Genomic DNA, 288358 nt, shown 5'->3' with positions numbered 1-288358 from the left:
ATGATCTAATGGCCTATATTTCAGGGGAATTTTATCTACATTAAATAAGCTCAAGTGCTCTTGCAAAGTGTATAGTTGCATATTCCTCTCATATTCATTTCCAATGGTGTATGGCACTTTGAAAAACTCCTAAGGGATCATAAGTTATCCTCATTCAAAGTTTAGCAGGGTTCCAAATTTGCATGGTTCAACAAGCCGCCAAAAGACACAGAACAAGTATTTTCCCATTATATGACTTATGATTTGATGTCAAATCATGGAGGTTTTGTTTGGAGAATTTTATGGAGGTATGGGACATGAGCCATTATTAACAGGTTCCGCGGGATGAGAAATCTCTCGTTAATTGACAGATGTCATGTTGTGGCAGGTTTAAGTCAAACACTTCCTAAGTTTTGGTGATGGGTGTGTTGGCACAGTTAACGAAGGTGCAGACAGAGAATTAGTCTATTGTTACAAGTGTTATGAATTCAACTTCTAGACCATTAAAAATTAACAAAGGAAAATGCCAAACAACAAGCATACCCCATACCTTTTCTTTGTACAAGATGAAGTGGCACAGTGACAGGTGGCGAAGATGATTGGAGGATACAGATGATGTAGCAGCCAATTGGCAAGATAGATCATCACGGTGATGACATGGCAAGTGACATGTGACATGACATGATAGATGACACTTGGAATAATGAGGAAGGTGACACATGGCATGCATATTTGACACTTTCAGGTGTTCAAGTCGCCCTTTATTGAGTGACACCTGACACCACTCATAAGGTGACTGTTATGAAACCAACTCAAGAAAAGATAGAAAAGAAAGATCCACGCCTTAGAATTCAGCCTCTTCGAGGGGGCAACCTCCTTTACATTACATAAATGAACAATTCTTGGATGATACAAATGAAAATACCTCCTTTCTATATATAGGAGTCTAAGTGGTCCCAATACAATCAAAGCCTACATAACAATAATATTGTAGGGCACAACAGTAACAATGGTGGGCTTCTATGTGGCATAATAGTAACAATATGGACACTACATGGGTACATCAATATAATAAGTGGGTTATACTAATAACAATAAGGGGTTACACTAGTAGTATAGGGGCCTAACATGCCCCTCTCCTTCAAAAAGCGTTGTCCTCAACGCTTGAGTAGTTCTTGATGCTTCTATATAAAATTCTTGTCCTCCCATGTGGAATATTCAGCGGGTAAGTTCTTCCACTTGATGAGATACTCTGAAATTGATCGATTTCGTAGCTGTCGGGTTCTTGTTTCTATGACTGCTCCAGGTTCCAATATGATTTTTCCTTCCTCTTCAATTTCTGGCAATATTGCTTGAATTGGGATCTTTTGCAACTTTTGAATAAGTCGCCATACTTCTTCGTTCTTCTTCCATTCATCCGTTGCTTCGTTTATCCAATTTGGTTGGATAATATAAATAGCACAAAACAATGCTTCCACATCCTCATCCTTGAAGCGTCTTCCCCATTCGGTAAGGTCGCCATTTTTTAAGTGCATGTAGCATTGCCAACATTTCCTTCTCATAAATAGCTTGCTTGAGATGTAGCAGTAAAAATACCCAATCACTCACATCAAAACATTTTTCACTACGATGTTGATCTACCTGTTGTTTCATTTGATTTTGCACCGAAGTGGCGTTATCCTTTAAAAGTTGGAGAACTTGTTGTTGATGCTCGATATGATCTTTCTCTACTTGAAACTTTTTCTTCTTGATATGTCCTTCTATCTTTTGAGGAGTGGTAATTTCTTCTAGTCCTTTACAAGATATGGTCGGATTCATTTCTTGATGCTCGATGTGATCTTTCACTTCTTGAACATTTTTCTTCTTGATGTGTCCTTCTATCTTGATAGTTTGAGGAGTGGTAATTTCATCCATTGAATTACAAGATATGGTTGGATTCATTTCTTCTTTCTCGATGTGATCTTTCACTTCTTGCACCTTTTTCTTCTTGATATGTCCTTCTATCTTGAGAGTTTGAGGAGTGGTAATTCTTGCCAAGGCTTTACAAGATATGGTCTGATTCATTTCTTCTTTCTCTGGGATGGTGTCCTGACGTATATCCTCTTCTTTTGATGTTTCTTGATCCTTTTCTTCCTCCTCTTCATATTCTATGTAAAATAATTTCTTTTCAGCACACCTATGACCTTTAGTGCATTTGCTATCACAATTGTAACAAAGCCCTTTTTCTCTTTTTTCTTCCAATTGTTGTGGTGTAACCCTTGTAGGTTGTGGAAGGCTGGGAGAAACAACACTTCCATCTTTATAGTTGTGAGGGGTATGCTTCCTGGTTTCCATAATTTTGCTTTCCATTATGTCACAAAGCCCTTTTACTCTTTCCAATTGTTGTGTTCTTGCTCTAAAGAAGGTGTTTCTCTTTATATCCTCATAATGTGCTATCATTTCCTCCGTGAAAATTGACCACGTAACAAGTTTTTTACGAGAACAAAGCCCTTTGTACCATAAAAATTGATCTGGTTCTAAATATGAAGATGCAATACATACCTTTTGTAACAGTTGTACACCATGTATATCAAAATATTGCTCCATCTGAAGTATCCAATTTACCGGATCCTTGCCATCAAACTTCCTCATCTTGCTTTTTCTTGATTTTAGGAGCTCTACCTTGAAACGACTGTAACTCTGTACTTTCAGATCTTTAAGTTCTAAACTTGTGACGTGTAGTAGCCCTCTGTGTCCTCTTTCAAATGCCACAAGTCTGATCCAAATTGGATTCTCCAAGAAAAAGTTATGCACAATCTCCCGCAGTGACCTGATTATAGACTGGTTCAGTAGAGCGAACTTGTATGAAGTGCCACGTGTCATTGTTTCAACCTTTCACTCTAAAAAATATATAAACAACAACTACAGTCCGTTCTCTTTCTGTACCTTCTTACGAAATTTCAATCCGATGCTCAGAAAGAAAGTTATGACGCTTTTCCCCAGGTCACCTGTTTTGAGTGTAATTCAGGAGTCTTTAAAAAGACCAACTTCCGCAAATCATATCTCCGAAAATATCGTGCGAAAAGATCTGAAATTCGGACCCAAGGTTCAGCACCAATTCTTCTCAAATGGGTTTTTTTTTGTGACTTCTGAAACGTCACAGAAAAAAGGTTATAGCGAAAATTCCACGATGACCTGTTTGGAGCAGCGAAACCCTAGAATCCAAAGCTCTGATACCAAATGTTATGAAACCAACTCAAGAAAAGATAGAAAAGAAAGATCCACGCCTTAGAATTCAGCCTCTTCGAGGGGGCAACCTCCTTTACATTACATAAATGAACAATTCTTGGATGATACAAATGAAAATACCTCCTTTCTATATATAGGAGTCTAAGTGGTCCCAATACAATCAAAGCCTACATAACAATAATATTGTAGGGCACAACAGTAACAATGGTGGGCTTCTATGTGGCATAATAGTAACAATATGGACACTACATGGGTACATCAATATAATAAGTGGGTTATACTAATAACAATAAGGGGTTACACTAGTAGTATAGGGGCCTAACAGTGACATGTGGTAGTGTGATGACAACTGGTTGGACAACAAGGCAAGTTAACACACCATCGTGATTAGAGGAAAAGTAAAAAGGATCATGAAGGCTTTGCAATGACGTGATGTAGTCGTTGAAAATAGTTGCTAGAAGGGAAGGCACTGGATGAGAAAGTTATTCTTATTTGACATATGTCCTGCCATAAAGGTTATGGATGAAAGTATTAGTGTGACTGGCGATGGCGTCATGGCACGGTAGACAAAAGCACTAGACGAGAACAATTCCATCATGCAGATGGACAATTTCACAACATGTCGCAGAGCTTTAGTTTGATGAGTGACATGGAGACTTGGCGTTATGAGTGATGGCGTGAGACTAAAGGTGCTAGACATAAATCTTCATAACATGGTAAATAATGTGAATTCAATGCTCTAATTCCCTTTTGATTAATAAAGAACTTTTTTGAAAATCACTTAAGCCTGACCCCTCTCCATACCATAGATTGGTGGCGATGACATAGTAGATAGACAACATGGCCCAATAATAAAAAGACATGTGGCAAACAGGCGGTAGTGATGTGGCAGAATATATGACATGGAGCATTGGTAAAGTGGCACGTGGTAGGTGGAAATAGCCTATTGGGCGACGAAGTGGGTCGAATCTGAGTGACATGTGGCACCACATAGAGACATCCATGTGGCAATCATGACATTAGCAATTGACATGCCATATCCTTAGGATTCGCGCCAGGGTTTCATTTTGCAAGAATTTCCCATTGAAAAAGTTTATTCGAGCATCAGGATCATTGAAGGTTGATAAGAACTTTCCACACTTAAGCAATTGCACTTGGCCCACAGTCATATGAGGTAGATAGTTAATGGTTGAGGGGCTCCACTATCCTCTGGTGGTTAGCACAAAGTTTTGAGGTTGTAGTCACATGAGCATAAGAGGTTTGAAGTTTAAGGGTGTGACACAAACAAAATTTAGTGTTTTGAGTGCCAAAATTCAATTAAGAGACAGTTAAGGTGAAGACAGTTAAAACACCAAAAATGAATTGTTATGGTTGCATGGATTGGGTATATTGAGAAATATTTTTCCATGGGAAAAATAAGGGGTTTGATTTTCCATGTTATTTGAAGCACAAAAGCTATAAAAGGTAGTTTGTTTAATTAAAAATGGTTAGTGATCCCATTGGAAATTTGAGGCTGAGACAAAGTGTCCAAATGAGAAAAGAAAAATAAAGGCAGATCCATGGGAGATAAAAATTAAAGCTAAGGAAACGTGAATATGGGGAACTAATGTTGTCGATTCGCATCATCTCACTGGAGAAGTGAAATGACAAACAAATCTCAAATGGCGTGAACTTGAAACAATTTGAATTCTAATGAATGTGAAGGTGAAAAGACGCAGTTGATTGAGAGGAAATGTAGAAGAAGAAATAGATATAAGATAAAGTTCTTAATTTGAGGATGTATGAAGAATTAAAAAAAAATGGAGCAGATCCAAGTTTTTATATCATATCCAAGGCTGCAGAAGAGTTGTTAAGGAAATATGAAAAAATGTGATCATATCTGATTGTGAGAAAAGTGCATTTCAACAAATCTGAAGAAGTCATGAACAAATTTGTGTGAGAGGAGAGTTGCAGATTAGAGGTAGAGCTAAAATCAGAAAGGATGATAGTTTGACGATTTTGGTTATACAGTGCAATATTTGGCTTGTTAAGAGTTGAAGCAGTGAGAGCAACAAATATAATTCTAAAGAATACAATGATAGAGTATCTATGGATCTAAGTTTGAAAATGTTATGAAAAAGGGATCTTTTATGTTTTGCAAGTCAGTGCCTACACATCTGGGAGTTGGTCCTTCCTTTGGTTAAGCACTTGTAAAACAATCGGGGGTTGGTCCTCCTGCAAGTGTGTGGTTGAAAATCAACAAGTGGTTGCTTCCTTCTGGTGGGTGTAAGTGAACATAATGTAAAAATAGGTTGGATCTTGAATTTTCATAAAGAACTAAAAAGAAGATTTGTGGTTTTATTCCTTTATGGTTTCCATGTACATCCTGTGTTCATGTGGTTTGGATGTGTTGCTCGTGCACTTTGAATTGATAGTTATGTGTTTGGATTTGATAATTACATGTATAGATTACTACTTATTTAAAAGATTAGATAATTGTTTTAAAAGAGTTGTTAAAGTTTAAATTGATGTTCAAAACAAGCTTAGACTGATTCACCCACCCCCCTCTCAGTATAAGCAAGATTTCAAAACATATATCTAGTCTATATACCAAAATATTTTGCCTTTGGATTCCATGTCAACATGCACACCATAGCTTTGACACATAGGATAGTTGTAGTGCCACATAGATCTAGCATAATTGGTTTAAAACTGATGTATCATGTGATGGACAACTAACATATGTAAGCATTCGAATATGTCCCAAAGGTCCAAATATCTAGATTGTTTGAATTAAAATCCATACCACATGTCCGAGATGCCAAGATACAAATCACTTGTGAAATAGATAACCAAAATTCAAAACATCTAAGATCTATCAATAGTGCACATCGACAAATATTCCAAATCTAGATACAATTGATAATACATTATATATGGTATCTAGGATATTCAATCTAGTTATGATAAGCTATGTCTCAAATCCACATACATGCTACTTGCAGCTAAAATATCAAGCATCTAGAATGTTTAAATGATTACAATAAACGTGCTTCCTAGATCCATATTCTTATCCATTAAAATTGAGTTTTACGATATATTACATCTAGAGAGAATCAAAATGATAAAGGTTAAGTTGGTTCAAGATCCGAATATAAAATAGTGAAGAAAAAATTCAAGCTACCAATCCACATCAATATCCAAGTCAACATAATCAACCAATCATATGAAACCTCAAAAATTTGACTTGTCAACGACCAAGTAATAAACATAAATAATGAAAACTTAGGAACAAATTTTAAATGGTATCTAGTATCTGATAAGTTCAAATGGTGTTACACTTAGTTTCTTTTGAATCAAGATACATGGCATCGACATCCAGTATCCAAATGATTATAATGGTTTTGTTAATGTTTGTTATGAATCCATATATATGATTTCATCATCTTGTATCTGGATAATTGTAATAGTAATTGCTAAATATTTTTATGGATTAGAAATACTTTTATCTAGATGTATCTAGTATCCTGGATATTTAATTCAACAAGTTTCCAATCAGATCCTGATGCAAATTGAAAATATTTTTCCATATGAATTTGAGCATTTCACATGAATGAATCCATAAATGGAATTGGATTCAATTAATAAGACAACAACTTTGAAACAAATTATGAAAAATCGTGAAAACTTTGAAAAGCCTATCGTACAAGATTAAAGAAAATCTTAATAAACACACTTAAAATTAAATTAAATCTTCACAATTATGTTAAAATTAGACTTAAATGGATAAATTCAAAAAACAGAGAAAAATTTAAAAGTGTCTCAATTATTTTATGAAAATTCATATAATAATAAGGGGTTGTTGTAAAAGCTATAATAGGTGCATCACACACACCTAGGCACATAACCTATAATACACTTGACATGAGTGTTGCATTAACTTATGCATCAACACACACATGTAACCCACATATGTGATGCACCCATCCATGCTTCCCAGCCAACAACATGTATCCCATTTGGACTCAATTAAAATTGTGGCCCATTGACAATTTGATTCACTATGAATACAATATATATGGCTTCTAGGGAAACCCCATTATAAATGCATGCATGAGTGCAAATTAATGATGCACTAGAATAATTTAAATATTAAATAACAAAAATCATGTACAACATAGGCCCAAGTTCTTTCTAGATTAGATTGACACACATAGCATGCATAAATCCATTTTCAAGGCAAAGAATAGAGAATTAAATTGTAGAAATGAGAAAACACTAATTAAAGATTTAGCTTATAACCACACAATGTTCCAAGAAATCAATTACATAAGAGCTTTTAACTAACCAATCATAGGCATCCAATTTAGATGTCATCCTCAAGCTATGCTATTAGGCTACAAGACTTAAGAAACTTGCTACATGCTTAAAACACACTCAATCCAACCCAGTGCTCCCATGACTCAACAAATTTGCTCACTACATAACACTCTAACCATCAATCATCAATGAAACATTATTCTTGCTACGATACGCAACAGAGGAGAAGGTATTTCCCTTCTTTGCAATATTCTCTTAGGAATCCCTCAACTTTAATGTCCTAGAGTTGTCATAAATGGAATTTCCTTTTGACAAAGCCTATCCGGGTAATAATTTGGCTCGAAACAAGTCAACAAGTAATGATATCAAGGGGGTAATAGTTTCTTAATCTACCCACTCTCCATGCTTAGCTACAGCCACCAAATTTCCCTTCTAAGGTATTGTTGAGGCCTCGAAAATCGTTGCCACAACAAAGGGGAAACCACCCGGTCCGGACCTTAAAAGCAGCTCCTTTTCCGTTTGGTGTGGTGGCTCCGACTGTTCATCTAGGTCCAGTTACCTTCTCCCTATTGCTATTGGTTTATAATGTACCTTTAACTACCAATAGAGAGGGACATCAGATCACTTCTTCTTGCTGATCAGGCAAGAGAATGACCCTTAAGCTGATTTGGGTTCAGCCAAGCCACAACTAAAATTTTGCCTCTTTGAGGAGAGGACTTAAAAGAATGTAGAATTTACTCTAAATGCAAGCTTATTCTATGATGCAAGCAAAAGAAACTAATCTAAATCCTATCTTAATTAGGCAGATATAGATCTAACCCAACTAAGAGCAAGATAATTAAAGTATTGGGATTTAGATATGTCTTGTTTATAATGAATACCAAGTCAATGAAGTAGTTCAATTAACTGATATTATGGATATCAAAACACATCCTATTGAGACCTCTTAACTGAAATAATAAATCAACAACATTCGGGAAGTAGTTCACATAAATGATATTGATTATCAAATCAGCAAATCCAATAATTGAATAATGATATGTGGAAATAGTTCACAACATATTACCACTCAATAAATCAGTTTTAATAAGGCAGATTTCTGAGTAAATAGTTACCCAGAAATCAGAAATTAATCCATAGGAACAGAGATACATGATAACAACATTGAGACAAACTACCCATATTGACAATAGTGCACAAACATGAATAAAATTACACATTTCTGTTACCATAAAAATGAAACTGATATTTAAAACAGTAGTATTAAAAATACCAATTTATTGCATCCATTTCTCTGTCCTTGGTCTCCAACAGCCCTTTACATTGCTTGAACTTCTGCTTTCAAAACTAGAGCCACAACAGTGCAAGCTTTGTTCTTCATGCATAATTCAATATACAAAGGGAAAATCCTCAATAATCCCCAGATCTGAGATTTTTCACTCCTCTCTCCTACAACTCTGAATTCCAATTACAATAGTGCTTTTAGAAGCTCTAAAATTGCAGAGGAGAGCAGCCCTTTTTACATTCTGCAATCTGTTATTTATAATATTTTTGAAGGAATTTTTGGAGAGGAGAGTTTGTTGAAGAGAAATCTGCCAAATATAATCTTACTTGCTCCTAATTCTGATCTTCAATTGCTGGAGCATTCTCATTGCTTGAAATCCTTTTCTCCATATCTTTTCCATTGTTTTCCTGCAAAAGAAATCAAAATAAATTAAAATGCAATCAAAATATCATTTCTGGCAATTAAATCAAACCCTATCAAATTCTATTTAAATAAATAATAAAAAATAAAATATAAGCTCTGTATTGATGCTTGGAATGATTTGATTGGCAAAGGATATCATTGGCCAATGGATCTGCAATTAGAAGAGGCTTTGGATAAATGAAATTGAAGAAAATAACTCAGAAAATTGATTTTGTTTTTCAAAATTCGGAGCCTGATCTTCTGCCTGATTTTTGACCCAATAAATGAGTAAATCTGTTGGTGAAACCTCCTCCAAAATGTTCTCCTTGATTTTATCTTTCCAATGAGCCGTCCTGGGCCTCATTTGGCCAAGTATAACTCAATTTATGAGCCTCCAAAATTGATGGGTCAAATCTGATATAAATCTGGAAATTCTGTTGCTGGGCTAAAAAATGGGAATTTGAATTAAAAAATTAAATCCTAAATTAGTCCCTAATTAATTCTAATTTAATTGCTAATTATAAACTAAACTATTTATTAATTTAACTAACTAATGATTTATAAACAAATCCATTCTTAATTAAAAACTAATCAATATTAATATAATTAAAAAAGCTAATTAATATTAATCTAAATGATGTTTAAATTTTAATTTAATCAAATTAATTAAATGAAATTAATTAATCTGATTAATTTAAAATTCATTAATTAAATATTATATATTAATTTAAATAATATAATACATTACATTTTATATTAAATAATATAATACATTACATATTACATATTAATATAAACTAATTAATATTACAAATACAAACCAACCATATTAACATATCTAATATGTATATAAAATATTAAAACTTACCACCATATTAACATATCTAATATATATATAAAATATTAAAACTTACCATACTACCATACCATACGTATGAGTCATGGAACGAGTTGTTGGAACCAACGTATAAAACTTTGATTTTATTCCTTTTTGTTATCGGCACCTTCCTCATTGCCACATACCTTATCGGCACATCGCATCGGAAGATGGATGGGTTAACGAACTTGTTTCGCATACATATAAGTTCCGATGCGAACAGTTATTTCCTTTTGCTTCATCGCATCGGCAAATCGGGAAGGAGGTGTCGGGGCTTTTTAATATAATGCGAAATGAATTCCCGATGCGATTATTATTATTATTATTATTTTTTATTAAATTTTAATTTAATTAAATTAATTATATAATATATTAATTAATTTAATTAATTTAAAATTTAATTTTAAACTTAAATTTTTATTTTTTTGTTTTATTTTTATGAACATAAGTTTCTAGCTACTTGGAAAATAAACGAAAAATAAACTGTAGCCACTTGAATGTTTAGATTTTTGAGATTAAGATTTGATTTGGCAATTGGAGTGAATTTCTTAAAACCCCGATAATTAATAATTTAGTTGCATGATTAAAAATGAAAAATGTTAGTAAAAACTTGCTACGGGTTAATATTTAAACTGAATGCGTTATTGGACAAATTTATTTACAAAATGCGATATTGTACATTTTATGCAATTTTAACCCAGGCTACATAAATAATCAGACTTTCAAAGGAGTGCCATTTTCAAACCAGTTGATCAAATGAGACCAAACAAGCGTCAATGTGAAGCTTATAAAAAATCGATTCTAACAAAGCAATCAAAACAAGAATCCAAAGAAAACTAAAAATTAACGAAAGCGTAGGGTAATCAACTAAAATAAAAATCCAAAAAGGTGCTTAGCCAAAAATTTTATAGAAAGGGTCCCCATTATTCGAAGTGGACGCATCAATAATGGGGGTGTTGTGTTTTTACCACAACAATTGGCAACACACGGGAGAAGAAACAGTTATCTCTTTTTTGACATGAATAAGATTTTCCAAAAATTAAAGTAAAATAATTCAAAGAAGAGAGAATTATGCTTGAAATGCTTGACATAGGTTCATTAGTCTGACTAAAAGCAAGAATCATCTAACTGTAATTTTCTTAAAATTCCTCATAAATTAAAATATTTCAAAACTCTATATCAGTACTTAATTAGTTGTAGAGATAAAGCAGGGGTCACTTTACAGCTTAGCTTTTAAAATATACTCATTTGTCACAGGTAGAGCCACTGTTGCCAGCAAACATCTATAGTTTCGACAGGGTTACCTTTTAATCATAAATGATTCAGAATCCTATCTGTTTAAGAATTATTGATCTAGGGATAAATCCATTTATATATGTTTATTTTCTTTGAATTTTATTTATTTTTTATTTTTATTTTTTATTAAATCTTAAAAGCCATTATCCTAGTATGGTAGCCAGATAGTTGACAATGCCATTCACCGGTTAAACTTAGACTGAACAAGCTGGCTCGTGATGAGACCCCTTGTCTTATAATTGTTTGCAATCATAAGCCATTACCCTGGTTTGTTTAGCAATGGTGGTAATGTCAGCCTATTTTTCCCCTATGATCATGGTAAGCAGGCTCATGATGAGACCTCTTATCTTCTAAGTTTAAATATATTTCAGGATTATCCTCTAGAAAAATAAGACTCTTTGGGACAGGGAGAATCATTGACTCCTTAAGAGTTAAGAATGACAATTTCAGAGTTTAAAGGTGCTTTGTTGTAAAGCGTCTTTACTTGGTTAAAAATAACTTTTCTTTACTGATAATAGAATTCTGAAAGATCCTAATAAAATTTTGAAATCTCAAAATGATTACAATTTGATGAAGAAGAAATTTTTCAGATTTTATGATACTTTGCCAACTTCTCGACTGGTAATCTCTCCCTTAAATATGTTTACCTTTATAATAAGAAAATTAAACTCTATTAAGAGATTTAAGAAAAAGCTAATAGGTAACTATTAACAATTTTTCTCCATGTATCATGACCATTGTTAGGTAACAAATAGGCCTTTCATATAAATATTGACAAATTCACCAAAATCAAAATTGAAATCCAAAGGAAAAGAATTCTTATGCTAAAATGAGAAAAGAAATCAGCGAACAAAAAAACAAAGAAATCTCTAAAAATGGAAAAGAAAATCCAAGTCTCGCAAGATAAATTCAAACAAGAATGTTTATACCAATGTCTCCAACAATATGAAGAAAAAGAAAATAAGCATGTAATCATTCCTTCTTATGTTGAGATCTAGAAAAACATACCTTGCAGAGTTGTTAATGCTTTAGGCTTTTAAATAACAGTGATCGTAAAATTCAACCACAATGAATAATTTCTGTTTGATATGAGTCTTCTTGTTCCCAAGCATCATCTTAATCATTTTCTAAAAATGAATGCTTAAAGAAACAGATTAAAGGTTCAGAAACTTCCTGGTATAACTGTTTCGATGAAGATTATCGCTGCTTATTGAAATAAAGCCAAGAGAAGAGTATGGACTTTGAAAATATGATTCGGCGGAGGATTGGAAACTTCAAATGGAGAGCTGCAAAACAGAGTTTTATATCAGCATAATTTAAAAACAAAAAATGAAACTAGAGTGATGAAATGGAAATTAATGAAAGTGGGTACATGAATCTTACCATTGGATTATTGCTTTTGATCTTACCTGAAAGGTATCAGTTTCTCCAAAGTGGCTGACTTCTTATTTTAATTAATATTAAAAACATGAAGAAGTCATACCAACCAAAATCATATAACCCCAAAATCATTATTTATTTTATTTAAACTAAAGCAAGCAGTAAAATGTAAAAATAGAATGCTTAGTGCTCAGGGGAATTAAAATAAAAGAAATGCATCAGAGATGAGAATGAGAATTTGCAGTAATGACTATTCCTCAAAATATTATAAGTTTAATATAAACTCCATGATTTGATAAATTGTCCAGAATCAAGACCAAATCCAAGATAATAAAATTTAAATATAAAGATAGAGGTCTTGAATTCCATTTTTAATTATGGAATTATATATTTAAAACTAAAATGTATGAGAAATTGAACTGATTTTTTGTATGCTGCAAATTTGTCATCAATTGCCTTTTTCCCATAGTGGTTACCGAAGCTTATTTTAACACATCGCCTCATCGGATGATCCACACAACATGTTTCTTCACCATGCTTGAATTTTAATTTGCAAAACTTCACTTTCATTGCTATGCCATATATTGATTAAATGTTAACGGCTTAGAGGCATGCATTGGAAGTTCTTGCATCGAAGATTGCATTGGCAAATTGTCGATTAAGAACATGCGATGAGAATAGTGAACATAAAAAATGTGATGAATATGATTGTACTATCAGCGATGCGATGGATCACGTAACTTAATCGGCAATCGGTAAACTTTGGGTACCCGATGTAACACATTATATTTTTTGCGATGCCGATATGCGATGAAGAGCGGACCCGATAACTTTTATGATGGGATTTCAATAATCAAATCGGATCCGAGATATCGGCCGTAAATAAAACTGCAAGGGAGCGATTGCGATATCAGCGATGCGATGGATGACGTAAATCGGCGATCGGCAATCTTAAGCACTCGATGTAACACAATATGATTGTTGCGACGCCGATATGCGATGAATGACGTGGCTAATCGGCGATCGCGATCGGCAATGTTATGCGCATGATTTAACAATTCTTAATATGCCGATATGTGATGAAGAGTGGACCCGATAATTTTATGTTGAAAATTTGATAACATATCGGATCCGAAACATCGGCCTCCTTTAAAGTTATACTCCTACCATTATTGCGATTGAACAGACGCGATATTTTTTTTGAATTTGCTTTGAATTTCATATCGGGTCCGGAATTATGTGTTTATCGCAATATCAGTAAACTCGATTATCGGCGATTCATGTTCATAGAAGTACACTTCGCTTGGAAAGCTCCGATATGCGAAATGCGATATGGCATATGAGTAAGATAATACATCGGAGGTCTTTGATGAACAATTCTTTATCAAAAGAAATACTAAGAACTATTTCCGATGAAATCTTATGATGCGAATGGGTTTTCTAATGAATGAAAGCAAAGCTAAAAAAATGCTTAAACTCTAATGAATCAGAATTGAATTTCCCTGAACCTGTTTGCAAATTTAAAATGAGTTTGCTGCTTACTTCAGATTTTGAAAAGAAATAAAAACCTGCAAATAAAACATAACATAAATAAAAAATAAGCTAAGAAAAACAGAACTAATAATGGATGAAAATAAAGTTGTAAATGCGTACCTGAAAAGAATTTGTCTGTAAATTTTACCTGATAAATCTTCAAATTCTTCCTTTAATTAAAATCATCTCATTATTTATTTTAAATCTAAGTGCGCAATCAGCCTAAATGAAATCAATCATTCATGTTCATGGAATATAAAATTTACCAGAAATAAATATGAAACTATGCTTCCCTTTCGAAGTGAAGTAACAATTTATTACCTCTGTTCATTCCGAATTAATCTTGAGAAAAATCTGTATTGTTATAGTGACTTTTTAATAATGCCTTTAGTAAATAGACATGATGCATTTTACAACATCAGATAATAAACTAAAGATTAAAATGAGATTAAGCCACTAATTGTAGAAAAATGTCAAAACAGATTTAAATGTGTGCGCTTGGTAAAATGGGCATCCTTAAGATCAGCTTTTGGCAAATTCCGAGGAATATAATATGAACTTCATATGATTGTTGTGACAGGTTAGATTGACTGATAATGATTGAATTAGAATTAGGCTTATCATAGTCAATCATACATCTCATAGGATAATGGGATCATGAAGCTTTTATATCCTCAAATCCTTACCATATAAATTTCAAAAGAAAATCTTAGAAGGAAATCTCGAAATGAAGAAAAGTGGCTTTGAGGCAATCGATGCCAAGTGCAATTTTAATTGACTTTGATCAAGACATTATTCAAAATAGGCAGAGTAGAGAAATCGCTATAAGAAATTTCAAAAAGGAAAGCAAGAATTAAAATTTTCTGATAAGGAAAAATGTTTCCACTGAACATGTATGAGAAGGTTGATTGCTTTGTTTTATTTTTTAATCTACAGAACTATTGCAAATAAATTAACTATATAAAACAAGCTAACTAAATTAATTCTACTCCTATTTTAACTATTTACATGAAAATAACTAAGTATAGTCATATTTCCAGTGTAGCCATTCTCTCATTTTTATTCCCGCGTTTATGTACAGTTCAAATGTTAGTAATAAAAATACAGATTTGACTAAACTAAGGAAAATAAATATGAAATCAGAATGTACAGTTATTGTTAGGAACTGATTTAAAATCTCTTTCTTATGAAATTTCTTTTCCAATTCGTTACCAATTGGATCATAAAAATCTGGATGGATTTCTATTAAGGATTGAGAAATGTTCAAAGGAAGAGACGACAGGCCAGATTGTAAAGATGAGCTTTTAGATTCTTTGACCCGAAAAAATTTGTTAGTGTTATGTACAAATGTTAAATCATTGACAATTTTCCTTGAAGGAAAAATTTCCAAACAATTTTCAAATGAGTCAATGAAAAATGAATGGAAGTCTTTCAAATAAAATGGCAATTTATTAATTGAATTGAATTGTTTGCCAGATTGCAAAAATACATTCTCTTGTTGATATTGCCTTTGAAAAGATAGAAGTTTTTGATAAGTAATGAACATCGATTGACATTGATATGTTAATAGTTTTCTATGTTCATGGTTATAATATGAAACTTCAATTTCTCAATTCGGCAATGCATCAATTGAGTGTTTGATAGTAAGGTGTTCAATATGCCAGCGAAAAATGTGAAAATTTTGCAAAATAAAATCAGAAAATAAATCTAAGTTTAAACAAAATAGCTGTGAAAGAAAAACTAAAATGAAATCACTATTTGTACAACTAATGTTACAGCACATTTGGGATTGCTTTGAAATGATTTCATTTTCACAAGGATTGGCCAAAATTATGGAATTTGAAAAATTTTGAATTCCAACTTGTGAATTGGAAAACGAATTATGGTCATGAATAGGAATGGGAGTTTGATCCTCATATGAATCATAAATTGGAATGTTTTCTTGAATGGTGAAAACATGAAGATAATTCGCTGCTCTAAAATGAGGATTAGTTGAGATAATTCCTAAATTGAAGCGTTCCTCATCCTCAGATGTTATTTGAATTTTATCATGAGGATTCTCTTGAAAGGAATATAAATCAACATCCTCAATGTCAGAGTAATTATCATAAATGACTTCACAAGATTCTCTACAATTCCCTTTTATTTCATCCAATATATCAAAACAAAGAGGGACAAAAATCTCATGTTCATTAGTGGCAAAAGAATGATCAATTATTGTTTCTTTATCTTGATAAAAATTTAATGGTAATTCATTTAAATCATCCTCTTTAATTTCTGAAATATCATTGATACTAAGAGAAGAAAAATTACTATCATCAAAAATATCAGGATAAAGGGAAAAATGTGAACCTGAAACAATGCATTTAAAATTGTCTCTGTTTGAGAGCTCTTGTGCATTATGCTCATTGTAAATTTCATATTGCAGATCATTCCTTTGCATACTCATGCTTTCTTGAAGAAGGCTGTTTTGCTGCTCTGATTTTGGCATTTGCTCATCATGAAGAAATTCAGAAATTTGTACAGCAGTTTGCATTTTATTTACTTTGATTGCTGATTTGCGATTTGATTTTCCGAATTTTCTTCGAAGTAGCTTTCAGATTTCAAGGCGGCTTTTTCTCCAAAATTGTTGTTGTTGTCTTCTTGCATTTGAATGGAAATATTTTCCAAGCTTTGTGAAACCACTTCATCACAATTTATTTGCACATCCAAATTGGGATTCTCATTTGTATTGGAAGGGGATGGAACAAAGCTTGAATCAATTTCATATGGATTGGGAATGGTTGGAAGAGAACTAATATATTTAAACCAATCTAATGATTCTTCTTCCGTAGGTTTATCTTCGTCCTTAAATCTTAAATAATTCAAGTGAAATCGAATATGAAAATCATTAACAGACTCATTTTTAAACCTTCTTAGATATTCAATTTCTTCACATACCTGTTCATAATCGTAGCCGTCAAATTTACAAATGAAAATTGTAACAAATTGATCCCAGCTATGGATTGAGGCAACTAGAAGAGTTTTGCACCAGTTTCTGGCTTTTGCCGCAAATGTGAGAGTAAAAATTCTGCATAAGATGTCTTCATCAATTCCTTGAAAATCATAATTTGAAACATTTTGAATAAATTGAAAGACATGATTAAAAGAAGAAGAATTTCTCTTACCATTGAACTTTACCTGAGATAAGAGTCTTACCACTTCGGGTGGAGTATTGGAGGATGCACGTCCATGGATACAACTCCCTATTGGAAGTTTAAGAGGAGCCATAAACAAAATGTTAAAATTGAAAAGACTCCAATAGACAAAAATCTCAGGCCCTCCTTCTAGCGCCTGTTGAGGCCTCGAAAATCGCTGCCACAACAAAGGGGAAACCACCCGGTCCGGACCTTAAAAGCAGCTCCTTTTCCGTTTGGTGTGGTGGCTCCGACTGTTCATCTAGGTCCAGTTACCTTCTCCCTATTGCTATTGGTTTATAATGTACCTTTAACTACCAATAGACAGGGACATCAGATAACTTCTTCTTGCTGATCAGGCAAGAGAATGACCCTTAAGCTGATTTGGGTTCAGCCAAGCCACAACTAAAATTTTGCCTCTTTGAGGAGAGGACTTAAAAGAATGTAGAATTTACTCTAAATGCAAGCTTATTCTATGATGCAAGCAAAAGAAACTAATCTAAATCCTATCTTAATTAGGCAGATATAGATCTAACCCAACTAAGAGCAAGATAATTAAAGTATTGGGATTTAGATATGTCTTGTTTATAATGAATACCAAGTCAATGAAGTAGTTCAATTAACTGATATTATGGATATCAAAACACATCCTATTGAGACCTCTTAACTGAAATAATAAATCAACAACATTCGGGAAGTAGTTCACATAAATGATATTGATTATCAAATCAGCAAATCCAATAATTGAATAATGATATGTGGAAATAGTTCACAACATATTACCACTCAATAAATCAGTTTTAATAAGGCAGATTTCTGAGTAAATAGTTACCCAGAAATCAGAAATTAATCTATAGGAACAGAGATACATGATAACAACATTGAGACAAACTACCCATATTGACAATAGTGCACAAACATGAATAAAATTACACATTCATGTTACCATAAAAATGAAACTGATATTTAAAACAGTAGTATTAAAAATACCAATTTATTGCATCCATTTCTCTGTCCTTGATCTCCAACAGCCCTTTACATTGCTTGAACTTCTGCTTTCAAAACTAGAGCCACAACAGTGCAAGCTTTGTTCTTCATGCATAATTCAATATACAAAGGGAAAATCCTCAATAATCCCCAGATCTGAGATTTTTCACTCCTCTCTCCTACAACTCTGAATTCCAATTACAATAGTGCTTTTAGAAGCTCTAAAATTGCAGAGGAGAGCAGCACTTTTTACATTCTGCAATCTGTTATTTATAATATTTTTGAAGGAATTTTTGGAGAGGAGAGTTTGTTGAAGAGAAATCTGCCAAATATAATTTTACTTGCTCCTAATTCTGATCTTCAATTGCTGGAGCATTCTCATTGCTTGAAATCCTTTTCTCCATATCTTTTCCACTGTTTTCCTGCAAAAGAAATCAAAATAAATTAAAATGCAATCAAAATATCATTTCTGGCAATTAAATCAAACCCAATCAAATTCTATTTAAATAAATAATAAAAAATAAAATATAAGCTCTGTATTGATGCTTGGAATGATTTGATTGGCAAAGGATATCATTGGCCAATGGATCTGCAATTAGAAGAGGCTTTGGATAAATGAAATTGAAGAAAATAACTCAGAAAATTGATTTTGTTTTTCAAAATTCGGAGCCTGATCTTCTGTCTGATTTTTGACCCAATAAATGAGTAAATCTGTTGGTGAAACCTCCTCCAAAATGTTCTCCTTGATTTTATCTTTCCAATGAGCGTCCTGGGCCTCATTTGGCCAAGTATAACTCAATTTATGAGCCTCCAAAATTGATGGGCCAAATCTGATATAAATCTGGAAATTCTGTTGCTGGGCTAAAAAATGGGAATTTGAATTAAAAAATTAAATCCCAAATTAGTCCCTAATTAATTCTAATTTAATTGCTAATTATAAACTAAACTATTTATTAATTTAACTAACTAATGATTTATAAACAAATCCATTCTTAATTAAAAACTAATCAATATTAATCTAATTAAAAAAACTAATTAATATTAATTTAAATGATGTTTAAATTTTAATTTAATCAAATTAATTAAATAAAATTAATTAATCTGATTAATTTTAAATTCATTAATTAAATATTATATATTAATTTAAATAATATAATACATTACATTTTATATTAAATAATATAATACATTACATATTACATATTAATATAAACTAATTAATATTACAAATACAAACCAACCATATTAACATATCTAATATGTATATAAAATATTAAAACTTACCACCATATTAACATATCTAATATATATATAAAATATTAAAACTTACCATACTACCATACCATACGTATGAGTCATGGAACAAGTTGTTGGAACCAACGTATAAAACTTTGATTTTATTCCTTTTTGTTATCGGCACCTTCCTCATCGCCACATACCTTATCGGCACATCGCATCGGGAGATGGATGGGTTAACGAACTTGTTTCGCATACATATAAGTTCCGATGCGAACGGTTATTTCCTTTTGCTTCATCGCATCGGCAAATCGGGAAGGAGGTGTCTGGGCTTTTTAATATAATGCGAAATGAATTCCCGATGCGATTATTATTTATTTTTTTTTATTTTTTTTATTAAATTTTAATTTAATTAAATTAATTATATAATATATTAATTAATTTAATTAATTTAAAATTTAATTTTAAACTTAAATTTTTATTTTTTTGTTTTATTTTTATGAACATAAGTTTCTAGCTACTTGGAAAATAAACGAAAAATAAACTGCAGCCACTTGAATGTTTAGATTTTTGAGATTAAGATTTGATTTGGCAATTGGAGTGAATTTCTTAAAACCCCGATAATTAATAATTTAGCTGCATGATTAAAAATGAAAAATGTTAGTAAAAACTTGCTACGGGTTAATATTTAAACTGAATGCGTTATTGGACAAATTTATTTACAAAATGCGATATTGTACATTTTATGCAATTTTAACCCAGGCTACATAAATAATCAGACTTTCAAAGGAGTGCCATTTTCAAACCAGTTGACCAAATGAGACCAAACAAGCGTCAATGTGAAGCTTATAAAAAATCGATTCTAACAAAGCAATCAAAACAAGAATCCAAAGAAAACTAAAAATTAACGAAAGCGTAGGGCAATCAACTAAAATAAAAATCCAAAAATGTGCTTAGCCAAAATTTTTATAGAAAGGGTCCCCATTATTCGAAGTGGACGCATCAATAATGGGGGTGTTGTGTTTTTACCACAACAGGTATGCAATTCCCCTCTTCACAAAGTTGGGTGTGGTCATTTTCATACTTGGAATATAGAGAGACTATGAAGCACATGGTATAGTGTTTTTAGAAAAAATGATGGAGAGAATGAGAATAATAGTGATAGGATGAGTGAATTCATGTGTTAAGAGAATGGGATGAAGAAATTTCATGTGTCCTTGGGGTAAATGCATTTTCATTTACAAGTTGGACATACTTCTTATTTATATGAGTAGACTTGCTTTCACCCGTTTCTTTATATATTCATATTGGGATTTCTAAGTCAAAGGTAGTCGTCAATTTCATCTAAGGCACATGATGGAAAATATGCGAGTTTTTGGATTAAAACTTGGGAATGTAGAATTTCATTCATATGGACCCCCATCATCTTCCCTCTTGTGGAGACATAGCCTTCTTGTGCTCCTTGTAACCATCTTGGACCATTATATGTTGTATCATATTTCAACATTACATTTTTAAGTAACATAAAGTCACATTATGATAATTCTTACCACAATTCAATAGAAAGAACATTTACAACTTGTATATAACTCACCAATCTATAGTTGATCCTTGACTTGGAGCTCCACGCTAGGAATCCCTATAGGACACATTTACAGCATTTATGTTGTATGGTCAATTATATAAGCTCACATGGATTGACACCCATCATAATAACCACACTTATAATTTATACAAATATGATACAATACATTATAAGGGTCAAAACTAGGTTATATGATCTGAATTTGAAATATTAGATTTCTATGCTAAGATCCTCATCAGAATATAAAAATGTGCTTGAGGTTTGTACTCCAAAATAGCAAGTAAAAACATGAATTTTATGTGTGTTTACTTAAGTTAGTTTCATGAAAAAATTAAATCATGGAACCAAAACACTGAATGAAAGCATGCATCAATCAGTAATACACAAGCCATTGTTAAAGGAGTTCACCACTCCTAGACTACATCTCCTTTGGCATGACCCCTTGTCATTATGCTCAATATCTAGAAAAGAAGAGTACATAAATTGTTGAAATGGAATGGCTAGTTTCTCCTTCAAAGAAAAAACTTCTACAAGAGTTCTCACTCCATACACATGTTAACCTAAGTCAAGCATGTAAAACTTCAAAAAACATAAGCATCTTACACCAAGACCCCATATCCCATCTTCAAAGAGCATAAATAGTGCCACAATCCACTTGAAGTATAGAAACAAGTCTCTTCTCCAAAACAAATATAGATAAAAGAAGAAATAAAGCTACAACACTTATGTAATGGCTGTTGCAGAAAAAACATGGAGGCTGGGAGACCCCTGCAAGGTCATCTCCATCTTCATACTCCTCCATAAACTGAATCAACAATATGGTTGGCCATGGCACCCATAGGCTTCACTTTACAAAAAACCTATACAAAAGTGATCCTTCGATCCTAAAACCTATTTCAATGAGTCCAGAATATCCAAAAATGGCTACCTAGCCTCTTTTTGCATCCAATTTGGTCGAAAAATGCAGAAGTTATGACCTCTCCTAGTTTCTCCACGAATTGCACCAAATCTGGCATGATCCTACAATTTCGCCCCAAATAGCGCTAATTGGGCGAAAATTTCACCACGCGGCGGGAGAAATTATAGGACAGTTAATTCCCCCCATAACCCCATTGGCGGTTATAAAAAATGTTTGCCCTACTGGTCACATGATGCAATTAGGGTCTAACGATTTGGGTAGACGGTGGCGGTCACAACAAATGTCGCGGTCGGAGGTGGTCGCATTCACATGGTGTAGTTATCCGGCAGTTAGCATTGATGGTGAACAAGGTGGCAACATATAATGCCAAGGTTTGTAGTGCGTTCACATGGGAGGGTCATCGGCAATTACGCTGGCGGTCTCCCCCCCAACTTGGCGGTCAATACATAAAAAAACCAAACTCGCCACCCATATAGTTAAGAAACACCTACAGGCGCAAAAGTAAGTCATGGCACTATGTTGTGGAAGGTCGCGGGGTTGAACTTGACCTCCACATTTTCTGTCATGCCAAAATGTTATTAGACCATTAGGAGGACACGTAGCGGCCTCTAACTTAGCCACGTGTCACCTCCTGATTGGCCCACACAAAAACACATGGACCAATAGGACAATGCCAAATCAATAGAATATTCCATGGAATATTCTTTTTGTTGACTGGGATGTACAAATGCCTAGTCAACATCCCTGTCAGCTCCTGCACCAAATTTGCATGTTTAGGAAAACGAACTGATCACGTTTCTGGGAGCATACGGTGTTTGTTTTGCACGAAACGAGTTATGACCGATTCAGGATGACGAGCACTACACGGTCATTCAAGTTCCACATCATTATGACAACTTTGAATTTTTGGCAAATTTTGAGCTCCTAATCATTATAACATAACTAAACTATGCATTTGACCACATATAATCAACACATTTATGCACACAGGAACCACATGAACTGCCATGTACAACACATCCAACTAATGCACTGATCCAAGCGGATGTTGGTGGCCACCCGCTTTTTCCACTTGGACCCCCACCACTATCACTTTCAGTTTTTTAGTTTCCTTAATTGTAGCACAATTTACTATTTTTGGCAACTTTTCGGGTCCTGAACTTTCGGAGTCGTTTTAAGGCCCTAAACGATGTTTTTTTAGAAAAACGGGGCAAACAAGAGTTTTTGACCAATGTCAATTGATGTTTTCCATTCGAAAGTTGTAGTCCTCAGATATCTATTTTTAATGAGATATTGTGCATGTCAAATGGAGATCACATGCCAAAGTTACGACCCCGAGAAGTTGATATACCATTTTACCCAAACGGGGCCCATAGTTTTGGCGCTTCATCTCTTAGGGTTAGTTTTTTGGATGTTTAGGGTTTTTAATTGTTTCTCAATAATAAGTAGGCCTTTGAGCCTCATTGTAACATAGTTAAGAGGCATATAGCCGCCACATCCCTTCTTAGAGATAAGCTACCATTGCCCGAACTAGTTTATTTCCATTATTTTTGTAAGCTTATTTAGTATTTGATATTAATGAAATGAAGTGTTATTTCTACTGCATCTTTGTATTTGTGGTTATATCTGTAATTTGTTGCATTCATGTTTAAGTTCAGATCAGTGGTATCAGAGCGGTCTGCTTTTTCTTGGTTTTTCTTTACATGTCCCCAATGAGATCAAGATATAAGAAGTTAGGGCTCAAATTGGTCGAACCTTTGCAAGACCAACGTTGCAAACACCAACGACCTCCCATGGCAAAAGAAAATAAATATGAGAGCACACGAGATCCTTTCATGATCTTGCTTGAAGAAGCCCTCAAGTGACAAAGGAAAGTGATGATGGAAAACTTTGCCCAAATCCTTCAGCGACTACCCAAAAGCGACACGTTTCCTTCAAGCAGCCACTTTGGAAGCACCACACCCTTCAAGATATAAGTTAACTTTGACATCCCCATATTTGAAGTTCAGATGGATGCAAACGCCATAGATAAATGGTTAAATCTGCTAGAAGGATATTTTTCTATTCATGATTTTTCCAACTGGGAAAATATTACTTTTACACTTTTCAAAGTCGCCCCCGATGTCAAGGACTGGTGGGAAATCTACTGTAAGAAGAAGGACGAAAGTAAACCCTCACTATTTTCAGCCACACCCACTTAGAATTCATTATGGAATGCCATCAAGGAGCAGTATTACCCTGTTGGGAGCTATGAGGATAAATACATAAAGTGGACCACGCTGTGGTAGGGAAGGGACCAAGGCGTACCAGAGTTTACCAATGTTTTTCATACCCTTCGCACGAAGTTGGGTATCAAGGATTCTGAGTGGCATTTGGTACTCAAGTACCGCAACTGTCTACACAAGTACATCCAAGACGAGATGGATTTCTTGGACCTCTCCTCGCTTGGCACGACATACTGATACACTGTCAAGATTGAGCATAAGTTTAAACAAAAAAAAGTGAGACTTTGGATCTATGAATCTGAAGCAAGGGAAAGGCACCCCCAAACCGCATAGCAAAGGACGAAGCTAAGGCGAGGCAACCCAGAATAACACACCGAAGCTGTAATAAAATAAAAACACCATAAAGACAAAGAAGGACATGAGAAAGTGGTGTGTCTCACAACATAAGTGAGTGTCAGGCCAAGCAGTCACTGGTGGCTGAGATGAAGGCTTCTAAATCAAACGCATGTTCCAACTCTGAGTCAAACCCTGACAAAGGGAATGACAAAGGGAAGCAGATCATTGACTTGGAGCCCAGTGCCACCTTGGATACCACCAAGATCCAAAAGATTGAGCCCGAAGATCCAAAGGAGGGGGAACACCTCTTCCACTCACAGATGTGGGTGAAGGGTTCTCCGCTACAGTTCATTGTCAACAACAGGAGCCAAAAGAACCTCATTTTAGCAGAGGTCGTGAAGTGGTTGGGCCTACCGAATACAACACATCTGAAACCATACACCATCGGGTGGCTTCACCAAGGACGAGATCTTCACATCAGCTAGCAGTGTCGCCTTCCCTACAGCATCAAGCCCTTCACATATGAGGTATTGTGTGATGTTGCTCCTCTTGAAGTTTGTGATGTGTTATTAGGAAAACCATACTTGTGGAAGCGACATGTTGTATATGAGTCTAGACCTTACTATGTTATTATTTATTTGGGTAATAAGTTATACAGGATACTAGAGGTAGGCCCACCTACCACCATCGCTCTGATCTCTGCGAGCAATGTAGTACGATCATCTCCCAGACTGGGAATTTTGTTTTCTTTCTTATTCTTTCTCAAAGTAAGGGGAAGATCGTAGCCACATCCATGGCCCTCGGGAAGGGTTCCTTCACAAAGCAGAAGGAGGTGGATACTGTCGTGGAAGAATACAGGGACATCTTCTCCTCACCCAAAGGGGTACCCTTTCACTGTCAGGTCAAGCATTCGATCAATCTGACTCCTAGAGCACCTCTACCCAATAGGCCCGTATATCATCGGCCCATTCTGGAAAATGAAGAGATCAAGTGGAAAATCTAGGAGTTGTTGCAAAAAGGGCACATTCGACCAAGTTCCTCGCCTTGTGGGAACCTGATTATACTTGTACAAAAGAAGGATGGGACCTGGAGGCTCTGCATTGATTATCGGGCACTAAACAAAATCACTGTCAGGAATAGGTATCCAATCCCATAGATTGATGACCTCCTAGACCAACTCAAGGGGTCCAAGTATTTTAGCAAGATCGATTTGAAGTCTATCTATCACCGGGTTCCAATAGAGCCCACAAATGTATGGAATACCACCTTCAAATCTAAGGAAGGCCTTTTTGAATGGTTGGTTATGCCCTTCGAATTGACAAATGCCCCTGTTACTTTTATGAGGCTAATGGATGATAATTTTCAGCCCTTCACCAAATCATTCGTGGTTGTTTATCTGGAAGACATCTTCATCTTCAACAAGAGTTGGGAAGAACACTTGCAACACATTTGGCAGGTCCTTCAAACCCTTCGACAACACAAACTGTGTGCCAACTTGGAGAAATGCACCTTTGGCATGAGCCAAGTCCAATATTTGGGTTACATCATAGATGAGTGTGGCATGCATGTGGATCCGACTAAGATCCAAGTCATTCGGGATTGGCTAGCCCTGACCACTCTAATAGAGCTTCACAACTTTTTGGGCCTTGCAAATTTTTATCGAAGGTTCATGTTGGGATTCTCCCATATCACTTACCCTTTGAGTCATATTACTAAGGGTGGGGCGAAAGAAAAATTCTCCTGGTTCGAGTCCCAACATAAGGCATTCATTGAGTTGAAGCACCGCCTCTACTCTGCATTGGTACTCACACAGCCAGACCTATAGCAACCATTTGAAATAGAGACAGATGCCTCTGATTATGTTATTGGTGCAGTCCTCACCCAACAACGGCATCTAGTGGCCTATCATAGTGAGACACTTTCCGATAAAATTCGGAAGTACCCCACCTATGATAAAGAGATATATTCCATCATGGTCAGTAATGGAAGCATTGCATTATGGGGAAGGAGATGGTCATCCACATCAATCACTGACCTCTTCAATTTATACAAACACAAGGGAAGTTGCATAACGATCACCATCACAAGTGGTATACATATTTGAAACAATTCCACTTAAACATTAAATGCAAAAAGGGCAACACCAATCATGTTGCAGACTGCCTTAATCGGCCCCTAGTTGCAACACTGACTACTGTTCTCAACTCCTGTGGCCACGACACGTCTAGATGGTCGCAACTGTACAAAAATTATCTAGAGCTCCTCTCCACATACCACATGCTAGTATATGGAAAGAAAGTTCCTGATTTTCACCTCCACAATGCATTATTATGCTACCTGGGCCACCTTTGTATTCCTTCAAGCGAGCGTGCCAAGCTGATTTGGGAGGCACACTATAATCGGGTCGTAGGACACTTTGGTGTGGAGAAAACTGTGGTTGTACTACAAAAGTACTTTTATTGGCCAAAACTCCAACTAGATGTTGGGAAATATATCAGATCTTGCATTGCCTGTGCCATCGCTAAGCCAACCATCAAGAAGCAAGTCATCTACACTTTGCCTACTCCCAGCCAGCCGTGGGAATCCATCTCCATGGACTATATGTCTGGCCTTCCTTCTACCAAGTATGGTAATGACTGTGTATCTGTGGTCGTGGATATTTTCTAAGATGGCTATATTTGTGGCCTACAAGAAGAGTATCACAGCAGAGGACACTGCCAAAATCTTCTTTGAATGAGTGTGGGTACATTTTGACATCCCGTAAACCATTACATCAGATTTGGATAGCAATTTCCTAAGCACATTTTGGTCAAGCGTCTGGACACTATTGGACACCGAGCTCACCAAGGTGACTACCTTCCATCCCCAAACTGATGGTCAGACGTAGGTCATCAGTAGGATGATAGTGCACATACTCCGCATGTACAACTCCAAGCATCCACGAACCTGGGATGAGAGTCTTCCCTATGTGCAACACAATTATAACAAATCTCTCCATAGCTCGATTGGTCACAGTCCCTTTCAAGTGGGTCTGGGATTTCAATCATTGTGTCTAATTGATGTTGCCATGCCTCATGCAACTACACAGACAAAATCCACACATGTATTGTCTGAGGCTGATAAAGCGACCATATTTATTAAATGCATCCAAAACATCCGCCAGTAGGTTCATGACAATTTGGAGAAGTCAAATTCCAAGGTACAAGCAGCGACATGATCAACATCAGGTGCCACACAAGTTTTAGGTGGGCGACAAAGTTTGGTTGCATTTTCATAAAGAACACCTTAACGAAGCCCATCGGAAGCTCAGACCATTCTGATATGGTCCTTACACCATTACCAAGGTTATGGGAGATAAAGATTTTGAGTTCAATATTCCCCCATTCCTTGGTTTGCAACCATTTTTCAATGTGGACTGCCTTCGACCATACTTCCCACCATTACTAGACACTTCAGACATTGCAGAACAACTGACACCAACAAAGTTCAACCCAGACTGCATGGAACATGCCACAACTGATCGAATTATGGACACACATATCAATAACATTCGGCAGTAGAAGATCCAACTATATCAGGTTGTCAAAGTTGGCCAACTCCTGCACCAAGGCAAGTGGTTCACCAGGGACCAAGCTCAGCAGAAGTTCCCCCATCTCATGGATGCACTCAATGCAATGTGGACCATTGCTTCCTAAGGGCAGAGGACTAATTCAGGTGGATGTTGGTGACCACCCGCCTGTTCCACTTGGACCCCAACCACCATCTCTTTGAGTTTTTTAGTTTTCTTAATTGTAGCACAATTTACTATTTTTAGCTATTTTTCGGGTTGTGAACTTCCCGAGGCGTTTTGAGGCCCCAAATGAGTTTTTTTTTTGGAAAATCAAGGAAAACATGAATTCTTTATTGATGTTTGCCATTTGAAAGTTGTAGTACTCGGATATATATTTATAACGGGGTATTTGTGCATCAAACGAAGATCGTATGCCAAAGTTACGACCCCGAAAGTTGATATACCAATTTACCCAAACGGGGCCCATAGTTTTGGCGCTTCATCTCTTAGGGTTAGGTTTTTTTATGTTTAGGGTTTTCCATTGTTTCTCAATAATAAATAAGCCTTCGAGCCTCGTTGTAACACTGTTCAGAGGCATGTAGCCGCCACATCTCTTCTCAGAGATAAGCCACCATCGCCTGATCTAGTTTATTTCCATTATGTTTGTAACCTTATTTAGTATTTGATATTAATGAAATGAAGTGTTATTTCTGTTGCATCTCTATATTTATGGTTATATGTATAATTTGTTGCATTCATGTTTAAGTTCGGATCTTGCACCTACCCACACTTGTAACATCTCACACACCCATACACATAAGCAACACACCTAACATGATAAATGTACCTAATCACACATCTAAATCATACATTGTTTTAACTGTTATACATAACCCACATTTCAACCCATGCACTTAGAGTTGTATATAAGTGACACTCATTACATAAGTATCACATACTATAAACTATGTATCTATTCACATACCCATGCACATAAGTAATACTCCTAACACAATCAACAACCCTGACATAAGCAATGTGCCCACCCACACATCTAACCCATACGCCTATGCCATGTACCTAAGTGGCACACATAAGTGACACACTCACACATAAGGGATGCACCTAGCCACACACCCAATATATAGCCCACACACCTCAAATAATCCATGCACTTAATTCACATATATAAGTGACACATAAGAAACACATCTAATAATTGTAACAAACTTGAACCTATTTACCTATCTATAAAACTAATATCTCACACACCCACACAAACAAGCAACACACCTAACATGAGCGATGCATCTAACCCATGCACTTAATCACCCATCTAACCTATGTAACTAACTCTAACTTGTAACTCATGTAACTCACCCATGCACCCACATTATGTAGATAAGCAAAACAACTAAACAATGCACTAACTGGCATACCCATGCACATAAGAAACACAACCTCACACTAATAACACACCTAACCTAATAACTTCAGTGATGCACCAACATAACTAACATGTGCACCTTGTAACACACCCCCTTACCACCCTAACCCAAAGGAGGTGGTTATTGTTTTGTCTCGACTCCCAATGTTTTGTTGTGGAAATGGGGTCTAATTTTTTGACAATTTTCAAAGTCCTACAAACCCAAAATAGATGACGCCATTGCACTCCTCTCATCAAGACGATTCCAACAATATAAAAATTTACCTCATCTAACTTACGGATCAAAAGTTATGGCCCTTCAAATTTTAGGCCAAAAATCTCTCTACCACGTCATCCTTGTCCTCCATGTGGCATCCACATGTTGCTCTACGAAATGCCTATGTGGCTAAAACATGTCACTAGAGCCCAATCCCAACTGTGCTGACGTAAGGCCAGAGTTGGGCCTCTTGGAAAAACTCAATCACACGCTCCTTCTCGGGCTCGACCCTAACTACCGATCTCCTCATCTAGATCAAGATTGACTACCCCGTCGAGTCCTGAATTGCCGACCTCCCAACCAGAAAGTGACATCATATTATCGTCACACAATCCCACCTTCAGATGTGCCCATGTGTCACTTATTTTTGACCCATTGGGTCCCTCCAAAGGACCAAAATTAGCTGCCACATTGCTTGCCACCGTGGCACCACGTCATTCTTTGCATATGTCAGACACCATCATGGCATGGGTCCAATGGAAGGCTCATAGCCCCTTGCGAATCACATTTTCCATATTATCATATGTTAAATGTTTATTTAATTCAATGTATTTCCATATGTGTACTACTTGTGACCTTGCACACCTAGTCAATCCAAACGATGGCAAGCATCAACAAGCCAATGGTTGGGATGCAACGTGGACCCCCAATCAATCCAACGGTGGCATGCATCAATGATTCGATGTTCGGGATGCAACGTGGATCCCCAATCAATCCAGCGGTGGCAAGCATCAACGAGCCGATGGTCGAGATGCAACATGAACCCCCAATCATTGTTTCAACTTCAGGTTCCACCTTATCTATTCAGCAATTATTGACCCATGGGAAGATCAATGGTCGACATCAAATGTAGAAACCCCCTTCCCTATGCCATGTCAGGGGGGGTCTTCGTTCCTAGTTTTAGACCCTAGTTTCGCCCCTTTTATCTAACAACCCTCATACATCACACAAATCTGTTGGTGGAGGTTAAATGCAAACCCCCCTCCCCCCCACCCCTCCCCGTTAACATCATAGGGGGGTCCGCATTTCATATTGGTTGTCTGATTATTGGCCTATTGCAACCATTTGATTATCACCCAACCAACACCCAGGGTCCCAACCCACGGTCCTATCATTTGGCCATATGGCCTAACCCCTTTCCCATGGTCTCAGTGGCCCAAACCCTATTCCGACATTCGAGGGTTCTGGCTTGATGCCCATAGCGCCTATCCCTTATGCTTTGGTCCTTTCACCAAGTCACGTGACCCTGGGCACACGATTTAGCCTAGTCTCGTACATAAGCCAACTCAAGAGATTAGTCATTCCATGAAATACACTCAGGTTAGTAGGACACAAATTTCACGTTATGTTGTTACAAGGGTTTGGCTTAGCCATGCTTAGATACCCAGTGTCCAAGAATAAGCTCATTGAGCCATACTAGAATAGCAAAACTAATTCAGTGAGTTTCAAATGAATGTGTGTGTGTGTGTGTGATGCATATACACACACGAGATTTGGATTTAGCCCATTAAGTTTTATAGTAGAAACACAAATTGATGTTCATAACATTATTAGCACACCACTGATTTTGCAAGGTAGATAGACCCTGACATTTAGCCTATTTATGAGCTAGTATTAGAACAAAGAGTATGCACAACCTTTAAAAATCAGGTAGTCTCAATTTAATCATCATATTCAACGTCATAAATTTAGTCTTTCCCACAAAATTTACACAAAGTTCTATATCACATGAATTAATATTCCTTCTCAACAGTAATGTATTTCCATTACTTAGAAAAATTACCAGGCATCAACAATTCATGTTCATACAAGAAACCAAACTCTACAAACACAAGAGGCATTTAATTAATACTGTGAGCATACATGTATAATCCATTTGCACATATAGGCATGGTAAGCACTTGTATTCTATTAAAGGCCTGGTAATTGAGTCTAGGAATGGAACTCTCTACCCATCCTTAGTCAAGCCACAACCACATTTACTTGTAGTTGTCACCCCCTAGCCATATTCCATAGTTTGTGGAGGATTACTCAAAGGATTAAAATTAGTGCTACTAGTTGAAACAGGGACTCTAGAATCCAAAACACCTCTATCCACCAGTTATTCAAGAGTCAAATATGAAGATTAGGGAATCACTCCCCACATGTCTTCTCAACAACCTTCAATTGTTATACTTGTGAGCCTTTTATTTCAGTCAACATTAACTCAAAGATTTCCTTACAACACAAGGAGTCACCACTCAATATTAAGAGGAGAGTTCCTATAGCATGAGAAGGTTCATCAACAGACAAGCTACCATGGGGGTGTAAAGAACACCGTTTCAGGTAGTTCTTCAGTGAGTGTAAGCACTAATGCTCCCAGCCCAGGGCCGCACCTGATGTTTCATCAATCCCGTAAGTACCTGAATGACTCCACCTCCTGGACAATAGGTTCATCAATCTGCAAATTTCTCAGTGGGTTCATCAGACCTTGGACAAACGACTCTTAGTGGTTTCCTTAGCCTCAAGGCAAGCCACTACTCTGTTAATTTTTCTCCAACCAACAAGCCCACTTGGGTTTCTTCAATTGCATTGCCACAGAGTGGGCTCTCTCCCCCATGTTTTCTCCTTCGTGTCGGACAAGAATTCCTTGAAAATTCTTGTTTCTCTCCACTCTTCCCTTACAACTCTCTCTTCCCCCTTCTCTCATGCTCCACTACCTTGTAATTTCATCCACGAAAAGTATGGATTCTCTATTGTCTGAATTCCTTCTTTCCCTTCGCCGTGCCTCCACAGTTTTTGGTTCCACTTCTAGCGAGAATTATCCAGGCCAGTGAGACCGTGCCACCTACCTACTTGTCTCCCCACAGTCTGCTTGATTTTTCTATCTATTGTGTTTTTGTTGCAACCGTTGGCCAGGTCACCTTTGTGCGCCTTTAGCCATATCCAGACATCTTCCCCATCATGTCGCCTTTCTCATTAAATTTGTCCTCTTTTGCTTATATCATCTTTCTAAGTAGGTCATAGCCTTTGTCCTTCTTTTCTCCGTTGGAATTAACAACACAACCAGTTATTTAAGGCACACCAACCAAACTCCTTGGTTATTGTTTAAATAGTCAAATTTCCTTGTTTTCCTAGCAATATCCTTCCTCAAACTTTGGAATTTGTGTCCCAATTTCCTCAGCCATTTTATTTTTAATAAAATAAATTAAAGTGTTTATGATAGGGGAATAAGCCATGGGTTGTCAAAAACCACACCCCCTTGGAGGAACACCATCCTTGGTGTTTTGATTCCTGAACACAAAAGAAAACATGCTTAATTACAACATAAATCACAATGAGATTTATATTTACAACTCATTTACATTCATTTTTCACATACATAGTTGCTTTCCCAACAACTCAATGGATACAAAATCCAATAAATCAACCCTCCTTCAGTGGCTCTTTTTGCAATTTCTAGTGCTTTTGTTGCACACCCGATACCTTCAAGTTGTTGTTGTTCATCTTTTCAACTAGATTTATTTCCATAACCAGGTAGTCTGGTGTCCTTCCTACATCATAGCATAACACCTCTCATGAGATTCATCATAAGGAAAGTTGCAACGAAAGTAAGCATACCCTCATGAGTCAATTTCTCCATGAACCTAGTCCATGCAATATGTCTTAGAAGCATGGTCATTCATTCTTTCACAAGAATAATCCCTGATAATAACCTATTCAATAACATTAGTATTTCATACAATCATTTATTCATTAGCATGTTCATGGACTCAACACATATCTACATATGTCAATAAGGTCAATGTTGAGAGAACCTCCTTTGCACCATTCTCATGGCTGCCATATCATTGTCCATTATTCAATGGACTAAACTAGCCCACTTGGCTATGCCATGTTGCCCAAAATCCATTGGGTAGCTTTATCAGGTTACCTAATAATAGCAATTGTAATTCCCACCACCCACATAGTAATATTTTTAAAGATAACTTGCATGTCCCAATACTATGATGGTTCTCTACCAAATCCTGCCATACCAGGCAACATCATTGTTCCTTTACTGGATACGAATACAAGAATACATTTGCACATATATTTATAGTTTTTAAAGTTTAGGAAACTTCCCCTTTTCTACGCCATTCTCATGATTGTTTTGTCACTATCCACTGATTCACATGGACCCAGCCAACCCACTTGGTTGTTATACTCTTCCTTCTTGCTTTTAATTGCCCTTCATTCATTTATTGGGCTTCATCCAGCTCTTTACTTCTCTCGTGGGATTCCACATAACTCTTTCCCATAGCTCTAATATCACCTTGCTTCCAAACCCAACAAAATCACCAAGACCCATGACATAGAAGGAAAAAAGAAAGGAAGATGAGAAATTCACAACAGTTCATAATAATGATACATATCATAAATAAGGTAGCATGGTCATGCACTAGTTACCAATCAAAATAGAAAACCAATTATAAAACCAATCGTAAAACACAAATTACATAACAATCCACAATCACAACAAATCAATCCCCATAAATTCTGATATTTTTCAGCATTTGATGAGTGAAAGCTCAACCTGAGCCCTCTTCATGATTTCATTTAGTCTCTTTATCGAAACCAACCACAACAATTAAATTCAACCTCTGTACAATTTATTTACAATTTAATTACATTGCTTCAACATAAACAAAATGGATATGTCATCCACATCTAATCAACCATCTTGACCATTGAGGGAAGGTGACCAAATTGCCTATTTACCATGACCATGTAGGTTTCAGGCATGTTCTGAGCCACCTCCCAGAGTGTCTCAGCTTCCTAAATGTTGTACATCTTTGAGACATCATGCTTGCATTGTGGAAAATCCTTTCTTAGGTTTTTCTCTCCATAAGGCTAGCACTTGAAGGTCCTCCTTTATAGCCTTTGGCCTCTTCTCCTGTAACCTGAGCAGGTCAGCCTTCATTAGTAGTGCTGAACTTTTGTTGAATTTCATCTCTATTGGTTGTGAAACCTTTGCCTTTTTCCTAGGTTGTTTACCATAATTTCCCTGCTTGTTTCTTATGAAGTCAAAATTGCATTTTGCCTTCAAATCAACCTTAAGGTCTGGTCTACACCTAGCTTGCTCGTAACAGTGCTTTAGCTTTATGAATGCATCCTCCAGGGTTCATGACTTATCAAATTCGATTATGTCTTTGAAAGACTATGGCGACCCACTGATAAATCATTGAACTTTTGCATTTTCCTCCTTGAGGTAAGGCACATATCGCATCAACTCTAGGAATTTAGTAACATACTCCTCATCAGACATATGCACCAATTTGAGTTCATATAACTCCTTGGCCTAGCTATGAAAATACCTTTTGGACATGTATTTTTCCCTAAAGTATTCCTCAAATTATTTGCATGATAAATCCTCTTCTCTTATGCCTTGTACATTCTTTAAATCCTCCCACTAGATATCAATCTTGCCTTTCAAGTTGAAGGTAGCCACCTTTGCTTTCATATTCTCAGAGTATTTATGAACTTTGTAGAAAATTTTCATCCCCAACAACCATGCTTCAACAACTTTTACCTTCTGCATCTCACCATCAAATGTAGGAGGCTTGCCTACTTGAATTCTTCTAGTACATACTCCCTCCTTTTTCCCTTGTCATGGTGATGATGGTGTCTATGAGCATCATTAGATCATTGTCTGTGGTGGTTTTTCCTCTTTAGGGTATCCAATTGGGCACCCTCTATTGCAGTGTCCTCACTTGACAACTTATGCCTTTTCTTGGATCTAACCCTCATATGCTCCATTAGTCTTTTCTTCTTGTTTTGTGGAACTTTGCCTACCTCTATGGCTAGCTCCGAACTCATGTTGCTTTTGCCTCTGTAAGTCTAAGAGGTTGTGTAATATGACTACATTCACTTCTTCTTTCCTCTCCTTTGCTTTGCAAGCCTTTTATTGTTGCCCTTATAACTCCTTATTTCAGCCATGAAACTTCTCAAGGTGTCCATCCAAATCGGAGAGCCTACCTCTCCTCTCTAATCAACTGATCTCTCCTCTTAATAACCATGTTGTGACCTGTCAGTGCTATAGTACGCCATTATTATCCTCATTTATTTTTGCCTTTAAAGTCTTCTTATGCGTTGGCATACACACATGCAACTGTTAGATTAATAAAATATAATTACACAATGTAAGTAATCACCTTGGCTTGTTATTAGAAGTTTATTGATGTATGGCTAGCGGTAACTTCACCTCCAAAGTTAGTACATCAATATAATCAAAACCATATTAAAGCATTAATATCATGCCACATACACATAACACAATCAAATTCATCAAGCAACATACACCATGAATCTACACTATATATAGGTTTTAACACTTATCACCATCCTTCAAAACCTCATTTGATCTCCAAAGATCTGGTGTTGAAACCTTAACTCTAATACCATTTTGTAACACACCCCCTTACCACCCTAACCCAAAGGAGGTGGTTACTATGCTGGCCTAACTCCTAATGTGTTGTTATGGAAATGGGATCTAAAAATTTCAACCTTTTTCAAACTCCTCCAAACCAAAAAATAGATAATTCCATCACATTCATCTTATCGCAATGATTATGACGATATAACATTTTACCTCTTTCGACTTACAAATCAAAAGTTATGGCCATTCAAATTTTAGGCCAAAACTCTCTCTAGCACATCATCCTTGTCCTCCACATGTCGTCGTACGTGGTGCTTATGTGGCCTAACCACGTCAGCGGAACCCAAACCCCACCATGTTGACGTAAGGTCGGGGTCAGGCCTCTTGAAAAAATGCAATCATGTGCTCCTTCTTGGCCCTGACCCTGACTAATGATCTCATCGTCTAGTTCATGACCAATTACCCGCTGAGTCCCAAACTATCGAACTTCCAACCAGGGAGTGACGTTGTACTATCATTGCACGATTCACGTGGCCACCTCTAGGTGCACCACATGTCACTTATTTTTGGCCCATTGGGTCCCTCCAAAGGACCAAAAGCGGCTGCCAATATGATTTCCACTATGGTGCCACTTCATTCTTTGCACACGTCAAATGCCATCATGGCATGGGTCCCACTAAAGGCTCACAACCCCTTGCGAATAATGTTTCTCATGTTACCATATGTTAAATGTTTATTTAATTTAATCCATTTTCATGTATGTATTACTTGTGGGCTCACACACCCAATCAATCCAGCAGCGATGGGCATCAACGAGCTAATGATTGGGATGCAATGCGAACCCCCATTCAATATTTCGACTTGGGGTTTCACCTTGTTTATTTGACGACTATTGACCCATGGGAAGATCAATGGCTAACATCAAATGCAGACCCCTCCCCTCCGCCCCTACCATGTCACTAGTGGGGGGGGATCCACATTCCTAGTTTCAGAGTGTAGTTCCACCCCTTTTATCCGAAGGCCATCATACATCACGTAAATCTGATGGTGTAGGTTAAATACAGACCCCCTCCTCCCTGCTGACATTAGGGGGGGAGTGTTCACATTTCATATTAATCGTCTGATTATCGACCCATCGCAGCCATTCGATTATCACCCAACCAACACCAAGGGTCCCAACCCTCGGTCTATCACCTAGTCATAAGGCTTAGCCCTTTTCCTATGGTCTCGGTGGCCCTGACCTCATTCCAACAGTCATCAAGGTTCCGATTTGGTGCCCATAGCACCTATGCCTCATCCTTTAGTCCTTTTACTAGGTCTCATGCTCTATTATGTGACCTTGGGCTATCCCCGACTTTGAACCACCCAATTGTAGTGTGAAACTTCATTACGTCCACACACACACACACATAATCAATGATATTAAACTTTGTATTAAATGTTGGCAATCCTATCAACCATTGCCACATGATTTAGCCCAGTCTCATACATGGCCCAACTCAAGAGATTAACCATTACACATAATGCATTCAAGTTAGCAGGGCATGAATTTCATGTTATGGCTTTACAGGAGTTTGATTCAACCATGCTTAGACACCTAGTCTCCACAAATAAGCTCATTTAGCCATATGAGAGTAGCATAACTAATTCAATGTGTTTCAGTTGCGTGTGTGTGTGTGTTTGTCATATGCATATGCACACAAGAGATTTGGAACTAACCCATTAAGTCTCATAATTTTAGATATCATTTTTGGGATTCAACTGCGTTAAGTAAGTCATTCAAAGTATGACCATTTCCATGAGAGGTAGTCGTAAAGTGACTAATTTCTCATGATTTTTGAATAGTTCACTTAGCACTCATTGCATCGGGTGATGCTCACAGGGGTGAAGAAGTGGGATTGAAACTAGTGAAATGTGGAGAACGAATCACATAGCATCAATCATCACTTCCGGGGCTTGCACCCGGTAACCAGGACTTCCCAGGAGGTCACCCATCCCAGAACTCCTCTGGCTCAAGCGCGCTTAACTGTGGAGTTTTTCCCCACAATCAAGTCTCATAATGACAACACAATTTCATGTTCATAACATTGTCGACACACAACTGATTTTACAAGGTGGATAGACCCTGGCATTTAACTTATTTATGAGCTAGTATTAGAACAAAGAGTACACAAAACCTTGAAAAAGCAAGTAGTCTCAGTTTAATCATCAGATTCAACACTATAAATTTAGCATTTCCCACAAAATTTACGCAAAGTTCAATATCAGAGGAATTAATATTCCTTCTCAACAATATTGCATTTCCATTGCTTATAAAATTGACCAAATGTCAACAATTCATGTTCATACAAGAAACCAAATTCCATAAACATAAGAGGAATTTAATTAATAATGCAAGCATACATGGAGAATCCACTTCCACATATATGCATAACAAGCACTTATCTTATATTAAGGGCCTGGCGATTGAGACTAGGGTTGTAACTCTCCACCTAACCTTAAATAAGCTACAACCACATTTCCTTATAACTATCACCTCTGAGCCAAATTCGAGAGCTTGAGGAAGATTGCTCAAAGGATGAAAACCAATGTTGCTAGTTGAAACAGGGACTACAGAGGCCCAAACGCCTCCACATATCGGTTATTTAAGAGTCAGATATGGTGATAAGGGAATCACTCCCCACAGATCTTCTCAATAGATCTCAACTGTTATACTTTTGAGCTTTTGATTCCAGTCAACATTAACTCAGAGTTTGGTTACAACACAAGGATTCACAACCCAATATCAAGAGGAGAATTCCTATAGCATGGGAAAGTTCATCATCATACAAGCTACCATGGGAGTGTAAAGATAATTGATCCAAATAGTCCTTCAATGAGTGCAAGCACTAGTGCTCCTAGCCAAGGCTTGCACCTGGTGTTTCATGTTAGCTTTTGTAGCATCAGATGGTGTTCTAGTTTCTAAAAAATTTGAAGACACTAAAACACAAGGGTCGTTTATGGAAATTCCACGTAGAGATGGTTCAATTAAATTAATTTACAATAGTTAAAAATTTCCGAAGTCTAACTTAGGAAAAGTGGTTAATTGATAGGAATTAATTGAGAAAGGTGTGATTTATCTGGAAACTCACATGGGATAGACTTAGACATAATCTCAACTATTGATTAAGATTTAAACTTGGTCATTGGAGTCCCAACTGGAGATTACAAGAAGAGGTTGATGGGTAGATGGAGAACACACATTGCAGATACTTAGTGATCTAAATAGTTCGATACTCTAGTGCAAGTGATTAGCAAGAGAGATCGAGTAGCAAGTGCAAAGAGGGGTAGAGACAGCGATACAGAGGAATATTTTTCAGTTTTTGAAAGACAACAATAAATGTCAAAATTATTCCATGGTGAAGCTAGCCTAGAACAGCCGCAAGGGTTGCTCAATTTTTTTTGGCCAGTCGCAATTAGGGTTGTGCGGTTTTTCCCAGTATAGCTGCGAGGATCACGCGGGTTTTCCTAAAACAACCATGTGGACCACCAGAAGCAGAAATGACTTGCATAGGCGTTGGACGACTAATATTCAAAGGGAGACAAAGGTCAGTGTTTGTTTGTGGAGGGAAAGAATTTTCTCTCAAAATATTTTTTTCAGATTCTTGTTGTGGATAACCAGTTGGGCTTCCAAAGATTGTACTCAGAATGCACTACTGCATAATAAAATAAACCCTAATTTGTTGCACCGGTTTTCCCACATTTGGTCTTTCTGGGGGCATTTATCCAAAAATAATGGCGTCAATATTTTTGTGTGTGTGCTAGCATCTCTCAGCGCCTATTTTTGCTTCCGCGTATATTTTTATGGTGAATAAATTGCAGTGTGAATATTTCATTATTCTGCTATAAACAAAATAAACTGTATAATTAATTTATTAGTTAGAATAAATATTTCCAGTGGTTGCATTTCAAGGAATTTTCACATGGTATCAGAGCGTATTTGATGGACAAGAAGCTCAAAGGGAAATTTTCGGTTCAAAGGGAGTTGTAGTACAAATTTTTTAGAGGTTTGCAAGGGTTAGCTCATAACAACTGCAAGCGCTTCGCTAGATTTCCCTGTACAACCACGCGGATCATGCGAGTTCTAACTAGACAACCACAAGTGCAGCACAGGGAGCAACAACTCAAATTTTCACAGAGCATATTTTCTTGTCTAGGCACATAAGGTTTTGCAGTAGTTTACTAGAGCATATTCAATGTTAGGTAAAAGAGAAAGTGCACACATAGAAGGAATTTATCTCATAGGGTTTCTAATTTAGAAAACAAATATTTCCAATTGTAGCAGGAAGTAGAAGCAGATAAATTTTCTCACTATAGAAAGGAGTGTGAATAACAAAGCTAGCAGTCGAGTAGGAGAAAGAGGGAGATTTCAACTTCAAGTAGAGTTTTTTGTAGAGATGGCCACAATTGGGCTTAGAGATCAGGATAGATTGGACGGTGCCTCCAACTACGTCATTTGGACGACGAGGATGTCCTTTCTCCTTGATGAGCATGATCTGAAGACCTATTCAGAGAACATTGTGGCAGAGCCTACTAACAAAAATCAACTAAAAGAATTTAAGAAGGAGATGTCAAGATGAAGCAGATGATCCTGGATGAAGTCTGAGACCATAGAGTCTCACACATATCAGCCAAGAATATGACCAAGGAAATGTGGGATGCTCTCATAGGGCTATACTAGAATCCTTCCAAGCAGCGGAAGATGTTCTTGAAAGAGAAGCTAAGGAACATCAGGATGCATAAGGGTGAAGGCAATGATCCATTTCTTACTAGAATTCAAGAAATTCGAGATCAACTGGCAAACGTAGGAGAGACACCTCAAGATTCATAGCATACTGTCAAATGCGAACTATAAACTCAAAATGATAACTCTAGCCAAAAAAACCCCCAAAAAACATGAAAAAACAACCAAAAAACAAAAAGTGTTGATTTTTTATTTTTATTTATTTTTTAATCTGAGGTAAATTTTCAAGATTTTAAAAAATGACAATAAAATCCAATAAAAATTTCAACATTTTTGGCAACTTGAAATAAATTTTCAAGATTTAAAAAAATGGTAGTAAAATCCAATAAAATTTTCAACATTTTTTAGCAATGGTGTTAAGGATAAAATATCATAGCTTCGAAAAACCTTAAAATTCCAATGATTTTTAGGCATGACATTAAAGATAAAATATCACGTCTCTGAAAAGCTTTAAAATTCCAACAATTTCCAGCCATGGTGTTAAAGATAAAATAATTATAACTATTTTCAACCATAACATTAAAGATAAAATATCATGACTCATAAAAACTTTAAAATTTTGACAAATTTTCAACCATGGAATTAAAACCAAAGATCATAACTACAAAAAACCTTAAGTTTTCAACATAGTTCAACCATGACATTATGGAAAAATTATATAACTAAAAAAACTTTAAAAATGAACACCTAAATGAAAGAGTCATTATAGTAAGAGTAAATTATTTTTTAAATTTTAAAAGTATAGTTGTTTTAAAATCTTAGTCTAAGACAACTTGACACATTGCAACAAAATTTAAAATATAAACCGTCAAATTTACATGCGGTGTAGGTGAACTCGACTCATTTTAATGAAAACTTAAAAATCAACAATAAAAACACATTGTGGGGGTGAACTTGATCCATTAGAACTAAAACTTAAAAATCAACAATAAAATTGACACATTGTGGGGGGCGGACTTGATCCATTATAACAAAAACTTTAAGATCCCTCCCTGGCCGCATAAAGTTTTCGGCCCCCTGGGCCTCACTGGTGGTGTTGAGGTTCTGGTTGTAGTTGCGTGATTTTTTGGGCTCACGGAATTGGGTTCATGGGTGGTGCCCAACCCTGTGGGTTGTGCATGCATGTTGTAGAGTCTTTTTGTGGTCTTTTAAGGTTGTGGTGGAGGTGGTGTGCCCGACGACTCTCAGGTGGGGACTCCTCGGTGTCTCAGGGGCCTCGCTCCTTTCTGTTGTTCGAGAGTTTATGGTGTCTTCAATCCAACCCTCCTTTGGACTTGGCCCTAGGTGATTTTTATCTCAGGGCTAAGGCTAATTTACAACAATCCATGTTTGGCTGCTATGTGCAGTGTGTAAATGTCTTCTTGGTGGGATGGGCAAGTAATTATCTTTCCTTTTTTTGCTTTGTTGGCTCTGGTAGCAACCTAGGGTCAAACAATCTTGTTGCCAACCCTGTGTACTGTGGGCTTTGCCATGTTGTAGTGTTTTCATACCCTCCTCTTCATTTGGTCCATATGTATCCGGTTTGGGTTCTTGTGGATGGTGTCTTCACAGAGGTTGTTGTCATATTGGGGTTTCAGGCCTGGGATTTTAGTGCAAGTACAATGATGCCTCGCTAGTGAGGTCGTCCTTGTAGAGGCGGTGGTCAACAAGGGCAGGTAAGTCATCAGGCAGACAACCATAGTTCGTCGAGTGCAGATTATGTAAGTTTGGAGCGCAGGAGGGAGGTAGCTTAGGAATAGGTCTGCTCCCTAGGCCACGTGGTAATGTTGGTCACTTTTGAATCAATGACTGAGCAACTGAGAGGAATCCAAGCTAACCTGGATATCCTAAGGGAGCATATATATGAGGATAGGAATGAACTCGTAACATACATGAACGACTTCCAATTTAGTCAGAATGAGATTCTGGAGCAGCTGGCTAACATCCGTTGGAGCCAGCATCGGGCTAATGATCGCCTGCATGAGTTGGAGGCTAGAGTCAAGCATATTGATTTCCATATGCATGAGAGATCCAGTCTATTCGCAGTGCCTCCTTTTCACCCTCCTCAACCACCTCCATGATATGATGCTCACAGGTTGTCTATGATTTTTGTCTCCTTTTTGGCTTGTAAGACTATTCAAACCGTCGAAAATAAAGGCTCAATGAGAACATTTTTTACATACTCCGACTCTCCTAGCTAACAAATCCGGTCGGAGTGAAGCTCAGGGAGTTGTTGAGAAACATTTTGTAATATATATTTTCATGATAATATAATCGAAGTGCTTTGATCGACAAAAAAACATCCGCATGAAAATCACCAACATTTAAATTTTTTTATCCACGCTTAATATATTAAAAAATTTAAAGTGTTAAAAATAAGCCCTCTAAAAAAAGGGGTTGATGCTACATCAACACTTTCCAAAATCAACATGAAAATCACTAACATTTAAAAAAAATATGTTCATACTTGATACATAAAAAATTCTAGTGTCAAAAATATGCCTTAACGAATGTTGATGCTTTCCAAAATCAAAATGAAAATCACTAACTTAAAAAAATAAATAAATAAAATAAAATAAAATAAAATCATACTTGATACATAAGAAAATTTAAAGTGTCAAAAATAAGCCCTCTAAAAAAATGGGTTGATGTTGCATCAACACTTTTCAAAATCCCCCGGATGCGGGTGTATGACGGCAAGAAAGGCAGGCACGTGGGCACCTGTCCGAACGTGCCTGTCACGAGGAGCTGTACAAAGACAACAAGCTGGGCTCGCACAGGGCTCTTAATGAGAAACATTAACTCTTCCACCAGCTTCCCGGGTTATTGTGCCAAGGTGAACCATATCTGTTGCTTGCTCGCTGCTTCAATGTTCATTTCCGCTGTTACAGTCTCAAAGCCTCTCCCTCAGCGAGGCAGTGTTAAACTCCTTTCCTGGCTCTGTAGCACAACCTTGGGGCGGTGCCATGCAGCGTGAAAGGCAACGGATGTTAAGTCGGCGAGGAGGCTCAAGGGGACGCGCCATCTCGCAGCAGACCACCTCTCCGACGCGTTCCTTCATGGAGATGATTGATTCTGGGCATAGTAGTCCTCCTGCCATAAGATCTAGTCGTGGCAAAAGTCGAGGGCGCGGGAGCAGGAACAATTGTGAGCATGAGGCTCACCCCACAGTACGATTTCAAATCCCCTGCACTCTCGCTCACGCAACCTTTATCGTTTCAGTCACAATTGAGCAATGCGAAGATTCCAGAGACCAGGATGACGCTCCTCGGGAAACGTCGGCTGTCCAAAGAATGGCAACTCCAATGGACAGTCAGCAACCGATTTTATGCAGCTCCGCACTGGCGAACCAAACTGTTTCTGCAGGTCCTAGTGTACCAGTGCCGAGAGAACCAACAGGCTTGGCGGCTCAGCATTCTGATTCGGAGGACTCGCTACAATATGGCTGCCGAGTAGTTGAGGAACCTTATACCACTGATGATGACTGATCACCTCCGGCTCTCTGCTAAAGGCAGTTTTGGTCGCAGGCATACTACTCTGTTCAGTTTCTTAACTCAAGCCCGTAACAGGTTTCCGTATTGTATCTTGTTCTATTCTAAGTTGGATGCAAAGTTGTCTCTAATTAGTTTTTTGGGTACTTACTGTCTCTGTTCAGCTATGTAAATGTGTCGGGTCCTATAAGAGGCCACAACAAAACTGGAGGTCCTCTGACAACTATCAATGGAAAACTTGCGCAAATCGCCAACTTCTTGGAAAGACTCTCAAGGCCAAGGCCTTGCTGTAATTTTTGACATTTTTGTATAATAATAGAAGTAGTCAAATTCAGAAAAAATAAATAAATAAATAAAATAAAATAAAATAAAAAATAAAAAATAAAAAAAAAATAAAAAAATCAAAAAATAAAAAAAATCAAAAAATCAACATGAAATTTACTCGCATTGAAAAAAAATGTTCATACTTGATACATAAAAAAATAAAGGTGTCAAAAATATGGTCTAAAAGAAAAAAAGTGCATTCTGAATAAAAACTTTTCAAAATCAAATGATTTTTTGCTACCTCATAAAAGCGGGTACTCAATACAGTTCTCATTTAACTGTGTACATTGTTCATCTCAGAGGATTGAGAAATCTTCGTCCAAGGTATTTTGGGATGAGATATACTACCTAGGTGGGACAAGATGTTGTTAGACCTGTAGCAGGAGGAGATGAGGCGAGCACTTGAGAAGACCTCCATCAGTGACAACAACAATAAGGGATCGAAAGGTGCGAAGGAGGAAGATAATATAGCCCTTGCATGAAAGGGTCCCAGCCAGGGACAAAGTTCGTAGGGGAAGAAGAAGAAATAAGAAGGATATATCTAAGGCCAATTGCTTTAGGTGTGGCAAGTTTGGCTACTATAGTACTCAGTGTCCTCAACGGAAGAAGGACAAGCAGGATCAGACGACAACATCCGCAAAGATAGACAAGTTTTCCTCCAATCTGGAGGAAGGCTTTGCCATGTTTAAAGCTATACCTCCATAAGTGAGGTGGGGCGATATGGAGCTTTAGTCCCAAAATTGCACATAGATTTGGGCAGGGTCCATTGAGGTTTGCATTGGATGGTGTCTTCCTCATGGATCATTACCTTGCTACAAGGTCCCACAATATTTAGTAGTAGGAGGATCAATGTTAGTTGATGCAGTTAGTTCCAGAGTGACAGTTGGAGGTTAGTTGTAGTCAAATGTTGAGAAGCGCAAAGCAGTGTTTATAGCAGAGCAGGAGGCTCAATATCAGAGTCAACAACATCACAAATTTCTTAGTAGACAGTGCAAAGGCTAGTAGCAGTCAGAGACTCAGGAGATAGTTGCAGCACAAAGACACAAATGATTTAGTATTTTGGATGCTTCTTAGTTGCAGTGGTTGCAGTAGCAACAACAAGAGTTGAGAGGGAGTTGAGATGCGGTGTAAATGCAGAGTTGGCAACAATACATGATGTGTAGTGCAGTGTTAGCAACAACACAAATATAACAGTCTTGTTCAACTACAGTTAGTGGCAAATGAATTAGAGTTAGTGTAGTAGTTGGTGGATAGTGGCAGGCAGCTACAGTTTTCATACCTCATCAACATGGTTGGAGGGTGTCGCAGAAACAAGGTGTTGTAACTGTTGTGCATCACTAGTTGGAGAGAACACCTTCGTCGCTAAGAGGGAATGCTAGTTTTTGGAGCATCAAATGGTGTTCTAGTCTCAAAACTCTATGGAGAGGATAAAACACAAGAGTCGTTTTTGGAAGTTCCAACTAGGTATGGCTCAATTTAATTAATTGGCCATAATTAAAAATTTCCTAAGTCTAACTTAGGAAAAGTGGTTAATTAATAAAAGATAATTGAGAAAGGTGTAAATTATCTAGAAACTCACACAGATCGACTTAGACATAATCTCAACCACTGATTAAGATTTAATCTCGATCATTGGAGTACCAACTAGAGATTATAAGAAGAGTTCGATGGGTAGATGGAGAACACACATTGCAAATACTTAGTGATCTAGACAGTTAGATACTCCAGTGAAGGTGATTAATAAGAGAAATCAAGTAGCAAGTGTCAAGAGGGGTAAAGATAGTGACCCGAAGGAAGGTTTCTAGTTCCGGAGAGGCAACAACAAGTGAGAGAAATATTTCCACAGTGCAACTAACCCATAATAGTCGCAAGGGTCATGTGTATTTTTCTGACGGGTCGCAATTAGGGTCGCCCGGGTTTTCCCAGTACAATCGCGAGGATCACATAGGTTTTCCTAGCATAGCCATGCAGATTGCTAGAAGCAGAAACAACCTACATAGGAGTTGGACGACCAGTATTCAGAGGGAGCCATAGGCTGAGGTTTGTTTGTGGAGGGAGAGAATTTTCTCTCCAAATATTTTTGTCAGATTCTTGCTGATTGGATAGCCAGTTGGGCTTCCAAAGATTGTACTCAAAATTCATTGTTGCATAATAAAATAAACCCTCAGTTGTTGCACCGATTTTCCCACATTGGGTTTTTCTAGGGACATTTGTAAAAAAATAATGGTGTCAATATTTTTGTGTGTGTGCTAGCATTTCTCAATTCCAATTTTTGCTTTCGTAATTAATTTTTATGGTAAAGAAATTGCAGTGTGAATATTTCGTTATTCTATTGTAGATAAAATAAATTGCATAATTAATTTATCAGTTAGAAGAAATATTTCCAGTTGCTACATTTTAAGGAATTTTCACATTTCATCAGCCCCAAAAGTACCTAAGTGAATCCACCTCCTGGCCAGTAGGTTCATCAATTTGTAGATTTCCCAATGGTCCATTGGACCTTGGGAAATCCACTCTTAGTGGTTTCCTCAACATCAAGGCAAGCCTTTGCTCCATCATTTTTTCTTCAGCCAGCAAGCGCACTTGGGTTTCTTCAACTACACTGGCACAAAGCAAACTCTCTCTCCCATGCCTTCTCCTTCATGCCCGATGAAAATTCCTTGAAAATGCTCTTTTTTCTCTCGTGGTTTCTCTCCACTCTTCCCTTATGACACCCTCTTCCCCCTTCTCTTATGCTCCATTGCATTATAATTTCATACACAAGGAGTATGGACTCTTTGTTGCCTAAATTCCTTCTACCCCTACATCATGCCTCCATAGCCTATGGTTCCACATCTGGCCATAATTTTCTAGGCTAGTGAGATCATGTCAACTGCCTCCTTCTCTCCTCACGGTCTGCTTGATTTTTTTGTCTGTTACGTTTTTGTTACAACCGATGGCCAAGTCACCTTTGCATGCATTTAGCCAAATCTAGCCTTCTTCCATCTCCTGTCATCCTTCTCATTAAATTTGTCCTCTTTCGCTTATATCAATTTTCTAAGGAAGTCATAGCCTTTGTCTTTATTTTCTTTGTTGGAATGAATAGCACAACCAACTATTCAAGGCACACCAACTAGCCTCCTTGGCCATAGTTTAAATAGTCATATTTCCTTGTTTTGTCAACAATCTCCTTCCTCAAACTCTGAAATTCGTGCCCCAATTTCCTCAGCCATTTTATTTTTTAATAAAATAAATTAAAGTGTTTACGATAGGGGAATAAGCCAGGGGTTGTCACATACCTAACCTCAAGGTGACTTGTACAATTTGAACACCCCTAAGCATCGAACCACAACCTTAAATTTTAAACTCTAATTGTTAACCCATAAATATTGATCTCTTACTCCTAAACTCAATGAAAAATGGCCTAAATAGGACATGAAATTGATGTTACATCAATGCAATAGATAGTTTTGAAACACCCACATAGTGTTAAAAAGACACAATTTAGTGTCGTATGACACTGAATGACACAATAAGGTTTAACAAAGAAATAAATATGACATAAAGTAGACACCAATATGATGCAAACATTATTCAGTTGTAAAATAGACAAATGAGATCCCAACATATATGCTACAAGATATTACAATGGACGCCCAAAGGATTCCAAATTGACACATGCTTAGTCACACAAAAATAGTAAAATAGATAAGAAGGGATGTAAAATGACAAAAAAATGTGGTGCCAAAAAACCACTGTGGATCCCATTCTTCATTTTGCACAAAATGAGCACTAGAGAATGACACTATAACCTTGTATTATAGCTTTTTATTTTTATTTTTTTTGTGAACTGTTGGAATTGACCACTAGGGTGAACTTGCACTTGCATGACATGGGGTCGAATATGACTGCTACCATTATAACCTCCAAGCGTACCATCGCAACCCCTCACGGGGTACACAAGGCTAGTCGAGGGTTTGAAACAATGACATCGCAAGGAGTGCCTTAGCAGTGCACCCTATTACCAATTGATCTACACCATGAAGGTTGTGTTGTAGTTAGTGTTAGTACCCTCCACAACATCACAATCTTTTTGTAGACGCTTTTAGTTAATGATGCGTGTGGTGCCTTCCCTAATATGTAAGTTTATTACATGGAGGCAACTACATCTCATAATATATATAATATAATTTCTACTAAATTCATGTAAGACTTGCACTTAACCTCAACTACATGAGTTTGCTCACTTGCATGGATAAGATGACCCATGAGGGGCAAGTACTCCATTTGAGAGAATCAAACCTTGGTGGGGGTAATAACAACCCCTTGCTTTTACCAACCATCCCCCATTGACAATGCAACACTACACTTGTTCTCAGTGACATATATATTGATAAGCTAGAAGAGTATTTGGAAGATCCATATTGTGTTTGCCACATGCTCACTGGTATGATCATAACCCTTCTCCGTTATGCTAATGATATTGTTCTTTTGACAAGGAGCTATTATAATCTCAGCAAGCAACTCAAAATTTTGCAAGTTTTTTGCTCCAAGATGGATATGACTGTAAAACTGACAAAACAAAAGTCATGATAATTAAATCCAAAAATATCACCTGTGATACTTTTATTTACGATAATAGCTCCTTGGAGGAAATTCTTTCATACAAATATATGAGAATCAATGTTCACCATAAGCTCAATTGGAATTATAGCTTTGAGAAAAGGCTAAATGGAGGTTGGAAAGCTTACTACTGGCTTGAAATAATTGTAAGTCAACAGATCTTTGGATTTTGGATTAAAAAAAACTTCTTTCTAATATTCTCATCACCCCTCTTATTTTATATGGATGTGAGGTTTGGGGTTGTAGTATATCCCAATAGTCACGAGGGAAGATTGAATAGATTGAAAAGCAATTTATAAGCTACAACCTGAAGACTAAAGGACATACTCCATATTTTAGCATTTTGAGTGAAATAAACACGACAAGAGGTTTCCAAAAATTGCTTCTAACTCTAGCCAAATCCCCCACCTTCGACTCAAGTGAGGATGGCATAAGGATGCCGAGTCTTAGCTAGATAATTGGAGAATAAAGGAGGAGATCATCTTGCATAACCTAGATAATATTAAAAATATTAATACTTTCAAATTAAAGGAGTAATTGTAGGGAATAAAGAGCTAGATGGAAAAAGGAAACTGCAATATTATAAGGAGGTAGTTAACCTCAATTTCAGAAACCAAAATTATCTCTCTATCTTGATTAATGTTAAGAAGAAAATGAACATTGCCAAGATTAAAACTAATTTTCATGGGCTTCATAGTGAACTTGGGCATTGGTCAATTTCTAAAATACTAAGGGATGAAAGAGTTTTTCACTTCTTCATTTCTAAGAAAGTTGAAGATGAAAAACACTTTATCTTAAATTTTCCATCTTATACTCACATTCAATCTAGTTTTCAAAATATTTATTACATTTGTAGAAATTTTGAATAATTTAACACATATTCAACAGAGATTATCCTGATTATGTACTATTGCGGAATACATACACAATACATAATCTCCTCTATGTTGATCATCAATATAGTAGCATCAATAACAATAAAACATCAAGAGCATTCACACATTAACACAATATGTAACCCGGGGAAAGCATCTCGCTAAAAACCCCACACTATCTGTATATTAATGATTGAGAACATGTAACATTACAAAGTACAATGCTTATCACAAGCAATCCAGTACCAACTCCACCTGTTACACACAATACAGCTAAGATCTGATCTCCAAATCTATTCCACTGCTTGCCTGCCTCTACTGCTCAATACCTGCTCAAGAATTGATGAGAATGGTACTCGTATTTCACCTGCAAAGAATCACTCACACTGTGTTGGACGTGAGCACATGCTACAATACCGGGCAAATACATGAGCAAACTCATTGGCATACTCAATCCCTTGATTGTGCAAGATCTGATGCACAACTATAGTCACAACTGATAGCAATCTGATTCTCTCACACCTGTCCCTGCTGAACTGAACATGCACTGACATGCAACTGAGTTAACTGATGTATTCTATAGTTGTATTATGAGTTAATAATTAGTTTAACAACTCATCATTAGTCTATTTGCCAGTTACACTAAATACAACCAGTTTAACAAAGCTAAACTGAACACAACTCCATCAACTCCATAATCAACTCCACCAAACTCAACTGATTGAGTTCTAACTGAAGTCATGCATGCAACAACTCAACTGACTCATAAGAAAAGCATACTTCCTTCTGACAGCTGCATGGGCCACATCTGTAGCTCAAACTGAAGTGCTCCAAGAGAATAAGATCAAGTTTATAGTCCAAATATTATTATGAGACAATAATATTTGATTTTTCTATTTTTGACAGCGAGTCTAAAAATAGACTTTGATCACTCATACTGTGATCACCCACACTGTGGTCACTCATACTGTGATCACTCACACTGTGGTCAAAAATAGAACTTGCGCCATAATTTGCCTGCGGGCCCACTTAGTGAAGGCGACTCTTTTCACTAAGCTTCATCATCTTGTTGCAACCTCAACAACATTACCAACATTCTTAACATTTTAACTCAACAAAACTATGGTGACGAGAACCCTACTCTCACTTCTCTTTGAGCATAAAAATAAAATTCTTTTGCTCAAAATAGAATGTTAAATTTTTTGATTAATCTCTTACCTTTTTAAAATGTAATAAAGTATATCAATCTTAACCAACAATACTCATAATTATCATCGAAATTTTATAATTTTCAATTAAATATAAAAATTAACTACGTGTAACGAAATACTAACACATGATACTCTCTTTTAACTTTGTCTGCGTAAAACACTTTTGCTAACCTATAAAATATAAAGATATTCGTCGAGTTACGCTTGATAGGGAAGGAGGGCTTCATGGTTTCCTTTGTTACAAGGGTTTGCGCTCGCTTTATTCATCTATTTCTATGATATAATCGACCTGCAATCACCAGCAAATGGAGAAATCACCGGCCCGTCCCATCTCGCTGTAAAAGTAAGGTTATATGGTTATCATTTTGGTTAATCAATGTTTTGTCGATCGACAGAGTGAAGTTGCAATGCATGGAGCGGAAGCCCCTCATATCGGCTTCCCTGTTCCGTTAATGACCAGCAAATCTTTTCCGTGGATCGGCTCTTGTTGCTTATTTTTCGCCCAAACGAATTCGAGGAACCAAAGATTGATTCTTTTTGGAAGTTAATTTGGCAGAGGAAATGTAAGTTTTTCGGATCTTCTGCTAAATATTTTACTTCGCTCATTTTATTTGCAGAAAATCTGTGTTTCAGACATTAAGTATGCGGCCGGAGTCATTTTGCTGGATTTGCCCAGGCTTCTCTATAATTTAAAGCTTAATTTCTTTCGGTTGATGTTTGAGTATGTGATATATCTCGGCAAGACCATCGAAGTATTCGCGAGTTGTCGGAAGTAAAATTTGGGGGAACCGTTAGGTTCGCGTTTTATAGGGTAAAAAAATTATGAATGGTGGAAGTTTGATGTTTATATTGGTAAATGTTCTAGAAATAGTTGATTTAAAAGTTTTTGACTTAATGCGGGATAAATAGTTGGGCTCACGCTTTGGAATTTTAACAATTAAAACATAAATTTGACCAAGGATTAAGCGTAGACAGATAATATTGTAGAAATGCGAGGCTGCAAAGTTTGAACGGTGAAAATTAGGTCATGAACGGGAAAAATATTTCTGTTTAGCCGTTTTGTTAAAGCCATTCTACGCATTTCCTTCAATATTCACGTAATAACTGTCAAATGTCCTTGTATCTCGTTTTTATTGACTTATGATCAGATTGAATTCTATTTTTTACAGGTAGAGAAACTTTCTAATTTACCAGTGAATTTTGAGTCGAATTTGTGCAAAATCTGAAGATATTTGTCATCCTGAGGTATTTACGACCTCGAGGAACACTCGGCGTAAAGGATGGGGTTTTTAGTAGAAGGAAAGGTTGTGGATCGAATAGAGCTTTTGAGATGGAAATCATGGCCATGGCGCTTAGATATATGGCCTTTTGCAATTTTATATTTCGTTTGGCTCCTGGCTATCCTTCCCAGCATAGACTTTGTGGATGCAGCTATTGCACTTGGTGCTTTTGTAATTCTTCACATTCTCACCTGGCTGTTTACTTACTGGTCAGTGGACTTCAGATGTTTCATCCAGGCAACCAAGGTGAGTACAAGCATTATTTCTCAGCTATATTTATGAAGTTGATCAGTTACAAGTAATTATGATTTTAGTGCGAATTTGCGACAGTTGTGTTTCTTTGGCATTTCAACTTCATTAATATTAATTATCCCTTGAATTTCTTTATCTTCTTAAATTATTTATATAGCTTTATATTTCTCTCTTTAATACTTTGTTTTTGTGAGAGATTTATCTAAGAAAGTAAAAAGGGTTGAACTGGTGGGGGTATATGATTTCGCCACTTGGACTTTGGATAGATAATCCCGATTTTTATGATTGCAAAGAACTTCTATAAAATTCTGCCTATTGGTTTCACGTTTGATCACATTGGCAATCTTTATAAGTGCTAAGATTTTGCCTTTATGAGAGTCATTCCAAGAAAATATGAGGGATTGAACTTGTCAATGCTTAAGATAATGCCCCTATTGAACCTTGCAAATAGTGCCAATTTCATAATTGCAAATCATTTCTTATATTCATTTTTTCTTTTGGTCTACTGGTTTTTCTTTTAATTGTTCTGGTGATGTTTATAGGCGCAGGAATTGTTAAAAAATCAATGAAGTTTTGCCTACTCTCTATATATACTTTCACTTTTCTGGGTTGAATCTTTTGTTGCTTTTAAGGTAAAAACTTGCATTTCTCATCTTTGGGCATCAGCCGTCCTGGATAACAAAGTATTGCACCCCAGAGGTAGGGTTTTTTAAATCAGGAAAATAAATTTTATCTATATTTATATAATTCTCTAGGACAGAGCAGCCAATCAGATCAGAGTTTGTCGCATGGTTCAGATCAGAGTTTGTCGCAGGGTGAAGACTTGAAAATAGTCTGGAATTACATTAAAACTATAGTTTGACATAACAAAGCCCGCTCTCAGGAATTTTACCATAGTAATTGCATATTGCATAAGCCTTTTCCTGTTTTTTTTTTTTTTTTTCATGAGAAATATCTTTGTATTCCATATGAGGAATATGCATGTTTCGGTCCTCGAGGGACTGCTCAGACTCAACAATAAGGCTTGAAGCCATTACAACAAAGCTCATCATGTCATTTGTGGGAATTGAACCTGGGTGGGGAGGATAACAATCATTCCTCCCAACCACCCAAGATAAACCCAATTGATGCATATTGCATAAACTTATCACAACAGTCTGATAACATAGCAGACAGACAGTGCAGAGCATTAGTAATAAACACTCCATCCTGGAATTTGCAGCTAAGGCTTCGGGGAGCTTGAATCTGTTTTCTCCTCCTCGATAATGGTGCCTCAGTGGTCTCTGAACATGCTCAGCACTCTCCCTGAATTTGGCCTTTAATTGACTGTTCCTGAATTCCATTTCCTTTTTCTTAATGAAAGCAATCAGGACTTGATGAATCGTGAAGCAGTTCAACTGTGATCTTTCCAGCTTCCTTTGAACTTGAGGAAAGCTCTTTGACTGCACACTGAAGCCCATGCCAAACCACAAAATTCTCAGGTCTTTCATGGTTGTCATAGGAGTAGGGGAGTGAGTGGCTTCCTCTTGTTCTTTTTTGGGCAACCCCATGGTTTCTTTGTTGCTTCTGCCAGGCCTACTATTTCATGCTCGAAAGTTCTATTTCTGCCGTGATGGCAGCAATGCGCAACAGATTATGCATTGATCCATTCATTTACATGTATAATTTTTGTTTCAAAATTCCATTTGTACTATAGTGGTATACGATACTGCTAACAACTTCAAAAATGATTGATATGTGAATTGTTCAAAAATCAAACATCATTCATGAAGGATCTCTATGTGTCTTTTTAAAAATGATTCAAATCACACCTCATTTTGAGTTTTAAGTTGAGAATTATGAAGATTCTACAACAGGCTGTTGAATATCTTAGCAGAATTAGGCTTTTTCAGAATCCTTGACTTGAAACTGGAACAAGTTTACAATCATGGCCAAAATTGGTACAAATTTCTGACTGAATATCTTACATTTTGTCTTTCAAATATTGAAATATCTTCTGAATCACTGCATTTGGATCTGCCAATCAAACTGTATACAGAACTGAAGATGATATTCTATTTTGGACCCTTCCCGAGGACTGCATTGAAGGTCGACATTGCTGGGCTGTATCTCTTTGAAATCCATGGAAATTCCTGTGAAATTTTCATCTATGTTAATCCAGCAATAATTGCTTTTGAACAAATCTTATTGCACTGAATTTGGGTTTCTCTAGAAAAAGTTATTGCTATAGAAACAAAGGGTAGTTCTCAAAATATCGGTTTGGAATCAACTATGTTTTGGTACCACTTGTAATGTGTCAGATTGTACAAGAACAGAGTGAACGACAACACAAAGAACAAAGGGATCATGAAATATTCAGAAAACAAGTATTGAGATATGGAGGAACAAGTACGAGTTTACTAAATGGAGATGTTCTGAAAAATGACCCTCAAAAATTTTGAAATAGGAAAACAAAGTATATAATAATAATAATAATGACTACCATTATATTGAAACGTTGAAAGAAAGCATTATGAATAAATGAGCAAGAATATTTAAATGACAAATGGAAATGATGAGTGACACATCACAATTTACTAGCAGACCCATCTCTATATTATTTTTCATATATGATTAAGCAACAACATTCAATCCAATGACATTAGCACAAACTTTCAGCATTTGAAATTATCAATCAATTATGCTTGCAGTCTAAAATCAAGACCTAGAGTTGTAATAATACATCATTAATATGAATGATGCTTGATTTTAAATGAGCTCTCTGTGTATAATCTATCTGTGTCTTAAAAATTATTCAAATCCCACCCCATTGAACTGTAAGTTGAGAGTAATGAAAATTCCATAACAGGTCGTTGAATATCTTCGCATGATCGAGTTTTTTTTGAAACCCTTAAGTTGAAACTAGTACAAATTTATGACTGAAACTTATCAAATATGGTCCAAAATGGTACAAATTTATGATTGGATATTGTACTTTTTGTCTTGTTACAAACATCTACTGAATCACTGAATTCAGTGTTACTTGGGAGCGGGAGTGAAAGCGGGGAACGGGAGCGACATTTTTAGAAGCTCCTGGTTTGGGAGCAAATCTAGGAGCGTTTTTTACATAATATATATATTTTTTATATTTTGATACATATATGTCAACAAAAGCATGTAGAATAATAAATTAGATATAAAAAACATAAAAAAACATAGATTGATCCATATAACAACAATCATCTAGAAGTTATAATCTTCATCAACCACGTCCACAAGATAGTAACATAGTAACATACAACATATTGAGTCTTATGATTCATCAATCTTAAGGTTTCATGCTTTCAAAATTCAATATATAACATTTATCATCATTGATCACCAAAGTTGTACTTGTAAGCTACGTGTAACCATTACAACAAATAATATCTAACATGAAATGAAATGAAACAACTTTCAACTTTCATGAAGCATCATATTCATAATTCATTACTAATGAGTTATAATTGCCAACTTCAAACTTAAATTGTCATATATTGTTTAAAAAAATATCATAATAAATATGAAAGAGTCAATAGTTATAAAAACTACTAGAAACTAGAAAAGAGAAGTAAATCTATTATCTATTTTTTATGCTTGGGCCTCTTGACACCACGAGAAATGTCTAATATTTAGTCTCGTTGGAAAATCAGGATCTTTGTCATTAATATCACCCTCTAAGCATTAATATCCAGAGGTATCTTTGTCATTACCTCTGTATCTGTATAGAGATCTTTGCCATTAATATCACCCTCTAAGCATTAACATAAGATAGAAAAAGCATAGCATGTCAAGTCAAGAATTTGTTTGAGTGATGCGTACATTTTTAGGAGGGTCATGATAGAGGAGTTCGACAACCAATGTCACTAACATCAACGTACATAGAGGGATTGGTGCTCTTGATTAAATACGAGTTCCATACCCTAATATATGACAAAATTCAATCGAAACATTGCAATCCCCTAGTCCTGAAACCCTGAAAAACTGATAAGTCTGCTGGATTTTGAATGAAATCTAAAATTCTACTTTCTCCATATGAAATCCAATGAGGCCGAAACCACTCTCAAACATCCTGAGTCATTTCATGGTAATGTTAAAAATTGAAGTAAAAGTGACATTCTCCTTAAGTAAAATGAAGATTAAGGAAAATGTCACTTTTACTTTAAGAATTTAACATTACCATGAATAGCATATCAATACTAGGGACATAGACTTTTTTCCAGTGGAAAAATCTGTAACTTTTTATTAAAGAATGAAAAGTTACAATTGCAGATGCATGATGCATTTCCATAAGCAGCCCAATGGGCTCCAGTGCCATGGCACCCTACACATCGTTATATGACTAACGTGCAAAGAAAGATGAGAAGAAAATAGAGAGAGAGAGAGGAAGAGAAATGAAAGCAAGAAAAACTGAATATACACGCTTCACGTTTTTCTTCCTTTTTTCTTTTCGACCTTGCGCCACTCCCCTTGGGTGGGCTCAATCGAGGCTATGACTATCTGTGTTTCAGCTTTCTGCAAGCCTGATTCCTTGTCTGAATCTGATGTGTCTGAAAGGTGATGCCGTTTTATCCCTCCCATAAGCTGGTCATCGTTTATCTTCTCTGCCTGATTTGGATGAAACTGTGGAGCCTTGGTGTCTGATATGTTTTCCTTCTGATTCCCTGTTTCAGCTTCCTCTATGATGGTATCATCCTCTTCTGCTTCTGTTTCTTCGTCTTCTGATATCGAAGAGGCTTTCTTTTCCGAGACTCTCTTCTTTACGACATCATCTATATTCTGCCATCCTTTGGGCTTCCTTTGTTGTGGCTTGCTCTTGTTGAGACTTTTGCATGCATTGAACAGATGACCTGTTTGTTGACATCCCCTGCATCTGAAGGCTGTATTCTCATAGTCCAAAGATTGTTTCCACTGTGAATTGTTGAAGTTCAAGATGATGCTTTCAGGTAATCCTTGGCTAAGATCTACCTCGACACATATTCTAGCAAAAGTAAAGATTCCCTTTATGTGTCTCTCTGTATCAATCTTTAACGTTCTTCCAAGGGTATTCCCTATAACTAATAAGGCCTTGGAGTGCCAAAAATGTATCGGGAGATTGTGCAGCCTTACCCATACTGGCATCCTTGATACCACCATTGTATTGGCATCAAACTCCGGGAACCATGGGGTAACAAACAGTCCCGCACTGCCCCAAAACCATGGCCCTTCATTGAGGATTTTTTCCTTTTCTTCTTCTACGAGGAAAGTTACTATGAAGAAACCCTTAGAGCATAGGTGAATTTGGCAGTTTTTTGTCCAGACCGTGTGGATCCATTGGTATAATGCATCGGTTCTAGGCCAAAAGCCGTTAAATCTACAAATAACAACATTTTTTTGTAGATCTGAGAATATGTACTTTACCTCTGGTAAATCCATAGAGATGGAGGGACTCTCTGGCGATTGATCCACGATATACTGCCCTGGAGGTACATTAGCTGCTGTAGCTTCTTTCCCCTTTGGATGTTCTTTCCCTTTAGCTGCGTCGCGATAGGTACCTGTAGGTTTTGAGGTAGCTCCCTTAGATCCACCTCTCAATCGGTGGTTGAGGATAATAGTTGAGTCCTTTGCAACCCTGTAATGCTGGAGTGTGTGTTGATCCTGCAAACAGAGCCCTGAAAATACTAGATTTTGCAATGCAACTGGAATTCCCAGTTTTTCCTGGATCTCTTTTTTTAACTCCAATACACTCATCCGTTCCCAGACCTGCACACAAAAGTGTCTGCCTTCTGTTGATCTGATAAAGATTTGCTTCAGATCCGCTGTATCTGCCTTGTTCAAGTCCCGTTTTACAGATTTGAGTTCTGGATCTGGCAGACTTCCATCTGTCTTCTGCCTGGATCTGGCCAGATCTGATAGATCCACCCCGGATCTACAATGTTTGGCCCGATCTGATGGATCAGGGCTCCTGATGAGACGATCTCCCATTTGGTCTGCAACCCTTTTGTTGACTCGATGCGAATACCCTCCTATCTGCCTCCTGGGTTCTTGGACTGTTAGATCCGGCCTAGATCTGCAGAGATTGAGGCTCAGATCAGGTAGATCCGTCCTAAATCTGCTGAGTTTAGGCCAGGCGGTTATATGATGAGTCAGATCTGCAACCCTCAGGTCCCCATCCTTGCATGCAGCCGACGCGGGGAGAAGGACAATGTTTGCGTGAATGGTGAAGCCAAACCCTGGCGAATGTCCGCCTTCGAGGTGGATTCTGAAACCGAAAACCGTTTTTGTGTGCAGACTTCTGCTCTCAAGCCTCTTGGCGAGCTTCTCTTCCAGATCCGTCTCTGATACATCTGGCCCGTCCAGCAAATAATGGTTTGGGCGAGGGTAATTCGCTGCTTCAGATCTTTTCCAGGTGTGTGGTCGCGTGGTTAAACCCGTGCCAGCAGAACGATGGACCTCAGAGCGCACGCTCTTGAGGCTGGTCCAGTGGGGAATAATGGCTGTGGCCAGCCCTGCATCGCCACCGCCAGCGTCCGCAGTGACTGTGGAACCATTACCTGCGCAGAAGAAACCCTCGGCGATGGCCATTACTTCGCAGCGTCGGGAGATCTGAGGGATCGTTCACTAGGGACATAGACTTGATCATAAAGCTGCCCCACTAAAAAATTATTTGTTTTTTTAAAATTTTTATTTTTTATTTTATTATTATTATTACTTTTTTTTTAATTGCATTCCAAACATTACTACAAAAAAAACACTGCAAAAAAGGCAAAATGCTCCCGAAAACGCTCCTGAAAAGGTAGGGAGCGAAATTTTTTTAGGGAGCATGCTCCCGACCCGCTCCTGAAATCGCTCCCTTTTCGGGAGCTATTTCGAGAGCGCGCTCCCAACCCGCTCCTGAGTCGCTCCCACCCGAAGCACGGATTGGGAGTGGGGTCGGGGGGGGGGGGGTGCTCCCCCGCAACACTGACTGAATTCAAACATGTAATGTCCCATTTTGACACCTGAATTACACTATGTTAAATCATGTATTTCGAATGATACCATTGTAAGGGGTTTATAAATAATCAGTTTCCTGTGTCCTAATGTTACCTTTTTCCTCATACCATGTGCTCTATTAAAAATTTGGAACCCACCATCAATCATTGAATCCATGTGGTAGTTTGTGGGGAAGCCCACCCTCCATAGTTATGAGGGCATGGAAGTTGAGTACAATAGGAGGAAGGAGTGTAAGAGACTCCATCCCCCTAGGAATTTGAACTTTCTCTATTCCTCTTCTCTCTCCTTCTCACGCAAATTTGAATTGGCTGATACACTCATTCTTATCATTGGTTACCATTCCTATCACCACTGGAAATTTGTGACCGTATCCTGTCATGCAAAGGTAATTTTGAAGCTCTGTGATCTGAATGCAAAACCTGCAAGTGAATTAATTGAGTTAAATAAAAGGAGATGATTGACCCAAGAAGAGAGATGGATGGCTGCACTAGAGCATAGAGGCTGAGCTGCATACATAACCATCCATCTCTGTAGATTGGTGCTCATTGAGTTCTCAAGAGCGAAGATATAACTTTGCTGGTTTGTTCTTGGTGAAAAACAGTGGATCAGGGTCCTTCAGTGCATACTGAAGAGCATTGGAGGGAAGAGTATACGTTAGGGACTGTTGAGCAGATAGGAGAACATCTTCCATGTGTTGTGTGGGGCAATGGCTGCTGGGCTGGCTGGATGGTTGCCTAAAGAGTTTTATGGTGATTATTTGGCTGAGTATGAGAGCAATTGGTGTAAGTGACCTGAGAAAGTTCTTGGCCTGTTTCTTGTGTGTTTGTGGTAGGTTAGCCAATGTTGAAAAAGTGGGCATCAGGAATAAATCAGCAAGGGTCTGAAAAATGAAAAAAATTGTAAAAGTTGTGAAAAAATTGGTAAAAATTGGCCAAGAAAAGAAAAAGAAAGGTTTTCATTTTTTTATTTCAATCTTTTTAGCATTTAAAGTATCCACAACATCAGATAAATGCATTGCCACATAAATGTGAAAAGAAAACTAATATATAAGATGTATAAGAAGTCTAGTGCTACATCACATATCAACACTGAATCATGCTTGAATCTTGAGTCCTGAATCAACCCTAAGAGTCAAAATATCGACATGAAATATAACAAATGTATCTCATCATCATGAGTCATCTACAATAAGATTAGGTACATAAAATAGTGAGTTCCTCTGCCCCTTTTACGAGAAAGGGTAATGGCTTTTCCTTTAGAGGAAGAAGGCCCTGGGGCTGGAATTGGACTTTGATGTCCTTTAGAAGAAGAATTAGGAGGTAGCCCCTGATGTCCTCTGTTGGTGACTATGCTAGGCGGTGTCACCTCCTCCTCCTCCTCCTCCTCTACCTCTCTCTGCCCTGCAACTTCTACCTCTTTTGATGCCTCCTTCTCCAACCAATTAGGGACTGATTCCATGACAGACCTCTTGTTCTCAATCATCCATGCAACAGTGGTGTCAATCTAATCCAATGAGATGGCATCCACGTTAGGGTTTACTGAAGTTGCCTCACCCACAATTGGAGATTGTAGTAGACGGAGATCATGTCATTAAGGTGTTGGGACTCCAACATGTACGAGGGTCATAAATTATAAATTAATAATTGTAAAATTTCGATATTAAATAATAAATTATTGCATTGAGAGGTGCTCTCTAGCCTATTATGGAAGAGATGTTGTAAAGTCTTGTCCTGTCCTGTTATGTGAACGATCAAATTACATAAAATAAAATAAAAAGCTAAAACTAATAATTAAAATAAAATTGAGGTAAAATAGTCAATTTACCTTTTTGGGCTCCGAGTTTTGACAACCATGGTTTTTTCCATGGTATTATTCTCTAATGTAGCCTATTTAAAGGCATAACATTTCTAATTAATTTTCCTTTTCTCCAAAGAGAGATTTGGTTGGGGCTTTGAGTGTTATTTATCTCCGCAGTATCACTAGCCAAAATGAGTTCTGTAAAATTTATACCTTGTTTATTGGGTACCAGGTTCCAATTTGTTTGGTGGTTTTTCATAAAACTCCAAGCACAAGCCACATAGCATAGCACCGATAATCTCAACAAATCTAAGGACTGCTTCAACAAATCTAAGGATTCAACAAATCCAAGTTGAGTTACTAATCCAAGGACAAAAAACCAAGCGATTGAAGGAGGCCTATGGCACTAAGGGTTTCGAATTACCAATTTGTAATTTTAATTTACTACCGTCATTCTCATAAGATTATTTGCGGGAAATTATCACCATCATCCTCAAAAGATTAACTATGGGAAGCTCTCAATAATGAACATCTCGTCGACCCATAAACTCTTCCCACCATTGTTTTCCACTATGAATGATCTATGCCTTTAGATGCTGCGTAGCTTCTTCAAGTAAGCATTCTTCATGTGAAAACCCTAATTATCTTTATAAATTAATATATTGTGTGTCAATTATCTCATGAATTTACCACCTTCATCCTCAGAAGATTATCTGTGAGAAGCTCTTAGTAATGTACATCTCGTCAACTTAGAAACTCTTCCCACCATTGTTTTCCATTGTGAACAATCTTTGCCTTCAAATGTTATGGAGCTTCTCCAAGTAAGCATTCCTCACGTGAAACCCTAATTCGCAGAGTTTGGAAATTAATATACTGCATATCAATTCTCTCATAAGGATACTTGCATTATTGATAATGTTGGACAATGGGTGATCTGCTAACTTTTTTTTTTCTAATTAAATTGAGACTTGTTCTCTTAGAATATTATTTAAGATATTATAATTTAGGGAGAAGTATTTTTTCTTTCTCTGTGGTTCACTGACCTTGGAGATCAGTGATCGCTACATGCACAACATATTTGTACTTTTCAGATCCACCTGAAAGGATCACTTCTTGCCGACTCAAACACAAAGCTTGACCTTGATGATGTCACAAGAATTGAACCCATGACATCTTAGTAACAAAGGTGCTTAAATGACGGGGACTCGACCAATTGAACTAACCCTTAGGGTTGATTCAGGGACTCGACTAATTTTATGTGTTTAGAAATTAATTTAATTGTGATCTAGGTTCCTGCAATTTTAATATTAAGTAAAATTAGTTAAAGAATATACTCAAAAAAGGTTTTAAAATGTAGAAAGTTAAAATACTACTTTAAATTCAATTACTACGCAACTGCATATGAGAATATATTTTGCATTTTAAATAAATAAAAATATTTATAACATTTTTGAATATATAAATATATATTTTAAAGAAAATTTATAATTTTTTTTAATATAAAACAGATAGCAATTTATACACACATGATAATAACTTTAATAAAAAATAATAATTAAACCAACGTAGATCCATCTTCACTCTGGATCTAGCAAGCTTCGAGAGGGATCAAATCTCCTTTCACTCTAAAAGAGGTTTACACCTCAAGGGATTTGATCCTTCTCGACGCTTGGTAGATCTAGAGTTAAGATGTATCTAGGCCGGTAATTTACAATCTAAGTCACTTGACACGTCCCCCTCCCCCCACCCCTCCCATGTCTCAAATCCTTCGTTTTTGACATGTGTTCGACATGAGTTTGACTTGTGTCCTATTTGTAGGACACGCATTTGATTGGGTGTTGAACACGAGCCCTACTGGTGTCCCAAAATTTGGACACTTTCCCTGTGAAAAAACATCCTGGAATCAATTTATTGCCTCATTCTCACGCAATTCAGTTACAATTTTTGTGCTCTCAAAGCTTTTGGAGTGCAACTATGGGCAATTAAACAATATTAGAAGGGGTTCCAAGTGTTGGGAAGCAGATTTATCTAGGCCCTACTATTGCTATTAATGGTAATGATAAATTCTTAAAATAAAAGGATGAATGAAAATTAAAGATAAATTGTTTTACTTAAATTTTTAGCATTATCATTAATTGACTTAGGATGTTTGAGAGTGGTTTTTGACCTCATTGGATTTCTATGGAGAAAGTAGAATTTTAGATCCCACTCAAAATTAAGTAGACTTGACAGTTTTCAGGATTTCAAGATTGGGGAATTACAACGTTTCAATTGGAGTTTGTCATGTATGAGGGTATGTAACTAGCATTTAATTAAGAGGACCAAGCCCTCTATGTACTTCGATGTTGGTGGCATTAATTGTTGAATTCCTTTGTCATGACCCAAGTAAAAATGCACCAATCACTCAAAAAAAATCTTGAGTTGACATGTTAAGATTTTTCAATCTTATTTTAATGCTTAGAGGGTGCCATTGATGATGAGGGTCCCAATTTAGGCAATGATTTTGATGATATATAGTACTAGTTATTTGTTGTTGCATGATTTTTTTTGGACTGTATATGCCTTTTAAGGCCTCTTTGTTGATGTATTTTTGGTTCAGAGATGGGTTGAATTTGGACTTAATGCTATTTTGGTTGTATGCAATAGTTGTGTGATTGAATTTGTATCATCATCATGTAAACGTTTTATATATTTCATATTTTGTGTAATTCACTAATTTTTAATAATTTTTAATATACTATAATGTGTCCTCTGTGTCATGTTCCGAGGGGTTTCTTTGTCACGTGTCAAGTACTCGCATTTTCATGTCGTCTGTGCCCCATGTCCTCATGTCAGTTGACTTAGTTTACGATGAATTCAAAAATTTAATTTGAAAATTTTTAACTTGCTGCGCTTCTTGGTGTGTACTTTTTCAAATATACCCTAGTTGTGCTTGCATCTAGAAGAACATGTTTGGCTGAGCACGTGAATGGAAAAATTTGGAGGTTGGGTACTCTGCCACCATAGCTTGTCCACCAAGCATCTGGAAGTTGAAACAAATAAGAGAAACATAAGAAAAAATATTGAAATTTGAAACTTGAAACAAATTATTAAGACACAATGAACTTTGAAACACGTTGAAGCTTACCTGTCATTTTGGTCTTCCTATTTTTAATAGCCTTGCTAAAGCTAAATATGCCACTTGCCAACCTATATATCTCCATTTTTTCAGAAATCCCTTCACGTGCTTGCTTAGATGGCACTATCCTGTCAACACTTGTGAGGTATTCATCCATTACCTCAACATCAAATCTGAAACCACAAGAGTAAGAAAATGCGGGATTGAGGTAGATTCCTGCAACATGAATGGTGCAATGGAGGGTATTGTTCTATCACTCATCAATCACTCTCCATATCAACTGTTGTTTTTCAAACCCCTCATTCTCCTTATTCTCATCATAGACATGAATGCCTTCTTTGACCTTATCCATGGCCTCACACAAGTAGCCAATTGTGGGCTTATCTACATCAACCAATTGAAGAACCTTTACCAAAGGTTTGAAAATGGCACACAACTCCTTTACTCTTGCCCAAAATCTCTCATTGATATGAAACTAGTTTGCATATGCCCTCTCCCACTCTAGTGAAAGAAACATCGTCTTCACATTCCATATAGAATTCAACAGAGATTGAAGAGATATGAAACTAGTGGTAAACTATGTAATGGCAAGACACACAAACTCTTTGTTATTGGTGAATCTTGTCATCAAGCTAAACACAAATGCATGATGATATATAAATTTTGTTATGCTCTTGATGATTCAACAATATCCCTCACAAAATGAATCTTCCTTATATCCCCTAACATCAAGTCAATACCATTGCAACACGAGGTATCCAAAACAAGTTAGGATACCTCTCCATAAGCAACTTGACGACAACAACATAATTTGCAGTTTTGTTCGTTATGACTTGGACAACATTATGTGTACCTACCTCCTGAATGAAGATGTCCAACAATTCACATAATAATTGCACATCTTTAATATGTGCAGATGCATCAACAAATTTGATAAACATTGTCACTTTGGGACAACTAGCGAGGAACTTAAGAAGGGTCCTACCCTTCTTATCAGTCCAACCATTTTACATCACTGATGCCTTAAACTCTTCTAATCTAGTAGTGTAATCAACCTTTTCATTTTGAAGAATAGTCCCTCTCAACTCATCATAGGAAGGGGCTTTATACCTTGGGCCAACAATAGAAACAACATCAAACATAGGTCGGTAGAATGGATTGTTCTTGGCAACAGTGAGAGGAATGTCATTCCATAGGAGACGCCTACCCACTAGCTAGTCATTTTTTTTTGAAGTGTCGACCTGATGGAAGGTTGTGCAATGGGTGTGGTTCTAGGAACAAAAAATGACGAGGTAGTTGAGCGGTTGGTGTTGAATGGAGTTAGAAGAGGAAGGGTTTAACTAAGTTTAGAGGTGCACTAAACTTAACTGAGGGACCCATAGTCCACTAATTGCAGTTTTTTTATTATTTCATAGTAAAGGGACCCACAATCCAAGTTGAGCTCTTAAAGGGGAGAAGGCAATTGGTGGGTAGTTCAATTTGCATCAGTTGTGTGTGTGATCATCTTAGCTATTGTAGCCATCTTTCTCAACAATAGAGCATCATTTACTAGCATAGGAGGAAAATGGAAAGGGGCCATACTAACCTCAAATTTTCCAACTAAGTGATTTCTGTAGCAAGAGGTCGAGTTTCTGCGCAGGGAGGCCATGTAGAGGATTGTATAGACCTATACGGATTTCATATAGTACGCAGGCTGAGAGAGGGCTATGCGTAGGAGGTGAGGCCAAGTAGATTATGCAACAAACCAATTTGGGTGCCATAAAATTTCTGGGGTTTTCGAGAAAGAAGGGAAGTTTCTCCCTCCGCTCATTATAATTTTCTGAGAATAAATAATAAGAACACACACACTTTGCAGGTTTTTCCCAGTTGGGGTTTCTTGGGTAAATTTCTGTGTTGAGTATTTTATGTGCTTGTGTCTTCAGTTTTATTTTCCATTGCATTATATAGTTAGAAAAACTCAGTATATTTGATGTAAGCTTTTTGAAAGTTCAGTCCAACTCTTTCACTTCTGAAAATACATCAAATTAGTTGTTGGGTTTTTAGAAACTAACATGTTATCAGAGCTCAACCTGTGATTGAAGACTAGAAAGCAGGTTTACTTCCTCAGGAGCAAGTTTAAGGTAGGGAAAATGCAATTTATCAGTGAGTACTTGCACTAGGGTTTTCCAGAAAAGGCTCTACGCAAGGGTTTTCTCTAAGCAACTCTACATTAGGGTTTATGAGCAAATCAAACTATATTATGGCATATTTGGCGTTGAGATTTGAGGACCGCCGACTGCCTTGATGGAGCCTCAAACTTTTGTTCTTGGAGAGAGAGGATTGGTGTAGTGCTTGAGGAGCAAGGAGTTTCGGAGTTTGTGGACAGTCCACTAGCCCAACCAATAAACCCTTAGCAGCTGGCCCAACACAATAAGAAGGAATCAAAGGTTAGAAGAATTATCCTTGAAGGAGTTGAGGATCATATCATTCTTTACCTGTCTGGCAAGAAGACAACTCAGACTATGTGGGCAACCATCATAGGGCTATACCAGGGTTCGAGTGAGGCCAGGAAGCTAGTACTCAGAGACAAACTTAGAAACATCAGGATGGCAAAGTTTGAGTTCGTGGTCTCATATCTCACCAGATTCACCCAAGTGAGGGACAAGTTAGTTGTAGTTGGGGTGACGGTTTCAGACAGACACCTTGTTTGTTTTGCATTGTTGGGTTTTTCCAAGCCTTGGGAAAACTTCACTGATGCAGTGAGTGGCAGAGAGAAGCTTCCAAATTGGGAGTGACTGCGTCCAGGAGGAGATTTAGAAGCAGACAAGATTCGGGTCTTATGTCAAGAAAGAGGAAGAGGAGAAGTTTTCCCTAGCTGGCAAAGGGATAGAAAGGCACAGGAGGGGTTGAGTCCAGCCCTAGAGGCGAGAAGAAGAAGAAAGATCTTAGCAAGATAAAATGCTTCTCTTACCATCAGTTTCGACACTACTCCACCAAATGTCCAAGTAGGAAGAAGGGGTCCAAGAAGGACCACGTGGCAGCGTCAATAAAGGTGAAGGAGTTCACTTCTCACTTTGAGAGGGAGTTCTCGCTCATGGCTTGCATGGCAATCTCAGTGGCCAACAACGTATGGTATGTTGACAATGGAACATCCTATCACATGACTGGGAACAAGGAGTATTTCAGCCAGTTGACCAAAAAGGACATGTAGTTTCACATAGATTTGGGAGATGATGGTAGGTACCTAGCCAAGGGCGTGGGTACTCTCAAGTTTGAGAGGGAGTCCCAGACCCTCTCTACCTTAGAGATGTCCTCTATGTCCCAGGTTTGAAGAAAAACCTTATTTTAGTCTTAACCGTGGAGAATAAGTCTTCAGTAGAGGAAAGTCCTTTACCAAGCCTTTCAACACTAGAGCAACTAAACATATTGGAGTTAAAGTGAGGAACCTCTATAGGCTTCAGTTTGAGAGAGTTGCAACCTTGAGCAGTGGAGTAGTTAGTGAGTAAAGCGGTGGCCTTGAGGAGCTTTGGCATAGGCATATGGGTCACTTACACCATGAAGTGTTGAAGATTCTCAGAGAGATTGCCACAAGAATGCCACAGTGCAGCATTGACTAGCATGACGTGTGCAAGGGTTGCATACTTGGTAGGTATGCCAAGACATGCTTCCCCAGTAGAGATAATAGGGCCAAGAGCATCTTGGAGCTGGTGCATTTGGATGTTTGTGGACCATTTCCTCTCCATCCCTTATGGGATACAAATATTATGTCACCTTCATTGATGACCACTTGAGAAAGACTTGGATCTTCTTCATGAAGAAGAAAGATGAAGTCTTCTCGAAGTTCGTGGAGTTTAAAGCCTTGGTGGAGAACCAAACAGGTAAAAATATCAAGGTGTTGAGGTTAGACAACGGTGGGGAGTACATCTCCAATGCCTTCAAGGACTTGTGTGCCAAGGAGGGCATTAAGAGACAACTCACCACACCTTGAAACCGTTAGCAAAATGGGGTGGTTGAGTGCAAGAACCGAAGCATTGTTGGAGTCGCCAAGGCCATGTTGCATGACTAGGGACTGCCTATGTTCCTTTGGGCAGAGGCATGCAACATTGCAGCTTTTTTGCAGAACAAGAGCCCACATAGGGTGCTAGTTAGTGTCACACCAGAGGAGGATTTGACAGGAAAGAAGCTTGATGTATCTCACTTTTGGATTTTTGGCAGTCATGTGCCTTTTGATAACCAAAAGAAGCTAGAGACCACAATAGAGAAGGGCATTTTTGTCGGCTACAACGAGACATTTAAGGCGTATAGGGTGTACGTGTTGAAGGAAATGTAACTAGGTTTGGTCTTCATAAATGTACTTTTGATATTTGTACTTATTCAAGAAAAGAAATATTATTTTTATAATATATATCAATGAGTTTCTTGCTCATTGAAATAGGTCTAGCACATGTTAAGTGCTATACGTGAGTCAAGGAGTCAAAAGAAAATGATTGGAGACCTTAAGGGCATGTTACTCCATGTATATGCTTGTGTAAGAGACAGAATAATCCAGCAAAGTCAAGCCTCCTCCAAAGCAAAGACACCTCCAAAGAAGCAATCTGAGCTATATATGTCAAGTCGGCCAACAGTCTTCTAGTCGGCCTAAAAGGAGGGACAATCCTCTATATATAGAGGCTGTCCACTCCACTATAACGTCAAGCTATCATCTTTGAAATTAGCGAAGGTAGGAAGACGAGTAAAGGGTAATAAGAAGACAAGAAAAAGGTCTCCAAGGCAGCGAAGAAAGAAGGAAGCAAACCGAAGTGTTAAAGGGCTAGTTACAACCACACGTGCGAGGAACGAAGAGCTATCTCTGTGGCTATGTCACACGGTTCGAGTTCGAATTTGAGTTCGACAACGATTAAGTTCGATTCGAATTCGAATTTTCCGATCAGGTTCGAATGAGGTTCGGCATTAGGTTCGACTATACATATTTTTCAATATATATATATATATATATATATATTTATGATGAAAAACTTTAGATTTCACCATCATAACGCTCATTTCTTTAACCTATACAAAATTCTATTATATATTTTATTTGAAGAATCGAGAATCTCAGTGTAATCCATACATTATAAATTAGTTTAATAAGTTAGATATCTCATTTTATAGCCTTTGATACAATTTTATAAAGTTAATTAACCAGACTCTGTTAAATATAGACTATATTCGAGCAGACCACCGGTTAAATATAAAATAATATACAGATACCAAGTCACAGTCAAACTTCATCGTTCTTTTAAAAACCCAGATCCCAGAAGTCGTTGGAAATGCAATTTTCGTAAAGTTGACGAACACAAATTTGTTAAACACACAAATAAATTGTAATTGTCAATTAAAGAAGGCCAATTGTTTCACGTAATTATCTCACTTGCAACAGTCAAATTTCAATGTTCTTCAATATTCAAAAGTCCGATTTCAAATAGGACACTGTTAAATATTTTGAGTATATTATTCATAATCAAGGAGGCACGTTGCAAGTCTCGACTGTTTCCCAGATTTACATTCTCAAAGCAAAGTAATCAGTGTCCCTTATCTATAAAAGCCACCCTGTGTAGTGAGCTCATCCCACACTTCTTCTCTGCGTAGTGAGTTTACCCGTTTTCCTTTTTTGGGGTGAACAACAAATCAATGGAGTTTTTAGATTCAAACAGTGCAATTATTCGGTGTGCAATTGCACTTTTATTTATGAGTTTTATGTTGTTTCCTGTAGCATTATGTTGTGATAGTTGCCTTCACAAAACCAAGCTCGTGTACCACACTCAGCCAAGAAAACTGTCAAGAAAACCGTCGAACTTCAAAAAAATTCGTTTAAGTTCGCGATTAGGTTCAATTAGGTTCGTTGAGGTTCGATGAGGTTCGAGTTCGACTTGAGGTTCGACTTTCAGGTTCGGCGAACCTGAACGAACTTCAAAATTTTTTTACGGGTTCACCGAATTTCGAACCTGAAGCTTCAGGTTCGCCGAACCCTGTGACATAGCTTTGTGGTTATGACAACAGTAACCTACAGTCAACCATATCTCATTGTTTAGGGTTGAAACTAGGCCTACGAGGCCTCCCACTCAAGCGTGGAAGAAGGCTATACAAGCGAAGGGAGAAGGAGAAGATTAGCATAGTTCTTTTAAAGAGATTCCATCACATGTGCAAAGAGCTAGGGCTGCATTACTGCTGCTCTAAGTCTGCGATATTTGTAAAAGAGAAGAAGGCTTGGTTGGGAGGCAACAAGGTCATCTCCTTAAGTTAGAAAGGCTCCATCACAAGCAAAGGAAGAAAAGTTCAAGGAACATTCTAGAGTGTACAATAGAAGGTCTCCATAGTTGCTGAAAGAAGTGCCAAAGGTTGAAAGACAACGCTGGAAGAAGGAGGACGAAGTGCTACAAGAAGAAGTAATCTTGAAAGGGCTTGACTTGTGCTTGGAGGATATTCTTGTCAAGGGTCTAGGGTTTGGCATTGATCAATAAGAAGCTTCAATAAGAGAAACTTACTAAAGGGTTTTCCTCTCAAGAGAAGAGAGTTTTTGGCCCTGGCAGAGAGGCAACATCTTGTGTTCTTGTTCTTTTGTTTTTGGTAGTAGTTTGATGAAGTACACACACATGCATTAATAATAAGAAGATTAAGCTAACAAGAAAAAGTAAAAAGACTCCACAAATTGTTATCATATCAAGAATAATCACACTACAACTCATTGCCCTTGATTCTTCATCAGTATGTCCCAACACTCAGAAAGATAATGATTAGGCGTGATGTGAAGTTCGAGGAGGAAAGGGCTCTCAGGAAGTCCTTGGAGTGTGAGCAGGGTGCATCACAGGAGGAGCAATAGGCTCCCAAGCACGAGGCTCAACCAACTTCTCAGACTTCATCACAACCAGTTATTGGGCAGGTCAAGTGACATGTAGATGAGGAGAAAGTGTAGGAACAAGAGGAGAGAGTAGAGCTAGTGGGGTCTAGTCAGCTAGTGACTCCAAGTACATGGAGAGGACGAGTCATGTGGGTAGATCAATTGATTAAGGAGGCTCAAGGGAGAGTTAGAGTCTCCAACTCTGCATTCAGACAAAGTAAACAACCACAAAGATACACATGGTACACGACACAAATGATTGAGTTGATAGACTCAGAGCCTTCTAGGTAGCCTTTCATCAGGTATGGCGAGATGCCATGGTGGAGGAATGTTCCTCCATCACAATGAACGACACGTGGGAGATAGCGCCAAGATTGGTTGACAAATTGTGGGTTGGTTCATGTTGGTGTATAAGATCAAACACATGGTTGATGGGAGTGTGGAGAAGTACAAGGCTAGATTTGTGGCCAAAGGGTTCTCTCAGGTCAAGGGGATAGACTACAATGAGACATTTGCACTCGTGGCCTGGTACTCATCCATTATGACCATTTTGGTGATTGCAGTGTAGATGGGGTGGAAAATCCACCAAATGGATGTAAAGGTTGCCTTCCTTAATGAAGTTGTTGAGGAAGAGATTTATATTGAGAAACCTGAGGGGTTTGAGACTTTCAACAGACATACACATGTTTGTAGGCTGAAGAGAGCTCTTTATGGGCTCAAGCAAGCATCGAGGGCTTAGTATGCTAGGATAGACAACTACCTTCTTGGATTGGGCTTCACCTAGAGTGAAGTTGAACCTAACTTGTATTGTATTGCGGTTGGGGGGCAACCTTTCATTCTTTTGTTATGTGTTGATGATTTGATATTGATAGGGGACATGAAGCTCATCAGTGACTACAAGAGAGATCTTGTAGAGGAGTTTGAGATGAAGGATATAGCCCTGATGCATTATTTCCTTGCGCTGGATGTATGACAAGGTGATGGGGATATCTTCTTGGGACATGGAAGGTACACAAGAGATTCTCAAGAGGTTCCACATGTAGGAGTGCAGGCCCATGACCATGCCTCGTCACAAATTGGAGGAAGGTGGGCGCTACTAAAGCAAAGTGAGTTGATGCCACACTTTACAGACAAATTATTGGGTTGTTGATGCCACACTCTACAGACAACTCATTGGGTTGTTGATGTATTTTGTGAACGCATGCCCGACATTTTCTTTGCAGTTAACCATTTGAGCTAGTTCATTGTTGAGCTGACCAGAGCAGTGTAACAGGAATCGCCGAGTGATCGCGAGTACTCGCGACAAAAAATCGGCTCGACATTCAAACGAGTAGAGTCAAAACTCTGCGAGTCAAATCGCGTTGACCAAGTTTGACTCGTGGTCAATGCAAGTTTGACTCGCGAGTCTATGATTGGGTCGATTTTCACATTTTTTTGGCATTTTGTTGTTGTTGTTGTTTTGTTTCTGAGTCTGTGATTATTAGGTTTGTTGCCGCCAGTTTAGGATTGTCACTTTTGTTGCCGCAGTATCGGGTTTTCACTTCGCTGCCGCCAGTTTCAGGTTTTCACTTCGCTGCCGCCAGTTTCGGGTTTTCAGTGTTCACTTCGTACTGCGTAGAGAAGCCGCATTCCACAACCGTTGACGTGTTTTCACTTTGTAGAGACGGGTTTTGTTTTCCAGACAACCACAATCCACAGATGCCGCAGTTTAGTTTTCCACTGTGACAGTGTGACGTTCTCCCTCCACCGCAGTCAGCGATCATTGCCGCAGTTCGGTTTTCCATTGTACACACTTCTGCTTCAGTAAACTAGACACCTTTCCATAATCAAATTTGTTTAAGTGCATTAGTATTACATTTTTACTACTGAGACTGAGTGTACTGGTTAGATTTGAATCCTTTACTTTGTTTAGACTGTGGCCTACTCTCCTTGATTGCTTCCTAACAGTAACTATGTAACCTTCTTCCAATGAGTTGCACCCTTTGTTGTCCTCTTCCAGACATCCAACAATGATCTAGGACTTGCGGCTCCTCTTCAAGGCACCCTACAGTAGTCTTGTACTAACAACAACAAGAATCTACCCACAAACTATGGGAGTTTGAGACTTGAGTGTACTGTCTTGACTCTTGATCATGCAACCGTTTGGCCTGTTGTACATGTAGTTATAAATCTTAGTTTGCAGCAAGATTGGATTTTTTTCCCTTAAAATTTTGTCTCATCACTGGTCAGTAAGGCTAGTATTACTGACGCAGTTGGTTTTTAATATAGACAGAGCACCCTCTTATAACCAAGCAAAAAGGGATTTCATTTAGTTTTTTAGATTTCTAGCATATTTTAAATTTTTAGATCATTTTTAAATTTAATTTTTTATTGTCTTTCACAGGAGCCACAAATTAAATAGAAGCCACGACTACAAATCTTAACAGAAGCCACAAATTAAACACAGGTCCAAAACAACAACAACGCTGAGGGAGAAGGACTTTGCTGGGGCTTATTGTGACAAGATTCCTGGAGACCCCAAGCTCTTTCGTAAATTTTGCAAAGCGAAATGTAGTGGAGGCATTTATAAATTCAAGTTCTACCTTGCACAAATACCTGGCCATGATATAGGTCTTTGCAACAAGGTTGACGAAAATGTCAAACACCAAGCAACCTTGGCCATTGATATGTTGTGTCAGCATAATGCTAAGAAAGCAAAGCAAAATAGTGAAATAGGAACTCTTGGAGTTGACGGTTTTTCTTCCACTACCCCCTTGTCACCTCCCTCTGTTGAATCCTCAATGCCGTTCCCAAGTTTCCCACACATGCCTCCAAGTCCAAGTCAAACTCAAGGCCAAATGAGTCCTTCCTTCAACACTGGAGGTGGAAACATAAACACCTTTTTTGCTCCCCGCACAAAATCTGGTTCCCAACCTACCTTGGATGCCATTGGTTGGAAAAAAAATATCCATAGTCAGGCAAGGAAGGCCATTGCTAACTTTTGGTACTATTCTGACATACCTTTCCACTGTGCCAGAAGTCCTTATTGGCAAGCTATGATTGATGCAGTTGCTGTTGTAGGTCCAGGGTTCAAAGCCCCTTCGTCAGAGAGCCTTAGGACATATTTGTTGTTAGAGAGTGTTGAAGATGTCATGCTTGTGCTAGCTGAGTTTCGTTCATCATGGGTAGAAACAAGGTGCACCATCACGCAGGCACAATGTTTCTCAAATCAGTGGATGCTTCAGACAAGGTTAAGACTTCCCAACTTATCTGTGAAATGATGGAGGAAGTCGTTCAAGAAGTGGGAGAAGAACATGTTGTACAAATTGTCACTGATAATGCAACTAATTATATGGTTGCTGTAGACTTTTTGAGATTAGGCACCCCACTATTTTTTGGACCTCTTGTGCTGCCCACTGCATAGATTTAATGCTTGAGGACACTGGTAAGCTTCATTGGATACATGAGGTTTCCAATGCGATTAGATGAAAATGAGGGAGCATTTACAATCCTGAATTTGGTAAGATACAATTTGAAGGATTTTGTCGTTTTATCGATCAGGGCTTGATGGAAGAACTTCATAATTTTCCAAAAATTGAGGATATAGATAAAGAAATTGAACTACAGTGTGGTGGGGGAACTTTGGGACATCCTTGGGGAAATGCACCTGGTGCAGTAGCTAATCGGGTTGCTCTAGAAGCTTGTGTACAACCCTAATATATCCTTTATGATAAGTGGTCTTTGGGTTGGTTGGGCGGTCATATTCTATTAACAATTTTTATAAAATGGGTATCTTTCCGTATAGATCGTAATTCACTTATCGATAATACTTTATTAAGCTGCTATGGATGATCGACCTCTTGAGGAGAGACTTCAGGCAGCGGATATGGATTACCTTACTTTTAGGAGCATCTCTATTGGCTTCATTGTGGATGTCACCCCTGTCCTTGGTGGTATGATGGTTCCATGAGACAATAGATACTCAACTTCAGTAGCGTCCAAAATCTGCACCCAAGCAACACACGAGTTCATATAAGTAGCGTCCATCCAAATATAATCCAAAAATCATCATATAACAGTAAGCACATGAAATAGAAGCTCAGAAAATATTCTTCTAACATGAAAAGTAAATCTCTTTTAAGGACATAAACAAAAATGCTCAAACGAATTCTAAAATAACAAGGAGTAAGGTTATAAATACAATACAAAATATGCCCTTATGGCACCAGATGTCATCTTTGTAGAACAACTTGAGCATCTGGTCATTCACAGGTAATTCTAGTGGTTCACCATCCAATGTGCTCAAATGAAATGAATTTGGTCTAGCAAGTCCTCCGATGATACAAGGTCCTAGCCACAAGCTGTCGAACTTTCCATGACTTCCTGGTTTGTCATTCCTGTGTTCCGAAAGTAGCACCATGTCCCCAACCTGAAAAGATCTAGCTCAAGATGATTTATCAAAACTTTTCTTAACATTAGATTGATTTTACACATATTATCAAAAGCTTATGTACGCGTTTCATCCAATTCCACAATTTGATCAATTCTTTGTTGAACAACATCTTTGTCAATAGAGAAATGTTGAAGGAGTTGATAAGTTGGCAATTTAAGGTGCATAGGAAGAGTTACATCCAAGCCATAAACCAATTCAAAGGGACTTTTACCAGTAGCTTTCTTCTTTGTAATCCTATCTGCCCACATCACATATTTGATTTTGCTATCCTAAACCTGCTATTTTTTTGATAATGGTTATAAGATTTTTATTACTAGACTTTGCAAGACCATTTCCTTGAGGATGATAGTTAGATGAATGAGACAAGATAATGCCATACTTAAAACAAAATGATGAAAACTCTGAAGAACTAAAAGTCTTGGCATTATTGATAGTAATCTTAGTAGGGACACTAAATCAAGTAATGACTTTATCTTCATTAAAGTCTATAACAACCTTTTCAATGGCATTCTTAGTAGGAATAGCTTCAACCCATTTAGTAAAATAATCAATAGCAGTGAAGATCCATGAGTAGCCATTACTAGAATTTTCATGGAATTTCTCAATGAAATCCAGACCCCAATGCTGTAAGGGCAGGGCTGCTAACTTTTGCTTCCCAGTGAACAGTTGACAGGCTTGGCAACATCTAAGATACTTGTGCACATCAGAAGAGATTGAAGGCCAATAGTAACCAACTCTAAGGATTTTGTGCGTAGTAGTCTTTGCAGCGTAATGACCACCACAAAATCTTGAATGAAACTCAGAGATGAGCTTTTTCGATTCAACCTCGTCAACACGCCTAAGTATTATTCCTTCAAGATTCCTCCATCCAAGGCCATCTTTCATGATGCAATGCTTAGTTGCTTTCATCATCCGAATGGGAAATGGCATCAACCCATGGTAGTCATCCACCCATATTATTCATCCACCCATGGAATTTACCCATTGTATTGTAAGTGGCATCCACCCATGGTATTTGGCCATGGTATTGTGACATCCACCCATGGTATTCGTTCACCCATGGAATTGACCCGTGGTATTGTGACATCCACCCATGGCATTCATTCACCCATGGAATTGACCCGTGGTATTGTAACTGAAAAATACTATAAGTAACAAATCACATTTTGTAAAAGGACAGTTTGTCCGCCACAATGTAGCTCTTACAGTTATTCACTATTTTAATAAAAAAATTCTTTGTGGTTTTTTTATTGGAATTCTCCTCTTTTTATTCTGGCATTTCAATTTTTTAGATCTTGGGGGTCTCCCCCCAAGATCCGGATCAGTGGTATCAGAGCAGGTTACGATTTTGTGGGAATGAGGGTTTAATGCATATTTTAGTTTCAAATTTTTACAGCAATATTCAACAAACTTCAGCCATGTGTTGCGACCTCCACATATCACTTTCTTGGGCCAAGCAGGAAGAATTTTCATTTTCTCATTTTTATGCAGGATTTTTTTTTGGGCGGCGAGTTTGCAGATTAGATCTGAAACATTTGGTACAATATTTACAAAAAAAATAACAGATCTGGATTTCCTGCGAAAGAATACCAAAATTAAAAAAAAAATCAGCTGAATCGGAGTTTGTATGAGGGAGATATCGTTGATTTTAAAATCAACGATGTTGTAGAAATTTTTTCTGACGACAATTGGTGGATGGCGACTCTCCTATCATTTTTTGAAGTTTTTGTGCATAATTTTAGAAAAATAATTGTAGATCTGAGCTCCTTTTGAAAAATCACCCAATTTCAAAAAAAAATGGGCGAATTGGAGTTCGGATGTGGGAGATATCGCTGATTTAAAATCAACTATTTTTTCAGAACTTTTGTCACAACAGAAAAATTGCGGGGCGAATATGAGATTCTAGAGTGTCCAGATAAGGATTTCCATCACATGGGAAGATGGAAAATGGTCATTCTGCTTCCAAAAATAGGTTATAATAAATATTCTAAGTTATATTGACTGAGTTATGTCCATTTTAATTCTGGAGCAACTTTCAGAACGAGTTCCTATTGGAGACGTGCCCTCCCACCCCACGTTAGTAGGCACCTGATTCACATTCATTAGTTTTAGCATAACAGCATTTGGCTTGGGTTATTTGGAGACATGCCATCTCACCCCAGGCTATGTAGGCACTTGCTACTTCATCAACAACCAACATCACGGTTATGGGTCAACCGCACAAAATCCTTGTCATCGAAGTCCATTTGCTAGGTTGCACACTGTTAGTATCACAGTTGGTCACAAGCATTACAGGGTATTTCTGTCCTCGATCTTCATTTGTCATGGTTACGGGTCATCCACAAACCCACACTTCATCGAAGTCCATTTGCTAGGCCGCACACTGTCAGTATCACAGTTGGTCACAAGCATTACAGGGTATCTCTATCCTCGGATCTTCGTTCATCATGGCTATGGGTCATCCACAAACCCACACTTCATCGAAGTCCATTTGTTAGGCCGCACACTTTCAGAATCACAGTTGGTCACAAGCATTACAGGGTATCTTCATCCTCGGATCTTCGTTCATCATGGTTATGGGTTAACCACATAATCCCTTATCTTTAGTGGCTCTTCATATTCAACAAAGCCTTCGCAGGAGGGAACTTTACGTAATGGGGACCATTGCTTCTTAAGGAGGGAGGAATGATCCAAATGGAAAATGGCATCAACCCATGGTATTCATCCACCCATGGAATTTACCCATGGTATTGTAAGTGGCATCCACCCATGGTATTTATCCACCCATGGTATTGTAAGTGATCCACCCATGGTATTTGCCCATGGTATTGTGACATCCACCCATGGTATTCATTCACCCATGGAATTGACCCGTGGTATTGTGACATCCACCTATGGTATTCACTCACCCATGGTATTGTGACATCCACCCATTGTATTCATTCACCCATGGAATTGACCCGTGGTATTGTAATTGAAAAATACTATAAGTAACAAATCACATTTTGTAAAAGGACAGTTTGTCCACCACAATGTAACGCTTACAGTTATTCACTATTTTAATAAAAAAATTCTTTGTGGTTTTTTTATTGGGAATTCTCCTCTTTTTATTCTGGCATTTCAATTTTTTAGATCTTGGGGGTCTCCTCCCTAGATCCGGATCATTTCAATCTTAAAGCTCTTCTGTTATGAGCAACTAAATGGTTAGGACATGTAAGATTTTGCAAATAATAAATAATATCCTTGTACCATTCAATTTCTCCTAACCTTTAAAGCTCAGGTGAAGTTGAAGAATTGCATTGACAAATCAAGCCAAAAGCCTTCTCATTACTCTCAATCAACATGTGGGCCAATCCTTGGCCCTTAACATGCTTAGTGGGTCTAATTTCTAAATCATATTCTTGAATCTTAGTGACCCACCTAGCTCTAGTCCCTAAGCAATCAGTTCAGTTAATATATTTCTAATAGCAGAATGCAGGGCAAAAGCTATAACTTTAGAATATCCCACGTATGTCCAAAAATGCTTAAGAGACTTGACCAAGACATCTGCTTGCTTTTCCATGGTACTATAATTTAATTCAGAATTCTGAAGCGCTCTACTCATAAAAGCAATCGGCTGCTCATGACCTTCTTTATTCTTTTGAAGCAAAACAACTGCTATAGTATCCTCTGAGGCGAAAGAGAAAATCATGAACTCCTTTGAATAATTTGGGCTAGCTAAAACAGGAGCTTTAGCGATAGAACCTTTGATTTCCTTAAAAGATTTCTTACTATCATCTTTCCATATAAACTTTGCATCTTTCTTTAAAAGACTTTGAATAGGCTTAGCAATTTCTGCATAGTTTGGAATGAACCTCCTGAGAAAATTGATCTTTCCAAGGAAGGACTGAAGGGACTTAAGGTTATGAGGCAAAGGAATGTTCTGGATGGCCTCAACTCTTTCAGGATCAATCTTGATCCCATCCTTAGAGATGATGTGACCAAGTAATTTTACCTTTAGTTACTCTAAAAACAGATTTAGCGGGATTCAAGGAAATTCCAAATTCTCTACAACTGTTAAAAACTTGCCTGAGATGATCAATATGTCTGATACCATTCTTTGAAAAAACTGTAAGATCATCTTGATATATTTCAATGATTTCACCAATTAGTCCTTTGAAGGCATAGTCCATAGGCTGCTGAAAAGTCGTTCGAGCGTCAGTCAATCCAAAAGGCATTCTTATTGAGCCGAGAGACTCATTCTACAACCTAGTATGATGTGTAACGTTGTCCGTCTGTTATCAAAATTAAATTGAAATTTTGCTCATGTCCGCCGAAATAAAAATTATAAAAAATCTAAAAATAAAAATAAATTAAATAACTATACAAAACATTTAAATAATGTTGACTCATAAAAAAATTTAAATGTGAAGAAAGTGGATCCCTCTTGGCTCATGTTAGATCTGTATTTAAGATGGATCTATGCTGGTTTATTCAAATGTTCCCCATGGTGTGGTGAAAGTTGTCTTATGATGATCCTCTTTTTTTTACCTAGACTTGATTATAACCCGATAAACCATCTAGCAATGACATCATTCCTGAACCTGTTACTCTTTGCAACATGGTTTCCAAACTAGAACAACCATGATGAGTGCCTAGTCTGCCCAATAATTCCAGTGGCTAGCATTTTTTGAAGCTCTTTCTGAACCAAGGGAGCTAACTTAGGATTGATTTGCCTACGTTTTTGACAAAAGGGTTTAGTATTTTCATCTTTTAAAGGGATAGTGTGTTCCATGACATCTTCCCTATAACCTTTCAGCTCATCATAAGAAAATGCTAAAACATCTCTATATTCATGAAGTAAATCAATTAACTTCTTCCTTTCTTCCTTTGTGGTACCCTTACCAATTTTCACAATTTTCGGATCCCTAGAGGTACCAATGTTTACTTCAATGTATTCCCTTGGATCAATCTTCTTCCCTTCTCTTTTCTTTGTAGCATCATGCCTATCAAAAAGTCACTCTAATGCTTGTCGACCCCTAGGGATAGGATTCATCACATCATCATTAACACAATTACATCCTTCCTCCTTATAAGCAATGTTTAAATCTTCAAATTCTTCTAAGTTATTCAAGAAGCGAACTACTTGACTATAATCATTAAACACTTGCCAATGCTCAACATTGTCGGGAATTGAAGGCCTAAAAATAACTTCCATCTTGACTTGATCATTTACTAACTCATTAGATAATTGCAAAGTAGATGTTACCACTGCAAGTTGATCAGCATGGTTGTTCTTTTCTCTAGGGACAACTTGAAGATCAAGAGCATCAAAAAGTTCCTGAGTGTTCCAAACTGCGTTTCAATAACTCTTGAGTCTATTATTCTTACAAGCAAATTTATTTTTGATTTGCATAATGACCAAATCTGAATCTCCCTTGATACTAAGCAATTTAATCTTTAAATCCTTTGCCAATTTGAGACCCAACAATAGAGCTTCATACTTAGCTACATTGTTGGTAGCTTCAAATTCCAATCTATATGCAAATTTGAAAATATGACCAAGGGGAGACTTTAACACAATGCCAACACCTTTGCCATGCCTAAAAGCTGCACCATCAAAATACATATACCATACTTGATTTTTTAAATCAATATCCTTTTCATCCAAGGGAACTATGGAGTTAGACAAAATAACATAATTCTCAAGGCTAGGTTGTTTTGTTAGAATCTCGTTATGAGGCCTCTTGGGGTCTTCCACATGAAATATTCTTTCAGGCTCCCTATCAAGCCTTACAAAACCATTGCCTCTAGGAGAAGGAATAGTAGCATAAGTCCAATTCATTTGAATACTCTCTCCTTGATCAGAAGCCCACTTTCTCGATAGCAATATACCCTAAGCATTAGGCACATCAATCACAACGATGTCCATGGCAATCATTATATCAGGATAAATAGACAAATGCACTTGTAAATCCTTAATTAAACCATGCACTTCAATTCTCTTAGAATCCATGGCACAAATGTTGTGATAAGGTCTAGAAATCCTTAAGTTAAGCTGTTCCATGACCCTTTTGGTCATGACACAGGCCGATGCACTAGAATCCAACATGCAATTATACAATCGAAAACCATTAACAAGTAATATAGAATGGTTGATGATCTTTATTATCTAGATCCATACTTTGCAAATACACCGGAGCATCTTAATAACCAACTTAAGGAGCCTTTTCACGAAAAACATCACCACGAGGAGCAACAATAACCTTCAATATCTTAGCCTTCTGGGAGGGACTCTATTATCTTTGTGATAGGAACCAAGATCTTAGCGTTATTAATCTAACCTCCCAAATAAATATTCAATCCAGAGTTAGAATTCAAACCCGGGTTAGGAACTCTGGCAGTAATTTGATTTTCACATTGCTCCTTATTTCTCTGTTGATAAGTCAATCCTTTATCTTGAGCAATCTCCAAGATTTGTTCTGGAGAAGGCTTTTCACCAAATAGCTCAGACATCATATCCTTCTCATCATTAAAGGTATTAATAGTATAAGAAGATTGAAGATTTTTCACATCATGACTGTTTTCACATTAGAATATTGTGAATTTGGCGGTCTCTGCGCATTCGAAGGGCCCCTCTTTTGCCAAGCATTATTATTTCGATTATTCCTAGGTTGGATATTTTGTGCTTGCGATCTTTCCATTTGAACCAACCTGGCTTGCATGGCACTGATTTCTTTAGCATGATTTGACATCATCTTTGCTTGATTAATTTCCATGTTCTTAATCATTTGCGTCAATTCTTTAATAGGATCATGATCAACCTCTTTAATTTCTTTTCCTTTAAACTCACGAGATTTACTTGGACCCCTATCAAAACCTGGAATCTCAGATTTCCCAGATGCTTTCCTACATTGTTTCATTTCTTTAGCCAAAGTCTGGGAAGCCCTATAATCGTTAGGTTTAACATGTCTCAACTCATAAGATGTATCATTGTTAAATGCATCGAGATAATATTCCAAAAGAGACTTATCAATAGGTTTATAATCTTGAGGTAAATCTCTAACAATACCATTAAACCTTTTATTAAGTTTTTCCACAGTCTCATTTTCATTCTTCTTTATGGTGCTGATTGATTGCAATGAATCAAATGAATTATCAGGGTTTTCTTTAAACCAATCCAAAGCATCTTGTTCCAAAGAAAGGACAAAGAGGCTCATCTTCACATCTTCATGATTATAGTAAGGGCCTCTAGCATATTTTCCCAAACAAGAGCTAAAAGCTTTGATATGGGCTTCAACACTAATCGCATTATTGCCTTGAAAAGATGGCAACTTTTCAAGACCATTATCAAGAAGATCATGTGGATAACCTTGGATGTTAGCAAAGTTACAAGGGGCGAACGAGTCCATGATGTCCTACTCAATCGGGTCTAGAAATAGCAAATGGATATCAATGATAGCTTCCTCTCCAAGATTATCAAGGAGTCTACGAGAAAGACGCTTGTGTAGACGAACTCTAAGAGCCCTTTCAAGTTTTGGAATAGGATTATACAAAAGACTTGGATTCCTTCTAGTAGAGATCCTTGCAGAAAATATAACAAGTGGAGCTGCCACTTGAACAGGAACCTAACTCTAAAGACCCAATATGCTAAGAACTGAAAGTTAGTGAATAAATTGAGTCAAAGTAAACCTATCCCCGGCGAAGGCACCAAAAAATGTTGTCGCCTAAGATGTACACCTAAGTGCGGGAAAAGTTTCTAACTCCGCAAGGTATAATCTTCAAGGCACAACCCTCAGAGTAGGGGCTGTCAACTAATCCCTACTCACTCCATTTAAGCTCTCTCCTATATAAGCTAAGGGGGGTAGTTCCTAAGGATAGTTAGAAAGGGAAAACTTGTTGCAACAACAATAAATCGAGTCAAAGTAAACCTATCCCTGGCGAAGGCACCAAAAAATGTTGTCGCCTAAGATGTACACCTAAGTGCGGGAAAAGTTTCTAACTCCGCAAGGTATAATCTTCAAGGCACAACCCTCAAAGTAGGGGCTGTGACCTAATCCCTACTCACTCCGTTTAAGCTCTCTCCTAGATAAGCTAAGGGGGGTAGTTCCTAAGGATAGTTAGAAAGGGAAAACTTGTTGCAACAACAAGTCTAGGAGACTAAGGGCAAGACAATTATTTATCTAAGCAACTTGATAAAAATTTTATTTAGCAAGTTTGACTACTAAAAGAGCAATGTAAATATTTAAGAGACAATCTCAATAAGATCAATAAGACAATGACTAGATTAACAATGATAAACCAGTGCCTTATAACAATGCTTAATAGAGATTCAACACTTGCAAAATATAATAATATTTCAAGTCACAAGATAAATAATGCTGCAAGACAAGTATTAGTATAGGAAATGGCACAATATTAAAAGATGAGCAGAAAATATAACTTGCAAGAATGAAAGAAACTTGTACTTTGCTTTTAAAGAGATGCTCAAATAAAAGTAACAGTATCAATGGGTAATGAGCAAGGAAATTAAATGACAATACAAGAGCAGTAATATAGTATTGCAAGTAAAGATAGAGTGCTCACAAAATAACAATATGCCAAGTTAGACAAAACCAGATAGATGAATGCAAATTAAGCAAGGTGGAATGCAAAATCTAACTCTAGAATGCAAATATTGATGCAAGATTTCAATGGAATACAATGATAACAATGTTGTTTTAAGGAAAGTAAATTGTCAATAAACTTGTAATCACAAAGTAGATAAATACTTCAAAGCACAAGATTACCAGCTAATGAAAATAATCAATGAAACAATAGGAAATACTCACAGAAATAATGATGATTAGAATGTTAGGAATAATTACTCAAATACCATTTAAATGTGCTAATTAGGTGTGTTCTTTACTTATTTAGACAGTTGAAATAAGCAAGAAATTTAAATGATGAAAGCACAAATTTAGGATGGCAGATGAGATTGCTAACTAAACAATTAGGAAACACTACCAAATCTAAAACACAAATGAGCTTAAGACAGTAGATACTCAACTTGTAATTCAGACCAAAATAGCTCAAAATAAAAAAATGAAAAGATGCAAAATGAGATCTAGAAAGCAATACTAAGGAAACTGATCTAAAGATCAAGTTAGTAATAGCAAGACTAAAGAATCAGATCTAAAACTAATGCAATAAGAGAAAAATTAAGACACACACGAGATTCCTCCTAAAAGAGGAGACAAGGATGCCAAGGGGTGAGGACCCCAAGCTCCCTCAAAAAACAAATCTTTTATTGAAATGTTACAGAGAAGTCCTTCTTGTGACAGTGAGTGAGAGGACTTTAGAACTTTTTGGAGAAGGCTTACAAAACCAAAATGCCTTCTTAAGAAAATTACAAGTTTTTTTTTTGAAGATGTTACAAGAGAGACCCTTTGACACAGAGAAGGGCTCTTTTCAGACTTAAGTAGATTTACAATGATAAGAGGATTTAAAATAACTTTTCTCCTCAAGCAATAATGTTGATCCAATTACAATCACAACTTCAAAACACCCCAAGACAAGTAGGTCAACCTTAAATCACTGCCTCCAAACTTTGATGAACTGATAACCAATTTACTCACTGCTTAGAAAACCAAGACCTCTGCAAAATCTGAATTTCAAACTCAGAAAATAGATGAGTTTTCTGCAACAACAATGGCTTGAAGTTCAGTGAATGGTTCTCCTCAGTTCACTGCCCCAAATAGATGAAATGACTGTCAAAAAGACCTACTGCTTTGGCAATGTAGAGGCAGCAAGGGCCCTCAGCCTAGATGATTTAGATGCAGGTGACTGAGGCAAGTATTGAACTTGTGGCAAGAGGGGAATAAGCCTCCCAAAGAGAACTTTCCTGGCCCTGTCAAACAAACAAAATATTATACCAACAAAGTTTATGCCAAAAACAAATGATAAACCCCTTTTCTAGGAAAAAGAAAGGCTGGAAAATTTGACAGAATTTGTATAATTAATTGTGGATTTTCTGAGACTTAAATTCTAAAAAAATTATGTGATAGCTTTGAAGTAAATTTGTTTCAAAACAGAGAGGGATTGCAACCCTCCTTCAAGCCCACAACTGAGAGGAAAGAAGCTTCCCAGCCCTTGCAATTTTTCCTCAAAATTTCATACCAAAATCCAATTTTCAAAATACCAAATCCTATCCAAATTTTTGATGAGAAAAAACCCTTCAAAATTCAATGATTAGCTCTGCAAAATTCCAATGATTAAATACATAAAATCTGAAACAGGAAAATAACCTAAATATTAAAAACCCTTCAAGGTTAGTGACTAATCTAACAAGAGAAATCTAAATGTTGAGTCACAAAATGAGTATCAAGGCTGGAAAATCAAAGCCCAAGCTAGATTTGCAAACGAAAATTTTGAGAAATAAATTTGAAGAAATTATTTACAAAATTTCTGAAATGGAAACCCTTGTCAAAATTTAAAATTTTGATATTTGAAAGGGGATCAAATCCTAGCAGCTACTCTTAAAATTTATTCGATGAAATTCAAACCCTTGGAAATTTGGGCTCAAAACTTCTGATGAATCCCTGCCAAATGAAGGTTACAAATTGCTGCAAAAAACCAGATTAATGAAATAAGCTTGAGAACCCCTTGAGAAAGATTCGGTTTAGAGGCAATGGAGGCCTCTAAATATTTGCGGCTGCCCAGAAAAATTTCAATTGGACTCAAGCCACAATATTTTTTTATTTCTCCTTGATCTATTGGGTGAATCACCTTCAAAAATAAAACCCTTATCCCTCCTATTTAGAATCTGCAAAGTCAACAAAACAAAAACCAAAATATACAGAAATTTACTAAATCTATACCAAGAAAAATTATTTACAAATCTACAAGGACTATCTTGAAGAATATGAGTCCAACCCCATTCTTCAAATAGCAAGTAATAGCTCTAGATAGCAAATATTATTTAAGCACAATGATTTAAAAAGAGATAAATGAGATAAATAAAATTTCCCTCTAGCTAAGGTCTAGAAACCCTGCAACAAATTCGTCAGATAAATCCTTCAAGTGAAATAAAGTGGATTCTCCCACTTCCTCACTCAAGAGTTGGTTAATTTAAGCAAAAGTATCCCCTCACGTTTGATATCTAATTCAATTAGATGTTTTCTAGACAACTCAGAAAATTTTTGTTAGCTTCAGATGAGACATGAAAAATGTAGTGGAAGAAATTTCTAGCAACTTGAACGGAAGTACACTAGCCACTTCCAATCTTAAAATATTTTCTAGATCTAATTACCATTGTAAGATAGCTATACACTAGTAATTCTATGTAAGCAAATGAAATAACAAATAAAATCACCAGCAAAGACCCTGCAACAAATTCGTCAGTTAAATCCTTCAAGTGAAATAAAGTGGATTCTCCCACTTCCTCACTCAAGAGTTGGTTAACTTGAGCAAAAGCATCCCTTCACGCTTGAGATCTGATTCTATTAGATGTTTTCTACACAGCTCGGGAAAAATTTGTTAGCTTCAGATGAGACATGAAAAATATATGGAAGAAAATTCTAGCAACTTGAACAAAAGTACACTCGCCACTTCCAATCCTAAAATATTTTCCAGATCTAATTACCATTGTAAGATAGCTATACACTAGTAATTCTATGTAAGCAAATGAAATAACAAATAAAATCACCAGCAAAAAATTAAGCTCAAGAATTCATTACCATATTCATAAGAGAAGAGCCACAATATTTCACCCCAAAGACTTGTGTATTATTATTTGAAAATAGAGAAAGCTTCAAGACCAAAAAGCCAGAGCACATCATCAAGAAATGTTACAATGAGGAGCATATGCTTCCTTATATAGAAAAAATGAGAGCTCTAGAGGCTCTTCCAAGTGAATAACGGTAGTTCCATGAAGGTGCACAAATTTAACTTGATCTTGGTTGATTAAATGCTTGATCCATATCAAAATAATCTCCACCGTTGATTGCTTCAGAAAAAATTCGAATTCCTTAATGATTCATTTTTCTTGGTCCAAAATTATTTATTTATTTATTATTATTATTATTATTTTTTGATCTTTTTTCCTTGAAAATCCTCATTCCCTTAACCAACTTGGACGATAAATTCGATTTTCATTAAAGAAACGATTTTTCTAGGAATTAGTTCATTTTTTCTAGGCCAAAAACATTTTCTTGCTTGATTTGTGGAGATTCCCTTCTTGGGAACTGCACATTCATTTTTTTATATTTTTCACTTGGAGAAAATTTAGTTTTCTCATTTTTATTTTTTGACGAAATCCCGACTAATTATTTAACCACTCTTTTGCCGAAAAACCAAGTATAAAAGTTAATTAATTTTTTGGCTTAAGATTTTAATTTATTTTGTCCAAAAAATTAATTAATTGATACTAAAGGGTATTAATAATTTTTTCCACTCTTCATTATTTAGGCCATGGTGTCTAAATATGAGGGACCATGCACCAAAATATTTTCTACATCAAGATATTATAATTAATTCAACCCTTGAAAGGGGAAAACACTTTTAGACATAGACCCTTAATAATTTATCCAATTATGCGACCAATATGTTTTAGTAGACCAAGTGACTTGTAATAAAATAATTTAGTCAATTAGTTTAAATTACTCCCAAATCACTTTTATAGAAGACTCTACTAAGAACACTAGGACTCACTTAAGACCTTGACTATAAATTCCACCCTAGCTTTGGGGTGAGGTTGGATTGAAAAATTCTGTTCTTCATCTTTGTTTAGAAACACAGATGAATCAGTGAGACGAAAAACCTCCTAGAATGAAAATCATCACCAAAATAATAGGCTTACTTAGGTTGTTACATATACATATGGTTTTACTAGGATCATTTACATTACAAACATTGCAAAATGGGTTTACAACTCTGATAGACTAATGACTGATGATGATGAATCCTAAATATTTGACTGCTCAAACATGATGGATTTCAACGTACCTCAGTATAGATCTCCTACAGTCCCAAAACTTTTTTGAAGAAGGAAAACCCTCTTCACTCATGGAAGTTGGATGCTGTTGGGAGACCCTTGCCACTAAAGGAGATATTTATGGGTGAAAAAACACTCCTATCTCCCTACCAAAAAAAAGGGTCATTGAAACACCCATAAAAACTAGGGAAAACAGGAAAAATTGGGGAAATCACTGCCCATACCTGCAAGTTTGCAGCTGCTGGAGAGGACTCATGAACAGTGGAGAAAAATCGATCACCGCTTGAAAAAACTCGCTTTTCTCCTCCTCCTCCGCACCTAGAAACCCTTTGCTTCTCCTTAGAGCTCGAAATGCATTGCTGTGCATGCAAATGATCCAAAAAAACATCAAAAGCTAATTTAACTCATCCCGGCAGCAACCTGTGATTTTTTCCATCGTCTCGGGAAACAATTGTGACTTTTAGGATAAAATTGGGAGTTTTTCAAATCAAAAACTTGGTGATAAAATTGGCACTCCGAAAAACTGGCAAGTCGCTAATTTTATCAAGACTTTTGCAACTCTGAGCCTGGCTTTGCGTGTGTGTGGGGTGACGGGGGGTGTGGGGATTGGTAGCTGATTTCTATTGCTGGGTCGAAAACTACTTCTTAGCGACCAGTTTCGTGGACTTGCATTTATTTACAGATAAGTATTAATAGCCATGTCTGCTGGAATGCTTTCTGTTTGCAATATGACGCGTTCTGCGTTGAATTCAATGGGAAATGTACGAAATTTGATTTAGAATATGCATTATTATTCCACTAGTATATTGATTATGCATATGAATTCAAAATGGTATTGCTTTTAGTGTTTGTATTTTAGCCCAACAGCTGGGTAATTGAAGAATGAATTTTTCATGGAGTGCCCCAATGGTCAAGTAAGGCATCTGTATATGTATGAAGAAATGAAGATGATGTACTGGATCTTTTCCAGGGCTGCATTTGCAATATGATGTGTTCTGCGTTGAATTCAATGGGAAATGTATGAAATTTGATTTAGAATATGCATTATTATTCCACTAGTATATTGATTATGCATATGAATTCAAAATGGTATTGCTTTAGTGTTTGTATTTTAGCCCAACAGTTGGGTAATCGAAGAATGAATTTTTCATGGCGTGCCCCAATGGTCAAGTAAGGCATCTGGATATGTATGAAGAAATCAAGATGATGTACTGGATCTTTTTCAGGGCTGCATTAAAGGTTGACATTGTATGGGTTGTATCCATGTGAATTCTGTGGTAATTCCTGTGAAATTTTGATCTATGTAAACCTCAACTAACTGCTTTTGAACAAATCTAGTCACACTAAATTTGGGTTTGTCTAGGAAAATTAAGGACACTCCTCAAAATGCTTTTGTTTGAAATCAAGCCTGTTTTGAAACCACTTGCAATGCTTCATATTGTAAAATATTAGAGTGCACACCAAATTATACACAAATAAAAAAACTTTCATGAATTATTCATTAAATAGTCAGAACATTAAGAAAATGGTCCAAAATATGACGAATGATGCACAGATATATGATAACAAGTGGAATCACACTGCTTTCAAGTAACAATGGAACAGACACCCTCTGCTCTGTAAACATTAATGGGGGCACTCTATCGCCCGAATATAAGGTTTAACACCTACGGTTCTACCCCTTAATTATGGTAGATGTGCCCACACATGTAATAAATAAATTTATGGGTGTACAACAAAATTGCTGATCATATAAAATGACTGGACTCATTAGATTGACTTGTATGGATCTGCTAGCCTGTGAGAACCTCTAATATCCAATAAAACAGTAAACTTATATGTTATACATGTCATTTATTGTGCTAGAGGCACATTTTTTTTGTGGCATTGTGAGCATTTCATTGACAGAATTTAGCATGTTAATGAAAAAAATGATGGTAATTGAACATGAAAAACTTGCGTATTGTAATACTTTCGATTATTTGAAAACCCATAATTGTTGGAGAGAGTATCGTTAGGGTTTTCTAAATGTTTTATGCTTTTTCATTTGCAGGTGAATGATATCCATGAAGCAAACATATGTAAAGTTATTCCTAAAAAGTTTGTTGGTTCAAAGGAAATTGTACCTATTTTTTGTAGGAAAGTGGTAAGTGTGACATATTTATGCCTTTATTTTCTTCATATTTTCAGTTTTATTACTCTCTCATGTGATTTATGTAAATTCCCCATGGTTCTCTTTCAGTATAATAAAAATCTTTGGATAAAAACCTGTTTTAATTTTGCTGAATGCCTTTTTTCTATTCGCAAGTTATTTGGAGGCATAATTGATTTCATATAGAAACAATACTAGTTTTGTGCAAAAAGCAGATATGATAAACATACACAAGTGACAAAACCATTATTGGTTGGCAAAATTACGAGGTATAACCATTGTGGGTTATTTTCAATTGGTATGTGTTGTCGCTGCCTAATCCACACCTTGTGTCATGTGGAAGAAATCTTTAATCCACTAGGTGTGGCCTTGGGGGCGAGTCTCGAGTAGGGCTAATTGTCACTCTACCTCTACTCCTTTGTCTAGGCTAACTCCTGTTGAGAAATCTAGGGCATTAGCATTAGTTGATTTCTCTTCTATTAGTGTTAAGTTATGGTATGTTCTATGCTTAGTGCAATTTACTTCAATTTCTTCTTATTAGCCCAATGTCAGTTTCACTGTTTAGCAATCACATTAACATAAAGTAAAATGCGGATAGAACATAAATAAATTGACAGAAGACAAGCCAAGACAAGAGACACCAGATGTGGCGGCTACCCAGGGACAAACCCCAATGTGGGGAAACCCTTTGATCAATTCTTCTATAATCCCTTTGATCAATTCTTCTATAATCTTCAATAATTCAGCAGAGAGAGAGAAATAGTACAAATATACAATTCTGTAATTTTATTACAGCAGCAGCAAAACCTTAACCAACAAAGTCAAAGCTGGCCAAACAAGTCAGAATTGACCTCCAATAAGCTTGGTCAATATCCCAGTCAACTCGGCCTCCAACAGCAAGAAGAGGCAGCGCAAAAACTGTCTGAAAACTCAGTCAAATGAAGGTCAACAGAAGACAACCTGCAGCCAGCAATTAGGGCAGTCAATGCTGGTCAAACCTGATGTCAGATCACCTCAGTTTTTGTGCCAAAATCTGCGGCCTGCCAAGGAGAAGCAACCACACCGAATCTGCAGTCCAAGAGGAGTCTATGCTGGTCAAAGTGTCTTTCTGCAGCCCTGGTCAAACTTGGTCAACACAGCCCTAGCTAGAAATCACTTCGTCCTTCCACATTTGTGAGAGAGATGCTGCTCCTAGATTTGTACCCAATCAAATAAGGAGAGAGAAGAATGTGAGATGAGAGATGAGTGAATAATGCCACAAGGTGTCTTCTTTTTATATGAATCGTTGAGGATGTGTGCCACACATTTTGTTGCTGGCCGACCTTGACAAATTGTCAAGTATATACAAATAAATTCATATCTCCATAAATACATATCAAAATTGGATGATCATTAGATCAATCCTACACCTCTTGACGAGAGGAATCCAAGAAAAATATTAGCTACCATAAATAAGATGACCCACATGGAGTTTGGCCCTAGTTGCCAATTTTAACACTCCCTCTCAACTAGGGAGAACTCCATCTGCTAATCCATCTGACCGTCGGTACTATCTCTGCCATCAAATGCACTGCCCTGCACTGCTCGGCTTTGCTCTGCTGAACTATGAAGAAGAAGAAATGATCGAGGATGTATCATACCATCCTCTACTGACCCGAAGTCAGTCCCAGATAAAAGAGAGTGCTCAATAGCGCTCTTATTGACCCGAAGTCAGTTCCAGAGAGTGTCATACCACTCTTACTGATCCCAGATTAGTGCCAAAAGAGAGTGAGCTATATCACTCTTATTGACCTGAAGTCAGTTCCAATTGATCCCAGATCAATGTCGTTCATCCTAGCATAGGGAGTACGGTAGATACATGATGCGTCCATCGGTACTACTATGGTCCCTAACCCCATTTCCCTACTGATTGGCCAAATGAGAGGTACTTCCCATGAGTCCCAGACTGCATGGATAGGATGCCTCTACATGAGAACCACTCATCCTGTCCATAAGTTGCCACGGGGTATCACAAGGGAAGGCTGAGCCATTCACCCTGTACACAGCACACCACTAAGGGAGGGTGAGTTGCCCTATGGTCGCTTGTTGCTCCAAGAAGTACACCAAGCCCCCTGGAGCTCCCAGAGCTCAATGCATGCATCATACAAGACCCTCGTAAGAGGGTCTCTCAACGACTCCAAGTCGTTCTCGGAAAGTCAAGAATTTGACCTTTTCTAGGGGCTTCGTCAGAATGTTGGCGACCTGCTTATCTGTACTGATATGATGGAGAGCCTTATTGCTCCTCGTTGTACCATATCCCGGATAAAGTGGTACTTGATATCGATATGTATGGAGCGATCATGAAATACAGGATTCTCGGATAAACGAATTCCACTCTGGTTATCACACAGGATCGTAGTATCCAATGTATATCCAAACCATAGTTTTAAAACTCCGACTTCGACTCCAACTCTGACTCGGCCGAGGATCGACTCCGACTCCGAAACGGTAATGACTCGGCCGGCTCGATTTCAGTGACTCGGTCGTTGTAAAAAATACATTAAATATTTTATTTATTTATAAAAAAACATAATTTTAAAGATTTTCATTCATGTTTCCAAACACACAACATTATAATATAGATGGAAGACAACATATGATCAAAGTAGGCTCATGAACCAATCCATTATATCAAAATGGTACCCAATGGCAATACATAGTCAACTGTCATACATGATCAAAGACTCAAAACAAAATACAAATAACCAAGGAGGCTAGAAATGGCCTCTACAACAAAAGTAAACTGTGATGGTGACCAGACTCCAATACTAGTACTACTGGCTAGTAGCTACTAGCCAGAGGAGCCAAGATCATCTCGACCAATCTCTGGATCATCATCATCAGAGTAAGATAGGGGGCCCCATGGCTCCTCATCATCATCATCATCTCCAACTGCAACTGTAGAAGTGGTACCACTAGCAGGCTGTGCAGCAGATGCAAGCTGAGATAGAGTAGATATGCGGCTGCGCTTCTGTCGTGGCTGAGCAAAGGAAGCACCTACAACTGGAGTCCTTGCTGGCTGTGAGACTGAGGCTGGTGGATTGGGATCTGCATTCAACTGAACACGCTGAAATTGAACAACATGTTCAAGTTCAACTGATGTCTCCATATCTAAATCTACATCAAGATCCTCATCAGGATCAAACTCTGCTGGACGACTCTCCACTACCTAATCTGATGTTGGATCAATGTCTTCCAACACAATGGGATCTGAATCAGGTCTTTTGTTCAGCAAATGGTTTCGTCTGAGCCGAAGGTTGTATTGGACATAAACTAGATCATTTAACCGTTTTTGATCCAAACGGTTTCTCTTCTTTGTGTGAATCCTCTCAAAGATAGACCAATTGCGCTCACACCCAGATGCACTGCAAGTTTGACTCAAAATACGAATTGCAAACCTTTGCAATTCAGGACAATGGCCACCAAAGGCCTCCCACCATTGTGCTGCAAAAAACATAGGAGTGTAATGAGTTAGCTCAACAAAATTACAAATTATATCTAACTTTCAAATTATAAACAATTTAACAAACTTTAAAAAAAAGTAAAACTATTAAGAATTTGAAAATTGAAATTTTTGTTTACCTGGCTCATCTGCTTCTCTTGCAATCTTTGCTAGGTTCTTCCCAAAGGTACCTGCTGCATTGCTGAAGATATTGTCCTGTCGGTGTATCTCCAGCTGATCAGACTCCAATGGGATCATGCGATCAATGCAATCAATCAGTCCATCTCTGACCTCCCCCCTCAAAGCTCCTGACTCTTTAGCTTTATAATGATATCGTGGGTTCAAAAAATACCCAGCTGCATGTATAGCGCGATGGAGTTGATTGTTCCATCTTTCATCAATGATTGCCCAAATGGGCCCATACTTTGCCACTCTATCCTTGTATATCGCCTTTATTTGCTCCTTTGCTTGATCCATAGCCTCATAAATGAAACCCATAGCCAACCTTTCCCCATCCACCAACCGCAACACCTTAACTAGTGGCTCAGCAAGCTTCACAATCTCTGCTGCCTTTCTCCAAAAAGTTTCTTCATGGACTTTCCTTTTCAATTCTTTGCCTTCTGGTTTGTTAGACCAATTGCTTTGATTCCATTCATCACTGGAAAACATCTTTTGCAAGTTTCTATGTTGGGAAAGCATAGATTGCAATGTCAAAAAATGTGTAGCAAATCTAGTGATGGCAGGCCTAATAATATCCTTGCCCCCAGTGTGTTTCCTCATGAGGTGTAAAACCAATGTATGATTGTAGATAAATTTTGTTATGCTTTTGGCATGATCTATAGTGTTTTTGACCCAATCTAATTTTCCAATATCCTCAAGCATGAGGTGTATGCAATGTGCAATGCATGGGGTCCAAAAGATGGTCTTGTGTTTTTCCTCTAACAGTTTACCAGCAAGAACATAGTTAGAGGCATTATCTGTGATGATTTGAACAACATTAGCCACCCCCATCTCCTCAACAACCTGATCCAATAGCTGAAACAACAAGTGGCCATATTTTACCTTATCAGATGCATCAACTGATTTTAAAAACATGGTTCCCTGTGGGCAGAAGACAAGAAAGTTTATGATGGTACGGTTTCTTTGATTAGTCCATCCATCTGACATGATGGTACACCCTGTTCTTGCCCATGAGTCCCTGAACTCTTGCAAATACTCATTAATGGATTGAATTTCTTTTTGCAAACGAAACCCCCTTAGCTCATGCATAGTAGGGCCTTTGAAGCCTTTTCCAGCAGCATGTATGGCATCAAACATAGGCTCATAATATGGTGAACGAGCAACATTAAAGGGGATATCAATATCATACCACCATCTAGCTATGTACTCACAAGCAGTCTCCCTCAATTCTTTCTTCCAATGGTCATCTAAAGTGGGCTACATTTGAGTTTTACTAACTTCAAGACCATGTGCATTTGATGGAGAGGAGGGAGTGAAATAACTTTTGATAGTCACATCACCCTTTTTCAAATTCATTCTACCCTTTCCCTTATTTCGAACAGAACCAAAAGAGGGAGGAACATATCGGAGAGGGTTGGATGTATCAGTTTGAGGGATAGAGGAAGAACCCTCAAAATCATAGTGGGGGTTGGTAACCATCATTTTTTGTATCTCCCTCTTCCTCCCAATTTCAGCCTGTATGTCTCTTTGCCTAGCCTTATCTTCGTTAAATTTCTCAAAGCTGGCCAACAAATTCTTCCTAATCTCCCCAATTTCTGGTGAGGTACATGGGGTAATTTGGCCTCTAATCCCTGCCAAGTGTTGTTTCAGCCTATTAATGCCCCCAAGACCTTCCTTAATTTTCGTATGGCAAAATTTGCATTGCATTTGACTATCAACCATTTCAACATATGCCCAAGCATGATCTCTTGCTCTAGGTGCCATTTTTTGACTGGGAAATGAAAGCAAACAATCTGAAAATGAAAAAAAAAACATTGATTCAATGTTCATTTATTTGACAAAAAACACTCTCTAAGCTTTCTAGATGTGCACCTAAAATTTACTAAGCAAAAACAAATTTATAGAGGTGGAAAAAAATACCTCCAGGCACAAATTGCCTCCTCAAGCTTGCTCCAAGAATCAGCTCCTCAATGTTGCTCCAAATCACTGCCCAAGAAGCTCCTCACTCCAGCTACAATGCTCCTCCAAGACTCGTCATTGTTGCTCCAAAAACAAGCTCAAGAACTGCTCACTAACTCTCAAACAAGACTCTCACTCAAATGCATAAGATTGCTGTGAGAGAATGAGAGCACTTGAGTGTGTTAAATAGGGTTTGGGAGGGGGAAATGGACCCCAAATGACATTTAACAAATTCATACAACTCCTTGGAGTCCAAACCAATAAAAAAACACCAAAAAAATCCATTAAAAAAATAATAAAACGCTGTTTACGTGTGCCTGGGCCGTTTGTTTGTGACTCGGCTGAGTCATAACGGAAATGGTCAAGTTGGCCGAGTCATGGGTGACTCGGCCAACTGAACCGTTTCAAGGGCCGGGTCATATATTTGGCTATTGACTCGGATCAACCAGGCCGTTTCGGTTTCGAAACGGCCGTTTCTTAAAACAATGATCCAAACAACTCACTGAAGAGCTTCCTCAACTAGACAACCTCATAGGAGGCCATATTCGTAGCAATGTACTCTGTCTCAACGGTGCTCAAAGCCACCGACTTCTACTTGTTGTCCATCCAGGATATCGAGGCAGATCCCAAAGAGAAACAACACCCGGAAGTGCTCTTTCGGTCCACTACACTGCTTGCCCAATCAACATCAGTATATCCATGTAGCCCTAAGTCACCGGATTCATCCTAAACACCCTGCGAATCCCGAATCCGGCGAATCCGACACGATTCGGTCTGGATTCGTGTCCAAATCACAGGACACGTCGTGTCCGAGGGCGTGTCGCGATTTTAGGACACGTGTCCGGTTTCCAGGACTCGCTAAGCTCAGCGCGGGAATGAAAAGGGCGTGTTTGCTCATTAAAATTGTCATTTGGCAAGTGATTTGTGCTGTTGGCAAGTGATTTGTGCTGTTGGAGCAAGGAGTAAAGCATTTTGGCAGCTTCATGATCAAGTCTAGGCCCTAGTATTGATATGCTATTCATGGTAATGTTAAATTCTTAAAGTAAAAGTGACATTCTCCTTAATCTTCATTTTCATCCTTTTACTTAAATTTTTAACATTACCATGAAATGACTCAGGATGTTTGAGAGTGGTTCCGGCCTCATTGGATTTCATATGGAGAAAGTAGAATTTTAGATTTCATTCAAAATCCAGCAGACTTATCAGTTTTTCAGGATTTTAGGATTGGGGGATTGCAATGTTTCCATTGAATTTTGTCATGTATTAGGGTATGGAACTCGTATTTAATCAAGACCACCAAACCAAGAGCTTCTGAATATGTCGCTCCCGCTCGTTTTCGCTCCCGCTCCCAGGTAAGACTGTTCCTGATGATATGGGTCTAGACACCACTGTTGAGTTGGACATGGATCTCAATGATCCAGTGCTAGAGCCTGTTAGATTTGATGACTTAGGGGTCAACCTCCATACCAGCAGATGCACAGGCGACTATGGATACAGCGGAGTAGGAGGATGTAGAGGAGAGCAGTGGGGACCATGATGATGGGGACAGTGATGTTGATTCTGATGCTGATTGATGCCTTGAGGCTTGTATACCTGTAGTTGTTTTATATTTTCTATTTCTATTTGCCATTGGCATTGCACCAACACTACCTATGTAACACATTTTGATTTGATGACTTAATGAGAAAACTACAGTTGTCAGTGTTTATCTTACTATCTTGTAGTTGTAAGTTGTCTTTCAGTTATGAATTATGAATCATGATTTAAATTTTTAATAGATTTATCATTTATGTGACCAGTACCACTGACATTTATTTGAATTTTGTATGTACTATGCATGCTAATAGCTATAGATGAAGATCTATGTTTGAAATCAATAAATTTGTATCATTAATTAAAATTTCTGTAAGAAATATGATAATATCTAATTTTTAATATATATGTATATTTTTTAAATATATATATATATATATATATTTTTAATAATAAAATAATATATAACATGTCCTAACGTGTCCTGTGCCAGGGGGTCAGCGTGTCCGAATCCGAAACCACGAATCTCGAATCCTACATGTCCCGAATCCCCGTGTCAGGTGACTTAGATGTAGCCTTACATCTACGGCAGTGTATCTCAACCCATGAGTGATTGTGCCTCGAAGATATCTCAAAAGGTTCTTGGCACCAATCCAATGTGAGTGGTGAGGTTCAACCATATGTTGGCTCAACATGTTGACTGCAAAACATATATTCAGACGTGAGCTCACCAAGAACATCAATGCTCATATGAGTTGACGATACTCGGTAGCATTTCCCAAAGCAGGTCCGGCAACACTACCACTTAACTTCTTGAAGTCAAGCTCCGTCGGGGTAGTCACGGGCTTGCAGTCCACCATACCAAATCTCTCCAATATCTTCACCACATTTTCCTTGAGATAGGAAAATCTCCTGTGGCTTTTGCCAAACTTCCAGCCCTAGGAAATAGTGAATGAGAGGGTCTGCACCTGTTAGAAAGAGGTTGTTAACATACAACACCAGTATGAGAGGCTTATCATCTTCAACCTTAAAGTAAAGGTTCGGGTTGGCTTCACTCCTAGTGAATCCCAGCTTCATCAAGTAGCTATCGATCGTCTCATACCAAGCTCGAGGTGCTTGCTTTAGCCCATAGAAGACTTTCTTCAACCTGCACATGTGATATTCCTGATCATAAATCTCAAATCCCTTGGGTTGTTCCACATAGACTTCCTCTTTGATCGAACCATGCAAGAACGCGGTCTTGACATCCATTTGATGTAGGTTCCATCCTTGCGAAGTAGCAAGGGCTATGATTGAGCGGATGGTGGTGTATCGGGCAACAGGTGCAAATATCTCGTCATAATCTATACCTTCCTTTTGAGAGAAGCCACGAGCGACAAAACGAGCCTTATACTTTTCAGCACTTCCATCAACTCCATGCTTTATTTTGTAAAGCCATTTCGAGGTGACAACTGTTTTGTCTTAGGGTCTAGGGACCACATCCCAGACATCGTTCTTCACGATGGACTCGTATTCCTCAGTCATAGCATCCTTACATACTTGATGCTTCACGACTTCTGTGAACAATGAATGCTCATTGTGAATGATCATGCTCATAATGGTCAAGTATCCCTGATACCTGGTCGGCTTCTTACTTTCACGGAAAGTCCCTCTGGGTGCAACGTATCCTTCGCCATCATCAAGTGTCCCCCTAAGCCATTAGGGCCTCTTCCTAAAAGGCTCTTGTGGAGGGGGATCAATAGGATCCATAGGTTCTTCCACTTCGGGCATCGTCTCATCTTCCTTCTCATCCGGCTTCTTGGTGTCAACTTCTTTAGTTTTCCTTAGGATAGGAAGATTGTCAACCTTGCTAAGAGCCATGTCTTTGTCAAAGGTGACATCATGACTAATCTCGACTTCCTTTTGACCAGCCACATAGATTCTATAGCCCTTAGAATTTTCGCTATAGCTCACGAAGATTCCCTTCTTTCCAGATGCACACGATTTATTCCCTTTCTCCTTCGGCACATGAAAATATACGAGACTTCCAAAAATTCTAAAATGAGAGACATCAGGTTTCTTACTAGTGAACATCTCTTCGGGAGTCTTGGAATCCAATGCTTGATGAGGGCATCAGTTTTTAACATATAGAGTGGTATTTGCAGCTTCGGCCCATAGAAACTTCGGAAGTCTTTGAGCATGGAGCATGGAACAAACAATTTCCAAAATCGTACGGTTCTTCCCTTTCGCCACACCATTCTGCTCAGGAGTGTATGGTATATACTATAGTGGTCTCACTCTTAATGCCAGCTTCTTTGCAAAAGTCATGGAACTCATGGGATTCATACTTGGTCCCATCATCAGTCCTTAAGATCTTAATCTTTTTCTTGGTTTGATTCTCGATCAAGGCTTTGAAGTGACGGAACTAGGAGAACACTTCAACATTCTTTTTCAAGAAGTATATCCACGTCTTGCGAGAATAGTCATCTGTAAAAGTGTGATAATATAAATATCCTCCTAAAGAGTTCACAGGCATCATACCAGATATGTCGGAGTGAACCAACTGCAAGATGTCGGAGGTCTTGCTATGGCTTGAGGGAGATGGTCCCCTTTTGAGCTTTCCTTTAGCACACCCCGGACATACACCTTCTTGCTCCACTTTAAATTTGGGCATTCGGGTCACCATTTGTCTCACATTGGGTAGAGCCTTATAGTGAAGGTGGGCAAACCTCTGGTGCCATAGTTCAGATTGAAGAGTTTTGTTGCAAGACATGGCTCCCAACGGACTTCCTCCAACTTGATATAGAGAGTCAACTCGAAACCCAAGAGTGAAAGCATCTTTAAAATTCTTTTTCCATACACGTACCTTGCCATCGATGAAGGCCACCTTGTAGCCTTTGTCTTCCATCGCCGAAATGGACACTAGGTTCTTCCTGAGATTAGGTACATATCGGATTTCTTGCAAATGAATTGTGTTACCTTGATTTAATTGAAGAGTAACATTTCCTACACCCTTCATGGGATAGGTGGAGTTGTCTCCAAGAATAATCTCCAGGTTGGTCTCCTTCTCTATCAGATATGAATGAGCTTCCTTGTAACCAGTGAAGTGCCTTGAGGCACCACTATCAATAAGGCAATTGCCCAACGAGTCTGGAGGAGTAGTAGAGAGGGCTGATATCAGATAATATTCATCTTGCTTATTGTTAACAACATTAGATTCATACCTGTAGTTTCTTGCCTTCTTGGAGGGTTGACCACTTCCTTGATTTTCGACATTCCTCTTTCCTTTGCCATTGAACCCGCCATTCCTTTGATTGTGGTTGGAATTGCCTCGGGAGTGATTTTGATCATCGTCATGAGATGTGTCTTTTCTATTTGGACACTCCCTCGAATAGTGGCTGAATTTGTTGCAAACGGAACATCTTCCCTTCCTTCCACCTTTCAATCCGGCCTTTCCTTTGGATTTAGACCCATAATTATTTCTCCTTTTAGCATCAGAGGAGAAAGCAGTGGGGTTGCCTTTAAATGCAGGCATTTCCTACTCTTACATCCTAGTCTCTTCTTGAATGCATCTTGCCATCAATTCCTCAAATCCCGAAATTACATTATTGTTGAGAAGAGTGGTTCTAAATACATACCATTCAGATGGGAGCCCTCCAAGAGTTGTGATAGTCAATTCCCTGTCAGGAATGACTTCCCCAATCGATAGAAGATCATTCTTGATCTCGGTGATCCTTAAGAAGTAGGATTGCATATTCTCATCTTTGCCCTTCTTAATTTCCTTCAGCTTATTTTTGAGGAACAAAACTTGATTTGCATCACTAACTTTAAACAAGCTTACCAGTCTATCGTAGATCTCCTCGGAGGTGTTCAACTTGGAAACATAGGCCACCAGGCGCTTATCAGTAGAGTCCCAAATGATCTTCTTTGCTTTGACTTCACCCTTTGTCCACTTGTTCCTTGCAGCAACTGGTGCATTTGATGGAGGCTCAATAATTCTGCCTCTCACATAGTCCAACACTTCCTGCTCTTCCAATGTCAGATTGAGAAACATCTTCCACCCGTGATAGTTAGACTTCTCATGGAGCTTGTCTTCGGCAAGGAAGTGCGATGAGGGACCCATGAAGTCTTAAGACTTTTTCCATCAATCTTTGCTCTCGCTCTTGCTCTTGCTTGGGCTTTGTCTTCACCTCGGCTCTGATACCATGTTAAGTTATGGTGTGTTCTATGCTTAGTGAAATTTACTTCAATTTCTTCTTATTAACCCAATGTCAGTTTCATTGTTTAGCAATAACATTAGCATAAAGTAAAATGCTGATAGAACATAAATAAATCGGCAGAAGACAAGCCAAGACAAGAGACACCAGATGTGGCGGCTAGCCAGGGACGAACCCCAATGTGGGTAAACCCTTTGTAGCAACAAAACCCTAACCAACAAAGTCAAAGCTGGTCAAACAAGTCAGAATTGACCTCCAATCAACTTGGTCAATATCCCAATCAACTCGGCCTACATCAACAAGAAGAGGCAACCCAAAAATAGTCCGAGAACTCAGTCAAACCAAGGTCAACATAAGTCAACCTACAACAAGCAATTAGGGTAGTCAATGCTGGTCAAACCTGAGGTCAAATCACCTCGGTTTGTGTGCCAAAATGTGCGGCCTGCCAAGGAGAAGTAGCCACACCAAATCCGCAGTCCAAAAGGAGTCCACGCTGGTCAAAGTGTCTTTCTGCAGCCCTGGTCAAACTCGGTCAACACAACCCTAGCCAGAAATCACTTCGTCCTTCCACACGTGTGAGAGAGATGCTGCTCCTAGATGTGTACCCAATCAAATAAGGAGAGAGAAGAATGTGAGATGAGAGATGAGCGAATGATGCCACAAGGTGTCTTCTATTTATATGAATCGTTGAGGATGTGTGTGACACATTTTGTTGTTGGTCGATCTTGACAAATTGTCATGTATATACAAATAAATTCATATCTCCATAAATACATGTCGGAATTAGATGATCGTTAGATCAATCCTACACCTCACGACGAGAGGAAGCTAAGAAAAATACCAGCTGCCATAAATAATATGACCCACATTGAGTTTGGCCCTAGTTGCCAATTTTAACAGTCAGTGACTTCTTGTGAATGCTTTTTACTTCTTTATATTAGGATCTTCTTCTCGTTAGATTATTAGTGTTCTTCTTGACTTCCCTTCCACCGAGAATCTAATGTGAGTTACTAGCCACAAAGAAAAGCAAGCTGTAGGGTTATATGAGCCACATCATAGAGAATATGATCCATAAAGCAAATGTGAGTCACTGGTGATTTATTTCATGCCATAAAAGATGTGAGCCACTAGAATTCATTAAACGAACCACTAAGGATTGTGTCCAGCGTGCCACATAAAAGATCATTGAGCCACAAAGCTTAACCACAGAGTGCGTGTAAGCCACAAAATCAATCCATAGAGATGCGAGCTATAGGATGCGTGCAACAAAATTGTTCCATAAGATGCAAGCTAGAACTGTCCCATAGAATGCGTGCCACAGAACCGAGCCATATACGAATTACCGTAAAAGGTAGAGCATACAAACTGCAGAGCCCTAGTGATCAAATGAGCCACATTGATGGGGAATTTATAGTTGTTTCAATATGTGAAAAGTCGCATCCGTTAGGGAGGCTGACTTGAAGAAGCCAACATGATCAATATAAAAATCGATTTGTAGAGGGAAATTTAAATTTAAATATTATTCAAATATAATTGACTATCCCCTTTGTATTTATTCGCCCAAATAAATTTCCCCTTAAATAATAAATCTTTTTGAGCATTCTAGTTGGGGCATGATGGGCTTCTTTTAAGGCTATGGGAAATTCGTTCCATAGCTTGCCCAATTTTCAACAAGCTTGACATTCTAGATGAGCTTGTAGCACCTTTGGATCCTTTATAGCCCCCTCCTCCTGTTCCTCCTAGGAAGAGGAAGAAGCTTGTAGGAAGAATCCTTGGGCAATGGCTCCTCTTGTTGGAGCATGGTGGGATATTGCTTCTTATTGTTTGAAGTTAATGGAACATCTAGCCAAAGTGACCCACTTCTCCAAATTGAGGTGCTTGTAAAGCTTAACAAAAATTCTTGCTAATAAACTTTTTTAAGAGGTAGGTGTTTCCTACATATGAAATCTAGAAAATATGCCAATCAAATTAGAAGCACATATAATATTGAATTCGAAGATGTAAGAGAACAAATAAATTTAACAAATAATCAACTTTGAAAAATCTATTCCTACTGTGTAACGATACCCCTTCAAAGGCCTATAACAAAGCTTAAAGCAAACAACACAAAGCAATTTTACCTCATATGTTAATCATCAAGCATCCACACAAAGCTTGTACACCATTATTTGCCTCCAAAGCCTTTTATTCCAAATGATAAGAACAATTAAAAATGCTAGCAAATCTCTCTTCCAATCTTCTTCTCCAACCTCCCTCGCAACAGAGGAGAGTGCTTTGTTTTATAGACCAAGCGGGAGGAGTTTACAATGAGGAGTGCAAATCTCTAGAAGAGGAAAACTCGCCATATGCCCCACTTAACTCCTCCTAACTTGTCTCCAACTCGTTATTAACTAACTGTGAGTCTTAGTGAGACTGGAGACAAGTAAAAACCTGTCACTTAACTCCTCCTAACTTGTCTCCAACTCGTTATTAACTTATTGTGAATCTTAGTGAGACTGGAGACAACTTAAAATCTGGCACTTAACTCTCCCTAACTTGTCTCTAACTCATTATTATTTCACTGTGAGTCTTAATGAGACTAGAGACAATTAAAAACATGTTTCCTAAAAAATAGGGAGCTAATTTATTCACCTTTTTTGAGTGAATAATTGACTCTCACGAGGAATTTTTTTTTTTTTTTTTCAATAAGGGGGTACCAAGGAAAAGTGGGTACTCTGGAGTTAGAGTTAGAAAAAGAGTACCCCGTAGGCATATGACACCTCCTAGTACCATTTTTTTAATTGTTACATAAATTTTATAAGGAAAATTCCTGATTGCGGGAATTTTTTAATCAGGAATTTTTTAATTATAAAAAAATCCTAGAAAATTCTAGTGCTATTCCATAAGTCTCTGGATAATGACTAGCATGGTAATATACATTGACTCTAGACGTAGACAACACCACTTAAAGCCTAGCCATTAGGACGTACTCCAACTTTGGAGGTATAAGCGAAAAAACTTAGGAAATTGTTATTCGCTAAGAAGCGAAAAATAATTAACCAAGTGAAAAAAACACTCTAGAGTAACCTCCCTTATAGCTAAGTCCTAGGGAGCTAAGTCTTTTACATAAGTTTATCATGCTAACATCATTTATTACATTTCCCCCATGGGGTTATGAAAATTGCATAGAGAAGAAAAAACAGAAGAAAGAGAAAAATTGTCCTGCAAGGCTTCTGAACTTGAAATTTGAAAATGTTTCTTTTTGAACCTTGGTGTCTCACTGCAAGTCTTCCCTGATACATCTTGGGAGGTAACAATATGTTGGACAATGGAAAGTTATCTGTTATTATTGATTGGCTAAAGCTATACCTATTGGGAGTGGGTGTGAACATGATTTTCCAAAAACTATCAGTAGTGAATTATCTTTGGAGCATTTTTCATTTAATAAATAGTTTTATCTCTGTTATTAGATTGGTGGGGTTGGATTGGATATAGATTTGGATTTGGATTTTCCAGGATCTGCCTAGGATTCTCTTTGTGGCACATGTATTTTAGTTTGACAACTTGATTGGGCAATGTTGCCATTCTCTTAAACCCTCCTCGAGATCAATACGATGAAATGTTCTCAGGATGATGCAATTACAAACTCCTGTGCATAAATGTGAATTCCTGCCCAATAGATAAAACTACAACGCCTTTGTTCAGTATCGTAGTTAGATAAGTGAACTCTTTTGAGCCATGAATTTTGAATAGTGAATACAACTATGCATTGTTGGTCAAGTTAAATCCTTCTGTTAAGATTGATTTACGAGGAGAAATCCCACCCCGAATCCTCCTTGTTGTATTGATAATGGGTGGACCATGGTATTGATAGAGAACAATGGTTGCTTAGTTGTTCAATTCGTTTTATATGATTTCCCTTTCTATGTCAATAGTTTGTTCCTTGAGATAAGATTGCACTGCGAGCAACAATGCCACCTCAAATCCATTGTTGTACTGCTTATTGTAGAACGCTTTGGCACTCTAGTTTAGACAATGGCTTGGTATATGTCATTATGTAAAAAACAAATGTTTCTAAATAGCTGGCCCCAATAGTTTGTAGTTTGGATCCCTTAGTTTATGTTTATAATTCTTATGATAGTTAATGATACATTTTACATTAATCAGTAACTATTCCTAATGATAGTCATAAAGCTTTAAGAATATTTATAATTTAATTCATATAAAATAATTAATATTTATTGTTATAAGTTTATTAACCTAATACATCAATTATTATAAATATTACATAAATATGTAAGTTACATATTATAAAATTTGTATTTTTTATATAAATTTTACTTTTATAAATTATAAGAAATATATTTATATTGTTTGTACTTGCCGTTTCCTCATGGTTTCCGAATCTTGACTTTTCAAAAAACTAATAGATCCGAGTCCAAATTTGGATATTGATCCGAATCGTGGTAACTTAGAGTTTTATATATTTGGATGCATATATATTTAGATCATCGTTGGGAAAGCTGATTTAATTGCATAAGATAAAGAAAACATACTACATAGGCTTTTGTGTACTTGTAGATCAATAATAATTTTAAGTGCTTTAATCATTAAAGCATCAACCACTTAGTCGAAAGATAACATCAACCATCTATCAATTATAACATTGGGATCAAACAATCAACTATATCAATCTTCACGCTTCAACATATAACATTTTGATTTGACGTTGACTTCTATTTGTAATAAATAACATTAACCATGAAACGAAACAACCATTATGATGAGAGAGTTGTAATATGCAATGAACAAAATAGTCAATGTGCTTAATTGATAAAATGGATTATAGAATCTAGATATTAGAAAATAAAAACTTGAAACTAAACACTGAAAAGTGAAAATACCAGTGTTAGACTTTTCGAACTTGTCACCTGGTATTTGGTTGCCCACAACTATTGACGAAACAAATACACGGCCAAATTCCTAACACAAAAAATATAACGGAAGCAAAAATTACTCCATCTAAATCACACACATATATTTGGATGCATATATATTCAGATCATCGTTGGGAATGCCGATTTAATTGCATAAGATAAAGAAAACATACTACATAGGCTTTTATGTACTTGTAGATCAATAATTCATTTTAAGTGTCTTAATCATTAAAGCATCAACCACTTAGTCCAAAGATAACATCAACCATCTATTGATTATAACATTGGGATCAAACAATCAACTATAACATCAACCTTCACGCTTCAACATATAACATTTTGATTTGATGTTGACTTCTATTTGTAATAAATAACATCAACCATGAAACGAAACAACCATTATGATGAGAGAGTTGTAATATGTAATGAACTATCATATAATGTTTACAAAATAGTCCATGTTCTCAGTTGATAAAATGGATTCTAGAATCTAGATATTAGAAACTAAAAACTTGAAACTAAACACTGAAAAGTGAAAACACCAGTGTTAGACTTTTCGAATCTGTCACCTAGTATTCGGTTCCAAACAATTATTAACGAAACGAATACACGACCAAATTCCTAACACAAAATATAATGGAAGCAAAAATTACTCAATCTAATTCACACACATAAACAAATTTATGCCCAATCAATAGTTTTTCATTAATAAATTAATCACGAAACTTACTTGGGCTTCCATACTAGGGATAATGGCCCAATTGAGAAAATACAATATTGATCACCAACCCGACCAAATTCCTAACACAAAAAATATAATGGAAGCAAAAATTACTCAATCTAATTCAAACACATAAACAAATTTATGCCCAATCAACAGTTCTTCATTAATAAACTAATCACGAAACTTACTTGGGCTCTCATACTAGGGATAATGTCCCAATTGAGAAAATACAATATTGATCACCAACCTCACTGCACTCTCTCAGACCAAGCACACACTCACTGAGAAGCCTCTCTCAATCTTGTGCTGTTGTTGTGTCTCATCTCCTCACCTTAGCCTTGCTTTATAACTTTACATTGAGCCAAAACCCTAATCCTAACCCTAACCCTAATCTCAAAGTGATGGATGGTCGAGATTAGATCTCGCCTCACTTGAGATTGACAACTAAGATTAAAACTTAATCACTAAAGTAAATAATTTACTTTATCTAAGTTTTTATTTTAGCTCAATAAGCCAACATATAATTATGTGCTTTTTCCTAAGTTAAACTTAGGCTAAGTTACATCAACAAATATTCTAAGGTGATATGTGGGCGACTTCTGCACGCCTAGACACAAGGCTTGTGCAGAAGTACCTGCCTGAGCTACAAACTTCAACACTCCCTCTTAGTGAGGGAGGTACTTTTGGAAGAACCTTCTCCACTTGGATTTGTCTTCAAGCCCATCTCAATATCTATAGCAGCTCCCTCTGATATTGAAGCCTATCCTGCCACTTGATTTGAAACTTGAGCTGAGAACTTGTTACATCCAACCATGCTTCAAGGATCCTACTCCTGAGCATCCATCAATGTTATATCATACCAACTGAGGCAACTGATAGTTCCTGAAGAATCACTTTTCCTCGCCACTTGCTCCCTCTTAGTAATTGACATTGATCCTGTATCCAAGATCTTCTTGGATATATCCACAGGTATGCATGCCTCTGTCTGATGCCAAGCACTACAACTGCATCCAAGATTGCTCCCTCTGAATATAGAAGCACCTGTCCATCTAAGAACAAAACTCTATATCCAACATCCTCCAAGGTTGATATTAAAAGCACGTGTACCATCAACCTTGGAACAAACAACATCCCTGTCACCTTCAGAAATCCTCCTAACTCTATCGGAACTCTCACACATCCAATCTCCTTTAGTGCATGCGTGGTACTAACTCCACAACTCACATGGCAGTCTGATTCTGTCTTTGAAACATTGCAGAACACTGACCTCATCCCTGTCATGTGACTAGACACTCTATTGTCCACTAGCCATGACCCACTGTCCTCATACACAACAATACTATTGTCAAAAACACAGGAAGCTAGAGAAATTTCCTTCTCGAATTTCTCCGTAAAGTCATCAATCTCAGTTGATGTTGATGCATCCACTTGATCCTCCTCCTCCTTGTGTGGACACTGGCTCGCATAGTGACCATTCTTGTGATAGGTAAAGCACTTCACTTTGCTCATGTCCTTCATGAAAGCAGATCCCCCACTTCCCTTTAATTTACCTTTGCACTTTCCAGCAAGAGTAAAATTCTCCTCATCATCCCTTCTATGATGCTGGCCTGCAGCTTTGGAAAGTCTCCTTGTCTCCCCCTGAACGAAGTCTTCCCACAATCTATCCCAATTGGGCATATTCTCCCGTGCAACGATCCCATCAACAAAGGCATCCCACTTTGGGGGAAAGCCACTCAATGCTGATCTAACCAACTCTTCACTATCAATAGTTTCCCCCAATGCTGCTAAATCATCTCTAATTTGAGTGATCTGTTTAGGTATGATGCAACTATGTTAGTTTCAGACATCTTCCCGTTTCTCAGTTTCTCCTTCAACACTATCTTCTTGATTTGGTTTGTACTTTGGTACAACTTGGTTAAGGATGCTCACATCTCATGGGTATACTTCTTCACCATCACATGAGGTATAACACGGTCTCTAATGGAGTCCATGATTATTCTCTTGGCTTTCATGTTCTTCTTATTAAACTCATCCAATTGAGTAGGATCTGCAGGAATTGGGACAATGTTTTCAATGATGTCCCACAACTCCTGCTCCTCAAATAACAGAACAATTCGCTCGGGCTGAAATTTCCTGCCCCGTCCAACCTGTCCCCATAACATAGCCTAGTAGTCATCTCGGCCACATTGACCAACAATTAATTTTTATTATTAACTCACTGTCCCGTTACTTTATTCGATACTGCACAGAATCTATGTTTTGTTGTTCAGCCACCACTACGAATTTGACCCACAACCTCACGTAATGCTGTTGGCTACAACCCAACACTGTTGCTTCTCTACAACTGCCTTGTCCCTCTTCGACCTATCCTTAGTGGCTGCTCCTCCAATCGACTCTCGATCTACATGGTTGGGCTGTTGCAGTTCGTTAATAATCTATGCTCCTGATTCCTTTCGCTTAGCTCAACTGCTCTCTTGTCGGCCACTAAACGATGACGACTATCCCCCGCCGACATGTGTTCTGCTGGATCTATTGTTTGCCCCTATCCACTTTTCCTTAGGCCTCGTGGTTGCTGCTTTTGGATCCCTTGTTGATCTACCTTTGTACTCATGCCACTTGGTCGTTGGCCAACCCGCTGGATTGCTATTTGCTGTCAGTTTTCTGAGTTTGGCCCCGATCAAGTCCACTTTGTGCATGCTAGATTTGGCTCTGTCCATGGGTGGTCTGTCATTGGGCTACTTGACTGGTCGGTCAGATTAGTTTTAAACCCCCGCCCCCAATCCTTTGCGCAAGTTTCAAACTCTGCCGCCCTTGACCAAAAAATCCGGACCAATAAAAAATTCCGGCCTGATCATAATAGTAATAGCTCTCGCGGCTTGGTCCTTTCTTTGCGCATGGTTCGGGTGTCACGGTTGTGACTGTGCTAGCCGATCGGCTGCTGGCTCGATCGACGACTAGCTAGCTCGAGTGTCAACTACCACTCAGCTGTTCACCTTTTTTTTAATTCATTAATTATTATTATTTTTTTAATTGGGTCCCCCTTTTTCATCTTGACATTTTTTGAATTGTAGTTTTTTTTCTTGACTCAAAAACCGTTAATTTTATTTCCCTCTCGGCCCTTTTAAAAAAGATCTTGCTGTTTTTATTTATTTTCCTTGTTTGTATGATCCTAGCCAACCTAGCTCCGACAATCCGATACAACCTTGACCTGTGATTCTGAGAATAAATACACAACCAATTCCTAACACAATAAATATAGCGGAAGCAAAAATTACTCGATATGAATCACACACAAACAAATTTGTGGCCAATCAACATTTCTTCATTAAGAAATTGATCATGGAACTTACTTGGGCTCCCATACTAGGGATAATGGCTTAATTGAGAAAATACATTAATGATTACCAATGTCACTACACCCTCTCGGACCCAACAAACGCTTGCTGAGAAGCCTCTCTTAATCTTGTGTTGCTGTTGTGTCTCACCTCCTCACCTTAGCCTTGCTTTATAACTTTACATTGAGCCAAACCCCTAATCTTAACCCTAAGCCTAATCTCAAAGTGATGGATGGTCGAGATTAGATCTCGCCTCACTTGAGATCGACGGCTAAGATTAAAATTTAATCACTAAAGTAATTATTTTACTTTATCTAAATTTTTATTTTAGCTCAATAAGCCAACATGTAATTATGTGCTTTTTCCTCAGTTTAACTTATCCCAAGTTACATCAGCAAATATTCTAAGGTGATATGTGGGCGACTTCTACACGCCTAGACACAAGGCCTGTGCAGAAGTGCCTGCTCCGAGCTACAAACTTCAACAACTAGTGAGTCAATAAGTCTAAAGTTTTATTATGAAAAAGACAAATAATTCTACCATCTACTATTACTTTTGCCACAAGCAAATTTTAATTTCTTGTCCTGTGATCTAATGATAAGAATAGTTGGAAGTGGTTGTATAGCTTTTGGATGAGCACCATCATGAGCTGCATGACCCCCATACAACAGTGGAGGTTGTGAAGCTAAAGCTGCTACATTTGGAATTCTAGTAGCACTGACAATGGATTTAAATGGGAGTGGCATCTCAACAGAATCAACATCCTGAGTCACATATTCCAAGAGTTCTGCCTCCGAGCACTTGAAAACTACAGTTCCGTCCTCCAAATTAGTCTTTTATAGATTGTTGTCTGAGATCTGATGTGTTCTCTAATTTTTTGTTGTTGCTAAATTTATGGATTTTCTCAATTCATATATGTCAAGTTCACTTTGAATCAATGTTTATGTTTTTTTTTTCCACAGGTACAATGCTGTATATTCTATATGAGAAATATATGAATACTGTCAATACTGTCAACATCCGTCATGTTACTTGCGGGAATTGAATTTTGGTTGGGAGGATTAAATTCCTTCCTCCCAACCACCCAAGATAACCCCAATTGACAAATCATTGTTTATTCTTTATATAATAATGTTAGAAGTTGTGTTTAAATTTAACAAAATGAGCATGCCAGCTAAATGCCAGCTAATCTTTCTTTGCATGATAATTATTAAGAAACTGGGTTAATTGTTTGTTCTGTTACATGCATGATGACTTATGCTACCAAAATATGATGAAGTTGATGGCATACATGAAGCCAGCAACATTGCTAATGACCAAAATTGTTTATGTTTGTTTGAACCTCTGTGAGTTGAAGTGTAATGCAAGCAAAGCCGAAGTATCAATGAAGCTGAATTTAAATTATAAATGTTCAATGCAAATGGAAGCAACTATTTTAGTTGCATCTTCTGGACTTTTACCTTGATACTGTTGAATTTTTTATGTAACTTTTTAAGCTTAGTGAAATCTGAGAAATTGGTAAAGGTTTCAAAGATTTAATAGTACTTCTGTCCATTTCTTTGGATCAATTGATTGTATAGAGAGGATTTGTAAATTTCTTTTATCTTTTAACCATCTACAATATGGGTGATGCATGTTTAAGTCTTTGAAGTAATTTCCAAAATAGAAGTTCAATGGACTTTCCAGTTAAGGCAGGAAGAATTGACAGTTGAGCAGTTGGCAGGATCGCCACCATCCTCGACAACAGAGGTTGAAGAATTTTCTTTTGACTTTCGGAAGCAGCGGTTCATTTTTTCTGAAGAGAATCACAGATTTTTCAAACTCCCATATCCATCAAAAGAAACAGCTGGATTTTATATTAAAAACACTGGATATGGATCAGATGCAAAAGTGAATGCAGCTGTGGAGAAGTGGGGGCGAAATGTGTATGTAACTGATCTTCATTTACTTATGTTTCTATGTTTAGAAAGCATTGAAGCTGTCAAATATTTATTCCATTAATGAACTGTTGGTTGTAGTTAAAACTAACTGTTAGTTACTTTTGAGAGCTAAATAACCTTTATTTGTTCTGTTCTTTGCATATCTATCCATCTATGTATCTATATGTGTGTTTAAGAGGGAGTATTACCTTCCAAGGATATTGAAGTTACATAGATTGGTCTAATGCCTATCTGACTGTACATCTTCATGGCTTCCAGCATGCTCTTGAATTTACAAAGTAGGGCATGTTGTCTCAAACCTTGAGAAATTATAAATGTATGTATAATCGTCACTTTATATTATTGACGTGATCAGTGCAACATTTAGTTGTTGAGATTAGTGTGAGGTGTTTAAAGTTTAAACTACCTTAACCACTAGCGGAGTTATAATTGTAATGAGACATGATGTAAGTGGGCGAGAAATGGATTTATGGAGCACTAATATTAAATTCAATTCTCTAAAGTCTTACATGGTATCAGAGCCATACTGGTCCTGACTTTATGATTTAAGAATGAGAGATTTGTCTGCAATTAATTTTGATGATTATGTCTGGAGCTAAACATGGCAAGTGAATGTAGCATAGGCTTCCACAGAAATGGTGGAGTTGTCACTGAATAGAAGATTAAGAGACACCGACAAGTAAAGCCATTTGAGCTTCTGAAAGAGCAGATGCGGAAATGCTCTACACTTGCTGAGAACTCTGAGGAAATACCTTTTGGACTTGAATTTGAGGAAGCATGATCTGTAAGATGCCCTAACTACTGATTCCATAAGAAACATCCACAATGAGAGCAAGATGAAGAAGTTCCAGACTGACATAATTTATTAGCAGGTAACAAATCAGAACATCAAGCTGGTGAGAGGCAATGCTGCACAGATGTAAACATGAGGTCTCAAATACTCAGATTTTTCCTAGACATGGGATCTTGAATGCTCACAATTGCTGCATGTAGTCTAAAGAAGATGCTACAAACTGCATACAAATGCACAAATCCCCTGTGAAGTCTTTTGTACATGCCCAGAAAAAGCATGACTGAAACTATGATGTGGGTAGTTGAACAGAAGTAGGGTTACTCAAACATTTGCAGATGTGAATTGTCCAACAGATTGCAGCTGTCAAGGGCAGGCATGAATTCACTCATTCAGGCACATACAGTAGGCCAAAAAAATGCTCTGTTTTTTAACTTTTTTTGGCTGAAATAAGTTACAGCTTGGGCACAACACACACCAATGTCCAGGAATTGTGAATAAGGTAGAAAATCCCCACGATGATAGCAGTGGGACGTGGAGATGTTTATTGAATTGCTTTGCAGATGGGAAGATCAGTAGCTTGCCATGTGAAAACTAGGGGACACAACATTGAGTATGGGACTCAAGGCCTTTCATCAAACAATAAAGAGATATTAGGACACAACATTGAGTATGGGACTCAAGGCCTTTCATCAAACAATAAAGAGATATTAAGACAAGAATGTTCAACATTGAGTATGGGACTCAAGACCTTTCATCAAACAATAAAGAGATATTAAGACAAGAATGTTCCCTAGCTATGTTGAAATCCAAACGTCCGAAGAGTAATTTGAATAAAGAGGGGCGAGAGGCTCTTAGATCTCTCTGAAATAATGATAAGATAGTGGTTCTTAAAGCTGATAAAGGAGGAGCCACTGTTGTGTTAAATAAGGAAGATTACATTCATAAAATGAATGAGCATCTAAATTGTGGGAGTTATAGAAGAGTCAACTCCAACCCTATTCCCAAGGTGATGAAACAAGTCAAGAAAGCTATCATGGAAACCAGCGTGGATGATAAAATAAAAAAGAAGCTAATTCCCTCCTGTGAGGTTATTCCTAGAATCTATGGATTACCAAAAATCCATAAGGAAGGGGTCCCTCTTAGACCAATTGTTAACACCATTGGTTCCCCTACCTATGAATTAGCTAAGTATGTAGCTAAGCTCCTGAAACCTCTGGTTGGTAACACAGACTCTTTTATAAAAGACTCAAATGATTTTGTAAAGCTCATTAAGAATAAAAGGGTGGATAAAGACGATATTCTAGTAAGTTTTGATGTGGTTTCTTTGTTTACAAAGATTCCTCTAGATGAAGCTGTTCATGTTATAAAGATGGCCACTGATCCTGAGACAACTAAGCTTGCAGAGATTTGTTTACGGTCCACTTTTTTCAGTTTTCAAGATCACTATTATGAGCAAATATCTGGTGTCGCCATGGGCTCCCCTCTCTCACCTATTGTTGCCAACTTATACATGGAGTACTTTGAAAGAAAAGCCCTTGACTCATACCCTTTGAAGCCAGCTTGGTGGAAAAGATTTGTCGATGACACTAACTTGAATTGGACTCATGGTAAGGCGGAGCTGGAGAAGTTTTTCAGTCATCTTAACTCTATATCTTCCGAGATCAAATTTACTATGGAGCTTGAAGAGAACGGTAAGATCCCCTTTCTAGATGTTCTAATCAGTAGAAAAGAGGATGGTACTTTGGGACACCAGGTCTATAGAAAGAAAACTCATACTGATAGCTATCTTCACGCTGACTCTTACCATCATCCTTCCCAAAAATCTGGCGTCTTAAACACTCTAGCTGTTAGGGCTTTCAGGATTTCTGACCCGGATCACCTAAAAGAAGAGATTGAGCACTTAACCTCTGTCTTCAAAAACCTTGGATACAAAGAGTGGAGTATCAAGAAAGCTATAAGAAGAGCTCAGGATAAGGCCCTCTCCAAGCATCCTCCTGAAGACAAGAAAGAAGATTCTGGGAAGGTCTACCTTCCATTCATCCAGGGGATTACAGATAAGATTGCAAAATTTTTAAGGAAGAATAACATAAACACTCAATTTACAACATGTGGAACTATAAGGCAGATGATGAGGTCAGTAAAGGATAACATTGATCGTCAACAACTCAAGGGTGTGTACAAGATTGATTGCTCTTGTGGCAAGAGTTATATTGGGGAAACAGGTCGATCTCTGAAAATAAGACTAAAGGAGCACGCGGCTGATATAAAGAATGAGAGATCCCGTACATCGGCCCTTGCGGAACACTCGTCCAAAACCAAACATCATGTGTGTCTGGAGGACGCTAAAGTGATTGCAAGAGAGGATAATTATCACAAGAGAGGCCATCGAAATTATGAAATTTCCTCAAAACCTCAACAGGGACAATGGGAGTGAAATTAGTGGAAACTGGCTTCCCCTGATCAGACAAATAAACCCCTCCAGGCCTTTGGAAGCATAGTATCAGGGTCTCTTAATAAAATTTAATTAGATAAATTTAATTAGATTAATTAAATCAAAATTAATTAATTTAATTTAATTTTATTAATTAAATAAAAATTGTAATTAATTCTAAATAAGAATTAAATAGAATTTCTCAAATAATTAATAATAATAAAATAAATAAATAAATAAATAAATTAATTAATCAATTAATTAATTAGGCAATTAAGGCTTAATAGGTTAAAATGGTAAATATCAATAATTAATTAAAAAGAATTATGGTTATAATTAAATTAAATAAAATTAATTAATCAATTAAATATAAAATTAATTAATCAATAAGATTAATTAATCAATAAACTTAATTTAATTAATTAATAAAAAAAATAAAAAATAATAGGAAAGATTATAAATCAATTATTTAATTAATTTAAGTAGATCAATTAAATCAAAATTAATTAATTTAGTTATTCTATTCTAATTAAAATAAAAATTAAATAAAATTAGTCAATTAATTAAAAGAATTAATAATAACCAAGGATTAACATTGGATTAATAAATAAATAAGTAAAATTAAGATTATAAATTAATTTAATTAATTAAAGTAATTAATTAAAATTTAGGGCTAAACAATGAAGAATGGTAAATAACAATAAATTAAATTAATTAATCAATTAAATTCAAATTAATTAATTAAATGAAAATAAAAACAATAAGTAAGAATTAAATTAATTAATTAATTAATAAAATAAAATAAGAATTTGTTAATTAAATTAATAAAAACAATTGGAAGAAATGAAAAATTAAACTTATTCATGAATCAGATGTATCAATTAAAATATTTTAGGTTCTAGGTAAATTAATAGGAATAATTAAAGCTAAATAAATAATTAATTAAAACTTTTATAAAAACTTTTTTGAAAATAATAATAATAATATAAATAAATAAAAATAAATGAAAAATTATTTATATAAGTGTCGGCTTCTTAAAAATTAGGGATCTAGGTTTATTTATACCCAGGTCCTTATAGCCCTTCTCTCAATAAGTTTTCATTCATATTCTTTTCTGATTTAGTCCTGATGATGGACCCCCTTTGGGGTTTGAAACGTCGACAGAATGAACACGAAACTGTGGATAATCCGGATCATACCACTGCAAAAAACTACCACAGAAGCTTAAAATCTAACAGAACATTATTATTCTTACCCAAGAAGAAAAAGACAACCTGCAAAGGATCACCCAGATCTGGGGCACACATGATTGCTGCAGATAGGTGTTTGTTCCACAGCATTCTTTGTTGGTGTTGGAGAAATCTGCAGTTAGAGTTGTTTTATTTCATACTTCTTGGAGTTTTTCATAGAGAAGTAAAGAAAATTTAACACATAGACACAGGTGTAATCCTTAATTGCGAGAATTTTTGCATATATTTTAATATTTATTACAATTACCAAAACAAATTATTTAATTTGAAATTGAGCACACTGTAACACAGTTCTAAAATATTATTAGGAAACATTTCGAGATTACCCCATAATCTGTTTTATTTAAGGGAATTAAGACACATGAAAAAAGGAGGTGAAATGTGAGAGTACCAATATTAAAGGCTACTTATTTTGACTAGCTGCTAAGACTATTTAGTCAAAGGGTACAAGAGTTGGAATGCGGAATTTGACTGATAGTGATGGTGAAACCAGCTATCTTCTGATTTCAACATTAGAATGCACATGGGTAATGACAATCTTCTAGAATATAATGATTGTCTAGTTGTGTTTGGTGGAATTCTACTATCAAAATGAGGTAGGTGGCAGTATAGAGCACTGGTGAAAAGACCCAGATCTAGAGATGAGAGGAAACTGAAGATATGACATGTACACAGGTTTCCATCCTAGAAAACCAACAAGCAGGGCTGTTGGTTCCCCAGGGGTCTGCAAGGATGGTGGTACACCTATATACAGTCTTAATTTTGTAGTCATCTTTTAGTTGATGAGTCTATGCTACCTAAATGTTATACCTGAGAAGAATTTTTGAGCCTTCGTATTAAGGGGGATAGATGTCTGACAAATATTATTTTCATGGCAAGGAGCGAAATTGGATTATTAATGTTCCAATATTATTCAGGAGTACGTTTGACAGGCACTTTAAAGTTTATATTAGTGACATGGCACACTGACAACAAAACGCTGAGGTTAGGAGTTCGGTGTGCAGCATCACTAATAAAACCCATTCTCTATTTTCTTTGTCCATCATAGTCTCTATGAATATGTGCACCCTATATTCTTATAGTGCTGAGGCCAAAGAAAAATGGATTCACAATTCCTTTTGTGACTGATAATACTGTCTCCTATAAGAAGGATTACTAAGGTTCTAAAGCTATAAATATATGTATGATAAGCACCTTATATAAGTGATGTGATCAATGTGGAGATTAGGTTTAGGTTTTAAAGTGATGTGATAAGTGTTTAGGTTTTAAATCACCTTAACCTCTTAGTGATGTTATAATTGTACTGGGACATGATGGAAGCATGTGAGATATGTATCTTTACAGCATTGCTAATAAAGTCAATTCATTATTTTCTCTCTTTACTATCGTGTCTATGAATCTGTGCACCGTATATTCCTATAGGGTTGATGCCAAAGATAAATAGATTCAGAATTCCGTTTGTGACTGATAATACTTCCTTTCAGAAGTAAGTTTACTAAGGCTCAAATGACCCTTGTAAGGACATTGCTCATCTCTTGTGGCTTTTGAAGTTTAGATAACGGAAGTGGTGCAGACTTTGAGAGCCTCCATACTTCTCTTTACCTCTTTCCATGGTCATATTCCTTTCTTTGAGCTCTACTTCGCTGCAATAGTTTGGTCTTGATGGGCCTATGTCAACTCACCCATATCCAAAGCTGATTTATCAAATTGTCCAAGAATATCCATGATTGATACATATATTTATCAGAATTTAGCAACAATTCGATTGAGAATCCTTATGGCTGTTTCTTTCATTCTTGTAGCTAGAATATGTTAAAGCCTTAAGATGTAGTTCCCATATGTAGCTGGGTACCCTACTTGGTTAAAATTAAAAGTAAGCCCAAAATTAGAAGCTAATGACAGTTTTAGGGGGATCAAACTAATTTGGGCGGGCCTATTTTTGGCTGGAAGATAACCCTTATCCTCAATTTTCCAATCTTGGGACATATTTTGAACTATATAGTATAAATATGTATTCCTAGAATCCTATGTAATACAAATTGAATAAAGTTTAGTGTGAAAATTATATAGTCTTCTATTGCTTTTGTTCTCAGAAAAATCAACATGTTATCCAAGCTTTTGTAGATGTTGAGGGTCTGAGAAGTGGCGGTGAGAGGGCTTTATTTGTATAGTGGAGGTCAGAGTAAAAAGTTGATGGTTGCTGTTGAGGAAAGTCATTGATTTTTAAGAACTAGTGCCATTTCAGAGGAAAAAATTGGGAAACAAAGAGAACACTGAACAAATTGAAGGATTTGCTGCCTTAATGTAACAAATAAAATATATAAATAATATAAATATAATGTAAATGATAATAATCATAAATAATTATTAGTTAACTAGTAATTAGGTTGAAGAGGCATGTCTAAATGAGACATGACTCTTCATGAAAAGACACTTGCTTGGTATATAAGCAAGCCTCTAGTTCTCATTGTAATTCATTCATTCTTATCATTTTTATTCATTTTAAAATATAATTTTTATATCCTAAATGTAAATCTTGACATTCCAAGTCTTTTGGAGTAATTAATCTATAGAAGGAACTTTGTTCGCTTCATTTGATATCAGAACAGTTCGGAGTTCGGTCCTCTAGGTTGCCTAATCGGTGCACAGAGATCGTTCTCCTATCCAAGTCTTTGACTATCGAAATTCGTCAACCTTGTTGTCCTATAATTGAAGCATTTTGTTCAATATTTGGGAGTTTCTCCTTTTCTCCGTTTTTCTAGGCCTTTGGCCATAAAAAAATTAACCAAAAAAAATATAAAAGTAAATAAATTAAAAAAAGAAGAAAAAAAAGTAAAAGGAAAAACAAAACGGATACAAAATCTCATACCAAGTGTATTTAAAACTTTTTACGTGGAGAAGCCTGTGTTTTTAAAAACAACCCATGGTAATTGCTCATGGTATTTTAAAAAGTTAAAAGAAAAAAAAGAAAAACAAAAAACAATTTTAAAAAGTTAAAAGAAAAAAAAGAAAAACAAAAAACAAAAGGAATACGATTTACTTTTTATGGAGGTTTTAAAAACGACCCATGGTAATAGCCCATGGTATTTTAAAAGTTAAAGAAAAATGGTAATTGCTCATGGTATTTTAAAAAGTTAAAAGAAAAAAAAGAAAAACAAAAAACAATTTTAAAAAGTTAAAAGAAAAAAAAGAAAAACAAAAAACAAAAGGAATACGTTTTACTTTTTATGGAGGTTTTAAAAACGACCCATGGTATTTTAAAAGTTAAAGAAAAAACAAGGATACAAGCAAGCCTCTTCATGACTCTTCATGAAGAGACATGACTCTTCATGAAGAGACACTTTCTTGGTATATAAGCAAGCCTCTCGTTCTCATTTGTAAATAACTCATTCTTATTCATTTTATTTAATATAATATTTATATCCTAAATGGATATCTTGACATTCCAAGTCCTTTGGAGTAATTAATCTATAGAAGGAACTTTGTTCGCTTCACTTAAGTTGTACTAGCAACCAAGCAAGGACAACAACAAATTGTGGTGGGAATTGCTGAAATTTTATAACTGAAAAGTTGACCTATGTAATCGAGAAATTTCACCTGTATCCTAGAGGTTTCTCGGATCTTAACTGTGTGAATTTTCAGCATTAAGTCTGTTATGAAATACAATACAAAACATCAGTGGAAATGGACAATATTTTAATCCTTAACAATCCAAACATCTGGGTAATCCAAGAAGAAAAGATACCAAAGTGTCTAGATAAGTTTCACCCTATTACCTACCATATGTACCTAGCAGGAATGAAGACTCCATGGCCCAATGGACAAGGCACCAGTCATTTTTTCAAAGTTCAAAAGACCAGCAGGGCAATTTTGCCCCTTCTCTCTCTATTTTTCTGTCTTCTTCATGCAAATTTCGTACCCCCATGGGGGAGTTGTAAAAAATGTTACTAGCATGATGAACTTATGTAAAAGACTGATGAACTTATATATATATATATATATATATATATCAGTGTTGGAAAATCGCGATATTATCGGCAAATTGCGATTGTTTGAGTTTGGCGATATTATTGCCCGATTTTTATGCTTATTTTTTTCTCAAAAAATCGCGATAAAATCACGCTAACTTGAAAAAATCGCGATTTTTTGGGAAAAAATCTTTTGGAAATTTTTTCCCCGATTTTTTTATGAGGAGGAGGAGGTGACACAACCTATCCAGGCTACCCCTATCACTAGTAGAGGACGTGGTCTACCTCCTGTAGCTCCTAGTTCTTCAGCTTCTAGAGCACAACAGAGTCCACTGCCAACTCCACCGACATCTACATCTAGAGGGAAAGGGAAAGCTATTGCATTTTCTCGCAAGAGGGGCAGAGGAAATCAATAGTATTAGACTTTAGTTATTTGGTTCATTTCATTGTATATGACATTATGACTCATGATATGAGATACATTATTATATTTTTTGTTGATATTTTGAGGCTGAGTTGGGACTCAGGAGTCAGGACTTACTATTCAGGACATGATTCACTGTTATGTGTGATGTAGCACTAGAAATGATATTACACATCTTATATATTAGTTCTTTTATCATATTTATGTGTCAATGTATTTATTTTATGTTGTAGATGCTTTAGATATTAAAAAAATTGAATATTTTTGTATTTTACGATTTTTTCTTGATTTTTACCGTTCTTTTTTCCGATTTTTTCCCCTCGCCGATAATATCCCAATAACGATAACTGCAACACACACACACACACACACACACACAAACATATATAACTCTGAAATATAGTGCTTGATCTTTTTTTTTTAGAAATTAGAACATATACAAATATGAATCTTTATGATATTTATTTATTAATTTAGTATTTACAATTTTAGAACTAGTTAGCTTATTAATTTACTACTTCAATGATGTTCACAGTTCAATGTTCTTTGTGCATGTCATTAACAATTGTTCAAGCACATAAGAAACTAGAGATTTAGAACTATCATGATTGATATAATAAAACTAGAAATTTAAAACCATAAAACCATAAATTGCAGATTTTTCATTAAGTCATTACAATCAAGATGCACTATATAGATACCAAGGGAATGCCACTGGAAAAGACAAAATAGAGTAGATACAAAATAGGTAGGAATATGATATCTCGTCAGTGGTACTGGTCATGACTCTATCAATAGTCCAAGTTCTCCATGTCATAATCACCAACACTACCATTGCCATCTGACTCTGCTCTATCCTCCTCTCTGCCCAATCCAAGATCTCCTGCTACATTTGTTAGTGTGGAGGATTACCCCTCAAGGGACTCGTCATCAAAAGTGACTGACAATAGCACTTGGTCACTAAGATCCATGTTGGCTAACGCCTCACAAATAGACACGAAATTGACAAAAAAAGTGAAAAAAAATCAGGACGCGATGCTTTTTACTTTGGGATTTTAATGGGACACGTGTGCTAAAATCAGGGCACATTAGGGCATGTGTCTGTGATATGAATATAATCTATGTAAAAGTAATAAATATAGATAATAAATAATAAACATAATAATATGTAATTAAATGATAATTAGTTAAACAAAGAGGCACGTCTCTACAGACACGACTCTTCGTGAAAGGGTACTTCCTGGCTATATATATAGGGCCCTCACTCCCAATTGTACCATCATTTCTACTCATACATCTTAATATATATTCTTGTATCCTAAATGGAGATCTACATAATCCAAGTCTTCTGAAGTATTTAACTTGAAGAACACACTTTGTCCACTTCATTTGGTATCAGAGCCAGGTTCGTTGATCACCAGGCCTTTGGCCATCAACCTCCCGTCAACCTTGTTGTTGTGTAATTGAAGCGTTTTGCTCAGAGTTTAGAGTTTATCCATTTTTGGTCAGGGCCTTGGCCACTTAAAAAAAAGAATTGGAAAACAAATTGTAAAAGAAAAGAGTTAAAAAATAAAAAGATTTATTTAATTAAAAATAAAAAGGCCTTTGGCCATTGACATTTCAACGATTCTAGTAAAAAAAGTAGTCGATGTAAATTTTGAAGGAGAACATTCATATATATATATAAAAGTTCTACATTATTGATAAAAAGTGCATGATAAAGTCAAAAGGGAATCTTTCCAAATATCTTTAAAACTATATGTAAGAGAAGGAAGAGTAGATAAGATTATCTTGATTCTTTATTAAGTGGTTTACAAGCTCGTGGTTTTAGCAACCCATGGTATTTTCAAGGTAAAAGAAGAACAAAAGAAATACAAAATCTCTTTATGTGAATGGTAAGTTTTACTTTTTACGTGGAGAAAATTCACCGGGTCAAAGGCACATAAGTGGACATATATTTTATATTATACCCCAAAGAGGTGAATAGCCACATTTCACTAGGGTTGTAACTTTTCAAAAAGAAAAAAAAATATAAATATATATAGAAAAAGAAGTTTATTAAAAAAACAAAATAAAGTTAAAAAAGAAAAAAGAAAAAGAAAGTTAAAAAAAATTATAAAAAAAGAGAGAGCTATTAAGGGAAATTATAAAGTTAAAAGGTATCAAAGGGTTTCAAGGTTTTTATAACTTGAAAAAAAAGGGGTATTGTTATTGAAAGAATGAATAATTTTTATAAAAATTATACGGAGTCAATTTGAAAATAGAATCAAAAGGAAAGAAAGAAAGAAAGAAAGAGACATATTATATTTTGAAGAAGTTCCTTACTCACACGAAGAATATATAAGTTTCATAAATCATTCGAACAAATTATCAACAAAGGCAAAATGGAGCCTAATTCACAAATAAAAGAAGGAAGATTCTCCTATAAAGGTATTCTAATTGTAGATGAATTACATTAAAAGGGTGTATCTAAAGGAAAGAGATTAGTATCTTTATTAATCCAAATATTGAGCATAATTACATTAATATTAATTTGGCAAATCAACTATTAATTCTAGAGCCAAATATAGGCGAACGAGAAGGTCTTTTTGGCGGAAAAGAATATGAAATTAATGATTTACAAGTGACAATTGATCATTTTGAGTACATATTTGAATTTCGTGTCGTAACTATGCTTAACAAAAAGGTTGACATAATTCTCGGCCGACCTTGGTTCAAGGAATTAGGTACGTTCATTCCAAACGCAGAAAACAAATTCTTGGTGTTTCCTTACAAGAATAAGATGGTCACGTTCCAAGACATGACAACGAAATCAGAACTGATAATGTGTTAATTTTAGGTATGTTCTATGCTTAGAGCAATTTATTTCAATTTTCACAACTAGCTCCATATCTTTTCCAGATTAGCAATCACATCAGCATTAAAGTAAACTACATATAAAACATAAATATAAATCGCAGAAGACAAGCCAAGACAAGAGGACACAAGATGTGGCGCTAGCCAGGGAAAAACCCCAATGTGGGGAAGCCCTTGATCAATTCTTCTTATATGTTCTTCAATAGTTCAGCAGAGAGAGAGCGAGATAGTATGTTTACAACATAAGTCAACACTTTGACTTATCTATATAAGAGCATAGATCATCTCTAAGAAGATGATACATGAGATCAGTTGAAGGCATGTTGCTTCAACTGATTCTCCAAGGTGACTCTTTCACCTATCGTTGAGCTGCATTTCGTCATCATGTTGCACCTCACCGCACTGCCCATGTTGCAGCCATCATAACTATGCTGCATCTCATCACGCTTCATTAATCATGACTGTACCCATCACTGTACTGCATTATGTGCCATTGCTGCACCATGTTGCCATCCTGACCTATGTGTTGGTTGCACCTTGCTTGCTTATTGTCCTTGCTTGCTTGTTGTCCCTAGCATGCTTGCTGTTGCATGCTAGCTGTAACATTGCATGCTAGCTGTAACATTGCATGCTTGGTGTATTTGCTGCTAAGTACCATACAATTGTCCCAATGTTAGTTAGTTGTCCCTTGCATGCTGCTCTCCTTTGGAGACAGATGCTCCCGCTGTTTTGGTAGTTCACGGCAGTTCTGCGAGTTTTGGCTGTCCTCGGCAGTTCTGCAAGTTCTGGCTGTCCTCGGCAGTTCCAACAATTCTGGCAGTTCCGACGTTTCCAACTTTTTCGACTTTCCAATAGTTCTGACTTTTTCGGCTTTTCTGGCTTTTCTGGTAGTTCCTACTTTTCCAGCTTTTTGGGCTTTTCCGGTAGTTTCGGTAGTTTCGGCTTTTCCGACTTTTTTGGCAGTTCCGGCTTTTTCGGTAGTTCCGGCTTTTCTAGCTTTTCCAGCAGTTCCGGCTTTGTGCCCTCTGGATCAGGGTAGCGTTATCCCTTAGGATCTCTCCTCCTACTAAAACCCAAAGACAAGTAGGGAGAGGAAGAGATCCCAAGTGTGTGTTGAAATGACTTGAAGGCCACCTCTATTTATACTAAAACGTTGAGCACATGTGGGGTTTATTTGGTTGCAGGCCAACCTTGACGAATTGTCTTATAACATAAGTCACCAGGTTCATGTTCGAGTTCGAGTTCGAGTTCGGCAACCATGAAATTCGAATAAAGTTCAGCAACTAAAATTTTGTTGATAAATTTCAGCAACTAAAATTTTGTCGATAAATTTTTGGCTTAGCAAGAGAACAAAGGCTAGAAAATTTATTAAATTTTATAAATTATGTGTGATCAATTTTGGTCATTTTCAAGCCTTTTAATGTTAATCTTTATTGTAATTATCCTCCAAATTATATGCTTCAGATTTCCAATGATTTTCAGCCTTCAAAAAGAAAATGTACAATTAAAAATGCCCATGGCCTAGGAGACAAAAGATCACTACAAAACTCTGAAGTTCAAACTCAGAAAATGAATAAAGAATCTTTGCAAATACAGTGGCTCAAATTCAGTCAATTAACTAAAAACAATTCAGAAAAATTCAGTGAATTAACTAAAAACAGTTCAGAATTTTCATATGACAGTAATGTAGTATAATAGTGTTCTTCTTATGAAATCATAAAACAACTAAATTGAACATTAACCAATGCCAAGAGCCTTTATGATAGCAGTGAACTTTAATACCAAGTGCTGAAAACAGTCCTAAAATCACCACTCCTTTTCAGGTTAGATTGAAGCAAGCAAACAGTGGAAATAAACTTAAGCCTCTGATATGTTTTTAGACCTCTTTTCGTTTATGACATTGAGCAGTAAACCATGAAGTGAGCCAATAATGAGAGCAATTCGTTCCTCAATATATCAAAATATAATTATATATAAACTCGAAAGTTTAAACCTTAAAGTATCTTGGCAGTTTTAGAAAGTTGTTCATGCAAAAAGTAAACTAGAAATTTAAAACAGGAACACAAGTTTTATTCTTGATGTTCCTGTTGCCTACTTGTTATATCAAAATGTTCTATGTCATCAAGAGCAGTATGAGTTGTGAATCCGCTAGATGCTTCAACATCGGATTCATTAGTGAATTCCTTGTCAATGTTTATGTCACTATCAATGTACAAATCAACATCATCCATTGTTGCATTTGGAATAGGATCGATCCACGGAGTAGGAGAATTGGATGACTCTTTAGCCACATTCTTCAATGCCAACTGCAAGTTACTACGAGTTGCAAAATTTTGCAATTTTGGTGCCCCTAAACCATAAAATTCCCACCATATTGCTGGATCACCTCTGCTCCTATCATACTTTGCTGATTGTGTTCCAAATAACCTTTCTTCTAACCTGTATGCCCTCAACTGACTTCTGATCAAACCTACAATTTCTGGATCTGGATTTAGTTTCTCAATAGACTAGATAAGTCCATTCATGATTTCTTCATCCCTATGTCTTGGTAACCCAAACAATCTAGGGTCCAAATAGCATGCTGCTGCATGTAATGGACTATGCATCATCTTCCATCTATGATCAATTAAATCCCATATCTCCTTGTAATCAGCTTCCACATTATTAAAAGCAGTTGCAATGGTCTCTTTGCAACGATCATTGCTTTTATAAACAAAACCCATACAAGGTTTGTCACCATCAACCATGCGGAGCACATTAACAATTGGGCCACAAATTTTTAAAACCTTGTTTGCATTTTCCCAAAACCCATTATTGAGCACTATTTGTTCAACATTTCTCCCCTTAGTTTCTTTTGAGAGGGTAGATCTCTCCCACTCAGTGTTGCAAAAAACAACTCTTAGGCTCGCTTTTTCCTCAACAACTCTTTTCAGAGTAATATAAAAAGTGACATACCTTGTATCACAAGGCCTCAACAACTCTTTTGATGCATTCTTCCTGTATATGCTCAAAGTGAGACGATGGTTGATGATGAAGTATGAAATTGTTTTGGCTCTTCGGATTGTCTCATTGACCCAAGGAAATTTGGCTAAGTCATGCAACATTAAATCCAAGCAGTGAGCTGCACAAGGGGTCCAATAAATCTAATTATACTTTTCCATAATCAGCTTCCCTGCACCAACACAATTTGATGCATTATCTGTAACAACATGGACAACATTTTCCACCCCAACCTCTTGAATCGCTTCATCCAAAATTCCAAAAATAAATTTTGATGTCTTCACTCGATCCATTGCATTTATTGCCTTAAAGAAAAGTACCCGTTGAGGACAATAAACAAGCACATTGATCAATGGGTGATGACACAAATTTGACCAACCATCACTCAAAATTGTGCATCGTGTAAGCTTCCAAGACTCTTTAATATCAACCAATTTTCTTGTCACTCTGTCTTTTGCTCTCTTTAGCAATGTTGTCCTTAAAGCTTCAGATCCGGGAGGAACATAGCCCTTCCCAAAATCAATGGCCTTTTTAATTACATTTTTAAAATATGGACTCCTCGCCACATTAAAGGGAATTGCACATACATAAAAATATTCTACAATAGCATCATCAACTTCCTGTTTCTCAATAGGTTTCCAGAATTGATTTAATGTTTTGGTTCCACCTGTTTTTGCTTGACTAGAACTTGATCCACCAATGTTTGAAATTGAATTAATGGTGTTGGAGGAAGACATGGAAATCTCCCTCTCAATTCGCTGGCTCTTATTTATCCTTTTCTCCTTTTGCATCTGTGAATTGGAATGGTCTTTCTGCACTGCGACTTTTTGTTCATTGGTGATCTTAGTGCAGGCTTCAACACCACCTCCACTTCCATTACTAATACCGAGAAGGTGATCCACTGCTCTAGTTAAAGTGCCAGTGAAATTATGTCTACACAGCTGACATGAAAGATTATAACCATCTTTTTGGACAAAATTCCAACCTACAACAGTTGATTTTTGGGGGTGCCATTGAAATTTGAAGGTTCTGAACCTCTGATTGTTGAAAATTGGTGAAGGCTTGAAGTATGAAATGTCTGCAATTTTTTTTTGAAATTACATTTTCATTAGTTAGAGGAAGGAAGAGTGATTCAAAATAGGCAGAAAAGAGCAGGCTGTACTGCTGTGGCTTTTTCTTTTCTTACACCGACCATACACTTCAGATCTAAAAGATTTGAGGACCCTAACTGTTTTTAGTTAAAATTCAGTCAATTAACTAAAAACAATACAGAAAAATTCAGTCAATTAACTAAAAACAGTTCAGAATTTTCATAATAGGCCATACACTTCAGATCTAACTGTTTTTAGCATGTATCAATGTGGAGTTGAATTCAATAGTATGTCTGGAATCTGGATACAGAGTTGAGCAGGAAGACGAGAATGGGAATCAGGCTTTAGCTGACAACAAGAGAAGAGTGCACAATCATAATGGGAATGATGAAAAATGCATAGGTAAGTTATAAACTTGAGGGTGGAAGTATTTAGTTTTTTTCAATGACCATAATTTATAAATTGGGCAGAGGTCAGTTAAGGAAGTATTGAGCTGATGTTTGGGTTGTGTTTTCTATGTTGATGATTGCAACTTGCAAGAAGGAAATGAAAGTTTGTTCATCTAAGTGGTGTATGGACAGAGCATTGGGAACCAATGTACTTTTGTACACCATGAAGTTTGAACAATGATCTAAGGAGCAACATAGATAGTGTGAGAGGGCATAATTTTGGTGCCCTATGTTCAGTGATTTGATGAGGAAAATTCATAGTCAGGGAAAATTTTAAGAACCCCCCCTAAATTTATAAATATAATAAATGGGCGAATCTCCATGGTATATAGGAAAAATGGAAGGTGATTTTATCAATAATATAATATGTATATATAATTTTTTGGCGAATCTCTCACCAGGCATGGCGAATATTTTACTCAATTATAAAATCTTGTAAGATCTTGGCGAGTCTTTCACTAAATAATAAAACTTTGTAAAGTCCTAGCGAATCTTAGCATAGGCTACATGCTGATTTAATTCCCCCATTTAAATAGGCTACATTCCAGGTGAATACCATGGGTCAATACCATGTGCCATTTTTTTAAATACCATGGGTCAATACCATGTGCCATTTTTATTTTTATAAATTCTAATATTAGGGTTAATAATGGTTTTTTGCATGGTATTAATAACAATCTAGTCCATGGTATTTATCCCATAGTATTTTGGCCATAGGTTTCCCCTAAATATAACCCATTTTTTGAGTGTTCTTAAATATAAGGTGACTTATGGAGTGAATATAAAAAAATGTTTTACTTTTTTACCATACCTCTCGTTTATTTATATTTTTATTAATTCACCATACCTCTCGTTTATTTATATTTTTATTAATTCACTTAAATAAAACCTCTTTCTTGAGCCTTCATAAATAGAACGAGGGTTATGGACTAAATATAAAAAGAGGTTTTATTTATTTACGATACGTCTAGTTTATTTATATTTTTATTTATTTACCATACCCTTTGAGTAAGTATAAAAAGACGTTTTATTTATTTACCATACCTCCACTTTACTTATTTTTTTATTTGTTTACATCCTTACATGTATATAAGGTGACTTATGGAGTAAATATAAAAAATGTTTTATTTATTTACCATACCTCTCATTTATTTATATTTTTATTAATTTACCATACCTCTTTTATAAATATGGTATTTGGCCCATAGGATTCACTTAAATAAAACCTATTCTTGAAAATGGGTGAATGGATTCACTTAAATAAAACCTATTCTTGAAAATGGGCGAATGGAAGGTTGTAAGTCCTAATTTCAAGGGCTAAATTGACCTTTTTTACCCTCTCCCTTAAAATAAGGTGGGCTATTTGAGGTGATTTGTAAAAATGTACTATGATACAAAATATTCGCCCACTAAAAATTTAAAACCCCTTAATTTCGCCAAAGGGCGAACATTCACCCCTAAAATTATCCTTGTTCATAGTTAGAGGGTTGATTTGTTGGGCCTAAGATCAATGAACTTGGAGTAGAGTAGTTATTGAGAGAACAACGTATAGGATAGGGCATCCTCTATGGTAGCGTATTGTCTTTAGGTCTCTCCTCCCACCAAAACCCAAAGACAAGTGGAAAGGAAGAGATCACCAAGAAGATGAGTGACTAAATGTCTTGAAGTCCTCCTTTATTTATACTAAAACGTTGTGCACAAGTGGGGTTTATTTGGTTGCCGGTTGACCTTGATGAATTGTCCCATAACACAAATAAATTCATATCTCCATGAATACTTATCGGAATCAGATGATCTTTAGATCAATCCTACACCTCGATGAGAGGGATCGAAGAAAAATATCAGCTACCATTAATAAGATGACCCAAATGGAGTTTGGCCCTAGTTGCCAATTTTAACAGAAATTCATCCCTGAGCTTCCAAATTTTAACAAGGGCATTGTAGGGTATGCCCTTTTGTTCAACTGTCAATTACCCCCTTCGAATCTATTGCGACAATCCTTGGGCACGTAGGATTTGCCTCAAATTCGCCGCACAGATACTCTGTTAGTGTAGATCATGTTATCGCTACTCTGATTTGACTGCTGTTGGGAGTCTACCAAATCAATGTGTCTGACTAATTAGAGGGTAATGATGCTGTAGATTGATCTTCGGGTTTTGGGCCGTAGACCCATGCTTTGATTCCTTAATTCTCCCTCATTGTCTCCGGTGTAATTCAGTTGTCCTTCGTGGTTTATGATGAGAAGGTTATGACTTTCATGTACCCTCTGCAACCCTTGCGCTAGTATATGCTACTACTAGGGAAGCCATAATTACATATTTTTCTCCTTGTTGATTTGATTACCTGATAACCATCATAGAAGGGGAACTCACTAACTATCCTCCTTTCCAAGCCTTCGCATATACTATAGCTGGGAGAATCGCTAACTACAACTCTATCTGTCACGAGCCGGTAAAAGATATGCCTACTCCTTGAAGTCATGACCAATCCATCGATAACACAAAGATGTGCCCTACTGTACACAAAATGGGTCTCAGAACCTTGGGCTTGACTTTCACTGGGTGTCCAGGCCATAAAAAACACAAAGGACTTTGCTGTTTGAGGATTCCTCGTAGCCAAAATTGCTAATTCAAACACTCCACTGAACCAAAGAATAAATAATTCAATTGATATGTTGTGCCAGAACAAAGAGAGAGATGTCTAGGTAAGGTGGGATCAACTCCATTGAAACTAGATGAAAGGATTAGATAGGGTGGGATAACCTCCACTAAAGCTAATCAAGAATAAAAGGGGTATGAAACCTTCAGAGCCTCATCTCAAGAAAACATAGATATCAAGTCCAAATTGATGATGTCCAACATGTTTCCAACTCTCCTCTATTTATAGATTCCCTCATGCTTCCCAAGTGTAAGGAATGCGACTCTTTTTCCACATAGACTTATTGATCACTGATAATCACCTCTATTTTAGATTTATCCCCAACTGATTGTTTTTTTGTTAAGCCTGGTAGGACTCTCTCATTTTCGATTTTACATGTCCATTATTCACCCTGCAACGGGGGGAGGGTAGGACAAGATTCGAACCCAAGATCTCCGATTCGGTGCGACTTCATTCCACAACCATCGCCACTTGAGCTACCCCAGGCGGACAACCCCAACTAAAATTATTGTTTTGGATGCAAAATGAATGATTTTCTGGTTGTTTTCTGATATACATACATACATACATTCACTTCAATTTGTTTTTTGTTGTATATATATTCACTTGTACAATTTCTTTTTCCTTCTAAAAGTTTGATATTTCATGTGATCAAATTTGCAGCAAATTGTGTTGAAGAAAGTGTAACTAGGTTCGGTCTTCATAAATATGAAATGTACTTTTGATTCTTGTATTTTGTAAAAGAAAGAAAAATGATTATTATTATTATTGAGCTTGGGTTTCTTTCCCAAGAAATTTGTTTTATAGGTCAAGCACTAATTGAAAGTGCTTCTAGGGTTGTCCTAGGTCAAGAAGTCAAATAGGGACATTGTCATAATATGAAGACCCCATCAGGCATCTTGTAAATTGTAAAAAGAATTATTTTTGTATTTTACTGAGCCTTCCAAGACCAAGTCGGCCTGCCAGCCTGTCAAATTGGCCTAGAAGCTGGAATTCGTACACGTGGAAGACCTATCTATAAAAACAACTCTATCTCCTTTTTCTTCTAATGATGAAACATAAATAAGATTTTTGCACAAACCTGGAACATATAGAATGTTGTTGAGATGAATGTTACCTCCTCCTTCCAACTCAATTGATGTAGATTCAAAACTCGTGTGCAGATTGAAGAAGGCACTTTATGGCCTCAAGCAAGCTCCTAGGGCATGGTATGCCAGAATGGATGCATACTTGCAAAGGTTGGGTTTCAGGAAAAGCACGACAGATTCCAATCACCACATCAAAGTAGAGAATGATGAACCCGTCATCATTTTTCTATATGTAGATCTTCTATTAACCTGTAATCAAGAAAGAATTCAAGAATGTAAGAAAATGTTGGCAGTCGAATTTGATATGAATGATCTAGGACTTATGCATTATTACATGGGACTAGAAGTCTGGCAGGGACCGAATGAAATCTTCCTGTGACAAGGAAAGTATGTGATCGAGCTATTGAAAAGGTTTGATATGATGGAATGCAAACCCATGACAACTTCGATGATCACAAACTTGAAAATGTTAAGGCATTCCGAATCTAGTCTAGTGGATCCTACTAAGTACAAACAACTGATTGGCTCCCTGATGTATCTGGTGAATACTCGGCCAGACATATGTTTTGCAGTAAATGTTCTCAGTCAATTTCAGATGGAGCCTAGACATGATCATTGGATAGTTTCCAAGCATATACTGAGATATCTGCAGGGAACTGTCCATTATTGCCTAAAGTATGAAAAAGGAAAAGATGTTCATCTAGAAGGATTTACTGATTCTGATTGGGGAGGCAGCGAGAAGGATGGAAGAAGCACTATTGGAGGATGTTTTAGCTTGGGATCGTCCATGGTCTCTTGGATGCGCAAAAAGCAAGAGACTGTGGCTTTGAGTAGTGTTGAGGCCGAGTACATTGCAACCTGTGAAGTGAGCAGGGAAGCAGTCTGGTTAAGGAAGATGTTATCTGATTTGTTTGTAGGACCGTTGGACCCTACCATAATACATTGTGATAATACCAACTATATAAGACTGTATGATGACCTCATATTTCATGGAAAGATGAAGCACATAAACAACAAGTACTGTACCACTACATTCGAAAGTTGGTACAAGATGGTGTATCGAAGCTGGAGTATATCCTCACTGATGATCAAACTGCTGATATTTTGACAAAATATCTTCCCTATAAGAAGCTTGTGTATTTTAGAAACAAGCTTGGATTGGTTGACTTATCTTCCCTAGTTGAGAGGGAGACATGGACATATCATTCTTTTCTTCATTTTGGAAAAAAGAATGGATGATTGAGTAATCATCTGGCATCTAATACTCTGAGGATGTGGTAGGGCATCCAAGGTAAGAGCACGCAAGAGGACCGATATTCTTTGAGGGCTAGGGACCCAAGATAAGAATAGTCCTAGAAGGTCATACTTGGTGAACACCCGGGTGGGTATGTACCTTGAGAGACAATGATGAAGGTGTCTATAATCATTGGTCTCTCCAACATTATGCTCTGATCTATTGAGAGATAGCATTGTTATTCAAGGCCTTGCTATGTGACAATGTTGGTTATAATGATGCTATACAGATGGATTACTAGTCCGACTCTTCTTATGAGATCTCTTTAGTATTGAGAATAGCCATGTACCATTTATGAATACCTCCCTAGTTAAGAGGGAGTGTTGAAGAAAGTGTAACTAGGTTCGGTCTTCATAAATATGAAATGTACTTTTGATTCTTGTATTTTGTAAAAGAAAGAAAAATGATTATTATTATTATTGAGCTTGGGTTTCTTGCCCAAGAAATTTGTTTTCTAGCTCAAGCACTAATTGAAAGTGATTTTAGGGTTGTGCTAGGAAAAGAAGTCAAATAGGGACATTGTCATAATATGGAGACCCCATTGGGCATCTTGTAAATTGTAAAAAAAATATTATTTTTGTATTTTACTGAGCTTTTCAGGACCAAGTCGACTTGCCAGCCTGTCAAGTCGGCTTAGAAGCTGGATTTCGTACCCCTAGAAGACCTATATATAGGAGACAGTTCAACCTCACTTGGACACATTCATTCCTCTCTTTCTTATGCGAAGGAAGAAGAAAAGGGTAGCAAAGAAGGTAGAAGAAGGAGAATAAGTTTTTTGGGTTCCTCTCTCTCTCTTTCTCTCTACACGTGCGAAGAAGATGGCTGAAATTCTGCAGTTTTTCTCTGGGGTTTCTGCTGTCGGGCTAGGGTTTTGTTGTGGAGGTTCGATCTAGTGGAAAAGAGCTAAAGGAATGGCAAAAGAAGTCCCCTTCTAGATCCAGAAGATAAATTAGGTCAAGCGAAGCAGCTGGAGGCAAAGAAGAAGCAGTTCTTGTCCACACATGCGAAATAGCAGCTGTTGCGGGGGGTGGGGGGGGGGGGGGGGGGCGAAGTTGCAAATCTGCAGTTAGGGCCGAAGAGCAGTGGCCGAAGCTCGAAGTAGTGTTGCCGGAAGAGATTCTGCTGGGTTTGGAAAGCAGTGAAGCAAGCACATTCTTGAGAAGTTGATCTTGGTCTTGGAAGGGCTTGAGTGTTGGTCAAGTGTCTAGGTATTCGTCAATAAAGAATCTATAAGAAGAGATTGAAGGGTTTTCCTCTCAACCGGAGAGGTTTTGCCTTGGATTGGAGTCTACATCTTGTGTACTTGTATCTTGTTGATCTCCCTGTTTTGGTTGTTGTTTGATGATTGAAGGACACACTATAATAATAATAAGAAGAAGATAATTTTAATAAGTAAAAAGACATCGCAAGCAGGTTTCATAGTTAGAAGAATCATTAATGTCATATGTCTGGCCAGGAGGTAACTCCTCAAATGAATTATACTTATTCATTAAGATTACTCATGGTTATATACATGAGGGAGTGCCTCCTGGGTTTCACCTCCCGATGACTCTTCATTTTCCATTATTTACTATTTACATTATTTACAAGTGTTCACCCAATCACCATGATTAGGTGTCAACATTTCCCCCCTTAATCTGAAGGGATGTTGGTGAGTCCAAGCATCGTTCTGAATCTTTCAAGCTTTTCTCTTCCAAGTGCTTTGGTGAAGATGTCTGCAATCTACTCATTAGTGGAACAATGCGTAGATGGTTTGTCTTGGCCTCAACATGATGTCGAATCATATGGTATTTTGTATTGATGTGTTTCGTTTGATCATGGAACTTTGGGTTCTTGGCCAACTTTATTGTAGAAGTGTTGTCAATCATGAGTGGAGTTGAATGTACTTGTTTTACTTGCAAATCTTCCAGAATTTTCCTGAGCCACACAATTTCTTTTGTTGCCTCAACTGCTACCACATATTTTGCCTCTGTTGTGGAATCTACTAGAACTGATTGTTTGCGTGATCTCCAAGGGACAACTCTTGATCCAAGACTCATAGCATAACCAGAAGTAGATACCCTAGTTTCTTTGTCTCCATCGAAGTCTGAATCAGAGTATCCAATCTTGATGAAGTCGCCCACCTGTGTATACTTGAGTCCAAATTCTTGGGTTCCCTTCAAGTACTTTAGAACTCTTTTTGCAGCAAACCAATGTCCCTCAAAAGACTTTTGCATAAACTTGTAGAGGATTCCAACAACAAATGAAATGTCTGGTCTGGTAGTAGTTAGGTAGTTGAGACTTCCTATACGCTGTCTATACTTTGTTGCATCCTCAAATTCTTTTCCTTCAATGGATGTGAACTTTAAGTTTTGTTCCATTGGAGTAGTCAGAGGATTGCACTCCAATGCACTTCTTTTGAGAGAGGAATATAGACTTTGGATTTTGAGTTACTTCAATACCAAGATAGTAGTGAACATAGCCAAGTCAGTCATTTCAAAACCTTTCCTCAGTTCCTTTTTTATGGATGCAATGTACCTGTCATTGTTCCCTGTCATCAAAAGATCATCTACATATACCACAAGATATACAATTGTTTTTCCAACTTTCTTGACAAACAAAGTTGCATGATCAAGATCATAATGTTTGAGGTTGAGTTTTAGAAGATGCTCAGTTAACTTTTCATACCAGGCTCGTGGTGCTTGCTTGAGGCCATACAAGGATTTCACAAGTTTGCATACTTTATGTTCATGTCCCTTCACAACAAATCCTTTAGGTTGGGACATAAAAACATTCTCTTTCAAATCTCCATTCAAGAAACAGTTTTTACATCCATTTGATGGACTTTCCAACCATTTTGAGCTGCTAGGGAAAAGAGTGTCTGGATGGTAGCCCATTTTGCTGTGGGGGCAAAAGTCTCCTCATAATCGACCCCTTCCTTCCGTGCAAAACCTTTTGCATCACTTCTTTCCATTCATCTGAGAAGCTGCTTTTTTGAAGGAAGTTGGTTCAAAATTCAGTTCACAATCATAAGAAACATTCATATCAACACGTGAATCAAAATCATCTACATCACCTTCATTTTGCTTGGTTGAATTTCTTGTTCCTGTCTTTCCAACCTCATCAAGATGAACACTTTCAAGTGTCTTTGTTAGCCACTTTAGGGGACCTTTCTGAGATTGTTCATGCTGTTCAATTGATTGAGTTGGGACTGAATCACTGAATCGAGATTGAGTCTCCCAATTCTGTCAATCACATCACTCAAGGTATCATCAGTGGTTGGAGTTTCATGTGGGGGAGAGAGTGTTGTAGAAGAACATTCCACAGATTGATCCAGTATAAGAATCCCCCCTTGAAGATGTGGAATCTGATTATCAAATTCTTGAAATGATTTTGCATTTTCGAATCTATCCAACGATCAAGTTGCCACTCAACAACATTGTCAGCTTTGGAAGATTCAAGAAAGATTACATCTCTAGATACAACAAACTTTTTATTAACTTCATCATATAGACTGTATGCTTTGGAGGTATTTGAATACCCCAAGAAGATACACTTACGACTCCTTGCACCAAGTTTGTTTCTATGTGCCTTTGGTATTAAGGCATAATAGGTGGAACCATAGACCCTGAGATGCTTTACTGAAGGAATGTGGCCATACCACATTTCATAAGGAGTCTTGTTTCTAATAGCATTAGATGGACATCTATTCTTTACATATAAAACACATAGAACTGCATCAACCCAAAACATCAGTTTTACATTTTTGAAAAACATCATGGAACGTACCATATTTAAGATTGCCCTATTTATTCTTTTAGCTACTGCATTCTGTTGGGGATTATAAGGCACAATTGTTTGATGTTTGATCCCATGCTGGCGAAGATAGTTTTCAAATTCATTTGAAGTGTATTCCTTTCCATTATCAGTGCAAATAGAGCCAATATGAGATTGTGGATCATTTTCAAACCATGTTTGAAAGTTCTTGAATGTTTGAAGAGCATCAAATTTGTTCTTCAATAAATAAACCCAACACATTTTGGTGTAGTCATCATTAAATGTCATCATATATTTATTTCCATTCGCAAAAGGAACATACATTGGACCACATAAATCTGAATGAATGAGTTCAAGTTTTCTATGTACTCTGGAATGTGAATCATGAAAACACTGTTTGCTATGCTTTCCTAGAATGCAAGCATCACATTGCTTAAGTTTCCTAGGAATTGTAGGCAAACCAATAACACCATTTTTCTTCAACAAGCGAAGGCTATCATAGTTCAAGTGTCCAAATCAAGCATGCCATAATAGTCTTGATGGAAATATACCTTCATCATAATGAAAACTGTATGAGAAATTTTGTGCATGAGCAGAGGTACCTTGCAGCTTGAGAAGCCTTTCTTCTTCTGTCCCCGTCATGACAAGTGAGTGATCTGATGCTTTTCTCACCTCAACCTTGCCATCAAACATATGAATGGAGTGTCCTTGCTGGCGGATGTGGACCAATGACAACAAGTTTCTCCTCAGCCGTGGGAGATATAAAACATTATGTAGAAGAAAGTCTGGAAGACCAGGTAATTTGAGCTTGATTGGGCCAAGCCTTGATGGCTTGAGTTTTGATTTGTTTGCAAAGTATACTTCTCCATCAACATTGTCAGTAAATTCTTCAAAAAAATATCTTCTAAAAGTCATGTGGCAAGTTGCTCCTGAATCAAGCAACCAATCATTTTTCCAAGAAGCAAGTGAAGCATTAAACAAGTCTTCATTTACTCCAATACTACAATGTGCCACAACATAGTGAGCGATTTAGGTGCTTTACCTTTCCCTTTGTCATTGGTTTTACCTTTGGGTTGATTTCTTTCCTGCTCAATTCTGTCCCAAGGCAACTTGCATGTGGATGCATCATGTGATCCATCTCTATTGCAACATATGCAATGAAGATCAGACTTTTCTCCTTGAGAGTGTCTGCCCCCCTTGCCTCTGAAATTTCTTCTTCCTCTGCCTCTTCGAGCACCTATTCCTTTGGAAGAATCTTGATCATGATTCTTCTCTCTTATGTGCAAGACATGCAACTTCTTCAGAAGACTGAGGAGTTGTATTCTGCCCAAAATCTCTCTCTTAGCAAATTTATTCACAAGGAGCCAAAGGTAATCTCTTTGAGGTTTCCATTTGCTTGCAATGACTCAAGACAATTTGAATAAGTGGGATAAAGTGCCTTAACAAAAGCTGTCAGAGGAATGTCTAGTTCAACATTAGTGACTTTGATATCATGCATAATAGATTTTATTTCTGATGCAAGAGCAAGAGGATCATCATTTTGTAATTCAAGGCTGAACAATTTAATCATTAGTTGGACAACTTCAAGCGCAAAGTGTGAGTCATAGAGTTCCTTCAATTTTTGTAAGGCTTCAAAAGCATTCGAAAATGGTGAAATATGGCGACTCACCTCTTCATTTACAGATGCTGTAATCGAGGCATAGGACTGGCTGTTCTTATTTTCCCAAATGGTGAATTCCTTCTTTGAGGTAGTCTTTGCGAGTTCATTGTCTCCTTCTCCTACACAAACTCCTTTCCACAACTCATTGAAATGAGAGTGTGTTTGATCTTCCGAGACCATTTAGGATAGTTCTCCTTCCCGGGGAGAACCACTCTCACAAGATATCAATGAGTGCATTTTTAAAATCTATGCACTCAAAAAACAAATTTCTCTGCTGCAATACATAAAAAAAATTACTCCTGGTGATAAAAGTACAGTTATGATATATATATGGAAGAGGTGTATATAGGGAAGGTAGTATGGGAGGGCAGTTAAAGAACAATGTTACATATTAAACCACATGAGACAACGGTGGTATATGGACAATGGTGGTAAAAAGATCGAGCACTGTGCATGGGAGAGCATAGTTGTGATAGGAGAACTGGTGTGTAACGAAAGTATGGGGAAGTTTTTAGGAGAGAGCGGTATTGCAACAATAACCAACGTATGGCAGTTTACCAAGCAGTGGAGGATGGAAGCACCATTGAACAAGGGGCGGCGTGCTGTTTGGACTGCGAGTATTACAAATGTTCACCAAATCCCCATGATTAGGTGTCAACATCATCTTGCCTTAGATTGTTCAACAGATTAATCTTATTCCCTCCTTGTATTTCCTAGAGTAAGCTGTTTTTGGTTGCCACAAGCAGTGAAAATTAGACCAAAGGTTAGGCACGAGTGCTTTGATACCATATTGGCCCATTATTGGGTTATGATACCAATGTAATGGCCGAAGTTGTTCATATATGGAATATCCAAATTAAATAGGATAACAATGAGAAATCCATATAGGATGAATATAAATTATTGAATATATAACATAAAAGATATGAGAGATGATTACAATAGCATGTCACATTGTGGATAAGTATACATTAAATGGTCACACAGTTGAATAGACAATGCATTTTAGAGTCTAGATATGAAACCTTTGGTTGTTTTTTGTTATTACTATTCTAGATGTATAAATGTTCTGCTACAATGATCCTTTGTGAACTTTGACTGGCTATCACAACTTTCCTAACACTTGAGGCCACTGGAAAGACTTTGGTGATGGAGCTATGAGTACTGAAGATGGTGGAGGGGTGAGCAAGTGAGTTGTGCTGTGCAAGCAACCTCCTCGAGGCCTTGGGGGAGATGTACTCAAGTGGGGTAGGTATGGAGTAGGTGTGAGGTCTCACCATTTTTGAACTTGATGTCCCTCGGGCTGTGCACATGGCTTACATGATCTGTATTGAGATTGAGGGGAAGAAGGAAGTGATAGATGTCACAGGGTAATGACCTTTGCCCCAAAGATAATAATTGCCTCAAATTGGGGTTTTCTCACCATTGATGTTGATAGCTCAGAGTGCATAGGCTAGGTGTCGAGCATGCAAAAGATGTCCAAAAGCATCTCTAGATACTTGCTTATGTTGAGCAAGTGACTTTTATGATTTTTTCCTAAGTTAAACTTAGGAAAGGCACATTAATTAATGTCAATTTTAGATAACAATAGTATGTTCTATGCTTAGCACAATTCACTTCAATGTTCCTTTAGTAGCCCAATGATAATTTCCAATTATTTCCAGTAACAATCACATCAACTTAATCACATTGACAGTAAATGCAGATAGAACATAAAAACATATGTAGAAGACAAGCCAAGACAAGAGGACACCAGATTTGGCGGATGCCAGGGAAAAACCCCATTGTGGGGAAAACCATTTGATCAAATCTTATTATTATTCAATAGTTTAGCAGAGAGAGAGAGTACACAAATCAAATTCATTTGCCCAATACACAGTCAAATTCTGCAATCAACTGTAGTCAAACTTCAACCCTAACTAGAAAGTCAATGTTGGTCAAAACAACAACAAACCTTCTCCAATGTAGCTCGATCTTCCTTGGTCAAACTCAGCCCGGCCTGAACAGGAGGTCAAATGCAGCCCAAAACAACTCAATCAAACTCAGTCAAAAGAGATAGAATCAGCTGTAATTTTATGTGGTCAAACAATAGTTGACCTTGAAATCAGCGATCGTCAACTAGGCCAGAATTCCTTGATTTAAGTGCCCAGAAATGCAGCCTACGAAGATCGAACTTTTTCCTTCAAAAGCGCAATCAAACTTGGTCAATAAGGCCTTGGTCAACGTTGGTCAAATCTATATTGAAACTCTGAAATATTTGCCCTGCGATCTGTCCTAGAAATTCGTCCTTCATGCACATGTGTGTGAGAGAGAGATGATCCCCAAGTTGTACGAACCAATCTGTTAGGAGAGAGAAGAATGGTTGAGTGATTTATGTCCAAATGAGGTGAGAGGTCACTCCTATTTATACAATTCGTTTAGGGTTAAAGGACACATCTATTGGGCTTCTTGAGCATACATTAAATTGAGGCCGACCTTAAGAATTTGTGCATGTGAAAGAATAAATTTAAAATTTCACTTCTGCTTGTCCGAATGAGATGATCTTTATATCAAACTTGGACCACTCGAAATGAGGAATCCAATTCAATAATCATCTCCATCATATGAGCTGTTCCAAGGTGGAATTTGGCCCTTGTTTCCAATTTTAACACTCCCTCTCAACTCTGGAGAATTCCACTTGCCAATTCATCTGTCATCATCATGCCATCTTGTCATCATGTACTATTGATTTGGGGTAGCACTGGATGTGCTCTAGCCACGAAATTTGGTGGAGAGGCTAAGGCACATGAGATCTCCAATACCCAGAAAGGGTTTGGGCGGATTCTAAACGGTTTGGGAGATATTAAAATAATTAATATTTTTAATGGAGTCCTTAACTCTAAACTTAGGGGAATTAAAATATTAATGTGAATTAATATAAAATTGTGTTAGAATGGTTCAAAAGTCATGAAACAAGCCAGATCTAATCTTTTAGCCATTGATTAGGGATTTAATCTCAGTCGTTGATTTGTCAATGAGAAAAGTATAAGAGGAGGCTTGAGGGTCACTTGGAGAACATACTAAGAGATCAAGATTTCAACTTTCTGGGGTTGGGTTTGTTGAGAAAGTTGAGAGAATGATCGTAATTGCAGCTGAGGGGTAGTGAATACAAATGCAGAGGGTAGTAGCTGGAATTGCCGGGAACATACGAAACTGCCGGGAACTGTCGGAACAACCAGGAAAGCTGATGCGGAGGGCAAAAGATGGAACTGCCAGGAACAGTGGGAATTGCTAGAACAGCTGAGAAAGCTGACGCAGAGGGCAGAAGCCGGAATTGCTAGGAACAGCTGAAACTGCCGGAATAGTGGGGAAAGCTGATGCAGAGGGAAAAAGCCGGAACTGTCGGAACAACCGGCAAAGCTGACGCAGAGGGCAGAAGTTGGAACTGTTGGGAACAACTGGAATTGTTGGAACAATGGGGAAAGCTGACACAGAGGGTAGAAGCCGGAACTGTCGGGAACAACCGAGAAAGGTGACACAGAGGGCAGAAGCCGGAACAGCCGGAACAACTGGGAAAGCTGACACAGAGTGTAGAAGTCAGAACTACTGGGAGCAACCATAACTGCTGGGAACTGTAGAAACAACTGGGAAAGCTGACGCAGAGGGCAGAAGCTGGAACTGCTGAGATTTTTCTCTGTTGGGTGAGTTGGATTTGGCACCCAGATTGTATTCAGAAACTGCTTAATAAATCAAACCCTCAGATAGCTGCACCGGTTTTCCCGCATTGGGTTTTTCCGGGGACATTAGTCCAAAAATAACGGTGTCATTTGTATGTTTGTTTCTGTTTCCTTCAGTTGATGATCTGTAATCTGTTGAGCATGTACTTGTGTTTATTTTCAGTATTTAGATGGTAAATAACTTGTAATTAATCAGAACAAGTAGGAAGGAATAAATTCGAAAGTACATGGAGGGTTTCTAACTGTTAGACTTAGAAACTTCAACATGGTATCAGAGGGTGGTTGCAGATCGTAGGAGAACTGAGGACATCGGCCAAGCAGCGTAGTAGCAGCAAAAAACAGCTATCCTGAGTGACAAAAGCTGTTCCTAGCAACGAAACATCAAGGAAGGGGTGATGTAGAGCCTGCGTCATCAAGTTCGGGCCAAGAAGACACTGCGCAGAGGCTGAGGAGGCAAAGACAGGCTCACGCAGAGCCCATGAGGGCTGACATAGTTGGCTTAGGGAGCTAGTTTGCCGATGCTGGACTACGCAGAGCCTAGGAGCTCTCACCTTCAGGTTGCTGGGGTTTAGGAGGCTGTGGATAAGTTGCAGAGTGGAGCTGGTGGGGTACTGTTGTTAGAACAATACCTAACAGGGAAAGGCCAAGGAGGAGGGAGTTGCTATCGAGGGTTTCTAGCTGAGAAATCCAGATCAGTGGTGTGGTTGCACAGACGATCAGAGTAGGGGGCATTTCGACATCGACAGAAGGATTTCCATATGGGAAGTAGAATTAGCAGGAGTCGAACAGAGAACTTCCAGACAGGAAGTAGACTCAGTAGGAGTTGAACATAGAACTTCTCGGTGGGAAGTAGAGAGACTCAGAGGAGTCAACAAGAAGAGCAGAGAGATGGCCATGAATGGGCTGAGGGATCAGGACAGGTTGGATGAGACATCCAACTTTGTCATCTGGAAGGCCAGGATCCTTTCTGTTTTGTGTGCCATGAGTGCCCATGTGCCATTTCAGAAGAAGTGGGGAGACATCGAGATGTAGTCAGGCGGACTACAGCAGATGAGGGGCAGGATCTTCAAGGTACCCAACCTCTTGGATTATACCCGACTACGGGAGCCCCAAAGAGGAGCAGCAAGACTGGTGGATGTCGGTAGAGACGGATGAGGATGGAGTGGCAGAGAGAGCAACAATGCAAAATTCCCAGGACAGTGCGAGACTAACAGGCTGGAACAATGTGAGAGGCACAGAGAGGTGTGCAATGGTGATAGACGCAGGGAGTTGTTGCAGCAACGCAGAGGTCAGCGAGGGAGCACTTGTCAGTGATAGAGGGAGCTTCAACATCGGAAGTGTTTCTAGCCTGACAGAGATGTCAGAGTTGGGAGATCAGTTACTTACTTCTCAGTAATTGAGTTGCAGTGCAGCAGTGGCAATGTTATGGGCAGCACGATGCAACATGATGAGAGGGGATGCAGTGCAGACGTAGTAGTGGCAGTGGCAGGGCCATGGGCAGCAACACAGATGTAGAGGGAGCTGTCGTATAGATGCAGCAGTGGCAGTGCCAGAGCCATGGGTGGTGGTACGAGATGCAGTAGTACAGATGATGGGCAGTAGGCCTAGCATCAGGGACCGATGCCGGATGATTAGAGTAATACTCAGTAAGGAGTATTGCTAGAGCACAATCCTCGCTAAGAGGGAGTGTTGATTTGGGGTAGCATCGGATATGCTCTAGCCACGAAATTTGGTGGAGAGGCTAAGGCACATGAGAAATCCAATACCTAGAAAGGGTTTGGGCAGATTCTAAATAGTTTGGGAGATATTAAAATAATTAATATTTTTAATGGAGTCCCTAAGTCTAAACTTAGGGAAATTAAAATATTAATGTGAATTAATATAAAACTGGGTTAGAATGGTCCAAAAGTCATGGGTTAAGCCAGATCTAATCTTAGCCATTGAGTAGGGACTTAATCTCGGCTGTTGATTTGTCAACGAGAAAAGTATAAGAGGAGGCTTGAGGGTTACATAGGGAACACACCAAGAGATCGAGATTTCAACTCTCTGGGGCTGGGTTTGCTAAGAAAGTTGAGAGAGTAATCGAAATTGCAGTGGAGGGGCAATGAATACAGACACAGAGGGCAGAAGCCGGAACTGTCGGCAATACTGCCGGGAACTGTCGGGAACAATCAGAACTGCCGGGAACTATCGGAACAACCGGGAAAGCAGATGTAGAGGGCAGAAGCTGGAACTACCAAAACAACTGGGAAAGCTAATGTAGAGGGCAGAATCCAGAATTGTCGGGAACAACCGGGAATTGTTGGAATAGTTGGGAAAGCTGGCGCAGAGGGCAGAAGCTGGAATTGCCAGGAACAACCAGAACAATCGAGAACGCTGACGTAGAGGGCAGAAGCCGGAATTGTTGGGAGCAACCGGAATAGCCGAGAAAGCTGATGCAGAGGGCAGAAGTCGGAACTGCCAGAACAATCGGAAAAGCTGATGCAGAAGGCATAAGATGGAACTGCCGGGAACAGTCGGAACTGCCGGAACAGTCGAGAAAGCTGACGCAGAGGGCAGAAGTCGGAACTACCGAGAATTGCCAGAATAGCCGGGAAAGTTGACGCAGAGGGCAGAAGCCGGAACTGCCGAGATTTTTCTTTGTTGGGTGAGCCAGATTTGGCACCCAGATTGTATTCTGAAACTGCTTAATAAATCACACCCTTGGATAGCTGCATAGGTTTTCCGGCATTGGGTTTTTCCGGGGACATTAGTCCAAAAATAACGGTGTCATTTGTGTTCTTGTTTTTGTTTCCTTCAGTTGATGATCTGTAATGTGTTGAGCATGTACTTGTGTTTATTTTCAGTATTTACATGGTAAATAACTTGTTAATTAATCAGAACAAGTAGGAAGGAATAAATCAGAAAGTACATGGAGGGTTTCTAACTATTAGACTTAGAAACTTCAACATGTACCATCTTTTTCGTCATTGCTTTGCTGAACCATGAAGTAATAATGAAGAAGTGATCGAGAGTGAGTCACAAGGCCTTACAACTTTCCACTGACAAAAGTCAGTCCTTGATCCCAGATCAAGTTGTTGAACACAATGCATCCTAGTCATAGGGAGTACGACATTACACGATGCGTTCATCGGTAGTGCTATGGTCCCTAACCACTTTTCCCAACTCATTGGCTAGATGAGAGGTACTACCCATGAGTCTTGGACTCCATGGGTAGGATGTATGCTGGGGCATCGACAAGAGAAGGTGAACCGCTCGCCATGCTCATATGCCATAGGAGAAGGTGAACCACTCATCCTATGCATATGTCAATCATAGGGGAAGGTGAACCTCTCACCCTACATACATGTGTCCACGATCGTAGGGAAAGGTGAACCACTCACCCGACACACACGTCAATGATAATGGGGTATCATAGGGGAAGATGAACCACTCACCCTGTACATAGCACACCACTAGAAGGTGAACCACTCACCCTATGGTCGCTCATAGCTCCAAGAAGTACCCCAAGCCCCCAGGAGTTCCTAGAGCTCAGTGTCCAACTCATGCGGGACCCTCATAAGAGGGTCTTTCCACGACTCCAAGCCTCTCTCGGAAGGTTAAGAATTTGACCTTCCCCAAAGGCTTCTTGAGAATATATGCGACCTGTTCATCTGTCCTGATGTGTTGAAGCCTTATTGCTCCCTGTTGTACCATATCCCGGATAAAGTGGTACTTGATATCAATGTGCTTGGAGTGGTAGTGGAACACAGGATTCTCGGAAATGCGAATCCCACTCTGGTTGTCGCAGAAGATCACAATGGTATTAAACATGTGCTTAAATGGCTCACTGAAGAGCTTCCTCAACCAAACAACTTCACAATAGGCCATACTCGCAGCAATGTATTCGACGTCGACAATGCTTAAAGCAATCGATTTATGCTTCCTGCTCATCCCGGATATTGAAGCAGACCCCAAAGAGAAGCAACACTCAGACGTGCTCTTACGATCCACCACATTGGCAACCGAATCAACATCTTTATATCGATGTAGCTTCAAATTCCCAACAGTGAATCTCAGAGATATCTCAAAAGATTCTTGTTAAAATTGGCAACTAGGGCCAAACTCCATGTGGGTCATCTTATTTATGGCAGCCGATATTTTTCTTGGATCTCTTTCATCGAGAGGTGTAGGATTGATCTAAAGATCATCCGATTCCGATAAGTATTCATGGAGTTATGAATTTATTTGTGTTATAAGACAATTCATCAAGGTCGGCCAACAACCAAATAAACCCCTCATGTGCTCAACGTTTTAGTATAAAAGGAGATGACTTGAGAGTCATTTCTCACACACACATCTATCTTGATTTCTCTCCACTTGTCTTGGGTTTTAGTGGAAGAGAAATCTAGGAGTGGAAGCCCTAAACGTTGGAGGAAAGAAGACTAAGGGAGCTGCCCTAGCCCTAGATGCAATCAAAAGGAGAAGGCTCTATGCAGGTTTATATGCAGTCAAGAGGAGGCTCTGCTAGTGGTAAGAAGATGGTTTCTATAGCTGTCAATGGAAGCCCTAGACGTTGTCAAAGAGAAGTCTAAAACATCGTCAAGGAAGCATGCCCTAGCCGCAGTCTTGGAGGAGTCTTATCACAACAAAGAGAGGCTCCTACACTGTCCTAAAGGAGACTTCTATAGCGCAACAAGGAGAGGCTATAACGCTGTCCAAGATCATTGTTTCAGGAAGCCCTAATGATGACCTAAACACTGTCCTAAAGGAGGAGACACATCCACTGTCTTAGAAGTGCCATTATGCCCTAAATGCAGGCCTTACTAGAGGCCTAATCAACTGCCCTTATACGCTGTTTAAAGATGCCCTTATACGCAGTCCCTTTGTGCCCTAATCTGCTGTCAAGAAGATACATACGCAGATCAGAAAGGGTCCTTATTGCTGTCACAAAAGGCCCTAATACACAACCTTCTAACCGCAGTTTGTGAGGCCCTAATCAGAAGGCTGAACCTAGTATTACAACATGAAGGATATATGTTGATTTAGGTGACAACGAGTTCTATCAAGGCTGTTTGGGACAACGGATTGCACAAGGAGTCAGAGCCCTAATCTATGGGTTGTTGGGTGAGTATAGGTGCTGGTGTTAGCCCTATACTCCTACATAGGACAACAACAAGGTATGGTAAGACACTTGGGACAACAGCAAGGTATAGCAAGCTGTGATGGGACAACAACAAAACAATGGGACAACAAGAATGGCTATGTCACTAACAGTGGGATAGTAGTATGTCACATAGGACAACAGTGGCTAGCATGGTACAACAATGGCACATGTGATAGCTGTGGCAACATGGTGCAACATGGTGAGGTGTAGCATGATGACGAGATATAGCACAATGATAGGTGAAGGAGTCACTTTAGAGATGATCTATGCTCTTAACTAGATAAGTCAAAGTGTTGAATTCTGTGTAAATGTAGTCTCTCTCTCTCTCTCTGTTGAACTATTGAAGAATATATAAGAAGAATTGATCAATGGTTTCCCCACATTGGGGTTTGTCCCTGGCTAGCGCCACATCTTGTGTCCTCTTGTCTTCTGCGATTTATGCTTATGTTCTATCTGCAGTTTACTATAATGCTGATGTGATTGCTAATCTGGAAAAGATATTGAGCTAACTGTGAAAATTGAAGTAAATTGCTCTAAGCATAGAACATCCCTAAAATTAACATTGTACCAGAGCTGAGGTGAAGACAAAGCCCAAGCAAGAGTGAACGAGCAATCACCGAAGACAGTGGGGAAAGGACAAAAGGATTAATGGATTCCTCATCCCTCTTCAAACACCAAGGGTGAAGTCGAAGCAGAGAATATTATCAGAATGGCGCAGCGGAAGCTTCTGATGGCCCACTTAAAGATCACTTCAATGGGAAGTTTGGATCCAAGGGTGGAAAGAAAGGCAGATGCGTTGTTTGTAATAAGTTCGGCCATTATGTGAAGGAGTGTCTGAATGGCAGGGACACATCTCTTGATGAAGATACCAATCATTCAGGGACATCTTCAATGATTGAAGGAATGACAGGTAATGCAGGTCATCAAGGAAACGATCGACTCTTCAAGAAAGCAAGGAATCCCAGGTATGAAGAATCAAATGTTGTTTCTGATAAGATAAAGAAGCGTCATCTTGTATTGGCCCTCTCCTTCAGACACTTTGGGAATCTGGCTTATTGATTGTAGTGCTTCAACGCACTTCATCGGATAAAAGGGTGCTCTCTATAATTTGGTAGAGATGGAAACAATCGTGGGATTATACTTGGAGTCGATGCCACCTATCTCGGAAAGGGTGTAGGGAATGTTACCCCTCAATTGAATGAGGGTAACTCGATTCATTTATAGAATCTCTTTTATGTACCTGATCACAAGAAGAACTTGGTGTCCATTTCGGCAATGAAAGTCAAAGGTTTCATGGTGGCATTCATCGATGGAAAGGTACGTGTTTGAAAATAGAATTTTCAAAGATGCTTTTTCTCATGGGTTCAGGGTTGGAAATTTGTATCAAGTTGCAGGATTGTCCATTGGGGACCATGTCAGTTGACACATCTCATCTATAGCACCGGATGTCTACTTATGGGGGCCCTACCCGATGTGAGTCAGATGGTGACAGAGATGCCTGAATTCAAGAAGAGCATGAAGGTACATGTCTGAGATGTACCGAAGGAAAATCTTACAAGGGAACCATTTCCCTCATGTACCAGGTCCACAGGTTTGGAACGACTTGAGGGGTTTGAGATTCATGATCGGGAATCTCATGTATGCAGGTGGAAGAAAGCCCTCTATGTCGGGCTTAGTATGAGAGGATTGATAACCGTTTGATGAAGCTGAGATTCACTAGGAATGAAGTCGATCCAAACGATTGCTTGAAGGTTGTGGATGATAGGCCTCTCATATTGGCACCTTCTGAGAACAACTTCTTTTTGACAGGTGCAAACCCTCTCATTTTCAAAAGTAAGAGGGAGTTGGATTCCAGATTTGGAATGGTAAACTACAAGCCCGTGACTACCTCGAGGATCTTAAACTTTCAAAAGTTATATGGTAGTGATGCCAGACCAGATTTGGGAAATGCCTCTGAGTTTCATAGACTCATTCTCGTTGATGTTCTTGGTGAACTTCCGTCTGGACATATGCTTTGCAGTTAGCATGATGAGCTCATATATGGTTGAGCCTCACTGGATTGGTGCTAAGAATATTCTGAGATATCTTCGGGGCACAATCTCTCATGAATTGAGATCTCAAGAGAACTTATGAGTGCTGATTCTCTTTAGGTTCTGCTCGATATTCTGGATGAGCAGAAAGCAGAAGTCGGTTGTTATAAGCACCACTGAGACTGAATAGATAGATATGAGTATGACCTCGTGTGAAGCTGCCTGGTTGCGGAAGCTCTTCAGTGAGTTGTTTGTACACATGATGGATATCACCGTGATATTCTGTGTCAACCAAGGGGGGGATTCGATTGTTGAGGAATCCTGTATTCTATGATTGCTCCAGTATATAGACATCAGATACTACCTTATCTGGGATATGGTACGTCGATGAGCGGGGAAGCTCTATCGCTTTGAGACCGGTGTACAATTCGTAGACATTTTGTGAAAGCCCTGGGGAAAGGTCAAATTTGTGACTTTCTCGAACGACTTGGAGTCGTTGAGAGACCTTCTTATGAGAGTCCTGCATGTTGCATGCATTGAGCTCTGGGAGCTTCGGGGGGCTTGGGGTACTTATTGGAGCAAAAAGCGACCATAGGGCGACTCACCCTACCCTAATGGTGCGATGTGTAGAGGTTGAATGGTTTAGCCTTCCCTTGTGATACCTCGTGGGGACTTAGGGATAGGATGAGTGGTTTTCCTGTCGAGGCATCCTACCCATGCAGTCTGGGACTCATGGGAAGTACCTTTCATCTGTCCAATGAGCATGGAAATGGGGTTAGGGACCATAGTAGTACTATCGTTGGATGCATCGTTGTATCTACCGTACTCCCTATGCTAGGATGACCTCCATTGATCTGGGATCAATGAAACTGATCTGGGATCAGTATGAGTGGTTCAAGACACTCTCTTGTGATATTGATCTGGAATCAATGAAATTGACTTCGGGTCAGTAAGAGTGATATGACACACTCTCTTCATATGGAACTAACTTCAGGTCAGTAGGGAATGGTATGAGACATTTTTGATCAATTCTTGTTCTTCATGGTTCAGCAGAACAGAGCTCAGCATAGCAAAGTAGATCAGAGTAGAGCAGTACAAGGCATTGATGGTAGAGATAGTACAATCGGATAGATGGATCAACGGATGGAGTTCTCCCTAGTTGAGAGGCAGTGTTAAAATTGGCAACTAGGGCCAAACTCCATGTGGGTCGTCTTATTTATGGCAGCTGATATTTTTCTTGGATCCCTCTCATCGAGAGGTGTAGGATTGATCTAAAGATCATCCGATTCCGATAAGTATTCATGGAGTTATGAATTTATTTGTGTTATAAGACAATTCGTCAAGGTCGGCTAGCAACCAAATAAACCCCTCATGTGCTCAACGTTTTAGTATAATAGGAGATGACTTGAGAGTCATTTCTCACACACACTTCTATCTTGCTTTCTCTCCACTTGTCTTGGGTTTTAGTGGAAGAGGAATCTAGGAGTGGAAGCCCTAGACGTTGGAGGAAAGAAGACTAAGGGCGCTGCCCTAGCCCTAGACGCAGTCAAAAGGAGAAGGCTCTACCCAGGTTTATATGCAGTCAAGAGGAGGCTCTACTAGCGGCAAGGAGAGGGTTTCTATAGCTGTCAATGGAAGCCCTAAATACTGTCAAAGAGAAGTCTAAAACGCTGTCAAGGAAGCATGCCCTAGCCGTAGTCTTGGAAGAGTCTTATGACAGCAAAGAGAGGCTCCTACGCTGTCCTAGAGGAGACTTCTATAACGCAGCGAGGAGAGGCTAGAACGCTATCCAAGATCACTGTTTCATGAAGCCCTAATGATGACCTAAGCGTTGTCCTAAAGGATGAGACACATCTGCTATCTTAGAAGTGCCATTATGCCCTAAAAGCAAGAGGCCTAATCAACTGCCCTTATACGTTGTTTAAAGATGGCCTCACACACAGTCCCTTTGTGCCCTAATCTGATGTCAAGAAGATACATAAGCAGATCAGAAAGGGTTCTTATTGCTGTCACAAAAGGCCCTAATACACAGCCTTCTAACCGCAGTTTGTGAGGCCCTAATCAGAAGGCTAAACCTAGTATTACAACATGAAGGATATATGTTGATTTAGGTGACAACGAGTTCTACCAAGGAATGATTGTGACAATGGATTGCACAAAGAGTCAGAGCCCTAATCTATGGGTTGTTGGGTGAGTATAGGTGCTGGTGTTAGCCCTATATTCCTACATAGGACATTAGCAAGGTATGCTAAGACACTTGGGACAACAACAAGGTATAGCAAGCTGTGATGGGACAACAATAAAACAATGGGATAGCAAGAATGGCTATGTCACTAACAGTGGGACAACAATATGCCACATAGGACAACAATGGCTAGCATGGTACAACAATGGCACATGGGACAATTGTGGCAGCATAGCGAAACAATGCACATGGGACAACAGTGGCGGCATGAGGTGCAACAGTATGATGTGTACAACATGGTCATGAGGTCCAACATTGTGATGATGGGTGCAGCATGGTGCAGCACGGTGAGGTGCAGCATGATGACGAAATGCAACACAATGATAGGTGAAGAAGTCACCTTGGAGAATCAGTTGAAGCAGCATGTCTTCAATTGATCTCATGTATCATCTTATTAGAGATGATCTATGCTCTTAACTAGATAATTTGAAGTGTTGACTTCTGTTGTAAATGTACTCTCTCTCTCTCCGCTGAACTATTGAAGAACATATAAGAAGAATTGATCAAGGGTTTCCCCACATTGGGGTTTGTCCTTGGCTAGCGCCAGATCTTGTGACCTCTTGTCTTGCCTTGTCTTCTGCGATTTATGTTTATGTTCTATCTGCAGTTTATTTTAATGCTAATGTGATTGCTAATCTGAAAAGATATTGATCTAACTGTGAAAATTGAAATAAATTGCTCTACGCATAGAACATACCTAAAATTAACAATTCTTAGCAGCAATCCAATGAATGTGATGAGGCTCGACCATAAACTGACTCAGCGTGTTCACAATGAAGCATATGTCAGGACGAGTGTTTACCAAGGACATAAGACCCCCCAGAAGTTGTCAATGCTCGGATGGGTTCGCTAATCTGGGCCCTGCAACATTTCCACATAACTTCTTGAAGTTGAGTTCCATTGGAGTAGACATGGACTTGCAATCCACCATCCTACATCTCTCAAGCAGCGTCACAATGTATTTTCCTTGAGAACGGAAAATCTCACTTGGTTTTTGCCAGACCTCCAGCCTTAGGAAATAGTGCATTAGTCCTAGGTCCTTCATCCCGAATTCGGAAGCCAACTCCCTCTTGCATTGATGAATGAGAGGGTCATTCCCTGTCAGAAGAGATCATCCACATAAAGGACCAAAATGAGAGGCCTGTCCTTTTCAAGCTTGAAGTATAGGTTCGGGTTAGCGTCGCTCCTTGTAAATCCAAGCTTCATAAGATAACTATCAATCCTCTCATACCAAGCCCTAGGGGCTTGCTTCATTCCATAAAGGGCTTTCTTCGACCTTCCTACATGTGTCTTACGATCTTGAACTTTGAACCCCTTGGGTTGTTCTACATAGACTTCCTCCTTAAGCGAGCCATGCAAGAAAGCAATTTTGAGATCCATTTGGTGTAGGCTCCATCCTTGCGAGGCAACAAGGGCTATGATTGAACGAATAATGGTATATCAGGTAACCGTTGCAAATATCTTATCATAGTCCACTCCTTCCTTTCGAGAGAAGCCTCGAGAAACGAACTTGGCTTTAAAATTTTCAGTACTCCCATCAGCGCCATGTTTGATTTTGTAAGGCCATTTTGAAGTGACCACTGACTTGTCCTTGGGTCTAGGAACCACATCCCATACATCATTCTTCATGATCGACTCTTATTACTCGTTCATTGCATCCTTTCAAACTTGGTGCTTCATGACTTCTTCGAATGCACATGGCTCAGATTGAACTATGGTACTCATAGTAGTTGAGTATCCTTGATACCTGTTTGACTTCTTGCTTTCATGAAATGTCCCCCTTGGTGCCACATGTCTCTCGACATCTTCAAGAGTATCTTTGAGCCACAAAGGCCTTTTTCTTGAATTAGAGGGATCACTAGGAGGTGGATCAATGGGATCCATCATACCTTCAACATCGGGCATTAGATCATCTGTCGAAGATTCTCCTTGGTTCACTGCATCATCATCATCATCATCATTGTCCTTCCTAGGGATAGGAAGATCTCGGACTTTCCCAAGGGAAAAATCTTCTTCAAAAGTGACATCATGACTTATTTCCACTTCTCTTTGACCAGGCACATGGATTTTATATGCCTTTGAAGTTTCACTATAGCCCACAAACTTTCCTTTCTTCCTAGATGCATCTAGCTTGTTTCTTTTCTCTTTCGGCACATGAAAATATACGGGACAACCAAAAATTCTAAAATGAGAAACATCAGGTTTCTTACCAGTGAAAACTTCTTCGGGTATCTTGAAGTCCAATGCTTGATGCGGGCATCTATTTTGAACATACACAACGGTGTTGGCAACTTCTCCCCATAAGAACTTCGGTAGGCCTTGGTCATAAAGCATGGCACATGTGGCTTCTATGATAGTTCTATTCTTCCTTTCAACAACGCCATTTTGCTCAGGAGTATATGCAGTAGTAACCTCCCTCTCTATGCCAACTTCTCTACAAGAGTTACTGAATTCATTTGACTCATATTCGGTTACATTATCAGTCCTCATTATTTTGATCTTCTTCCCCTATTTGATTCTCGACCAAGGCTTTGAATTAGCGGAACCATTTGAACACTTTGTCCTTCTTCTTTAAGAAATAGATCCATATTTTGCGAGAGAAATCATCCACAAAAATTGCATAGTACAAATGTCCTCCCAAAGATGTTACAAGCAACATACTTGATAGATAGATCAGAATGGACCAATTGAAGAATATCGGTAGTTTGACTTTTACTTGAAGGGAATGGTCCCCTTTTATGTTTTCCAGCTGCACAACCCTGACAAACTCTTTCATGATCTATGATGAATTCGGGCATACTTGTGACCATCTTCCTCAAATCAGGTAAGGCTTTGTAATGAAGGTGAGCAAATCTTCGGTGCCATAATTCAGATTGAAGAGAAGTATCGCAAGTCATTTCTCCCAATGGACTTCCTCCAACCTCATAGAGACCTTCAACCCTAAATCCAAGTGTAAATGTATCTTTCGGGTTCCTTTGCCAAACACGAACATTCCCAATTCCTTTCAGGGGATAAGTGGCATTATCCCCAAGTATAATCTCCATATTTGTCTTCTTTTCAACTAAGTTTGAGAGGGCCTCCTTGTACCCAGTGAAGTGCCTTGAGGCACCACTGTCAATCAACTAGTGATCCAACTAGCTTGTCATACATCTCCTTAGATGTTTTCAAATCAGAAATATTGGCAACCAAAGGCTTATGAATAGAATCAACAATAACTTTCTTAGCTTTGACTTCACCTTTCTTGTACTTTGTTTTTGCAGCAACAGGTGCTCTTGAAAGAGGCTCCACCACTCTTCCTTTGACATAGTCCATAGCATCATTTTCTTCTAAAGTCAAATCCAGAGACATCTTCCATGCATGATAGTCGGATTTGTCCTTAAGCTTTTCTCGGATTTGAAATAAGATGTAGCCACCATTGAGACTAGTTCCAAGTACTTGTCCAACAACTTCCCTTAGTAATTGCTTTAACTCACTCTTTGCTTGGGCTTTGTCTTCCCTTGAGCTCTGATACCATGTTAATTTTAGATAACAATGGCATGTTGTATGCTTATAGCACAATTTACTTCAATGTTCCTTTAGCAACCCAATGACAATTTCCAATTATTTGCAGTAGCAATCACATTAACTTAATCACATTGTCAGTGAATGCAGATAAAACATAAAAACATATGCAGAAGACAAACCAAGACAAGAGGACACCAGATTTAGCAGATGCTAGGGAAAAACCTCAATGTGGGGAAAACCCTTTGATCAAATCTTCTTATTATTATTCAATAGTTCAGCAGAGAGAGAGAGTACAAAAATCAAATTCACTTGCCCAATACACAGTCAAATCAGCCCTGTCAAATTCTGCAGTCAACTGCAGTCAAACTTCAGCCCTAACCAGAAAGTCAATGCTGGTCAAAACAGCAGCAAACCTTCTCCAATGCAGCTCGGTCTTCCTTGGTCAAACTCGGCCTGAACAGGAGGTCAAATGCAGCCCAAAACAGCTCGGTCAAACTCAGTCAAAGGAGAGATAAAATCAGCTGTAATTTTCTGCGGTCAAACAGCAGTTGACCCTGAAATCAGCGCTGGTCAACTAGCCCAGAATTCCTCGATTTCTGTGCCCATAAATGTGGCCTAAGGAGATCGAACTTCTGCCCTAAAAAACGCAGTCAAACTTGGTCAATAAGGCCTTGGACAACGCTGGTCAAACCTGTCCCGAAACTCTGAAATTTTCGGCCCGCAATCTGTCCCAGAAATCCGTCCTTCATGCACATGTGTGTCAGAGAAAGAGAGATGATCCCCAAGCTGTACGAACCAATCTGTTTAGGACATCAACCAGCTGAACCAGCCAGTGCGAGACGGAACCTTTAATATTTCCAAGATATGTTTGCGTGGTTTTGACCTCTCATCAGATCTCACATGAAGAAAGTAGAACTTTATATCTCATTCAGATTCCAAAAGACTTGATGGTTTTGAGGTTTTCAACATTTCAGGATTGGCAGTATTGAAATAATTCAGCTTTGGATCTGATGACGATGACAATGACGATTACTCTCCACTGAGTCCAACTTTGGTCTGTTGGACCTATAGACATAATTGCGTATTGGTTTATCAAGTTATTTCTATGATCAAATACTTCGGAAATAAAATTTTTGGGTTCCCTTTGATTTATTTGAGTTAATAGCAAATTCTATCATGCATGAGGGTATGGGATTGCCTTTTAATCAAGAGCACCAGGCTCTCTATGTACCCTGATGTTGGGGATGTTGATTGTTGAACTCATGTGTCATAACCTTAGTAAAAATGCAATTTTCCCTCAAGCCAGTACTACTGATTGAGCATGTTAAGCTTTCAGTCTTATTTTAACACATGGATTTGCCATATTCATAAAAATTGGAGGGAGTTGCTTTGAGCAACAACATGGTGGATGGACTTGGAATTAGAAGTAGCACCAAGCACTAATACTGATGTCCTTGGAGGATCAAGGCAGGCTTCGTTGGAGGACTAAGATGGAGGGTGCTACTGTGACGAGGATCCCAATATCGGGGATGATGTTGATGATATGCAGTTATTTGTTGTAAAATAATGTCTTTTGGACTAGAGGCTATTTAGAGCTTTGATGTTTATGTGTTTTGTTTCAAATATATATCACACTTTGTGCTGTTCTGCTATTTTCACTCTTACATGCTATATATATGAGCAACCTTAGCATATATGTTGTCCAATGGTTTGCATTTACATTGATGTGTGTGTGTATAGATATTTAAAATATACATCTTTTATGCAATTTTCGATACACCAGTTCTACAACCTGTTTTTCCAGCTGGTTCCAGTCCAGTCCCTGTCTGACCCATGACCTGTTCTGGTTCTGATAACCTTGATTAACATGCAACCATCCTTACACTGTGTTTACCACTGACCAGTTGAATACTCGTCTTTTGATGGTGAAAGGGTGAAAATATTCTCATGTTGTTTACCTTCCATTTGTGTTTACATGATTTGTGGTTTTCATTTCTACGTGAACTCTAGCTTATGCAAAAGTAAAGAGAAAGGACAGATTGTATGCCGTTGAGATCAAACTCTATTTTCATTCTATATGTGTGCTTCTAGATAATATAAATTTCCAATATGAAGTTTTATTTTTTACATTTAAGATTGCATTCTCTGGATCTTGAATTGCACCTGCTCTGCTAACTGCTGCAGATTTGAGTTTCCACAGCCCACTTTTCAGAAGTTGATGAAGGAACACTGTATGGAACCATTCTTTGTGTTCCAGGTTAATATTCTGTGTTAGTCTTTGGTTTGTATTATTACTTTTAGTATAAAGTTTTAGCTTTTAATTCAATTTTATTTATTAATTTGTTATATTTGTGTTCCTTTGACACTTAAGCATGTATATGCTGCAGGTATTTTGTGTTTGCCTTTGGTGTCTAGACGAGTATTGGTACTACAGCTTGTTCACTCTTTTTATGCTCTTCTTATTTGAATCCACAATGGCAAAAAGTCGATTGAAAACTTTAACAGAGCTTCGGCGGGTTCGAGTAGATAATCAAACATTAATGGTGCATCGATGTGGAAAGTATGCTCTTTTGTCTTTCTGAGATAATATTTGTTCATTTTTCTCCTGCCAGGATTATTTTCCAGGAAACAACAAATCATCTTAAATACTTTATGGTTGCAGATGGGTGAAGCTATCTGGAATGGATCTTCTTCCTGGAGATGTTGTATCTATTGGTCGTTCTGCAGGGCAAAGTGGAGAAGAGAGGACGATCCCAGCTGATATGTTGTTACTGGCTGGCAGTGCAATTACAAATGAGGCCATTTTGACTGGGGAATCTACCCCACAATGGAAGGTGTCTTAACTTCTACAGAGATCTAAATAAAATTATAGAGCATAGCAAATTTTGCATTACACAGCTTGTGATGGTGCTCTCTTGTATGTTTGACATTCTTAGAAGCAAAGGCAGTTGTTGTAGCTTGGGTTATCTTATACCTTTGGAGTGGGGCATCCTTTAGATGTTTACGTTGGATAACTATGTGATTTGCAACTTTGAAGGGCAATAATAGTTGTTTAACTACTTTGTTGTTTTCTTATCTAATCATTTGTATTATATTCCAGTGCACTTTCTTTCCAGTTTATTAGTTTCCTATTTTGACATAGTTTCATTTGGTTGAAGTCATTGAATATTAGACAGGCACCATTCGTAGTCTGATAATTTGTTTGTTGTGGCTGTGAGGACATTTATTATTTTTGCTGTTTATTAGTTTCTTATTTTGACATGGTCTCATTTGGTTGAAGTCATTGAATACTACCAGACAAGCACCATTCTTAGTCTGATAATTTTGTTGTTGTGGAAGTCCTCAAAACTCTTCAATGCATAGTTACCAAGTTTGGTCTAGTTGGGCCAAGAAAACTCCAAAATTCACGAATAATTTGGTTTGGCAGAATTATTTGGCTTGAATTGTAGTGGATTCTGTTTTTTTGATGCCCAACTTTTGAAGTAAAACCCTTGTTTCCAGCTGATCTAAAATATTAAATAACAATGGTTAACTGATAAATCCTGAAGCTTCTTCACCATTCCTGGATTCCTGTAAATGGACGCTGCTTTAAGAGCCATGTGTTGTTGAATCACATGTTGATTGGGATCTGAGGGAGGCGGTTCTTGCTGGCATTTGACTGTCAAAACCCCACGTGTGGTTAAATCTTATATCTTTTGCGGTCTGTGAGGGAGCTGTCCCCTCTGGCATTTGACTCTTAAAGCCCAAAGGCTGAACTAATGTGGACAGTTACAGTACATTTTGAGACAAATTGCTGAGATGATCTGGAATTGTCATGGCAAGACCAATGAGGACATGGTTGCCAAATTACAGGTTTGGTGTTGCATTATTACCCTTGTACTGTTAAGAATAATCTCTTTTAATCTTAGTAATCCAAGTGATCAAACTAGTAATTATAAAGGAACTGTTGCCATTGAGAAGGAAATCACTGGCATTTAAGATGTATACTGCCAATATTTTTCCATCTGAGTACCGAATTCAATTTTGAGCTTTGTAAATATGATGCAATAGATTTATAAGCCCCAAGATAAATTTAATATTTCAATATTGTAACATTTTCATGGATATAAAAAATTCTTGAACACTGTTTAAAAACTATAAAATGCTAGGAAATGTTGAAAATATGGCAATCAGTTTTGGACTGTACAATGAATGACTAGGAAATAAGCTGGACTCAACTTACGTAGTTGTTTCATTGTAATAGAAAATGAGGGACAATTTCTTGCTAATGTTAAAACTTTGCTATGGAAAAAATTGAGAGCTTGTATTGGCACACTGAAAACTTGCAAAGAATGTTCACAATCCATGTTAAAAAGCTCAGATTTGCATGGACATTTTTTGTGCCCTTATCCGAGTACAAATGTCAGTTTAACCAGCAGCATAAACCTTAATACTGCTCCTGTGCTTTAATTGATGACTCTAAATTTGAGCGTTCATTAATCAAGTACTTTATCGTAATTACTAGTTGCATTATCATACGTAATGTTTTAAGGTTGATTAGTTAAACGGGATTTCAATTCATGTCATGTTGAATGTGGAAAGAACGATGATGCTATTTCAGGTTTCCATCCAAGGTAGGGAATTGGGAGAAAGGTTATCAGCACGACGTGATAAAAATCACGTACTTTTTGGTGGAACAAAGATACTGCAGCATACGGCCGATAAGGTGCGACCTTGTTCTTTGAGGACAACCTGTCATACAAAATAGTTGCAATGTATTCTGTTATTGTTTCTATGCCTGTTTTATCTTGGAAGCACATTTGCACTTTTTAAAATTTGTGTGCCTCACGGATTTTACTTGCATATTATTCCAACTTTTCTAAGAATCGGGTTGTTCCTGAATAAATCACTTTTGTGCACTTTTTTTTGAATCTTTTGGTAACACTTTGGGATTGTTTCTTTATAGGGTGCCCATCTCAAAACTCCTGATGGAGGGTGCTTGGCAATAGTTCTACGCACTGGATTTGAGACAAGTCAGGGAAAATTGATGCGTACCATTTTGTTCTCAACAGAAAGGGTCTGTGAAGCTGTTTCTCTGCCCTTTAGTTTTTTTGTTGCCTATTTGCTTGCATTTTTAAAAGTAGTTTTTTTTTTAATACTTGATAATTGTTTAGCAGATCTAAAACTGCTACTTAGTATATTCTTAACCCTCATATATGAAATGTATTTATTGTATAGCTCCTGGAAACTGAAATGATATATTTTACACGCAGGTTACCGCAAACAGTTGGGAAAGTGGCCTATTCATTCTCTTTCTTGTAGTCTTTGCACTTATAGCTGCTGGATATGTTCTGAAGAAGGTAATTATGCTTTTGATCTAGAAATGTTGATGAGAAAGTTTTTTCTTTCCTAGTAACTGGCTGATTTCTTGCAGTATTCAGATTTTTCTTTTTTCTTGCTGCATAATGCTCATATATCTCCAGGAATGGAGCACATTTAGTTAAGGACGTTTAATACATTTGTTTCATAGTTATTTTACAGCAGCAGAAAGTGGTTTTCTCAGGGTTTCACAAGACCAAATCCTAATTCAGTCTTTCACGCTGTTGTTTTATCAAAATTTCTGAATGTTTGCAAGGATAGTGAGGTTGTAGTGGAACAGATTGAAATGAAAAATGTCTCCGTAGCTTGTAAAGTTTCCTTATTAAATATTTTTCAGGGAATGTTCAATTATGTATCATTGAATTGAAAGTACATATATTAAGTTACGGAATCTGGCTTTTAATTGACATAGGGCCTCGAGGATCCAACACGGAGCAGATACAAGCTCTTTCTTAGCTGTTCGTTGATAATTACTTCAGTGATCCCCCCAGAGTTGCCTATGGAGTTGTCTATTGCTGTGAATACTTCTCTTATTGCGTTGGCGAGACGTGGAATATTCTGTACAGAACCATTCCGAATTCCATTTGCTGGGAAGGTCAGTGTGATTGCATACTTGTTGTGCAGTTCCCTTGCAGTTGTCATCTTTGTGTAAATGCTTGAACCTTTTTCTCTGTTCGATGAAGGTATTTGTTTATGTTTTGTATGCTTTTATGATGCAGGTGGATATATGTTGCTTTGACAAAACTGGCACTCTTACAACAGATGACATGGTATCTTTTAGTTTAAGTTTTGTTGTTTATAGTGATGTTGATATATTGCTTTCATTAATTCTCACTTGCTGGTGTTTCATCAAATTCTGTTAGGAATTTCGAGGAATTGTTGGTCTTGATGGCAGTTTGAATTTAGAAACAGACATGAATAATGTGCCAGAGCGTACTTTGGAAGTTTTGTCTGTGTGCCATGCTCTGGTGTTTGTGGATAACAAACTGGTATATCCTCTTACTAACCTTCTACGGAGTCAATGGCTTTAAGCATCTAATAACGTTTTGAAATGTATGTGTGAAAAGCAAACCGATCTGGTATCTACTTCTTTGTCTGCAATATCTCAAACTACTATAATGTCCATGATTATATTGTAGGTTGGTGACCCTCTAGAAAAGGCAGCACTCAAAGGAATTGATTGGATATATACTTCTGATGAAAAAGCAATGCCTCGGAAGTAAGTAGACATGTGAACTCTGTATTTGTCACTCATAGAGATAGGTTGCCATTTGTTACTTTTCTGTTTTATATGTTTTGTTGCAGTCATTGATTTCCTATATTTCTTTGTTCCTTTGTTTTGAAAAGTTTATACAGCGTTTCTCCTTGATCAATATTTAGGATTATTGAAATACTTTATACAGCGTTTCTCCTTTGAGCATTTCTTCTGGTATGTGTTCGACTTTGAGGGCAATGTAATTTGATAAAAGTTCATCTAAACAAAAAGAAGTTGGATAAAATTCATTATTTTTTATATATATATATATATATATATATATAAGCAATCTTTTATATATTCATAACTTAAATATGTTCTATGTCAACACTGTTTACTTCGTGACTTGATTCAACCATCCTCCATTGTGTAAAATGTGATTTGTGCTCACTGTAAACTGAAGACCTATAGCTCAAAACCTGTACAGTACTAGAAGTTCAAATCTAAGACAAATTGGCACATTGGAACCTAGTGTTGGAGATTGGAGCATTGAAAGCATGTTGTTGACTTGGCACTACAGCTTGTGTGCAGACAAAAAAAAATCTTAAAGAGCTTTTCCAGGGACAAAATTAGTTTACTTCCATACATTGGCATTGGACCACCCTTATTTAAAGCTTACAGCAAATGGCAACATCCGTCCTGTGTTAATCCCTGGAACATGTGCCCCCAAACCAGGGTTTCATATTCGCCTAAATTTGAATTTCAAGCTTCAAATGCAGCTAACCCTTAGTCATTGTGGCAAGTGGTTTGATTTCTAGATGACATTTATAATAAAATACTTGTGTTACTTTACTCATCTAACAAATTGTAGAATTCATTGTGTGAAGTGATTGGTGGATGCTGTCTTCTGCCCGCCAAATTTCACATTCTTGTTGGGAGCCATACCATTTGAATGAGATGTGCAGATGAGCTTGTTTGTTTTGATGGATTAATTATGTAATCCAAGACCTAGGTGATCATTCTTGCATGGTAGTATAAAGTCCTTCAAAAGTCAGTACTATAGAAGCCACTGAAGAAGATTGTTTTTGCACGCGCCAAATATCATCATCTGGGCAGATTGTTCATCAAGCATTCTCAGGCAATCTTGCTAGTTGTATTTTAACTTTAAGTTTAAACGTCTCAATTGATTGTGAAGGCAAGAAAGAGTGTTGTCTTCTTCAAGCTAAATGCCGTTTATTTATAGGGAGGACCTTCAAATGTTTTATTTGAAAATTTCATGTGTAACTATGTTTTGTTGGAATTTAACTTTAACAATGATGATAATTAACATCCCATTAAGGATCCCTTTTCAGGCATGGAGAACTGGTGTCACATAGCCATCCGTTTAGACAAGGGGCATCAGGATGTCTTTGAAACCATTGAGGGGTGTTTCCTATACCTCCTTTTTTCTGGCAGGCTATTTGAGCTCTATTTATATGTATTCCATATGGTTGTCAATGTTAAGATTAAACCGTTGACATGAGTTTCTTCATTTTCAAAACAATTTCTTTTGCCGTGTTAAACATGTTGATTTTTTCGGTAGCATCGGGAGTATTTCCACGTGTGGGGTGAGTGGGCTAAGTGATGGGGATTTGCACTCATAGACCCATTGTATTGCACTCTTTGGAAAAATAGAAGGGTGAGTGATTCATTCTTCTGGTTGGCAAGAGAGCATCTTATGGAGGAGAAGGCCGAGTAGGCCTCAGGCCTGTGGAGAGCCAAGAGGCCCTGTGTATGAAGGCTGAGCAGGGATGTTTTGACTTTTGAGGAGGCTGAGTTCTTCTCATGTTCCATAACAGTCTTATCCATAACGGTCTTGCACTCTTCGTATCAACATTTTTTAGCTTTCTGTCCTTGAAGATGGGTGAAGTGTTCATTTGAAGCGTCAAACACCTCAATGAGAAGTTACAACACAGTATTCCAGAAGAAACTCTCAACATCAAACTGTTAACTGTGAAAATCCTCATGTGAAAATGCATATGGTTTCTAACATGACCAAGCTTCTTTTGGTGCGCGTGGATACTATCAGTGATCAATTGTTGAGGTAAGTGATTGTATGCATGAATTTTGCATAAATGATTCATCAAAAACTATTTTCATCTTTGTCACTCATTTTATTGTTGTTCATTTGGGGTTGAGTTTTGATTGAGAATGATTTCATTATAGAATACTCCAAACTCATCTAGTCAACATTCCCCACCATTGTCACCATTAAGACATCTAGTAGATCATGTTTGTGTCGTTTTCTACACAAGCCTTGAACCCAAATATGTGACAGGTTCTAGACTTTATCTTTGGAAAATGGACCCAAGATTCCTTAGAGAAATTGTCAATGAAAGTCTATATGTACTAGCAAAGAGAAATAAGCTCCAAACTTTCGCTGGTTGGTATATTTGTATGTTGTAGTGCAAACAACTTTTTGGCTTGTCTCCCAATTGAATCAAAGGTGTTATTGTGTTGTTTTTTGAGCAACATCACTCAAAAAAGCTCAACATGTAGTTTGCATTATGGTTCTATGTCCTTCAAACATGTTATTATGGCCTAAATCTTGCATCCCCTAAATGGACATATGTCCAAGTTATCAATGGTAGAGGACGAGAGTGTTGACTTATAAGATTTTATACATTGTATTAAAGAAAAAGCTACAAACACATGAACGTGGAGAAAGAAAAGGAAATTATATTGTCTACAAATGACCAAAGTAGGTCAATGGGACTTGAATACCTCCAATAAAATAGAGATGAATAAGAAAATATTAGGGATTGAAAAAATAGCGAAACCCTAAAATGCTAAAATAATGCTTACACATTGAATGTTGTAAACATATCAAGATGGGGTAAGCCTAAACTATGAGTTCGAACTACATGTACATGATGATTCCTTCAAGAAAAATGAAGATGATAATCTAAGAGAAGAGATAATGTTTTGTCACATGTATGTATCAATGCTTCGAATGGAAGTAGAGGGATTGATCATTTAATCATCTATCACTTTGGAAAAATCAATACAAGATTTGATAACATCCATGGAAGAATGCCCAAGGATGAGTGGGTTGGGGTGAGCAATGCTTAATGGAGGTAGAGTGCCTCCCCTAGAAACCCCTTTAACATCCAAGGTTAAGAACACTTCTATAATAGAAAAGAAGTTGGCAATGCATGCAGGGTCCCCTCTCGTGGAGAAAGAAAATAATAGTGTTAAATGTATTATTGATGTAATATGCACATGAATATAGCGTGAGGTGGGCTACATAAATTACACTTACCAACCTCTCAAGTTCCTCATCCATCATTATATCATTATACAATATCCTAGGTTGGTTTTGGTGGTTTAACCACCCAACCACTCACAATAACTTCTAAATGTTGCATTAATCGTATATTTAGACTACTAACCTTGTGGGTTCCTCCTCTCTTCCTCATAATATTTTGATGGAGGTTGGCTTAACCTCTGGCTACAGTTGTAGCTAAGACCTTAAGGGACATAATTGAAATTGAAAATGTGAGTTATGGCCTCCATATAGGCAAACATTCCTTGGGTGGATGGTTCAACCAATTGAGATAATCCCCGGGGCTTAAAAAGAGACATCTGTTTGTAGGTTGCATTCTTATAATGATATGGCTCAAAAGGATGACTCTCCAAAAAAATAGAAGTGGAAGAAAAGACAAAAGGAAATGTGGAAATTGAGCTTTTAGAAATACAAAAGATAGATTTTGTTAATATCACATTATTTGAAAAGATAGAATAAAATGATTAGGAAGCACAAAATTATAGACAAATGACAATTTAGTGAAAAATTATGTTGATACGAATTCCCGTAAATGATCACATTGTTCAAACTCCAAATTCAGATTGTAAGGTATATCTACCAAAATACCAATTGAACCACACTGTGCTCTCATACAAATCAAACTCATCATTTGCTTTAAGGAAAGTAGATTAAGAGAGTTGCTTAGTAGTGGACTGTAGAACATAAGTTGTATTGCTAGCAAATATATAAAGCAACAAGTAAGAGGTCCAAGTTAGGAATTTTAGGATGCACATTCAATTCTTTAGGGGTTCCATTTTATATGAAGGCTCAATTACACAAAGACAAGATCTTCTTCCCTTTTTGTGATCCCAACATGTTGTGCTTTATAGAGTGGATAAAATTGTACGCGCTCCAATATCTTTTTGTTGATGAAGAGCTTGCTACTTGTGATCAAGGACAAGCATCAAGTGTTTGCAAATGTAAACAATTTGCTCCATATAAAGTCCACCATTGAATAGGGTTGGTTGTCCTCCTTTCATCCAAGGTTGATATGTTCGAAAGTTTATCAATTATAGGACCAAAATTGATAAATTTCTTCTCTACCTTAGTCTAAAGATAAGTTGGAAGTATTCTCATGAAGACTTTGTTCACTCTAGTAGCTATGCCCCTACCATTATACATGGTCTTCCTCTTCTCATAACCTTAATCTAAAGATAACATGGAAGTATTATCATAAGGGCTTTCTTCATTGTAGTAGCTATGTCCCTATTCTTATGTGGGGTTTTCGTCTTCTTGTTACTTTGAGCAATGAGGTCTTCATGATAAAATCTAGGTTTCAAAGCTTGAGCTAGTGTGCATGGGAGTGTTAAATTGGTTCCACCTATCAACATTGATTTTCATTAGAACCTTTGCAAAATTATTTCCATGGTTTTCTCAATCATAATGTTGATGCAGTCATAAACCTCTACAAAGGAGGGCTTGCTAGTGTCTACATTTTAGAGAGCTCAAATGCTAGTGATAAGAACTTGATCAAGAAGTCTATCTTGCTCTACCATTCCTCATCGACCATCATTTGATGAACAAGAATTCCACTCCTAGAATATGATTTTCTTGAAATATCCCAAATAACACTCACCACCATAGACACCTCTACGAGATGTGACAACATGATTAAGTTTGAGGCATGGCTTGTCTCAACTACTTTCAATGATTGCAACTTGGAGTATTCTCAAAAAATTGCTTGAGGTTTGTGAGGAGAAATCCCACAAAATGGAGTGTTTTTGGGCAAAGTACCCAAGTTTGGGGTTTTGGACCCAAAGTTGTGGGCTTGGAACCCAAGAAAACTAATTTTATGTTCTAATTTGTTGTTGAGTTGTGAAGTGAGGGTTTCTTGAAGGGAAAAGAAGACTCCCAAGACACTCACACAAGAGATATAAATATAGGCCAAAGGAGAGGCCTAGTCACAAGTGTGAAGAGACTTCATTTGTGGAGAAGGGCAAGCCCTAATGGCTGCAACTGTACAAGAGGAGGTCAAGTTAGGTTTTTTGGTCAGGAAGTTGTTCAAGAAAGCCGAGTTATCTATCCTAGAGTACGCTGAGTTTTTGTGAGAGCTAGTAAGGCCATTCACAACAAGGAAAAATGGTTTGTTTGTGTTTCTAGGGTTGGCTGCAGGTTGCTTCAGCTCTTGGAGAAGGGACGTAGGGTAAGAAAGAGTAGGCCGAGGGCAGATCATACAAGGACGAGAGGCTAAATAGAGCAGGTTGAGGGACTAAAGAGGCTAAATAGAATAGGTCGAGGACCTAAGAAGGCAAGACATAGACTGAGGGAGATTTGAGGCTAGCCAAAGGTCGTTGTAGCAGGCCGAGTAGGACAACAAGATAAGCACTGCTAAGAAGGGCTAAATAAAGGACAACAAGTAGTTTGTGGGCTGAAGGGATGAACACATGCTTCAGGAGCTATTAGAGGAGTTTCCAAGTGGGAAAAAGTGGGCTATGAGCCTAAAGTGAATTGGCTGGGTAGTTTTTGGTGGCAAAGGACAACCAGGATCGAGGACAAAGAGGACTGAAAGGTTTGATTTGCTAAGGAATCAAATAACATGTAAGTTGAGTTGTTTTGTCTTTGATTTTATGGGCAGATGAGGGCCTGAAGGATTAGGCCTCAATGATAGTTGTAATAGTCAAAGGACAAATTTATATTATAGCATTGTATCAGGCTTTCTAAAGGGCCAGGATCCCTAGTACGAGAGCCCTATGATTTTCTTGTTAATGGACTGGTAAGAAAAGTGTTTGGGCCAATAATCTCGTGTACTGTTGTTGATTTCACTGCTGTTATATTCCGTTATGCAAAGTGGTTTATTGTTGGGCACTGCTAGTGTGTTTGCGTTCCTAGCTAGGGCATACTCCTGACCTAGGGTGCAAGGAAATTTCAACAGTGGTAATCATCCTCATGAAGTCTTGCCTATCGATTAGCTAAAATCCATTGTTCCACAAGGACACATCCCCTTGGGTGGCGTGTGTCCTCCCCACGTCTTCCACACACCAGGGACTGGGGTACACCTGGGGAAATGTTTCCTCACGTCCCTTTTTTGGGGAAACTCGAGGAGACACATGGGTAAATGTTTTCCCAATGTGGGGACACTTTTTCCCAAAAGGGGTGCTTGTAGGCATCACCCTTGAATTTTGCTTGAAAATATTAATTTATAAGTGGGTAAGCCTAATAGTCAACCCTATGGCCCTACTAATGCTATGCCATTAATGATAATGTTGAATTCTTAAGGTAAAAGTGACATTCTCCTTTATCCAAGACTTTTTTGTCTCCATTCCATTCCTCATTGTCGACCACACCTTCCTTGACCCTTTTGATTACCCATCCCCCTCAATCTCATCCCTAGCCTACTATATAATTATAATGAACATCAAATTGGATATTTAGGATAAAATAAAGAAATTCATGTAGATTATAGCATGTGACATGTATAAGTGTACACTGAATGGTCTATTGAAAATTGGGTTCTATGGGATGAATTTCTTTGAATAAAATTTCATTTCTGACAATTCTAAAAATAGAAAGTCATGTCTATCTTTGTAACCACGACTTTTCAAAAATAGTAAATCACCTTCCATCAATTTGTAATCATATATATATGATGGAAAACCACTTAACTTGTCCTTTATCAATCTCAATTGTTTAATTTTTAACTTAATCATCAGTATTATTATTATTATTACTACTATTATCCTCTTTATGATATTATTATTAAAAAGAAATGCAAGTCTCTCAATCATGTCACATATGTAACTCCCCTCAATTAATTCATATGTTTCTCTCTCTCAATGGATTCATTCCTCTCTCTCTTTAATGCTCTTACACACCTCTTACACTCAAACACTCTAATGACTCGTCATAAAAATATTCCTTGTACACCTCTTTAATGCATAAGTTACACTCCTCTCCTAAATGCATAAGTTACACTCCTCTCCTTTATGCTTAGTCACCAGATACGCCGAATTTGAAGCATTAAATTCGAAATTCGGCGTTTTTCAAGGGAAAACGAACATATTCGGCGTTTTTCAAGGGAAATTCGGCGTTTTTCAGACCTTGCAAGGGTTGGTCACTAAGTATCAAGCATTAAACATCACTTTTTTGTGGTCAAATCTCCAAATTTTCATTCCCTAGCTCTGCTAGTTATTTCTCTATAAGGCGGATCTGTTATTGGCATGTGTATGTGGGCTAACAAACTGTGGTTGCAGCAGTCATAAAGGTCTGATATTTGGTTTTGAGCTAACAATTGGTGAGTGCAGCTATTGAAAAATTGATCTATTCTGATATAAAATTTGATATTAAGCATTTAATAGTCTGATTATAAGGATAATCATGATAAAATTCACTCCATACCATTTCTCATATGCATATGATATATCTATCTTTAATATACATTTTTTTTTTCGAATTTCTATATGTCGAATTTTATCGACAAAATTTGAGTTGCCGAACTTTATTCGAATTTCATGGTCCTCGAACTCGAACTCGAACCTGGTGACTATGCCTTTATGGCATAAGTTACACCTACTTAGGCATATGTGACTCCAGTTCAAGGCATAGGAGTTACTTCATCATGAATTCAACCTCCTTGCTCTTACTATATATTTGTGCCTTTCATTCTCACTCAATACACTTACTTGTGCTTGGGAAAGGAGAATTTGAACTTGAGAAAGAGAGAGTTGGAGAGTCCAGAGGAAGATTGAGAGAGAGAGAGTGTTGAAGAGTAAGAGCAAATCTTAGAGAGCCAAAGTGATTTAGTGTTTGCATCAGCTACTGTTATCAAGGCTCTTCTTCAGATTTGGGTCAACTTCTTCATTCTCTCATTGTAATTTGTATCTCTGCTGAACAATTGACTTCTAATAGAAGAAGAATCTGGTTGGGTTTTCCCCTTGTGGGTTCTTCTCTGGTCATTGACCTAACTTCTCTGTGTCTCATTGAGTTCTTGGTTGTCTTCCATTCTACATATGGTTTGTGTTCTATCTACAATTACTTAACTTATTTTGCAGCATAAAGAAGTTATGAATTTAGGTGATTGTAACAACATAGAACATTAGAATTTCAACATGGTATCAGAGCTTTGGTGAAGACAAGCTCCATTTGCAGCTCTCTTTTTGCTAGAATATCTCTTGTTGTCCGCTCCATTTGCAACTCTCTTTCTGCTGAAATATAGTTTGCTGTCTACTCCATTTGCGACTCTCTTTCTGCTGAAATATAGCTTGCTGTCTGCTCTATTTGCTACTCTCTTTTTGCCGAAATATAACTTGCTGCTTGCTCCATTTACAACTCTCTTTCTATTGAAATATGTCTTGTTGTTCTTTCTACTTACTGCTCATTTTCTCCTGAAATTTCTTTTCCCTTTTGCTATCTCTTGTTGCAGGTCAAGATGTCTCCCTTGGAAGGCCAGATTGGATATTACTCTTGAGGAACATGATGGTCTAGAGTATGTTGAAGGAGAGGTAGCAGAACCAACGGAAAACTCCAATGTTTCTATTAAGGCCAGATATAAGAAAGGAGAAGTCAAGGCTAAAAATATTATCCGTGACTCTCTCGGAGACCACCTCATCACTTATGTCTCCAATTTGAAGAAAGCCAACGAAATATATGACAAATTGATTGGAATGTATCAAGTAACAAATTTAGCCAAATTCTTGATCTGAAGAATCAACTCAAGAATGTTAAGATAAACAAAGGAGAAACCATTCAAGCATACTTCATGAGGATATAAAAAATCAAAGATCAGTTGTCAACTTTTGGTGAAGTTGTTTATGATAAAAGAACTTGTACTGATTATGCTTGGAGGTCTTCCTTCTTGTTGGGAAACTTTTATTACTACCATCAATAATAATGAAAAGTTTCCTACATTTGACGAGCTCCTGGGAAAGTGCATTCAAGAAGAAAATAAAATGATTTCCAGAGGAAGGATTCCCAAGCATGAGGAGGGAGAACCTACTGCCTTTGTTGTACAAGGCAAGAAGAAGGAAGGAATAAGAGGAATGCACTATTTGAGAAAGTTTGCTCCCATCAACTCCTCTCAATGGACCAAAGACTTATCAAAAGTCCAATGCTACAACTGTCGCAAGCATGGCCACTATTATACTTGTGACTGTTTAGAAAACAAAAGAGCATCAAAATCCAACTTCAACAATCGTTCCAACAAATCTGATTACATAAGAAGAAGAGAAGCTCCTTCTGCTTGCAGAGGAAACCATCGTTCCACAAGGAACCAAAGGTATGATAATAATGCAACTGAGACACAATCAAAGTACTTTCCTGTTTCTGCTTTTTCTAGTTCATTTCTTGCAGATTCTTGGGATAGCTAGTTGGTTGATAGTGGTGCTTCAAGGCACTTTACTGGTTACAAAGTACTCTCTAATATGGTTGTGAGAGAGATAGATTTGCAGATCATTCTTGGAGATAACTTTACATATCCCATAGAGGGATTTGGTTTTGTTTCTTTCCATCTGGATCAAGGTAAAACTTTGACTCTTCAAGAAGTTTTTAATGTACCTGGTTTAAAGAAGAATCTTGTTTCCATATCAACTTTAGAAGATAAAGGAGTGAAAGTTGATTTCATAAATGGTAAAGGTCTCACTTGGCCATCGAGATGCAACACGAGAGATGCTCTCACTCTGAGATCTAGATGTGAAGGTCTATACAAAATTAATTGGAATCAATGCTTGCCATTAATCATGAAGTTGCAATTAGCTAGACTCTGTTGTCGCACAGAGTGTCTAGGCACCACGACAATGCTTAGACCGTGGACTGTCACCCTGATCCCCGATCTCTTCGTTTAAGATGTCTCCCTACAACAAGCTAAGGGAGGTAGACCCTATGGCGAAATGGGATGAAGGAGAATCAGCTGGGAATCAACCGGTTTGGGAGACACAGCGAGGCAACCAAATACTTGATTAAGGCTTAGCAAGATTTAAGATTTGATTAGACTTTAAATGATTAATACCAGTGCCTTATGCAGTTAATGATCAAGTAATTGATTAGCTACTGTTGCTTAGGAAAATGAGATCTATTTGTAATTCCACAATAAAAATCTTTAACAATCGCTTGAAAATATTCACAATATATCTAACATGTAACGAGCATTAAATAATCCAAGCAATGACGATAGATAGATGCAAGATATTCAACAGATGCACAATGTCTTAGCAATTAAATTTCTAGAGATCCAAATACCTTAATCAACCACGAAATTTAAAAGCTAACTAGTTCAGATCCTAGAATTTAAATGATTGTGTTTAAAATCCCAAATCTAGGAAATTTACCACTTTCAAATAGTTAATCTTCAGATATAAAAATTTAAGCATATTTAACTATAGAGAAATGACAAATACCACAAAAATTTACCTTTAGATCTTACCTTAGCACAAAAGACACCAAGAAGAAATTTTAGATTGACAACTTAATTATTTCTTAGGTGAATTTCTTGATATGTTAAGCAAGACTAAATGTGACCAAAATAAATCGAAAAAGATTTAATAATTTTAATTTTTTTTAATGGGCCAGAGGTCACATAAAAAATTTAAAACACTTAATTATGAAACTTATTTCAATTTAATACTTTAGGATTTCTTAAAGTGACAGAGTGTGAACTCCCTTTTACCCTTTTTTAGGAATTTTTAAAATTTTTCTTTAATGTTATAAATTTTTATGACTTTTTAATGAATTTTTAAAATGAAAATAAAAAAAATAATATATATTTTTTTGAATGTCACAAAGATTAAAAAGAGAAAATCAAACGAAATAAAATTTGAAGCAATGAAAGAAATCTAAAAAATCAAAATGTTATAAACCTAACTCTAATGAAACATAAAAAATCAAGTCTAAAACCTAAACTAAGTCATACGAATACAAGCCAAATAAAAAAATTGAAGTGCTTTGTTTGTTTAGTGTGTGCCGGTGAAGGCAACGGAGGAGCTGGCAGACAGTGGAGATGAAGGCTGAGCAACAATGGACAGGGATAGAGGGACTCACGATGGCACGCGGATGGAGGCTGTGGAGATGATAGAGGAGCGAGCAGCGGATTGAGCTTGCAGACTTGGACAACGGTAATAGGGGAGCAGAAGGGATTTCAGAGCAACGAGGGAGAAAGGCTAGACTGCGTGGAATGAAAGGCGTGGGCAGCGGCAGAGGAAAAATGGTGAGGAGAGTTAAGCACACAACGGATGATGGGTTCGATTGCTGCGTGGAATGTAGATGAAGGTCAAGGGTAGAGGCAAAGAAATGATGGAGGAGCAGCTCACGTGGAGAACAAGAGCTGCATAGGTATGGCAACAACCTTATTTTGCAGGAAAAGAAAAGTGCGTGGAACAGAAAATAAGTGTGGGTTTGAAAGGAAGGGCTCATGATGGAAACGAGGAGGTGCTTGAGGATGGAAGGGAAATGGAGCAGAAAGGCAGCGTGTGAGGGAGCCGCAGGTGATCCAAGGTAGCACGCAGGTATAACGGAGAGGTAGTAAGAGGATGCGGGTTTGGTAAGCTGGGCAGCGATAGGGGAGAAGACTGCGTAGAGAGGGTGCGGAATGGCCAGCGTGGGCAGAAATAGAAGTTGACGTGCAATGTTGAATGTTGCGTGAGAGAAGGAATGGACAACGGAATGGAGGGAGAAGGGACTGCGATGAAGGCAACAATACGTAGAAGGGTTTGGCAGCCAAATGATAAAAAAATGCGGATTTGATGGGCAGCGAAGAAAGGGATTTGAGGAGGTTTTTTGTTCTCTTTTTGCAGGTTTGGAATGGCGGCCAACAACGCGGATTCGAAGAGAAAGCAGGTAGCAGGGCTGGGCCCTTAAAAAAAATTCGAAATGCACAGTGAAACCCAAAAACCAGGCAACAAATCCCAAAAACCAATCAGCAAACTGGTGGCCGAAAAACCCCTTAAAATTTACCAGAACTCCTTTAAGAATTTTCCAGAAATCTTAATTTAAAATTTTGAATCAGCTTGCTTCAGATTTGATCCTGAAACCCTCATGAAATTTCCAGATCTGAAAATAAATTTAAACCCTTGGACTGTGAAATCTGGATATGATCCCTGCCAAAATGATGCTGATGGACCCTCAGAGATCTAGATCTTACCCTCCAGGGCTTAGATCTGGACTCTGCACAACTTTCAGCTTTAGATCTGCAGCTACAGGACAACAAGAAACACCCAAACGATATATACAATGACCCAAAAAACACCCAAGTTAGAAAACTTAAAACTTTATAGATTTATGTACATAAATGGCAGATCTATCAAATCTAGGGAGTGAGTCCGACTCCATTCCCAGATCTGATGATCTGTTAGGTCCCTATAATACTAGTGATTACCCCATTACTATTGTAGTTGTATTCCTTATTAATATTGTTGTGCCCCTTGTGTCCCCATATTGTTATTACTGTGCCCCATAGAATCCCTCTATTGTTATTTTTGTGCTTTTATATTATTATTTTTAGGTCGGTTGGGTTATATTGTGACTCCTTAGACTCCTATATATAGAAAGGAGGTTTTGTCATTTGAATCATCAAGGAATCATTCATTTGTGTAATGTAAAGGAGGTTGCCCCTTGAAGAGGCTGAATTCTAAGGCGTTGATATATCTTTTCTATCTTTTTGTGAGCTGGTTTTATAACATTTGGTATCAGAGCTTTTGGATTCTAGGGTTTCGCTGCTCTAAATAGGTCATCGTGGTATTTTCGCTATAACGTTTTTTCTGCGACATTTCAGAAGCAAAAAAAACCCATTTGAGACGAAATCGCACTGAACCTCGGGTCCAAATTTTAGAGCTTTTTGCGCTATATTTGTGGAGATATGATCTGAGGAAGTTGGTCTTTTTGTAGACTCTTGAATTACATTCCAAACAGGTGACCTAGGGAAAATCGTCATAACTTTTTCTCTGTTGACACCTAATCCTCGTCGATTGGGTGAATTTGGAATGTGAACAATCATCAAGAAGATGCACTGATCAGTCACATTCATGTATATAACAATAGCTACCTAATGAAATAAATGAATCAGTTTTTCTGCCAAGTCTGGAGTTACTCTTGGCCTGACATGGTATCAGAGCTCCTAGGTTCTAAAAATAGATGTATCTCCTCTGTCTGCCATATCCCCTCTGTCCTGCCATATCCCCTCTGCCATATTCCTTTCCAGCGCTACCTCTATTCATAACGCTATTCAAAAAAAAAAACTGATGCCACACACTGCAAACTCACTTACTACACCTCATTACTGAACGTTGTTTTGACATTATTGAAACGCTGTGCTACTCTTTTCATTCCATCTCAAACGTAAACGCTGTGCTACCCTTTTTCAATCCATTGAAACGCTATAGGATAATTTGTGGCAGCGATATTTAGCCTGCTCTCAATTGCAGTCATTTCCTCAAGCGCCACCGAATCTTCTCCAATCTGCTGCAGCTCGGGCATCAGGGATTTACCGAAGGGATTGATTCCTTACCAACACGATATGAATTACCAAGAATGGCAACGACTTACTACCTGGAATGGCAACGACTAAACCAGGCCCGAGGTCGATGATACTAGTTCTGTCCGACATTCAATACAAGCAAACTGCTGCTACCGAATTGCGTGTTTTGAAGTTTGTCCTCCATTATGTTATAGTTAAAATTCCTTTAATGACAATATATTAATTCTGTGCAAAATATTCGATGCATGTAGTTATATGCAAGAGAGGATGCATTAAATGTTAACGTTCACTGATTCGGCCGTCAGGCTTTGGAGGCTGTGGGGTCTAAACTCAAACGATATGTTATTTTGTCACCAAACGAACCTTAATCCATGGTCTGACATGGTATTGCCTACGACATAGATATTGGTTTGTGTAGTCACTAGCCCATGAGAAAGGTATTTAGAAGCTGTGAGCGCAAGACTGCCTGAAATTTTATTCTTGGTCCCCATATTGAATTTTGTTATATTGGCCTTCAATCCTGCATTCAGCAGAATATTGTTTCTCGTGATAATGTTCTGAACATAACTCTGCTATTTGTGTTCATATATATATTGCGATACCGTGGCCACATCAAGACAGATATGGAGTCTCTTACAGTTTAAAATTGTGGAGTCGGCGATTGGGAAGACCACTGAGATATTTGAGCACCACAGATCTTTTGTTGAATTTTAAACTCGTGTGAAAAGATTGAGCATCCCATGCTGTTTACTGCTGCGCATGCATGGAATGATTTTTATTGGTAGCTGTGTACATTTTTGAAAGTCATTTTTTGTCTGTGTATTGAAGTTGTGATGACAGTGATTCAACGGGTATATGAAAATCTTATGTTAGAAATTTTAGTGGATGATAATACCCTTTGAGAATGCCCTTTTGAGTACATTTCTACTGTATATTGGCATAATTTTTTTTTATCAGCAGAAGTATTTTTTTACAGAATGCATTCAATCATCTCTATGGTAGGAATAGTTCTCACTGGCAAGGAGAACTATCCTGAATGGTCCCGGATGATAAAACACACCCTCATCTTCAATGAGTTGTGGAAAGGAGTGTGCGTCGGAGAAGGAGACAATGACCCAATACAACCTACATCAGACAAAGAGCTCGTCATTTGGGATAACAAGAACAACAAAGCATATGCATTAATCACAACATCTGTAAATGAAGAAGTAAGTCGCCATATTTCATCATATTCAACTTCCTTTGAAGCTTTACAAAAGCTCAAAGAACTCTATGACTCACATTCTGCACTTGAATTTGTTCAGCTCATGATTAAACTCTTCACTCTTGAACTGAAAAATAATGATCCTATTGCTCTTGCATCTGAAGTAAAATCCATAATGCATGATATCAAATCCACTAAGGTTGAGCTGGATATCCCTCTTATTGCTTTTCTCAAGGCACTCTATCCTACTTACTCCAATTATCTTGAGTCTTTACAAGCAAATGGAAATCTTAAAGATATAACCTTTGACTCTCTTGTGAAAAAGTTTGCTGAAAGAGAGAAAGCCTTTGGAAAGAAGACAGTCCCTGAATCTTTTGAAGAGACTGTTTGCCTTGCTCATAAAGAAAAGCATCCTGCTCAAGATTCTACAAGAGGAAGAGGTGGACGAAGAGGAAGAGGAAGATACATCAGAGGCAGGGGGGGCAGACATTCTCAAGGAGAAAAAGCAGATCTGCATTGCATTCGCTGCAAACGAAATGGATCACATGATGCTTCTACATGCAAGCTACCATGGGACAAATTTGAGCAGAAAAGAAACCAGCAGAAAGGTAAAACTGATGTTACAGACAAAGGTAAAGCACCTGAATCCGCTCACTATATTGAGGCATAGTGTAACATTGGAGTAAATGAAGATTTGTTTAATGCTTCACTTGCTTCTTCGAAAAATGATTGGTTGCTTGATTCAGGAGCAACCTGTCATATGACTCATAGGAAAGATTTTTTTGAAGATTTCACTGACAATGTTGATGGAGCAGTGTACTTTGCAGATCAGTCAAAAATCAAGCCATTAGGGCTTGGCACAATCAGGCTTAAACTGCCTGGTCTTCCAGACTTTCTTCTGGATTATGTTCTATATCTCCCACAGCTCAAAAGAAACTTGCTGTCCTTGGTCCACATCCGCCAGCAAGGTCACTCCCATTCATATGTTTGATGGCAAGCTTGAGGTAAGAAAAGCATCTGACCACTCACTTGTCATGAGGGGAATAGAAGAAGAAAGACTTCTCAAACTGCAAGGAACCTCTGCTCATGCACAACATTTCTCATATATTTCTCATCATGAAGAAGGTACACTTCCATCAAGTTTATTATGGCATGCTAGATTTGGACATTTAAACTATGACAGTCTCCGTTTATTAAAGAAAAATGGTGTTACTGGTTTGCCTACAATTCCTAGGAAACATAAGCAATGTGATGTTTGCATTCTAGGAAAGCATAGCAAACAGTCTTTTCATGATTCACATTCAAGAGCACATAGGAAGCTTGAACTCATTCATTCTGATTTATGTGGTTCAATGCCTGTTCCTTCTGCAAATGGAAATAAATATATCATGACATTTATTGATGATTACACCAGAATGTGTTGGGGTTTATTTATTGAAGAACAAATCTGATGCTTTTCAAACATTCAAGAATTTTCATAAATGGATTGAAAATGATGCACAATCTCATATTGGGTCTATTCGCACTGATAATGGAAAAGAATATACATCAAATGAATTTGAACACTATCTTCGCCAACATGGGATCAAACATCAAACAACTGTGCCTTATAATCCCCAACAGAATGGTGTAGCTGAAAGAATGAATAGAACAATCTTGAATATGGTACGATCCATGCTTTTCTTCAAAAATGTAAAGATAATGTTTTGGGCTGATGCTGTTCTATGTGCTGCATATATAAAGAATAGATGTCCATCTAATGCTATAAGAAACAAGACTCCTTATGAATTGTGGTATGGACATGTTCCTTCGGTAAAACATCTCAGGATCTTTGGTTCCACCTGTTATGCTTTGATACCAAAGGTACATAGAAACAAACTTGGTGCTAGAAGTCGTAAGTGTATCTTCCTGGGGTATTCAAACACCTCTAAAGCATACCGCCTCTATGACGAAGTAAATAAAAAGTTTGTTGTATCTAGAGATGTCATTTTTCTTGAATCATCCAAATTTGACAATGTTGTTGAGCGGCAACTTGATCGCTTGGATAGATTCGCAAAAACGAAATCATTTCAAGAATTTGATAATCAGATTCCACATCTTGAAGGGGGGATTCCTATACTAGAACAACATGTGGAATCTTCTTCTGAAGAACAATCTCCTTTGCATGAAACTCCAACAACGGATGATGCTTTAAGTGTTGTAATTGATAGAATTGGGAGACTCAATCTTGATTCAGTCCCAACTCAATCAACAGAGCAGCCTGGACCATCTCAGAAAGGTCCCCCAAAGTGGCTGACAAAGACACTTGAAAGTGTTCATCCTGATGAAATTGGAAAAACAGGAACTAGAAATTCAAACCGACAAAATGGAGGTGATGTAGATGACTCTAATTCACCTGTTGATATGGATGTTACTTATGATTGTGAATTGAACTTGTCTACAGATTTTGAACCAACTTCCTTCAAAGAAGCTGCTTCTCATGATGAATGGAAAGAAGCGATGAAAAAGGAGTATGATGCCCTCATAAAGAATGGCACTTGGAAACTGGTTGATCCTCCATTTGGAACCAAACCAATTGGCTGCAAGTGGGTCTACAAGAACAAGTACAAAGCTGATGGCTCACTTGACAAGCACAAAGCTGATGGCTCACTTGACAAGCACAAAGCTAGGCTTGTGGCAAAAGGTTTTGCACAAAAGGAAGGGGTCGATTATGAGGAAACTTTTGCCCACACAGCAAAATGGGCCACCATCCGGACACTCTTTGCACTAGCAGCTCAGAACGGTTGGAAAGTCCATCAAATGGATGTAAAAACTTCCTTCTTGAATGGAGATCTAAAAGAAAATGTTTTTATGTCCCAGCCTGAAGGATTTGCTGTGAAAGGACATGAACATAAAGTATGCGAACTTGTGAAGTCCTTGTATGGCCTCAAACAAGCACCACGAGCATGGTATGAAAAACCGAGCATCTTCTGAAACTCAGCTTCAATCATTTTGATCTTGATGATGCAACATTATTTGTCAAGAAAGTTGGCAAAACAGTTGTATATCTTGTGGTATATGTAGATGATCTTTTAATGACAGGGAACAATGAAAGCTATATTGCATCCATAAAGAAAGAATTAGGAAAAAGTTTTGAAATGACTGATTTGGGCTATGTTCATTACTATCTTGGCATTGAAGTAACCCAACATCCAAAATCCATATTTCTTTCTCAAAAGAAATACATTGGAGATTTGTTAAACAGATTTGGCATGACAGAGTGCCTCTTTCTACTCCAATGGAACAAAACTTAAAGCTCACATCTATTGAAGGAAAGGAATTTGAGGATGTAACAAAGTATAGACAACTTTTAGGAAGTCTCATCTACCTCACTACTACCAGACCAGACATTTCATTTACTGTTGGAATTCTCTCTAGGTTCATGCAAAAGCCTTGTGAGGGACATTGGTCTGCTGCAAAAAGAGTTCTAAGGTACTTGAAGGGAACTCAAGACCTTGGAATCAAGTATATACAGGTGGACGACTTCAGCTTGATTGGATACTTTGATTCAGACTTCGATGGAGACAAAGAAACCGAAGTATCTACTTCAGGATATGCTATGAATCTTGGATCAGGAGCTGTTTCTTGGAGATCACGCAAACAATCAGTTCCAACAGATTCCACAACAGAAGCAGAATACGTGGCAGCAGCTGAAGCAACGAAAGAAATTGTATGGGTCAGGAAAATTCTTGAAGATTTGCAGGTAAAACAAGTACAATCAACTCCCCTCATGATTGACAACACCTTTGCAATAAAGTTGGCCAAGAACCCAAAGTTCCATGATCGTACAAAGCACATCAATACTAAATATCATCTGATCCGACATCATGTTGAGGCCAAAACAATCCATCTCCGTCATTGTTCCACAAATGAGCAAATTGCAGACATCTTCACCAAAGCGCTTGGAAGAGAAAAGCTTGAAAGATTCAGAACGATGCTTGGACTCACCAACATTGCTTCAGATTAAGGGGGGAATGTTGACACCTAATCCTCGCCGATTGGGTGAATTTGGAATGTGAACAGTCATCAAGAAGATGAACTGATCAGTCACATTCATGTATATAACAATAACTACCTAATGAAATAAATGAATCAGTTTTTCTGCCAAGTCTGGAGTTACTCCTGGCATGACATTCTCTGAGGACCGGATTGAAATTTCATAAGAAGGTACAGGAAGAGGATGGACTATAGTTTCTTGTGTATATTTTTTAGAGCCAAAGGTCGAAACAGGGACATGTGGCACGTCGTACAAGTTCGCTTTACTAAACTAGTCTATAATCAGGTCATTGTGGGAGATTTGGCATAACTCTTCCTTGGAGAATTCAATTTGGATCAGACTGGTGGCATTGGAAAGAGGACACAGAGAGCTACTGCAGGTCACAATTTCAAAACTGGATGATCCGAAATTACAGAGATACATCAGAGGCAATATCGAGGTCCTACAAAGTGAAAAAAGGTGTGTAGATTTTTTTTAAATTTTTGTTTAAGCTTGGTTTGAAAAATTATTTTGAAGTAATTCAAAGGGCATAGTAGAAAACTATTATTGGTAACTGATGCCTCGAGGAAAGAAAATGCAAACTCCTAGTAAGCAACCTGAAAGCTCTAGCATGACTCATGAAGAAGAGGAAGAAATGCCACATGATATATCAAAATTACAAGAGCAAGTGCAACAAATGTCACTCTCACAAAAGCTAATAGAAGCTAAGATAAATGGCGTGGAAGCTAAGATGAATGGCATGGAAGCTAAGATGGACAATTTGAAGATAGATTTGAACACAAATTTGAAGACAGGCATGGCAGATTTGAAGACAGATTTGACAAATTTTCTACAAGAAATATTTACTAATGGTGAAAGGGTAGTAAAGGAAACTCATGATGCAAACAAAAGAAATGTTAATCATGATTTCGTAGATTTTAATGTTGGATTGAAAACCCACCATATTCCAAAAATCGATATGAGGAAGTTTGATGGCAAGGATCCCGCAACATGGATATTACAGATGGAGCAATTTTTCGATCTCAATAATGTGCAAAACACACAAAAGGTACGTATTGCAACTTTATATTTGGAACCAAATCAGTTTGTATGGTATCAATGGCTTTGCTCTCGTAAACAAATTATCACTTGGGCAATTTTTACGGAAGAATTGACAGCACATTATGAGGATACAAAAAGCAACACTTTTTTTAGCCAATTGATAAGTCTCAAACAAAAGGGTTCAACAATGGAGCACATTGAGGAGTTTCAAAAATATAACATAAGGGTAAAAAATATTCCACGGGAGCATAGGATTGATGTGTTCATAGGGACTTTAAAGGATAATATCCAACCTGAAGTTCGCCTTTGGGAACCTCATTCATTAGAGAAGGCATTCAGGTTAGCAAGAAAAATGGAAAGCAAAATTATGGCAAACAGGAAGCATACCATTCACAACTATAAAAATGGAAGTGTTGTTGCCCCTAGTCTTCCACAACCTATAAGGTTGACACCACAACAATTGGAAGAAAAAAGAGCAAAAAGGCTTTGTTACAGTTGTGATAGCAAATACACTAAAGGTCATAAGTGTGCTGAGAAGAAATTATTCTACATAGATTGTGAAGAGGAAGAAGAAAAGGAGCAAGAAAGGTCAAAAGAAGAGGATATACTCTAGGAAAAAAGCCTAGATAAAGAAGAAATGAATCCGACCATATCTTGTAATGCATCGACTGGAATTACCACTCCTCAAACCATCAAGATAGAAGGACAAATCAAGAAGAAAAAGGTAATAGTGTTGATTGATTCAGGAAGTACACACAATTTTATTCATTGTAAGGTAGTAAAAGAATTGAATTGCTTCCTATATCTAGCATCAGAGTGTCAAGTGATGATTGCAAATGGAGGAACAATAAATTGCTCTGGAAAGTGCCATAATATCAAGCTATCCATGGGAGAATATGTATTGACTAGCCCAATGCTTTCCATTCCAATGGGAGGTGTTGATGTTGTACTAGGGGTCCAATGGCTACAATCCTTGGGTACAATAGCTTTTAATTTTCAAGAACTTTTCATGAAATTTTCTGTGGAAGGAAAGGAAGTTGAATTAAGGGGTATTGCAGGGAAACCGGGAAAGATAATCAGCTCTAACGGTATGACAAAGCTTCTAGAAAATGAACAAAGAGGTGTAATTGCACAATTATGTTCGCTAGATGTTTCCACATTGAAATCATCTATTTCTCCAGATCTCCAAAAAGTCTTGGACAATCATTCCAAGGTATTTGAGACTCCCAAAGGTCTCCCACCTATTCGTGATCATGATCATGCTATTCATCTGATTCCAGGAAGTGTTCCTCCAAACATCAGGCCGTACAGATATCCCTATGCCCAAAAGAGTGAAATTGAACGTATGGTTGCAGAAATGCTAGAGGCTGGTATAATTCAACCTAGTCAAAGTTCTTTCTCTGCTCCAGTAGTATTGGTGCACAAGAAGGATGGATCATGGCGCATGTGTTCGGATTATAGGGAGCTCAACAAGCTCACTATTAAAGATAAGTTTCCCATTCCTGTCATTGATGAATTACTGGATGAATTGCATGGATCAATTTACTTCACCAAGTTGGATCTTCGTTCAGGATATCATCAAATCAGAATGAAGACTGAAGACATTCTGAAAACAGAATTTAGAACTCATGAGGGTCATTATGAATTTTTGGTCATGCCTTTTGGCCTTACCAATGCACCTTCTACATTTCAAGGTTTGATGAATTCCATTTTCAAACCCTTAGAAAATTTGTGTTAGTATTTTTTGATGATATACTAATCTACAACAAGTCTTGGAAGGATCATGTTGAACATGTTGACAGGGTGCTACAACTATTGGAGGAGAAACAATTATATGCAAAAAGATCCAAATGTTTCTTTGGAGTACAAGAGGTGGAATATCTGGGTCATATTGTATCTCATGAAGGAGTTAAGGTAGACCCTAGCAAAATTAAAGCCATTAAGGAATGGAAAATCCCCACATCCATAAAGCATCTGCGAGGATTTCTTGGGTTGACAGGGTATTATCGCAAGTTTGTTAAGAATTATGGGAGAATAGCAGCACCTCTAACAACATTATTGAAGAAAGATTCATTTTCATGGACTCCGGAAGCAACAAAGGCCTTTAAACATCTTAAAGAGGCAATGTGCCAAGCACCGGTCTTAGCTACACCGGACTTCACAAAAACCTTTATTGTGGAATGTGATGCTTCAGGAAATGGAATTGGTGCTGTTCTAATGCAAGATGAAAGACCCATTGCTTTTGAAAGTCGTCCAATCAAGGGAAAGTTTTTAAACAAAGCTATTTATGAGAAGGAAATGTTGGCAATACTCCATGCACTTAAGAAATGGCGACCCTACCTAATGGGAAGACACTTCAAGGTAAAAACAGATCATGATAGCCTTAAATACTTTTTAGAACAAAGATTATCCTCTGAAGAGCAACAAAAGTGGGTCACAAAGATGTTGGGTTATGACTTTGAAATCATCTACAAAAAAGGGAAGCAAAATGTGGTGGCAGATGCACTCTCAAGAAAGGATGAGGATGTGGAAGCATTGTTGTGCGCCATTTCTATTATCCAACCAGATTGGATAAACGAAGCAAGGGAGGAATGGAAGAATGATGAAGAAGTGTGGGCACTTATTCGAAAGTTACAACAAGATTCCAGTACATCTGATACATTTAGCTGGCAAAATGATTCGTTATGGTACAAAGATCGCTTATACCTCTGTAAGAATTCCCAACTCAAACAAAAGATTCTTATGGAATTGCACACTTCTCCCTTAGGAGGGCACTCAGGATTTTTAAAAACTTACCACAGGGTTAAGAAGGAATTTTTTTGGGATGGCCTTAAATCAGATATTCAAAAGTTTGTGGTGGAATGTTTGGTTTGCCAACAAAATAAAGTTGAAACAATTAAGACCCTGGGTCTATTACAACCTTTATCCATTCCCAGCCAACGTTGGGAGGAGATTTCAATGGATTTTATCACATGTTTACCCAAGTCTGAGGGAAAGAGTGTCATCATGGTGGTAGTTGACAGACTTACCAAGTATGCACACTTTTGTGCATTATCGCATCCATTTAAAGCCAGTACAGTTTCTACTGCATTTATGGAAACAATTCAAAAGCTACATGGAAACCCAAAGATTATTGTAAGTGATAGAGATCCCATTTTCACTGGAAATTTTTGGACAGAATTATTTTCTTGTCTCGATACTCAGTTAGCTCATAACTCATCTTATCATCCTCAATCTGATGGGCAAACTGAGATAGTAAACAAATGTTTGGAAGGATATCTTCGTTGCTTTGTATCTGATAAACAGACACAATGGGTCAAATGGTTGCCTCTAGTTGAATGGTGGTATAACACTTCCTTCCATACAACAACAAAATGACCCCATTTATGACACTTTATGGAAATCAGCTATGACACTTTATGGAAATCAACCACCATCCATCACATCATATTTAAAGGAAAATTCTAAGGTTCAAGCATTGGAACATCACATCGAGCATCAACAACAAGTCCTCCAACTCTTAAAGGATAACCTCGTGTTGGTGTAGAATAGAATGAAACAACAGGCAAATCAACATCGCAGCGAAAGAAGTTTTCATGTAGGTGATTGGGTATTCCTACGGCTACAACCATATAAACAAATGTTCCTCAAGCAAGCTAAGAAGGATAATAAATTATCTCCAAAGTATTATGGTCTGTACAATGTGTTGCAAAAGATTGGTACTATGGCATACAAATTGGAGCTTCGTACAGCTTCTCGAGTGCACCCAGTTTTCCATGTTTCATGTTTAAAGAAGGTTATAGGTGACAAGCTCCCAGTTCAAACAATATTGTCAGAACTTGACGAGGAAGGAAAAATTATATTGGAACCGGAAGCAGTCACAGAAACAAGAACTCGACAGCTACGAAATCGATCAATTTCGGAATATCTCATCAAGTGGAAGAACTTATCCGCTGAAGATTCCACATGGGAGGATGAGAATTTTATACAGAAGCATCCAGAACTACTCAAGCGTTGAGGACAACACTTTTTTGAAGGAGAGGGGCATGTTAGGTCCCTAGAATACTAATGATTACCCTATTACTATTGTAGTTGTATCCCTTATTAATATTGTTGTGCCCCTATTGTCCCCATATTGTTATTACTGTGCCCCATAGAATCCCTCTATTGTTATTTTTGTGCCTTTATATTATTATTGTTAGGTCGGCTGGGTTATATTGTGACTCCTTAGACTCCTATATATAAAAAGGAGGTTTTGTCATTTGAATCATCAAGGAATCGTTCATTTGTGTAATGTAAAGGGGGTTGCCCCCTCGAAGAGGCTAAATTCTAAGGCGTTGATTTATCTTTTCTATCTTTTTGTGAGCTGGTTTCATAACATGATCTGAGGCTCTCAACAACCAGATCTAACAATTTAGCACAATTTTTTTTTTTTTTTTGAATTTTAGTGGAGGTACTAATCGCCAAAACCCTACATGCATCACCCATAAAAAATATCTTATGATAAGCTCGGGATCAAATTTAAACTGGGCTCTTCAGAAAACATGGATCGAGAGTTGGTTGGTTTAGCCGAGAACTTCCCCGAATGACTGATGATCTAATAATCAAGGATTTTCTTGCAAAACTCAATTCAGCCGTCAACATAGAGCGAGAAAATGATAATAAAATTCAAATTTAATAGAGATACCTGCTATTATATTCAAAACTTAAATTATCATTCAAACCCCAGCGATTGAGCAAGATACCTGTACTCAAATCGCTCTTCAGAAGCTATTATTAATGACAAAAAAGAAATTACGCACGAAAATAATACATCTTACAACATTTCCATGAAGAGTAACACTGGTGAAATTTAACCCCAAAGTCTTTCTTTATTGTTCATAAAAAGATTACAAGAGAGAGCTTTTCGCTTAGTACACGATCAAAAGATCGGATGATCTCAACCAATGTTGTTAAAAGCGTGATCGGGATTTAATCGGCGCCGGGAAAAAAGCGGAAAAAATCGTTAAAATCGGGAAAAAATCGGAAAAAATCGGGAAAAAATCGTTTGGCACAAAAATATTCATTTTTTTTAATATCTAAACCATCTACAACATAAAATAAATACATTGACACATAAATATGATAAAAAAACTAATATATAAGATGTTTAATATCATTTCTAGCGCTAAAATCACACATAACATTGAATCATGTCCTGAATAGTAAGTCCTGAGTCCCAACTCAGCCTCAAAATATCAACAAAAAATATGATAATGTATCTCATCATGTCATAATGTCATATACAATAAAATGAAAGTCTAAGACTCTAATCCTATTGATTTCCTCTGCCCCTCTTGCGAGAAAATGTCACTGCTTTCCCTTTCCCCCTAGATGAAGATGCTGGTGCCTGTGGTGGTGGAAATGGCAGTGGAGTCTGACGTGCTCTAGAAGCTGAAGAAGTAGCTGTAGAAGTAGCAACTACTGTAGGTAGACGGAGACCACGTCCTCTACTGGTGGTAGTGGTAGCCCGGGTAGGCGGTGTCACCTCCTCCTCCTGCTCCTCCAACTCCTCCTGCTCCTGCTCCTGCTCCTCCTCCTCCTCCCCCTCCTCCTCCCCCTCATCCTGCACTAACCAATCCTCAGTGGGATCCATGAGAGGCCTCTCGGTCTCAACCCTCCATTCAGCAGTGGTGTCAATCCCATCCAATGAGATGGCATCCATATCAGGTGTCTTGTCTAGTTGCCTCACCCACAATCGAAGATTGTAGTAGACATAGACCATGTCCTATGAAACCGGATTCGTCCAAACCCCTGGACGAATCCCGAATCGGACGAATCGGACACGATTCTGCCCTGACACGTGTCATGTTTCAATGACTCGTCGTGTCATATCCGGGTACGTCGTGTCATGAGCGTGTCAAAAAAATGAAGAACGTGTCACGATTTTTGGAACGATTTTTGGTTTCGGATTCGTTTTTCGGGGTTTAAGTTCGCTGTTTTCATTCGCATTTGATCGCATTTGCAATTTGGAGCGAGTAACAGGCTGTATCTGGAGCGACTAACAGCGATTTGGAGCGAGTAACAGCGGCGGAGACCAAGGTTAGTTTGCTGAGCAACGCCATGATACATACATTCGTACCAACGATTCAGTGCTAATTCTCTTTATCCCGGGTCAAGTCGGACTCTTCTGTGCCTTTGTTTTTGGAAGAATACTTCGCTTGCACTTATATTCCCATGGCTCGCATTATAATTACAGTGGCACCGCTTCATTGTATAGCTTTGTGGCATTGCTTGATTATATAGCTCTGTGGCATCGCTTGACTGTGGCATCAATTAATTATATAGCTCTGTGGCATCACTTGATTATATAGATTGATGGCATCATTGCTATATCCTAAGGTTTGTATTACATCACAGTGCCATCGTCTCTGAGGCTCTCGCTCTCATATACACTGAGGCTCTTGGTCTAACATATTCTGAGGCTCTTGCTCTAATATACATTGAGGCTCTCGCTCTCATTACATAGTGGCTCGCACATCTGTGGTTTGATATATAAGACTCTTATATATGACTGTTTTGCTTTATCTTCTTCCTTTTCTTTCATATCAGTCACTGTCAGCAAATGTTTGTTTCTTGAGCTGATCCCTGGTGGGTTTGCAGAAGCATTGAAGTTAGGTTCTCGTGCAAGTGGGTTCTAGTGGTTGAGCCTCCAGGGTTTGATCTCCTAATGTTTCCTACTTCATCATTTTGCTACAGCTGTCCTATTAGTTTCATAACAGTGAGAAAATCAAACTTAAATCAACATAAAAACCCCTCACACATTGCTAATATATTGACCAATGACAACTACAAGTAATTTAGGTAAATAAAGCACTATTCATTTGGCAAAGATTTGGTGAGTTTGATGACTGTCACATCTGCATAAATCTAATATGACAGTGGCATAAGTATAATTTTCACTGTTTGTTTCAAAGTGCTCCAGTACAGCTCAGAAAGTACTGAAAATTTTCTAATTATTTGGCACACTTGGCACAGGGAAATTTCATTAGTAACTCATCACTACCCTATTGCTCACTGTTGTCTTATTTGCTGCTGTTATAAGTTTATTTGCTGCTGTTACAGCAGTTTGACTGTTTGTTCATTTTTTTTACAGGTTGAGGTAACATGGCTCAATCAACGGCAGGGGCAGCAAGGAAGGGCAAGAATGTCATGGGTAGAGATGCTCTTCCTCCCCCAATATCATCAGAGTCTGCTGCAAGTAATCTTGAGGGAAGAGGAGTTAAAGACAATGAAAAATATCCATTGTGGAAATATGTCGCAAGAGAGGATGGGTCAAACAACAAAGGAAAGGGAGGAGGCAATGTGCAATGGAAATGCAGCTTTTGTAACATTTCTTTCACAAGCACATATCACCGTGTGAGAGCACATTTGTTGGCTATACCTCGTAAGGGGATTGCAGCTTGTGAAGGTATTCCTAAACCAAAGAGAAAAGAATTGGTAAAGGAGGCCCATGTTGGTATGGAACATGTGGCACTGGCTTCAAAATCAAAAGCACCCAAGGGCAAGAATGAAGACCCCCTTCCATTTTTGAGGAAAGCCACCTCCAAATTTCCATTTGAGAGTTCTACTTCTACTGGGGGACAAGCATTAAAAAGAAGATCACTTGGTCCAATGGACAGGATTTTCCAAAAAGAGAGACGGGACGAGCTTGATCTCACCATTGCCTTCTTTTTCTATCAAAACTTCATATCATTTAATGTTGCACGTTCACCTTTATTTGTTGAGATGTGCCGAGCTCTAACTCAAGGGGCTCCAGCAGGGTATGTGCCTCCTGGGTCAGAGAAGCTGAGAACCACATTGTTGACGAAGGCAAAAAAAGAGGTGCAAAAAATGCTCGAGCCTATTAAGGCATCATGGCCAACATCTGGGGTTAGCATTGTTTCTGATGGATGGACAGATCCAGCACGACACCCAATCATCAACTTCATGGTGTCTTCCTTGAATGGTCCAGTTTTCCTGAAAGCAGTGGATACACTTGGCGAATACAAGGATGCACAATTTATGGGTGAGTTATTTATTAGAGTTATTGAAGAGGTAGGTGTTGATTCTTGTGTGCAAATCATCACAGATAATGCACCTGTTTGCAAGGCGGCTGGCATGATTGTGGAAGCTAAATATCCACAAGTGTTTTGGACACCTTGCATTGTCCATTCATTGAACTTAGCACTGAAATCCATTGCTTCTGATGTGCTTTGGATTGGAAGCATTATTGAGGATGCAAGACATATCCGTAACTTTGTGCAAAATCATACAAATGCCCTCACTATCTACAAGGAGTACAACAATCTATCATTGTTGAAGATTGCTGATACACGGTTTGCATCTTCATTCATGATGTTGAAGAGGTTGAGGGAGGTCAAGACTGCTCTTGGGTCCATGGTTATTTCTGAGTTTTGGTCTTTTTGGAGAAAGACAGATCAGGCAGCCTCTAAAAGAGTGAAGGACACGGTACTAGATGATGCTTGGTGGGAGAGGGTAGATCTAATTATTCGGATCATGGACCCTATCATCTCTTTGCTTCGAGTTGCAGATACAGACAAACCCATCCTAGGAGAGGTTTATGAGGGATGGGATTCCATGATTGAGTCTGTGAGGAGCATTATTCTACAGAGTGAGTGCCCCCCGTATGAGACATCACCAGAGGCCTTCTGCGATACCATACATGATATTCTTGTCCGCAGATGGGACAAGAATTGTACACCTTTACATTGTTTGGCTCACTCATTGAACCCCAAATACTACAGCCATGAGTGGCTGAATGGTGGACCTTCCCGCAGATTCCCTCCTCACATGGATGGTGAAATCTCACAGGGGAGGAAAGAGGCGCTTCAGCGGATTTTTCAGGATAGTGCATTGCTTGTTGAGGTGGAGGATTCCTTTGCAGAGTTTTCCACTAGCACTGGTGGGTTTGCAGGTTATGATGTGATTAGAGACAGGGGGCTTAAGAAGCCCTACTCTTGGTGGGCATATCATGGGGCAACAAGCCGTCCTCTTCAGCAGTTAGCCATGAGGCTCCTCTCTCAGGTGACTTCATCCTCTTGTTGCGAGAGGAATTGGAGCACATATGGGAATTTGCATACTGTGAAGAAGAACAGGCTTGAGCAGTCCAGGGCAGAGACAATGGTGTATGTGCACACCAACCTTTGTCTTATTTACAGGCAGAGGGAAGAGTGGTTGAGGGGAAAGACAAAGATGTGGGATGTCTTTCCTGAAGATATGGGTCTGGACACCACTGTTGAGTTGGCATTGGCCAACATGGATCTCGGTGATCCAGTGCTAGACCCTATTAGTTTTGATGACTCAACCTCCATACCAGCAGATGCAGAGGCGACTATGGATACAGGGGAGGAGGAGGATGCAGAGGAGAGCAGTGGGGACCATGATGATGTGGACAGTGATGCTGATTCTGATGCTGATTGATGGCTTGAGGGCCTGAGGCTTTTATACCTATAGAGTCTAGACTTATAGTTGTTTTATATTTTCTATTTCTATTTGCCATTGGCATTGCACCAACACTACCTATGTAACAGATTTTGATTTGATGACTTAATGAGAAAACTACAGTTGTCAGTGTGTTTATCTTACTATCTTAGTATCTTGTAGTTGTAAGTTGTCTTTCAGTTATGAATTATGAATCATGATTTAAATTTTTAATAGATTTATCATTTATCATTTATGTGACCAGTACCACTGACATTTATTTGAATTTTGTATGTACTATGCATGCTAATAGCTATAGATGAAGATCTATGTTTGAAATCAATAAATTTGTATCATTAATTAAAATTTGTGTAAGAAATATGCTAATAACTAATTTTTAAGATATATATATATATATATATATATATTTTTTTTTTAATAAAATAATATATAACGTGTCCTAACCGTGTCTTGTTCCGGGGTCAGCGTTTCCCGAATCCGACACCACGAATCCCGAATCCTACGTGTCCCGAATCCTCGTGTCAGGTGACTTAGACCATGTCATTAAGTCTACGGGACTCCAACCTGTACAAAGTTCATGAAATAATAATTAATAATTAATATTATAAAAAAATATTGTTTAATGAATTCAAAAATTTATTTGGAAATTTGCAATATTTTAAATGTTTAAGTGTTAAGTTGTTAACCTATTGCGCTTCTTGTTGTGTATTTTTTCAAATACACTCCAATTGTGCTCACATCCCGAGGAGCTGCATGTTTGGCTGAGGATGCGTACGGCAAGCTTTTGCAAAAGGGGTACTCTGCCACCATACATCTTCCACCATGCGTCTACAACAAAATTACAAATAAAATTTTAAATAAACATAAGAAAAAAATGGAATTTGAAGAGACAATGAAATTTGAAACAAAGTTACAAAGTACAAAGTTACAAACTAAAAAATACCTGGCATTTTGATCGTCCTATCAGTGACAGCCATCTCAAAGCCAAATGTGCCACCTGACATCTTATACGTCTCAATTTGTTTAGAGATCTCTATACGTTGTTCTGGAGATCTCACCATCTTCTGGACACAGGTTAATAATCCATCCATGATCTCAACATCAAAATCAAACCCACATGCATAAGAAAATGTAGGGTTCAGGAAAAGCCCAGTAGCATGAATGGGACGATGGAGTGTGTTGTTCCATCGCTCATCAATGACGTTCCATAGAAGGAGTTGTCTCTGGAACCCATCATCTCCCTTGTCATCATAGTAGGACCGAATGGCTTCTTTGGCCCTGTCCATGGCTTCATACAAATAGCCCATTGCGGGCTTCTCACCATCTACCAACCGAAGAACCTTTACCAAAGGTTCAGTGACAGCGCACACCTCCTGCACTCCCGCCCAGAAGTCTTCTTGGTATGAAACAAGTCTGCACACGGCCTCTCCTTCTGGTTTGCGGCTCATTGGCGAAGAACGCCACTCCTCTGAAAGAAACATTCTCTTCAAATCCCACATAGATTTCAAGAGGGATTGAAGAGATATGAAACTCGTCGCAAACCGTGTAATGGCGGGGCGCACCAACTCTTTGTTGTTGGTGCATTTTCTCATCAAGCTAAGCACAGATGTGTGATTGTAAATAAATTTTGTGATGCTTTTTGATGAGTCAACAGTCTCTTTGACAAAGGGAATTTTCCCTATGTCCTCTAACATCAAATCAATACAATGGGCAGCACAAGGTGTCCAAAATAAAGTAGGATGCCTGTCCATAAGCATTCTACCAGCAGCGACATAATTTGCAGCATTGTCCGTTATGACTTGGACAACATTTTCTGCACCCACCTCCAAAATAAACACATCCAACAAATCACATAAAGTTTTTGCATCTTTGATTTGATGAGTTGCATCAATAGATTTGATAAACATAGTCCCCTTGGGACAACTAACCAAGAAGTTTATAAGGGTTCTCCCCTTTTGGTCAGTCCAACCATCTGACATAACAGTGCATCCTGTTTGTGCCCATGATTCCCTAAAATCCTCCAATCTTTGGGTGCAGTCACGCTTTTCATCTTGAAGAAGCCGGCCTCTGAAATCATGAAGAGAAGGGATTTTGTACCCCGAGCCAACACTGGCAATAGCATCAACAGTAGGTTGGAAAAATGGATTATTCCTTACAATGCTGAAAGGAATATCACTCCAGAGGAGAAATTTTGTCATCAACTTGTCAGCTTGTTGTTTTTCATTTCTTTTTAGCATTGAACCGATAGTTGGTTGTGCACCAGGTGTGGTTCGAGGAACAAAAAATGATGATGCAGCTACCGGATTGACTGACGCTGCAGTAGAACCAGTGCCACTTGGCCCACTTCCTTCAGCTGACCTTTTTAGTTGCCTTTTGAGTTCTTCTTTGGCCTCTTTAGTGTGCTCTAATTCTCCCAATGCTCTCATGGCTTTTCGGATAATTTCAGCATTTGTATTTTGACAGGGCACCACATCACGTCCAGGGATTTGTGCAAGGTGGAACTTCAACCTGTACACCCCCCCGAATATCTCCTTTCCACACAACTTGCAATACAAGTTTTGTCTATCATTCGGAGTTTTAGGTTCACCATATTCCCAGAAAGGATCCAATTTCCTTGGCATGTTTGTTTTTGAATTTTGAATTTGCAAACCTATGGAAAAATAAGGATTAGGAAATAGGAATTTAGGATTACATAATACAAATTACAATTTAGCATTTACAAAATTACAAGTTAATTATTTCCAAAATCCCAATTTCCAAACCCAAGTTACCCAACCAAATGCCAATGGCAAATGCCAAAAAACAATGAAAATTCAAAAAAAATAAACAATGTTTAAAAAAAATGAGAAAATAAAAATAAAAAATTGGTTTTCATAGTCATAACAAATTACCCATCCCAAATCAATGAAAAATTTCAAAAAATTCTTTAAAAACAATGAAAAACAAAGTTTTTATAGAAGCAAAACAAAAAAAAATTAATCTACATACCTTTTTTATGGACAAATTGGTGATCTTGGCTTGGATTCCTCCTAAAAACGCTTGGATTCGCTCCCAAATCCGACGGAAACCCTTCAGCTCCTCTCCCTCACCTCTTCTCCTCCTCCTCCGCGCGGACAACACAATGAATTAAAAAAAAATCGATTTTGCATATAAAAAGCCCGCTGCCCGCGCCATTCACGATTTTTTGAGTAAAAATCGCGATTTTTTGGAAAAAATCGGTATAAAAAAAAAGTGGCGCGATTTGGTCGGGTTGGGGATAAAATCGCGATTTTTTGAAAAAATCGCGATTTTATCGCGATTTTAACAACACTGATCTCAACTGACAAATGACCTCCTATTTAAAGATAAATCTTCCAACAGTTAGTTCGAGTGATCCTTGTCAAAAGTGATCTCGACCATTGATGAGGATCAAAATTTCTTTTAATTTCATCCGTCGAAATTTTAAATATTGAGGAAATTTCGAATTTTTCAATTAAATGCATTTTAATAAATTCAAAAATTAAAATTATGCATTAATTTTCTCAAAATTTTGACTTTGACTTAACTCTAGGGACCCAAGGCATAAAATTTAGCAAAATAATCAATTAACCTTAGTCCCTGGACCTGTTAAGATTTAATTTTTTAAAGGACCCACGAATTTTACCTCTGGAAAATTTAAATTTACCTAGGACCTAGGACCTATGAGGGGATAAATTATTTTTCTAACCCTCAAGACACTTTACATCATGATTTTTACATTTTTTACATCTCAAGGGGGAAAACCCATTTGCAAAAGACCCTGAGGGGATAAAGTATTTTTCTAACCCTCAAGACACTTTACATCATGATTTTTACATTTTTTACATCTCAAGGGGGAAAACCCATTTGCAAAAGACCCTCATAGAATACCCAGTTCCGCGACACAAATATAATCTAGCATATCAAGCAATTTGTAATAAAATAACCTAACCAAATAGTTAGGATTATTCCCAAATCACTTTTACATAGACTCGATTTAGAACACTATGACTCCTCTAAGATTCTAGTGACAAAATCCATTCCGGCTTTGGGGTAAGGCTGAAGGAAAACTTTGCCGACCATTTGAGAATGGATCGGTGAGACAAAAAACCTCTCGGAATGTAGATCGTCACTAGAAAAATAGGTTTACCTAGGTGATTACATACATGACAGGGATCTGCTGAGATTATTTACATTATGCACATGCAGACTGGGTTTACATTATAAGATGGTGATCAAGCTGATGATGATAGCTGGACGACACGAACACATCGATCAGGCGCTATCCCTTTTGTGAAAAAGTGGGTGTACTATTATGGATCGTTGACATGCAGTGGTCAACAAACTCTACTATCTAATACTGATTTAATTCAAAAACTGAGATTCAAAATTGTAGTTAAATTAAACAAGCCTCAAATTTCTCACCTAAACTATGCTCCTTGTGGAGAATAGTCACTAATATCATAATGGATAGGTACTAAGTGTTAAGTGCTTTTGTGCAAATAGTTTGTTTCTTGGGGAATAACATCTCTCATCAATAATCTACTGTAGAAGCATATATTTAGTGTTGTCATCCCTGTATTTGCATCGTGTGGCCTCCATTTATGTTTGGATGGAAAACCTCTTTTAGCTTAAGGATATCACTACTGAAGTTTTTCTAACAAACATCTAGCAAGTGGCGAGGGTCTCAGAGTCTATTTTCAAGACTGAAGATGATAAAATAACAAATTGTAATAGAAAAAGAAGTTAGAAATTTGGTGATTTGAAGCATTGATGAAGCATAGGTGGCAACATATTCTCCTTCTCACAAATAACACTGACATAGAAAATGATTTTCATGGTGGTTTGTAATTTCACAAATGCTCAATGACATGACTTGGGTTAGCTTCCTTCAGGAAAACACCTTTTAATGGATGTCAAAGGCCTCTCCCAGCCTCTGCATCTACATTAAGTCTAGTCTCATCATAAATGTATGTTGGGCCTATAAGATACCAACAACATATAATTGGAAATGTCAATGCTATCCCAACACATCAATAATCTCCTAACGAAACATTAATTTAGTGTTCATCATCCGATAGCTGCAATTTGTGGCCTCCATGGAACGATCCATTGCCTTGTATAAGTAGCTATAGTGGGTTTTTAACCATTCACCATCCTAAAGTATGAAACACCTGAAAGTGAAATTGAAATAAATCTGGTCAACATCTTCCCAGAAATCATCATTGAACAGAAGGGTATTGATCTACATGCGTTATTGGCTATTTTGAAGCTATCCACTTTAGTCCAATAAACAACTTGCTACTTTCTAAACACCTTTAGCTGCCATGCCTGGTAGCGCCATACCTCAATTGAAGAAGAGACCACATAACTATTTATGTCATGCCCTGTTCAAACATAGTGAGGATATTACTCATGCCACTGGCACTTTCCACTGTGTTGTTGCCCCCATGTTGCATTGCTCCTCTTCCATGGCTCCATAGTTATCCTCTCAAAAATAATCTTTTGAGCATGAAAATTGCAAGGAGATAAAGTTCGTTGAAAACCTAGTGCCTTTTGTGTTTATTTTCATGGGGGAAAGGAGATTAGTGTGCTTCTCAAAGTATTTCGTTTGGTTTTTTCTTTGTCCATGATCTCCTTTACCCAACAATTTTACCTATGCCCATCTTCAAATCAATGCACTTTGCAGCACAAGATATTCAAAATATGGTGGGGTGTTTGTCCGTCAAATTCCACTAGCACTCATATAGTTTGTTGCATTCTTGGTAATGATGTATATGATATTTTCATGACCCACCTCTTGAACTACCTTATCCCTGATATCACAAAGCCTTTGAGCACTCTTTATTTTGTTTGTGGCATTAATAGATTTAAGGAACATTTTTCCCTTTCAACATGAGAAAAGGAAATTTATTACAGTCCTTGATACCTATCCAATCATCACTTGTTTTGGTGCAACCTGTATCTGTCCACGAGTTATGATAGTTTGTAAACACAAGGTTTACATGTGAACAATTTTGACTAACAAATCAATGGTAAGGCTCTCAACCAGTGTTGCAGGAAGCGCCCCCCCCGGATCCTAGGCCGGAATCGCGTCCCGTATGGAAGCGTTCCGGAAGCGCCCTAGGAAGCGCGATTCCATTTTTTCCGAAGCGCGATTCCAAAATTTTAATGCGCTTCCTGGGATTCGGGTAAGGATTTTAGAGAGCAGTTTCGGTGATATGACTGAGATTACTATCTCGGATCTCATAGAAGATTGCGTTGAAGATTGGGTTCAATTTTGTTATGTATCACAATGAATGCGGATTGCAATGGAGACAGTTCTGTTATGTATTACAGTGACTCAATGTTATTCCTATCACAGTTTCGATGCTACCTTGATTTCGATGCTATTACAGTGATCACACTTCGGTGATATTACAGTGATCACACTTCAGTGCAGTGATGCAGTCACAGAAACTCGAATTATCTCTGAAATAAAATTTGGGTACCACAGTAAGGTAATGCAGATTAAAGGTTTTGTGCTACCACAGTCTTGGTGCCTCAACAGTAAGAACAATCATCAATAGATTTTGGTATAACTACAGTGATACAAATTTGGTATCACAACAGTGAGAAAGTTTTCATCACAATAAGAAGATCTTGGTACCTAACACAGTCTCAATGATAAGGGTTCGGTGAGAAGGTTTCACTGTCAAAATCTTGACGCATAACAATGATATTACAAGGATAAGGACTTTGCATCACATACATAGAAATTCGATCAAGGCACTTCAGAGTTTCGATGATATTATGTAATGCTTAAATCAAAATTTTCCCATTTAATTTTACAATTGAATTGCTAAATTCATGTAATGCTTAAAAATTTGATGTATGTTTGTAATAGCTAGAATATAGATGATTGTTGTACATACTAGTAACTACAATGGAATCATGGATGCCATATCTATCTTGATTTATGCAAAAATATGCATGTTTTCATGTCTTCTACAATTAATTTGGTATTTGGGATGTTTGTTTTGAGTATAAATGCAAAAAAATATAAAAAAATATATATATATAGCAGACGCTTCCGCGGACGCTTCGCTTCCTAGATTTTTGGAAAATGACGCTTCCGCGCTCCGCGCTTCCGCTTCGCTCCTGCTTCGTGCAACATTGCTCTCAACATCAATGGTACCCTACTAGTAAGGCTCCTAGCACAACTGAAGTTAATTGCCATTGAAGAATGTAACTAGTGTCGGTCTTCATAATTGTATTTGTCAAAAGAAATTTTACTATTAAAGAAAATGACTTATTAAAGCATGGGTTTCATGCTTGGGTCAATGATTTCTAGGTCAAAGCCTCTATTGAAAGCTTCTAGGTTTTGTTTTGGGTCAATAGAGTCATTATCATTTTTAAACCCTTCTTGGGCTTTTATATCATGTAAAAATGAATTATTTTTGAGTCAAAAAGGTCATTTGTCACTTCCACACCAAGTCGGCCATGTCCTCATGAAGTCGGCTTGAATTAGGGCAATTTGACCTAGCAAAAAGGCTATATATAGAGAGGCAACTCGACCAGTTTGAAGCACTTACTCAACAAGCTCGATGTACAAGAGAAAGAAGCAAAAAAGAAGAGTGAAGTTGCTGGAGAAGGAAGGAAGAAGTTGGGAAGACCTACATCGAGTTTTTGGGCTGTAGCTGGGACCAAAAATTTGAACTGTAAGTCCCAAAATCTGAAGCTAGGGGCCAAAAAACTGTCGCTGGGGGCCGCAATTCTGGATTGAAGCTGCAACTAGGAAGCTGACACTTGGCGACTTTGGAAGGGATCATCTACAAGGAGGAAGGGCTAACTTGGTGATTGGAGGTCTTTGTCTAGGTCTAAAGGGTCTTGGATTGTTTCATCTTGATTTGAATCTATTAGTGGAAGAGTTGGACTGGTTTTTCCCCTTGGAGGGGTTTTGCCTTGGCTGAGTGCCTACATCTTGTGTGTCTTGTTCTTGTGGTCTTCATATACATTTATTTTGGTAATTGCTTGATGAAAGACTAATAAAGAAGTAAAAGAAGCCAATGTAAATCACAAGTAATTATCAAGAAAGAGGAATCCAACCCTAAACATTGATTTCTCAACAATTGAGTAATACCAAAAATTGGCAATGGATTTCCTTGCCTGGGCATGCAGATTCTTTTACCTATGTCCATCATCAAATCCATGTAGTGTGCAACACATGGTGTGCAAAATATGCTAGGATGTCTATCTGAAGAAAGTTTACCATCAACTATATAATTCATTGCATTATTGGTAACAATCTATACAACATGTTTTTCAGCCACCTCTTGAACAACTTTAGCCATGAGACCTCGAGGCATTTGAGTTCTCTTCTATTTGTCAGAGGCACTGATAGATTTAAGGAACATTCTTCCCTTTTGACATCAGGAAATATATTAGGGCCATATTCTTGGTATCTATCCCACCATCACTTTGTTGGTGCACCTTGTATTTTCCCATGAGTCAATGATAATTTGTAAGCACAAATTTCACATTTCAACTGTTTCAGCTAATGAATCAATTTCTAAGGTTTGCACATGTAGGGGTTTTGAATGTTGCATCCACAGTAGCAATAACATCAATGATACCTTGCCAGTAGGGTTTCTAGGACAGTGGAAGGGAATGTTTGAGTAATACCCAAAATAGGCAATGAATTTCCTTGCATGGGCATGTATATTCTTTTTCTAACTTGTGCTCTCCGTGCTAGGTTGAGAACAAGGTTGTGTGCAGGGAGCCAAAAAGGTGTTTATATTGCCACACCACAATTGAGATTTGTATGAATAGGATGTGGCACTTGGCTTTGTTTTGAGCTTGTGGGGTGTTTGTAACAGAAAATTGGGCATGGCTTTGGAAATTCTACAGATGGAGGTGACAAGGGGGTAGTAGACGAAGTTTGTGCAGTTCCAATCGCTGCCAGATCTTTGTTTATTTATGTTTTCTTGGCTTTAACATTATCAAGGGTTTCAGGTGCCAAGTTTGCTTGATGCTTAGCATCTTGGTGGACACCTGCAGGGATTAATGTGATGCCCAAAACTTTGAGCAAGGTGGTATTTGAATCTGTTTATGTCACCACCATTGTCAGAAAGGAAAAATTTACTCTAAACTTCAGTTTTTGGGTAATCTTTTCATAATAAGCCCATGTGAAGTCTTTCTTCATGATTGTTCTCAAGGTTTTGGCTGAGTTTTTTTGCTGCTGTTAGGTTTTATGGCAACATAGAAAGTGTGTAATTGATGGGGTTTGCCACTGTTTGGAATTTTGGAGTGTTTTGCTCCAGTTAGGGGCTGTTATGGACAATAGGAACTTTTCAAATGCGTTGAAAAACATTAACATAAGAAAATCTAAATAAACAGCCTAATAAAAACTCTAAAAACAGTGAAAAGAACACTGAAACTAAAAATTTCAACTTGTAAAAGCCTTACAATGGTTAAGAAAGAAGAAAATCTGCTTGGAGGGGTGCCTCTTGGGCTTGGTAGCATGCTGTAACAGTAGAAGATTAGAAGTGCATGTTTCCTTATGTAAAGTGAAAGAAGAAACCTCTGCAAAGTACCTTTGTTATGTTGTCCTAGTTGAGTTTGTGGAATGTCTATTTACTTCAGTTTGTTGTCCTTGAGTCCTCTTGGTCACCTGGTGGTTGCATTTGTTGTTGGAGTGAAAACTACTAACAGGGAAATATAAGAAAAAATAAGCAGTTCAAGCTTCAAAGACTTATTGGCATTCATAGACAACTAGATTTGTCAAACTTGGGTCAACTGTGCTTGGCTTTTGTGAATTGTATGTGACCTGTGATAACTTGCGAGTCAAACTTCAAGTTTGGGTCAGGGATCACTATGTTTGACTTGGAAGTACTTGAAACTTGACTCAAAAAATTATGAGTCAAACAGAATGAACCAAGAGTCAAACTTCGAGTTTGACTCTTTGGTGAGTTTGATCCATGTCAAACTCATGAGCCAATGAGTATGACTTGCAAGTCTGGTAACACCTGCGGGGTTACAACCCGTGAATCTTCCTCATCTTTGACGTAGGGTTGTTATCAACATGAGTCGGAGAAATATATTGAAAGGGATCCATAACAGAAAGGTGAGTGAAGGAGCCTTCAAAACAAGGGTCTATACCTGCACTTCCACTGTTGTAATCTCTTCACATCTCCCCATCTCATCATTAATCTCTTTTTGGTTGGCCTTTTTTTCCTTCACATCCTCAGTAGAAGTTTGCATTGACTGTCAAACATCATCCGAGACGTTAGGGAATGTGTACCTTGCCCTTGAATGACAACCAAGTGTGGTTTCAGTCTATGTACTGGCCCTCTTCTGAGCTCCTTCATTGAAAAGTTGCTAAATTTTTTTCCATCAACCTCATCATATTGGCTTGATGCAAGGTACTTAATGTGGTTGGGGGCCTTGAAAATTTCTCAAACAGTGAAAACAAATCTGCAGAGTAATAAATCTTATCTTCAGCTGTTGTCAAAGTTCTTAGTTGACACAGCATTTTCATGATCTCTTCTGACCTTGAAATGTTAATTCGAATATAGTGTCTGTCAAATTGCGTACATTTTATTAAGAATGACAATGTGATATTGATGAATAGTGTTTGCTTTGTGGCACTTGCAGGGGTAATGGACAACCTGTGCAGATATTGCAAAGGCATCATTTTGCATCTCACTTGAAACGAATGGCTGTTGTAGCACGAGTTCAAGAAGAATTTTTTTCTTTTGTAAAGGTATTTTGGGATTCAATTGTGCAATTTATTGATTGTTTTATGTTCATAATTCAAATAAAGTTTGACAATTTAGTTTCTATTTTTAATTCCACATTTATTACCTTAAGATAATATTATTTGTAAAATTAGAGCTATTTCTACATATTAGCTTTTAGATAGCTTCTATAAAATCCAGTTGATCACATTTGCTGATATATATGTAATGTTCAAAGTGGCAAGTTCATTTAAATGGAAAAAATGCTTCCATGTTTTGTTTCGATTTTTATCATCATGGTATTAGATTTTTAATTTCTTTGTATGATTATGATGGGGATATTGTCTTTTAGTGAAGAATATTGACAGTTAGCATTCTGGTAACTTTTTAATGAAAACTTTGAAGTCATGGATTTCTTCAATTTGTACATAGTACATATAAACTAAATGCTTGGAGATAGTACGGAAAAGGGAAATTGATTGATCTATTAATGTGTAAAAATCAACACATAAAAATGTTTTCTCCATTGGAAAAGTAACTTTATAGTCACAAAGCTTGAATATACATATTTCTGGCTCTTACCATCAAAACTAGGACCAGGATTTTCTTCCTACCTGGCTGATCTATGTATTCTTTGACAAAATTACTTTTTCTAACCAGGAAGATTCAGATGTATCTTTTTACATGACAACTTACAGTGAACATATGAAAAGACAGAAAACATTAAAATGACAGCAAATCCTTTAAACCTTTATAAACAAAACAGCGATATTTAGAAATGGAAGTCCATGTGTTCAGGCTCTTCCCTATCAATGAATTATGAAATGTTCATGGTTACTGTCTGCATTTCCAATGCTTCGTTGGAGAGAGAGTCTGCTTCGGAATTTAGTTCTCCGAGTATGTAAGTGAAAGATAGCCATTTGAAATCTGCCTTACCTTCCCGAATGTCCTACAGAATATGCTGTAAGAAGATGTCTTTAATGGTAATCTTGTTGTTTGCCCAGTCGATAATCAGTTTGGAGTCTCCCAGAACCTGGAGCTTTGTAACTTTTTTTAATGAAGCAATGGAAAGAAGAGTTCGCATGGCAATAAACTCTGCCCGGTTGTTAGATCCAAAGCCCCAGAGCATATCTGACCTGCAAATAGTGCGATGAAGAGAGAAATAATATTTTACCCACTCTGCAGCTGGCAGAGTGTCGTTGTGAGGCACTGTCACAATAACCCCATGGAATGGACTGATTGAGAGGCGGCATCACTGGAACTCTAATCTTCTTTTCTTTTCTTTTGCTCATTTTGGAATTCATTGCATAATTTTGTGATCAATCCAACTGTTATATCAGCAGGTAAATCCACAGAGGAGAAGATGCTGCTATTACTTGACCACCATATTCTGTTTATAAGAATGAATGGGAAGGCTTCAAAGTGATGAGCTGTTGTGTCCTCTCACCACTTTTTGAAACATTCAGAAAGGTCATCTTGGCCCCAAGAAGACTGAAAACCCAGCTCTGCAGAAGCCTTATTCATAACCTGCACTGTGTATGGACAGAAAATGAAAAGATAGGTGATGGCTTCATTTGCTGATCTACGCAGAGGGCATCTGCTTGGCCCTTCCCAGCCCCTTTTTCGGAGATTACCCCAAGTAAGAAGTTTATTATTCAGCACTAACCAGAAAACAATTTTGCATTTAAGTGGGGCATGAATTCTCCAAAGATTTTCCCACCACCAGACTTTTTGGTGTATGAAAAGAGAGTCAATGTAAGAAGGCCTATGAAGCCTTCCCATTCATCTGCCCTAGGGTTGGGGAGAATGGGATTTGATATCTTCCAAAAAAAAAGAAAATTGCCTGGTGAATCTGCAAATTGCGATGTGTAGGGGAGAAAGATGGAAGTCATTCCCTGATCCCAGCCATGGGTCCAAGCTCTGATTAGGGGGGAGGCCGACACCAGAGCTTTCCAAATGTTGGACCCCTTGAAGGATTTTTGGGGCTGCCTTATCCAGTCTACAAAGGAGAGAGAAAGGGAATGTATTTTGGCATTGGGAGTCCTTCCTTAAAATGGCGTGTTCTGAATGAGCCTGCAGAGAGTACGGGCGGTTAGTGCTTTACTGAATAAGAATATGTTCTTAACCACCCCAGCCACCTAGATTTTTGGGTAGGGCTATCTTGATCCGCTTCACCAAGGGCATGCTTCTTGCCCGGCGGGCTCTCGCCCTCAGAAAATGAAAACTGGCTTTTTTTTTTTAAATTTTAGATGGAATGCCTTTGGGAATCAGTGCTGTTGAGCAACAGTAAGTAAACAAAAATACTTTCCAGCACGACTTTCAGAAGGGTTAGTCTACCGCTTCTTGAGCGAAACCTATTAACCTAGAATGTGATTCTTTCTTTGATTTTCTTGATGAGCCAGTACCATTCTGTGTAATGGTATGCATTGGGTTTAAGGTCAAAACCCCAAGAGTTTGAAGCCAATATCCAGCGGAATAGGAGAGAAAGAGAAATATAGACAGCTCGTGAAGAAACCTGATCGCTGAGGGAGTGAGGGATAAAAACTGATTTGGTGTATTAATCAGCGTCCCAGTTGCCGAGCTGAAGATATCAATAATCGATTTCAGATGGAACAGATACCCCAGATTCCCTGTAGAGAAGACCAATATGTCATCAACTAAAAGGAGATGTGTGAGAAAATGGTTCAGAGATACCTCAATATCATCAAAAACTCCATCTGAGTTAGCCTCATGTATTAGAACGTTGGTTGCTTCTCTGACAAGGAGAGATTGGAGGGTAGAAAGAGGACACCCCTGTCTTAAACCTCGATAAGCCCTGAAGAAAGGGGATGGGGCTCCATTTATAGGCGCTGCAAAGGACGCTGATTGAAGACATCCCATGATCTAATTCACAAATGGAAGCCCCATTCCCATCTTAATAAGCACTGAGCATAGGAAAGTCCAACTCACCCTATCAAAAGCTTTGGATAAGTCTAGTTTAAGAGTGACAACTGACAAATTACGAGTCTTTATAGAATGAAGAGCTTAGTAGCCTGGGAAACAACATCATGAATTTGTCAACCAGTAAAAAAACTAAATTGTTCCTGTGATGTGATGTCGCTAAAAAGAAGGTTTGATTTGTCTAGCAATAATTTTTGAAATGATTTTATAGATGATGTTGTAGGAGATTGGACAAAAGTATGCAAAATTAGCCCCATCATGTTTCTTAGGTATTAGAGCAAGGAAGGTAGAGTTGAGCACTTCTAACACCTTCCTAGAATGTTGGGATTCCACCACCGCCTTTAGATTGTCTTTCAGGCACTCAAAACAGTCCAATAGAAATCTACTGGCAATCTGTTAGGGTGTGGACTCTTCCCCTTTTGCACAGAGAATATGGCCTCTTTTAGTTCATTTTCTGATAACTTTTCCTTTAGGGTACTGTTCATTTCCTCATTGACTATGGAGGGGAATTTAGAGACAACATCCAGTATTTCTTGGATGGGACAACTAGTCGGATCTTTAAAAAGTGTTGCGAAGAATCTTATTCCTCTAGCAATATCTTCGAAAGAAAGGGCCAAGGAGTCATCTTCCTTTTGGATCCCCTAAATGGATTTTTTGTTCCTCATATATGAGGCAAAATAGATGAAAAGGATTTGGTGTTGTTGTCCCCTTAATCCAGATTGCTCGAATTTTTAACCTCCATTCAGATTCTTCCTTTTCCAAGAGAGTCTGTCTTTCCTGTCCCAAGGAGTGAAGTGAGGCTAATTCCTCCGTCATGAAGATGCCATTGGAGGTATCTTCGAAGGCTGATATAATGAGATATTCAATCTCTCTTAACTGAGCCTGTTGTTTTTTCTTGAAGTCGAATGACTAGGGCTTTACAACTGTCTTGAGCTAGGAAATATTCTCTATAGGGTTAGGGGTAGATAGATGTAAGATTCCTTTAATATTCAAAAAGCTTAATAAATTTCTGAGTTTGTACTAGAGTTTTCAGCGGTGTCTTTTGTTGAACAGTTAAACTACACACTGTTGTTGATGATTTCTCACAATTGCCACCTCAATAAATACACAGTGAATAAAATGCACCCAAGTGAAGCCTCCAAGGAATTCAATCTGATATATTAATACCCAAAAATTTGCATACAGCTGATATACGTATAATTTTTGCCACAATGACCACACAACACTACAGAAAACAAGTTCTGAGAAATACACAGTCCCTTATTATTTAATAGCAGACAAAGATACAAGGAAAATAGAAAATTGGAACCTGGTCTATTAGCTCAGTTCTTCAATGCTTCCTTTTATAAATGCAGCCTTTATACACCAGCAATATCACCCAGACTTGGTCTTGAAATGGCACGCTGTCTAGAGCAAGTTTACAGCAGCTTGAATATGCCCAGGGAGGAATCTGCTTCCTTTATGTCTCTTCCAATACTCGTAATTAACACAGGGATGAGGAATCAGTCTCTTTGGGAGCAGATCTGGTCACATTCAACTCAGAACTCAGCCTTTGATTTATATACATGCCCACACAGCAAGTGTAACCAGAATCTCGTCCTCTCAGTCAACACTCAAACTCCACTGCCACAGAACTTGCCCAAGGTGAATGAGTGATGGCACGACCTTCTTTCAACAAGGAAACTCGACCCAGAATGATGATAACTTGACCAGCAACCAGATTTGTCTCCTTTGCCTTCAGGGAAACTCATGTTAGAAGTGTGGAAATGTCCAGCAATTGTAAAGGGAAACACGGCTCAGCTCACCCTTCAAATCTTGTCCACCATTCTTCAGAAATTCGACCCATGCTCAGTCCCTTTTTGCACCCTTTCCTCCAGCAAATCGATTCCTCAATGACTAGGGAAATCGTTGCTCTAGTGAGCCTTCTTCAACTTGAAAGAATAAGATAGATAATACCAAATAAGATCATAAAATCAACTGATAACACAAAGATACCTCAATATCCCTTGAAAATCTTGTTCTCCATTGAAGCTCAGCAGTGAAATCTGAGTGATTTCACTCACAAATCCCAAACTAGGGTGTCTCGTTGCAACACCGAAGTCTGCTATGGCAGCTAGGGTTCCAAACCCTCAGCTTCTCCTTCAAACTCTCTCCAAGAGCTCTTTCTCCAAACTCACACAATGCACGAATGAGGAGAGTCTCCTCATTTTCCTTATTTAATGAGTTTAGGGTTGTCTTTTCACCTTCACCTTCCCCTTTTTTTCTTTATAACTCACTTTTTCCCTCCAATTAAATATTTGAAAGCACTTTTCCTTTCTTTATTTAATGAAGTGACTTTCATAAACTAATTAAAGTCACTTTTAATGTTGGAAAACGCTGAATTCGCCTCTGTGGTCACACTGGACACCCAAATCTCCTTTTTATCATTTTGCCCTGTAGATCTTTTCACCCCGATTCCAATGAGCTATTACACTAAGGTGTTTTTCCAAGTAATAAGCTTGATACAACACCTTAAGCATAAATAATTAAAAGAGCTATGTTATTAACGCCATTTTACAAAAATTGTCGAAATGCAATGGAACCAAGAGCAAACAGTGCATAATTGATCTCGATGATGAAATATGGTAAGCGATCCCAGTGGGACCCATAGAACTCCTCTAAAACCCTCTGGGCCCACCAATGGAGTAATCCTGTTCCTATGACCACGCTGACACTAGCTCTGGAAAACCCTCCTAACCACCTCAACTAGTAATCCAAAATTTGGGGACATTACAATCAATGAACCCAAGACTTTGAAACTAGGTCTTTAAATATTTCTTCCCTAAACAAAGAATGGTTAAAGTGGAAGGGAGGAGAAGGTCTGTTCTTGTTGTGAACCAATTGGAGAACCATGGGAAGATGATTCAATAGGCCTATCGAGGAAACCTAAGATTGAATACAGTGCAATGAGGTAAATAGATCCACTAAAAGCAATAATCTATCCAAACGTTTTGAAATAGCTCCATCGTCAATTTAGAGGTTACGCCAAATGGGAGAGAGCTTAAGTGGTTTTGGGTCCATGAGCCGATAACTTCGAAAAGGCTGGAGAAAAAACTACTGAGGGGATCGACTCTGAAATTAGGGCCATAGACCTCACGGATGGATATTGTGAGATTAAGATAGCCTCCAATAATAAGATTTTGATTTGATGGAGCTCTTGCTGAGGCTAGAGATTCCTAATGAGGAATTTGGTTTACATATGGCCTATATATGTTGATGACAAAATATTGGTGCCAAGCTCTCTAGACTCCAGACAAACCAAAATAATGGAATTAAGAATCAAGGAGGAAATGCCCCTTAGCTTCAGGCACTCGCCCATATGAGGAGACCCTTGGAGAGACCCACTGCGTCTTAGGTTGCAAAAGACTAGTCCTTGAGCCACTTCTCGATGATTGAGCGAACACGAAAGCCCTCAATCATGGTTTCTTGGATGAGTAAAATGTCTGGCTTTTTTGAAAGGATAAGTTGTTTGAGGGTGAGATTTTTATGGTGCCCACCAACACTTTGGTGTTGAAGGAGAGGATAATCATAATTTGGGGGGTTGGAGGGCCTCTCTTGCTCTAAGAGGTAAAAAAAATAGTAGATTGTCTCACTTTGCAGATGTGCAAGACAAAATTTTGTTGTGCCTTTAAGAGTTGAGATTTGTGGCTAATTGGGTTGTTGAGGATAGGGTTCATGGCTAGGCCACTTTGAGAGTGGATTTCTTCCTTTAGTTTTAGAAGAGGATGTACGCTGTAAGACTTATGGGGCAGGTGAGTTTGTTTGAGGATAATGAAAGGAGGAGGGGATGCATGGCCATTCTCGGTGTCCAATGTTGCAGGAGGGGAACTACGAGGATTAGAAGGCCTAATTAGAGAGTGGGATAGACAAGAAACAAGGGGAGAAGGGGGGAGGAGGCCAAAGGCTAAGACGAGGAGGAGTCAGGCTTGGATAGGCATAAAGAGATGAGAGCCACAACATAAATAGTTACAGATACAAAATCATGAAAAAGTGGGGAAAGTCATGGATTTAAAGTACTTGAATGTGGAGGAGCAAAAAACTTAATGACATCTGGAGGAATCGTCTGTGCAAAAGAATCCCTTGTAGCTGTAGTTGGTGGATTTGAAGTAGATGGAGCACTAGGGGATGGGCCACCCTTCCTTTTCCTTATCTTCTTGTAAATTTTTTCTTGTGGGCCAAAAGATGTGCATTATCCCTGAATATGGCCCATCTCATGGCAGATGTAACATCTAAATGGAACCCTCCAATAGTTGATTTTATACTTCGAGGAAAAGGACCCCAAGTGTTGTTTGATTTTTTCATCCAATAGTGCTCTTAAATTGACCTCCACTTGTATCCAATGTTGAGGGATGGGAACTACGAGGATTAGAAGGCCTAATTAGAGAGTGGTATAGACAAGAAACAAGGGGAGAAGGGTGGGGGGGAAGCCAGAGGCTAAGAGGAGGAGTTAGGCTCGGATAGGCATAAAGAGACAAGAGCCCAAATAGAAATAGTTATAGATACAAAATCATGAAAAAGAGGGGAAAGCCATGGAATTAACGCACTTGAATGTGGAGGAGCAAAAAGCTTAATGACTTCTAGAGGAATCGCCTGTGCAGAAGAATCCCATGTAGCTGTAGTTGATGGATTCGAAGTAGATGCAGCACTAGGGGATGGGCCGCCCTTCTTTTTCGTTATCTTGTAAATTTTTTCTCATGGGCCAAAATATGTGCATTATGCCTGAAGATGGCCAATCTCATGGTAGATGTAACATCTAAGTGGAACCCTCCAATAGTCGATTTTCTTCTTCTAGGAAATGGACCCTAAGTGTTGTTTGATTTTTCGTCTAACAGTGTTCTTAAATTGACCTCCACTTGTATCTAAAGCCATCATCTGTCGCATTTATCTTCCCAAGAGGATTCTAGTTGAATGAAAACACTGATTTTTGTCCCCAATAGTACAAAGAATATCTCATGACGAAAAATAGAGAGTTAGCCTTGACAATATGGCGTAAACCCCTTGAGTGTAGGATGACTCCTTGACAGGGTTGAAATCGATAACCCAGGGCTTGAGAAAGAGGCAAGAGAGTCCCCAATTCCATTTGATTGCCAAAACTTTGGAAGTGTTTTCCTTTGATGCGAAAATAAAACTTAAGCCACCCTCGTGCCATGTGAAAGCAAGAGGGAGAATATCCCAATCATGATTTTTGGTTTGCATTTATCCATAATTTTTGAGTTGCTTCTTAATGGCGACCTTGCCAAAATTTTTGAGTTGCTTCTTAATGGCGACCTTGCCCTTGAGTTTCCCGACCATGGTTTTTCCTAAAAAATTAGGCAAGGCCTCCAAGGACACATCGCAACCAACAACTAGAGAAGCTTGCATCTTCATACCCGTGATACACTTAGCAGGTGTATGGGGAGCAAGATCCGTTAGAAGAGTATCCTGAGAAAGGTGAAAGGAGGAAGGAGATTGGGCGGAGTGGGAGGGAGGTCTAGCTTCATGCGGAGGAGGAAGAGATGCGAGTGGGGGTGTACCATGAATAACAAAGTGATTAGGCTTTGTAGAAGAGTAAATTCTCACACTTGTAGGCTCACGAGACATTCCCAACTGCACCATTGGAATGTCTTCAGATCTAGAGGACGTCTAGAAGAGGAGCCAACGCAGGAGACCGTAGGAGATCGAACTTTTTCAGTGGTCAACTTGCTGGGAAATTGATGCCATAGGCAACCCAATGTGGCTAGACTTGGGTGAAGGTGAAAGAATAGGAGTTCTGGTGACCACCCTTGGTAGATCAATGCCTTAGTACTTGGGAGAATGGAGTTTATGTTGATTATGTGTAAGATTTCTTGGTTTCCAGTCAAGGAGGCCTCAAAATTATTTCACAAACCCTCTAGGTTAAGTGAAAGCAATCTTGCAGCTTTTATACTTCAAACGTACAAGAGGAATGGCTTGTCAAGGTCAAATTTTACCTCTAGGAGATTTCACTCATACTACAAGGGCCAATGAATGGACAAAACGTTATAATAGACACAATCCCACAATATCAAGCAATAATTTGTATGTAACAATTAGCCTTAAAACATCGAAAATCCCATCCAGCATATATGACAAAAATAACAAAGAATAACATCAAAATTTCGTTCTTACATGTAGTAGAGTATATCCAACCATTCACAAATGACAATAAAGAAGCTCCAAGAGAAGATAAACCAATAACCATACATCAAACTTCATCCATAAATGCTCTAATTCATCCTCCAATAAAAAGTGCGAAATTCTCTAAGGAAGAGAGAGATCGAATCCCAAGCGATGATGAGAAATGATCTCACCTCACTTTTATTTATACACATCTAAGGAGTTCGAATTAGCCTCCTTGGCCTACATAAGCCCCAAAAATAAAATAATGTGCTAATAATACAACCTTTTGGTGACAAGTCCATCAAACTAGCTCACAAATGAAAAAGTAAGCCTATCAAGAGGTCAAATAATAATCTATGCATGTTGTAAGGCCCTTTAAGAGGCCTAATGAGGTCCAGGGGTGCCACAATGAACAATAGGACCTTCAAAAGCAGTGGACAAGGCATTGGCCCCTTGTAATAACTTGTGGTGCTCCAAATGACTGTGGGGGAACACATGTGTCCTGATGGGTCTCCAAACAAATCAAAGATGCCTGTAGGTTGCCCTTAACGGCTAGGATGATAACGTAGGAGATGCCACATCATCGTAGAAGTCCTGGATAATCTGCTAAGGGTATGGTGTAGATCTGGGGCCAGCTGGGCATGATGGATCAGGTGCATCCTCCTCGTCCAATAAGTGAACCAGGAGAAATCTCTGAAAGGATGTGGGGATCCATGAAGTGCAATCTGCTACCGTGGAGGTCCATGGCTCTCAATACTCTCCCTATATGTGCCAATGTAGCCCTCAGGAGGATTAAGACCCCATACAGGGAGACCAAAACTCACATGGAAACCATTTGCAATTCTGCATAAGATCCAATGTGTCCCCTAAGCTGTTGATTTTGGGTAGCATTAGATGTGCTCTAGCCTTGAAATTTGGTGGAGAGGCTAAGGCACATGAGATCTCCAAGACTCAGAAATCATTTGGAGAAATTCCACCCGGATGAGGAGTTATTAAAATAATTAATGTTTTTAATGGGTTTCTAAGTCTAAACTTAGGGAAATAAAAATATTAATGGGTATTAATAAAGATAAGGGTGAGAAGCTTCTAAGGGATGAGGATAAAGTCTATTTTAATTTTAGCCATTGATTAGAGACTTAATCTCGGCTGTTGATTCATTAATAGGAAAAGTATAAGAGAAGACTTGAGGATCATTTGGAGACACACGGGCAGATACTTAGTATCCCAAGGAAAATCGATTCTCAAAGAGAAGGAGATCAATTTCAGAGGGAGAGTTGCAGGGTGGAGGAAGAGGAGGGCATCACCAATAGTCAGTGATTGAGGAGAAGGTGATGTAGGGGCATTGAGAGACAGTGCAAAGGGAGACGTAGTCTAGGGTAGACGCAACCCTCACGCAGGCTGACGCAGAGGGATGCAAAACCACGCAGAGTGACGCAGAAGTGGGAGAAGGATCTCCAGGGTCAGAAAGTTTCTAGGGGAAAGTCTCAGGTGTTTTCTCTTAGTCTCTCTATAAAATCATTCCTTGTAAAGCGATTGTTGCTGAAGATTAATAAAACCCTCATCTGCTGCAACGGTTTCCCAGATTGGGTTTCTCCGGGGACAATTGTCCAAAAACAACTGTGTTGATGTGATTGGTTCTTGTGTAGGTATATCGTTGTTATTTTCTTTGTGTAATTATGTGATATCTGTATTAGAATTTATTTTAATGTTTGTTGAAGGGATTTCATAAATAACTTATTGTGAAGAATAAGTAGGTGAAATAAATCAGTTGTTGCAGTAGAATTTCGGGTTAGAAATTTTCACATGGTATTAGAGCAGAGATCTGACAACAGGGGAGAAGAATTGGCTATGGGTCAAGAGCATGATGCAGAGACATCAACTCAAAGGGACTCACGTAGATTTCCAGAAGTAAGCACAAGGGACATGATTCACGATTATTCTATGTTATCTTCCAGACTGGAAGAAGAAGTCACTTGCCTAGCAAGCTTTGCCTCCTCTGAGGTTTGGTATATAGATAGTGGAGCTTCCTGGCATATGACAGTAATTCGAGAATGTTATTCAAATTATCAAGAAGAAAGGATGAATTTTCAAATCACCATGGGAAATAAGGCAAAGTGTACCCCCGTAGGAAGAGGTACTGTAGTCTTTCAGTCCGAAGCAGGAGAGCGGCTTCGAGCAACCAATGTGCTACATATGCCAGGATTGGAGAGGAACTTACTCTCGGTATCTCAACTTCAAAACAAGGGCTATGGCATTTTCTTCATTAAGGAGAAAGTATATGTCAAACACCTAAGTTGGAAGAGGAAGGCCCAGATTGGAATCAGAAGTAACAGGCTGTATAGATTACAACTAGAATCTCCAATGACGCTGATAGGCAGCAATGGAGATAAAGGTTTGAATGAACTATACAAGAGGATGGTACAATTACACCATGGGGCTCTGAGAATTCTCAGGAAAACAATATCAGGAGTTCTAGAATTAAGTATTGAACGAGATGATGTATGCAGAGGGTCCGCTCTAGGCAAGTATGCCAAAGTAGCATTTTCTAGAAGTAACAATAGAGCTCAGAGTGTTCTAGGATTGATACTCTCAGACATCTGCGGACCTATGTCCACAAAAGCTATTAGAGGTGCCGAATACTTCGTCACCTTCATCGATGGCTATTCCTGGAAGGTTTGGATCTATTTTCTGAAAACCAAGGATGAGGTTTTTTGTCGATTCAAAGAGTTTAAGGCTCTAGTAGAGAATTTGACAAGAAAAAAGATAAAAGTGTTGTGCTCAGACAATAGTGGAGAGTACGTTGAAAAGGACTTCATTGATTTTTGCGCTAGGGAAGGCATTAGAAGAGGGTGGACAACTCCCTACAAATCAGAGCATAATGGAGTAGCAGAAAGGAAAAACATGACTGTTGTGGAAGCAACTAGGGCAATGCTGTATGATCAGGATATGTCCAAATTCCTGTGGGCAGAAGCATGTAGCACGACAGTTTATGTCCAGAACAGGACTCCATCACTCCAGAAAGGGTCTTCACCAGGAAGACACCTGAAGTCAGTCATTTCAGGATATTTGGGAGTTTGGCATATTGCCGTATACCCGAAGAAAAGAGAAACAAATTAGATCAAACTGCTGAGAAAGGATATCTTGTGGGATATAGCAAGAATGCTAAGGCATATAGAGTCTATCTTCCAGGGAGTAGGAAGGTAGTAGTTCGGCGGGATGTAAAGTTCATGGAGGACAAAGCTTTTAGGAAATCCCGAGAAATGCCTTCCGAGGAGTAGTCAAAAGACGATCCGTTGGTCCAACCACTTCAACCAGTAGAAACTAGTACCAACAATTCTCCTAAAGGAAAAGCTTCAGAACAGGAGGAATCTCAGGAAGAGGAAGCGCTGATAGATGTACCCACTACCAGTGGAAGAACGAGCCGGGAACTCTGACAAATTCTACGGGATGGAGAGGACTTCATTGGTGCACCCAAGAATGATAAAAGGGAGCGAAGAGAACCATACAGATGCCAAGCCCTAGTATCTCAGGTTGGGGAACCCTCTAGGTTTCAAGGGGCCGTTCAACATCTAGTATGGGTAGATGCTATGGTGGAGGAATACAATTCTATAATGGTCAATGATGTCTAGGAAGTGGTACCTAGGCCTTAGGACAGGTTAGTGGTAGGTTCGAGATGGATCTACAAAGTCAAATATGTTGCAGACGATAGTGTGGAGAAATACAAAGTTAGGATTGTGGCTAAGGGGTATGCTCAGAAGGAAGGGATAGACTATGAGGAAACCTTTGCCCCAATAGCCAAGTATACGTCTATTAGAACTGTGATATCCCTTGCAGCACAGATGGGGTGGGAGATCGACCAGATGGATGTCAAGACGACTTTCTTAAATGGGGTGATAGAAGAAGAAGTATACATTGAACAACGAGATGGTTTTGAGACACATGAGAAGAAATCTCGTGTATGCAGATTAAAGAAAGCCTTGTATGGGCCTAAACAAACACCTAGAGCATGGTACAATCAAATTGATGGCTACTTGCAGAAGATGGGGTTCGTCAAGAGTGACACAGATCCTAATCTCTACTATCTTGTCGTAGAGAATGAGCCTCTAATCTTGGTGTTATATGTGGATGATCTTTTCTTGATCGAATCATCGAGGCTCGTCAAAGACCGCAAGAAGAACCTAGCCACAAAATTCGACATGAAGGATTTGGGACAGATGCATTATTTCCTGGGGTTGGAAGTTTGGCAGCAGAAGGGTGAGATCTTCCTTGGACAAGGGAGATATGCTACAAAGATCTTGAAGAGATTCAGGATGCAGGACTGTAGACTTATGGCTACTCCGATGATCACCAATTGGAAGAAGATTGATGCTTTAGAAGATAAAGACGTTGATCCCACTTTGTACAAGCAACTTATAGGGTCCCTGATGGATCTGGTCAATACCAGGCCATACATTTGTTACGTTGTCAACACCCTCGGTCAGTTCATGGTGGAACCCAAGAGGGTGCACTGGGCATCAACCAAACATGTTCTTAGGTATATACAAGGAACAATGGAGCATGGACTATTGTAAACCCAAGGCAATGACATCAAGCTGAGTGGGTTCACTGACGCAGTTTGGGTTGGAAGTTCAATACATCAGAAAAGTACAACTGGGTACTGTTTCAACATGGATCAGGAATGACCTCCTGGTGTAATAGAAAACAAAAATCTATGGCTCTGAGCTCAGTTGAAGCAGAATATATGGCAACTAGCACAGCTTCATGCGAAGCCATATGGCTTAGGAAATTGCTTATGAATCTATTCAGGAGAAAGATGGAAGCGACCAGGATCTCGTGTGATAATCAGAGTTGCATCAATCTCTCTAAGAGGTACTCCACCCTATCCCACCATTCATCATCAACAACCAATCGTTTCATTGCTTGTGTTCTATCGAATTGGGATTGCCTCCATTGATTCCAAAGGGAGCTGCATACCTTTGATTGTAATGCATATTTCACCTACATAAGCCTTGTTAAGACTATGATGTGAGAGGAAAATCGAGTCTCGGCAACTTGCAAGTGTCAAATTGCCAATGTTTCAAATTTCAACAAATTAAAAATCATAATTTGATTGAATAACTATTATGATTCACAAATCATGACATTTGAGAATCCAATTTAGATATTTGAATTTAGAGTCAGAAATTAGAATTTATGAAATATTTAATGAACTTTAAAGTTTAAACTTTTAAAGTATAGGTACCTTAAGGAGCTCCAACTTAGCAAATTCCTTATAGATGCCTTGGGACATGTGGTGGTTTGTGACAAAGGCTTGAATTTCTTTTGCCTTTTCACAAATAACTCAAATCCACTCAATTTGCTTCCCCATCTTGCTCAACATGAGGTTCAATGAATGTACTGCACAAGGGGTCCAAAAGATGTGTTGATATTTGCCTTCAATAATTAGGCTTGCTGCTCTACACATCGTTGCATTGTCAGTGATTACTTGGACAACATTTTCAGGCCCGACCAATTCAATTGCTTCAATCAAGATGTTAGAAATGAATCGAGAATCTTTCATCTGCCCCTCACAATCCACTGCCTTCAAAAACATTGCCCCATGTGGGCTTTGAGCAATCACATTGATCAGAGGCCTATTTCTTTGATCTTTCCATCCATCGAAAATGATGGACACCCTTGAAATGAGCCATGAATCACGAATGGGGCCTAATTTAGCCTCCAAACCCAACTTTTGAGCACTTAACAATGTGGTTTGTACCTTCTCATATCCATGGCTACTGTACCCTCTTGGGGCTTCATTCAATGTTTTTACCATCTTTGCCCAATAAGGAGATCGCACAAGGTTAAATGGAAGACCATTTGCATAAATGCATTGGGCTACAACTGCATCTGCTATCTCTGGAGCATCATTATTAAAATTCTTTTCAAGTGGTCCCAAATTTGACCGCTTTGAACTAACAATTCCATGAGAATGAAGTGGAAGCTTTGATGGAGATGCTCCCAACCTTGTTGGGTGTTTTAAATTGCAGACAGGATTTGCCTCATTTGCTTTAGCATCTCCCTTGTCTTGTTCTCTATGATATTTTGCAATTTTTATCTTGCTTAAACCATTTCCATCTGTCCCATTCTCTTTAGGTGGGCCACTGCATATTCGAACCCCATTGTTTTTTAACGCAAGCAAATGTGCTTTAACCTGTGTGTATGATCCCTTGTACTCCTTTTAACACTCATGCAAACCCATGCCAATGATCCACCTCCTTGGATCTTCCCAACAGTAGATACATATTTCCAAAGTGGTGACTTTGGATCAACTTTAAGGGTTGATTCAATTTCCCGTGCCACTTCCTCTGCCTCATGAATCGCTGAACTTGAAGTTGCCATGAATGATGATGATGATGATGTAAATGAAACTGAAAAGGAAATTTGACAAATATCATATAAGTTTAAAAAAAAACAAGTTACAATTTACAAACTTAAAAAGTTAAAATTTAGAAATAAAGGAAGATCCAAGAAGGCCCAAGGGCCAAGGCCCAAAACAAAGAAATCTGGCAGATTCATACATCAAAGTTCAAATGGTGGCTGAAACATTCCGCCGGACAAGAAAGAACTTAAGAAGGTCTTTTTGCTTACAAGATTAGCCTATTATGACTAACTACAGTTAGAAGTCTAGTTACAACTATGAAAATGGTGACACAATATGTAAAAATGGCCTAGTTTAATTGGTTTGGCATATAGTTGACATGAAAGGCTCTTGAGAAAGATACTTGAAGCTGATTTTGTAGTTCCTTACAAGCTAAATATAATATGTGGCCACATTTGGGGGCATAAGGAACCTTATTCAATCAGATTTGTTTGTAGTGTCCATTCGACTTTTATTTGAAATGGAATATGTGTAATCCTAAGTTGCCATTTCCCGGAAAGGGAAGTGGCCCTCAAGTTTATGGGGAAGTGACCCTCAAGCATAATTACAAGACTCATCAAATCGTCCAAGAAACAGGCAAATGTAGCCATTTCAAGCTAAAAACAAGCAGTTTTACTTGGGAAGTGAATACTCAAAGTTCAAACAGTGTTTGGTGAGGTTGACCATGACTTTAGTGAATTTCTGGAAAGCCCATGAAGGTTCAATTTGGGACTGTAATAGTGCCTGTAGCAGGTCATGGGGCATTGACAGTCCTGGCTATTCCTGCCCATCCTCGACAGACATAAACTTTAAAGATGATCATATTTTGTCAAAAGTAAGCACACTCAAGATACCAGAATTAAATCCTTATGACCAATTTCAGTTCACTAATAGTAATTATTAATTAATTACTAACATAGTCATATATTTATCTAATAATAAATATGCATCTTGGACGAACCTGAAGTTAACTTTTCTACTTCCTTGTTTGTCTAGATCTGAAATTCAAAGTTGCAAACAATTCCTTTCTTTCAGCGAAATCTACTGAAGGAGATTGGTTTGACAGTTTTACTTGAAAGTAGTAAAACTGGTTTGGCATGTAGTCAACTGAAAATGAAACATGTCCCTTTTGATTTGTAAAGCCAACAGCAGGAAAGGCTCCACACTAGACAATATGTTTTATGTTTATCATCCCACCTTTCGGAGAAACGCAATGTCTACCTACTAGATAACAAGGCATCCATTTCACTAAAAGTCACCAAGTATTCAGTTAGTTTATCTGCAAGTATCTAAAGGAGAAGCTATCGACGTACTAAATTCGTGTAGGCTATTGGGTTAAAGATGAAGAGAATACAGGATTACAATAAAACATTTAATACTTACCAGACTTCACTCTCGAGTATCGACGGCTCAAGCGGCTCAGAGTCCGGACAGTCACAAAAGTTAAAACACTGCAGCGATGCTTCAATGGAAGCGAAACACTGTAGCGATGCTTCGACGACGTCAATGGCTTGGAGCCTCGGACAGAAGTTCAGAACACTGCATTGTGCAACGATATCTCTCGGTGACGATGACACTGGAGTTCGGACAGTCAACTTCTCGGTGGCGATGACAGTCGGCTATTGTTCCGCGGCGACACTTGTGACTTGTCTTTTAGGTTAGGGTAAACCGTAAAACCTTAAAAGTAATGTGTTAAAAAAATGCAATCCAACTTTACCGTTCCCGGCAGGCAAGGCGTGCCATTTACAAAAATGTTTCTGTTTTATGCCAAAACGTATCACGATTTCACCCAAATGTATTGCTTTTTTTTTTTTTAACAGGAGGTTTTTTTTTGTAAAATCCCCTGAAAAATGTCTGTAAAAAAATAGAAAGTTTCCAAAAAAAAAGGCATCAAATATGTTTTTCCAACGTTTTTTCGTTGTTTAGTATGCAGATATGGATCCAAAACGGAAAACAGCGTTTTGGGTTTTCAGGTAGCCATTTCCGGCAACTTTAGCCTTTTGTTGACAAGCCCACCAAACTAGCTCACAAATGAAAAAGTAAGCCTCAAGAGGTCAAATAATAATCTATGCATGTCGTAAGGTCCTTTAAGAGGCCTAATGAGGTCCATGGGTGCCACAATGAAGAATAAGGCCCTCAAAAGTAGTGGACAAGGAGTTGGCCCCTTGTAATAACATGTGGTGCTCCAAATGACTGTGGGGCACACAAGTGTCGTCACGGGTCTCCAAACAAATCGAAGATGCATGTAGGTTGCCCGTAAGGGCTAGGATGATAATGTAGGAGATGCCACATCATCGTAGAAGTCTTGGATCATCTGCCAAGTGTATGGTGTAGATCTGGGGCCAACTGGGCATGATGGATCAGGTGCATCCTCCTTGTCCAATATTTGAACCACGAGCAATCTCTGAATGGTTGTGGGGATCCATGAAGTGCAATTTGTTGCTGTGGAGGCCCATGGCTCTCAACGCTCACCCTATATGTGCCAATGTAGCCCTTTGGAGGATTAGGACCCCATATAGGGAGACCAAACCCCAAATGGAAACCATCTGCAATCTTGCATAAGATCCAATGCGTCCCGTAGGCTTCCAATACAACAAGTCATTAGAAAAATTGAGCAAATGAGCTTACCTAATCATGGAACACAGGTGGGGACTTCATAATGGCATGCCCTTCCATAATGGGCTTCGAGATGTGCCAATGTCTCCTAAACTCCCAACGGGGTTAACCAAGTACCCTATTAGGTGGCTTCTGCTTCTAAAGGGGATAACATAGTCAAGGTACATCCATCAAAAGGTGGTGGCATGTGGCAGATAGGTGAATGAGGAAGGGAATGAGAAGTGGCAGCCCTGGGTCACATGCTGGGGTAAAGGGTAGCTAATAAGAGGGAAGCCCACACTTGGGTCTATAAGGTGTAGGAGGGAGCAATCATGGTAAATGAGGTGCCCCAACCTTGATTTTTCCACCCTTTTTGATGTGCCTTTTTCCCTTTTATGATTTTCTTTGATTGACTGCTCGGGGCTCAAGGGGTTAGAGCATGATGTATAAGATATGGCAGTGAATTCCCCCTTTTAAGGTGGGGTGATTCATCGCCCACGAGGGGTTGGGACAATCACGGGTTCCTATATGATGAAGACGGCTCATAGAACCTGTTGGAACCAGGGTGATGGACATGATGATGGGGTAGAGGTCATGTATTGGCTTTTGCCCACGTGCTAAATGTTTTTGTCCCGACCATTTTTTGCATTTTGTGGTACTTTTCCTGTTAAATGTGGCCATATATGCTTTTAACTTTCTTTTTAGCTTCATCAACCTTCGGGCTTCATTCCAAGCCATGACCCAAGGTGTGGCAAAGGGAAGGGGTGAGCTGACCCTATGTGGACTCGATGGAGGAATGTGGACCTAGGTGGGAGAAATGATGGATGGGGTAATAATGAATGGAAAGAGGGTAATATGAGCGGATAAGGGAGCGGGACCACGCAAACAAAATCAGGGTTTCTTGTGAAATACCATCCTTGGAACCAAATGGTCAGTAAAAGAGATCCCACGGGACTAGAATCCAAGGTTAATGCCTAAAAGGGGTCTAGGGGACAAAAGCACAATACTCAATTTCAAAATGACAAGGCATACCTTTAGATTCGGGAGGCCCACCTTCAAACATATGATCATGGCAGATGGGCGAGGGACCACCACATGGATGGCTTAGGTGGCAGAGAAAATGACACAATGAGCTAGCTGATGGCTGCAAGGTGCTGTTGGCTGCCGACTGAAGACCATCTTGGATAAATTTTTTCTCCCAGGGATATTACGCATAAAATGGTGGGTAACAAGCCCAATCTTGGTTCTATGGAATTTAAGAGTTGAGTAAATCAAAGGTAGAAGCAAGCAATCTAGGAAACAAAGCTCATAGTAACAATGGAAGGTGAAGGTTAAAACATGAGATAACTCGAAATTTGTTTTTTTCAATTTCATATAAGGTTTATATTTTAACCTAAGTCAAAACTTAGGGGAATATGTTTATGACAAAAAATTGGTGAATTAAACGAACTAAAAATTAAGAATTTAAAGAAATTTTATAGGGAGAGATAGATTTGTAGGGAGACGATTTGGAATTGCAATACCAAACCAAAGTCATTAAAATACATACCTGTCCACCCTCATGTAGAGAAATTTGTGTGGGAGAACAAAAATTAGAGAACCCAAAACACCCATACACAAAATGAAGAAAAATGCATGTGAGTGGAAAAGATAGTCACAAATATGAAATATGTGTGCAGGGGGGGAGATAATAGAAGATGCACACCTATCCTAACAAATAATCCTTAGATGAGAAATGTGTAGAAGAACATGTGAGCATAAAACTTTCAATAGAAACCAAAGATGTCTAGACAACATATAAGATACATATGGAACCCTAAGCTTCTTAGGAAAAAAATCACGACTCCTAGACATTGGAAGAAAACTTGACATGAATTGGTGATTATTTTGGAAGCATTCCATTTCTAGGCGTGGATAGACAAGGCCATCGCAGAGACCTATGTGCATCGTGCTCATATGCAACTGCTAATTGAGAGTGGTAGTTGCTTTTTGAGTCAGAGGGAGAGACACATACATGTAAAACCTCAATGCACACAAGAACAATGTGCATACCCCAAGTACTTGACAATGAGCTTATTAAAAAATGTGTGCACTAGCTATTCTTCAGGTAGATAGAATTTGTGTAGGTTCACATAGATGCAATATTGGAGGCGCAAATAGGTTGTGTCAGACAATATTTTTTTGAAGAGGCAATTGACAACATATTTTTTTTTGAGGAAATATCTAGTAGATCCACCCAAAGGGGTCACATCTCATCGACTTATTAGCAGAGTCTAACCCTTAGGGCGTTGGGGAGATTGATACCATGACTGCCCATTAGTGAGGTGCTTTTAGTGACGAGAGCTCAACCAATTGAGCTAATCCTCGAGGCTGGCAATTGTCAACATATATTTCAACATTCTTTAGAAATTTAACTTAGTAGTGAAGTAATTAATTTTTGTGTAGTAGTAAAGTTGAGAAGGAGGCCTTCATGTATGACATGAAAGTATTGGTGGTATTTAGTATTTACTAGGTGCTAGAGAAACCAGGATTGTGGCATTTCTTGTTCGTGTTCAGTTTTGGCATATAATGGCCACACAAGGATTGTGGCCCGTGCAAGGACACAAAAGTTTGTCATTGCATGACTAAGCCCAAGGAAAGTATATCGATGGAAAGACAAAATTGCAGCTAGAGTAGGACACAAATTTGATGTGGAAGATCAAGGATGGAAAAGTATTACTCATAAGCAAATTTATTAGGTGGGTGAAGGAATATATGATTAAAGAATTTTTGGTGTACCAAATGCAACCTACTTGGGTAGGGTCTACAACCTGGATCAATTCTCAGACAACGAGGGGTAATAGAAACAATGGTTAGTTAGACAAAGAGTAAAGGTTATATAACTTATTATGAATGATGCATCCATTTCTTTTTGGGTAATAAGAAGCAAATATAAACTAATAGTTTCCTTCATATGTGAGATTATTCACATGCATGTACATGGCAATTTCTTGTGCAAAGGAGCTTGAGCGAATGGGTGGTGTTGTAGTAGACACAAACATAAAGTGTAACAAACATTTGTGGTACCAATTTCTATAAATTAGTTTTGGAGTAGCCTAGTGCACTTCTACTGATTAGTATTACTGATTGCACTTCCTAGTCTCATTGACCTGACCTTTTGCTCACTTATTGACCTTATTAATATTGTCTTTGACCTTATTAATATTGTCTTATCCTTATAATCGATACAACATAGGAATCTGTCCCACATTGTTTGGAATGGTTCCCTTATGGGTCTGTTGTCACACAATGTGTCTAGGAAACATGACAACGCTCAGAGTAAGGATTAGAGTGACAACGCTTACTCTGAGTAAGGGCTGTCACTCTAATCCTTACTCTGAGTGTTATCGCGTTGCCTAGACACTTTGTGCAACAACAAGTCCCATATGAACTTGTGACATACGTTGTAAACCATCCAGAGACAGATCAATGATTGATTATGTATCTGTTGGCCCCAACTATGTGCGTGGGAAGAGGGCTAGGCCTTATCAGACACTTCAAATGGGATTTTGTATTAAGAATTTGTATTGGGCATTGTTACCACAAAATCTAGTAGGCCTAGTCCAAAGCCTCAATAGGTAATCTAGGTCTTATGGCAACAAGAGATAAACCACTGCTATAACCTCAATGGTTTCTCTCTAGTTGTTGAGTGGTGGAATTTATCCCCACAAGAAAGGCTTCCCTACAAAGTTCATTGTTCAAAAAGTGTAGTGAAGAAGGTCCTTCTTGACTTGTGCCTTAGTAAAGATGACCAAAACAATCCTTCTTTTGCATGCACGAGTTCCTAGAAATTAGGACGAGTCATGGAGCAGTTAACTCATGCGCAGGTGTTGGAGGTTCAATCTTGTTTCTCTCTAGGTGCAAGGTTTTTTTGGAAAAGGATGAGTTAGTGAGCTTCAATTTCTAATTGAGGCAGGACAAGTTAGAAGAGTTAGTTTGACTCAGTTAACAAATCAATGACAAGTCCGAGTTCTAAAATTAACTTGTCAGATTTAGCATGATCAAAAAGCTTATAAGGAGGACAAAGGCACCTTTGTAATTCATTCTTGTATGCACAAGTTGTGTGTGTGAGAGTTTGTTGCTAGGAGAGCGTGTAAGGAGAAGCCTATACGCAGGTCAGAGGAGAGAAGTTCCTTGCAGAAGTGCGCTGAGATTTAGGAGTTAATTCCTAAAGAATAGGGGCCTGTTCAGTGCTAGGAAATAGGAGATTTCCAATAGGGTTGAGACTGCACAAGCAAGGAGGAGCTAGTTCAGGGTTATTTGCAGGGAGTTTCAGCTAATGATAAGTAGCAAGAACTAGTTTGTTTTTTCTATTGAAACAATATTGCCTTGTAAAAAAATTTGATTGCTCAGACTTTTCTCAATAAATTCTACAACTACCAGAGGGTTATCCCAGTTGGGTTCCATAGAAAATATTGTGTTACTGTATTATGTGATTGTGTTTTTAATTTTGTGTTTATTCCACTGCAAATTTTTTGTTTGAGAAATTTTGGGTCTTGGTGAATCAAACCAATTTTTAGTTGGTTCATCAAGCAATTCTAGAATTTCAAGGAAATTCTAAATGGTAACAGAGTGAGGAACATAATAAAGACCAACACAAGTCGATTCATACATCACAAGAGCAAAAGACACCAAGAGAAGGACATCTGATGTGAGGTAGCCACAGTCTCTGATGAGCCCAGGAAATGGGTAACTATATGGGCTCATTTTGCCTAATATTCTCATTTAATCCACCATTCTCCATAGTTTTATGCATGCTTTTGAATATATTTATGTTAATTGTGTGAATGGGAATAGTCGCTTTACCACAAGGTCTAATACATGCTTATTGTAGATTTTTGGACATTTTTGGGACCAAGATCAGGCATTTATGAGTAGATTGGCAGCCAAATACGAGGAAACAAGGCTGAGGATTTGTAGGAGGGATGTCTACTGCACTAAATGACCCCTTCCTCGAGTTCTCCACCATCAGCTTGGAGTTCTACAACCCACCAAAGATGATTTCAAGGGCAGCTGAGCAGGTCTAGTGAAGTGGTTGATTAACTGCAGTTTTGGGCAGCCAAGCTCCTCAAGTTAAGGAGGACTGTTGGGGGTCCTCGTATGCATAAGTAGGAAGGCTTCAAGCCTTGGTAGTTTAGTCATTTTGTTAGTCCATTTTCACACTTTAGTGCAGCTCTGTATCAACACATTTTCGAGCTTCTTCTTGTAGACAGTTTGTGGGATGTAACTATTATTTTTTGATCAATGAAGATGAATCTTGCTTTGCACTAGCTCTGATCTTTCTTAGGAGGCTGTAGCTCTTGGGGTTGGGCCTAACCCAAGTGCCAATACCTCCTTTGTGTACTTTTATGTGTTTTTCTTGCATTCATCGACTAATTTCTGTTATTTAGGTTAAAATCTTGCTTCATTTCTTTGGTTGTTTTTAATGATTTAGATAGCTGTTCATGCTTTAGGTTGATTTGACAGTTTGGTAATGGAAAGGACTCACAAAAAGGCTATCAAGCAGTCCTTGATCTCATTTCTCCCTCCTTGGGATCATGAATTGAGACCAAGGTACACTTGCTGCCACAAAAACACAGTTTTTGCCTTCCAATGCAATTGTTAGTGTTAGATTTTGAATTGGAAAAGTTGGTAACAGTTGTGTTTTCATGTTTAGATCAGTGTTTTTAAAACCGTTTTCAAAAAACGGTTACCGGTCAAACCGGTTGGTTAGCAAGACGGCCGGTCCGAACCGGCCAAAAAACCCGGTTCTATATGGCATTTCACCTTTTTTTGGCCCTAATCGGTGACAACTGGCCGATTTAGGACGGAACCTGCCGGATTCATACCATGCAAAAAGGCGGATTTTGACTGTGGTTTAGGGGTTTTGGGGGGGGGTAAAGGTGTTTTCCCTCCTAAAACACCCTCTCCAAGCTATAAGAGACCCCTCTCACTCTCATTTGTCTCACACAACTGATTTGGAGTGTTTGAGTGTTTGTGAGTTTGTTTGTGAGCTTGGAGAGTGTGGAGTTTTTGCTGAAGTAGTCATCTTGGAGTTGGAGTTGGAGCTATTTTGGAGATAGTGTGTCGCTGTCAGTGGAGTTGCCATCTTCAAGAGGAGGCTAAGGGAGCTACTTTGCATTTCCAGGTAAGGATTTGCACTTGATAATTCCTCATTTGAGTTTAATGTCCATGAATTTTTTTTTTTTTTTAATTTTAATTTTAATTTTATTTTTATTTTTTATTTATGTGTTATAAACTTCTCACTTCTATGATCTATCATGTATGCTATAAACTCTCTAGCTCTATTCTATCAAATTTTGTAGCTTGAACCTTGCATGTGCATTTGTTTTCCTACATTTATCTTTGGTTTTCCATGTTGCTTAGCTGCAATTTTTTTTTTAAATGGCAGATTTCTTTGCAAATTGTTATTATTTCAAGCAAACATGGCTCCAAAAGGAAAGGACAGTGCATGGGCTCATTGTGATGTAATTGATGGAAAAGTGATATGCAAATTATGTCGTAAATCTATTGGAGGTGGGGGTATTCTTAGGTTGAAACAACACTTGGCTAGGATAAGAGGCCAAGTAAAGCCATGTGATGCACCAAATGCATTGTTAGGTCCTATTGGGGCAGAATACATTTCCAAGCTTGAAAAAGTTTATGAGGATAAGGCTAGGGAGAAGGCCATCCAAGATGACATTGCAAGGAAGAGGGAATTATTAGAAGCCATGAAAGAGAGTGGGTATGATGATTATGAGATTCAAGACTCCACTTCTATCCCTTCCACCAATGACCCTTTTCACTATGTTCATCCTTCTGTTGGCCAAACATCAAAAGGAACAAAGAGAACAAACATCCAAGTTATTTCTCATCTTCTGCCAACATTGCCTCTTCTAATCCCACTTCCTCCCAGCCAAGTTCTCAACCCACTTTGGATCAACATTGGAAAAGACAATGCAAAGAAACTTCTCACCAATACATTGCTAGATGGTGGTATGATTCAGATATCCCATTTGATGCTGCTCGCTCACCTTATTACCAAGCTATGTGGGACTCTGTTATAGCTGCAGGAAAGGGCTTAAAAGGCCCTAGTATGCATGACTTGAGGGGAGCTCTTTTGCAAAAAGAGATATCTTCCATTGATGAGTATTTGGTTGATTTTAAAGATTCATGGCTCAAAACAGGTTGTTCCATTATGTCAGATGGATGGTCCGATGGAAAGAACCGCACTATCATTAATTTCCTTGTTTCTTGCCCTCAAGGAACCATGTTTTTGAAATCAGTTGATGCATCTGATAAGGTAAAGGATGCAATCCTTCTATTTGAGCTTTTGGATAACGTTATTCAGGAAGTTGGGGAGCAGTATGTTGTGCAGGTCATCACTGATAATGCCTCAAACTATGTTCTTCCTGGAAAGATGGTTGAGGCCAAATATAAGACCATATTTTGGACTCCATGTGCCGCACATTGCATAGACCTCATGCTTGAGGATATAGGCAAAGTGGAGTGGGTAAAAAACACTGTAGAGCATGCCAAGTGCATTACAAAATACATTTACAACCACTCATGGGTATTGAACCTAATGAGGAAACGCACTGGAGGCAAAGAGCTTGTTAGGCCTACAATTACGAGATTTGCTACTCACTTCCTCACGTTGCAATGTCTCAATGGTCAACATAAAAACTTGTAGAAAATGTTTTCCTTTGAAGAATGGTCTAAATCTCGGTGGGCTCGTAGACCAGATGGAAAAGACACCAAAAAGAAAGTGTTAGACACTTATTTTTGGAAAAGGTCTGTAGATCTTGTGAAAATTACCGAGCCCCTTGTTAAGGTGCTCGGGGAAAGATTGGCCATGGGCTACATTTATGGAGCTATGGATCAGGCAAAGGAGCAGATACCGGCAGCTTACAAGGACAGGTTAGCTAAATATGGCCGTATATGGGAGATCATTGATAACAGATGGAACAATCAACTCCATCGTCCTATACAAGCAGCTGGGTATTTTTTGAACCCAAGGTATCACTATAAAAATCGGCTAGGAGATCAGCATGATGGGGAGGTCAGAGCTGGATTGATTGATTGCTTGGAGCGCATGGTCCCTAGCCATGTAGACCAGTTGGAAATACATAGACAACTTACTATTTTCAATATGGCAAGTGGTACTTTTGGCAAAAATTGGGCAAAGATGGCAAGAGATGTGGACCAACCAGGTAAGCAATTCCAATTTCCATTTTGTTTTCCTTTTCAAGTTAAAATTGTTTACGTTCTTTACAATTCAAATTATAAACTAAGTTACTAATTAATGTCTTTTTCTTTGCAACACATTGGTGGGAGTCATTTGGTGGCCAGTGTCCTCAATTGCAAAGGCTTGCAATTAGAGTCCTCAGTCAAACTTGCAGTGCTTCAGGTTGTGAGCGTAATTGGTTTGTTTTTGAGTGCATACACATGAAGAAGAGAAACCGTTTTGAACAAAAACGGTTAAATGATCTTGTTTTTGTGCAATACAACCTTCGACTGAGGAGGAACCAAATGATGAGCAAATCACCTGATCTAGATCCCATTGTGTTGGACGATATTGATCCAACATCAGAATGGGTGGAGGAGACTGAAGATCCTGCGTTTGAGGCTGATTTTGATATCGACATGGCTTTAGTGCGGGATGAGGTAGATTATGTGGCGGCATCCACTTCTATTGTCATTGGTGGCATTGCTACTGAGGTTGCAGATCAGGCTGAGGCATCCTCAAACTCTGAACCAGATCATGTCTATGTAGCTCCTGATGATGATCCTGTGTCTAGTAGTGGTGATGGACTTGATGATTGATCATGTGTACACTGTAGACTTGTAGTAGGCCAATGGCCTCATAGCTTGCAGCATTGTTTTTGGACTTTATAGGCCATTTAGAGCCTCATTTCTTATATATTTTGTTATTTTGTCGACGATATGTATTGTACTCGGTGCCATTTTGATATATTCACCTTTACATGGTATATAAATGAGCAAACTTTGCATATTTTGTCTCTATTGGCTTGGAATCATGGTTTTACATCTTAAAAATAGTTTTGTTTCATTAAAAATTAATTATTAAATGTATTTTTTTAAAACCGGTTCGTTTAGACCAAACCAGTGCCGGTTAGACCAGTTCCGGTCGGTAAACCAGTTCATTAGGTGGACCGGTCCGATCACCGGTTCCGGTTTTAAAAACATTGGTTTAGATCTGTTCTTGCTCAGTTTCCATAAGCTCTCTTGCATGATTCTCTGTCTATATACTGCTGTTCATCATATTTCTGGTTTTTAAGAGCAGATTAGGTCAAAATAGATAGATCTTTGTTTTGTAGTTTTTGTTTGTATCAGTTTTGGAAAGTAATGTGCAGAACACCTGTAATACATTCCCACCTACCCTTCCTCCATCATGCAACTTGTTCCAATCCCTCACTCAAGATTTCTTCCCTTCATTCGCCACACTTTCCCAACTAACCTTAATTCCTATATTTTTGTGCAACATTGCTTTCTTCATCCTTGAACAAATCCAACCATCTTCATCACTCCTTAGCTTCATTTACTAGGTCCTACACCTCTTAACAACCTTATCCATCCTTCATTCCCACTTCCCCACCGTTTTTCCTCCATCAATCCTCTAAAAATCACTTTCGGCCTGTTCCTGTAGAACTTCCTGTAGAATTTCTTGTAGATCCCCTGCAGCCTCTTGTAGAAGATAACGCGAGCAGTTTTTCGAGATCTGAGCGCAGTGGAAATCTCCAGAAGGGTGCTAGGGACCCCTTAGGTCCTCTCCATACCTTCCTAACCCCTTGCAAACACCCACTCCATTTTCTTTCACCAAAGAACCTTTGCACAGTGAAAAATAGTTAAAACTCATGCATAATAATTGTGCATAAAATTGCTCAAAAATACCAAAAAGATGAATTTTTTCATATTTTCTTTTAGAACTAGCTTAAACACATGTATTTTACCTCTGCAATAGTCCATGGCATCCATTTCAGTAGTTGTACATGCCTTTTCTTGCATAAGTAGGGTTAGTCGGTAAAACTAAGGTTTGCTAGGGTTTGCATTTCCTTTTAGCTTTCATCTTCTTTTTGCAAGTAGACTAGCCTCTTTTGAGTTAGCCTTCATTCATCATAGTTAAAAGCTTCTTCTAAGAACTCATAGAAGTTGGCTTAAGCTCCTAGCGAATTTGTGCTAGCTGATTAAGTGACAGCTCGTAGTAAGACCTAGTACTTGTGCATATAGCACCGTCGCTTCCAAGTTTGTTACGAACTATTGAGTTGATAAAAGTAAAGCAAGGAGTCCCAGGAGTTGCAGCATCATTGCTGCAATACTGGAGCTCACCATCTTTTTGGCGCCGTTGCCGGGGAAGCGTCAGAGTATTTTGTGATTACTGCTTTTCTTCTATTTTCTACTGCAAACATTCTGCTAAATAGTTTATTTCAACAAGAGTAGTTTTTCCTTTCAATTCTGCAATTTCATTTCAGCAAAATAGATTAGTCCTTTCCTGCTTTCATTTCAATTCTACAATTTCATTTCAACAAAATAGATTAGTTCTTTTCTGCTTTCATCTCAATTCTGCAATTTTATTTCAGCAAAATAGGTTAGTCCTTTCCTGCTTTCATTTCAATTCTGCATTTTCATTTCAGCAAGATAGATTTTAGTTAGTTGCAGTTAAATCTATTTCAGTTTTTGCAGGTACAAGCAGAAAAAACAACAAAAATCACCCAAAAAAAGAGATTTCATTTCATGCCTCATAGGAATAGAGACAATTAAAGAAAATTCCTACCCAACACCCCCACCACATCACTGAGTTACCTTTCTCTCTTCTTTGGTGGCAGTGATCCTGAAGAACTTATAGGTGAACCTCCAGAGATATACGAAGATCCTATAACAGAAGAAGAGCAAGAAACCATTCCTCTTGAGACCATGGTTAAAAACAAAAACGGTAGAGGAAATGGGGTGAGAGTAGAAGGTACCTTTCCCATCCGAGAAACCAATGGGGACACAAAAATGAAAAACATCAGCTCCTCAGCCTTACCTTACTTCCATGGATTGACTATTGAAGACCCTGATACCTTCTTGTTTGAGTTTGCTGTCCTTTGTCAAACTTATGACTATGCAGAAGACGAGCAAAAGTTGAAACTCTTTCCTTCTACCCTCAAGGATGCAACACTCCGCTGGTTCATGGGGCTACCTGGAAACAGTATCACAACTTGGGCTCAAATGCAGCAAGCCTTTAACAAGTACCGGGACTACTGTAGGTCAAAGGATACAAAAGAGGAAATCTTTCGAATGACTATGGGAAGTGATGAATCTTTAGAAGACTATGAAGAGAGATTTCGACTCAGTTATAAAAGGGCCAGGTGCACACTTGACCCTGAATCTCTGAAGTTGGTTCTGCTCAGAGGAGTCCCTGAAGACCTTCTAGATACCCTCCATTTGCTGGCCGGGGGAGACATCTACCATCTACCTTATGATGACATAAAGACTGTATTTAGAAACCATTCTAGGGCAGCGAGAAAGAGAGGTAGGGGAAGTCAACTCTTAGCCAGTACCTCCTTGTCTAGTTCACTCCTTAAAAACGAGTTTTCAAATCAGATGGAAGATTTCAAGAGCGAGATGAGACAGACCATTGCCATGCAAATGGATACCTTGCAAATCCAAAAGAAGCAAGAGGAAGCCGAGCGGGCCTTGGTCATATTTTGTCCTAGGTGCACCAGAAAGCATCCTAGGAACGAATGTCCATTGCACTCTGTAGAAGTGTGTTTTGTCTATGAAGAAGACCATCCAACAAATCAGTGCCCTTCCTTGCTCAGATTTAAAGCTATGTACCAAGGGGCTGAAGGAGCCACTGAACCACTCTACTTCATAAACCAAAGGAGACCACATGGACCCAAACCTTACCAGCAGGGAATGCAAGGGACATCCTAGACTTAGTACAACTCCAATCAAACCACTTCCATGCCTTATTGGGGTCCCCCTGCTCATCCTTCATGGTCCACACCCCCTCCTTGGTCATATCGTCCTCAATACCATACAAAACTAGTTGCTCACTCGTTTCATTATCACACTCAGCCACAACCTCAGTGGAATGCACCTCATCAGGGGTGGAGGCCCTAGTACAACTCTCCTCCTGCTCTTTTGCCTCCACCACCTGCTCAACCACAACCATTACCTCCTGCTCCTCCAAGACAACCCCAGATACCCGCTAAACCGAACCCAAACCCCAATAACAGACAGGCCTAGCAGGTATAGACTGGAGAAACCACATGCCCTACCTATGCTGTGGAGATTCAGGAGATCAACCTACGATCTGGGAAGGTCCTCCCAGATAGCCAACCTCCTCCTAAGGAGGACGAGGAAGAGAAACAGGAAGGTGAACCCAAATCCATTCCACCCTTTCCTGAGAGACTAATTGGAACCACACAACCAAACCCAGAAGAAACTGAACTTTTGGGAGAACTTAAACAGTTATGTGTGAAAATACCACTTCTCCAGGCCATAAAAGATGTACAAATCTACAATAAGTTGATCAAAGAGAAGTGTTTCAGGCACCCAGGCAGGCGCAAGAGAGATGCCCCAACTATCAATGTCATAGGAAAACTGTCTGACCTGAGGTTGGGACACATAATCTGTCCAAAATATCTGGACCCTAGGAGTCTTGTAGTCGATGTCCACATAAATGGCACCATAATCCCCCACACTTTGATTGATCTAGGGGCTGCCATTAACGTAATGCCCAAGGACACTATGCTCAAACTCAACCTTCAGAGTTCCCTAAGAAAGACCTCAACAATACTGCAGTTGGCAGACCGCTCCACCGTGACTCCTGAGGGGATTGTAGAAGATGTTATGGTCTCCATTGATTCATGGAGTACCCTGCAGACTTCTTGGTCCTTCAGCCAAAGGCAAAACTCATTGGGTATCCCCTCATCTTGGGAAGGCCTTGGTTGGCTACTCCAGATGCTTACATCAGTTGTCGAGCGGGGAGCATGACCATCAAGAATGGGCATATGTCCAAACAGCTAGTCCTATATCCTCCTGCCCAACCTCTGCTAGAACATGACTTACCTCTCTGGTTGGAGGAGGAAGATGAAGGTGAAGTCTACTTTGCCCCATGTGCACAGTGGAAGCGACCAGGGGAGGTCCTCAAACCGAAGATGATCTTATTGAGAATTTGATTCAAAATCCACCCCCAGTGTGCTACCATTAGAAGAATTAGTGGAGGAAACCCAAGCCAGTGCTTTAGTTGATCTCTGTGTGGCTGATCCGACCTCTCTCCGAGTTAAGAATGTGGAATTTGGCCCTGAAAGAACCTTAAAGATCAACTCATCCCTATCCACCTCTCAGGAGGAAGAGCTGTGTAGCTTATTGAAAAACCATTTGGATGCTTTTGCTTGGAGCTATAAGGAGATGAAAGGAGTCCATCCTTCAGTCTGTACCCATCACATTTATATTAAAGAGGATTGTAAACCAGTCAGACAACCTCAAAGGAGGATGAATCCAACCCTTAAGGACATTGTCAAAGAAGAACTGCAAAAGTTGCTGGATGCAGGATTCATCTACCCCATCTTTGATAGTGAGTGGGTTTCTCCTTTGGTGCTTGTGCCCAAGAAAAACGGGAAGTGGAGAATCTGTGTAGATTATCGAGAACTTAACAAAGCCACCAAGAAGGACCATTTCCCTTTGCCTTTCATAGATCAAGTGTTAGATGGCCTAGCAAGGAAGTAGTTCTTTTCCTTCCTAGATGGGTTTAGCGGGTACAATTAGATCCAAATCAGTCCGGAAGACCAGGATAACACCAATTTCACTTGTCCATGGGGTACCTTTGCTTATCGGGTCCTTCCCTTTGGGTATGCAACGCTCCTGCCACTTTCCAGAGAGCAGTACTGAGTATATTTGCTGAGTTGGTTCATGATTTAGTGGAAATCTATATGGATGACTTTACTCCTTATGGTTCTAACTTCCAATAAGCTCTGACTAATCTGAGGAAAGTTTTAGCCAAGTGTATTGAGATGAACCTGTCCCTCAGTCCTGATAAATGTGAATTCCTAATGACTGAAGGGACCGTGCTAGGTCATACAATTTCTTAACAAGGTTTACAGGTGGATCCCAACAAGATTGCCATCATCCAAAGGGTCCCACCTCCTCAAAAGGTAAGAGATGTTCGAAGTTTTCTAGCCTTAGCAGGATATTATAGAAGATTCATTAAAGATTTTAGTAAGCTGGCCTCTCCATTGTTTGGTTTTTTGGGAAAAGATGCTGAGTTCATATGGACTGATAACTGTCAAGAAGCTCTGGATGCTTTGAAAGGTAAGCTGATAATTGCCCCAATCTTGAGAGGTCCAAACTGGGCCCTACCTTCCCACATTCACATAAATGCCTCGAACAAAGCCATAGGAGCAGCGTTAGGACAAATTGAGGAGAAGCTACCATATGCCATATATTTTATTAGTAAAAACCTGTCCAAGGCAGAATTAAACTATACTGTAACCGAGAAAGAGCTCCTGGCTGTAGTCCATTCCCTAAACAAGTTCAGACACTACATCACTGACTATCAAACCTTTGTGCATACTGATCATTCTGCAATCAGGTATTTGATGAACAAACCTGATGTAAACGCTTGTATCATTAGATGGTTACTTTTATTGCAGCAATTTGATTTGACCATTGTTGACAAGCTAGGTAAGGAAAATGCTGTTGCTGATTTACTGTCTAGACTAGATTTGCCTGCAGGTGAAGAAGGGATGGTGGATGATCAAATGCCAAATGAACAGCTGTTTGCTATTTTAATACTCTCTCCATGGTTTGCTGATATAGCAAATTATTTGGTTTCAATACAGTTTCCGCCATACCTATTCTCAAAAGAGGAGCAAGATCGTGAGGAAAAGTGCCCCATTCACTTGGATTGGGGGCAATCTTTTTAAGCTTGGCCCAGATCAGATTTTGAGGCGATGTGTCAGGGAGGAGGAAGTTTTTGACATCCTCCTAACTTGTCATGATGGGCCCTGTGGAGGCCACTTTGCAGCAAAGAGAACCACCTTCAAAATTCTACAGGTAGGATATACTATTGGCCCACCATCAAGATGTCAGGAGATACATCAACCAATGTGACAGATGTCAAAGGATGGGGAAACCTACTCCAAAAGATGAAATGCCCTTGCAGCCTCAGGTGACTTTCGAGCCATTTGAGAAGTGAGGCATGGACTTTGTGGGTCCTATCAACTCTCCTTCAAAACAGAGGTCCTACATCATTGTGTGCATAGATTACCTGACAAAGTGGACAGAAACAAAGGCAATTAAAGCAACAACAGAAGAAAAGGTAGCTGAGTTTTTGAGGGAAAATATCTTCTACAAGTTTGGCTACCCGAGAGAATTAGTCATAGATCAAGGAAGTCAGTTTACCTCCAACCTGATTGAAGACCTGCTCACTCATCACAAGATCAAGCACATAACTTCCACCCTTTATCATCCACAAGTGAATGGACAGGTGGAAGTTACTAACAGAGCTTTGGAAGGGATTCTGACTAAGGTAGTGAGTAACAACAGAAAAGATTGGGCAGATCGCTTGGTTGAGGCAACCTGAGCTTATAACACTACTTGGAAAACTACAACAGGTTTCACACCCTATGAGCTGGTCTACGGGAAGAAGGATTTGCTGTCCATAGAATTTGAATATAACACATTGAGGTTGGCAGCTCAGCTGGACCTAGATCTCAGCCATGCACAACAGGAAAGATTACTTCAGCTGAATGGATTAGATGAACAGAGAATGCAGGCCCTTCTCCACTCAGAGGTAATCCAACTTCAGAGAAAGATATGGCATGACTGACACCTCAAAGAAAAGCAATTTTAGCCAGGGGATTGGGCGCTATTATATGATTCAAGGTACAAGGATTTCAAGGGCAAGCTGAGGACAAGATGGCTGGGACCATATATAGTGGAAGCATGCAATGACAATGGTTCAGTCCTTATTCGGACCATTGATGAAGAAGCCATCCCCATGCTCGTCAATGGGCATAGCTTGAAAATTTACAAGAAGCCCCTTTCCAAGCAAGAGTTCATTGAGACTCTTGGCAAATCAGTATTGGTAATGGAGCAGATCCCTGTCTCCACTCTACCTGCATCATGAAGAAAAAAACAGAAAAAAAGAGAAAAATGAAAGAAAAAAAAAGAAAAAATAGAAAAAACACAAAAAAGAAAAAAAAGGATCCTTGGGTGAAAACCTCTTGGAGGCGCCCAGGTCAGACCGTGAGGGTGAAAACCTCCTAGAGGCATCCCAGCTTTCTCAGAAAAAAGAAAAAAAGAAAAAGAAAACAGAAAAATAAATCTGATTTCTGTTGAATAAATTGCAGGTTACAGGAAGGTCATTACAGGTTTTGGGAGAAATCGCGCAAGTCAAAGACAAAGGACATGACCAGGATGCATGCATCCCTCACAATCCATTCCTCCATCATCGTTACCTTTTCCCAAGATCTGGTCTCATTTGGCCCGAAATTCCACATCCTATAGGAAGCTCTGTATCTTCTACAGGAGGATCCTGTAGAAACTACAGACAAGCCAAAATCGGTCTCAGAAGAGGACCCGAGGGTTTGAGATCTGTCTATGAGGCCTATAAACCTCCCTGCCTCCATCCCTCGCCATATGTCATCCTTTTCCATCTCTGTACACCTCCATTCCACTCGTTTTCATGTCCCTGCATAGTCACACACAAAAACCCTGTTATTTTCATGCTGCAAACAAATTTTAATGACAAATCAAAACAACAGTTTTTTCACTCACCATACCTGCTACCCCCCATCTGAGAACCCTTGCCAGCAGAGACCCTCGTCAGCAGTTGTAACCCTACTCATTTTAGCTTGAATCTCAGAAGCAGAAGCAGATACAGGAAATCCTACAGGATTCCTGTAGCAGCCGATCCCTCTGAAAAACACACTATAGAGCCAGGGACAGCAAAGTATAGCCTATGAAATATGCATGAGCTCTGTTTGAACGTGTAAACATCAACAACAATCCGAGGTTGAGCATGTAGAACGCAATGTTTTTAAAACCGGAACCGGTGACCGGACCGGTCCACCTAATGAACCGGTTTACCGACCGGAACCGGTCTAACCGGGACTGGTTTGGTCTAAACGAACCGGTTTTAAAAAAATACATTAAATAATTAATTTTTAATGAAACAAAACTATTTTTGAGATGTAAAACCATGATTCCAAGCCAATAGAGACAAAATATGCAAAGTTTGCTCATTTATATACCATGCAAAGGTGAATATTCTGGTCAATGTTTATGGCACTGACACTGACAGTCAAGCAACCTGATTGCATATGCTGATATCCAACAATTGAAGCTCAGAGAACAGACATCAGATATGCCTGCAATAGGCCCTGGATACTAATAGTCTGCTGCAGATCTCAGATTAGGCTTGTCACAACAAGAGATGACTCATAAAATTGCTTTGCTCCAGAAGGTCAAAACAAATGCCAAATACAAAAGATTTGGCCACCGATTTGTCATGGATCATTTGCAAGCTCTGTCAAACAAAGGGTCTGAATATACTTCAATATACTTCAGACAAATGCCTGGATTATATCAATGAATGAAGGCTCAGAAAGCCTGAGTATGTCACCGTGATGTATGACTACAAAAGGTCCTTACCACAGTCTGCACCAAGTCTTAGATTTGCCACAAGGAATGCAACCAATAAATTAAAGAAGGCTTACCACAGGTGCTGAGTAACCTCTGCCATCAAAGGAGCTTCAATCCCTGAAGAATGTCAACATCATAGGAATTATGCCAAAACTATGGCATAAAGAAGGTGCCTCAGAAAGTTTGGATCGATGCCTCAAAATCTCCATGAAAAATCACAGTAAGATGCACAGGCCTGCTCGCATTAGGGCTTGGACAGAAGGCCGAATAAGATGCTCAGAGATGCGCTTAAGGATCAATGAGCATATGCCAAGAGTAAGCCTTAGTGTTATGGTCAAGAGGAGGCCGAAACAGAGCGCAGTTAACCTTTCTTAACCTCAATGTACAGCCTTGGATGACACACCAGATTAGTGTCAGAAATGGCAGAGTAAGCCTCTGCCAAAAGTATCTTCTATCAGCCACCAAAATCTTTTCAATATTCTGCAAGGGATCTCTGTCATAGTCTCGAACAAGCTCAGAGAATTGAATCAAAGATGTTTTGCTCCAGATCTAAAATAAGTTTCAACTTGTGCCAAAAATATGCAGCCAATTTGTGCCCTAAGAGGGCCGAAGACCTCAGACAATACTGCTTCAATATGGCAACGAAAAACCTGAACAAAATACTGCTTATTTCACGAAAAACCAGAACCAAATACTGCTTATTTCATGAATCGGTGGGCTTGCCATAAACCGGCCGGTTTAGGACGGAACCGGCCGGTTTGATACAAACCGGCCGGTTCCGTCCTAAACCGGCCGGTTTTCACCGGTTAGGGCAAAAATTTGGGCAAATGAGGGATCTGACCGGGTTTTTAGGCCGGTTCGGACCGGCCAGCTAGCTAACCGGCCGGTTTGACCGGTTACCGGTTTTTCTGAGCGGTTTTTAAAACTATGGTAGAACGCAAGCAACGACAGCAATGAAGAAATGGCTCCCAGAATCCGAAATGTGCATAACACGGCCGCGACTGCACAGGTAAGTGCCTAAACCTATTTCGAAATTACATAAACCATATTTCAAGGTTGCGTGATTATGGGAATGGTTAGGATTGAATGGAATCAATGGCCAGTTAACTGGCCACTCTCGGTCAGTTACACGTCCTCGTGGAATCCAAACAAGCTCCATTAAATTCAAAATTGCTGATAAGATACGCAGCGAGCACGTCTACATCCATTAAATTCAAAACTGCTGAAAGTCTTCCTGCATATTTCACTGAGTTTACCCAGTTTTTTTCTTCTGCATCCGAAATCTTCTCATCATCTTTTAAATTCTCCTGTATGGAAGATACGTAGCAGTAGAGGCCAACCTGTGTGTGTGAAAAAACCCGAATTTACATATCTATCTATGTGCTGAAAAAAACTTGTGTCCTTATGCTCTGTTCTGTAAATTTTTTTTCTTTCATAAGCAGACAGACCAATTCTGGATGACAACAGTTTTCAAACAGGGGAATTATTGCTATTTGATATTGTAAGGAGCACACGAGAAATTCCTTCTTTGATCTTAGAAAACAAAACCGAATTCAGCTATCCTCTGTCTCAGTGATTGACTGTGTTTTTTTCCCACCTGAGCATTTTCTTTTCTGGTTAAAGCCCACACTCAACACCATGCCAGGAGGATTCATGAGGAAAGAACCCTTAAACTCTAGCAAATTGTATGAGAACCTTGAGGTGGTGGACCTTTTCACCAGGGAAAATTGGATATCCTTCTTTGATAGAATCCAGGGTTATGATGAGGAGGTGACTGAAGAGTTTTTGATGTCCCTGAGACCACATTCAAAGACACATGCCACAGTTAGTTTTAGGGGTTTGACCCTAGAACTTACCCCTGATTTCATCAGTAGAATTATTGGTTTACCATTGGGGCTCCCTTGGAGCAAAGAGGAGAAGTCATTGGGACAAGTGGCTAAGAAAACATTTTTTCTGCCTGAGGAGCATCCTGTAGAAGACAAAAACGGGGTCAGAAGGACAAGCTTGCCTCCTCTCTGGAGTGAAGTCAGTTATCAAATCATGAAGTATATCACATGTGAAGGGAGGTTTAACATCATTTATGGTTATCATTTTAAGTTGCTACATGAATTGAGGTATGGGATGGACTTACCTCCAGCGAAGAAATTGAACATCCCATATTTCCTCCTTTAGTGTTTGATTGAATGTGGTACAAAGCTAAATGCAGGAGTCCCAGATCAGTTAGCCCACCATGGACTCATCAAACTGTTGGTGGAAGATGCTTTACACACCTATACTGTCCCCATAGCTTGGGAAATCTTCAGAAATATGTCTAGGGGTGATAACATCAAAACTTTGACTGAAAACAACAGCCCATCTAGCAGTAATGAGGGGGAGTAAACTGAAGAAAGTGAGAAGAACATTGATGAGGGAGCATAGGACATCCCAACAGAGGGCAAAACAGAGGAAGAACAAAAGGAAAAAGAGGAATTTGACAAGACTGCTGAACCTAAGGCAGCAAAGGAGAAAACAACGAAAACAGAGAAAGGAAAAAAGACAAAGATTGGAAAGAAAAAGGTCAAGGAGGCCCAAAAGAAGGCTGCCACAGCCAAGGCAGGCACCCAGCAAGAGAAAGAAGAGACACACCGTGAGATATCAGGGACACAAGCAGAAACAGGGGGCATAGAGATTTCTACAGGAAGTGAAGAAAAAGAACAACAGGAAGAGAAATCCCCTGAAATGTTGGCAAGAGAGGCAGCAACTGTGCTTGCTGCATTAAGCACACCTACAAAACAAAGAGGAAAAAGAAAAAGGACCTCCATGTACTTTAAAGCCAGAAAAAGCACAAGGATCAAAGTAGGCAAACCTTAGCCACTGTCCAAGGAACCGATTGTCATTGAGGACTCACCCACTAAAAAGAAGGAAGAGTTTCCTTCCAAGATATCCATCACCTATGAAAGAGGAAGCCCAAAAACCTCTACATGGAAAGAGAAAATTAAGTTGATGGACTCAAAGGCAGTTCTACAGGAAGCTGCAACATCTCTACAGGAAACTCTAGCCAAGTTAAAAGAGACTGAGAAATTGGAGGAGAAGGTAGCTAAACAATCACAAGGGGAGAGCAAAACTGAAGAAATACCTGAACCTACCCCTCAACTTGATTTGGGCTCATATTACAATCTGTTAGAGGGTGGGAAAATCATCCCACAGAAATTTGTTGTACCATTATTTTTCGAATTAGAGAAAGAGAGGATCAGAACACACACATGGATGAAAATTGCCAAATCTAAGGGAGTTGAGGACATAGGCCACATGGAGGATAAGTTAAAAGAATTAAGGGGAGAATTGGCCATGGTAAGGCACATAGAAAGCTGCAAAAGAGCTCAGCTACAGGAGGAGAATGAGCTACTGAAAAACAGTTGCAGCTACAGGAAGTCCACAAGGAAGATAGGTTGTCCATTTTGGAAAGGCAACAACAGCAAGAGGGACCTCTAGCAGACAGGGAAACAACAGAAAGGGAGAGCTACAGGCCAATGTGGAGATGCTAACAAAACTGCTGCAAGAACAGGAATCTCAGGTAGCAAAAGAAATACAAGTTTTGAAACAATAGTTGCAAGAGAAAGAGGCCCAATTGGCCTGCATGGCCAGTTGGGCAATAGAAGCCTTACAATGTAGGCAACCTGCTAAATCTTATGCATTATACCTTAAAGACCAATGGTTGCAATTTCAAATTAACACACTGGCCCAAAGGGGCACCACTCCATTTCAGAATTACAATCAGTTTTTGCAATTGTGTGACAGTAGCTCAGCAGAAGATAAGGCCAAGATGGCAGAATTCTATTTACATAACTTGGCGCTACCTAACATGAATCTATGGGACCCAAACACTGTATTAGGAGATCTGCAACTAATGGCCATGGCTTCTTGGTTAAGCCATGAGGAAAAAAGGGGAGTAGAGATTCAGAAGATTATGGCTAGGGAACTAAATGAGCCACTTATGATCAGGGCAGAATCAGAGGATCCCTCAACCCTTATATATTCCCATTGGTACCTTACAGACAACCCTCATATCGTGCCTGATTATGTTGAAAGACAAGCTCAGGCCATTGCTCACTTTGAGGACATGGAAAGACTGTTTGGTGATAACTACATTCATGCTTGCACAAGGAGATGGAACACCTTGTCCCGTAGTCTGAAAATAAGAGAGTACCACTCCCCAACCAGGATGAGGGAGGCTATGAGAAGAGTACCCCTATACAAACAATCAATGAAGAACCTGAAAGCCAATTGGATTGGCCTTAAGTTCAGCCCTCCACTACTGCTGGGGCTGTTAGAAGGGGTCAAGGAAGAAGAGGAGCAAAGGCAATGGGAGGAGGTAGACAGAAAGGCAGGATTTCATGATAAGGAAGAGGACATCACCTCAGAGGCTTGGGATGTCAGAGAGGCAATCAAAGCAATCAAGGATGATGAACTGGATTAGTTGCTCAGAGGATGAGAAACACATTCAGCAGGGGGGTGATGATGAGCCCCGGAAATGGGTAACTATATGGGCTCATTTTGCCTAATATTCTCATTTAATCCACCATTCTCCATAGTTTTATGCATGCTTTTGAATATATTTATGTTAATTGTGTGAATGGGAATAGTCACTTTACCACAAGGTCTAATACGTGCTTATTGCAGATTTTTGGACATTTTTGGGACCAAGATCAGGCATTTATGAGTAGATTGGCAGCCAAATACGAGGAAACAAGGCTGAGGATTTGTAGGAGGGATGTCTACTGCACTAAATGACCCCTTCCTCGAGTTCTCCACCATCAGCTCGGAGTTCTACAACCCACCAAAGATGATTTCAAGGGCAACCGAGCAGGTCTAGTGAAGTGGCTGATTAACTGCAGTTTTGGGCAGCCAAGCTCCTCAAGTTAAGGAGGACTGTTGGGGGTCCTCGTATGCATAAGTAGGAAGGATTGAAGACTTGGCAGTTTAGTCATTTTGTTAGTTCATTTTTGCACTTTAGTGCAGCTCTGTATCAACACATTTTCGAGCTTTTTCTTGAGACAGTTTGTGGGAGGTAACTATTATTTTTTGATCAATGAAGATGAATCTTGCTTTGCACCAGCTCTGATCTTTCTTAGGAGGCTGTAGCTCTTGGGGTTGGACCCAACCCAAGTGCCAGTACCTCCTTTGTGTACTTTTATGTGTTTTTATTGCATTCATAGATTAATTTCTGTTATTTAGATAAAAATCTTGCTTCATTTCTTAGGTTGTTTTTAATGATTTAGATAGCTGTTCATGCTTCAGGTTGATTTGACAGTTTGGTAACGGAAAGGATCCACAAAAAGGCTACCAAGCAGTCCTTGATCTCAATTCTCCCTCTTTGGGATCATGAATTGAGACCAAGGTAAACTTGTTGCCACAAAAACACTATTTTTGCCTTCCAATGCAATTGCTAGTGTTAGATTTTGAATTGGAAAAGTTGGTAACAATTGTGTTTTCATGTTTAGATCTATTCTTGCTCAGTTTCCATAAGCTCTCTTGCATGGTTATCTGTCTATAAACTGTTGTTCATCATATTTCTGATTTTAAGAGCAGATTAGGTCAAAATAGATAGGTCTCTATTTTGTAGTCTTTGTTTATATCAGTTTTGGAAAGTAATGTGCAGAACATCTGTAATACATTCCCACCTACCCTTTCTCCATCATGCAACCTGTTCCAATCCCTCACTCAAGATTTCTTCCCTTCATTCGCCACACTTTCCCAACTAACCCTAATTCCTATATTTTTGTGCAACATTGCTTTCTTCATCCTTGAACAAATCCAACCATCTTCATCACTCCTTAGCTTCATTTACCAGGTGCTACACCTCTTAACAACCTTATCCATCCTTCATTCCTACTTCCCCACCGTTTTTCCTCCATCAATCCTCTAAAAATCACTTTCGGCAGGTTCCTGTAGAACTTCATGTAGAATTTCCTGTAGATCTCCTGCAGCCTCCTGTAGAAGATAACGCGAGCAGTTTTTCGAGATCTGAGCACGGTGGAAATCTCCAGAAGGGTGCTAGGGACCCCTTAGGTCCTCTCCATACCTTCCTAACCCCCTGCAAACACCCACTCCATTTTCTTTCGCCAATAAACCTCTGCACAGTCAAAAATAGTTAAAACTCATGCATAATAATTTTTGCATAAAATTGCTCAAAAATACCAAAAAGATGATTTTTTCATATTTTCTTTTAGAAGTAGCTTAAACACATGTATTTTACCTCTGCAATAGTCCATGGCATCCATTTCAATAGTTGTACATCTCTTTTCTTGCACAAGTAGGGTTAGTCGGTAAAACTAAGGTTTACTAGTGTTTGCATTTCCTTTCAGCTTTCATCTTCTTTTTGCAAGTAGACTAGCCTCTTTTGAGTTAGCTTTCATCCATCATAGTTGAAAGCTTCTTCTAAGAACTCATAGAAGTTGGCTTAAGCTCCTAGCGAACTTGTGCTAGCTGATCAAGTGACAACTTGCAATAAGAGCTAGTACTTGTGCATATAGCACCATTGCTTCCAAGTTTGTTATGAACTACCGGGTTGATAAAAGTAAAGTAGGGAGTCCGAGGAGTTGCAGCATCATTGCTGCAATATTGGAGCTCACCAGTCTCCTAGGTGCATATTTGATGTGAAAGGAGGCCGAGTTTGATAACCTTCTTGTGTGTTTGGATAACCGAGGTAAGGAAAACGCTAGTGGGAGTTTAAAGGTAGTGTCTGTGTGTGTTTTGGGTTGGTAATTCTCTGTGACATGGCCGTGCTATTTTCTGCATGGTTCAGGGAGGGGCGGGTCCTCAGTTATGTGCAAATCAAACCTAAGATTTGGGGCTGAGACACCTTTTGGAACAACGCAGAAGGCAAGGCTCAAAGAAGGGAATTACATAGGTGAATGAAGGGATATTCGGTTGAGAAAAAGGATAGTACTATCGCTGCCACAGGGTGCCCTAACTAGGGATCAAACTTCAGTGGTTGGTGCACAGGCCGAGGACAGAAAGAAGTCTTCTTTTTGAGGTATGTATGTCTTTCTGTGTTGGTGAATTTTCTAGGTTGATGTGTCCAGGTTGGACAACTTGTAGATCAGTCAAAGTACAATATTGTGGAGGGCTGTTAGTGGTTGATTTGAGCCCTAAGTTCAGCCTATTGTGAAGGACTACAAGGTTGTTAGTGGGAAGGTGTTGTAGAGATTTCTAGGAAAGCAAAATGGTGTTCCAAGGGTTGAGATCAAATCACTGCTTAGAGGGAGCCTCTAACTTATTTCCATGGAAAGGGAGGATCATGATAGTTGTGGAGGATAATGGGGTGGGGGAGTTTGTTAAGAATGGTATACCACCACCACAAGATCCCCAACAATTGACCCAATATGCTAATAATGATATCAAGGCAAATAGGATTATTCTAGAAGGGGTCAGAGATCATATAGTTCCTCATTTCCATGAGAAGAAGACATCTTTTGATATGTTCAAAACTATTTTAGATCTATATTAGAGTACCAACGATACTAGGAAGCTTGCTCTTAAGGAGAAGCTAAGGAGGCTCCGGATGAGCGCTGGAGAGCCCATCGTCACATATTTGTCAAAGTTAACTTAGGTATGAGATGAGCTGGGTGGTGTGGGCGTGACTGTACCAGAGCATGATCTTGTGCGTTTTGTTCTTCTAAGAATTCACAAGTCTTGGTATGGTTTCCAAGATGCAGTAAATGACAGAGAAAATTTTCCTAGTTGGGAAAGGCTATGGACTGATTGTGTTCAAGAAGAGATCTGGAGAGGGACCAGAGATGGTAGATTGATGAAGACAGAGGACGAGGAGAACTTTGCCTTGTTAGGCAAGAGTAGCAAAGCCAAGGGAAAGGAAGGCCAAGGAGTGGCTCAGTCCAGTCAAAAGGGCAAGAAGAAGGATCTAAGCAAGATCAAGTGCTTCCATTGCCATGAATTTGGACACTATGCCACTAAGTGTCCTAAGCAGAAGGAGTCCAGTAAGGATCACACAACTACATCAACGGAAGTAGATGCATTTTCTGCCTAGTTGGGAAATATTTCTCATTCATAGCTTGCACGGCAAGCTCAACAAACAACAACATATGGTATATTGATTCAGGAGAATCCTTCCACATGACCAGGAATAAGAAGAGTTTCAACCACTTGAAGGAGAAGGACATGCAATTTCAATTTGAGTTAGGAGATGATGGCATGTATGCAACTAGGGAAATTGGTATTGTCATTTTTCAGAGGGATTCAAGTAATCTTCTTCATATCAGAGATATCCTTTATGTTCAAGGATTAAAGCAAAATCTTGTTTCGGTAGCTACTCTTGAATACAAGGGTTATGAAGTCATCTTTAGCATAAGTAAGGCTTACCTTCAACACTTAGCTTCTAGATATAAGAAGCATATAGGTTTAATGAAGAAGAATCTCTAAAAGTTCCAGGTAGAGAGGTGCAACCTTGAGCAACAAGGCAGGGAGAGCTCAAAGTAGAGAAGTGATGGGTGAGGAGAGTAGAACTCAGAGGGAGTCCTTAGAGCAAGAGCATATTAGAGTACTTGAGAAGAAGCTACTCAAGATAGAACCTCTGCCAGTATCTTAGTTTGAGTCTAAGCTAGTTGGCAGTTGGGCCGACCAGCAGGATGATGAGGAGCATAACCCAGGGCGAGTGGAGATAGCCAATCAGTTAGTGACTCCTAGTATAGGGAGAGTTTGAGCCAAATGGGTAGAGGATTTGTTTATGGTACATCAGGATAGAGTTGGATCTTCCAATATTACCTTTAGCCAAAGGAAGCAATCATAGAGGTACGCAAGGTACATGGCACTTATGACTGAAGTGATGGATTCATAGAGCATGGTTGGAAATAACTGGTCTTCAAATTAGATTTTGTAGAAGAAAGCATGGATGTCTTCTAGTTCAGAGGGAGTAGGTGCAGCAACAGAGAATGTGGTAGTGTCGGAGACAGATCTAGGTGGATGAGGTTCTTCTAGAAGCACCTTCCTTGCTAAGAGGGAGTGTTGAAAAAGTGTAGTGAAGAAGGTCCTTCTTGACTTGTGCCTTAGTAAAGATGACCAAAAACAATTCTTCTTTAGCATGCACGAGTTCCTAGAAATTAGGATGAGTCATGGAGTAGTTAACTCATGCGCAAGAGTTGGAGGCTCAATCTTGTTTATCTCTAGGTGCAAGTTACTTTTAGAAAAGGACGAGTTAGTGGGCTTAAGTTTCTAATTGAGGGAGGACGAGTTAAAAGAGTCAGTTTGACTTAATTAAGAAATCAATCACAAGTTTGAGTTCTAAAATTAATTTCCCAGATTTAGCATGATCGAAAAGCTTATAAGGAGGATGAAGGCACCTTTGTAATTCATTCTGGTATGCATAGGTTGTGTGTGTGAGATCTTATTTCTAGGAGAGTGTATAAGGAGAAGCCTAAATGCAGGTCAGTGGAGAGAAGTTCCTTGCAGAAGTGCGCTGAGATTTAGGGGCTAATTTCTAAAGAATAGTGGCTTGTTTAGAGCTAGGAAATAGGATATTTCTAACAAGGTCGAGATTGCACAAGCAAGGAAGAGCTGGTTCTAGGTTATTTGTAGGGAGCTTCAGCTAAGGATTAGCAGAGATAACTAGGTTGTTTTTCTATTGAAATAATATTGCCTTGTAAAAGGAATCTGATTGCTCAAACCTTTCTCAATAAAAGTCTACAACGAATAGAGGGTTTTCCCAGTTGGCTTCCCTAGAAAATATAGTGTTACTGTATTGTGTGACATTGTTTTTAATTCTGTGTTTAGTCTGCTGCAAATTTTTTGGTAGAGAAATTTTGGGTCCTGGTGAATTGAACCTAGTTTCAGTTGGTTCATAAAGCGGCTCCAAAATTTCAAGGAAATTCTACAATCACCAACATGATATTCAATAAAGAAGGGCTCAATGGTGATGCAAGGTCTAATGTTTGGAGGAAAAGGTATTGACAAAGCCTTGAAAGGTCAAGATAAGAGTTGCCTAAAGTTCAAGTACACTTCCCTAAGGACTTTATAATTTAGATGAGAGTTATTATAAGTTAGTGTTCGTAAAATATGTGGATTTAGATTGATGTGTTTGTGTATGAAAGCTCTAGAAAATAACCTATAAGGGGTAGGATCAACAAAGGACCAATATGTTATGAAGGAGGGGTAAACAATGGTTTTAAATGGTTGAAAATGCATACGACAACAATAAATACCAAGACGTAAGCCCTAATGTTAGGGTTAAAATAAGCAATTAATATTAGATATTTCCTTTTATTATTCTACTAAATACAATCCCTTCCAATAGGCAAATAACATATGGATATAAAATTGCTATGAAATGCAGATGTTAAGCTAACCCTGACCCTAGTTATTGAGAAATTAAAAGAGGGAAGAGTTTATAATGATCAACACCTACTAGACTAGTGCCTTTATCTAATTGGCAATGGAATCAATTAGGGAAAGATATGATAGAAGGCCTTTGATGAAGAGGGTGGAAGATTTAATTTCTTCACTTAGAAACCCTAGCGACTTATCTGTATGAAATATTTTAACGTCAAAGGGTTCATGAACCAAGTTACTTTGATGTATTCTTGTAAGACATTTTACACACCATAAAGAATTAAGATTTCGAGAAAAGTTATTGCACTTTTCAATATGGCACACATAGAAACCTTAATTTCAGAATTATAGCATGCGACATGGAAGTAAATGGATATAAAGTTACAGAATTCCAACAAGAATCACTTCAATCAATCCCAAAAGTCTCTCCATGTAGACATCTCCCTCCTAAGACAAGTTGCTCCTCAAATGATCACATCATATCCGAGGAGAAAGACAATAGCTAGTGCATACTCCTTTAGAGAAGAAGTGAGTGAATGATGATGGTGAATAATGAAAAGTGACTCCCCTCTATTTATATGAGGGTAACCAAGTCACTTTTCCATAATTTTACAATAAAAGCCCTAAAAAATTTGCTTGAAGCATTCAACTAGGTCAAAGGTCACAAGTCGACCTTGAAATAACTCCAAAACATAATAAAAATGCCCAAATTTCCCACACATGGGAATGAAATCTCTTCATTGTGATGTCCCTCTCTAAGAATGGACACTCTCCATCAAAGAAGTGATAAAATGGTCCTTGAATGCTCCTTAAGCCAAGAAATCATCAAGATGCATGGCTACATCTCCAAATGGAACCCTCCTCCACCATGGTGTCATCCTCAAAAGGGCCTATGTCACCCTTCTAGGGCATGTAGGATGATGTGTCATCATTTGGATCAAGCATTGACATCAATGCATGGTGTGCCAATCTCCATCCTTAATTGGGCTCTAGAGCATGGTAATGCCCATCAAACAGGGTCAACGATACCCTGGGGGCGTCCTTGGTCCATCGGGGCACATCAAAAACTAAGCCAACACTTTGGATTTCTAGCTTAGTGTTCTAGCAGTTGGAGGTACAATAAGAAGTATGAAATCATGTGGATGTTTCTCAAGGCCCAGTGCTCATCTCTGGAGGGGAAACTTTGGGGATATAAGGTCAAAATTTCTCTCATAATGGATCAAAACATCCTTTGGAATGTGCTAGGAAGGATTCAAGCCAACCCTCGAGGAATATTTGTTGCATATGTGATGCCACCTAAACAAACCTCCCAAGATAAGTGAGATCAACATCATTAGGGACAAAATCCATTAAAGCATCATAGTCGGTCATATTTGATGCTACGGTGTTATGTCCCAAATCAGATATTTTTGGAACAAACACTTCATATAAAACTATCATGCATTTTCCAGAAGATTGCCATGTAAAACCTAGAACATAAATTTATAAATTGCAGAAAATCTCATTAAAAATCAGAACATGAGGAACAATGAGAAATGCAACAACCAAAATCCAGCTTTATTATATAGATATATGCCAATACAATAGTTGGGAATGACCCTCCGGTCTCCAAATTGAAACAGAAAAACAAACACTACACATGTGGATTTTGAATGAATCCACCAAGGAGAGATGGGTGCTCGTCCAATCTCTATAAATCACCCAAGGGTTTTATCTTGGGGCTACCAATGGAGTAGAGAACCGGGTTCTCAACCTCATACAAGAAGCAATATCGAAATCCCAGATGTCCTCCAATGGTCTCCTCCTCCTCTTTTATAGATTTGATGGACTCCTCTAGAACCTTCTATTTTATTATTATTTTAATCACGAAGCACTTTTCCCTCTTTTATTTCAATCAAGATATTTTTTTAATGCGGGAAAAAGGTAAATTGGCCACCATGTCTCCTCAGGTCACTGAAACTCACATCTAACCATCCCATCCTGTAGATCTACCTGTTCCGGTTCCAACGAGCTATTACACTGAGGTGTTCCACCAATTAATCTCCTCGGAATGCCACCTCAAGCATAATTAATTAAGTTATGCTCAATGATCTGTTTTTGTATGATTAGTTTTGCTGTGCTAATAACAATTACAGATTTATAAATATGTGCATACTTATATACATGTTGTATGTAATGCAACTATTCATCCCACAACTTGTGATGTTTGCTGCAATATCCTCTAAGAAGATGAATAACTGTTCAATTGACCACCTGGGTTTGTCCATCTGTTTGTGGATGAAAGGCTGTACTCTTCTTCAAATTTGTGTCCATCATGTCCCACAAATTTGACCAAAAAATTCCCAACAAATCGAGAATCTCGATCACTTACAATAGAAGTAGGAAGACCCAAATGAACCCAAATGTTTTGGAAGAAAAGATGAGCTGTTCGTTCAACTGTAATTTGCTTTTTACATGGTGTTAATATGCACATTTTGCTGAACCTGTCTACAACTACATACAAGTAATCATGTCCTTTCCTTGACAATGGAAGACATCCTACAAAATCCATTGAGATACTCTCCCATGGACGTGAAGGTACTGGAAGTGGAGTGTATAAACCAAGTTTCCTATTGCTAGGCTTACTTGTAGCACATGAAGAACATCCTCTTATGAAACGAGAAACATTATCCAACATGTGTGGCCAATAAAAATACCTTTGAAGATTCGCTACTGTCTTGCCCACACCAAAGTGTCCAACAATCACTAAAGTGTGCACCTCCCTTATGATACTATTTCTTTCTCCCTGTGGAATACACAACTTGCCCAAGTGATACAACAAACTATTGTGTACATGATAATCCAACTCTTCAATTTGATTTCCTTGACTCAAGCTTGCATATACTTCTTGAAAGTCACTATCATTTGCATATTGTTCTATGTAACTTTCATCCAAAACAGAATTATGCTTGAGTATAACAAATGAATTTACAATAGGCCTTGAAAGCATATCAACTACCTTATTTTAGATTCCCTTTTTATATCTGATAACCAAATGAAATTGTTGTAGAAAACCTATCCATCTGAAATGTTGTGACTGCTGCAACTTTGACTATCATTGTAAACATTGCAATGGTTGATGGTCTCCTTCCCCATCAAATAGTGCTTCCATTTCTTAACCATTTGCACCAATGCATAAAGTTCTTTTTCATATGTGGGATAGTTAGTTACAACTCCATTAAAGATTTTAGAATGAAATGAAATGGGCTTACCATGTTGTAATAAAACTGCTCCTATGGCATAATCGCTTGCATCCGTTTGAATCTCGAATGGCTGTCTAAGATTCGGAAGTGCCAATACCAGTGCTGAACTTATCTTTTGCTTCAAAGCATCAAATGATTTTTGCTGTACATCTCCCTTGTGGAAGACTTTCTTGGCACTTGTCAATGCATGTAATGGAAGAAAAATTAGCAATAAACTTTCTCCAATATTGTGTTGCCCCTAAAAAGATTCTTACCTCTGTAACTATATTGGGCTTGGGCCAATTCATAATGACCTCAACCTTAGAGGGGTCTATCTTCAGTTCACTTCCTCCAACAATGTGTCCCAAATACACCAAAGAAGTCTTGCCAAATTCACACTTTGACATCTTTAAAAACAATTGTTCTTTTCTCAAGACGTCAAGTACTTTATTTACATGGATGGCATGTTCATCTCTTGACTTGCTGAAGGTGAGGATATCATCTAAGTAGACAATAACAAAATCATCTAGAAATGGTCTCAATATATCATTCATTACCCTCATGAAAGTAGCTAGAGCATTTGTAAGACCGAAAGGCATAACAAGCCACTCAAACAATCCTTGTTTAGTTTTAAATGCAGTTTTCCAAATGTCTTCTTCAGCTATCCTAACTTGACGATAACCACTTCGTAAGTCTAACTTAGTGAAATACTTCGCATACCTCAACTGATCAAGCAAATCATCAATTCTTGGGAGTGGATAATGATTCTTTACCATGATTTTATCCAGTGCATGGAAATCCACACACATGCGCCAAGTTCCTTTCTTTTTTGGCACCAAGACAATGGGCGAACCACATGGCGAAGTAGATGGGCATATGATACCTTTGCTCAACAATTCTTGAATTTGTTTTTTGATTTCCAAGCTCTCCATAATAGATATGCGATACATGCCAATGTTCGGAAGTGGAACATCCTGTTGCAACTGAATCTCATGCTGATTTCCCCTCTTGGGAGGTAACCTATTTGGTTCCTAAAACATCTTGTCATGCTTGCTTACCACAGCAAACAGATCAAATTTCAATTTATCATCGCAACCTTCAAAAGATTCATAATCAATATCATTCTTTTTCTTAATCATGAGAAGCACAAAATTTTTACTTGCATTTACTAGTCTCTTCATCTGCCCTGCAATAACCAAAGAAATGTTCAGCTTTTTGCGATGGGCTCTCACTATGAACTCCACCCATTCTTGAGCAATATGTATTTGTTGTCATGGCGATAAAACACTGCTTTTCTATCATACAAATAAGGACTACCGAAAATGATTCCTGAGATATCAAGTGGAACTACATCTAACTCAACTTCATCAATGAACTTTTTAGTAATGGTGAACTTGAATAAACACTTCCTTGTAACATGTAAGTTTGCGTTGTTTACTATCCAACCTAATGGATATGGCTTATGATGTGGTACAGTTTCAAGGTTTAGTTTTTTAACCAAGTTTTCTAAAATCAAGTTTGATTGTGACCCACTATCAAATAATGCATCAATCTTTGTATGATTTGAAATCACTTTAACATGAAACAACTCTATTCTTGACTCTTCATTTGGAGTGTTGTTTTGACTATGTGATGAACTAGTGGTTCCAATAATTTCTTTTCCTTTTGTAACCATGGCTGAAATCTTGGTCTCATCACCAAAATGCGAACCAAGATCATGTTGTGTGGTAGCGGCTGTCTTTTGTTTTCCCTTATTGTTTTGTTTCCTAGGCCTTAATTCAGGATGCAATTTCCAGCAGTGGGCTTCATCATGCTCCTCTTTGGAACAATGTTTGCATGTGATTTTCTCCCCTTCTTTCTTCACACTTGCATTCTTCTTTTCCTTCCATTTTCCACTCGTTTCTTTCTCGTTACCCTTGAATGGCTTCCTCTTACTACGCTCTTCCTGAATGTTCTTTCCTCTAGATTCAAGGTGTGTGGTTTGCACACATACCTCATCTAAGTTTCTTGGATTAAACATAAGGATAGTATGTTTCAGATAGGAATGTAAACCCCCAATATATTTCAGCAGTGTATCTTGGGAATTCAATTTCACTCCTAATAACAAAGCCCTTTTCCTAAATCCTGTGTATAATATTGGCTTGTTTGGCCTTTAAGCTGCTTAAAATTCTGCGAACTCATAATGGATTTTTGCATAGAGGCTATAGGATAAAAATGTCTTTTTATTGCAGAAACATTCAACCCAAGTGATGGATATCTTACCATGGATTCTCATTTCCTCTCGAGTCTTTGCTTGCCACCAAACTAGTGCAGCTCCTTCTAGCCTCAATGAAGCCAATTGGATCTTTATGTCGTCTTCTTGAAGGTTCTGAATTTTGCAGTATACTTTCAACTGTCGAATTCAATTGTCCAACTTTTCTGCATTCAACTTTCCATTGTACATGGGAAGTTCGAATTTTATGTGCAATTTCAGTAATGGAGTCTTTCCTTTTGGGGTTTTGGAATGAGTATGGGTAGTTTCAGTGGTGGTAGTGGAAGATGATGTTGTGTGAGATGGTGAAGATGATGAGGATGGTGGAGATGAGGTGGATTTCCACCATTCCCTTTGGAATCCTTCTTCTCATCTTTTTTGTCCTATGAGCTTCCTTTTCCATGTGGAGGTTTAGAACTCCCTCCAACCATTCTAGTGTTCCTCTCTTCATAGAGGACTTTAACAATCTTAGTAAAAGTATAGAAAGCTTTCTTGAATTCTTCCTCTTCTGAAGGGGGACCTTTAGGCTCTCTTTCTCTAGACATAATGGCTATGGATTTAGGCTCAGAAATTGGTTCCGCTTGTACCTCTTCAATCTTAGTTGAAGGTAAAACTTGAGGAGTTTCAAGTGCAACTGGAATTGGAACTTTGGGTGGTGGAGATTGTGGCCTTGTGGCTCTTGTTCTTCTGGGCATTACCACAGGAGTTGCAACCAATAACTTCCCTTCTCCTTTCTGCAACTTTAACCTTGAAAGGATCACAATTTTGCAACCATTAAAACCCTAATTGCACAAACTCAAGCAATCAAGCAATTCAACCTTGCTCTAATACCAACTTGATCTATTTTTGTATGATTAGTTTCGCTGTGCTAATAACAATCACAGATTTATAAATATGTGCATGCTTATTGCTTCTTGTGCTAAGGTTTCATTCGCTGTTTGTGCATACAATTAGGTAAATTTCCTTAAGTTTAAAAAGACATTCATGAGCAAAATAGCTTCAGAAACAAATACTGAACAAAAAACATGTACAGTGCAACAAACTATCAAAGAGACACATAACACAATGTTTTGATGGATTTCACCCTTCCTGGGCTACATCTCCTTGGTCCAACTTCCATGGTTTGGGCCTCTATATTAGCTCAATGTGGCAAAAATGCTGTTTACAAAGCTCTATGGCTCCTGATACTTGCAACAATATGTTTAGAATGTCCAAATTAGCCAAGAACACCTCTTTCTGAGCTTAATTTGGTCGAAAATTGATATGCTTCAATTAATGTTTCCCTAGGAAACCCTGCTAAAACTAGAGAAGATTCAAGTTAGCACCGCCAAAATTGGCATGCCTCCAAAACTGTTGCCAACTTAAAAGATGGATTAATTAAGTTTAAACTTGGATTAGTGGCACTCTAAGCGCACTTATCCTTTAACGCTGGCCCATGGTTATATTGTTTGGTTGTATGGTGAGGGGGCTGGCCCCCTTGGTTCCGCTGTTGGAATTAATAAAGTTTTGTGGCCACCGTTTAATAAGTCCATTGCTTGGCTCAACGGTTATGCAACGAAGTTGGGAGGGGTAGGTCATGGGTTGACCTACCCTCTGCCCGTCCCTTCATACATTTTGCCACCCAAATAATCTTTGCGCCATTAGAGTATTTCAAAGCCTTTGGATATGTTCAGAATTATTTAAGGTGTGTGTGTGTGTATATATATATATATATATATATATAATAATAATAATAATAATAATAATAATAATAATAATAATTTCCACATAATATTCATCATGAACACATAATTCCACTTTGGAGGACATTGGGCAATTTCACCTTCACACAACTAAACTGGCGAATCTTGAAGTGACACTTGTCATAGTCTTGTTGTCGCATAGTGTCTAGGCACTGCGACAATAGCTCAGATTGGGGGTTGTCACCCTGATCCCCAATCTCTTCGTTTGAGCTGTCTCACTACAACAGGCTAAGAGGGGTAGACCCTACGAAAATGGAATGGAGAACTAGTTAGAAACCAACCAGTTCGGGAGACACAATGAAGCGACCAAGTACTTGATTTAGATTTAGCAAGATTTATAGGATTTAATTAAATTGTAAATGATTGATTACCAGTGCCTTATGGAGTCAACGATCTTGTTAGGGAAATGAAGACCAAGTAATCGATTAGCAATTGCTGCTTAGATGAATGACTATCTTATATGAAATGTAGACCCTAAAACCAACGTGAGATGCAAGAATTTTGGTTAATTTTAGTTAAATGCCTATTTAAATGTCAATCCTTCAATCCTTTCTGTGTTGAGCCTGATTTCGTAGTAATTGGCAGAGAGAAGATGAGGAGAAGCACGCTAAAGTGTGATTAACGGTACCTCTCATGAAATTCTAACATACTCGGTGCCTCTAGCGCTGTAGAGAGCTGTGGCTCTGACCACTGCAAGGTCATCGTTTTAAGTACTATTAAAACAGGCTTCTCAAGCAAAGATTGATGGATGCCTATCTCTCTATCGACCAAGCTTATGCTAGGAATGTGCTAGGAAGGATTCAAGCCAACCCTCAAGGAATCTTTGTTACATATGCGATGCCACCTAAAACAAACTTCCCAAGATAAGTGAGATCAACATCATTAGAGACAAAATCCATTAAAGCATCATAGTCGGTCATATTTGATGCTACGGTGTAATGTCCCAAATAAGAAATTTTTGGAACAAACACTCCATATAAAACTATCATGCATTTTCCAAAAGATTTCCATGTAAAACCTAGATCATAAATCTATAAATTGCACAAAATCTCATTAAAAATCAGAACATGAGGAACAATGAAAAATGTAGCAACCAAAATCTAGCTTTATTATATATAGATATATGCCAATACAATAGCTGGGAATGACCCTCCGGTCTCCAAACTGATACATGAAAACAATCACTACACATGTGGATTTTGAATGAATCCACCAAGGGGAGATGGGTGCTCGCCCAATCTCTCTAAATCACCCAAAGGTTTTCATCCTGGGGCTACCAATGGAGTAGAGGACCGGGTTTTCAACCTCTCATACAAGAAACAATATCAAAATCCCAGATGTCCTCTAATGGTCTCCTCCTCTTTTATAGATTTGATGGACTCCTCTAGAACCTTTTATTTTATTATTATTTTAATGACGGAGCACTTTTCCCTCTTTTATTTCAATTAAAATGTTCTTTTAATGTAGGAAAATGGTAAATTGGCCACCATGTCTCCTCAGGTCACTGAAACTCACATCTAATCATCCCATCCCGTAGATCTTCCCGTTCTGGTTCCAACGAGCTATTACACTGAGGTGTTTCACCAATTAAACTCCTCAAAATTCTACCTTGAGCATAATTAATTAAGTTATGCCCAATAATAACGCTAATTTTTGAAAGTGGTCAGAATGCAATGAAACGAAAGGCAAACTGTGCTGATGATGGAATATGCCAAGCGAATACCATCAAATCCCATAAAAACTCCTCAAAACTCCATCGGGACCCCTGATGACATAAACCTGCTCCACTGACCTGGCCATCCCCTATCCTGGAAATCCACCCTGGTTGTACTATGGAGCAAGGTTACTTGAGAGTAGCAGCGAAAACGGGAGTGGGAGTGACATTTTCAGAAGCTCCCGGTTTGGGAGTGAATCCCGGAGTGTTTTTTATATAATATATATATTTTTTTATATTTTGATGCATATATGTCAACAAAAACATGTAGAATGATGAATTAGATATAAAAAACATAGATTGAACCATATAACAACAATCGTCTAGAAGTTATAATCTTCATCAACCATGTCCACAAGTTAGTAACATACAACATATTGAGTCTCATGAATCATGATTCATCAATCTTAAAGTTTCAAGCTTTCAAAGTTCAATATATAACAATGATCATTATTGATCACCAAAGTTGTACTTGTAAGCTAAGTGTAAGCATTACAACAAATAATATCTAACATGAAATGAAATGTTATAAAATGAAACAACTTTCAACTTTCACGAAGCATCATATTCATAATTCATTACCAATGAGTTATAATTGCCAACTTCAAACTTCAAATTTAAATTGTCATATTTTTCTTACAAAAAATATCATAATAAATATGAAAGAGTCAATAGTTATAAAAACTACTAGAAACTAGAAAAGACAAGTAAATCTATTATCTATTGCTAATGCTTGGACCTCTTGCCGCCGCGATAAATGTCTACTTTTTGTGTCTTGTTGGAAAATCAAAATCTTTGTCATTAATATCACCCTCATTAACACAAGATAGAAAAAACATAGCATGTCAAGTCAAGATTTTGTTCAAGTGATGGTTACATTTTTAGTAGGGTCATGATAGAGGAGTTAGACAGCCAATGTCAGTAACATCAAGGTACATAGAGGGATTGGTGCTCTTCATTAAATCCAATGGAAACATTGCAATCCCTCCAATCTTGAAATCCTGAAAAACTGATAAGTCTATTGGATTTTGAATGAGATATAAAATTCTACTTTCTCCATATAAAATCCAATGAGGTCGGAACCACTCTCAGAGATCCCGAGTCATTTCATGGTAATGTTAAAAATTTAAGTAAAAGGTTGAAAATGAAGATTAAGGAGAATGTCACTTTTACTTTAAGAATTTAACATTACCATGAATCACATATCAATACTAGGGCCATAGGCTTGATAATTAGGCTGTCCCACTAAAAATTTATTTATTTCTTTGAAAAAAATTTGCATTTGGAATGTTACTACAATTTTTTTTCCCAAAAAAGGCTAGGGAGTGCAAATTTCGCTCCCATGCAAGAGCGATTTCGGGAATGCGCTCCCTGGTTGCTCCCGAGTCGCTCCCAAAGGGAGTGTGATTCGGGAGCATGCTCGAGGGGGAGGGGGGGAGCCGCTCCCTCGCAACCCTGCTATGGAGAAGAATAAAAATGGGGACATGACGTAGGGGCATAGAAATGTTTCACACAAGACACCTTTAAATGTATTTCTAGCTCAAGATTTCTAAACAAGTTACCTCACCAATGTTATAGATGATTAGGTCAACAACTCTTTTAGGTGTTTTCAGTCCCCAAGTGGAGTGACATGTCCTAGGTAGACCCATCAATCCATAGGTGCATGTGATAATGTGGTCATGAAGTGGGAAAGACTTCAAGGAAGATGTTACGGCCATGAAACCCACTGATGGAGGTCCAACAATATGAGTATAATGACGTAAGGAGGAAGCAATCGTTGTGGCACGAGTTACCCCTTTCCTCGGCCTATTTTTGCCACCCCTTTGGTGTGCCTTTAATGATTTATCTTTCTTTCGCACATAACTTAGGAGACCAAGCTTGCTTTGTTCTCTTCCAATACCTCTTAAGGATGTAGCGGTTTCTTGCCTATCGGGGTTGGGACATTCAGAGTCCCTTTATTTAAATTTTAGACAAAGCATCAAATGCTTGAGGAACTGGGTGGGTAGAGCTCTTGCTAGGCTTTTGCCTACGTGCTAAATAAGTTTCAACCATTTTTTGCATTTTACATTTTCTTTTTATTGTGGATTTGCATGCTTTTATCTTTCTTTCAGCTGCATCAACCTCTAGGGCCAGGTTTCTGGGCTCTGACTCAAGGATGTGGATATAGGGTGCCAATCCCAATGACCAATGACGATCAACCCGAGGAATGGAAATGAATAACAAGGAAGAATGGAAATTGCTAAGTATGGATTACAATGGACATGCTATTTTAATTAATGCCCCCTATTAGTGCCCCTCCTAAACCACAAGGCCTTAGAGGAGGTTTCACTGAACTAGGGTCATAGGCCAATCTCCCAGGTGAAGTGTGGGAACACGGATACAATCAGGAGTGGTCAGTCATCTAGTTTTCCTTGCGATTCATATTAATATGCCCTTAACATTAATTGCAAGCACATGATTGCTAAATTGGCTGAAGTACCTATTGATAGATTACCCACCTTCAAGAAAAAGGTTAGATGGGAGAGAGCATTGACTGTAGAAATAGGTAGAGATCTCTGACATAGAGCTATCTGAAGTCCATCATAGGGCTGCTGGCTGGCTGGCTGTCAATTGAGGAGGAAAAAAATCTCATATGGGTTACCTACTTTTTGTGGGTAACAGGCATATCAGGTGCATCTGTTTATTTGAAGTTATTTAGGGCTGCCACATATCATTTAGTACTTTTTTTTTCATTTAAACTGAATTTTGTACAACTGTTAGTGTGGCAAGATGTTTATGAACTAGGAGAAAGGTTGATAAGGGGCTGACATGAACTTCTCAGTGATCAAATCCCCAATCATATCTACATTTTATTTCAGAGTTTACCATAAAATCATCAACTACTACTGATTTTCTTTTTGGCTTCCCATCATCAATGAAATGTTTGCTCAGTTGATCACGAGGATTTCTGTCTAAGTTTTCATATTTGTGTTTTATTTTGATAATTATTGTTCTGATGGTCTCTTCTTTACAGGGTGCACCAGAAACCATTCAGGAGAGGCTGACAGATATAGCCCCAGGATATGTGGATACCTACAAGCACTATACTCGGCAAGGATCTCGAGTTCTTGCCCTTGCATACAAGCATCTTCCTGAAATGGCGGTATGTAGATGATGTTATGGCTTTTGTTTCATATAATATCAGTTTTCTGTTGTTTTACTACTATTTTCTAGCATGCGTTCCTCCCTTTATGGCTGGAGTTCTCTCAATTTTTTCTTAGGAATCTGCATTTCTAATAAAATATCTCAGAAAATGGATTATGTTGTAGTGGCTTTGTTACATTTAAAAGTGGTCTTTAACTTGAGACGTGGAAATTTTAAGGGGAGTCCAAACTTCAGTTTTGAAAGCATATTAGATTTGGAAAGAAAGAAAATAGTCTTTAACACATGGAAGTTTTAGTGTCAGTCCAAACTTATGAAAAGGGGGATAGAATCATATTTTGAAAGTATATCAGATTCATAGTTTTAATTTGGAAAACATGGATACATAGCTAGGGTTTTTGTTAATACTGATACAAACTGGAACTAAGATGGTTGGTGTGTATTGCATGATAAAGTCACTATACACTTTTTTGTGTTGTCCTATAAAATTGATTGGCTCTGGCTTTCGCGCCCACTTATTCAAACAACTTGGTTGTACATTCTTTTTGGAGATGAGTATCCGTTTGATCGTTTCCTCCAAAGTTTATAAATGTTTCTTTTTCCAAATAATCTGAGCAAGGCTTTCTCTAAGATAATATTCAGGAAAGAACTTTTCACAATTTGTGCACATAGATGCTTATAGATTGACTTGAGCATCAATGGATTAAAATTTGCATGGGACTTGGTTTATAACATTGCAAACTGATGGAAGGCACTAGTTCTTCATCTGAAAAACAAAATCGCATTAGGTCGCTAAGCATACCATTTAGAGGTTACTGGGCGAAGTCTACATGTTGGCCCATGGAAAACATTAATGTAATCATCACAACCTACAAGTCACAATAAGTCACAAATTCAGTGAGAAGAATCAGTCACTTTTAAATTATGTCCTTAAAGATATTTGTTGTTTCTGTACCATTGTTGGAGGATAATATAGTAATCTGTAGTGCAAGTCAAATTATAAATTGGGGTTTCCCCATCAATGTTATGAATCCTGGTTTCAAGTTCTCAAGTAATAGATTCCTGTAAGAGAATAGGGAATGCTATATTTTTAGTACTGCAACATGTGACATTGCACTTTTAATTTTTGGAACCTTTAAATTTGACAGTCATGGATTATATCTAATCTTTTATATGTATGCTTTGCAGGTTGGTGAGGCTAGGAGTTTAGATAGAGAGACTGTGGAGAGTGGACTTACTTTTGCAGGATTTGCGGTCAGTCATTCCTATTATGATATTCATGCTCTTCCTGTTTGATCTCCGGTTCATCTCACGTGATGCTGTAATTTGATTATGTTTTTATTGTGATTACTTACTGTTTATTTTCAGGTATTTAATTGTCCTATTCGTGCTGACTCTGCCGACGTCCTCAAGGAACTTAATGAGTCGTCACATGATTTAGTACGTGATATCTTGAAAGTTTAATCTCAATGTAACAAGTCATCTATGGAGTTTTGTTTGAACCACTATGGATATGAACTGACATGGATTTCCATTTTATGTAGGTGATGATCACAGGTGATCAAGCTTTGACAGCTTGTTATGTTGCGGGTCAAGTTCACATTGTTTCACAACCTCCTTTAATCTTGACTCCAATTAAGAACAGTGAAGGGTTCGAGTGGATTTCACCTGATGAGATGATGAAAATTCCTTACTGGTAATAACAGTTTGTAGAATACCTAATCACTGTTATTTACATATATAATTATCAATCCAAATAATACTAATTAGGCATCTAGTGTATTTAATAATTATTGCATACACTAATAATTATCAATATAAATAATAGTTTTGTGGTATCCTACTTAACTTTTTTCTGTTACGAGTTTTTAAATTTATTGTCTGCATCACAAAATTAGTAAGAAGGCACTAGTGAAGAGACTTCTAGATAATTATTATGAATATAAGACTCTAACCTAATATAAATTGTTGAATTCATCTCCAGTGAAGCTGATGTGGAGGAATTGTCAGTTTCCCATGATCTCTGTGTAGGTGGTGATTGTTTCATGATGTTGCAACGTACGAATGCTATACATTCAGTGATCCCATATGTGAAGGTATGAACATTTATACTGGCTGGGATGAGTATTTCATTTATAAATTTTTCGTTGATAATTTGTATTGTTCTCCACTACAACTGGCCTTGATGAATCCATTATAGGTTTTTGCAAGAGTTTCCCCTGAGCAGAAAGAACTCATATTGACAACTCTGAAGACAGTGGGAAGAATGACTTTAATGTGTGGAGATGGTACAAATGATGTTGGTGCTCTCAAACAAGTAGGGGATGTTGACCTTTCTCCTTTGCATCAAAAACTTTGGCAAGCAAAATACAGCTGATGTTATTTTACCAATGACTGATTCAAAATTTTGAACAATTGCAGGCTCATGTTGGTGTAGCTCTTTTAAATGCAATTGCACCTGCCCAACCATCCCAAAACTCGACGTTGGCACAATCGTCAAATTCTGGGGGTAAAATACTAAATCTGGATGGATATTCCATTGTTCTATTTTATGATTTAAAGTGATCCAATATTTATTCTTACTGGATTTGCTGTAATCCTAAAATTTAGCAGGTAAACCCACGAAATCAAGGAGATCCAAGGGTGGAGCACCTGATTCAGCTGGTCATTCTGGAAATGCTATTGCAACTGATGAAGGGCAAACAGGCAATGCATCCATTAATCAGCCAGTGAGGAGTTCAGGATTGTCTGGTGGATCTCAAGCATCTCATGGTGCAAGTAGCAACCGTCATCTTACTCCTGCAGAGAGACAAAGGCTGAAATTGAAAAAGATTATGGATGAGATGGAAGGGGAGGGAGATGGCAGAACTCCACCCATTGTGAGGCTTGGGGATGCATCAATGGCCTCTCCTTTCACTGCTAAGCATGCATCAGTAAGGCCGACAACTGATATTATTCGGCAGGGACGTAGCACACTTGTTACAACTTTACAGATGTTCAAGATACTGGGATTAAATTGCCTAGCAACTGCTTATGTATTAAGTGTTATGTACTTGGATGGAGTAAAGCTAGGTGATATGCAAGCCACCATCAGTGGCATTTTTACTGCAGCATTTTTCTTGTTCATTTCTCATGCTCGACCTCTGAACACACTTTCAGCCCAGCGTCCACATCCCAACATTTTTTGTGCTTATGTGTTATTTTCAGTTCTGGGGCAGTTTGCAATTCACATAACATTTCTTATCTCTTCTGTTAAAGAAGCAGAAAAGTATATGCCAGAAGAGTGTATTGAACCTGATTCGGAGTTTCATCCAAACTTAGTTAATACAGTCTCGTACATGGCCAATATGATGATACAAGTAGCCACGTTTGCTGTAAATTACATGGGCCATCCTTTCAACCAAAGTATCAGGGAGAATAAACCTTTTTGCTATGCGTTGACGGCTGCTGTTCTGTTTTTTACTGCTATCACCTCAGACATGTTCCGAAGCTTGAATGATTGGCTAAGGTTAGTTCCTCTCCCGCAGCCCTTTGGAAGCAAGCTGCTTCTTTGGGCCATGCTTATGATGATTAGTTGCTTTATTTGGGAGCATAGTCTGCGATGGTTTTTCCCGGGTAGGATGCCTTCATGGAAGCGGAGGCAGCGCCAAATATCTTCTAGTCAGAAGAAAAATATCTAATTGTTGCTGTTACTCTTTCGTAGTTACAGAATTGATAGTCCGGTGTAACATTTGATTTTGAGGTCCCTTTTGACCTACATATTCAAAATTTTCTTGGGAGGATTTTTATTATAAACAGATGGCTAGTGTATTTTTACTTCATAATTTGAAAGGGCCTTGCTTGGCTATTTTTTCCGAAGAGGGAAACTCCTCATCCACAGTTTCTTCTCATTATAGTCAAGTTTCAAATGCCCGATTGTTAGAGTCCCATTGTTTTCAAGGCAAAAGAATGCTGCAAGTTTCTGGTTACTGCCATTATATTGTCCATTACTTGGGCCACGTTGGCAAAGATTTTGAAGGAAATGAAATCAATGTTTCTTGAATAATTGTGAGAATGATCTTAACTTGTTATGAGGAGTGATACGACTCTGTTGGCCCCCCTTGAAGTAGTATGTACCCTTATTCACCTGTCTTTATTTTTTATGTTTCTGAACCTTTTAAGACAAATTATATATTTTGTTTCTGAACCTTTTAAGATGAGTTATATATTTTGTTTCTGAACCTTCTAAGACGAGTTATATATTTTATGATTTTGAATCTTTTAAGACGAGTTATATATTTTATGATTTTGAATCTTTTAAGACGAGTTATATATTTTATGATTTTGAATCTTTTAAGACGAGTTATATATTTTATGTTTCTGTATCTTCAAATTTAATGACTCAAGTAACTTTTATCTTAAATTGTTTCCAAGTAATTTCTCAATTCCTCCATTCTCATGGCACGGGCTTTCATGGAATCCAGTTCTGGTTTTAGAGCAAGAAGCAAACGAAATGGATTGTCCTGGAAAATGTGAGGGTGCTAGCGGTTTAATGGCCAGCCCATTTCTTCAGGCTCCAATTTGCACTTGTCCTATTTTTGCAGTGCTGGAGTCCAATTTTAAGTGGTCTAATATTTATATTTAGTTATTTTTACAATGGACCAAACGTGTTATATCAACAGGATCAATATATTAAGTGTATATCCTGAATTTCTGGAATTGATTAGTGTATAGGTACGCCAATTTATTTTCTGCATTGACATACATAAGGATAAGTTTAAATCCTATTTAAACGTTACCATGTTAGAAACTGCCCTGTGATTGATGTTATGTTATCTTGATCTTATACTCGGCAATGCAAAATCTACCAACCATCATTTGTGTTCATGTTTTTTGGGTTAATATATTGTAACGTTGGTTATGGAATTTTCTTGATTTCATTGATTGGCAGTATCAATCTTTGCGGAGTCTGCATAAGTAGATATTTAGATATTGGCTATGTGATATTGTGAATACAATGGAGTTCTTTAGGGTAGTTATTTAGATATTGACTATGTGATATTGGTTTTTTCTTTTGTAAGCTTCTACAACTGATTTCCATTAATACAACTGATTTCCATCAATATGATAAGATATTACATTGAGGGCATTACATATTCCATGCTCCAAAAAGACTATCCTGGGAGACCATTGCTTCAAGCAGGTGCACCCAAAATAACACCATTACTATGCGATATTGTGAATACAATGGAGTTCTTATTTATGATAGTTGTGATGTGTTCGTTAAGGGACTCGGTTTAGATATTACAGTATGTTTTGGCATATACAATCATTATAACTACAAACTGCATTATCATAGGAACAAAACATTGTCAGATTAACACAATCCAAGCTTTCAAGGGGCTTTTATCATAGGAACAAAACATTGTCAGATTAACACAGTCCAAGCTTTCAAGAGGCTTGGTAAAACTGCATAATTATGGGGAATATGCTTGCTGGGTATGGATTTTGGGTTGTATTGCGTTCAAAGCATACAAACTTGCCATCACACTTCCTAATACATCATTATGGAGAATATGATTGCTACGTATTGAGCTTGGTTTGTGATCGCTACATGCACTTGCTTGCTATTAGACTGTGACATAATATATGTATTTTCACTTAATAATTCAAATGCCATTTTCCATTTAAATATACTGATATATAAATAAGGTCAGAATTAGTTATTAGCAAGGAAGATAACGTTGGGATTAAGGGATGCATCTCCATGTCCTAAAGGCATTGGGGTCAGTGGGCATTCTTCTCTTCATAAGGAAAATTGACACTCTTCTCAAAGGAAAGTTATTGTGGAAATGTAAGATTTAGGGAAAATTGACACTCTCCTGAAAGGAAAGTTATTGTGGAAATGTAAGATTTAGAAAATGGAAATCTAAGATTTAGAAGTGGAATATAAAGTTGAAATTTGATTGCCATTCAAAACCTATCCAAAGTGTTAGTTTAACTAGGTAAACCTCAATTATAATATGTAACCAAAATATTTGAAAAACAAATCTAGAATAGGTGATAAAAAAATAACTGGCAAAACAATCATGGATCACAAAAATTGTTGTACTATCTAATGGTGACTTTTTGGGAGCTAGCCCTAAAGTTAATTAAATTTTAAACAATTCTAAGCCATCATTGCATAGCCTGGGGTTGCCACATGCCTAAAGATGACTTCATTAGATGGTTGCAACAACTGCAAACTGCAATGCGTATCAATGGCAGTTTTTCAATTAAAATTTTTCTTTCTTCTTTACTGAACATGGCCTTATGAAGTCATCCAAGGGTTAGGGTTTAATGAGTTAGCTGTTTCTATTTAGACAATAGCAAAAGGCCCATTATAAGAACCATAGCAAAAAATACAATGTATATTGTTGGGAATATACTAAAGCAACAGCATTTTTTTGTTTGCTAATTGCATCCCCTTCTAGGTTCTCCAATGCTTTATTATTAGGGGATGCTTATGAGGCCTTAAGTTGCAGGGTCTATTTATTTGAATAGTGTGAAAAAAGTAGCATATCATTGTCAGACTAATTTGTTTAAGAATAACAAATCTGTTTAAGAATAACATACCGATGGAGAAAATGCAAAAATGCTGGGTGAAGAGGTGACTCTAGTGTTATGCTTAGGTGAAAGTTATTAATTGTCCATCATTGTCACCTCCTAAGCTTCAAAATGTTGAATATAGTGGATTTATCAAAATTTCAATGGTTGTATATGCAAGACATGCATGGCATGAAACAAGGTTATTGTTCAAAGGGATAGACAAATATTAGATCTCGTTGTTAATCTAGGTTGTCATTGATGTCAATATGGCACTAGTCGAGATGGCAAATATTTTTGAGATGCTTGGTTCCAAATGATGATGTCATAACTCTTGTTTGAAGAAGATGTCAAGCCACGAAAATGTCAAGCAAGTAATGAAGAAGTCTTGCCTGAACAAGTCCTTGAACTAACTATAATGTTGTTGAGTGCATGAAACAAGGTTATTGTTGAAAGAAGGGATAGACAAATATTAGATCTCATTGTTAATCTAGGTTGTCATTGATGTCAATATGCCATTAGCCAAGATGGAAAATATTTTTGAGATGCTTGGTTCCAAATGATGATGTCATAACTCTTGTTTGAAGAAGATGTCAAGCCACGAAAATGTCAAGCAAGTAATGAAGAAGTCTTGCTTGAACAAGTCCTTGAACTAACTATAATGTTGTTGAGTGCCAATCATGTGCCTTGATTGGTGATCTAGACCTTAGGTGCCAAGATACAAGCCTTTGAAGTGGAGGACTATAATTGATGAAATCATACACGTGATAATGTCACTCTCTCTTTAAAGAATGACCACACTTTGACATAATTGGAAGACTACTTTGGTGTCTTTGACAAATTAATGAAGGCTGCACTATGACATATTACTGCACTATCATTGAATACATGATGCTATACCTTCATCATGATGCTGGGTACTATCATGATGACATTATTGGTGCAAAACAACGGAGAAACTACGCTGTCCCAAAACATTCCTCATACTGTTTCAAATATTTTATGCACATAAATTTAAGGACAATCACAAAGAAAAATAATTTTCACTACCTTAGAGGCAGCGTCTCAATGTGATTACTATACCATCTTTTAGAGTATAATTTTGTCTTTCCAACAACCCATCACATGCCTCCAAACTCCTAGTAGTTTGTGAGATATCGAATTTTCAAGTTAAAAATATATATTTCTGACCTTGAGCTGACCTGCGCTAGTGCTACTCATGTTGACTTGCTTAAGTGACATGGTTCTTCACTTTGGCATTGAAATGCTCTATATATTAAAGCTCGGATCACATTGTTTTACTACGACCTTGGTGAAGATATCTGATATTACAACAGGGAGTTCATATCTCATGAACTAGAGAAGGATGAAGAGATAATAACTCAAGGACAAATCTGTTTGAGGACTAAGACTCAATCTAGACACCTGTGGAGAGAAACTTGAAGTTCAGATCTGTTTATAGTGGGGCAATCTCCTCACAAAAGCCTATATCTTTGTCACCTAGACCTCAGATCATGTGGGAAGCATTTCAGTGTTAAACTACCCCTCTAATCTATGATAAACTTGTTCTCGAATCTGTGATAGAAAATAGAACTCAGACCTTAGTTTATCTGTGGCAAGGGTGGACTGTTGAAGCTCGAACTACACTCCAACACCTCGGATTAGATCCTGAACATTACTTAGAACTATGTTAAAGAGCATGGATTTGTGACAGACCGTAAGCACAATTTTGGAGCTCAGAACAGTGTGAAGGCCTCACCTTAGATTTCAGTTTCAGACCAACATTTTAACAATAGTCTCGGTGTTGTTGTAGAAGCCCTGTGTCTCGTTGCTGTTGTAGAGAACTGTGCTTGGACCAGACAAGCTCAGACTATGTGCCACTCAGACTATTGACTCAATCCTCTGCTTGACCTATGGCATAGAATCTTTTGATGGTATAGCAACCCTCCTTCAGAGACCTCTTTTGGTGATATAAAAACATATTAATTCGGGCCTGAGGTATCATATTTAGGCTTTTAGCAACATATCAAAATTCGGATCAATGAATTGGTGCAACATGGTGCCAAAATATTATTGTTGAAGTTTTGGTGCAGTAAGGACATTGGTGAAGTTGTGGTGCAACACTAAAATCTTGGTGCAGTGTTGAAGTCTTAGTGCAAGAACGTTGGTGCAGAATTGATGAAGACGTGTGGTGCAGAATAGATGGTGCAATATGGTGTATAAATCCTTGTGTAGAAGTATTGGAACAATTTGAACAATGGTCTGGTGCAGTGTGGACATTTGTAAAGAAGAATTGTCACAATCTACTGTTGAAGTCTTGGTGCAACAGTGGTACAATAGTCTTGAGATAATCTAGTGTTGAAATATTGGTGCAGTGCAGAATTCATGGTGCAAACTTTGGTGCAGACCTTTGGAGGTAACTTGTAGTAATCTTTGGGACCAACCTTGGACCAGATTTGAAGGTGCAAAACTGCTATTAGAGCTAGTGCAGAACTTGGTGCAATTCATTGAAAACACATTAAGTGTTGTATTGAAGATCATAATGCAGTGTTGATGTCATGATAAGGTAACTTGAAGAGATTGATTGGGTATTATGAAGAACAATGGTGACACTTTTTGTATGACAAGTTTGTCATTAATGACGTGACGTTGAGACTAAGTGAAGGGATAACTGAAGATTGACAGGGCTTAGTTAAGAAGATTTTGGGAGCCGTGAAACCAAACATATCTTGACAAAGCAAAGCTAAAGGATTGGTGTCCTTAGAGTTGGTGCTCCTAAACTCAAGGTTGGTGCCTTGGATAAGATAGGGTCGAAGCCCTAGAGGTCAAAGCCTCACTAAAGTCCAAGTTGGTGCTTGGCAATAGGTTGGAGCTTGGGAGATTGAAGATCGATGTCTTTATCTAATGTTGGAGCCCTATATATATTGTACTTGATTCATTGTAAAAATGATATTAATAAAAGCGTTTATTCCTATTGTTCATTTTGTGTTCTAAATATAAGTGATCTAATTGGTAAAAGTAACAATTGAAAACAAATATTGATTCACCCCCCTCTCAGCATTTCCAACAATTGGTATCGAAGCCTGTGCTTTCACACAAAGCCTAACAACTTGAAGGTTGATCATTAGAACGCAAATGGTGAAGCCAAGGAAGAAAGTCTCCAATCCTCCTAAAGATGTGTCTCCCTCAACCACCAAAATTGAAGTCAATCAATTTGTGAAGGCTCCATTGTTCAATGGAAACATTGATATATGGGAGGCAAGAATGAAGAATTTCTTAAAGACTTGAGGCATTGAAGTCTAGAAATCGATGATTGTTGATAGCATGATAGATGGAGAATCCAAGGAAACATAATACAAGAGCAATGAAAGCAATTTTGAATGGGCTACCTGATTCTATGAAGGCCAATTTTGAAAAATGTTCGTCAGCAAAAGGCATATGGGATAAATTTCATGATCTTCACTCAAAAGGAGCGATGATAATGATCTTTAGTCAAGAAAATGATGGAAAACAAGGAAATCCAGAGCCCATCAAGGAAGTTAAAGATAAGAGTGATAACATCAAGGCTAAAGAAGACCTAAAAGATGAAGAGAATGAAGAAGATTTTGAAGAAGATCTCGCTAAACTTATGGCTGCCATAGAAGAGATTAACAATTTGAAAAACGAAAATGAGGAACTTAAGAAGAAAGCGCAAGTTGGTGAGTAGGACAAGGTAAGGAAAGAAGTTGACCTTGCCAAACTTCTAGTACAAGAGAGAGATGAAGGGCTCGCCAAGATTAAGGAAGAATTTCATCAAAAGAAGAGAAAGCATCATGAAGAAGTCATATCCATGACAAATCAATTGGATAAGGCAAAGAAACAGGTAGATACCTTGTCAAGCCTCCTTGAACAAAGGCACAAGAGCTTGAACAAACTTGAAGCAGAGATTGGTCAATACAAGGAAGAGGTCTCCTCCCTTAGATCTCAACTAGAAGAAGCAAGGAAACAAGCACAAGGAGCTGAGGAGGTGATGGAAGCTTTGACATTCATAGAAGGACAAGTTGATGAAGCAGAAAAGGAGAGAAATGCCATAAAATTCCAACTAGAAGAAAAGGATGATGACATCACCAAGTTAAAATCATAAATCACTTCTCTTAAGGCCCAATCATGTGAAGTAACCAAGATGAGGGAAGAAATGGAGATCATTCTATCAAGGAAGGATGAATAATGCAAGAAAATGAAGGAATAAATTGTCTTTCTTGGAATGGAAGTTGACTTGCTGTTTGAAATTGAAAAGTTCTCAAACCCTAGATGTCATCCTAAGCCATCAAAGGTCTCCCCTCGATAAATCAGGACTTAGCTATGCAGGTGAATCCTCAAGCATGAATGATGCAAACCCGAATGCTTCAAACAAGGATTGTGAGGAAGCCTGGAAGAGATGTTGATGCTCCCAATTCCAGCAAAGGCAAGGAGAAGAGTCAAGACAACTATGGAAGAAACCCTCCTCCAAGAAGAAATGCAGATGGTGTCAAGAATACAAGAAGAAATGGTTATCATCAAAGGATCCCAAGGCAAAAAGACTTCAGAAGTTGTTATGAAACCAGCTCAAGAAAAGATAGAAAAGAAAGATCAACGCCTTAGAATTCAGCCTCTTGGAGGGGGAAACCTCCTTTACATTACGTAAATGAACAATTCTTCGATGATACAAATGACAAAACCTCCTTTCTATATATAGGAGTCTAAGGAGTCACAATATAATCCAGCCGACCTAACAATAATAATATAAAGCCACAAAAATAACAATAGAGGGATTCTATGGGGCACAGAAATAACAATATGGGGGTAATAGGGGTACAACAATATAAATAAGGGGTATAACTACAATAGTAATGGGGTAATCACTAGTATTATAGGGACCCAACATGCCCCTCTCCTTCAAAAAAGTGTTGTCCTCAACGCTTGAGTAGTTCTGGATACTTCTGCATAAAATTTTCATCCTCCCATGTGGAATCTTCAGCAGATAAGTTCTTCCACTTGATAAGATACTCTGAAATTGATCGATTTCGTAGCTGTCGAGTTCTTGTTTCTGTGACTCCTTCCGGTTCCAATATAATTTTTCCTTCCTCGTCAAGTTCTGGCAATATTGTTTGAACTGGGAGCTTGTCGCCTATAACCTTCTTTAAACATGAAACATGGAAAACTGGGTGCAATCGAGAAGCTGCAGGAAGCTCCAATTTGTATGCCATAGTACCAATCTTTTGCAACACCTTGTACGGACCATAATACTTTGGTGATAATTTATTATCCTTCTTAGCTTGCTTTAGGGACATTTGCTTATATGGTTGTAGCCGTAGGAATACCCAATCACCTACATCAAAACTTCTTTCACTGCGATGTTGATCTGCCTGTTGTTTCATTCTATTTTGTGCCAACACGAGGTTATCCTTTAAGAGTTGGAGGACTTGTTGTTGATGTTCGATGTGATGTTCCACTGCCTGAACCTTAGAATTTTCTCTTAAATATGATGTGATGGATGGTGGTTGATACCCATAAAGTGCCATAAATGGGGTCATTTTTGTTGTTGTATGGAAGGAAGTGTTATACCACCATTCAGCCAGAGGCAACCATTTGACCCATTGTGTCTGTTTATCAGATACAAAGCAACGAAGATATCCTTCCAAACATTTGTTTACTATCTCAGTTTGCCCATCAGATTGAGGATGATAAGATGAGCTATGAGCTAACTGAGTACCAAGACAAGAAAATAATTTTGTCCAAAAAATTCCAGTGAAAATGGGATCTCTGTCACTTACAATAATCTTTGGGTTTCCATGTAGCTTTTGAACTGTTTCCATAAATGCAGTAGAAACTGTACTGGCTTTAAATGGATGTGATAATGCACAAAAGTGTGCATACTTGGTAAGTCTGTCAACTACCACCATGATGACACTCTTTCCCTCAGACTTGGGTAAACCTGTGATAAAATCCATTGAAACCTCCTCCCAACGTTGGCTTGGAATGGATAAAGGTTGTAATAGACCCGGTGTCTTAATTGTTTCAACTTTATTTTGTTGGCAAACCAAACATTCCGCCACAAACTTTTGAATATCTGATTTAAGGCCATCCCAAAAAAATTCCTTCTTAACCCTGTGGTAAGTTTTTAAAAATCCTGAGTGCCCTCCTAAGGGAGAAGTGTGCAATTCCATAAGAATCTTTTGTTTTAGCTGGGAATTCTTACAGAGGTATAAGCGATCTTTGTACCATAACGAATCATTTTGCCAGCTAAATGTATCAGAAGTACTGGAATCTTGTTGTAGCTTTCGAATAAGTGCCCACACTTCTTCGTCATTCTTCCATTCCTCCTTTGCTTCGTTTATCCAATCTGGTTGGATAATAGAAATGGCACACAACAATGCTTCCACATCCTCATCCTTTCTTGAGAGTGCATCTGCCACCACATTTTGCTTCCCTTTTTTGTAGATGATTTCAAAGTCATAACCCAACATCTTTGTGACCCACTTTTGTTGCTCTTCAGAGGATAATCTTTGTTCTAAAAAGTATTTAAGGCTATCATGATCCGTTTTTACCTTGAAGTGTCTTCCCATTAGGTAGGGTCGCCATTTCTTAAGTGCATGGAGTATTGCCAACATTTCCTTCTCATAAATAGCTTTGCTTAAAAACTTTCCCTTGATTGGACGACTTTCAAAAGCAATGGGTCTTTCATCTTGCATTAGAACAGCACCAATTCCATTTCCTGAAGCATCACATTCCACAATAAAGGTTTTTGTGAAGTCCGGTGTAGCTAAGACCGGTGCTTGGCACATTGCCTCTTTAAGATGTTTAAAGGCCTTTGTTGCTTCCGGAGTCCATGAAAATGAATCTTTCTTCAATAATGTTGTTAGAGGTGCTGCTATTCTCCCATAATTCTTAACAAACTTGCGATAATACCCTGTCAACCCAAGAAATCCTCGCAGATGCTTTATGGATGTGGGGATTTTCCATTCCTTAATGGCTTTAATTTTGCTAGGGTCTACCTTAACTCCTTCATGAGATACAATATGACCCAAATATTCCACCTCCTGGACTCCAAAGAAACATTTGGATCTTTTTGCATATAATTGTTTCTCCTCCAATAGTTGTAGCACCCTGTCAACATGTTCAACATGATCCTTCCAAGACTTGTTGTAGATTAGTATATCATCAAAAAATACTAACACAAATTTTCTAAGGAATGGTTTGAAAATTGAATTCATCAAACCTTGAAATGTTGAAGGTGCATTGGTAAGGCCAAAAGGCATGACCAAAAATTCATAATGACCCTCATGAGTTCTAAATGTTGTTTTCGGAATGTCTTCAATCTTCATTCTGATTTGATGATATCCCGAACGAAGATCCAACTTGGTGAAGTAAATTGATCCATGCAATTCATCCAGTAATTCATCAATGACAGGAATGGGGAACTTATCTTTAATAGTGAGCTTGTTGAGCTCCCTATAATCTGGACACATGCGCCATGATCCATCCTTCTTGTGCACCAATACTACTGGAGCTGAGAAAGAACTTTGACTCGGTTGAATTATACCAGCCTCTAGCATTTCTGCAACCATACGTTCAATTTCACTTTTTTGGACATAGGGATATCTGTACGGCCTGATGTTTGGAGGAACACTTCCTGGAATCAGATGAATAGCATGATCATGATCACGCATAGGTGGGAGACCTTTGGGAGTCTCAAATACCTTGGAATGATTGTCCAGGACTTTTTGGAGATCTGGAGAAATAGATGATTCCAATGTGGAAACATCTAGCGAACATAATTGTGCAATTACACCTCTTTGCTCCTTTTTTAGAAGCTTTGTCATGCCATTAGAGCTGATTATCTTTCCTGGTTTCCCTGCAATACCCCTTAATTCAACTTCCTTTCCTTCCAAAGAAAATTTCATGAAAAGTTCTTGAAAATTAAAAGCTATTGTACCCAAGGATTGTAGCCATTGGACTCCTAGTACAACATCAGCACCTCCCATTGGAATGGAAAGCATTGGGCTAGTCAATACATATTCTCCCATGGATAGCTTGATATTATGGCACTTTCCAGAATAATTTATTGTTCCTCCATTTGCAATCATCACTTGACACTCTGGTGCTGGATATAGGAAGCAATTCAATTCTTTTGCTACCCTACAATGAATAAAATTGTGGGTGCTTCCTGAATCAATCAACACTATTACCTTTTTCTTCTTGATTTGTCCTTCTATCTTGATGGTTTGAGGAGTGGTAATTCCCGCCAATGCATTACAAGATATGGTCGGATTTATTTGTTCTTCATCTAGGCTTTGTTCCTGGAATATATCCTCTTCTTTTGACCTTTCTTGCTCCTTTTCTTCTTCCTCTTCACAATCTATGTAGAATAATTTTTTCTCAGCACACTTATGACCTTTTGTGTATTTGCTATCACAATTGTAACAAAGCCCTTTTGCTCTTTTTTCTTCCAATTGTTGTGGTGTCAACCTTGTAGGTTGTGGAAGACTATGGGCAACAACACTTCCGTCTTTATAGTTGTGAATGGTATGCTTCCTAGTTGCCATAATTTTGCTTTCCATTTTTCTTGCTAACCTGAATGCCTTCTCTAATGAATCAGGTTCCCAAAGGCGCACATCATGTTGGATATTATCCTTTAAAGACCCTATGAACACATCAATCCTATGCTCCTCTGGAATATCTTTTACCCTTATGTTCAATTTTTGGAACTCCTCAATGTGCTCCATTATTGAACCCTTTTGTTTGAGACTTATCAATTGGCTAAAAAAGTGTTGCTTTTTGTATCCTCATAATGTGCTATCAATTCTTCCGTAAAAATTGCCCAAGTGATAAATTGTTTACGAGAACAAAGCCATTGATACCATACAAACTGATTTGGTTCCAAATATAAAGTTGCCATACGTACCTTTTGTGTGTTTTGCACATTATTGAGATCGAAGAATTGCTCCATCTGTAATATCCATGTGGCGGGATCCTTGCCATCAAACTTCCTCATATCGATTTTTGGAACATGGTGAGTCTTCGATCCAACATTAGAGTCTATGGAATCATGATTAACATTTCTTTTGTTCTCATCATGAGTTTCATTTAGTACTCTGCCATACATACCTTTTGTGTGTTTTTCACATTATTGAGATCGAAGAATTGCTCCATCTGTAATATCCATGTGGCGGGATCTTTGCCATCAAACTTCCTCATATCGATTTTTGGAACATGGTGAGTCTTTGATCCAACATTAGAGTCTATAGAATCATGATTAAAATTTCTTTTGTTCTCATCATGAGTTTCATTTAGTACTCTTTCACCCTTAGTGACCATTTCTTATAGCAACTTATTCATATTTATCTTCAATTCTTCCATCTTATCATCCATGCCATCAATTTTAGTGTCCATGCCATTCACCTTAGCTTCCATGCCATCCATCTTAGCTTCTACGCCTTTCTTTAAACAGTCCATCTTAGCTTCTAAACCTTTCTTTAAACCATCCATCTTAGCTTCTACATCTTTCTTTAAACCATCCATCTTAGATTCTGTTCCTTTTTGTGCAAGGGACAGTTGTTGCACTTTGTCTTGTAATTTTGATCTATCATGTTGCATTTCTTCTTCTTCTTCATGAGTCATGCTAGAGATTTCAGGTTCCTTACTAGGTGTTTTCATTTTCTTTCCTCGGGGCATCAATTACCGATAATAATGCTCTACTATGCCCTTTGAATTCCTTCAAAATAAATTTTCAAACCAAGCTTAAGCAAAAATTTTAAAAAAATCTACACACCTTTTTTCACTTTGCAGGAGCTTGATATTGCCTCTGATGTATCTCTGTACTTTCCAATCATCTAGTTCTGAAATTGTGACTTGTAGTAGCTCTCTGTGTCCTCTTTCCAATGCCACCAGTCTGATCCAAATTGAGAAAGAGTTATGCACAATCTCCCAAGATGACCTGATTATAGACCTTTCCAGAAGAGTGAACTTGTATGAAGTGCCACGTGTACAATTTTCGACCTTTGGTTCTGAAACATATATATAAGAAACTACAGTCCGTCCTCTTTCTGTACCTTCTTACAAAATTTCAATCCGATCCCTAGAGAGAAAGTTATGAAGATTTTCCCTAGGTCACCTGTTTTGAATGTAATTCAGGAGTCTGCAAAAAGACCAACTTCCTCAGAGCATATCTCCGCAAATATCGCGCGAAAAGATCTGAAATTTGGACCTAAGGTTCAGCGCGATTTCTTCTCAAATGGGTTTTTTTGCGACTTCTGAAACGTCACAGAAAAAATTTATAGCGAAAATGCCACGATGACCTGTTTGGAGCAGCGAAACCCTAGAATCCAAAGCTCTGATACCAAATGTTATGAAATTAGCTCAAGAAAAGATAGAAAAGAAAGATCAATGCCTCAGAATTCAGCCTCTTCGAGGGGGAAACCTCCTTTACATTACATAAATGAACAATTCTTCGATGATACAAATGACAAAACCTCCTTTCTATATATAGGAGTCTAAGGAGTCACAATATAATCCAGCCGACCTAACAATAATAATATAAAGCCACAAAAATAACAATAGAGGGATTCTATGGGGCACAGAAATAACAATATGGGGGTAATAGGGGTACAACAATATAAATAAGGGGTATAACTACAATAGTAATGGGGTAATCATTAGTATTATAGGGACCCAACAGAAGTACATCAAGGAAACCTTCTTCTCCAAGGTACCAAAGTATATTTCTTGTTTATTGCTATTCTTGTACAAACTTTGGGCACATGGCAAAATATTGTAGGGCATATCACAAAGATAAATATAATGGTCCCCGTCAATCTCTTGGAAGCAATTTTGCAAGAAGAAGTGATGAATTCTTATTCACGAACAACATAGAGTGCTTCAAGTGTCATAACATTGGACATATGTCACGTGATTGTAACTTGAGTTGGGCCCCTACGCAAGAAAGAACCATGGCAGAGAAGAAAGTTATGCAAGTATGTACAAGGAAGAAAATTGAATCCGTAAGTCCCTTGAACACTCTAGCCAACAACACATGTTGTTGACTTGATGAAGTCATCCTTGATATTCCAAGTATTTGATGGGGAGACTCTGCCAAAAGGAAGACCATGCATACAGTTAGGGGGAGCTTATGACGATTAAGCATTCTTGTAGAAGCTATCCATGAATGGGCCCTATGAAATCCTTGATGAGCCACATGGACGATTGTCCTTTGATAGATCATCTCTCGGGAGCATTTCCATTGAAGAACATGATCCCTTATTCATTCATGAACTACTTTTGAAGATCTCTTCCACTTGATCAGTATACATGTAATCTTTCATGAGCTAAAAGAGGTCGTGTAGACAAGAGGAGTTGGTTCATCACATGAAGGAATTTAAGCACATCTATCATGAACCACATTGCCAGAAAGAAGAGCACCATGACAGGGGGAGTAGCATACCTATGAAGAACTACTATTCGTAAAGAAAAGAAGCAAAGTGACAAGGGGAGTACTTGGGCACCCCATTTTCCATTGATGTGAAAGGGGGAGAGAATGTTGAAAGTGCAAGAATATTACCATCAATGACAAAGGGGGAGATTGTTAATCTAGGTTGTCAATAATGTCAATATGGCACTAGCTGAGATGACAAATATTATTGAGATGTCTGGTTCCAAATGATGATGTCATAAGTCTTGTTTGAAGAAGATGCCAAGCCACGAAAATGTCAAGCAACTAATGAAGAAGTCTTGCCCGAACAAGTCCTTGAACTAACTATAATGTCGCTGACATCCAATCATGTGCCTTGATTGGTGATCTAGACCTTAGGCACCAATATATAAGCCTTTGAAGTGAAGGACTATAATTGATGAAATCATACACGTGATAATGTCATACTCTTTAAATAATGACCACACTTTGACATAATTGGAAGATTACTTTGGTGTCTTTGACAAATTAATGAAGGCTGCACTATGACATATTGCTTCACTATCATTGAATACAATATGTTATACCTTCATCATGATGTTGGATACTATCATGATGACATTATTGGTGCAAAACAATGGAGAAGCCATGCTGTCCCAAAACATTCCTCATACTGTTCCAAATATTTTATGCACAAAAATTTAAGGACAGTCACAAAGAAAATTAATTTTCACTACCTTAGAGGCAACCTCTCAATGTGATTCCTATACCATCTTTTAGAGCATAATTTTTTCTTTCCAACAATCCCTCACATGCCTCCAAACTACTAGTAGTTTGTGAGATATCGAATTTTCAAGTTAAAAATATATATTTCTGACCTTGAGCCGACCTGTGCTAGTGCTACTCATGTTGGCCTGCCTAAGTGACATGGCTGTTCACTTTGGCATTGAAATGCTCTATATATTAGAGCTCAGATCACATTGTTTTACTACGAACTCGGTGAAGATATTTGAGATTACAATAGGGAGTTCATATCTTATGAACTAGATAAGGCCAAAGAGATAATAACTCGAGGACAAATCTGTTTGAGGACTAAGATTTGATCGAGACACCTATGGAGAGAAACTTGAAATTTGGATCTGTTTACATTGGGACAATCTCCTCACATAAGCCTACATATTTTTCACCTAGACCTCGAATCCCATGGGAAACATTTTAGTGTTAAACTACCCATCTGACCTGTGATAAAATTTGTTCTTGAATCTGTGATAGAAAATAGAACTCAGACCTCAGTTTATTTGTGGAAAGGGTGGACTGTTGAAGCTCGAACTACACTCCAACACCTCGGATTAGATCCTGAACATTACTCAGAACTATGTTAAAGAGCACGAATTTGTGGCAAGAAGTAACCATAGTTTTGGATCTCGGAACAGTGTGAAGACCTCACCTCAGACTTCCGTTTCGGACCAACATTTTAACCATAGTCTCGACGCTGTTGTAGAAGTCCTATGTCTCGGCGTGTCTCCGTTTTTTTGCAGAGGAATGTGCTCGGTCCAGACAAACTCAGACCATGTGCCACTCTGACTACTGATTCAACCCTCTCCTCGACCTATGGCATAGATTCTTTTGATGGAATAGCAACCCTCCTTCAAAGACCTCTTTTGGTGATATAAAACATATTAATTCGGACCTGAGGTATCATATTCAGGCTTGTAACCACATATCAAAATTCGGATCAGTAAATTGGTGCAACATGGTGCCATAATATTATTGCTGAAGTTTTGGTGCAATAAGGACATTGGTGAAGTTGTGGTGCAAAAGTCTTGGTGCAGTACTAAAATCTTGGTGCAGTGTTGAAGTCTTAGTGCAAGAACATTGGTGCAGAATTGATGAAGAAGTGTGGTGCAAAATAGATGGTGCAGTATGGTGTATAAATCCTTGTGTAGAAGTATTGGAACAACTTGAAAAATGGTCTGGAGTAGTGTAGTGCAAGGACATTTGTAAAGAAAAATTGTCACAATCTAGTGCTGAAGTCTTGGTGCAACAGTGGTCCAGTAGGCTTGAGATAATCTAGTGTTGAAATATTGGTGTAGTGTAGAAGTCATGGTGCAAACTTTGGTGCAAACCTTTGGACGTAACTTGAAGTAATCTTTGGGACTAACCTTGGACTAGATTTGAAGGAGGTGCAAAACTATTATTAGAGTTGGCACAAAACTTGGTGCAATTCATTAAAGACACATTGAAGTGTTGTATTGAAGATCATTATGCAGTGTTGATGTCATGATGAGGTAACTTGAAGAAATTGATTGGGTATTATGAAGAACAATGGTGACACTTTCTATATTACAAGGTTGTCATTGATGACGTGACATGGAGACTAAGTGAAGGGATAACTAAAGATTGACAGGGCTAAGTGAAGAAGGTTTTGGGAGTCGTGAAACCAAACATATCTTGTCGAAGCGAAGCTAGAGGATTGGTGTCCTTAGAGTTGGTGCTCCTAAACTCAAGGTTGGTGCCTTGGATAAGATAGGGTTGAAGCTCTAGAGGTTGAAGCCTCACTAAAGTCCAAGTTGGTGCTTGGCAATAGGTTGGAGCCTGGAAGATTGAAGATCAATGTCTTCATTTAGGGTTGGAGCCCTATATATATTGTAGATTCATTGTAAAGATTATATTAATAAAAGCATTTATTCCTATTGTTCATTTTGTGTTCTAAATATAAGTGATCTAACTGGTAAAAGTAGCAATTGAAAAGAAACACTGATTCACCCCCCTCTTAGTGTTTCCAACACTCGTATGAATGTATTAAATAATCTAATGGAGAATGTTAGTTGGAACGATGGATTTTAGAGGTTGTTGTTAAGTATATGCAAATTTTCATGTACAATTACAATCATAACTTTTTAGGAGTATCATGTAGGTATTCCTCATACTGGTAAATGGTAGATATGCTAGCTCTTTATTGAATGTGATGATTGAGGTGCAAGAGGTCATGGAATCTATTGTTGTATTAATTGGTCCAAATGGAGAGTGTTTAATGTTAACGGGGAACAATGCAAAATGAATGGTGATAATGATGTTTGTTGGATAGATTATGTTCAAAATAGAGGTGCTATATTCACATTTGGCCTTGACCTTATGTTGTATCATTATTATATTTGGTGGTTTGAACAAGGCACACTCGTATTCATGGGTCCAAAATTCTTATTGGGGAAAGCTCCTACTCTTTTCCCATATACCAAACTCTCACTTGTATTTTATCATTTAAGTTATTCATTTAAATAAAAGTGATTTCCCCAAGGGCATCATAGGTGTTGTGCTCTCTCTTATGCTTGAGTTTTCTCTCTCTATAGCAGTTGTTCTCTCTCTCTCTTTCTCTCTCTCTCTCCCTCCCCAGGCTTGTGCTCCTCTTGTGTTACATCTCAAGTGTTGCATTGGTGTGCTTTTATGTTTCTTTTTATTGTAGAATTTAGGTTTATGTTTGTTTTGTTTGATTCTCTCACTTATCTCTTATGAATCTCAACAAGGTATCAATGTTGTGAATCTCAAATTCAAAAATGGATCCAAACATTTGGCTAGTGGCATTACTTAAGTTTGTTTACAATTGTGGAACAAGGAATATTTGATCAAATCTTTTCTATGACTTAAACCATTCTTTAAGGTCAATGCATCTTTTTAAGAGTTCCCTAGGGTTTTAACCCTTCTTTAAGGTCAATGCCTATTTTTTAGGGTTTCTCGGGTTTTTCAAGGTTTAAATTCTACTTTGAGGTCATTACACTCCAAGATTTTTCTTTGATATTTTATAAATATTTTTCTAAAGAAGCTGATACTCACTTTCCTTGTTGGGTTTCTCAAGGTGAGCTTTTGTAGACTTCATTTTTCTTCACGTTACTTATTTGCACCATTGTGTTTGACAGACTTTAACATGGGTGCTCCCCTAACTAAGTAAGATTAATTGTAATAATAGAGGAGAAACCCCTTCCTCTTAACATTGATAACAACTATGATGTTAGATATTTGAATACGGATGAAGTTGTTGCACTAATCACACCTATATGCCGAGCCATATCTGATTCATCACACCATGGAACAGAAAAGTGTGGGGGAAATCTATGATACCTTCAAGACACTCTTGGAAAGAATGAAAAATACCTTTGAGGTAACATAAGTCTAAATCGATCCTTTTAATCTCAAAATGGGTGTTTGAGACAATGTTGAGGAATACACTACAACGTTTAAGACAAGGATGAAGGATGACATCATTACATCGTTGTGAAAGGAAAAAATAGATTAAAAAAATGTAAATATTGTTTTGAATTCTCACTCTTCAATGCTTAAATCCTTTACCATCATATTTTACAATATATCTTTTTTTTTTCTCAAGAGCTGCAAAAATCCCTTTGTATTGTAAGTGGTTGACCCTCATTATAAAAAAAGAACATAATTAGTTAGTTTAGTTTAGAATGATGAATAAATGAGCCATAGTTAATAAATAAAGTTGTTAATCTGCATTATGTAAGGGACCACAAGTAGTTAGGGAATAATGTGATGTAAATTAATTAAGCCCATGGTATTGGACGCATGGTACTAAGGGCTCATGGTATTACAAATGGTATTGCCCATGATATTGTATGTATGAAGCCTATATAGAGGCTAGAGTTCTTCATTGGAGATATGTCAAGTATTGTTTTGTATTGATAAGCACATGGCTTGTGGAGTGTTCTAGTTTTTTAAGGAGTAGTTGTATGGTGTTACCCTACCTCAAGGGTTTTATATTAATAATAGAGTAAATCATTTTATGTGATATATTGGGTCTTGAATTTATTTTGGCAAATATTTTAATATATCTTTAAGTTTATTACACCCTTTGTTGATGAGGTTTTCACTAGTTTTATAAAGCACAAGTCACATAAGGGATATGGGGAAGTTACTCCCCTTGAGATAAATCTTATTAAAAAACCAATGGAAAACACAAAACCTTCCAAGAAGAATAAAATTATATACCTCCTCTATCATAAGGAAGGACATGCCTTTAAATATTGTGTGTCTTGTCTTCAAAATCTTGAAGACTTTGCAAAACTAATTGTTACAACAAGCGCTTCTTGAAGACAATACCACTGGATCCTTCCATAATGAAAATTTCGTCGTGCACTACACATATTGGTCCTCTTCTTTGTTGATCTACTAGGGATATGGAAAGGTGTCAACACTTCCTCTTTGTTTATCACCACCAACTTGGTGGAGAGAAAGTGGTCATTCATGACAACTACACTCAACATTTTAAGGTGAGTCAATGGCAATATATTGGAATAATTGTGTTCATAAACATCCTTAAACAATGAAGCACATATTTTTAAGGTGATCTCACAGAACATAAAGCATTGTCTATCATATGAGGCCAGAGCCTCGCCAATATAAATGCTTAGAGTGTGCCCTTAAGATCCCAAAGGGTGGGATGAAAACAACCACTACAGTGGTTAACAATAAATAAAACAATCCTATAGGTCTAACAAACCCCTCAAGTTGGTGCTTATTAAATATTCTCATAATCTTTGTGAAGAAAAACTTGAGGATTTATGAAGGTACCATTATATCAAGGTTACCCCTTTATGACAACTTGTAGTGAACATCATTACTGCAACATGCCTTGTAAAATTTCTTGAGATATGACATCTACCATCATCCCCCCTTTACACAATCAGTCTAGGAACATTGACAATGAAAATCATGATGATTCAAAATAGAATGATTACCTCCAAAACACTTCCATCCAATCTTCTTCAGAAAATGGTGAAGCAAACTTGTGCAACAAAGCTTATAGTAGAGAGTCCTTTAGAACTTGATCCTCCAAAACATCTCCACACACAAATGTGAAGCAATAAGAGTCTATGCACACATGATCAGGACATGGTTCTCAAATCACACTATTAATAATAGTAAATTAGCTTTCTTTTCTTAAAACCCCTTTTGGTTTATCAGTGTATTGAAAAGAAATGTCTTGGTCGATCACTAATTTGAGTAGTCCATTGACCTTTCCTTTTTTTGACCTCCCTTCATCATCAAATGAATATGTTAATTTCTACTAACTAGTTGAAACCATTAGTGGGTTCTCAACATCAAGTAATGGGTTTGTAAATTCCAATAAGCTCAACAACATTCCTTGTCAAACAAAAAGCCCACAATAGTGAATGTCCTTACAAGGCCTCTAGTCAAAATTATCACACATGGAAAACATTGTCAACATAAGATTGCCCAACAAACACTAAGGCATTGGTTAATCAATCAATCAACATGAATAAATAGGTTATTGTATGAGTGTATAATGGGTGATACACATTTATATGAATTTCTCAAGCACATGTTCAAACGTTGGCACAACCAATCATCAATTTACTGTCAATCAATTTTGGTAGTTAGCACCAATCAAAATTTCACCTCTTATTCTTTGCAAATATTTGTTAAAATCTCTGCATCCATACCAATATTTGCAATTCATGGATGCATTGCAACTATCTCTATGATGAGGACATTGATATAGGAAAAGTCATTTTCTTGTTGATCAAAATGCGAAGGATGCAATTCTTGCTCATCCAAAGTTATAAGGTGTCCTTGAAAACAAATAACACCATCAATTTTATGTACCTCATACATACTATAATCAATGAAAGCATTAGTTGATGTACGTTGTGCCTCTACAGCTCAGTGGAATGACCTTTAGCAACAAATAAAATAGTGGTGGGCATAAAAAAACTCCTTGCAAATCAATAATAGAATGACCTTCCTTTGGAAATGGAGTCTCACCTTATCCTCCTCTAGAGAGTCTTACATTAGTCTCAATAGGGATGACAATACCTTCTGCACTCTTGCCAATTTTCCACCTATATATCCCATCTAGCACAACAATTGAGATCCAATGCTTCTAGTATGTTTCTCAAATGAAGGAAAGTTCAATTCTTGAGTAGCCAACAAAGCATGAGCGAATGGAAATACTCAATATCATCATTCTTATAAACATTATCATTATTAGAAATACGTTCAAAGTATCACTAGAAATATATTGAGAAGCATCATCATCAATATATTCAATATGTCGTTGAAAAAGACATTTTATGTATTCTTCAAAGCATTGAGAAAATATTTCTTTTCAAAGTAGACATTTATGAGGTCTTCACATAGATCCTTATTATTTTTGTGTTCCTCACATATACATAACGTAAAAATGCTTAAAATAGGAACTTTTTAACTGAACGACACAATCTTTACATTACCTTTAGTGCTTCTAAACTTCATGATTGAGTTCACACAAATACTTAATAGTTTTATTCTTTTCATACATTTTAGAAATACCACGTTCTATCTTAAATTTGTAATACCTATAAAAATGGCACACCCATGATAGATGAATGTGTCTGAATGTGACACATAAAATGTAAAATCCCACAAAAATATTAATTAAAAACAACTTACAACTAAACAAAACCCTTGTCTCCTCTTTTCATAAATTTTTCTCTTCTTCAAAACCAATGTCCCCTCTTTTCATATTTTTTTCCATTTTTCGAAATGAATGTCCCCTCTTTTCATATTTTTCTCTTTTTCAATCTTTATAGGATTAAGGAAAGTTAAGTTAGACACCTCTCTTGAATTTTATTTCTCTTGAGAGAAACCCCTTTTGAAAATGTACCACTAATCTATATGATCCACCATTCAAAGTTCACAATTTAAAACATCAATTACAAACATGAAATGAGAAATAACACACATGCACACAATATTTTTTCCAGGGGAAAGCAATATGCTAAAAACCACTTTCCTTCTTACATTAATATGATGAATAGATATGTATTACAATTGCCTTGCTCAATTGAGCACAACCTGTAAATTAATAACCTCTCTCTACTCACTGAGAAGCTCTGACCCAAACTTAATTAATTTCTGCCTTTGCTTGAGCCCCTATTTCCTTGCGCAATTCCTTGAGAAATTAGGCCCCTATTATTTATGAATTTCTCCAAAATGGATTGTGCAATTCCTAAGGTTGATCATCTGACTGCATGCAACACCTATACACTCATGACTAGTCTACAACTGATATTACATTACCTTGGAATCTCCACCACAACTAGGGAAATCGAATTCTCTACATGCACTAGCTATTTTTGGATGATTGATTAGTTAACTGGATGATAATTGAGTTTGACTAAAGTCCCACTACACAACTGACCTTCCACTAGTTCCTCCAATAGTTGGAACTAGTTTAACTGAAAACAACTTGAGATAACTGACCTTGATTGATACGAATTAGCAATCTCACATGCTTAACTGAACT

General features: G+C 38.2%; 1 protein-coding gene and 1 long non-coding RNA gene across 3 annotated transcripts; one reads left to right on the top strand and one right to left on the bottom strand.

Annotated features, from left to right (window-relative positions):
• The first annotated feature begins 51849 nt into the window (after window positions 1-51849).
• PDR2 (phosphate deficiency response 2) lies at window positions 51850-266252 on the top strand. Of its 2 annotated transcripts, none has more exons than XM_089427506.1 (23): window positions 51850-52221; window positions 52828-53184; window positions 91395-91487; window positions 113534-113742; window positions 159301-159373; window positions 159504-159676; window positions 159779-159950; window positions 161717-161821; window positions 162062-162172; window positions 162369-162455; window positions 162887-163069; window positions 163194-163244; window positions 163338-163463; window positions 163614-163693; window positions 203811-203919; window positions 261922-262050; window positions 263238-263303; window positions 263418-263489; window positions 263594-263745; window positions 264034-264145; window positions 264250-264366; window positions 264471-264558; window positions 264663-266252. In XM_089427506.1, exons 2-23 carry the CDS (start codon window positions 52939-52941, stop codon window positions 265727-265729), a joined length of 3621 nt encoding a protein of 1206 aa, XP_089283632.1. In that variant the 5' UTR covers window positions 51850-52221; window positions 52828-52938; the 3' UTR covers window positions 265730-266252. The 2 variants fall into 2 exon arrangements, with proteins under 2 accessions (XP_089283632.1, XP_089283625.1); XM_089427499.1 differs by having other exon boundaries at window positions 264660-266252.
• Window positions 193852-194256, bottom strand: LOC149264055 (uncharacterized). Its single transcript, XR_016245878.1, has 2 exons — window positions 194122-194256; window positions 193852-194006 (listed from the first exon to the last, which is right to left on the bottom strand). It is a non-coding gene; the product is annotated as an uncharacterized LOC149264055 (long non-coding RNA).
• Window positions 266253-288358: the final 22106 nt, after the last annotated feature.

This window comes from Pinus tabuliformis, chromosome 6 (assembly GCF_031772625.1).
Source record: "Pinus tabuliformis cultivar Carrire ecotype Pingquan chromosome 6, CPIR1, whole genome shotgun sequence".
NCBI lineage: Eukaryota > Viridiplantae > Streptophyta > Pinopsida > Pinales > Pinaceae > Pinus > Pinus tabuliformis.
Note: the sequence above shows the minus strand (reverse complement) of the source record. Positions and strands in the feature narration are given on the sequence as shown.

Excerpts from the sequence above, each read along its gene's own strand:
- PDR2 (XM_089427499.1), top strand. The coding sequence starts at position 52,939 with ATGGGGTTTTTAGTAGAAGGAAAGGTTGTGGATCGAATAGAGCTTTTG. Across the intron at positions 264,146-264,249 it reads CAGTGATCCCATATGTGAAG|GTTTTTGCAAGAGTTTCCCC; the intron begins GTATGAACATTT and ends AATCCATTATAG. Across the intron at positions 264,559-264,659 it reads ACAATCGTCAAATTCTGGGG|CAGGTAAACCCACGAAATCA; the intron begins GTAAAATACTAA and ends CCTAAAATTTAG.